This window comes from Vicia villosa, linkage group LG7 (genome assembly GCF_029867415.1).
Source record: "Vicia villosa cultivar HV-30 ecotype Madison, WI linkage group LG7, Vvil1.0, whole genome shotgun sequence".
In the NCBI taxonomy this organism is placed as follows: domain Eukaryota; kingdom Viridiplantae; phylum Streptophyta; class Magnoliopsida; order Fabales; family Fabaceae; genus Vicia; species Vicia villosa.
The window spans coordinates 73,128,495-73,365,771 of record NC_081186.1 but is presented as its reverse complement, the minus strand read 5'-3'; the positions used below and the strand labels follow the sequence as shown (position 1 = coordinate 73,365,771).

General features: G+C 34.2%; 20 protein-coding genes and 3 pseudogenes across 26 annotated transcripts; 13 read left to right on the top strand and 10 right to left on the bottom strand.

Moving 5' to 3' along the window:
• Window positions 1-8: 8 nt before the first annotated feature.
• Window positions 9-1,603, top strand: LOC131617440 (F-box/FBD/LRR-repeat protein At5g56420-like). Its single transcript, XM_058888725.1, has 2 exons — window positions 9-573; window positions 653-1,603. The coding sequence occupies exons 1-2, from the start codon at window positions 46-48 to the stop codon at window positions 929-931; spliced, it is 807 nt and encodes a 268-aa protein (XP_058744708.1). The 5' UTR covers window positions 9-45; the 3' UTR covers window positions 932-1,603.
• A 603-nt stretch (window positions 1,604-2,206) lies between these two features.
• On the bottom strand, window positions 2,207-3,012 carry LOC131619333 (calmodulin-binding transcription activator 6-like). Its single transcript, XM_058890441.1, has 3 exons — window positions 2,956-3,012; window positions 2,729-2,847; window positions 2,207-2,594 (listed from the first exon to the last, which is right to left on the bottom strand). The coding sequence occupies exons 1-3, from the start codon at window positions 3,010-3,012 to the stop codon at window positions 2,258-2,260; spliced, it is 513 nt and encodes a 170-aa protein (XP_058746424.1). The 3' UTR covers window positions 2,207-2,257.
• Window positions 3,013-3,342: 330 nt separating this feature from the next.
• LOC131619332 (protein SEMI-ROLLED LEAF 2-like) lies at window positions 3,343-4,421 on the top strand. Its single transcript, XM_058890440.1, has 4 exons — window positions 3,343-3,477; window positions 3,780-3,854; window positions 3,974-4,089; window positions 4,253-4,421. Exons 1-4 carry the CDS (start codon window positions 3,343-3,345, stop codon window positions 4,419-4,421), a joined length of 495 nt encoding a protein of 164 aa, XP_058746423.1.
• Window positions 4,422-17,699: 13,278 nt separating this feature from the next.
• Window positions 17,700-19,398, bottom strand: LOC131619331 (putative FBD-associated F-box protein At3g50710). Its single transcript, XM_058890439.1, has 3 exons — window positions 18,682-19,398; window positions 18,064-18,222; window positions 17,700-17,975 (listed from the first exon to the last, which is right to left on the bottom strand). The coding sequence occupies exons 1-3, from the start codon at window positions 19,396-19,398 to the stop codon at window positions 17,700-17,702; spliced, it is 1,152 nt and encodes a 383-aa protein (XP_058746422.1).
• A 3,732-nt stretch (window positions 19,399-23,130) lies between these two features.
• Window positions 23,131-25,654, top strand: LOC131620806 (exocyst complex component EXO70B1-like). The gene has a single exon (XM_058891974.1). The coding sequence runs from the start codon at window positions 23,489-23,491 to the stop codon at window positions 25,421-25,423; it is 1,935 nt and encodes a 644-aa protein (XP_058747957.1). The 5' UTR covers window positions 23,131-23,488; the 3' UTR covers window positions 25,424-25,654.
• A 19,132-nt stretch (window positions 25,655-44,786) lies between these two features.
• LOC131620805 (exocyst complex component EXO70B1-like) lies at window positions 44,787-47,696 on the top strand. 3 transcript variants are annotated; one of them, XM_058891972.1, is made up of 2 exons: window positions 44,789-45,485; window positions 45,816-47,696. In XM_058891972.1, exons 1-2 carry the CDS (start codon window positions 45,341-45,343, stop codon window positions 47,465-47,467), a joined length of 1,797 nt encoding a protein of 598 aa, XP_058747955.1. In that variant the 5' UTR covers window positions 44,789-45,340; the 3' UTR covers window positions 47,468-47,696. The 3 variants fall into 3 exon arrangements, with proteins under 3 accessions (XP_058747954.1, XP_058747955.1, XP_058747956.1); XM_058891973.1 differs by having other exon boundaries at window positions 44,792-45,485; window positions 45,876-47,696; XM_058891971.1 differs by having other exon boundaries at window positions 44,787-47,696.
• Window positions 47,697-49,938: 2,242 nt separating this feature from the next.
• On the bottom strand, window positions 49,939-58,165 carry LOC131620803 (exocyst complex component EXO70C2-like). Of its 5 annotated transcripts, XM_058891967.1 has the most exons (6): window positions 57,660-58,165; window positions 56,266-57,481; window positions 53,322-53,457; window positions 52,658-52,713; window positions 50,574-50,734; window positions 49,939-50,377 (listed from the first exon to the last, which is right to left on the bottom strand). In XM_058891967.1, exons 1-6 carry the CDS (start codon window positions 57,931-57,933, stop codon window positions 50,274-50,276), a joined length of 1,947 nt encoding a protein of 648 aa, XP_058747950.1. In that variant the 5' UTR covers window positions 57,934-58,165; the 3' UTR covers window positions 49,939-50,273. The 5 variants fall into 5 exon arrangements, with proteins under 5 accessions (XP_058747950.1, XP_058747948.1, XP_058747949.1 ...); XM_058891965.1 differs by having other exon boundaries at window positions 56,266-58,163; XM_058891966.1 differs by lacking the exons at window positions 52,658-52,713; window positions 53,322-53,457 and having other exon boundaries at window positions 56,266-58,165.
• Window positions 58,166-63,290: 5,125 nt separating this feature from the next.
• LOC131620802 (uncharacterized) lies at window positions 63,291-64,979 on the bottom strand (annotated as a pseudogene).
• LOC131620800 (uncharacterized) lies at window positions 64,971-66,052 on the top strand. The gene has a single exon (XM_058891963.1). The coding sequence runs from the start codon at window positions 65,072-65,074 to the stop codon at window positions 66,044-66,046; it is 975 nt and encodes a 324-aa protein (XP_058747946.1). The 5' UTR covers window positions 64,971-65,071; the 3' UTR covers window positions 66,047-66,052.
• Window positions 66,053-67,598: 1,546 nt separating this feature from the next.
• Window positions 67,599-71,257, top strand: LOC131620799 (exocyst complex component EXO70B1-like; annotated as a pseudogene).
• A 1,320-nt stretch (window positions 71,258-72,577) lies between these two features.
• LOC131620798 (exocyst complex component EXO70B1-like) lies at window positions 72,578-75,380 on the top strand. Its single transcript, XM_058891962.1, has one exon. The coding sequence runs from the start codon at window positions 72,745-72,747 to the stop codon at window positions 74,797-74,799; it is 2,055 nt and encodes a 684-aa protein (XP_058747945.1). The 5' UTR covers window positions 72,578-72,744; the 3' UTR covers window positions 74,800-75,380.
• Window positions 75,381-76,012: 632 nt separating this feature from the next.
• Window positions 76,013-78,433, bottom strand: LOC131620801 (probable WRKY transcription factor 61). Its single transcript, XM_058891964.1, has one exon. It carries the CDS (start codon window positions 78,380-78,382, stop codon window positions 77,417-77,419), a length of 966 nt encoding a protein of 321 aa, XP_058747947.1. The 5' UTR covers window positions 78,383-78,433; the 3' UTR covers window positions 76,013-77,416.
• Window positions 78,434-86,868: 8,435 nt separating this feature from the next.
• On the top strand, window positions 86,869-87,604 carry LOC131617439 (uncharacterized). Its single transcript, XM_058888724.1, has one exon. The coding sequence runs from the start codon at window positions 86,934-86,936 to the stop codon at window positions 87,417-87,419; it is 486 nt and encodes a 161-aa protein (XP_058744707.1). The 5' UTR covers window positions 86,869-86,933; the 3' UTR covers window positions 87,420-87,604.
• A 24,293-nt stretch (window positions 87,605-111,897) lies between these two features.
• LOC131617437 (cation/H(+) antiporter 15-like) lies at window positions 111,898-115,233 on the bottom strand. Its single transcript, XM_058888723.1, has 3 exons — window positions 114,874-115,233; window positions 113,490-114,485; window positions 111,898-113,396 (listed from the first exon to the last, which is right to left on the bottom strand). Exons 1-3 carry the CDS (start codon window positions 115,108-115,110, stop codon window positions 112,185-112,187), a joined length of 2,445 nt encoding a protein of 814 aa, XP_058744706.1. The 5' UTR covers window positions 115,111-115,233; the 3' UTR covers window positions 111,898-112,184.
• Window positions 115,234-130,072: 14,839 nt separating this feature from the next.
• LOC131619330 (uncharacterized) lies at window positions 130,073-131,218 on the top strand. The gene has a single exon (XM_058890438.1). The coding sequence runs from the start codon at window positions 130,073-130,075 to the stop codon at window positions 131,216-131,218; it is 1,146 nt and encodes a 381-aa protein (XP_058746421.1).
• Window positions 131,219-135,068: 3,850 nt separating this feature from the next.
• Window positions 135,069-136,223, top strand: LOC131619329 (uncharacterized). Its single transcript, XM_058890436.1, has 2 exons — window positions 135,069-135,362; window positions 135,573-136,223. The coding sequence occupies exons 1-2, from the start codon at window positions 135,069-135,071 to the stop codon at window positions 136,221-136,223; spliced, it is 945 nt and encodes a 314-aa protein (XP_058746419.1).
• Window positions 136,224-154,394: 18,171 nt separating this feature from the next.
• LOC131617436 (cation/H(+) antiporter 15-like) lies at window positions 154,395-157,400 on the bottom strand. The gene is made up of 3 exons (XM_058888722.1): window positions 157,101-157,400; window positions 155,879-156,880; window positions 154,395-155,785 (listed from the first exon to the last, which is right to left on the bottom strand). The coding sequence occupies exons 1-3, from the start codon at window positions 157,341-157,343 to the stop codon at window positions 154,592-154,594; spliced, it is 2,439 nt and encodes an 812-aa protein (XP_058744705.1). The 5' UTR covers window positions 157,344-157,400; the 3' UTR covers window positions 154,395-154,591.
• A 4,049-nt stretch (window positions 157,401-161,449) lies between these two features.
• Window positions 161,450-163,880, top strand: LOC131619327 (uncharacterized; annotated as a pseudogene).
• A 14,648-nt stretch (window positions 163,881-178,528) lies between these two features.
• LOC131617435 (cation/H(+) antiporter 15-like) lies at window positions 178,529-181,919 on the bottom strand. The gene is made up of 3 exons (XM_058888721.1): window positions 181,579-181,919; window positions 179,993-180,994; window positions 178,529-179,899 (listed from the first exon to the last, which is right to left on the bottom strand). The coding sequence occupies exons 1-3, from the start codon at window positions 181,813-181,815 to the stop codon at window positions 178,685-178,687; spliced, it is 2,454 nt and encodes an 817-aa protein (XP_058744704.1). The 5' UTR covers window positions 181,816-181,919; the 3' UTR covers window positions 178,529-178,684.
• A 17,109-nt stretch (window positions 181,920-199,028) lies between these two features.
• On the bottom strand, window positions 199,029-200,066 carry LOC131619326 (uncharacterized). The gene has a single exon (XM_058890435.1). It carries the CDS (start codon window positions 200,064-200,066, stop codon window positions 199,029-199,031), a length of 1,038 nt encoding a protein of 345 aa, XP_058746418.1.
• Window positions 200,067-208,504: 8,438 nt separating this feature from the next.
• On the bottom strand, window positions 208,505-212,010 carry LOC131620797 (WRKY transcription factor WRKY24-like). The gene is made up of 5 exons (XM_058891961.1): window positions 211,572-212,010; window positions 211,070-211,240; window positions 210,047-210,678; window positions 209,764-209,925; window positions 208,505-209,192 (listed from the first exon to the last, which is right to left on the bottom strand). Exons 1-5 carry the CDS (start codon window positions 211,911-211,913, stop codon window positions 208,703-208,705), a joined length of 1,797 nt encoding a protein of 598 aa, XP_058747944.1. The 5' UTR covers window positions 211,914-212,010; the 3' UTR covers window positions 208,505-208,702.
• Window positions 212,011-221,307: 9,297 nt separating this feature from the next.
• On the top strand, window positions 221,308-222,209 carry LOC131619325 (uncharacterized). The gene is made up of 3 exons (XM_058890434.1): window positions 221,308-221,440; window positions 221,536-222,065; window positions 222,108-222,209. The coding sequence occupies exons 1-3, from the start codon at window positions 221,308-221,310 to the stop codon at window positions 222,207-222,209; spliced, it is 765 nt and encodes a 254-aa protein (XP_058746417.1).
• A 102-nt stretch (window positions 222,210-222,311) lies between these two features.
• On the top strand, window positions 222,312-222,947 carry LOC131619324 (uncharacterized). Its single transcript, XM_058890433.1, has one exon. The coding sequence runs from the start codon at window positions 222,312-222,314 to the stop codon at window positions 222,945-222,947; it is 636 nt and encodes a 211-aa protein (XP_058746416.1).
• Window positions 222,948-237,277: the final 14,330 nt, after the last annotated feature.

The following is a 237,277-nucleotide window of genomic DNA, read 5'->3' as shown; positions in this document are numbered from 1 at the left end:
GTAGAAGCTGCAAAACGACGTCGTGTGGAGGAATTCAATCTCAGAATGAATAACGAGACGTTGAATCCAACCATCTTCACCTCTAGAACACTTGTTGTTCTGAAACTTGAGAAAGTAGAAGTTGAAGCTGCAACTTTATATGTTGATCTTCCATCTCTCAAAACCCTACATTTGAAATTTGTCCGTTTTGAAAATCAGAATGATATCAAAAGAGTTCTTAACGCTTGTCCTAATCTACAAGATCTGCATACTTGTTATCCTAGCTTTATAAGACGCGAGGAGAATAATGAAGATGGAGAGTTCAAATCATTGTTCTTGTCTAAATTGGTTAGAGCTGAAGTTGGTTCAATCGATGTTCCGTTTAATTCGATTTGTAATGTCGAGTATTTGCGCATGATCAGGGCACAGGAGCCATCTTTGGAGATGAATGTTGAAGAGATCTTCAAAGGCATTCCGGTGTTTCGAAACTTAATTCATGTTGAGTTATGGTTTTATGGATTCTTTCATGGTTGGGATGGTGTAGTAGAATTGCTCCGGCATTGTCCTAAGCTTCAAATTCTTTTCATTAGAAAGGTTTGTGGACTAGTTTTTTTTTTGCTTGTTATTTTTTTCCTATATATTTTAACCAATGTTGTTTTTGATCCTTTGACAGTGGAATACCGGCTTATCCAAGGATTGGGACTGCCCAATATTGGATCTTGAATGTGTTTCGTCTCACCTTAGATCATGTACTATTTTAAATTTTGATGGCTCGGAGAATGATCTTCGATTTTCAAGGTATATTTTGCAGAATGCGAGGATTTTACAAGATATGACGATCAATGTTACTACTAGCTCCTCAAATGGAATGCAAAAGCATCAAGTTATTGAAGAATTATCTTCCTGTCTAAGGATGTCGCGGGGATGTGAACTTTCATTTGAATTTAAGTAGTCTACTAGAATTATCATTATTGTTTCTCATTAGTACCTATTATGCAACAAGTAAATTTGATGGTTTGGTGATTTTTTTTGTATGGTGGAATTCTAGGGAAGACAACCATTGTTGCTTGAAATCGATTCTGTTCTGATGCTTTTAAGACAGTTTTATTTTGCTCTGATGCATTGAAAGTGAGAATATTCCATGTCTTGTATTAGAAGTTATCCTCCTATTGTCAGAGTTGTTTGATTGTGATATTCTAATTGTTTTCACACATGTTGCTGCAACTATTATCCTTTCTTTGAAGTTGAATAATCTCCTCTCTTCGAATTTTTTTGATGTTGAACTATTCTTAACCAACTACCTTATATTGTACTTTCTTTTTCTAGAATTGAGTACTTCTTTGAATTTTGTATCCCTATTCAACTTAACTGATTTGTCTCTGTCCCATTTACTTATTTGGTCCTGCGACATCGGCACATTTATCCTATAACCTTCATAGCTGATACACGTTTGAAGAAACTCTAAGCTGAGCGGCTTCAAGTTTCTTATCATGTGGCATTGCTCAATCCCCTATATGTTTCTTGTAATATCGGTGGGGGTCAACCCAAGTATAAGGGACATTTTGGACCCTTATTGGAAAGCCGAAGAGTGATTATGTTGAATGTGGTTCTAACTAACATTTCAATATACTATTTTTCCTTATATAAAGTTCGTAAAACAATTATTCAAGAAATTGTGAAGTTGCATTGTGCATTTTTTTTTGGGGTGGAGTGGGAGAGAAGAGTAGGGTCAGTTGGTCCAATTGGGTTAGTTGGTCAAATGCTTGCAAGGCAAAGAAAGAATGAGGGTTAGGCATGAAGCATTATGAAAGATATGATGATGTTCAAGCCAAAATGCTCGACACATCAACTTAAGACAATGGTAAAAAAGATTATTTATGGTGGAAGGATGATAGAGCAATAGGACTGGCTGCAGAAGAAGATCAAAACTGGTTTTCCAAATCCATCTCGTGCAAATAAGGGAATGGTATAAGCATCAACTTTTGGAAGCATAAATGGTTGGGGTCTGTACAGTTACAATTGCAGTTTCCAAATGTTTTCCTTCGTTCTCACTTGCCTACTTCCAAAGTGATTGATATGGGAATGTGGTTCGAGAATTCTTGGATTTGGAACTTTGGCCTGAGGATTAATGATCTAACATTATGAAGAAGATAGTGAATTTAAGGTTTTAGTGAAAACAAGACGAACACTTTTTACCTAAACTAAACATAAAACACCAATTAAAAAAAATACAAGTTTAACAGTTTTTAATCAAACTATCCAACTATGGTTAACTATGTTACTCAGAGTTACATAATTGAGATTTCTGACTGAACACAAATTTAACAGTTTGTTGATTTTTGCGAATCTTCTTTGCACGGAAGGTACGCTGGATGCGAGTAGCAGCATCAGCCATCTTCCTTGCTTTGTACTTATGAAAGGCATGTTGAATCTTGATTGCAGCAACTCTCTTACGTGATTCATTATCTTGATTGAAAAATTTAAATTCCTTTATTTCTTTTTCTGTTTGTGCTCTAAATGCAGCTCTTATACGTTGCGCAGCATCAACTAATTCCATATATGCAGCTAAACTCTTCCTTGGATGCACCTCGTCTTGAACTGAAGTAACTAAATGCCTAAAATGATAAACATGTAGAATCATAATTAGTATCATAATGTATTTCTTTCATGCATTTTATTTAATCATCTAAGTATACATTATTTCATAACTAAAACACATACATTTTTAGTGCCATGATCAGAAACTTACCTTTTGCACAACGAGGGTAATTCTTGGTGGTGATTGTCATGATCATCTCTTGTTTCCACACCATCTATTTCTATGGCAACATTTTTTTTTCCAATAAGCAAATGATTGAAGAAATCGCACTAGGGGTGCAACCCTTATCACAATGGACTACAATGATTTAAAGCATGATAAAGGAACTTTGTACCAATCGTAAAAACAAGGGCGGGGCGATTGATTTCTATGGCAACATGATCAGAGACAGTACCATCAACAGCAGTCTCAATTCTCTGTTGTTGTGAATTCATAGACGTGCGAAGAACAATAACAAAATAACAAAACACACCTCCAATAAAAGCAAACATCAAATTAAAATTCATAAGCTTCACCGTAAGACATCCAAGAAAAAAATTAAGCAAAATTAATGAAACAATGTCATTGAACACTAGTGACAAAATTTTCTGATATATATTGAAACTTTTCTTCTTTTATAATTACATCTATGATAGTATGATCTATCACTTTCAATAATTTTCTTCTTTGCGATTTTCACACGTAATCGAGAGTGAAAGTTTGGAACCTTTCTTTTATTCAACGTAATTAATGAAACAACATTTTGATTTTCGGAATTGCAGAAAATGGGGATCATCTCAAGGAAGATCTTCCCAGCTTGTGGAAGTATGTGTGTTTGTTGTCCTGCTTTGAGGTCAAGATCAAGACAGACTGTCAAACGTTACATAAAATTGCTTGCTGATATCTTCCCTAAATCCCCGGTTCGTGTCTTATAACACTTTCTTTTTCGAGTTTTACCTTTGGAGAACATATACATAGATGAATACTGGATAGACAAATCGACACTGATAATAATTTGAAAAATGAGAGTAGCTGAATGTAACCACGTGCGTCGACACTAGACATGTCTTTCATATGAAATGTTGGCAATTATTACAGTAATTTTCATTTTTCACATGTTGGTGAATCATTTTATTCAATTATATGATAGTATATTATCACTTTATTATCCATTTGTTCACGAAGTAGAACACTGATTTTCATGTTTAACAACACTCTTCAGGATGAGCTTCCAAATGAAAGGAAAATTATCAAATTATGTGAATATGCTGCGAAAAACCCTTTTCGGATTCCCAAGGTATTTATGCATGAGTATTTTTTTTAATTTCATTCAAAGATGACGAGGAAGATAGGATCTGCTTGAATTAGCTAAATCTGTTTATTTCTGAGGTTCACTGTTTCTGCTCTTTCTGATAGATAGCAAAATATCTTGAAGAACGATGCTACAATGAACTGAGATCCGAGGACATCAAGCTAGTCAAGATTGTAGCAGAATCTTTCATTAAGTTTCTTTCCATTTGTAAGGTGAAAATGTAAGTTTCTCATGATCGATTATTCCATCTTTCCATATTTTGTTGGCGGAATTTTATCTATTATGAATCCTTTTCTTCAACTCATTTATTATATTGATCTCCAACACAGAATTTATATTTGATTCGTCTTAAAACTTTTCATTTATGTTGTGCATAAATGCAGAACATATTTTGCTGTTGATGTGCTTAATGTAATTTCGGAGCTCTTGGACTATTCCAAGAATGAGACTGTTCAGACACTTGGTTGCCAATCCTTAACAAGGTTCATCTACTGTCAGGTGAATAATACAGTCCAAAATATTTGGCTTATTGCTTATGTGGCTTCTTCATGAAAGTAATTCTATTACATAACAATATACTTTGATTGTGTACTTGGGAACAAGTCGCTGTGTACTACTGCAACAACGAATTAACTGATGTCGTTTTTGCATGCACTTTCATGCTACTGACACAATGAATGAACAGGTAGGTTCTACTTACACTCACAACATTTAGAAATTGGTGAAGAAAATATGCATATGTTTCAGTTCTGATTTTGTATGTTTACTAAAACATATGTTTCAGTTCACTACGTGCTTATTATTACTTTCCAATGTTTATTTTCATGTAAACTTTCATGGTCGTGACTTCATAATTGTTTCAAACTCTTCTAAAGGTGCATTGTTTGTTTAACTACCTTTTTTTTCTTGGCAGGTTTGGTTCATTACTGAATTTAGATCTTTTTATTGTACATATGCATCTAAGCTGAACCTATGTCAAGATCCAAATCGCAAAGCCTTAAGTTGCGAGTTGTACAGCAAATATATAATAGGACTGTTGACTTGAAATTCAACAGAATATCCAGAATAACAATATTTTTGGACAATTGAAGATAAATTAGAAGTTGATTTGTGCATTGTTGGAAAGTCAATTATGGCCATCGAGGAGTTACGTTCGGCTGGAGAGAACTAGTTTTCTTTGACAGCAAATATATATATATATATATATATATATATATATATATATATATATATATATATATATATATATATATATATATATATATATATATATATATATATATATATATATATTTTGTGTTTTGAGAATTTGATTGTAAACTTAGCTTCTAGAGCATTTATAAAATTAGTGATGTTTTATTTGTATTTTGATAATAAATATATGTAATACTAATTCATAAAATGTTTCATATTAAATGTATTTTATTTAAATTTATATTTGTTTAATATAATAAATGTACTTCTCAAAAATATTAGTGAGAATTTGAGATATGTCAAAATATTAGAAATTATAAAAATAATAGGTTTACTAAAAACACCAACGAAAGTGTTTTTTTAGAAAAAGCGCTGCCTTAGGCCTATATATGAAAGCACTTTTTAAGAAAAAACGCTGCCTTATGTCAATATGTAAAAGCGCTTTTTAAGAAAAAGCGATGCCTTAGGCCTACCTACGCCAGCGCTTTTGCCTAAACCAAAAGCTCTGCTAAAACCTATAGCAGCGCTTTTAAAGCCCCAAAAAAGCACTGTCATAGGTCTTTTATGGCATAGTGAGAATGAGTAATTTATATGAGAATGTGAGAATGAATCTAAACCATTAGATTTTAAAATAAATGGTGGAGATTAAGTGTGATTTTTTTTCTCTCTTTCATAATTAAAATAAATATTGAGGAAAGAGAAAAAAATATTGACACTTAATATCCACCATTTATTTTAGAGAATTTCTTCACCCACCTCCCAACCTTCTTGGCCACCTCCGGTGAATTTACCACAATACCCCTTGTTTCGGAAGTTCATTTCCGAAACTGTACTTTTTTTCTTGAAAAAGGTGTTTTCGGAAATGAACTTCCGAAAACGTGTTTTTTTTAATATAAAATATTGATTTCGGAGATGCATCTCCGAAATAAAGTCACTTTTCAGAAAATGTGGTGTTTCGGAAGTTCATCTCCGAGCGCACCCCCCTTGGAGGAATTCGGAAATGCACTTCCGAAAATAGGTCTGGACAGAAGAAAATGAACAATTCGCTTTATTTAATCGGGTGAAAATTACAACGATAATATTACATAAAATTAAAGTTACATATTGTTAAACACGGGTAGGTGAGGATGAGAGGGTGGTGGGGAGAAAAAAAGGCTTCCAAATTTCAAAAGGTTTATTTATTATTTTAATAAAAATACGTACAACTGAAAGTAACAAATGACGGAGGAGGTGTAACCGGAGCCGAAACATATGACGGAGGAGGTGGATGTCCGGAGGAAGAAGACCCGGAGGTACGTCCACCGCGAGACAAAGGAGCCAATCAATGTAAGCTATAATTTATCATTATCATCAGGGGACGTCATTACAAAAAATTAGAAAAAAAATCTTATTATTTTTAATCTTGATTTTTTAGAAATGACCTCCCCAGATGATAATCATAAACTATAGCTTACATTGATTGGCTACTTTGTCTCGTGGTGGACGTATCTCCAGTTCTACTTCCTCCAGACATCCACCTCATCCGTCATATGTTCCGACCCCGGTTACCACTTCCAAAAACTAACATGATAAATCCAATACAAATACATTGTGCGATACAATCCGAAATCAAAACAAAACAAAACAAAAACATGTTATTCTGCCCGACGAGCGTTACAAAATACACATCAAACAAAAAAAAACACGTTATTCTTCCCGACGAGCGAACTCCTCCGAATGAAGATAATTATACCAATCCTCATCCCACTCAGTCTCAGAACCATCAGCGTTGATCACGACTCTCACGCCTGAAGACTGAGCTTGAGCATCCGGGCCCCGGGCCCCCTGGGAACGAGAAGTAGAGCCGGTCGAAACCTTCTTCTTCTCCTTCACCTCCTTCACCTCTTTCTTTGAAGAATCCTTTCTTCCCTTAGCGCCCTCTCTAGAAGACATGTTCCTGTAAACAATTGAAATCGATTAATATGCGAGACAAAATAAAAAACAAAAAAAATTTGAACTTCTGATATATTTCGGAAGTTCATTTTCGAAAACTGGGATGGAGGTGTTTTCGGAAATGAACTTCCGAAACACCCCTGCGATGCAATTTCCTGCAACTTCCATGGCAGACCCCTAAATCAACCTTCAAACCAAATCAAAATGCTTCTAAACAACCTAAATACTACTAACAACCTAGCCATATATCATTTATGCAATTAAAACCCTATATAACATGCATTTGAATAATAGATCTAAAAATTTCAAAACTTACAAAGTGTTAGGATTGAGGGCTTTTGAATGTTGTTTAGCAGTGTGATTGGAGCCTTGATGCAGCTTTGGAATTCTGTTTGCAAAAATTTTCGCCTCTGCCACTTTTTGTTTTGATTTAGGGTAAATGATTGGGGGAGGGGGAGTGTTTTGATAAATCTGCAGAAATCGCAGTATTTCGGAAGTTCACTTCCGAAATAATTGTTTCGGAAATGAACTTCCGAAGTAAGTCAATTTTTTTAAAAAAACACGCTTTCGGAAATGAACTTCCGAAGCAGGGGTAGTTTTGGTTTTTCGCAGGAGGTGACCACCCATAGGGAGGTGGGTAAAGAAATTTTCTTATTTTAAAATCTAATGGTTCAGATTCATTCTCATATTCTCACATAAAAATGTCATTCTCATATGATACGTCATATATATATATATATATATATATATATATATATATATATATATATATATATATATATATATATATATATATATATATATATATATATATCGCCGTAGCCATGACTGTATAACGTAATGTCCTTATTTCCTTGTAGAACATCAAGAGACTATAGATGGTACCACTGTTGTATACCGATATTTTGGTATTTCTCATCTGGTACCCTCAAGGAAAACTGGAGAAGCTTCACTCATGGAAGTTCATTACTATCTTGCATGAAGTTGACCGAGGAAATCCCTTCAAGGCAATTCCTTATTATCCTGTTGTAGAAGGAGATCCCAACTCTAGAGATTTCTTACAATCCTATCTTGCAGGCCGTGTCAGGCGATATGAGCTGTGTTAGACTGCGCCCTTCTTACCCCCCCCCCCCCCCCACCCCACCCATTCTAGGAACAACACGGGAAGCCCGTGGCAGGTGACACGACCATGTTGTGCCCAGAAACAACATTTTGGGATTTTTTATTTTGAGTCAATTTCTTCGCGTAGCTGCATCAACGTCAGCCCAGGCTAGCTACAAGCTATATTAGACATGATAAAGAAAAATACTTACATAGTAGACATGATAAAGAAAAATACTTACATAGACACGAACTTAATACTTGATTTTACACAACGAATCACAATTTTAGTATTAATTAAAAAATTAAAAATAATTTTTTCTCTCTTCTTCAATATTACAACCACCTTTGAATCCAATTAAAAAAGAAATTAAATTTTAAATAAGTCTTTTTTAAAAAAACATATGAATCTATTTAAATACCTTTACTAATAACAGTTCTTTATTACTCACACATGACATGAATTGTGAAAGCACAAGATAAAAATGAGTCAGCAACTAACTCGCCTACTAAGCACTAATAGCCATAACCGTTTTGCCAAGTGTTCTCATTCTATTGGGTAGCTTAGTTTTTAGTTTTGTTGTGCTGTGTATATATGAGCCAAGCATTGCATTGTACAGATTAGATTTTGTGAGTAATAAAACTAGAGCAGAACTATATTCTTCTTTCATCATTCTGCACCTTTATCTGTTAACAATGGTGTATTGCCATTGATTTTCACATGGTATCAGAGCAAAATCTCCACCATTGGCTTCCGCATCGTCATCTTCGTTAACTCACATTTCTCGTTTTTAATTCCTTCACATCAGGTTCAACATCTTGTTGACCTTTCTTGAACTTTCTTCTCCAAGATCAATTTGTTTCATTCAAGATTCTCAGCTGAGAATTCTCTTTTTGCCGCCATTGTCGTCATGACGGAAGAACACTCCACAAACAATGGCAATCCAAGTAACACAAGAGCATATCAAACTGATATACTCAGTCCCTACTTCATATATCCGAATGAAAATCCTGGTAATGTTCTAGCCACTCCTCTCTTATCCGGTACCAATTACCGTTCGTGGTCACGAGCTGTGCAAGTCGCGCTTCGTTCCAAACACAAACTTCATTTCATCAATGGTGCCTTGCCTCGTCCTCCTGATGAAGATAGAGATTCTATTGCGTGGGATCGATGCAACACCATGATTATGTCTTGGCTCAGTAACTCTGTAGAACCAGAAATTTCGCAGAGCATTCTTTGGATGGAGACTGCAGCAGAAATATGGAGTGAGCTCAAAGAACGATTCTACCAAGGTGATGTTTTTCGTATTTCTGATATTCAGGAAGAAATTTACACATTGAAACAAGGAGATTGTACAATTTCTGCTTATTACACGAAAATGAAGAAATTGTGGCAGGAGCTTGATAATTTTCGTCCTATTCCACACACTGGTTGTCACGATGCATGCTTAGTGCTTGACAAAATGCGCAATTATAGGGACAATGACCAAGTTATTCGCTTTCTAAAAGGACTCAGTGAGCAATATGCAGCTGTTCGTTCCCAAATCATGCTTATGGAACCTCTTCCAAGCATTGGCAAAGTATATTCCCTTCTTGTTCAGCAAGAACGACAAACTCTCCTTCAATTTGATGAATCCAAGATCCTTGCTGCTTCTCAGAATCAATATGCTGGCAGAAATGTCTCCTCTCAACGGGGTAGAGGAGGAAGATTCAGCACTGGTCGCGGCAGAGGAAGAACCAACCGTGTCTGCACTTACTGTGGTATGTGTCGCTACCCGCGAAAATTAATAGAGTCGCCACTAACATATTTATCCTGAAAAGGAAGGGAATGCCAGCAAACCACAAAACAAAACAACGGTCTCACGACCAGAGAAAAAGGGTAAGGGATTCGGTTACGCGAGGGGAAGGTGTTAGCACCCCACGCGCCCATCGTACTCGATGGTATCCACGCTTGTGTCTAAAACTATGGGTGTGTAACAAATCTACGCTAATCTGGACTAAAATGAATGCAGAATGTAGGGAAAAGAAAGGATTGTGCTCGCACGGGCCCTACCCCGCTGCCTACGTATCTGTTTTGCAGAATCAGAGCTACCGTAGCTCGGCTAACTAATTTTGTTTGTTTTGTGTTTTTTAGGTGAACGAGTTACATTCACACTCCGCTGCTCGACCTTTGGAGACTTATGCTTGGGAATGGAGCGGAAATAACAAGTTCTTAAGAAAAGAAAATCAAAGAGTGTGGTTTGTGTTTTAAAAGAATGCATGAGGAAGACCTAAGCTAAGGGGGAAAGCTTGCTACCTAATGTTATCATACAAAGGGTACAAGTCTAAGCTAAACTAGCAACCTACGAGAAAAAAGGGGAAGCACACAATAATATCACACAAACGAGCATCCGCTCGTGAAGCAAACAAACCAACGGTACTGACCGAATGGTAGAAAAGCGGTCCCGCCATAGCCAAGGGGAGCAGCTCAACCCAAGTCAACCAAGCATTAGACCTCGTGAAAATGATCGGGCCATAGACAAGAGGGCGGACCCCTCTCAGCAACCAAGCCGTCACGGATCGTAAAGGAAAACGGTGCGTGCGTACACCGAGCATCAACGTCGAGTGACATGAGCTATAGGAAAGGCGGGGGTCCGGCTACATGAACCCTTTTCCTGACATACTCGATAACAAGATCTTTTGCACGTTCGGAAGCGAGCAACGCGAGGCGTGCGCATACCAAACAGACTCGATGAGACCAGGCGGGGGTTGATTACGAACCCTTGACCGCATGCCTTCCATGAGGACTTAACGGAGTGCCATATAGGACTTATTACACCGTGACTCCCTGCCGCAAAGCACAAATGTAAACACACCAACAAAAACAGAGCCTCTTTCGAGGGCTTGGCCAGATGCATGTCTAGGTCCTACTTCTCATGTTAAAGGATGATGCGAGAAAGCGATAAAGTACGAGGAAATAATATGAAACGAGATCAATACCAAACGGATGATGATCCGTAAACTAAAGCGAAGCAAAGCGAAGAAACTAAGGATCCCGCGAGCGAGCTAGCAAAGCAAAAGCAAATAGTCAGCACACCGATTAGCCATGAAAGCACACAAAGGTTGACACGCGCGTCGAACACAATCACAATACACCTGCAAGAGGAACAAGAAAACCAAACAAGCAGATATAGAGTAATAGAGATGTGTCTCCAGGATGAGAACACAAAGCAAGCGAATGAAATCGTGTCCCGCAAGTAAAGCGGAACACTCATAGAATGAGTATCGATCGGTGACCGTCCAGAAGCCTCGCACACTAGCACACACGTTAGAGATAACAAGACACCGCAATCGGAATTGCGTTATTGCTATTCTAAAATAAACCGGACAAAGAAAACATGGAAAAAGGTACGATAATACGCGAATAAGCATGCAAAAATCACACCGGAAGCCGACAAAAGTACCATCATGGAAAACACAAAATTCAGCAATACAAATCATTCCACAAAATAGTACATCTCACGAGCTTTCCAACGATATAAAGAACATGCAAATCGGAGTTACGAGTCAAAAGATATGAACATTCAAAGTTGGAAAAAAAAAACTAAAAAAAAGCATGTAACCGGTTACATGAATCAGGTAACCGGTTACATCACTAGCAGAAGCCATTTTTTGAGAAAAACAGGATCATGTAACCGGTTACATGAATCTGGTAACCGGTTACATCACTGGCAGTGACTAATTTTTGAGAAAAAAGGGGCATGTAACCGGTTACATGAATCAGGTAACCGGTTACATCACTGACAGTGACGAAAAATGACCAAAAACAAATCATGTAACCGGTTACATCAATCAGGTAACCGGTTACATCAGCACCAGAAGTGAAAAATCAACAAAATCAACATCCAAAAGCACTTCAATCATGCATCCAATAAGAGATGTAACCAAGCACGAATTTGCCTCAATTTGTATAGCATTATGAGCATCAAACAAACACAATTAGGCATCAATCCACATAGATTTCAAGTTATCATCAATAATCATCAAGCAACAAGTTCATGCGAGCATTATAACAAACACATAGTGCACCAAACTTGCATCCACATGCAATTGCAAGCAAAGATATCAACGGATACAACATTTAATCATCATCAACATCAATTACGCATAATCAACCGCTAGATCTAGCATTCGAATCATGTTAACATCAACAATTAAGCACTTAGTTCAAGGTTCAAAGGCTTACCGGATGAAGATCTTTAACCGACGCGCAAACACGAACACGACACGAACGCGAACACGACACGAACGCGACACGAACGCGAAAGCAAGATCCAAGGGGAGAGAGGGTGAGGCGCGCGATCTAGTGAGGAGAGAGAGCGAATCCGAACTCGAGATCTTGAACTTCAATCCATATTGCTCTTGATTCTTGAAGGAAATTGATGAATATTGATGAAAGTTTTATGTAATTTGTGGTTTTGATTCAAGAGAATTGAGAGAGATTTGAGAGAAAGTGTTTTTGATCTTTTTGGTGAATTTGAAGTTATGAGAGTCCTCCCTTGATTTGTGAAGAGCAAAATGTTTATATATTGTCAACGCGAAATGTCCAAATTGCCCTCGGCGCGTCTTATTTTGGCTCGTTTTTAAGGAAACTCGGTTCGGCTCTGAATTTCGGAACAAAACCGATGCCATTATGAAGATGACCAAATTCTTGACCCGTCGCCGCGAGAATCACCTCAATCCGATAAGCAATGAAGGAAATACGCCCGTTTGAATGGCGAGAAACGCCGATTCATCTGGTGCGACTGCGCAGAATTTTGTGAGTACCGCTCAAAGAACTCGATAAAACTCTATCTTCGGCTCAAAATATGAACAAGCATGTGTGACGAAGAAACGAAGCTACCGAAATTTCTGAGAAAATGCCTCCGGAATGGACTTCATTCGATAAAAACCGAAGAAGTTATGAATTTTCGAGCTCGTCGCGACATACTCGAAAACACACTTTTACCGAAACGACACGATGATCTTTAAAATGCTGGGAATTTTCCATGCATATTTGGCCTTCGGTCCGAACATATGAAATCTTGGTAATGATGCCACGGAGCTCCAGTTAAATTTTCAAGCGAATCCGGCGAGCGGATTAGGAGATATGAATTTTCCGAGGCGCAAAACCCTACATTCAGCACCGTTTTTCACTACGAAACCTCAAGTAATTTGCAAATCTGGCAACCTTCCTCAAAGAATTGGCTTCCGAGCCGAACACGAAAGTTGTAGATATCGTCGAAACAGTCAAGACAACGCGGGAACTAAGCTCATATCACCTTCCAAATATGACTTGCGAATTTTTCTCGTATTTCCACTGTTTAAACCATTTTTCACGCCTTTCTTCTTAAACCCATGAAAACTCTTTATTATTTTTCTTCAATTTTGAAATGACGAAATAAACGTCATTATTAACTTATAGCTCAAATAAAGAGGGCAAATTTTGGGGTGCAACAGTATGACTAACCACACCATCGACCAATGCTTCAAGAAACATGGTTACCCTCCACATATGCAGCAAGGAGGCACTGTGAATAACTGTCAACAAAATGGGGAAGAAGATGACACCAAATCTGTAGCATATGAAGAGGACAATGGTGAATCTGACAAAGGGTATATGTCCTTCACTCCAGACCAGCACAAAGCCTTGTTAGCACTTCTCCAACAATCAAATCATGTGCAGTCTCATAGTGTTAATCAGCTCACTACCAAGCCCCTCGATCAAACAGGTATCATTTGTGCCACCCCTAGCATACATAGTTCTCAGCATTCATTCATTTTAGATACAGGAGCCACTGACCATATATGTCATTCTTTGCAATTTTTTCAATATATAAAGAAAATAAAGCCTATCCACATTAAACTGCCAAATGGTACGATTGCTACCACTGAACTAGCTGGAACTATTGTGTTTGATAATAACTTTTACCTCATCAATGTTCTTTATTTTCCCAACTTTGCTTTCAACTTAATCTCTGTCCCAAAAATCACACAATACCTGAATTGTCATTTGCTTTTTGATGGTTCTAAATGTCTTATACAGGATTCCTCATCCAAGAGAATGATTGGTGTAGCTGAGATGAATCATGGTCTGTATGTCCTCACTCAACCACACATCAGCTCCATGAAAACTCTCCCTAGTAACACCATGTATCAAACCATTAACTCCTTAGAGAATTGTAATAAGAAAGATACTTGTAACCTGTGGCACATGAGGTTTGGCCACCCATCTGTAGATAAATTGATTGATATAAATAAAGATTTTCCTTTTGTTCAAACCACTAAATCATCTTTGCCTTGTGATACTTGCTTTTATGCTAAACAAAAACGATTACCTTTTCCACTTAGTTCAAGTGTATCTTCTGCTTTTTTTGATCTTATACACATGGATATTTGGGGACCCTTGTCTCATCCTTCATTATCTGGTTTTAAATACTTCTTAACAGTTGTTGATGATAAGAGTAGATACACTTGGATATTTTTAATGAAACTGAAATCTGAAACCCCTGTTCTTATCAAGAATTTTGTTAACATGGTTAACACTCAATTTAACATCAAAGTTAAGTGTATCCGCAGTGATAATGGCAATGAGTTCAAACTTTCCTCTTTCTATAGTGACAATGGCATTGTACATCAAAATTCTTGTGTTGGTACTCCTCAACAAAATGGCATTGTTGAGAGAAAGCACCAACACCTCCTTGCCATTACTAGAGCTCTATTATTTCAATCCAACTTGCCAAAAATTTTCTGGGCACATGCCATTAGCCACTCTGTGCATATCATCAATAGACTACCCACACCCTATTTGAATCATAAGTCACCCTTCCAGGTCCTACATAATGAACTTCCTGATATTTCCAACCTTAAAGTCTTTGGTTCACTCTGCTTTGCTACCACACTTACTTCTCATAGAAAAAAGCTTGATTCTAGATCAAGGAAATGCATACATTTAGGTTTCAAACCTGGTGTAAAAGGTTTTGTTTTATTTGACTTACAATCAAGAGAAGTTTTTATTTCAAGGGATGTTATTTTCTTTGAACATATTTTTCCCTATCACAACATCCCTGCATCTCCCTCACAGTCTCATATTCACCACAATTATATCCCTTATGATGACACCTTCCTTGACAATCAATTACCCAACAGTCCTGAGCTGGTCCCTTTGACACAAACAAATTCTGACATCTTAGATAGTGACACTTCACCACACATATCCACAATTGACACAAACCACACAATAGAATCACATATTCCCACATCACCTATCCCACCTAGTCTGCCCAGCCCTGCTACAAACCAACAAACTTTAATCAATCGCAACCCTCCAAACCAACAAAATCCTGTCATTAATAACCCTTTACCTAGCAGACAATCTACCAGACTCTCTCAACCACCTAAACACCTACAAGACTACCATTGTTACCTCTTGAGTAACACAAATCATGATTCCACCTCAGCTACATCTCAGTCATCTCACCCATGTAAGTATCCTATTTCATCTTTTCTTTCTTATGCTCACATATCTCCTACATACTCTCATTTCATTTCAAACATTTCTCACATACCTGAACCAACCTGCTATGAGACTGCCATATGTGATGAGAATTGGAAATCTGCTATCAAGGCTGAGTTACTTGCTCTGGAAAAGAACAATACCTGGACTTTGGTTCCCTTGCCTCCTCACAAACATGCTATCGGCTGCAAATGGGTTTTTAAACTCAAGCTACATGCCAATGGTACTGTGGAAAGATACAAAGCAAGATTTGTTGCCAAGGGCTTCACTCAAACTGAGGGTATTGACTACATGGATACTTTCAGCCCAGTTGTAAAAATGACAACAATTCGAGTGCTTCTTGCCATTGCAGCAGTTCATCAATGGCCATTGTACCAATTAGATGTCAACACAGCTTTCCTTCATGGAGATCTGAATGAAGAGGTCTTTATGCATCCTCCTCCTGGATTAACTACACCAGCTTCCAACTATGTTTGTAAGCTTCAGAGATCCCTGTATGGCCTTAAGCAGGCAAGCAGGCAGTGGAACACTAAGCTGACTGACACCCTCACTTCTTCTGGCTATGTTCAATCTAAGTCTGACTATTCTCTTTTCACAAAACAAAGATCTTCAGGTTTTACAGTCATCTTGGTGTATGTAGATGATCTTGTTTTAGGGGGGACTGATGTTAAAGAGATTGAACATATCAAACATTTACTGGATATAAAGTTTAGCATAAAAGATTTGGGAGCCCTCAAATATTTCCTAGGATTTGAAGTAGCAAGGACAAGAGCCGGGATATCATTGTGTCAAAGAAAATACACATTGGACCTGATACAAGATGCAGGCTTACTTGGTGCAAAACCCTGCAACACACCCATGCAACCACAGCTACAATTACACAAATCCTCAGGAGAACTTATCTCTAATCCCACAGCATATAGAAGACTCATTGGGAGATTGTTGTACTTGACTCATAGCAGACCTGATATTGCTTACACTGTAAGTAAACTTAGTCAGTTTCTCGATGCTCCAACCAATGAACATATGCTTGCAGGATTACACACTCTCAGATACCTCAAACAATGTCCTGGACAAGGACTGTTCTTTAGCACTAATTCAACTCTTAACCTCAAAGGCTTCTCAGATTCAGATTGGGGTGCTTGTCCAGACACCAGAAGATCCACCACAGGTTTCTGTTTCTTTCTTGGAAGCTCTTTGATTAGCTGGAAGAGCAAGAAACAAACTGTAGTCTCGAGGTCTTCATCGGAGGCAGAATATAGGGCTTTGGCTCACACCACTTGCGAAGGACAATGGCTTAAGAACCTGCTACAAGATTTTCAGATAGAGCATTCTAAGCCCATTGTCATCTATTGTGACAACAAGTCAGCATTACACATAGCTGCCAATCCAGTTTTCCATGAGAGAACAAAGCATATAGAGATAGACTGCCATGTTGTTAGGGACAAAGTGCAGTCAGGCCTAATACACTTGCTGTCAGTATCCTCAAAGGAACAGGTAGCTGATATTTTAACAAAGTCTCTGCAGCCAGGACCATTTCAATCACTACAAGCCAAGCTAGGAATGATTAATATCTTCTCTAGCTTGAGGGGGGATGTGAAAGCACAAGATAAAAATGGGTCAGCAACTAACTCGCCTACTAAGCACTAATAGCCATAACCGTTTTGCCAAGTGTTCTCATTCTATTGGGTAGCTTAGTTTTTAGTTTTGTTGTGCTGTGTATATATGAGCCAAGCATTGCATTGTACAGATTAGATTTTGTGAGTAATAAAACTAGAGCAGAACTATATTCTTCTTTCATCATTCTGCACCTTTATCTGTTAACAATGGTGTATTACCATTGATTTTCACATGAATGTTATGACACATTTCTGTTAGCCTTCCTCTTCAACAATTGTTTGATCACAATGTTGAAAATCAAAGTAAATTCTTAATCACCAGTAAAAAGCTAAAATATAGTTTGCAATGGCCATTCACCCTCAAGTTAGATTATAATATAGTTTGCAATGGACATTATAAACTTGAAAAAGATAAGGGTTAAAAAAAATTGAGGAATTATGCCCAACATTCTAATAACCAAAACCAATTGAAATATTAATATTACACTTCGAAGAAATTCTTGGACACGAGATTAATTCTTCTAAAGCACCTCGGAGTTGTAATGCATCAAACAAGGTGAATTTCAGGACTTCTAAAAGTGGTGCATATTTTAAAATATACGTTGCTAATCGAAGGTCAACTTCGAAGGCGTCAAACCTTAAAGTACATGATCGGAGGTGAGAAGAAATACAATTAGGAACCGTAATTGGGTATTTCCAGTTTTTGAATAAATCTTGGTCTCGCAACTGCAAAACATATAACAAAATAAGATTTGTGAAACAACACCAAAAGGAAAAAAAGAAGGAACATAAACAAGACAAAACAGAAAATAACCACAGCAATAGTGAGACTTTGAAGTTTGGGGCAATTCTGGAGCAGGCCCATCAGATCTTCACAGTATTCTGAGGCGATTGCAAACAGTTCAAGGTGGATTAAGTTTTGAAAGCTTCTGTTATTGGGAATAATCACTTGCTCAGGAAGCTTTCTATTCACCTACAATAATTTTATATAATATCAAAATGAAATTTAATGTCAACTGCCCAATGTGACAGCTTCATATATGTTTGATTCTCATCATCAGACGCCAATTGTACTCTGCTCTCAATATTATTGGTGCGATAGTCTTCGCAACCATATCGGACCGCAATTACTGCTAAAATCATGCGAAGCTGCACATCAAACACCTTTGTCCACTTTTCTTTAAATATTTTTATCAAAACTCAAAATTTCAAAATCTGAAAATTAATTTACTTATGATGTAAGAAAAAATCTTAACGTCAATTGTTTTTCAGTATGTATTTCAAACATTTTCAAATAAATATACAGCCGCAATATGCATAGCAATCACAATGACTGTAATTGCAACACCCGCAAGACATCCACATTCACGCGCCAGGAATTTAAAACCATGACTGTGATTCCTTAAAATTTCATATCAAATCTATAACTTACCCAAAGTTTTAAAATCTGTACATTATAAATTGCTGTGAAGGGAACATCAGATTCACAGATGTCGGCTCTGATCAACTTCTGTAAGGATTTAAATTCTCCTGTATTGACCTTGGAACTCTCATCTTGCGTGATATAATAAACGTGAGTGATATTCAAATCTTCCAAAATGGGACACCCATAAATAAACTTTTTGAAATTCTCATGATTTTTCAAGTAAATAACATCTAAATGAAGGGTCTTAAGCGATGGAAGATCCACGGAGATATCACCCTGCAAACCGAAATTCTTCACTTTGAGAACCACAAGCTTTGGAAAGGTGAAAGTAGTTGGTGGCAAGGTGATTCTGTTGTTCATATTAAATAAAGTAAAATATAGGTAGAGATTCTCCAGAGGATGGCGTTTGGCAGTTTGGATCAAATTGTTGAAACGGCCATGTTGCTGCCAATGGATAGACTCACATTTGAGGTGAAGTGTTTTGATAAGTTTTATGGAGAGCATGACTGAGTCAAGGAAGCTACGGAAGTGAACGAAGGCATCTTTGTCATGAAGGGATTCGTCGTGGAAGTGGAGAGCCGTGAGTAGTTTGCTGAGTGGAGTCCATCTCTTGGAGAGAACGGTGGTGGAGAAAGCAAGTTTGATTGGAAGTAAAGAGAGGATGTGAAGAAGTAACTCATCCGGTAAATTGCTGATCCAATCATTGGGTGCTGCATTCTCCATTACAGGGATTGAGATTGTGATGAGTTGCTGCTTAGTGAAAAAGATCACATAACAATTTTGTCATATTATATATTTGACGGCAATCAGAAAAGTAGGAAGGAAAGCAATTGCTTTGTGGTTAAACCTAGTTAGAGTACTATTATATTTAAATTTACATTTGTAATTTTGTAAATAAGTATAAACTTATTAGATTTTTTTTTACACAAATTATGTATACTAGATTAAAATAAAATTAAATATTTATAAATTTCATAAAGAAAAGCGACAGTGCACTAAGAGTGTAAATTATTTTTACTTTGTCAACCATGGATGTTCATATCCAAACCAATTCAAATAAATTAGATTGGATAAGATCCATTTTTTTAATATATCATCCAAAACCAAACTGAATCGCAAGTAAAGTTATCTTTGGATCAGATGAATTTTTGCCTGAAAACCAATACAAACCGAACCGCGAACACCCTTATTGTCACCTAATGATAATCATATATTCCGCCAAGTCAGACTGTAAAATTTAAATTAATTATATGATTTGATGTTTTAAAGGGTTTGGAATCTGGAAATTGATTCATTTTTCAATTATCAGGGCTTCAGAAAATGTGAAATGGAGTATGGTTTGTATGTGCAACATACCTCTAATGGAAATGTGATTCTTGCGTCTCTTTATGTAGATGACTATTGCTAATAGGAAGTTGTAGTACTTAGATAAACAAGTCCAAAAGGTGTTGATGAATGCTTTTGATATATCTGACCTTAGAAATATGATATATTTTCTACGAATGGAGATTTTATGGTAAAAAAGAGAATCATTATGTATCAGATGAAGTATGAACTTGAGCTGTTGGAGAGGTTTGATATGATGAACAACAAGTCTGCAATCACACTTGTAGAAACAAACGATAAGCTAGACTCTAATCCAGATGGTGAGGAAGTAGATGCTACAACCTTCAAACATGTGGTTAGCTCTCTAAGATATCTATACAATACCAGACGTGACATATGTTATGCAATTGGAATGGGGAGTAGGTTAATGAGTAAACCAAAGTGGTCATATTATTAAGTTTTAGTCAAAATCCTTAAGTATTTAAAGGAGACTCTGAAGCATGAAATTCTGTTTTCATATGGAGTGTCAGATGTTGTTGAGCTGATTTGCTATTCAAACTTTGACTAGTGTGAAGACAATGTAGACAAAAGGAGTATTATAGGATACATATTTATGTATCTAGGTGCTCACATTTCTTGGTGTTCCAATAAGCAAACAATGGTTGCATTGTTAATCTATGAAGTTGAATATATTGCTAGAGCATTGTCTACGTGCCAAGTTGTTTGCCTAATGAATTTGTTGCACGAACTGAAGTTCAAGGTGAGCAAACCAGTCAAACTGATGATTGATAACAAGTCGGCAATAAACTGTGCTAATAACATAAAGTTGCATTGGAGAAACAAATATATAGATGCTAAGTATTATTTTATGCTAAATTAAGATCATAATGGAGTGTTTGAAGTTGTTCACTGTAGCACTCAGAAGCAACTTGCAGATGTGCTGACTAAGGCTATCAAGATTGAACATTTCATCAGTTTGAGGGATGAAATTGATGTTGTTGTTTTTTAATTGATTGAATATGAATTAAAGGATGCAGTTAGTGTTAGAACAAGATTTGTTATGATCAATATTCTATGTTTTGATGATAACATTATATATGAAGTTTGTATAAGACAATGTGGTACTCTAATCCTTTGCATTTTCCATTTCAGGAAATATAGAAAGAGTATGCACAAATCAGTGCTCAGAAGCAATGACTCAGAAGGTTCTGAATGGCTACATCAGAACATGCTCTGACAAGACATCAGAAGATGGTCAAGCAGAATCAGAACATGAACTATGAAGTATCAGAAGAACATGAAGTCAGAAGTAGAAGCACTGAAGTTCTGAATGGTATCACGCTCAAGCTCTTCAAAGTCAGAAGACAAGAAGATGCTCTGCACCAAGCTGTTTGACTATGATATTCAAACGTTGTTATCTACAAATCTGAGTTCATAAGCAAGTACAAGATGACAGACTATTAAGTCTAATCTCCGACTGACAAAAGAAACATTAGAAGCTACAAAAGGCAAAGTCAGTAAAAGCAGCAAAAGCATGGCTCGATGTAGTTGACAAAAGTGTGAAACATTAAATGCAACGTTGTACTATTCATGCAAAGCATTAAATGCAACCCAACGGTCATCTTCTCCCAACGCCTATATATAGAAGTTCTGATCAGAAACAGCAAAAAAAGAACACTTGCGCAAAATACCAAAACGCTGTCAAAATCAAAGCTCACGAACTTCATCTTCAACCTCACAAACTCTTGTAATATTTTAGTGAGTGTTAAGCTTAGAACTTAAGAGAAATATCACAATTGTGATTATAGCATTATAAGAAGCAATCTTACTCTTGTAATCATTATTTTTACATTGATTGTAAAAGGTTCCTAGAGTGATCAAGTTGTGATCAGTAGACTCTAGAAGACTTAGAAGTTTTCTAAGTGGTGAATTCATAGAGTGATCAAGTTGTGATATGTATACTCTAAAAGACTTAGAAGTTTTTTAAATGGATAACCATTGTAATCAGTTGGATTAGTGGATTAAATCCTCAGTTGAGGTAAATCACTCTAAGGGATGGACTGGAGTAGTTTCGTTAACAACGAACCAGGATAAAAATAATTGTGTTCATTGTTTTTATCTTACAAGTTTTTAAAGTCACATTTATTCAAACTCCCCTTTCTAAGTGTTTTTCTATCCTTCAGTTAGTTGTAATTTAAATTCAGCATTGTAGTTGCATTTGCATTTCATTTAAGTTTGCATTTGAGTTTAATTTGATTTTGGGTGTTAGTATGTAAACTTATAGTTGTTGCATTTGTAGTAAAATTCTGATTTGAGAAATTGAGTCTTGTAAGTTAGTTACAAATTTTTCTCTCTCTTCCTCTATGCAATTCTTCCTTCATCTTCATCTTCTTCAATTATTGTGCATCAATGGAAGTGTGAATTCCAACAATACACAGATATCAACCTCATATCTTCAAACCGTTAAAAAATGTTAATCATAAAACACAATTCCTTATTCAGATCTCACACTTTAGGTTGAAAAGTTAAATCAAAATAACAATAATAAAAATTAAAGGTTGAAGATGAAGAGAAATACAAATTCAAAATAAAACTTAAAAAGCATTTTAAGAGATTAAGAGAAAAATGTGTTATAGGTAGAGACGTAGAGTAGTATGATACACAAAAACTTATGCATGTTGTGAAAGGGATTAAGAAAAATGACGTGGTAACACAATCATGTGTTATGATGACACATGATTTCGTGAGAGTGATTAACACAAAATCATAATGTGCTATGATTCATTAAGTTTAAATTTAAGTTCAACTTATTTAATACATGACTACGAACCATGTTTAAAGAATTAACAATCGGCTATCGTATTATTATTCGTTTGGTTCATGCCACTCTAGGCCACTCTAGTTAAAACCAATACTATATATATATATATATATATATATATATATATATATATATATATATATATATATATATATATATATATATATATATATATATATATATATATATATATATATATATATATATATATATATATATATATATATATATATATATATATATATATATATATATAAATTCCCTTTATCTATGAGACGTGAAAGAGGGAGTACCTCAGAAGACCATTCAAAAGCCAACGACAACATTTGGATATTTCAAGTTCCTACATTCACACCAAAGAGGTGAAAAAAATCAAAGTTAACTGCAAGGCTGCAACGACTACTGACATCAACCTAAGAAACTGCTTTCCACATTCACTCTCACCTTTATCTTCTTCTAATCTTCTCCATTCATCAAAATCCACATAATTTTCCATCGTTATATACCACCTCTACCCTCAACTTATTCCCCAAAACCGCGTCTCAGAAAGGGCATACCCGTCATTCCCTCTTCCCCAATCATTCTACTTACTAGATCATTCCAATTTGTAGCTTCTATTTTCCTCATCAAATTTGATTATTCTCAAACTTAATACATTCTCTAAAAATGGCTGAAAATGGAGAAGAGAAATTACTCGCTATGGCACGGCACATAGCAAAAACGCTAGGCCATAACAACAACATTATGTCCGATGACATTCTTCAAATATTCTCGAACTTCGATGGAAGATTCTCGAAGGAGAATCTTTCCGAGAAGCTCCCAGTTCTAGATACAGATCCCAGAACCTGCGCCGCACTGGATCACTGCCTCAAAGCCCTCGACCGTCGGATCTCTCACTACGTCTCCTCCGATCATCCTATCTGGGCGGACTCCGCTGACGCCGAGGCTTTTCTCGAAGCCGTCGACGACCTAATCGCCTCCGTCGCAGAGTGGAACCATCTCACCGCTGATAAATCCATCGCGACGTGTCTTGCACGCGCCGAGGATATGCTCCAGCACGCTATGTTCCGGCTGGAAGAAGAATTCCGGTCACTCATGGAACGCGGTGGTGAGTCGTTTGACCTAACTCAACCCTACCAACCCTACAACAATGATTCAACTGAGAATTTACCGTTTGATTCGGAGGAGGAAGATGAAGAAAACAACGGCGGAGAAGAAGAGGATCTGATTCCTGTTGCGATGCCGGTGACCGATTACGACATCGTGATCGATGCTTTGCCGTCGGTGACGATTAATGACCTTCACGAGATCGCAAAGCGAATGGTTGCTGGTAGTTTTGGAAAGGAGTGTTCGCATGTATACAGTAGCTGCCGGAGGGAGTTCTTGGAGGAGAGTATTTCGAGATTAGGGTTACAGAAACTTAGTATTGAGGATGTTCAGAAGATGCCATGGCAGGATATTGAAGATGAGATTGAAAGATGGATTAAAGCTTCCAATGTTGCTCTCAAGATACTTTTCCCCAGCGAGCGACGGCTCTGTGATCGTGTTTTCTTCGGATTCTCCTCCGCTGCAGATTTTTCCTTCATGGAGGTTTGCAGAGGATCCACTGTTCAGTTGTTGAATTTTGCTGATGCTGTTGCCATTGGAAGCCGTTCGCCCGATCGGTTATTCAGAATCCTCGATGTTTTTGAAACATTGCGTGACCTAATTCCGGAATTTGAGGTTTTATTTTGTGATCAGTATAGTGTGTCTTTAAGGAATGAAGCACTGACGATATGGAAGAGGTTAGGGGAAGCAATTAGGGGTATTTTCATGGAGTTGGAGAACCTGATTCGCCGAGATCCGGCTAAGGCGGGAGTTCCAGGTGGCGGACTTCACCCGATTACCCGTTACGTGATGAATTACCTTCGTGCTGCGTGTCGGTCACAACAGACATTAGAGCAAGTGTTTGAAGACTATGGACATCCATTAAAGGAGTTTCCTAAGATTGATGATAGAATGCATTCGTCTTCCTCTTTGTCAGTGCAAATGGATTGGATTATGGAGCTATTAGAAAGCAATTTGGAAGCCAAGTCCAGAATCTATAAGGACCCTGCTCTGTGCTATGTTTTCTTGATAAATAACTGCAAGTACATTGTTCAAAAGGCTGAAGATAGTGAGTTAGGAGCACTTTTAGGAGATGATTGGATCAAAAAACACACTGCGAAAATTCGGCAGTACCATATGCAGTATCAGAGAAGCTCATGGAATAAGGTGTTTGGGTTTCTAAAATTGGAGAACAGTGGCTCAGTGCCACCTAATGCCATAGCAAAGTCTATGAAAGAGAAGCTGAAATCGTTCAACACGGCGTTTGATGAGTTATGCAGAGTTCAATCTTCATGGTTTATCTTTGATAAACAGCTTAAGGAAGAAATAAGAATTTCCATTGAGAAACTGTTGTTACCAGCTTATAGAAAATTCATTGGCAGGTTTCAGAGTCTTGCTGAAGTTGGTAAGAATACTGATAAATATGTTAAGTATGAAACGGAGGAAATTGAAGTGAAACTCAACGATTTGTTTCAAGGTAGCAGTGGATCAACTGGTAGCAGAAAACGAAGCTAAAGGTGTATGCACTTTGTCTATGTATCTATTGTGTAGTTGTAATACAGAGTTTTGGGTTTAGTTGTAAAAGATTTTTGATCTTGTATACTAGTTGTTCTGCTCAGTTTCATTATGATGATCGAAAATGTTTTTGCAATTGTTGAAACTTGAAAGCCACCTGAGTTTCAATTGTCAGCACTTAGAATAGAGTGAAAAGTTTTTTAAATCAACCAACAGGATTTTGTATACAAATTTTGTATGTGTTTCCATTTTTTTATTTGAGTCGAATTTAATACTCTGAATTTGATCGGTTCATCTCTAAACATTGGGTTTATTGAGAACTTAATATAATATAGGTTTAAACTTCTTTCGGACTAGAGCAAACAACAAATCTAATCATGCAATCATAATCAGACTGCCTAGTCAAATTTGTTATGCCTTAATATATATGGGTGTGTTTGGACCCTTAGACAAGTAGGTTAAAGGTGGTTTTCCTTAGTTCGTTATATGTATCAACAATCTCAGAAGTTAAATGAACACGGACTTCCCAGTTTTCCTAAGGTTATGTATCTCCTTAGAGAGGAGTTTGACCTTCTTGTGATTCCAGAAGTGCTAAGCTCCATGTATTGAGTGTATTCTAGGACTGAGTTCTTTTCTTTCATCTCAGAAGTGCGGTGCTTAGGTTGTTTTATGGTTGTTTCGTTAGGTGCTTAGACTTCATTCTCTTGGCTGTTTTCTCCTATATGAAGTGAGTTGGTTCAGTTCCCTTGAGTTGTGTGTAGGTGTATTTGTTGTTATCTAAAAAAAATAGAAGAGGTTGCAAAAATGGAAATTATCATGTAATGGCGGAACTGTTAACCATAACTAGACTTTTATTGGGTTGGGTTGGAACTTCCCTCGAAACTCAATGGAAAGTCATAAAGCAAAAACAGAGGCATGAGCCATAAACAATTGGAAATATATGAAATCAATTCTAAGGGTTAGAGTAAACATGTGGAGAGAATTGATGGAAAACTTATCTCACCAAAATATCTAAAGTATTGAAGCTTTGTATAAAAATCATACAATAAGCAGCCTTGGTCTTTTTCTTTGAAATTTCAACTTAAATAGATATACTTTCATATGTTGTCTTTGCTATCATGTTACTGAGTTTGTCGAAACAAACTCAGTGGGGATTCGAAATTACTCTTCTTTAGTTTTACACAATTGAGAAAAGATGAAGCATATTCTAATCTAAATTTGGAGACAGTTGATGCAGCTAGAAGTGGGACGAAATGTCCTACAAGCAAATCCTGCAAGGAAATAGAAGGGTTAGTAGCACACACAAGCAAGTCACATAAATGTCCTTAGATTTAAAGGCTTGCATGGAGTTTGACTAGGTAACTACCTTCTCCAAAGGTACTTCTAAGGATAAGGATGATATCAGCAACGAGTTCTACCAGTGACCCAGAATTGTCAGCCCCTTCTAAAGCACCCTCGAACATGATACATACATACCATGCAATGATACTTTGAGAAAGAACCTATCTGAGCTGTAGTATCGGGTAGCGACTATGCTTTTAACATACATCAAGAGTAGTCCCCCCACCATGTTCCTAAAAGTCAAGATGGGTTAAAGGTAACTAAAGGTCCTTAAGCTCCGACTCACCCACGGATATCCGCATGAACCTCCCTCATACAAGAGAAGCATGCAAACACCCATAGAGGCCTAACTTAAGCGTGAACTCTCATATTGACCAATCCTCCACATACATGAAGGAGGTCGCCATGACTATGCCACTTCCTATCTTAGGTGTACTTGAATCCGGGTGTAGGATTCGTCCTTCATTTAATTCCCAAAACAGCCCTGAAAAATAAAGCAAGCGAAGCAAACAATAGAAAACATTTAAGTGGTCCTAAACTTTAAAGGTAACCTCTCTTTTATTCGAAAAATCCCCAGCAGAGTCGCCAGTTCTGTAATACGGTGAACTGACTTTAAAGAAATGTCGCGATAGGCAAGAGTCGCCACCGACTTTTATTTTATCCAATTTAATAGAAAGGCTAAAAGAACAGAAAAAAACCTTTTAAAAAGATTTTGAGTTCGGGGGGTAATTTATACAAAGGGAAGGTTTAAGGCACCCTTTGCATCCATGGTTTTTTATGGGCTCTTAATTGCTTAGCTCATTTGTTTTCAAAAGTTTAGAAATGTATAGAAAAAACAACATTTGAGTAAGGACTTTAGCTTGTAAATAAGCGTAGCCTTTTTGAAGGTTTTTGATAAAAAGGTAAAACAAATTTAAACCAGAGCAAACAATTAGGAGGTAATTACCCTTAAAATAAAAAAGGTTCTTTTAGCCTTTCAAGGCTATCCATATCATAAGAGGGTAGGAAGTCCTTTTATTGGAGGTTGAAGGGTCGTCGAAGTTATCGTTCGCCATAAGACTGTCCCTGCCATAAAGAGGGCAGGTAGTCTAAGAAAAAGACGAAATAGTCATTTTAGGCAACCAATGAGGACACCTCAGCAATCGAAAGGGACTATCATCATCATATCGTAGGCAACCTTGAGGGACGAGATCATATAACCGAAGGCAACATCGAAGGGACTTATGATCTTTAGTGATGAGAATGAACTGAGGGCAACATTTGCTGAGGCATCCTCGTATCCAAGGGACTTGACTATTCTGTAATAAGCAAGGCAACAAGGCAGCAAATAACAAGGAAACAAACAACAAGAGGGGTTACCTTTAAAGGTGTGTGGGTGCACAATCACGTGGTTGATTCAGATATATTATCTTGTAATTAATTATTCTAAATTCAATTCGAGGTTTTCACGCCCTAAATTACTAACCACACAGTTAATCAGAAAATAAAGCAGTAAAATTAAATCCTAATTACTATTACAACCTCGGAGCAGTTACATAATAAGGCAAAAACAGCTTGTGGGCAAACCACAAAGAAAGAAATAATTAAATAGATGATAAGTTTAGGGTTACCACAAGGTTTGAGCTTTAATCGATCTGGTTAACCCTGAAAATTAGGCACAAAGGAGAAATGTTAGTGCATTAAAGATCGTCAACCCTAATTGACTAAAAAATCTACGAACCCTAATTGATTAAAAATAAACCAGGTTTAAAACAATTAGTTTATATACAATAACAACTTAACAATATGGAGAATTAAGAAAAGCGAAAGTTCGATTAAATTAAAAAAATTAAATAATTTATTGGATTAATTAATTAATTAAAAGCAAATGTGAAAGACAATTATTGTAAAAAAAAATGATTATTTTTAATATTACAAGAAAAATCGAGTTTTTGATTAAATAAATAAATAGTGATATGAAATTATTATGATAAAAAAAGTTTAAGTGAAATAACTTAAAAAAAAGAAATAAGAAAAAAGAAATAAATAACAAGGTATGTATAAAAATAAAATAAAAAAAATAAGGAACTTAGCTCTGTGATCTGGTGTGGTGATGCTCTGAGGATCTATGGTGAGGCTGCATCTTTAATCCATCTGATCCAAATTCGCAAGAGATCTAATGGCTTGTGTTGAGGATGCACCGTGGTCATGCGTTGGGAGCTGTATGGAATCTGTGAAACAAATGCAACAAATAATTTTGAAAAAAAGGAACTAGCGGAACCAGGGATCGAGTCTGCCCACTCCAGGTCGCTTGCCCATGCTCTTTAGCACCTGCACCATCAACGCTAGTTGATAATTAAAGCCAACGGAAAGACTATATCAAAAGAATAGATTTTTAAATGAAGGAAATGTGCGCCCAGCCATGGTCATCTCCTTCACTGGTTTTTCTGGAAAAAGTATACACTTTTACCTACGGTTTTCATGTGTCACCATGCAAACACCCATAGAGGCCTAACTTAAGCGTGAACTCTCATATTGACCAATCCTCCACATACATGAAGGAGGTCGCCATGACTATGCCACTTTCTATCTTAGGTGTACTTGAATCCGGGTGTAGGGTTCGTCCTTCATTTAATTCCCAAAACAGCCCTGAAAAATAAAGCAAGCGAAGCAAACAATAGAAAACATTTAAGTGATCATAAACTTTTAAGGTATTCCCTCTTTTATTCGAATAATTCCCAGCAGAGTCGCCAGTTCTGTAATACGGTGAACTGACTTTAAAGAAATGTCGCGGTAAGCAAGAGTCGCCACCGACTTTTATTTTATACAATTTAATAGAAAGGCTAAAAGAACAGAAAAAGACCTTTTAAAAAGATTTTGAGTTCGGGGGGTAATTTATACAAAGGGAAGGTTTAAGGCACCCTTTGCATCCATGGTTTTCCATGGGCTCTTAATTGCTTAGCTCATTTGTTTTCAAAAGTTTAGAAATGTATAGAAAAAACAGCATTTGAATAAGGACTTTAGCTTGTAAATAAGCGTAGCCTTTTTGAAGGTTTTTGATAAAAGGTTAAAACAGATTTAAACCAGAGCAAGCAATTAGGAGGTAATTACCCTTAAAATAAAAAAAGGTTCTTTTAGCCTTTCAGGGCTATCCATACCATAAGAGGATAGGAAGTCCTTTTATTGGAGGTTGAAGGGTCGTCGAAGTTATCGTTCGCCATAAGACTGTCCCTGCCATAAAGAGGGCAGGTAGTCTAAGGGAAGGATGAAATAGTCATTTTAGGCAACCAATGAGGACACCTCAGCAATCAAAAGGGACTATCATCATCATATCGTAGGCAACCTCGAGGGACAAGATCATATAACCGAAGGCAACATTGAAGGGACTTATGATCTTTAGTGATGAGAATGAACTGAGGGCAACATTTGCTGAGGCATCCTCGTATCCGAGGGACTTGACTATTCTGTAATAAGCAAGGCAACAAGGCAGCAAATAAAAAGGCAACAGGAAACAAGAGGGGTTACCTGGAAACAAGAGGGGTTACCTTTAAAGGTGTGTGGGTGCACAATCACGTGGTTGATTCAGATATATTATCTTGTAATTAATTATTCTAAATTCAATTCGAGGTTTTCACGCCCTAAATTACTAACCACGCACTTAATCAGAAAATAAAGCAACAAAATTAAATCCTAATTATTATTACAACCTCGGAGCAGTTACATAATAAGGCAAAAACAGCTTGTGGGCAAACCACAAAGAAAGAAATAATTTAATAGATGATAAGTTTAGGGTTACCACAAGGTTTGAGCTTTAATCGATCTGGTTAAGCCTGAAAAGTGCATTAAAGATCGTCAACCCTGATTGACTAAAAAATCTACGAACCCTAATTGATTAAAAATAAACCAGGTTTAAAACAATTAGTTTATATACAATAAACAACTTAACAATATGGAGAATTAAGAAAAGCGAAAGTTTGATTAAATTAAAAAATTTAAATAATTTATTGGATTAATTAATTAATTAAAAGCAGATGTGAAAGACAATTATTGTAAAAAAATGATTATTTTTAATATTACGAGAAAAATCGAGTTTTTGATTAAATAAATAAATATAAATAAATAGTGATATGAAATTATTATGATAAAAAAAGTCTAAGTGAAATAAATTAAAAAAAAGAAATAAGAAAAAAGAAATAAATAACAAGTTATATATAAAAATAAAATAAAAAAAATAAGGAACTTAGCTCTGTGATCTGGTGTGGTAATGCTCTGAGGATCTATGGTGAGGCTGCACCTGTAATCCATCTGATCCAAATTCGCAAGAGATCTAAAGACTTGTGTTGAGGATGCACCGTGGTCATGCGTTGGGAGCTGTATGGAATCTGCGAAACAAATGCAACAAATAGTTTTTGAAAAAAGGGAACTGGCGGCACCAGGGATCGAGCCTGCCCACTCCAGGTCGCATGCCCACGCCTTTTGCCACCTGCACCATCAACGCTAGTTGATAACTAAAGCCAACGGAAAGATTATATCAAAAGAATAGATTTTTAAATGAAGCAAATGCGTGCCCAGCCATGGTCATCTCCTTCACTGGTTTTTCTGGAAAAAGTATACACTTTTACCTACGGTTTTCATGTGTCACCATAGACCTGCATAAATCAAACTCATAAAATAGTGCAAATAAATTCCAGATAAAACCATAAATCAACGGGAAATCGTCTCCTGAGTTCAATGGTGCCCTTAATTTGGGCTAATTTCATTCCTAATTAAAGTCCCTAATTTGAAACTCATTAACCCTAACAATGGTGGATCTCTCAGCCTGCAATGAAACTTAAATTAAATCACCCAGAAAGAATTAAAACATGATTCTAAACACAAATGCATAGTCGAAACATATTTTTGATACATAAATTCGCAGAATCGATCCTTAAAAGGACTGCTCAAACCGTGATATGCAGTGCCGAAATTCTGGGCGTGTGGATACCTCGTGGTGATCCGGGATGCTCCAGGGAATACTGGGAAATCTTGTTTGATCTTTAGAAAGGCTTGAATTGGCCTCCAAATCGGTTTTCTCAGTTTCTTGATTCCCTGATTTTTTTTTATTTGAGTAGGATTACTGAGCAGTCGATATCGTCCCCCTTGTGGTCAGAATTATTATGCATATATAACATAATGAATTAGGTCAGAAATATGGGATTCAATCTTGGTAACTTTGAAATTGATATTTGATTTTCAATCACATGCCAATCTTTCCACATTTGTTTCAATCTCCTTCCAATTACATTCAATGACTTCCTTGTATTTCAAGATGATTTGAAGGCCTTCTAGAATGAGGTGAATCAAAACATATGCCTAAAGAGATTCACTTCCCATTTTTATGTGATTTATTTTGATTGAATTGAATTTTTAAATCAATCAAAAATAAAAATAAAAATAAATATCACAAAAACGTGGGATTGGGGTTGGCAACCTTAGAACCAATTTTGGATCATAAAAAAATAAGCCCATTTGGAAAAAATCCAAGTTTGGTCCTTATTTGTTTCATGTATTTTCTCAAAAGTTAGTCAACTTCAACAATGCATATCTCTCCCAATTTTTTTTTGTATGGAAGTGTTATAGAACTTTTTGGAAAGCCCAAGATGTCCTCTACAAGCCACTTTGGAACATATATTTCATTTGGAGATTTTATCTTGATGATATTGCTCCTGACAAAAAACAGCTTTTTGCGATCTTCTAGAAGGACCTGTAATGTTTTGGCTCATATCTCTTAGGTGGAAGCATTTCTTGACCTTGGGTCCAACATCAAAGTTGTAGAGAATTGAATTTCCTTAAGAATGAACTTTGGTTGGGGAATTTCTGAGAAAACATGAGAGAGATATGGCTGGTCAAAGTTGGGTTGACTTTCTCCTAAAAACCTTAATTTAAAAGCTTAGGGTTTTGATAATTTTAGAGATTTTCTTGATGAATCATGATCAACCCTTGATCAAATGATGAATGATACTTCAAAGTATTGATGTTGACCAAAAATCAGGAGTTTTGACCGTGTTTTGACCATAGTTCACTTTTAGGTCAAATAGGTCGATTGTTGACCATCTGAGCAGTTGACTGAGCAATCTTATGAATCAGAGCTTGAAACTTGGCATGAGGATCCTTTGAAGCATATGAGAGGCCATGGGATCCATTTGAGGTCTTAGAACTTGATTTGATCTCGAGAGAAGCAAAACCCTAGTTTGAGGGTTGTTGTTTAGGAGAGTGTACATTCAGTCAAGTCCTGAGCCTTTGATATTCAAATGAGCTTGAGTATGAAAATGTGGTGGAAAATTTTGGGGTATGACAGTTGGTTATAGAAAAGATGAGAGAGAATGTAAAATAAATGCAATTTGAAATTAATTTTATCTTGAAAATATGAAAGATGGTTTTTTCGCTTATATTTTGGGACAAGAAAAATTCATTTTTCCTGATATTTTGCGACGGGGGGAGTACATGTGTGACATACAAAGAACAGACGAAACCCTAAAAGCTACTAATCCTTATTCCTAGCTTCGTAATCTTCTTGCGTTTAAACTCTTTCTTTTATAAGCCAGTGTAGCGCTTGGATATTAAATCTGGCTATAACCTTCTGCAAATCAAATCTTATCTAATCAAATCTTTAAATGCAAGACAAACGAGTTTGACATCCAATAAGCAAATCATATATTTTGTTATCTCTCTTGTTTTGAAACAAATCTTCAGAGAATCCAATCTTTAATGCGCTGTTTGATCCACAAATGACAAAAAAATCTTCTAGAACAATAGAAACAAATATTCTTGAAATAGAAATAACACAGGATGCAATTTCGTAGAAACATGTCACGACATCTTGTCCAACATCTTGTTGAACTTATTGTTTTACCAAAATGCGGCCAACAAATCAAAACTTAAAAGCAGCCATAGGCGCTTTAAGGACTCAAACCCTATTTCAGTCCAAAACGCACAAAATCCTGTTTTCCATGTGAATCATGTAATTCTTTTCAAGAAATTGGCCAATGCTTATTAGAATACATTTGATTCATGGAATGTATAGAATATCTTTGATCAAGGAATGACCACAATCCATTGTCATGATCAAAACATCACCGACCCCGTCGGCCGCTAAAGTGGTGTCATATGCGAATCTCACTTTATTCTTCGTGGCTTGATTGATTTTGAAAAACCAATCCTTTCTACCTGCCATATGTGTTGGAAAACCCAAATCCAAGTACTACTTATTGTAACATCCGTATTTTTTTCCTTAAATTAATTTAATTAGAATTTAAATTATTTATTGGAATTAATTGGCATTTCTTTGAAAATTATGGAAAATAAGAGAATTGGGCCAGTGTGACAATTAGTAAAGAGGAGGTGTTAATTAGTGGGCCTTTTACTAAGTTATGCTATTTTCCATAAAATAAAGGAAATTGGGAGAAGAGGAGTTAGAAAGCAAAAGAGGAGAAGACTGAAACACGTGAAAGAGCAGAGGAAGAGGAGAATGGAGAAAGAGGAAGATTCAAGAATTTGACTAAGGTAAGGGGGGACTCTTCCGGTTAACCTCTATTATCGGGTCGTAGGCGTTAGGATTGAAATTGTATACTATTGATTCGATAGAGAATATGTTATAGGTTGGGGTTTTGGTATTTAGGTTCAATTTTGTGAACTTTGTGTGATTACTTGTTGGTAGTGATTGTTGATGTTAAAAGTGTTGTTGGTTGATGATATAACTCATATTGCATGTGAAATCCCTCTGTTTTTCGTATACAATCGTATTGGTTCGATTGGGGGATGTTTGGGGGGATTCAAGGTGCTGAAAACTGGTTTTTGGGTTGCAGGTACGAGAGGTAATCGGTTACCGAAAGGGGTGTAATCGATTACCCATAGTAAAAACAGCAAATACGGAATTTTGAACTTCAGTAACCGATTACTGGTGTTTGGGTAATCGGTTACCGCTGTACGTTTTTGAAAAATACTTGTTTTTATAAAACTCATAACTTTTGATCCGTAAGTCCGTTTTGGGTGTCGTTCGAAGCACTAGAAAGCTAACGGAATGCTCTTTATGATTAAAATAAATTAATTAGCACTAGATAATTTAATTATTATGTTATTTGAAAATGACATGTAATTGTATCTGTGTATGCCATGGATTAATGTTATTTAAGAATAACATGTATGGAGATTGTGTATTATGTGCTAATTGTGATACATGAAATTGATGAATGATAATTTCTATGTATTGTTGTAATTGTTACATGATGAATGTATGTTATACCAATGGTGGATAATTCAATATGTTGAATTGTGATGGATGTGTTAGACGTAGTATTATGATGATGTAAATCTCATGGTGTTGTTGTGTGGATTGATGTACTTGGTACATAATTGTGGAATGTATTATTGTTGTATGCATTGTGTGATGAGTCGAGATATGATAATGTGATCATGTGGTGATTGTTTTGATGTCTAATGATGTTATTGTGATTGAATGATGCATATATATAAACATACTTTGATGATGATGATGATGATGATGAAATGAGTATTTGGAGATGTTACTCATTAGACTTGACGATGTTATAAGTATGTTCATGTATGTTTGCATTCATTCATGTTCATTGATGATACTGTATCCATAAGGGTGTGTTGGATCAGTGAAGGGCATGATTCCCATTGTGTGAAATCTGTGCCGGCAGGGCCGTATCTTGATGATGTTGGATCGGTCATGGGTTATTCCCATTTGATGATGTTGGTACCACATGCATAGTGTCAGTTGCATTCATATGCATAATTTTATAACATGATTGGATGTTTTCCAGTGTTATAAATATTGATAATGTGTTGGTTGTTTATGATGATGAAACTTGCCTGAATATATGTTGATGTTGGGTGAATATTATACTGTTGATGTTCTATCGTTTATGAACTGATAACATTGTTTAATTGTGAATGAGACTCACCCTTACTGTTGATCATTTTCAGATTGAGGATAGCGGATGTTCGACTCGGTGAGGATTAGCTCATGAGTCAGTTGTTTAGTTAGCGTCAGGTGTCATGCTCTGATAGTTGTAACACTGGGGACGCGATGTTTAGAGTTTATGTTTTGTAACTCTAGTTATGTTTTGATGTTTGAAGGATTAGTTTGAAAGATGTTAAACTTAATCTGTTTGATTTAATTCCGCTGTGTTGACATGAATTGTTTTGATTAATGAGAATTGCCTCAGTGAATGCATGACATGACTGAACGATGTTTTTGATTTATTTTCGAATTGTGGCACCCTTATTTCATGTACTCTGAATAAACTTATTTAATTTTCCGCGGGGTTTAGAAGGGTGTTACAATAGTGGTATCAGAGCAGGTTGGTCCGTCCGGCCAATTGTCGAGTTAGTTGAGTTACGCGACAGTTGTATACTGTCGGTGTTTTATCCCTTGGTACACGACATGTGAGTGAATCACTGTCGGTACTTGTTTGTTTTGTTGCAGGTGTTGGATTGAGACAAGTGGGGGAGAAGCTTGGCTTCTCGGTAATGTTTCAGTTGTAAGACGATTGATTCAGTAGGTTGTTGTTGGCAACCGTGCGAGCGTTGTTGGAGTTGTTGTTTTCCGAATCGAAGGTGACTTGAAATTAAGACTTGACTGGTAATTGAGTTGGAACATCTTGAAGGAAGATGATTAGAAGTAATTGATGATTAGTTGTAGGAGAGGGAAATTAAGAAGTTGCAATGTATCAGCTCTGCTGAGGGCTGCGAAGTTGTCAGTTGAGTAGCCTTACGTCTCGGAAGAGGTTCAGCTGCAAGTTGCAAAAAGGATTGTCGTCGTAATATTTCAGAAATTGCACTTCGGCGATGGGATGTGTTACTCAAGTTATAAGAACGTTTGGAAGTGAAGAGATATGATAAGGGGCTGTTTGGAATGCGATCGAGTTGAAGAGAATGAGTTTTCGAGTGAGATTTTCGTAAGTAAAACGCAGGAGAATTGCTGAATAGGTGCAGAACTTCGAAAATTCATAACTGGAGTTCTGGACATCCGAATTGAGTTCCGTTTGAAGCTTCGGAAAGCTAACGAGATGAACTTTGTTATAAAAATAGTTGCAGCAGCTGTAACGTAATTAATTGTGACGGGATGATGTTGGAAAGAGGTGAAGTTACGGTTACTCTTGTTCTTATAACTAGATTTGTTTATTGGTACTGCACAGGATGTTAGTGTCAGAGTTGAACGGATTGAAGGAATAATTAAAGTCTTGCTGAGAAGTAATTTTAGCGATTGAGTGTACCATTTGAGGAGTTTTGGAAATATCGTTTAAAGTGTCGCTGTTTGGACGTTGGTGTCTCACCGATAAGATCCAATAAGAGGGAAGTGCGCGAGTTGTAAAGACTCAAAGTGAATTATCGAACTATGACGATGTTAATGAGTTTGAGTGCAAACTCGAAAAGGACACTATTATGTAGTAACGACGGTTTATGCTTACATATGGTTGTCGGCTATCTATTGACAAATTGAGGACTTGATCACCCTTAATCTCTTGTTGATAGTAGACGGAATCATATGGATGAGATGAAATTGTTTGTTACCTTAATGGTATAAGATGTGGTGAATGCTAAGCCGTGAGAATAATCACTCACCATGTTGTGTGAATTTATAAAGAAATGAATGTGAAAGAGTGCGACATATTGGACGATAACTTAAGACGGGTAATCGGAGTCGCACAACGAAAGTGTGATGTGGAGTAGTGTTATGGGTACTACTAGTGGACAGTGAGGAATTAATGTGTCGGAAGCCTACGTAGAGAATATGAATTGATCTATATGTTGGATTTAGAATCTAGTGGATGTAAGGATGTCGTGCTGGAAGATTATGACTCTTTTGAATAATTTCCAAGACGATGAGTATGTTATTGTGGTTGTACGTAGTTAACGAGTATGTATTCTGCGAAGTGAGGACGATGAGTTGATACTATATGATGCTATAACAATTTTATGCTGTTGTAAAGTGTTATTGTAGATTCCAGATATAATGAAGAATTATACTCTAAGAAGGACGAAGTTGATTTAATTCTTAGAGAAGAGCGAGACTCTGTTTGAGCTATTTTGTAAGCAATGGTATATTGAGGTTGATGGGTGTGATTATAACTACTTGTGTGTACTCGTTCTGATGGTTAGAATTTTTTTATAAATAAAGTAAAGCAGGAATTAGTTTTTTAGTACGAGTAAGTATTGCTAAGTGGTAGATTGGTACCATGTATGGTAAAGAATGATTCTTGAACGAACGAGTAAAGAGGGCCAGAATTGGGTAAAAACTCGAAAATCTAATTGGTAATGATGATTGTAATGAGTAATCAGAGCAGTGCAGCGGGAATGAAATGTAACGTGTTGGATGATTGTTGGTCTGACTTGAGAGGAGTCAGATAGTTGAAATTTAATGATATGAGGAATACCATTATTGAGTTTTCTTGAAGGAAGTAGTTGGTGAAAAGTGTTAGTATTATGTTATGACTCAAATGGAAAAGTATGTTTAAGGTTCGCACGTTCTTTAGATGGAATGTATTACTGCAGTGTTGATCAAGTGTGATCATGCTATGGATAAGGAATGATATTACACAGACGTGTGTAGCGGAAATCTATATAAGTGTTAAATGACAACCTTGTTCACAGATGCAGATAAGTTAATGTCCTAATGAAAGTGATACTAAGTAGTAGGATATTGAGAAGGGCGGATAGGATTGTGGGAAGATCCTTGTCCTAAATAAGGTTGTGATCTCGCTTTCTAGGATGGGATCCTAGTGCGTATGTATAACCTTCTAAGATGGAGAGGTTAGAGCAATGCTATACATCTTGCTGACGTGAGTGGAGTTCTCTTTCAGTTTGAGGATGAATTTGATTTCGGGATGGTAAGATGAAGGATAGTGTACAACTATGAGTACGCGTTTGGTTGACTATTCATGTCTTATTCAGTCATTGGGCGTATTGTGTGGGTTGTTCCTCAATTATTCCATTGTTGTTAACCTTTTGGAGGGATAACAAGTGGTACACCTTTGGAGGGTCATATGCGACGTAAGAGTTGAGATTGAATGCATGAGACATGCTTTATGTTGGTTATGTCAGATGAATTTTGAGGATCGACTAGGGAAATGTTACCTGGGAACTGGAGAGTCAGATGAAGGACTCCTACCCGGAACTTTTCACTTGAGGTATGTTTTCGAGGACGAAAACTCTTTTAGTGGGGGAGAGTTGTAACATCCGTATTTTTTTCCTTAAATTAATTTAATTAGAATTTAAATTATTTATTGGAATTAATTGGCATTTCTTTGAAAATTATGGAAAATAAGAGAATTGGGCCAGTGTGACAATTAGTAAAGGGGAGGTGTTAATTAGTGGGCCTTTTACTAAGTTATGCTATTTCCATAAAATAAAGGAAATTGGGAGAAGAGGAGTTAGAAAGCAAAAGAGGAGAAGACTGAAACACGTGAAAGAGCAGAGGAAGAGGAGAATGGAGAAAGAGGAAGATTCAAGAATTTGACTAAGGTAAGGGGGGACTCTTCCGGTTAACCTCTATTATCGGGTCGTAGGCGTTAGGATTGAAATTGTATACTATTGATTCGATAGAGAATATGTTATAGGTTGGGGTTTTGGTATTTAGGTTCAATTTTGTGAACTTTGTGTGATTACTTGTTGGTAGTGATTGTTGATGTTAAAAGTGTTGTTGGTTGATGATATAACTCATATTGCATGTGAAATCCCTCTGTTTTTCGTATACAATCGTATTGGTTCGATTGGGGGATGTTTGGGGGGATTCAAGGTGCTGAAAACTGGTTTTTGGGTTGCAGGTACGAGGTAATCGGTTACCGAAAGGGGTGTAATCGATTACCCATAGTAAAAACAGCAAATATGGGATTTTGAACTTCAGTAACCGATTACTGGTGTTTGGGTAATCGGTTACCGCTGTACGTTTTTGAAAAATACTTGTTTTTATAAAACTCATAACTTTTGATCCGTAAGTCCGTTTTGGGTGCCGTTCGAAGCACTAGAAAGCTAACGGAATGCTCTTTATGATTAAAATAAATTAATTAGAACTAGATAATTTAATTATTATGTTATTTGAAAATGACATGTAATTGTATCTGTGTATGCCATGGATTAATGTTATTTAAGAATAACATGTATGGAGATTGTGTATTATGTGCTAATTGTGATACATGGAATTGATGAATGATAATTTCTATGTATTGTTGTAATTGTTACATGATGAATGTATGTTATACCAATGGTGGATAATTCAATATGTTGAATTGTGATGGATGTGTTAGACGTAGTATTATGATGATGTAAATCTCATGGTGTTGTTGTGTGGATTGATGTACTTGGTACATAATTGTGGAATGTATTATTGTTGTATGCATTGTGTGATGAGTCGAGATATGATAATGTGATCATGTGGTGATTGTTTTGATGTCTAATGATGTTATTGTGATTGAATGATGCATATATATAAACATACTTTGATGATGATGATGATGAAATGAGTATTTGGAGATGTTACTCATTAGACTTGACGATGTTATAAGTATGTTCATGTATGTTTGCATTCATTCATGTTCATTGATGATACTGTATCCATAAGGGTGTGTTGGATCAGTGAAGGGCATGATTCCCATTGTGTGGAATCTGTGCCGGCAGGGCCGTATCTTGATGATGTTGGATCGGTCATGGGTTATTCCCATTTGATGATGTTGGTACCACATGCATAATGTCAGTTGCATTCATATGCATAATTTTATAACATGATTGGATGTTTTCCAGTGTTATAAATATTGATAATGTGTTGGTTGTTTATGATGATGAAACTTGCCTGAATATATGTTGATGTTGGGTGAATATTATACTGTTGATGTTCTATCGTTTATGAACTGATAACATTGTTTTATTGTGAATGAGACTCACCCTTACTGTTGATCATTTTCAGATTGAGGATAGCGGATGTTCGACTCGGTGAGGATTAGCTCATGAGTCAGTTGTTTAGTTAGCGTTAGGTGTCATGCTCTGATAGTTGTAACACTGGGGACGCGATGTTTAGAGTTTATGTTTTGTAACTCTAGTTATGTTTTGATGTTTGAAGGATTAGTTTGAAAGATGTTAAACTTAATCTGTTTGATTTAATTCCGCTGTGTTGACATGAATTGTTTTGATTAATGAGAATTGCCTCAGTGAATGCATGACATGACTGAACGATGTTTTTGATTTATTTTCGAATTGTGGCACCCTTATTTCATGTACTCTGAATAAACTTATTTAATTTGCCGCGGGGTTTAGAAGGGTGTTACACTTATCACTACCTTGGACTCCATCTCAAACGTTACCATTACGTTCTGCTCCAAACGCGTTTCGACTGCATTTTTCAAACTGCTGCAGCTGCTACTGCTGCTATCCAATAGCTTATTACTGCCATAATTCTCCTCTGTGATCATTGACCAGAAGCGTGTTATCATCATCCACCTCCTACCGGGCAACCTTAGCCCCATAGCTTTGTTTTCCCTTGGTTTCGCATTACAATCTCTTGCGAAATGACCAATTCTATGACAACTGTAACACTTCACATTATTCTTGTCAATCTTCTTAGTGTAGTTTCCTTGACCACTACCTTTGGAGCTTCTCTCACCTCTTTGCCCCATTGAAGCCTTCGAATTTTCAGAATCTTTTCCACCAAAATTCTGGAAATTTTCCTTCCCTTTCGAAATCCATTTTTCTTTCGATCTTTTGCTCTTCTTGTTGAACCGTACTTGTAGAGCAGTCTCCGCTTTAGCTTTATCGTTTTCTCTTTCATCCATCCTTTATTCTTGAGCCTCATCGGAGCTTTGAAGCTCATATTTGCTCAACATCGAAAGGTCTTTCGATTCTTCAATCGCCACCAATATATTGTCGAACCTTGACGTTAAAGAACGCAAAATCTTCGACACAACATTTTGCTCCAAAATAGTTTCCCCGCAAGAATTGATTTGATTCACCAAACCTTTATTTCGCATCACATAATTGTTATTCATTTCTTTCTCTTCCATTTGAGTCAATTTGAATTGTTGTTTGTGAGTTTGTAACCTCGTGGACTTTGCTTTATCTGCCCCTGCATAAGCTTTCTCTAATATCTCTCAAGCTTGCTTCTCTGAATTGTAATCGCCAACTTTCTCAAAGTTGTCACCATCTACGCAAGAATGAATCAAGAACAACGCCTTGTAATCCTTCTTTTTTTCCTTGAATGCAGCCTTCAAAGCCTCTATAGCTTCTGCCCCAAGTGGTGTAACTCCATTCTTGATCACCTCAAGAACGTCTTGAAACCTAAACAATACCTTCATTTGTTTGGACCATTTGTCGTAGTACTTCGAATCGAGAATTGAAATATTTGTGGGAAGACTATCGTTGGAAACAATACTCATATTTGCAGTGGATTAATGGATCAGAACCAAGGCTCTTGATGTCAAATGTTGGAACATACCAAAATTTATGGTGAATCAATGGAGAAAATGTGTTAATCGAAGAAGATGAAGAGAGAAATTAGAGAGAATGAGAGTAAATTAAGAGTGAGGAGAAAATTTTAACAAATGGCATTAACCTTTCAATGTTACAACTGAGAGATATTTATACAAGCTAAACAAAACAAGTGGGATTTAAAACAACTCAAAACTAAGCCAAAAAACCTAAAACACGGGCTCGTAATTGGTTACGCCAAACACCATAAACGATTACATCTTCGATAATCCAGAAAACATAACTAAAAAATGCTCCCACAAGCTTATACCATGCATTTGCGTAATCGAATACGCCCACAAAACAGTAAGTTCATGCATTTCAGAACAACTTATTTTTTAAGTTGTTTCCACCAAAAATGCTCCCACAAGCTTATACCATGCATTTCAATTACTACTTAAAATCTCTGAAGTTTAGGGTTTAAGAAACTCACCAATGCATAAAAAATTGTCTAATGTTGTCATGGAAGGAAATTGAAAACGAGATTGGCAAATGGATTAAAGTTTCTAATGTCAGCTTTGAAGATATTGTTCTCCAGGGAACGACCACTTTACAATCATGTTTTCTTTGGGTTCACCTCCTCCGCTGATTTATCGTTTATGGATGTTTGCAAGGAATCCACACTTCAGCTGCTGAATTTTGATGATGCTATAGCCATAGGAAGCAGACCTCATTCCAGAGTTTTAGTTTTTGTTCTGAAATCAATCCAATGGGTAACCAACTTGGAAGAGATTGGGGGAGGCTATCAGAGGCATTTTCACAGTGTTGGCGAATCTGATTCGCCTAGATCCAGCAAATACAGCAGTTCCCGGAGACTGAATTCATCCAATTACACGTTACGTGATGAACTACCTCCGTACCGCTAGTTAGTCGCAGTATTGAGGATAGAGTGTATTCATCTATGAAGCACGGATATGATACGAGTATCGGATACGATACGTATCCGATACGTATTCGATACGGTGATATGTTACTAATTAAATAATATAAGATACAATACGTTTAAGATACGTATATAAAAATTAAAATTAAATACTAAATTATATCATAGAAATAGAAAATAAATATTGAGAATTGAAAAGTTATGATTAGTAAATAATACTTATTATAGGAATGGAATCGAAATATTAAGAAATATTAAGAATTGAAAAGTTATGATTAATAAAATTTATGATTAAAAATATGAATGACTTTCAAATATTATGATTGAAAGAAAGTAACTATTATAAGAATGGAAAAGAAGTATTGAGAATTGAAAAGTAACTATTCATAGTCCTCTCTCAGTGCATATGCGTTTGATTATAGATATATTAGAGAGCCACTTGGAATCCAAATCAAAAATCTACTAGGACCTTGCTTTGTACTATGTTTTCTTGATGAATAATAGCAGGTACATTGTTCAAAAGACTAAAGATAGAGTTAGGAGCACTTTTTAAAAGTGATTGAGTCAAAAAACGCACAGCAAAAATGTTATGAACATGCTTTTGATGCTAAGAGAAATAGAGATAAATTATGTTAAAAGATGCTAAGAAATATAAAACTAACTTCTTCATTTATTTCATTTGATGATCATTACATTCACCAACCATCTATTTATAACATATCTAGATCCTTCTAATAGATGATGACTGACTACTATTAATTATAATGAGCTTAGGCTATGTTTGGGAGTTTGGAGGGGAAGGGAAGGGAGGACTTTGAAAAATAGGAGGAATTGGGTGAAAAAGATAAAAAGATTTTGGGTAGAAGGGTTTTGGAGGGTTTGAGTTTATTCATAATACCAAAAACCCCATAAAATGGGGGAACTCAAAAAATGTATTGAAGGAGGGTTTTGGAGGGTTTTGAAGGGCTTACATAAATTTTCCAAATATCTTTTAGGTTGTTATACTATTTTGAAAATTAAAAATTTTGTAATGATAATAACTCTTTTATCATTCTAAACAAATTCATTTTTTCACAAAATGTCAAATATTTTCCTAGACTTTTTTAAAATTTTGTTTTTGGAAGTCTTCCCCTTCCCTCCCCTCCAAACTCCCAAACATAGCCTTATAGAACTTGGGCCTAATTCATTACATTCCACCGATCTTGAAAATTCACCTTGTCTTCAAGGTGTAATCCAAAAAATAGTAACTAATATATGCTCTAACTTATAATTAAATCAAAGCCCAAAACTACTAGATTTTTATTTTATCACTAATTCAAAAGTTTTTTTTTTTTTTAAATCCCATCTTATGTCACTCGCCTATGCTCATAAATCTTAGATTTTTTTTTTTTTTTAAATGGAATGCAGCTGTATGCACTAATGTAAATTTCAGCACATGGGAGAGAAAAAGTAGTGGGATGGAAGTAGGACGTGTGGCAAGCCGAAATTGGATGGGAAAATTGAATTGGGATGGTGGTGGACAGATTTCATTAGTGATGATGATTTTTTTTTTCTTCTTTCTCCCTTCTCTTTCTTCTTCAACGCGGGTGCAGTAACTATGCATAGATAAAAATCTATGCACTATGCATAGATTATTATGGACCATTGAATTATTGGATCAAATTCTAGACATCAATTGTTATTACTCAATATTCACCACTCAATATACAATACTCAATACTCAATACTAGATTAAAAGCATGATCCAATGGCTTATGTAGACTTATGCATGGTTCAATACTCAATACTAGATTAAAAGCATGATCCAATGGCTTATGTAGACTTATGCATGGTGCATAAGTAAAATCCTTATGCATATTAGGCAAAGCCCTTCAACTCCATGAACACTATCAAAGAAGCCTCGGTCCCATCAAGACATCAGAGTTTTGATTCTCTTATGATAGTTAATTTGAAATTTATGGCCATACACCAGTACATAATACTTTTATTTTTATCTTTATGTAAAGAAAGGCTTGTTTTAGTCAATTCCTACTACCATTACCCATTTCTTAAATTTATATAGTTTTTGGTCTGTTTCCTCGAAGTTCATTAGAAATAACAGGATAGCTTCCTAAAGAAAACAGAAAATTGTTCACATCTCAGTATATATGTCTCTATGAAAGGAGTTTCAACTCTTAACTCACTTAAGAGAGAACATGAAGCATGTTATCATCCAAATTCAGAGATGGTTGATGCATATAAAGGTATGGAGAGTTGTGGGCTTCACTTCAGCGGTTGTTGGATTGGTTTGTTATGCTCTCAGTTCTTCCTTCAACCATCTATTTGGAAATTGGAATTTATGTAAGATATTTCTTTACACCGTTTTCAGTATCATCATCTGCTTCCTGATTTTATTTGCAATGATATGTAACAACTTCAGAAATCTCAGGTTCAAAGTTCAATTCGCTTTTTTGGTTTTAACCCTCACCTCAGTGTATTCCTTTTTTTCTGATAAAATGATGAATGGGAAACCCGATGTGTATAGTATCATTTCAAATGCTGCCTTTGCTATCATGTCACTCAGTTTGTCGCGGCAAACTCAGTGCGGATTCGAAGTGGATCTTCTTTACTTTTTTCTTGGATGTTTAATTGTCCAACTGATGAAGATTAAATTACAGTTATTCATTGTAGGTGCTGGCTTCAGCTATTCCCTTATTATTATTCGTTCTTCTTTTCCTTCTGTTTCCGTAGATGTAGCATCGGGTAATGAGCACCCTGGACTCCAAGATGAACATTCGGTAGTTGTTGACATCTTTTCTCAACAATTGGTATGCACTGATATCGCTAGTAGCATGATGGAACAACTAAGGACTTGTGTGAAAGCGATTCAACAGGAAAATCTTAATGTCATCAATAGTCTTTTGGAGCAGAAAATAGAATTCTTTGACAATGCATCTGAACTGATGTTGTCTGAACAGAGTTCGGAAGGAGTGGTCATGTTGGAATTGCTCTTGCCGGAAAGTGAAACTATCAATAATCTTCAAGATATAGTGAAGTTAATGGTGAGCGCTGGTTTTGAAAAGGAGTGCGCTAATGTGTACGGTAGTTGCATGAGGGAATGCTTGGAGGAGTGCCTAATAAATCAATTATTAGGTTTGGAGAATCGTACTATCGAAGATGTTAACATGATTCCGTGGAAGGATCTCAAAGACCCAATTAGAAGATGGATTAAGACTTCTAAGGTTGCTCTCAATATATTGTTCCCCACTGAGCGGCAACTATGCGATCTTGTTTTTCTCGGATTCTCCACAGCTTCCGATCTCTCATTTACAGAGATTTGTAGGGGATGTACTAATCATTTGCTGAAGTTTGCCGATGCCGTAGCAAAAGGAAGTCGTTCGGCAGAGCAGTTGTTTAAATACCTCGACATGTTTGAAGCATTACGTGACTTAATTCCCAAGTTTGAGTCTCTATTTAGTAACCATTACCGTGTGTCACTGAGGAATGAAGCAAACACAGTTTTGAAGAATTTGGGGGAAGCAATAGTGGGTATTTTCATAGAGTTGGAAAATAGGATTCGCAGTGATCCAGTGAAAGCGGCAGTTCCTGGTGGCAGGCTTCACCCTGTTGTCCGTTACGTAATGAACTACCTAGTCCTCACTTGTGACTATTGGCACACACTGGAGCAGGTGTTTGAAGACTATGGGCAGATGTTGAAGGAATATCGCAGGCTTGACGATCGTGCACCCCCCTCTTCCCTTTTTTCTTTGCAGATGGTTCAGATTTTGGAGGTACTGTACAATAATTTGGAAGCCAAGTCCAAAATCTATAATGAACCTGCTTTGTGTTGTGTTTTCTTAATGAATAGCAGCAGGTACATACTTCAGAAGACAAAAGATAATGAATTAGGGAAACTTTTACCTGATGATGTTATCCAAAACCACGAAGCAAAAGTTTTGTACAATCATGAACAATATCTGAAAAGCTCATGGAGTGAGGTCCTGGGATTTCTGAAGCTGGACGACAATAGAGTAATGCCTCCTACTATGGTAAAGAAGTCGATGAAGAAAAAGCTCAAATCGTTCAACATAATGTTTGAGGAAATATGCAGGGCTCAGTCTTTGTGGTTTGTCTTGGATGAACAACTTAGAGAAATCATAAGAGTTTCTATTGAGAGAAACTTGTTGCCAGCGTATGGAAACTTCATTGGGAGGTTTGAGAGTGTTCTGGAACATGGAAAATTTGATGATGATAAATATGTGAAGTATCAAATGGAGGATATTGAATCAAGACTCAATGATTTGTTTCAAGGAAGCAGTGGATCAACTAAAGCTCAAAATTGACGATAAAGCTGCTGCATAATTTTGTATGTTTGCATTTGTTTGTGTAACTGAAATTAAATAATGATTGTCACAAACTATATTACATTATACTCTCTCCATAGCTCTTTTAAGATTAGACACATTTTTATGGACATGCTTAGAAAGACATCAAATAATTTTTTTAGCACTTAGAAAAGTGCACTACAACTCAGACTTATGTGGGAACAAGATATATATTCAATCATCAAAATCATGAGGTTTGCTAGTTTTATTGCTCTAAATCTTTGGCCTAACATGCAACATAATTACGAGACTAACTCCGAAGTTTTAAAATATTCAATGATTATCAAGACTCCATTAAGCATACATTCCATACTCAATATACTCTTCTCTGTAACAATTGTTTTTAACAAGAAAAAGAAGAGGGGGTGTCTTTTACTTAAAGTTGACTTTGAAAAGGCGTATGATTCTATTTCTTGGAATTATCTTAGATGGATACTAGGGAGAATGGGGTTTGGGAAGAAATGGTTGAAATGGATGGACTCTTGCATTTTCACTAGCCATATGTCCGTTTTGGTAAACGGTAGTGCCACCAAAGATTTTAAGGTTCAAAGAGGATTACGTCAAGGTGATCCAATTTCTCCTTTTCTCTTCGTTCTTGCTATGGAAGGTCTAACCGCTCTCACTAGAAAATCGGTGGAGGTGGGTGATTTTAAGCCGTTCAAATATGGTGTAGAAGATCATGTGGATATTCTCCAATTTGCGGATGACACTGTTATTATTGGAGAGCCCACTTGTGATAATCTTTGGAACATGAAAGTGTTGTTGCGAGGCTTTGAGCTTGTATCCGGTTTAAAAATCAACTTTCACAAAAGCAACATTTTTGGAGTCCACATTGGCGAGTGGTTATTAAACTCGGCTACCTCTTTTCTCTCTTGTAAGAAAGGAAACTTTCCTTTTAAATTCCTCGGCATTTGGATTGGAGAAGGCGTTAGAAAGAAGAGAGTGTGGAAGGACGTCGTGGACAATATCAAATCAAGATTATCAACTTGGAAGGGAAGAAATATTTCAATAGGTGGAAGAGTGACTCTAATTGGTTCGGTGCTTAATGCTATCCCCATTTTCACTTTCTCCTTTTTTAAAGCTCCGAGCAAAATCATCAAAGAGATTAGAGGTCTTCTTAGTAATTTTTTATGGAGTGGAAATGTTAACAAAAGATGCATTCATTGGGTGAAGTGGATAAATGTTTGCAAGCCTAAAGAGAAAGGTGGGTTAGGCATAAGAGATGTAGGCGAAATGAATAAATCTCTTCTTCTTAAATGGAAGTGGAGGATCTTGAAGGAGGATAAAGCAATTTGGAGTAACTTTTTTACTTTTGAGATATCAAAACCCAAAAATTAAGGTGCTTGCCTCTTGTAAAGAAGTTTTAAATCGGGAGGATTCTAGTTGGTGGAGGGACATTATTCTTAACGACTTTAAAGAGGAAAACTCCGTTGAAGGTTTCTCCGATTGGGTCGTTTGTGACTTTAAGAAAGGTAATAGTATTCTTTTTTGGCATAGTAGTTGGTTGGGTGATCAAACTCTTTGCGCCTCTTTTCCGTATTTGTTCGATCTCTCAACCAATAAACTTTGCGCGATTAGTGACGTGCTCTCTTGGAACAATGGCGCCCATTTTTGGAATTTTGAAGTTCTCTTCGGAAGCGACTTGGCCATTCACGGGAGGGGTTCGGTTTTCGAATTTCATATGAGGAGGTTAAAGGAGACTTTGAGCGACATTGTTCCGGACACTTCGGCTAGTGACGACTTCCATTGGAAACTAACTACTAATGGTTGTTTTTCGGTAGCTAGTGTATCCAATTTGGTGTCATATGCAAAGGATTTAACTTGGCCAACTTCTTCTATCAAATTGTTGGAAGTCATTTGGAAGCTTAACATACCGAAAAAGATTAAGATTTTCGGTTGGAGATTTTTTATCAATAGACTTCCTCTAAAAGACCTTTTGGCCAATAGAGGCTTGCCTATTACTACTTCTCTTGATTGCTTATTTTGTACTAATCATTCGGAAACTTTGGAACATCTCTTCTTCCAATGTTTAGTATCAAAAGGGGTTTGGGAAAGAATCTTCCTTTGGTTGGGAAACGAAGTGGAGATTTCTTTTGAAGAATTCAAGAACTTCGGTTGCATTCAAGACAAGGTGAAAGAAGCCAAGACTAGAGCTAAACTTAATTTAATTTGGTTGGCTTTAATTCGGAGCATATGGTTAATGAGGAATGCTATTATCTTTGATAATGCCACTTTTAGCTTCGAAGCGGTAATATCCAACATAATGTTTTACTCTTGGAGATGGATGTGTAATAGTGTTTCCGATCCTAGGCCCATTTTTTATGATTGGTATAAATTACCTTTGAACTAGTTCAACTCTTCTTAGAGTTGTTTCGATGTAAGGGTTGCACCCCTAGTGCGATTTCTAATATCATTGCCTATTAAAAAAAAACAATATGCTGAAACTTCCAAATGAAGATTCCATATGCTGGTAGCAAGATGTTTTTGAAAGATGCAACAATATGCTGAAACTTCCCGATGAAGATTCCATTTGAAAGATGCATGTTTTTGATAGAGTTCAAGCTTTTCTTGGAACCAAACATTGCAAAGGATTGCCATTTCTAAATACCTCCAGTTATTCATCTTGAAAAAATGACACAAAAAAGGATCCACATATTTTTGAGATATCAATGTAAACATGCTCTCTAGCAACTCCATCGTTCCCTCCGTTTGTGCTGAAAGTGAAAATGCTCCGTCTCCATTAACAACGTTCATTTCCTGTGACTTAATGACAGAAAGAAGATAGCATACGACGCTTTCCATCATAGGATGATACCCACTGTCGGCAGGACCAGCTAGCTTTTCCATGTATAGTGTTTATGGATTCGGCTGTAGAATTTAATGTCATAATTCTGGATACAATTACCTTGAATTTGAATAAAATTCTAGACTTTTGACATCTTATTAATTGAAGTCGAAATTCCTCTATTTATCAATACAAATTTTTTGTCTATTTACGATATAGATATAAATATTATATTAATTGAATAAATTTTGTAAAAGAATATTCAACTAGTTTTGTCACCTGGTGTGCCTGATTGTGATGCTGGTCTTATTAAGGGACTGTTGCAGGAATGTCCATGATAGTATATTATTTCAAACACGTTTGGATTCTCACCAAGTTGTTGTATACTCTTTCTGGCTCGACACGCACGTTGCTTCATGTGGTAACACCTGTAGATACTCCTGAAACAAAATTAAATGTTTCAAATCGGTTGTTAACTGATTGAATTGTAATTTATTTTAAATTATTATTTGTTCCATAAATTAAGATGTTTTTGTTTTTCGTCCTTATTTTCTTTTTAAATAAAATTCTTTAAGTATTAAATTTTATTTGATTTTAATCTCTAAAATTATAAAACGCAATATCTGCGAATTTACTGCGGATTTTAATTTTATAAACTAAAATATTCAGCAATCATTTTTAAAAAAATAAAATACATAGACGAAAATAAAAAACACGCTAATTTATAGATATAAAAAACTATTTAAGCTTTTTTAATAAATATTTTAGCTTGCAGTATTTTTGTAGTTGACAAAGTAATATTTTTCTCCCTAAACCAATATTTTTAAAATCAAATCGAATCGGTCGGACCGATCGAATCGAAAATCAAAAAGGTTACCGGTCTAATCTGATTGGTGTATCGGGTATGCTATTGAATTGGTGGGAATCAGTCAAAATCAGAATCGATAGTTTTGGAAAATCAGGGTCAAATGCATGCTTTTTTTCTCGAAAAAAAAAGACTTCGTTTTCATAATTTTTTTTTAAAAATTAATTAAAATATAATTAGACTTTATTCAAAACTTATTTGAAACAACTTTTCCTTGTTAGCAATTATACCTGGTTTTAAATTTATATTTTGTATTATTTTGTTGTGACTGATGATTATATTTAGAATTTAAATTTAAAGAATGACATGTGAAATTATTGATTCGACCGATTTAATAAATATATATCCTTGTTATAGAGACCTGTTTATTCAACCGAATTATCTAGTTTAACTCGATTTAACCATGCAGTTCAACTAGTGACTCAGTGGTTCGATCAATAATTCAATGACCAATATCCTTACCAGTTGATAACCAGTCTAACTTTTAAAACATTAACAGAACGTGATTTTCTAATTAATTTATGTTATTTTATACACTTAAATGATTTTGAATACGTAATATTTTATAATATGTTTAGTTATTTTTTAATAAAGTTGATAGTATTTTTTTAAAAAAATTTATTCAATTCGAAGTTAAAATCTATAATTTAACTTAAATGATATTAGTTCAACTTATATTTTAAAAATTTATTTAAATATCAAGGTGTTCATATCCGCACCCATATCAATTAATTTTAGTAGGCAATTATCCAAACACGTGATTATACTCATTTTACTCATTTTTATGAGTTTTAATCCTACTCGTTATGGGTATTTTTGTGGGTGCTCACGGGGGATGGGTTATATTGTCATTCTTAGGTTTGAGCAAGTGAGACTTAAATTGACAGGGTACTGGGGTGGGGCAAATATGAGTTTTCCTTTTGCATATCCAAATCTAAATTTTGGTTAAATATTTATTTCCCACCACAAACTCACATGGGGATAAATAACTGAATTCAAAATTCGTTTCAAACAGATTTGGGTATCTTACCTCATCTCATTCCTGTACAGGAGTCAAATTTTTAAATTGAAATGGTCATTTTCTCAAACTAATAATTTGTCTCGAATTCTAACAAATATTAAAAATAATAAATTAAACAATTGTGAAATTTTTTGACAAACATTTTAAATATTTCAAACAATAAAATACAAACCAAAATATCAATGTACTACTAATAAAATAATTGATATTATAAATTTTTAAAATAGAAGTATTTCAATTATCAACGAGGTGAATTTGAGGTTCGGGGTGAATATTAGTATTTTCATTATTCGGCTCGTACCCATCTTTTAAAAACATAAAAAAATTCAAACTCATACTATACACTCAATTAAAATAGATTTTACCCATCAAACTCGAAGTGAGCTTGGGCAAATATCCACATGGATTTTGTTGTCATGTTAAACTTAAATTGATCAAGTCAAAATATAAATTAATTATTCAATTGACTATGCGTACCAAGGATATTTGAAGCCAATCTCCTCTTCCAGGGTCGACCCATGACGTCTTGAGTCCTGAGACAAAATTTAAAATTAAATATTTTTAATATAGTAAAAAATTTCTAAAATTAATACAATTTAGATATTTTAAAGTGTAAAATATTAAATTATTATAATTAATTTTATTTTAATTAATAAAAAATCAATTCATTTAAACACTCTTCTATTTATTTAAAAAAATTATAATTCAAAAACAATGTCACAATTATAAAAAAAAATTGTAGATATTAAGTCTCCTATTATATTAAAAAATTAAACAAAAACTTATTATTTATATGTGTGATTTTTAAAATAACAAATCAAACAATATACATTATAAATATTTGTTATTATTATATATTCTAAATAGGTGTTATTATTTAATTGATGAGTTTAAAGGTAGTGCACTGACGGTGTAAATAAACTTTACAAATTGTATTTTAATTGGATACATGGTTGTGATTGGTTGACAGTGTAAAAATATTTTACACTGTCAGTGCATATCCTTTTTTCTCTTAATTGATATATAATATAATTTAAAAAGTTATTTTAAAAAATCAATTAACAAAATTATATAAATATGAAATAAAAATTTAAGGCCCTAGGCAGTAGTTTGGTGGCCTATTCCTAGGGCCGGTCCTGACCAATTTTGTTCCGTATAATTTCCATGTAAACCCGTCTTGATGTATAAGCATTTTATACAGTATTTGATATGTGCTTCCAAACTGTTGTGTAGGAGATATCACTAATGTTCTCATATTCTGAGTTGTTTTCCTGCGTCTGATTAATGGCAGGAGACAATCATTAAAGCAATGTGGAAAAAAAAAAGTAATTATAGAGTCTAATTAGTGCAGGAGACAATAATTAAAACTGTGAAAAATAATAATTATAAAGATAAAAATAGGTAGTAATATTTGGACTTATATCCTCTCTTTTATTTTTCTCTTTTACGCTCTTCTAACTATTTTTTTTTTAATAAAGTCTCATATATTAGAAAGAATAAAAGGCCCAAGATATAAAAGATATAAGAACCATGGATTTCCAAACCACCATGGATTTTATAGGCGGGATATCACTGGATCATACCGATTTGGGCTAAGAAAGAACAATAGAAGGATTTTTGTAACAATAAACCTCCTTGAGAGATAGCTCGTCGAATAAAGAATGAGGCCAGTGCAAAAGATCCAATTATGAAGGTGACACGATAGGTAATATTCGTTGACGAAGAAAAGGGAAAAGCTGATCCCAGTCAGCCGGAAAAACTCCATTGACCATCGATGAAAAAAATCAGCAACTTTAGACAAAACGACAATTCCGTTGGAACGGAGAATCTCAAGAGAAAAGTCTTCAATAAGCGGCGGTCCGCACCACCTATCCTACTAAAAATTGATTGCAGCGCCATTACCAACAGACCAAACACCAATATCCTTAATAAGAAGAACCTCCGCTTTGATGGAGGACCAAATAGGCGAAAAAATGTGGAACTTAATCGGACTGTAATTCTTAAGGACCCTACTCTTCAAAATGAAGGCCCAATGCTCCTGACCAATAAGCATATCCCAAGCTAATTTAAGGTTACAGGCCTCATTGAGCTTGATTAAAGATCTGAGACCTAAGCCACCATGTGCATAAGGTTTACACATCTTTTTCCAAGCCACTTGAACAAGTTTTCTGTTCTCGACTGAACCAGTCCAAATAAAATTGTGGCAAGTCAAGATCCAAGTCAACAACTATAAAAAAAATTATATGCTACAATTGTGAAAAAGAGAGACACAGAAAAATGAATTATAGGTTTCTTTAAGAGAATATTCAAGTGAAAAGATGAATGCAATGAAAAATGATAAAGATACGACAACATTTGCATGTGACAGTGATGTCTACATTATTTATGATGATAATTCCATAAATTTTGCATGTAAGAATTTAACTTGAATTATCGATTCAAGTGTTTCATACCATGTTATTCTTAGGTGTGATTTATTCTCATCTTATAATATTGGTGATTTTGGAATAGGAAACACAAGAAATGAAGGAGTTTGTAAAATTATTGGTAAGAGAGATGTTTGGGTTGAAATTGGTGTTTGATGCAAGTTTAAATTGAAAAATATGAGACATGTTCTTGATATTCATCTCAAATTGATTTCGGTCAAAGTCTTGGATATTAAAGATCATCACACTTACTTTGATAGAGGTGGCATAAATAAAACCACTAAAGGGTCAATGGTGGTAGCAAAAGGGCAAAGCCCCACAATTATTTAGAGAGGGGCATGTGAAGATATGCATGGAGGAAGTGAATGCGTTTGAAGATGCCTCTAGTAATTTATGACATACACACTATAGTTAATTGAGTGATTAATGACTCAACATTCTTGCAAAGAAAAAAATCGGTGAAAAGTACTCCTCTAAAAACTTAAACTCGTTATTTTTTTATAAATAACATATAGTTTCCTTTCATCTTAATGGTCCTCATAGGAGGTCAAATATTTTAAATTTAATTCACATTGATGTTTGCATGATGGATGATAAATTTTTAGATACTACATTATATTTTGTTATTTTTATTGACGACCACTCTATAAAAGTGTGGACTTTATACATAATGGAAGAGTCAACATTAACAACAATAATTAAGTTAAACTCTTCAAACTACTCCATTTGAAAACCCGTAATAGAATACATACTCTAATGCAAATATTTGTATGAACATTTGCAAAACAAATGGACGAAGCCAACACGTATGAGAATGAATGGATGAACAGGAAAACTATTGGACAATTTCGACAATAGATAGATCAAAGTGTTTTTCATCATGTTGCACAAGAAACTATTGCGCACACATTATGGATGAAATTGAAAACTTTGTAGAGAGAAAGACAACCAAGAATAAAGCCTCTTATTCATCGTTTGGTGAGCCTCAAGTATAAAGAAAACCCGAATGTTTACAAATACTTGAGAGATTTTTAATGATTAGTAAATCAACTCACAATTATGAAAGACGATGCTTGAAGATTAATTGCAAGTATTGTTACTATTAAGTTCATTGCCATACAATTGGGACATATTTGTGGTTTTGTTAAGTAACTCATCACCACGTAGTGTCTTGAACTAGTTTTAGTTTTAGTATGTTTGTTTTATTTTTAGCTTAACATTATAGAAAGAGATAAGAAAAAAATGTTGAGGTTGATTGAAAATATATATAATGAAGAAGTCTTACATCGTTTAATTTAGTAAAGGAAGAGAGAGTCTAACATTATATAAAATGAGTCTAACATCGTTTAAGTTTTAGCTTGTATTTGACTTTTATATTTTTTTTAAACTTTTGTGTTAGAGTGTTCTGAAGATGGTTAAATATTTGGTTTGAGAATGTTATAACAATTTTTATATATTATTATTCTCTAATTTCATTTGATAGCGGTTGTGGTCTACTTTTCGATTATGCAATTATTCTCTACTTTTCGATTGCGTCTATTATCTAATTTTGCAATTTCCATGTTGTTATTATATTTCTCTTTCTCTATTATTTGTTTTTTCTGAACTATGAAAAAGAAATCAGTTTTTAAACTGTTTTACATAAAGTTTAGATGATACCTTACTCGCGGTTGGCAGGGGAATGCTTCCGAATCTTTCACATTCACCTCATGGGTTAATTCGGGTGAGATAGTGCTCATGTTATCTTGTCCATTGTAGTGCAAAACTTTCCAAGCATATTGTCGGATCCAATCATTCTCCAAAAGGGATCCTAATTCATTATCTTTTGCAATTGGGATTATGTACGTGCCATTGTTCATCAAGAAAATATCCCCTGAAAAAGAGCCATCGTAGAATTTGGATCTGGCATTTAAATTGCTCTCCAATGACTCCAGATACCTATGCTCTTGCCTGTAAAATTCCTCCAATTGAATGAAAATGTCTCTGATTGCATCTTCCAATTTCTTCCGTGTGGTGTTTGCTTCATTCCTTAGAGACACACTGTATTCATCACAAAAGAACGACTCAATTTCTGGAATTAAGTCACGCAGTGTTTCCAACACCTCCAGCATTTTAAACAAACGGTCTGGGGAATGACTTCCAGAAGCGACGGATTCAGCAAAACTCAACAACTGAACGGTGGTTTCCCTGCAAATCTCCACGAAGGAAAAATCAGCTGCAGATGGGAATCCGAAAAAAATGCGGTCACAGATTCGTCGCTCGCCAGGAAAGAGTATCTTCAGAGTGATATTGAAAGTTTTAATCCATTTCTCAATTTGGGCTTCGAGGACGTTCCATGGCATATTGTGAACGTCCTCGATGCTGAGCTTCTGTAACCCGAACAATCTATGCATTAGGCACTCATTTAAGCATTCCCTACGGCAATTGATGTACACATCGGAAAAATCTTTCTCAAATCCAGAGCTCATCATAACCTTTGCTGTTTCCTCAAGGCCTTTGATGGTTTCTGGCTTCAGCGCATCCATCATGAAGTTAGTATCGGTTACCACCAATTCAGAGTATTCCTCAACATATTTTTTTACATAATCCAACACCATTTGAATGAAATTTGAATTTTCACGCCGAAGCTCCGTTACAAATGTCTGAAGTTGTTCCATCATATTACTAATATCAGCGGTGATCACCAATTGTGGTGAACCGATGCTACTGTTATTGGCACTGCTAGTAGCACTAGCAGTATCAGTACTGGTGAGTTGTAGAGAAGCTATAGAAAGAACCACCGAATTTCCATTTTGGAGATCAGAGTGCGGATTATTTGCTCCAGCATCTATTGAAGAAAAGGAAGAACGGAGAATAATAAGGGAATAGCTGAAACCTGCTCCAACAAAAAATAACTGTAATTTAATCTTCATGAGTAGCACAATTAGACATCCAAGGAAGAAGTAGAGAAGATCGATTTCGAATCCGAAATGAGTTTGCCTCGACAGGCTGAGTGACATGATAGCAAAGGCAGCATATGAAATGAGGCTACATAGATCTGGTTTCCCATTCACCTTTTTGTCGAAGAAAAAGGAATAGGCAGATGTGATTGCCAGTACAAGAAATGCTGTATGAGCTTTGAACCGAAGACTTGTGGAGTGTTGTAATAATTTTGCAAAGAAAATCATGAGGCTGATGAAGAAACTGAAAATGCAGTAAAGAAGAATCTTCAAGAGATTCCAATCTCCAAAGAGATAGTTGAAGGAAGAGCTTAGAGCATAACAGAGCAGTCCAACAATAGCTGAGGCAAAGCCTACAAATCTCCACACTTCTGGCTGCACCAGCCATCTCCAAATTTGGGTTAGCATATGCGTCATCTTTTCGAATCCCCACTGAGTTTGTCAAAACAAACTCAACAACATGATAGCAAAGGCAGCGTGTGAAAATGAAGAATATTAAATATATCTATTTAAGTTAAAATTTCAAAGAAAAGGACCAAAGCTGCTTATAGTATGATTTGTAAATTGTATACACGGCGGCTCCAATACTTAAGATATTTTGATGAGATAAGTTTTCCATCAATTCTCTCCACATGTTTACTCTATCCTTAGGATTTATTTCATATCTTCTCAATTATTTATGGCACATACCTGCCTCTCTGTTTTATTACTTTCCAATGAATTATTAGGAAAGTTATTAAGAGCATCTCCAATTATAGTATTTTTCAATGAGTTCTCCAACTAGACATTAATATAATAATTAAATATTGAATCAATTTGTCATGTCATAGTAGAGTTGCATTGCAATCCAACTACTAAAAAATTATGGTACCCAATCAAATTAATTTATAAGTTAAAGTTGTGGGACCCATATGAATTACACCAATAAAATAAATATTAAATAAATTATTTTGAAATGATATGGCTGGTGGGACCCATAAAGAACTCAAAAATGAGTTGCACCATTGGAGATGGTCTAAGAAAGTTCCAACCCAAAGATGGTCCGACTCTTATAGTCTCCTTTTATCATTGATTACATGATTAATTTCAAGTTTTTTAACCTATTATATTTTTTCTTAGGTTTGTTTTCGAGTTCTTTTTTAAAAGATTTTGAAAGAGTACTTTAGAAAATTACATCTATATTTTAATGTATATTTGATATTTAAAAAAATATTAAAATGACAACATTATATTATTATATGCTAAGAAATCATGTTATTTTATTCCTACTATTTTTTTTTTTAATTTTAAACATGTATCAAAATAAGAACGCAGCCCTTCAAAATTGATGTGTTGTGCAAGTATAATCGTACCGGTCTAACGTATTTTGAGGTTTAAGGCGAAATTAATTTACAAAATTTTCAAATTATTATTTTTTAAAATTAATTAATTTTTTTAAGAACAAAACTTAGGTACAATTCTTTATGTGTGGTTCTTACTATTTTTCAATGAAAATATGACAAGTGTATAATTTTCACTTACAGGTATGCAGATTTCTCCTAGTTTTACTCACTAAATGATATTTAATTATATTTGTCATATTTTCATTAAAAAATAGTAAGAACCACGCCTATAGAATTGTATCTGACATATTCCATGTAAATTGGCACAAGTTTATTCAAATAATGTTGTAATTGAAATAAGTTATTTAAAAATGACATATTCCATGTAAATTGGCACAAGTTTATTCAAATAATGTTGTAATTGAAATAAGTGATTTAAAAATGGCAAAATAAGCAATAGCAGAAGCTAGGTACTATGCTTAGCACTTAGCTATTATGTCTTATGTTTACTTTCTTAAAACTTCTGTAACTAATATTAATTTAGAGGCCTTTTTTCCAGCATTTAAGGCCTATTCCAAGGCTCAAGAAATTGAGGCCTAAGACGACGACCTCACTCTCCTTGAGCTTGGGCCGACTCTGCACTAAATCTAAATTAGTCTCAGATTTTTAACTCAGTATTTTGACATGAATGTGAGATATGAGATGGATATAAATGCTAAATGCAGACAGTTAAGTAACATTTTCGACACCAAATCACAGATTCGCCAAATGGACCTATTCGATAGATGTGGTTATATGATATGAAGACGTTTTTTTACAACAGTAACGATTTGAAGTAGTTCAAGAGCTAAAGACACATAAAAACGAATTAGAAGATAAAAGTCCATGTAACAAGATAAGTGTCGAATTCTGAAGAGATAAACGTTGTTGGCGGTTGATAATGTACCTAGTACATAGGTAGATTTTGTTTCTATAATTAAGGTTGCATTTCGTTATGTTTTCTTTAAAATTCACACTTTTGAACCACAGAGATAATGAATTTATGAGAACTGTATGAACTTGCGCAGGACTGGCCTAATCAACACTGAGGCCCCGTTCTAATTTTAAAAATGAGCCCAAATTTAAAATATAAATATAATTATAAAAATTTAAATAGGATAGAAAGTGTCCTTTTATAAAAATTCTAAAAATTAAATCAAACATATTTCACTAGAAAAATCCCCTCTCATCCCTTCCCCTCCATCTACATCGGACCAAACACAGCCTAACATTGAAAAACTTTTTTGCACTAATACATTTTCTCAAACACTCAACACAAAGTGTCCTTTAAGATTTTTCGAGTTTGATTCTGCAAGTGAATGAGAAATTTTGTGATTGTTTACTAAAAACACCAGTAAACAAATTGGCACGTCCAATGAGACCGTTTTGTGCGAAAATTACACTTCTTACAAATAATGCATGTGCCATGTGCTTTTATGTTTGTTTTTGTTCTTCGCCATCTAAATATTTCCATTTGTTGAGTGATTATGCATCCCAGGAGCGGAAAAATTGTTAGCATGTATAGACCATCAAGGAATTCATCCCATCAGGGAGTTTCTCCTCCCCATAACAACGCTTAAAATGTGGAAAAGCAACCAATCAGAGTGATGACTGGTGGTACAAGCACTTCAACAGCCATTGGAGTAACCTCTCTTGTCGTGAGTCACACGTTAGTTTCGAATGTGACACTAGAAATGGTGATACCACCACCAAATAGCTTTCTTGTTAATCCTGTGGTTACACAAACCAATGTAGGAGGTGCAAGGCCTCAATTTCTTCTAAGTTTTACACTTCCTCTAGTGGTATTAGTATCCATATGGCATGCCAATTACAATGATACTAACCAAGACTTGGTTAACATACTTATCTAACAAATTGACACAATATTCAATCCTTTGATCCAAAATGTCAATCATAGTTATCAACAATTAACACATCAAATGGATTGAATGATTGATTTATTTGGTGCTCCTTAATCATCCATTCATCCAGTTCCTAATAATCAAATGGGTTGAATGATTAACTTATATTTTTTATGTAATCAAATGTGATGAAGTTTTCGACCTTTTAGTTTCTGATGGTCAAACCATAGTGTCAAGGGGCTTAAAGAGCCACCATTGGAACAAACGAAGAAGAAAGGTTTTTGTAAATATCATAACTTTTTTGCCCATAAGACTTCTCAATGTGTTCTTTTTATGGATTTGGTACAAGACACTCTGAAGGAAGACATGCTTAAGTTTGGTGATAAACATAAACCACTAGTGAAAATCGACTTAGACCCCTTGTAAGTCGAGGAGGCCAACTTTGTCTAAGCACCAGAGATCATGATGGTTGAGGTTACTGAGGATCCTAAACCATGGGTCGAAGAGATGAATGTGGTGGTGTAAGATGTGTATAAGAGAGCTGAAGAAGATCTAATTGATTTCCTGAACTGTTGCAAGATCAAAGATTCTGAAGTGATAATGTGACCTTGCTATAGTGAAATTTTTTACAAGGAAACAAAAAAGGATCTCGGGGAAGTCAAATTGCAACAATCAAGAAAGAAGCATTGGGTCGGTCGACTATAAGTTCAAATTTACCTTTGACAAAAGAGGAATCCCTTAGAAGTATCAAGGGTCCCCATGCCAATGGAACAACCAAAAGAAGACATATGTGCCATCTATAGGTGTTCCTTATGACCAATGGATTCGACCCAATGCTAGTCCTGGTGCTAATAAAAAATGTAGAAAATGGTCGAAATAGGCCAAGTTTCATCATACCACGACAATTATTAGGTATCAAAGAACTGCTTTTATAGTTCTAAGAACTATTTGGATAAGAATCCTATGACCATAAAACAGTTGAGGAGGTACCAACGTAAGAAGAAATATGCTTTTTTAAGCTTAAGAATCAAGTGGCAATGTCAACTTGCCACCTCTAACAGTGGCTCAAGTGATGAAGAAACTTGTGAAATAAAGACTTTATATCCCTCATCCAATAGTGGTCAAGTTTAAAGATAATAATCCCATTTCAGCTGAAGATGATGAAATGCTCACTGACAACTTTGAAATTGGGTTTGATGATGAGCTTGAAATCATATGCAACGCTGTTTCTATTTTGCTTATAGATTTTGACAGTGTGATTGAGGTTACCGAGGAGGAGGATGATTGTGTTAGGTGGGAATATGGAGTAAGAAAATAATCTACAGGAGGGTGAGAATATAGATTTTTCAAAAATAATTTTTTGAAGTTTCCGAGTTGAAGATTTAGAGAAAAAATGTGAGAGTTATACTCAAATTGAAATTGGATCATGCAAGCCTTTAATCACTTCACAAATATCAAAGATGACCTAAGGATGATACACAACGGATTCAATTGATTCATTTGTATACTCCACGAGATGTGTGTATACAACAATTAAATTTCAACGAATTCTAAACTCAATAGTTTGTCAAATTTTAATCACGAGTAAAGCTTGATTAGGTTCCAATTCTAACAAAACCTAACTTTAAGTAAAAAATTGCTACCAAATTGAATAAATGATAAACTACTCTAAGAATTGAAAACCTAACCACACAATATGCTAGGAAAATTAAATGAGAGAGTAAAGGATAGATAGAGAGAGCAGACGCTGAGATTTATAGTGCTTCGGCATTTGTCCGCACTTTGCCTAGCTACATGCATTGTTCAATGGTTTCCAATTGGAACCTGCATTGTTCTTTTTTATTTTGACAAATATTGTAAGAGTTCATACAGTCACTTATCCATAATAGTGTTGAGGAAAATATATCTTCTATCTGGATATTGAATTGTATACATCTTAATGCCAAACTCTTCTATGTAATTTTTACTCAATTAATGTTTTTGTATCTTCCAATATCATCAATCTTCTCCAAGCCTTCGTGTGAAGAAATCACCCATTGATCCTACCTATTCCTTGAGCGGTGATTTATCTAGAGATTTGAGAAGAAATCGGCCTTGTCCTTAGCCTTCCACACAGCCCCTACCAAGGCAATCTGGAGAAAAGAACCTCATTCTTTTCATTGAAATTTGTCATCACCAATGACAACAACCTCAATCTTGCAAAAACCTGAAAAATCTTTACCTAATTTTTAAGAACGATTAGTTTCAAGACACCGTCTCCCTCAATAAATTCAAAATCTCTCATTATCCAGATTTGAAATCAAAATAAATATTATTGAAGAAAGAAATTTGTTTACAAGGGTTTTGAACTTTTCAAAAGTGAGGGGTAGTTGATTTGATGGAAAATCACACATAATACTAAAGAGATTCACTAAAGTTATGTAAGGTTGTATGTAAGAAATGATGACAAAATAATTTTATATGTGTTAGAGATTAAGCACAAAAATAAATGAAAAAAGGTAGCTAAACATGAATTAGGAACATCTCATAGTTTGAGTCAAATGAGCAAGTGGAGTAGAATAAAAAGAAATCATACTATTGACCTGTTTAAATCTTTATTTGAATAAAGAACAACGTTTGATTCCATTCAAAGACCACATGATTCAAATTAAGTGGAAATCATGATTTGAATCAGCTATAATATAACCAAATGAAAAATGCTAAAAATGGTCTAATTCAAATCAGGTGTAAAAACTGATACGAATCTAATCAAGTAGAGGTGGCCATAAAATGCTTGATTCGAATCATGTGTAAAGTATTATTCGAATCAATGTGATTTTTTTTTTTTTGTAATCAAGAAATATATTAATGGGAGAATCAATGTGATTTAAAAGTTATTGTTTGCCTCTATTGAATTTGATTCGAATCATCCCAAAAGGTTTCCAAGTTGAACTCAACATGATTAATATTATTCACCATAAAAAAATAACGCAAAGTAGGGTCCTCGTAAATTTGTGACTTAGCTTCCAAGTTTCTCTCAAACTCCTTCTTTATTATCTCCATCTGTGAATAGAATAAAGAAGATGTTGTTGCTCCGTCAGCAACATCCAACGAGTATTCTCCAGCTTCTCTTTTGACCAGAAAGCCAAAAGGATGTTTCAACCGCAATGGCATCAATGATGAAGTTGGGATCGGTTGCCACCAATTTGAAGTTATCTTTCGCCTTCTGTAAAAGCATCTTGGCAATGTTTGAATTATTCTGCATAAGCTCATCCATACAAGTCATAAACTGTTGCATGATGTTGTTACCACTATTGATATTTTCATGTTGTTGTGAATCAACTCGAATGATTATACGTTTTTCCTCGAGATACTGATTTTCTGGTGGAACATTTAAGGAAGAGAAAGAAAGAAAATAAGACAGTAGCTATAACATGCTCCAATAATAGCTAACGACAATTTAATTTTCACGAGTTGTACAATTAAATATCCTAAATAAAAGTACATAAGATCCACTTCCAATCCGCATTGACTTTGTCTTGATAAACTAAGTGACATGATAGCAAAGGCAGCACATGAAATGAGACTCTATGCATCTGGTTTTCCATTCATAACTTTATCAGAGAAAAAGGAATACATAGAAGTAATTGTCAATACCATAAATGCTGAATGAGCTTTGTATCGAAAACTTGTCGAGCGTTGCCATGTTCTTGCAAACAAAATAATTAGACAGATGATGAAACTGAAAACGGCATAAAGAAATATTTTCATCAAATTCCAATTTCCAAATAGATGGTTGAAGGAAGAACTTAGAGCATAGCAAACCAGACCAACAATAGCGGATGCACAACCAACAAATCCCCACGCCTTTTGATCCATCATCCACCTCTGAATTTGGATAAACATGAGTTTCATGTTCTCTCTTTCAGCCTTTGCTGTTATTGAAAATTGCTTACACAAACAGATGAAATCAATTTCTTCTTTGGATGAGAAGCTATAATTGGTAATGTTGAGAGGAACAACTACTCCAATTTTGACTTCGGAGGAGAAGCTATAAAAAAATTGTGTAAAAGTCTAGACAATAATTTAGAGTACCTAACTTGTGAAAATTTTTATTTCAACATCAGTTTTTGAGTTTTTAAGAGCTACTGTGTTCTCATGTTCACACTATATTATGACTTTGTCAACAACTTGTGTATGAATTGTGACCACAGATTATAATAGACTCTTCTAGTCATAATTGTGAAGTTACTTTCTACATCAAACTCTTTTCTGATTTTATGACAACATATCAGTCTTAGAAGCCAAACACAAATTAAGCACTATGCCTATAAGAATATCCAATAGACTAATAAAGAAAAAGTTATGGAGAATTTTAGGTTTTATTTCAAGTATCATTGGACTCATTACATATGCATTCAGCTCTTCTTTCAATCATCTTTTTGGAGAATGGAACTCCTTCAAAATCGTTGTTTACACGGTGGTAAGTTTCATTATCAGTAGCATGATGTTATTTTTGAAAAGATTGAAACTTTCAAGGAGGTTCTTGATGAAAGCTCATTTGGGTGTTCTTGTTTTGTTGCTAACATCTTTGTACTCTTTTGTATCTGATAATAAAGATTTGAATGGGAAACCAGACCTATTGAGTCTGATTTCGTGTGCAGCCTTTGCTTTAATGTCTTTTTGCTTATCAAGACATATCGATCTTGGTTTTGAATCTGATCTCCTCAACTTCTTCCTTGGAATTTTTACTCTTCAATTGATGAAAATCAATTTGATGCTATCTATTGTTGCTGCAATCTTCTGTTATTTTCTTATGGTTCTTCGTTCTAATTGGGATTCTCGCCGCGAAATTAGAAATTTGAGAGTGGAACATGGTGGTGATCTTCGTGATGTATCCATAGACGTCGGTGTTTTAGATAATAGTAGCCAACAGAACCAGAACCAGTCTTCAAGAAGAAGGTTCAATCATGATGATGGGTATAATTGGAGAAAATATGAAGATAAATTAGGAAAAGGAAATGAAAACCAGAGAAGCTATTATAAATGTATTTGGCCTAATTGTGGTGTGAAGAAAAAAGTCGAGAGAACAATCGATGGAGATATAATTAAGACACTATACAAAGGTACGCATAATCATTGCTGGCCTACTGCTATAAGGAAGAGGAACTCATCATCAGAATATCTTTATTCACTTTTGCCTTCAGATACTCGCCCCATTGACTTGCGAGATCAATCATTTCACAGAGAAGATGTGGATTTTGATGCAGAACATGAAAGCTCGTCACTGTCAATATGAAATGTTGATAATATTTCAACAGAGAACAAATGAGCTGTTTCAATTCAAAGGTTTCTGTCAGCTAATTTCTGATAGAGGGTAGCACTATGTTTATTTTCGTACACACACTTCACCTCTATAATTAGGCGTGTCAAGGTCTCCAAACCACTCTAGTGTCTGGTACTTGTAGGACACTCCTACGACACATATTAGAAAAGTAAGACAAGGTTATATAACTATAAGTTCATAGCCTTCATGCATGAATTTATTCCAACCAATTCAAAGCTAAACTAATAAGAAATATTACATGCAATATGGATTAAAAGAGAGTTGCCTATATTTTTTGTAAATTAGAACTATTTCTATATAAAATAAAGTTATTGTTTTCTTGAAGCGTCTCTAGTTGCCTTGGCCAACATCGTTATTTTCCTCATTATAACATCTTCGTTCAATTGTAAAGTTAGATATCCGCAGAAAAAATATAAAAGATCAACTTCGAAGCAAAACACCAACAATGGGGAAACGAGAAAACGCCAACAACAGTAATAGTGATGAAGTCTTATCGGAGATGTAGGCCGCTACGGAAGAGTTGTGTCGCGTCAACTAAGCTTTGTTTTTTATTTATTAACATAACTATCTTTTCTTTGCAAGTTTATTTAAGGAACATGAATATGTAATTTCATATGAATAGCATCAATCAACTTTCCACTGTCATTGATAATCAGTATTTATTTTCACTTACAAGAAAAATATAAGATTGACGAGCTTAACGATGATGAATTAGTACATAATATCTTGGTAACACAAAAATGTAAACATCACTTATCTTTATGGCAGCACACTAAGAGTCCAAAACTAGTAGTGAGTGCTAGAAATGGGTTGGAGTAAGTTGATAATGATAATTAAAGATATTCTGTTGTCAGCTGCAAACCTCTCTGCATTTGTGGTTGAACATTGTGAAGAATCTGCTTGGACTTGAATGACTACAGAATGTGGATCAGGGATTAGGAATCTACGACGGCCACTTTCTGTTTGGTTGCCCAAATAAAAATGAAGGATGATGAGAAAATAACTGAAAACCACTCCAATAATGACTAAAAACAGTTAGATCTTCATGAGTTGTAAAGTAAGATACCCGCAGAAAAAAATATAAAGGATCAATTTCAAATCCAAAGTGAGTCGGCTTCGATAAACTGAGAGACATGATAGCAAAAGCTAATGCATAATTTAATACAGATTTATTGGAGAAACAAAATATTAATATTGATTCCAAGCACGTTAACATTCCACCATGGAGGAAAAATGATAATGAGATTATGTTTCCTTAAATCAGAAAGGATATTGATGAAGAAACTAACTTAACAATTATGGCTAGAAATATCTATTTTAATCTGTGGTCGCAATTCACAACACGTCGTAGACAAAATATGTTGCCTTTCTAAAAACAAAACAAAACAAAAACTAATAATATAGAGTGAACATGAGAAGACAGTAGCTCTTAAAGTCAAAAACTCATGTTGAAATAAATACTATAGACTTTTACTCAAGTTTTCTTTATAGCTGAGAGAGAGAGAGAGAGAGAACATGATGGATACAAAGGTGTGGAGATTTGTTGGCTTTGCATCAGCCATGGTTGGATTGGTTTGTTATGCTCTAAGTTCTTCCTTCAACCATCTATTTGGAAATTGGAATTTCTTGAAAATATGTCTGTACACTGCTTTCAGTTTCATCATTTGTCTAATTGTTTTGTTTGCAACTTGCAAGATCATGGCAACACTCCACAAGTCTTCGATTCAAAGCTCATTCGGCATTTCTGGTATTGACAATTACTTATGTCTATTCTTTTTTCTTCAATAAAGTTATGAGAGTAAAACCAAATGCATATAGTCTCATTTCATGTGCTGCCTTTGCTATCATGTCACTTAGTTTATCAAGACAAATTCAGTGCGGATTTGAAGTGGATCTTATGTACTTTTATCTAGGATGTTTAATTGTACAACTCATGAAATTTAATTTATTGTTAGCTATAGTAGAAGTCTGTTACAGCTACTGTCTTATTATTCTTCGGTCTTCTTTCACTTGCTTAAATGCGACATCAGAAAATCATTCCCTTGGACCCGAAGAACAACTAGTAGCTATTCAAGTTGATTCACAACAACGAGAAAATAGCAATAGTGGTTGCGTCCTGCAACACTTTTATACAGATTTGGAACGGTTGTTGCAACAGTTTCGAACATGTATGAAAGAGTTACAGAAGAACAACTCAAATATTGAAAAAATGCTTTTGGAAAATGTGAAAGGTAACTATAAATTGGTAGTGACTGACCACAACTTCATAGTTGATGCACTTTCACATGAAACAATTAATAACCTTCAAGAAACGGCAAAGTTAATGGTTGATGCTGGATTTGAGAACGAGTCCTACGAGGCATACAACACTTTTCGTAAAGAATGGTTGGAAGACTTGCTAAAGAAAAAGTTGTTAAGATTGGGAGAGATGGGATTTCAAGATTACGTAATTGGAAGATGGATAAAAACTTCAGAGGTTGCTCTTAGAGTATTATTTCCTAGTGAGAACCGCTCTACAATTGTGTCTTCTTGGATTCAACATCTGCATCTTCTGATCTCTATTTCTCAGAGTTATGTCGTGGAGCAACTATTGAACTTCTGAATTTTGCAGATTCGTTTGCAAATCGAAGCCCCTCAGCGTGGCGTTTGTTTAAAGTCCTCAACATGATAGAGACTCTTTGTGATCTAATTCCTGAATTTGAATCATTGTTCCATGATTCGTTAGTGAATGAAGCAATAAAAGTAAGAAATAAATTGGGTGAAATATGTAGAAGCATTTTCATGGAATTCGGAGATATGATATTCCTTTCATGTTCATCCAATGACTTGCGCGGCCACTGGCTACATTGTTATGGCTTTTTGGTCAAGAAATAAACTGGAGCAAATTTTAAGAGCGCACCCCTTGGTTGTTATATATGGGGCGGGAACATCTTTTTTTTATTCGCAGATGGAGTTGATAATGCAGCAATTTGAGAGAAAACTGGAAACTAAGTCACAAGCTTATGAAGATCCTGCTTTGCGCTATCTTTTCATGATAAATAATCTATGTCAAGTTAAGGGCGGATTGGAAACTTTTTGGGATGATAGGTTTTGTATAAACATGATGAAATACATTGAACTATATAGTAGAAGTTCTTGGAATAAGTTGATAAATTATTTTGGATAAGGATATAGAAGAGTCAGTGGCACCCAATTCTGAAATAGATTCAATGAAAGACAAACTCAATTTGTTCAATCAAAAGTTTAAGGAGATGTGTGGAATACAGTCTAAATGGCGTGTTTTTGATGAGCAACTAAGGAAACAAATGATAATGTTCATAGAAAGCATTTTGTTGCCAGCATATGGAAACTTCATCGGTATGTTTCAGAATGTTGTTGGTAAAAATGCGGCCGACTATATAGAGTATGAAATGTCTGATATTCAAGATCAGCTCAACCACTCATTTTTATTACAAGATGTTTGTCGAAGAATCATGTGAAAATCAGTTAGTTACTTAGCTAGTTAGCTAGTAAAGGTTTGTTAGTGTTCATGATAGTTACTGCTTTATTAAATGTATAAATAGAATACTTGGAAGTTAGATCTGAAAAAGGAGTGTGTTAAAAATATTTCAAAAAGTTTGTTGCTATAGTTAATTTATTATAAATGAAAAATGATTAAATTCAGGTAAATTAATCAAAACGTGCGTTGCTGTACCACTGATGGATTTTGAAAGGGACTCAAGAGGCACGTTCTGGAAGAATGAATCTGATTGTTTCACCTTAGCAATCTTGTACACATGCTGAAGGGACAGAGTAGTTTCGGTAACTTGACCGAGGTGTATACTGCCTATTCCGGAAGCTTTCTTTCGGTACCGCGATATGGAAGAAGAGTTCATTGTGAACTCAAACTTGTTGTCTTAAGCTGTTATTGTAACCGCCATTGGTGTATCTTGCTTGAATAATCGAGCCTATGCTCCAAAGTCTTTGCAAAACTCCGTAAACGCTTGCCATCGACACATTCAACCAATCTTATTACAATCATCAACCTAAATACATTCAACTTTATTGCGCGGATAAATCAAACACTATTAGTATGTATATTTAGTACTGTTGCCGAATTTCTATAAAAGATTCAACCATCCCTGATGCTAAGGCACAAAGAAAGTACACTAAGCTAAAGAACAAAGGATCAAAAACAAGAAAACATTATCACAACATGTGAAATAGAGTACTAGAAATGCACTAGAATTGAAGATGAACAAGAAGCTAAGTCAACTTCTTTTTTCCACTTTGGGGTTGGAGGGAGGCGAGATGTCATATGTATGGAGTATATCATGCCAAATTTGCTATTTCCTAGTGTTGAGTGGCATGTAATTGTCTGGCGGTTTTCCGCAGGGTTCGAAGGCTGCCCTTGTTGGATTTATCTATCCAGCGTCACCGGTGCTATTTGATGGGCTTAACATACCAACCCATGGCGCCTATAATATGTTAGGCGCCGCCCGTCGAGGGGTCTTTGCTATAAGGAAGCATAGTTGCACCCTCACTAACATCAATTGCTTTTAAGGTAGTGGTAGGCGCTTGATCCAAAAGCCTTATCTCGACTGGGCGGTGTGTAATGGCTTCTATCTCGATCAGGCGGTGTGTAATCACTTCTATGAGACTCTTTGGTGGAATTAGAGCTTTGTATGGCACACTCATTGACGTCTCTCGCCTTAGTTTATGTATTCTTTCTTCTCGCTTTATAAAGCATTTAGCCCATTTCATAATCGAGGCCATGAAAGTAGCGGAATTTTGGGCGAGAGACTCATTGAAATGCCCGACTTTCAAGCCTTTTTATACTGCTCCCACGAACATTTTTTATTAGCATTTACCACCTTGATAGTTGCCTCATTTAACCTAGCAAGACATTCTCTCAATTACTCATAGTGCCCCTGACACACATTGAACAGGCTGGAGGTAGAGACCTTTCAATGTTTGCTAGCTGAGAACTGGAGGATTAGCTTTCTCGACAAGTCAAGATAACTAGTCATCGGTTGTCTTGGGACGTTCATGTACCTTTTCAGCGTTGCCTCTTTGAACGTGCTAGATAAGAGCTTGCTTTTCAAAGAGGCAGCGGCGCCTATTATGGCCATCTGAGTGTTGATGGCTGCGATACGCTCTTGTGCGTCGTTCTTTCCATCAAAAGCTATATGGGACGGAGGTATGAAGCTTTTTGGAATGGGCATCTAAGATCAAGTCGGAGAAGAGCTAGGGATCTAAGATATTGTCGCCTTCGAGTGGATCATCATCATGTCGTTGTTGCTGAAGGTGCAAGGCGTTGGTCTGTAGAGCTTCGTTGACGCGACACAAATCTTCCATAGCGGTCTGCATCTCCGCTATGGCTTCATCATCATTGATGTTTTTGGTGTTGTCTCGTCTCATCATTGTTGAAGTATAATTTTGACACCTGGAGATCTAGATGAATGTGTGGTCTAGGTCAATTTTACAAGGCTCCACGGTGATGAGTACCAACTGTACTTGTGTTAAGTACAATAGTGTGCATCTTGCTCGCATTATGGAATGCAATGAATATTTAACAGTGTAGCTGTGTAGAAAGAATTTTTCTCATTTGCCACCTTAATTTCCTTGAAATTTCTCCTCAATGATAGAAAAAAATAGTCTTTTAATCATCTCACTCCTTGTATAGCAACATGACGTCCATGGTCAACCGAATTGTAAGATTTGTGTGTTTTGTTTCAAAGTTGAGTTTTTATATTTTTTCTGCGGATATCTAATTTTACAATTAATGAAGATAAAACTGTTTTTGGTCATTGCTGGTGCGAGTTTCAGTTATATGATATCATCATCATTTTTGGTTATTGTTTGTGTGATCCAACAGATCAATGTGTAATGCAACAACAACAAGATCAAGATTCAGCATTTATTATTCAAGTCAATCGAATTTCACAACAAAGCGATATAGGGAATACTGTTTGTAAATTGTAACAGAACCAATCATCATTACAACCATGTGCTATCAGAGATGAAACAGAAGCTTATTTGTTGGATTTCACTCGAGCAGCAGCATAATACAATTGATGGATTTCACTCCATCAATTGTTCTCTCGATTTTTTTTCTTCACCATACAATTAGGCCAAGCACATTTGTAATAGCTTCTCTGGTTTTCATTTCCTTTTGATAATTTATCTTCATACTTTTTCCAATTATACCCATCATCATGATTGAACCTTCTTCTTAAAGAACAGTTTTGTTGGTTACCATTATCTAAAACATCAACTTCTATGACTACATCACGATGATCACTATTATGGGCATAGTGCTTAATTTTCAAAGTGTATTTGGCTTCTAAGACTGATATGTTTCATAAAATCAGAGAAGAGTTTTCTGTAGAAAGTAACTTCACAATTATGACTAAAAAAATCTATTACAATTAGTGGTCACAATTCACCACTGTTGTTGACAAAATATGTTGTTTTTCAAATAGTATAGTGTGAACATGAGAACGCAGTAGCTCTTAAAGTCAAAAACTCATGTTAAAATGAATACTTTCATAAATCATTGTCTAGACTTTTATTCAAGTTTTCTTTATCGCTTCTTATCCAAAGTAGATATTGGTTTCATCTGTTTGTGTAGCCAATTTTCAATAACAGCATAAGCTGAAAGAAAGAGCATGACACCCATGTTCATCCAAATTCAGAGGTGGATGATGCATACAAAGCTGTGGAGATTTGTCGGCTTTGCATCAGCTATTGTTGGATTGCTTTGTTATGCTCTAAGTTCTTCCTTCAACCATCTATTTGGAAATTGGAATTTCATGAAAATATTTCTTTACACCGTTTTCAGTTTCATCATTTGTTTAATTATTTTGTTTGCGAGAACGTGGCAACACTCGTCAAGTCTTCGATTCAAAGCTCATTCAGCATTTCTGGTATTGACAATTACCTCTGTCTATTCCTTTTTCTCTGATAAAGTTATGAACGGAAAACCAGATGCATATAGTCTCATTTCATGTGTTGCCTTTGCTGTCATGTCACTTAGTTTATCAAGACAAATTCAATGTGGATTTGAAGTGGATCTTATGTACTTTTATCTAGGATGTTTAATTGTACAACTCATGAAGATTAAATTGTCGTTGGCTGTTATTGGAATAGGTTTCAGTTATTCCCTGATCATTCTTCGTTCTTCGTTTCTTTCCGTAGAAGAAATTGGGTATTCTGAACCCGAAGATGAAAATTCGGTAGTTATTGAAATCAACTCACAAAAACAACTAGCTAATACCGATATTGCTGGTACAATGGAACAACTGAAGACTTGTCTTAACACACTTGAGAAGAAAACTTTGAATCTCGTCGAAATGCTTTTGAAGCATGTGAATGAATACGATGATTCTGAATTGATGCTGCCTAGCGTTAACTTCATGATCGATGAGTTGCCTTCTGAACTGATCAACCAGCTACATGAAACCGCCAAGTTGATGGCAAGCGCTGGGTTTGAGAAAGAGTTTGCTAATGTATACATCAGTTGTAGAAGGAAATGTTTGGAGGAGTGTCTAATAAGTAAAGTATTCGGGTCGCAGAAGATTAACATCAAGAATAAACATCAAAGGGTGAAATATGTAGATAATGTTATTAAGAGATGGATCACAGCATCAGAAATTGCTCTTAAGATTCTATTTCCCTTTGAACAACGACTTTGTGATGACGTCTTTTCGGGTTTTACCTCCTCTGCTACTCGGTTCAAAGAGGTTTTCCACGGAGCAACACTTCAGCTTCTGAATTTGGTTGATGCAGTTGCTGATGGAAGCCCTTCAATTTGGCGTTTGTTCAAAATGGTTGCAATCTTCGAGACATTGCATTATCTTATACCGAAATTGCAATTCTGTCCTGATTCGATGGTAAACGAAACAGCAGTTACAGTCCAAAACAGGTTAGGGGAAGCAATTAGTGACCTTTTCATGAAACTGAATTATCTGATTTTTCGTGTCCCAGCAGCAAAGCAAGTTGCTCCACCTGATGGCCGACATCATCCAATGACAGTCCAGATCATGAGCTACGTCGCTTCAGCTTGTAGGTCACGCCGTACGCTAGAACCGATTTTGCAGAAATATCCCAAAGTTAATAACAGACTAGTATTCAACGCTTCTTTTGTAGAACATGTGGAGTGGATAATGGATACATTGAGGAGAAAAATGACAGCTAAGTCTAAAGACTACGAAGACTTTGCATTGCGCTATCTTTATATGATGAATAATAGGAGGTACATAGAAGCTACAATTAAAAGGTGGGATTTGGATACTGTCTTCAGCGATGTTTGGTTCGCAAAATTTCAAGCGATATTCCAAGAAGAACTTGAGTTTTATCAAAGAAACTCATGGAACAAGGTGATGGAGATATTGAAGTTGGACAACATTGATTGCATGGCACCTAATGATAATGTTACAGCAGAGTTATTGAAAGAGAAACTAAAATTGTTCAACAAGCATTTTGAAGAAACGTATAGAGCTCAGTCCACATGGTCTGTATATGATAAGAAGTTGAGGGAAGAAATAATAAGATCAGTAGGAAATAGGTTGCTTCCAGTATATGGAATCTTTATTGGGAAGTTCCGGGATTGTCTTGGTATTCATGCTAATCAGTATGTTGAGTATGGAATGTTTGAGATTCAAGATCGACTCAACAATTTGTTTCTGGAAAGTAATATAGATGAATCATCCGAATTTAGGTGAAGCATTTGGTAAGTTTGTTTTTTTAATATTGTTTTTATGTTGTTGCAAAAGATATGATTGGACTTAAAAGTAATTATATGATATATCTGGAACATCTGTAATTATATGATTTAATTGTTTAATTTGTGTTCAAATCACACCACAATAAGAAGTTTTACTCCCAAGAATTAACAACAAACTCCATATCTCATCTGTGTCAATCAGCATTAGCCTTCATCTTCTGCGCTTTCAGTAGGTTATTCTGTAAGCAAGCTAAAATTGCTTCTCGACAAGCCAGCAAGGAGTCATAAGCCTCGACCTTTGAACTGCCAGGTAAATAGGAAGGTATCGAGGGAGCTGTTTCCCATAGGTTGCTTGATATGGAGAGATTCCGGATGCTGAGTGTACCGATGTATTGTAATGAAGTTCTACCAAGTTTGGAAGCAACCATTTTTTCATGGCAGCTAGCTTGCTAGGATTGATATGGAAACCCGCAGAAGAGACTATATGGACCAAATAATCCCTAGATTCCTGACACAATAAATACTTTGATAACTTCACATAAAAGGATTTATTCTCTAAACATGTCAAATAAGTTTCGAAATGATGTAATGGGCCTTAAGGGCTGAGCTATACACCAAGACATCGTCAAACAAACAATGACAAACTGCCTGGAATACGGATAGAACAGTTGATTCATAGTTTCTTGAAATGTTGACGGTGTATTCACGAGGCCAAATGACGTGACGACAAACTCAAAATGCTTGTCATGAATGTGGAATATTGTTTTATAGGTGTCACGCGAATGAACATGAATTTAATGATGCCCTGCGTGTAAATCCATCTTAATGAACATTGAAACTGCACCTAATTCATTCAAGAGTTAGTCGTTGGTACGAATGAGAAATTTATATTTAACAATAGCTGTGTTTAATGTGTGAAAATCTACACAAAAATGTCATGCATCATATTTTTTGAACAAGCAACATAGTTGATGAAAAGAGAATGTGACTGAGAATAAGATGTCTTGATCAAGCATTTCCCTAATGAGTTTCTCCATCTAATATTTTTGAAATTGTGGGTAGAGATATAATGTTGGTGATTTTAGTATCATCAATGTATTTTGGTAATAATGTGATTTACTGTAGGCCGATGCAATTATGCGTTAAGCTTAAAACGAGTTAGGGTAGTGCGGAGTGCACGCTCGTAGAGCCAAACGTGCAAATGAATACGAATAATAGAAACGGGGTTCCAAGGGGCGGAGCCCCTGGCGGGGTGCGGGGCAGCGCCCCGTCGGGGTCCAAGGGGCAGCGCCCCTGGCTGGGGTCCCGCTGCCAGGTCAGCGGGCGGGGTGTAGGGCAGCGCCCCGAACGAAATTTTCGTTTGAATAGTTGCATCCTTTTTCAACCGACATAACCGTTTTACCGAACAGGTGTGTCGTTTCCCAACCAACATAACTGTTTTTACCGAACAGGTGTGTCATTTCGGTTTCTATTGTTGATCTCCTATATAAGGAGTCATTTGGCCTCGGTTTCGAATACGAAAAACATACTTCCTCTACATTCTGATCTGTTCTCCATTGTCAGAAACAGATTGTTCTTCGAGAATTATCCCCGCAAAGATTTCGTGAACCCAGACAAGAATAGGGTCGAAATACTTTGTTCGGAAAGTGAACGAACACGATTCTTGAAGATATCCAGGATTATCATACCTATATCTAACATATAACCGAATATTCACCTGTTTTGATCCCTCAATAAGATGAATTTGATGGTCTACTACAAATTGGTGGGTGGAAATTCGGTTGGAGCCAAAAAAATAAAATTGAAACGATGTAATAGAGTTGTAATTGTTGGAGGGAGTGTTGAGAAACAAGTGTGAGTTATGTGGAGAAACAAGTGTGAGTTCTAAGTTCCACATTGCTTAGAAAAGTAAAGGTTGAGCTTTATAAGCGAGAGAACTCATACACCTATCACCTTAAGGTTTTTGTTGAATCTGTGGTGTCTCTCTCATTTGTTTGAGCGAGTCTTTGACCCCTCAAACGTTTCACAGTGAAACGGAGTGAGTTCTGTTCTGATGTGGCATGGAAGTCGCTTCAATATGAAAAACCAATCCATGGCGTTAGATCCATCAAAACCTGCACCTTCAAACCAACTTCCTTCAATTGGTTGATATTATTATATAAGGTAAACAGTAGTAACAAACTTGCATAAAAGTAGGAAATGTCATAACAGAAAAAGATAAACTATCTAGAATATTCTCTGATTCCCACAGAAAGTCTTCCATCCAAGCTGGTTTTAGTGAAAATTTGACTTTCATTTATATCTGCAATTGGGATTTCCACTTCCTCTACGGGGTCTTCATCAATACTTGCGTTCGTATCACAGATCTATACAGTTTGGTTTCGGGCGCTGCTTTCAGTATCATGTCACTTGGTTTGTCGATGGAGTGTCAGCTTTGGTTTCGAAGTTGATCTTTTATGTTTTACCTGCAGATATCTAACTTTACAGTTCATGAAGATAATACTGTTTTTGGTCATTGCTGGTCCGAGTTTCAGTTATATAGGGGATACTGTTTGTAACAGAACCAATGGGTTTGCGACTGAGGGCACCATCGAACTGTTTGGATTACCAACATTTCATATTGATAGGAAGAAACTTTCATGCTCAGCATCAAAATCCAATTGATCTCTGCTAAATGATTGATTTGTTAAGTCAATGGGGCCAGTCTCTGAAGGCAAAAGTGCATAAAGATATTCAGATGATGAACTCCTCTTCATTATTGTCGTAGGCAAGCGATGATTATGCATACCTTTGCATAGTGTCTCAATTATATCTCCATCAATTCTTCTCTCAACTTTTTTCTTCACCATACAATTAGGCCATGAACATTTATAATAGCTTCTCTGGTTTTCATTTCCTTTCGCTGATTTCTCTTCATATTTTTTCCAACTATACCTATCCTTATGATCGAACCATCTTAAAGACTGGTTCTGTTGGCTACCATTATCCAAAACATCAATTTCTATGGCCACATCACGATGATCGCTACCATTTTCCACTCTCGAACTTCTAATTTTGCGGCAAGAATCCCAATTAGAACGAAGAACCATAAGTGAATAACAGAAGATTGCAGCAACAATAGATAGCATCAAATTGACTTTCATCAATTGAAGAGTAAAAATTCCAAGGAAGAAATTGAGGAGATCGGATTCAAAACCAAGATCAATATGTCTTGATAAGCAAAAAGACATTAAAGCAAAGGCTGCACACGAAATCAGACTCAATAGGTCCGGTTTCCCATTCAAATTTTTATTATCAGATACGAAAGAGTACAACGATGTTAGCAACAAAACAAGAACACCCAAATGAGCTTTCATCAAGAATCTCCTTGAAAGTTTCAATCTTTTCATTAATAACATCATGCTACTGATAATGAAACTTACCGCCGTGTAAATAACGATTTTGAAGAAGTTCCACTCTCCAAAAAGATGATTGAAAGAAGAGCTGAATGCATATGAAATGAGTCCTATGATACATGAAAAAAAACCTAAAATTCTCCATAACTTTTTCTTTATTAGTCTATTGGATATTGTTATAGGCATAGTGCTTAATTTGTATTTGGCTTGTAAGACTGATATGTTTTCATAAAATCAGAGAAGAGTTTGATGTAGAAAGTAACTTAACGATTATAACTAAAAAAATCTATTTTAATCTATGATCACAATTCAAACAAAAGTTGTTGACAAAGTCATAATATAGTGTGAACATGAAAATTGAAAACACAGTAGCTCTTAAAAGTCAAAAACTGATGTTGAAATAAATATTTTCAGAAATCAGGTACTCTAAATTATTGTCTAGACTTTTACTCAAGTTTTCTTTGTAGCTTCTTATCCAAAGTAGAAATTGGTTTCATCTGTTTGTGTAAGCAATTTTCAAAAACAGCATAGGCCGAAATGAGGAAGCTCATGTGGATGAGATCCAAACATGGATTTGTAAGAATAAACAGTAATGAATGCCTTGCCATGGAGGGGAGTGGAATTAGGGAGCAATGTTTATAAATGAGGAAGGGGAGACCATCGCAGCTTCTACGTGGAATTAAAAAGGATACAATAATTCAATGGCAGCGGAATGCCAAGCCGTAGCAGAAGATTTGTATGGTGGGATATGATTGAAGCTGACAAAGGTAGAAGTGGAAACAAATTGCCAAATGATGGTGAGGAGGATGAGATCAAAGCTGCATGATTGAACCCACATCGGTTGTATGCTTAGACGAATTGTTTTTAGGGAAATGCTAACAAGTGCCCCAGGGGCACTTTTTAAGAGCTTAAAAGAGTAAGTTTTTCTTGGAAATATAAGTAATTAATGCATCAAAAATTGAAATAGTTAACTTTTTAAAGAATATTTTCTTTAAATAGAATGCTTAAAGAGTGCCCCCGGGGCACTCGTTAGCATGACCCTTGTTTTTATTCATAGGAATACAAGATTACTTTTTCCATCTTTAGGAGCGCTCCCTCACATTTGTAAAAACTCTTAAATGCAAGCAATAGGAGGCCAAAATTAAGCGATTAGAAAATTTAGGAGACCAAAATCAAGTAATTGAAACATTGGGGACCAAAATAAAACAATCGAGAAATTTGGGGGATCAAAACTACATTTAAGCCATTTAAAATATCACTTAAATACGGAAATATATTTTCGGACACAGCAAAACTTTAGAAAAAATTTGAAACGGTACTTCTGAGAATTATTGTGTTTGATAAATCAAAAATAGAATAAAAAACAAATGCAAAAAATTAACAGTTAAATTTTCATTTGTCTTCAACTCAAACTTGTTGAAATGTATCGTTTTTTATTGTCAATTGAAGGTGAACGATAATAGAGTTTCACATCTCTTCGATTGTCTAGGTACATATTCTCTAGTATGAATTTTAGATTGAAAAGACGGATGATTTCTAAGAACCTAAATTCAAGAGGGGGCTTGTCGCTGTTGAAGTAGACAAAAGCGAGATATGCATATTAACACATTCTATGTGCGTTTGTGCTAACAATATGAGGGACACTCATATTTATACAAGTTATAGATTATTCGGGAGGATATTCGGGAGATGTATTTCCGAATAAACTAAATCTTGTCTTAGAGGATATTCGGGAGATGTATTTCCGAATAAATCCTGTGTTGTTTAGTGAAATCATAATGTATACATAAATGTAGTTCTGAATAAACCCCTATTAGCTTTTTTTTAAATTGAGTGTGTTCGGAAATGCATTTGTGAATAAACCCTTTTTATCATTTTCTTTTAAAATGAGGTGCATCCGAAAATGTATTTAAGGATTCACCTTTAACTGTTCACACAGGACATGTTATGGAAATAGAACCTGTTATAAGACACAAAAATATTTTAAAAAAAACTATAAAATGAAATATACATTAAAATATATGAATATGTATATAGTTTACATCGTTAATATCAATCCAATATTACATACAAAATATGTGTCATAATCTAAATACATTGTCTCATAAAAACTAAAATGGTCCTGCTTTTGACTTTTGCTTATTTGATTCTCTTTCAATCCTACTCAACTTGGTGAATTCTTCCATCTTATCCAAAAACTGATCCGGCAAAGTTTCAGCTTCCTTTGTTAAATGGGTTCTCTACTTAGGTGATGCATGTGGTATATGGCCTTCCAGATTCAAATAAACTTGAACAAAACGTAGTAATTTTGAAAGGGGTCCACATCATCCCGAAGGATATTGATCAGCAGGTTATTTGCCTCGAAAGGGTAGTCGAATCCTGCATTCACGAATTTGGCTGCATTATCGTCAAGTTGAACAACTTTGGAATCGGTCTAGATTCATCTTTATGCACATCAAGGTCGATCATATCGCCTCTCTTCGGAATTTTGTCTTTCTTTTTCTTTCTCCCTTTTCGAGTGAAACTGGTAGCTTTTGTAACACCCCAAATTCTAGACTAATTATTTATTTAATTATTTTAGCGTGAATCTAAGAGTCATTGTGAAGTATTGAAAATGTGATGATATGTTGAGTCCTTATTATGGTTTGTGATGATCTGTGATGTTTGAGATTATAATGACTTATGTGATGTCTTGGTGATTCATGTGATGCCGTGGTGATTTGCGTGATACTTAGGTGTACTGATGAATTTTGGTGTATTTTAGAATAATTAGAATAATAAGTGGAATTATTTTAATTAGTAAAATAAAATAATACCAGTGTTAGAGATATTAAGGGTAAGAGTGATCATCTGTGAAGAGTAAGTGAGGGCAATATGGGAAGACCATATTAGGGGTCCTAGGGGTAAAAAGAGAAAGGAGAAAAGAGGGATGCATTCTGTACGATCAAAGTTTTGAGAAGAGGCAGGGGGAGAGAGCTATGGCACGAAGAACATGGAGGAATACGTAGAGAGAACGCGAAGAGAAATAGAATCCAACCGTGAATTAAGGTAAGGGAGGACTCTTCCGGTTAATTCCTATTATGCGATTGTAGGTAATAGAATAGATTCATATGTGATTTGATTCGATTGAGTATATTGGGATTGGGATTGTTGGGTTTGGGGAGATTTATGATATTGCATGAAATTATGATTGGAAAATGTGTTTTAATGATGTTTGATGATGTGTGATGATGTCTACTATGTTTTTATACCTTTATATGATGTTTGGAATGTATTTTGGGTGAAAGGAGTGTGAAATCGCAGGTCTGTTGCAGAGCAACGAATCTGCAAAATCGCACGTCCGCTAAGCGGAGGTCCCAACGTAGTTCGCTTCTGCCTAGCCCCGCTGGTGCTCCGCTGAGCGGACCTGCTGAGCAGAAAATTTTCCAAACTTAGAAATAGCGTATCTTTTGATCCGTGTATCCTTTCTTGGTGTCGTTTTGGGCGTTGTAAAGCTAATTAAATATTTTATTTGATGAATGGGTGATTGAGCAGTGGCTGGACTTATTTTTAAAATTGATTTAATTTCTTTGTGAAACAAAATATTGTGCCTATGTGTAATTGTGTGAATATGATATTATTTTGGTGTGATGATGGGCGAATGGTAATTATTATTACTGGGATGGTTGTGTAAATAATTTAATGATTGTGCATGAATTGGTTAATGTGACAATGTGGTGAGGTTGTAATGATATAACTGTTATTTTGACGTTATATGTGGTGTGAATTATATTGATATAATTGTAGATGGTGTTGAAATCGAATATATCATTCGTTGTTGTTTTGGTGAGTTATTGGTGATGACATTGTTCATTTTGATCATGTGGTGATTGTTTTGATCGTATGATGATGATTGATTTTTTTTAATGATGCACGATACATGTATATACTTGTTGGTGATAACTATGGTGAGTTATGGTGAGACGATGCGGTGCATCGGATCGGTGATGTTTTTAAGTATGTTATATGTGTGCATTCATTCATATGCATTCAGTGATGGATCCCGATGATGTTTGGATCGATGGTGGACATAATTCCTATTGTGCGGAATTTGTGTCGGTGGGCCGTATCTCGATGAGGCGTAGATCGGTCAGGTGGATTGATTCCACGGATTATTGGTACCACATGCATAGTGTCAGTTGGTCATATGCATATTTGTCATAACATGAAAGTTGATTTCAGTGTTATGTTTGGTGTTGTATTTGTTGTGATAGATGAATGATAATTGAATATCTGAATATATGCCAAATTGGGTGAATGATATATTATGATGTTTTATTGCTTATGAGTGCATAACATTGATTAATTGAGAATGAGACTCACCCTTACATGTTTTCATTTTCATATTGAGGAGTAGCAGCATTAGTGCTCGGTGAGGATGACTTGTAGAGTCTATCCGTTTATGTTGGGTCGTGTCGCTCATGCTCGGATCTTGTAACACTGGGGGACGATAGTTATAGAGTTTTATGAGATTACTCTATTTTATTTGGTGTTGAATTACATTTCCATTGGTTGTATTGACGATGTCTTCTTATTCCGCTATGATAAACATGATTATGTTTTGGTGAATCGTTTCCTAATGAAGCATGACTTTGACCATGGTTGGTTTATTTGTTTTAAATAATTGTGGCACCCTTGTGTTTATGTTTTTACTCTGATATATTTATTTAAATTGTCGCGGGGGTTTAGAAGGGTGTTACAGCTTTGTCATCCCGCAAGGGCGGGTTGTTAAATTATTTAAAGCCTAAGGATTTACATTATTGCCAAGATGTAGATCTTGTTGACGAAGACCTATCTGCTTGAGCGTGTTGGACTATAAGACATTATACGGACTTCAGTTATCTTTGAACATGCTGATATGTTCATCAGAAACTCCGCGTTTGGGACTCCATTAACCTTTATGCGATCTCATGATTCTCGCATCAGCATGTCCTTTACTTCGTGATTCATTGTAACTATAGCATCGACATGTCCTTACTTTGTGATTCAATGTTAATCGTTACTTGGATGAAGTTCTACGGTGATGGATCTTCGTGAAATTGTTTTCATGTGGATCTCATCGATGACAGGAAATTGATGTGTTGAAAGATTACATGATTTTGCAGAGTTCTTCGGCGCGCTGCAGTAGGTTATTCTCTCCATCTTTACGGTTGTATTGGTATAAATATGGATTTGGATCGATAATGATTTGTTTGTGGATTTAATCGTGGGATTTCGCGAGAATTCAATGTTAAATCCCACGAATGGCGTCATTATTTCGTACATAAACCATAAATTGTGTTGATTGGTGATGTAAGACTCTACAACTAGTGATGCTGATCTCAAGTGTTAGGGTGCGGGATGGACGTACAAGATTTGTCTTCCAACACTCAAGTCAGTTACAGTGTCTAAGATGATTATAGTAAAAAAATAAAGATCAGAAAGTGTATCATAGATCTCGCGTGCACTGACTATATATGTTGAATCACATTGATTGAGTTATACATGATTCAACCAGCGCATTGGGCTTTTGGTCGGTACAAAATTTATAATTTTTGTCACTTATATATATATATATATATATATATATATATATATATATATATATATATATATATATATATGAGGGTTATATTGACTCCAAGAGTAAGTTATAATAACTTACACCACATATTGACCATTAATTCTTTTCAATCTAATGGTTATTAATAATAAGGAATAGTTTTCTCTTTCCACATTTAATGACTTATTATTTTTAACCATTAGATTGAAAAGAATTAATGGTCAAGATGTGGAGTAAGTTATTATAACTTACTCTTGGAGTCAATATAACCCTCCTCATATATATATATATATATATATATATATATATATATATATATATATATATATATATATATATATATATATATATATATGAGGACATATCTTATGAGAATCGGTAAGTTATATGAGAATGTGAAAATGAATCTGAACCATTAGATTTTAAAATAAATGGTAGAGATTATATGTCATTGTTTTTTTGCTCTCTCTTCCATTATTTATTTTAATAATGGATGAGAGAGAAAAAAAGATTGACACATAATCTAAACCATTTATTTTAAAAATTTAACGGTTCAGATTTGTTCTCATATAAAAATGTCATTCCCATATGATACGCTAGAGCTGTCAAAATGGGCCGAAGCCCATGGGCCGGCCCATTTGGCCCGAAAAATTTTAGGGCCTGGGCCTCATTTTTCGAGCCCATTTACATCCGGGCCTTTTTTAGCCCGGCCCTAAAAAGCCCTAAAAATATGGGCCGGCCCGTATGGGCCATGGGTAGCCCACCGGCCCGAAAAAATTAAATATTTTTAATATAATTAAAATTTATCCTTTCCTAATTATAATTATTATAAAAATTTATAACATTTTCTTGTTATAATTATTATAAAATTATAATTGTGCTACATTATATAATTTGTGATGTATTTTGGATAGTTTAAATTAAGTTAATGTGTTGTTTTACATTTTAATTATTAACTTATATGGATTATTTAGAAATTATAATTTTGGATATAAAATTTAATATATATATATATATATATATATATATATATATATATATATATATATATATATATATATATGTATTCTTGCATGCAATTATTTGTTTACTTACAAAAATAAGGAGAAAATTTTAATTTTTTATAGTAATGAGCCCGTTTAGGGCCGAAGCCCATTTTGGGCCGGGTAGCCCGCAGCCCAGACAGGGCCGGGCCTGAGTAGTAAAATTAGAGCCCATTTAAAAATGGGTTTTTGGGGCCCGGCCCTAAAAAGCTCGAAGCCCATATGGGCCGGGTAGCCCATATTGACAGCTCTATGATACGCCCTATATATATACACGAGGGCATATCATATGAGAATGTCTTTTTTATGTGAGGATGAATCTGAACCATAAGATTTTAAAATACACGGTGAAGATTAATGATATAAAAAAATTAACAAATTTTTTAATAAAATTAACTTTTATTAATGATATAAAAAATTAAATTTATAAAATAGGATCGGGCTTCTAACATATAGAAAAACAATTTTTTTTCCTTTAATTCACTTATTCACAATATGTAAAAGGAAAAAATGCATCCCAAGTTATTTCATCGCCCATTGTGGATAACACTTTGACTTGTGACAAGTTAGGGTAAAAAGCACCTTGAATACATGCGTATTTCAATTTTCCACAACAAAACCATTTTACACGTAAAAAGGTGATGCAAAAAGATTTGAAAATCAATAATCCATAACAAATTTGACAATGTTAAGTGTTTGGTCTATCAAACTCATTGTACTATCAAAAGTAAAATAAGAAAATTTCTTTCTCTTAAAATTTAGAATCTAATTCATTACTACAAAATTTGATTTGTAAAATAAAAATTACTCCCACTTATAATTATAATGTGGAATTAAATATATTAATGATGGGATTTCCAGTTACGTGGAATTGAGAGCATTTCGAATGGTAGTATTTTCCTTTGAGTTTTTCAGCTGGACATCAATATAATAGTTAAATATTAAAACAATTTGTCATGTCATAGTACAGTTGCATTGCAATGTAACTAGTAAAAAATTGCGGTACCCAATCAAATTAATTTATAAAGTAAAGTTGTGGGATCCATTATAATTACACCAATAAAATAAAAATTAAATAAATTATTTTAAGATGATATGACTGGTGGAACCCATAAAAAACTAAAAAATGGGTTGCACAATTGATTCTACTTTAAGAATCGATTATACTTGAAGTTAGAATTTGTAGTTTCTGAATTTAAACATAACTTTACACTAAAATTTATTATTCAATTCACTTTTACATAAATACATTCAAAATAAATTATTTTTACTTAACTCAATTCTATTAAAATAAATATATCCAAAAATAAATTACTTTTATTTAACTCAATTATATTAAAGTCAATTCTATCAAATTTAATTTTATCAAAAATCAATAATTATCCGTCAATTCAAACACAATTAGGTAAGACAAAAGTTTCAATAATCTTTTTAAAATTACAATGTCTTATTAGTTCATCTTGATTTAAATATATACTTTTCTATAAGCAATACACATGGCGGCGTGTGATGAATGACAGAATGAAGCAACCCCACCACCTTAACATGTGAATGTGACCATGAGAAGCCAAGACAAAAAATTGTAAACCACTCTTTATAAGGCTATTTTCGTCAATTTTTACGTATTCATAATTATTATTAAAAATTTAATAAAATTTTTATTTTTTTAAGCAAGATAAAAAAATTAGGTGAAAAAGAGTCGGATGGTTTATCATACTTCTCGATTTTTAAAAAACACTTATAAGAATAATTATCGACTATCTATCAATGATGTTTTAAATCAGTAATTTCAATAGAATTGAAAGTTTTTTAATATATGAGTCAATTTCTTATCAACGTAATCAACTTTGACAAATAAATCTTTTTATTATTATTTTTATTATTAATATTATTATTATTATTATTATTATTATTATTATTATTATTATTATTATTATTATTATTATTATTATTATTATTATTATTATTATTATTATTGAGTGTACACACACGGTACTTCTCTTGTTCTCTACCATATACTATAATATATAAACACACACAACTCATCCTCCAACTCATTCCACATTTTATAAATAACACATCAAAAATTCCTCATAGCTCCAAAAACACAACAATGGGCAATAGCTTAAGGTGTTGTTTGGCTTGTGTTCTTCCATGTGGAGCACTAGACTTAATTCGCATAGTTCATTTAAACGGTTACGTTGAAGAGTTTTCACGTCCAATTTCAGCTGGTGAAGTCCTCAAAGCCAATCCAAATCATGTTCTAAGCAAACCAAGCTCCGAAGGCGTTGTTCGCCGGATTCTCATCCTTTCGCCTGAGACCGAGCTCAAGAGAGGAAGCATATACTTCTTGATCCCGTCTTCGTCGATACCGGATAAGAAAAGACGGGCGAGAAAAAGTGTCACGGAAAAAGATCTTGAAAATAAGAAAGTGTTCTCCTCTGACGAGAAGAACAGGAAGTGCAACGATGATTTGATATCATCGTCGCGAAAGTATTACGAGTCTAAGGAGATGAGAGGCTCGCGGAGAGATCGCCGGCATAGCCGGAGCGGGGTGTGGCAGCCTCATCTTGAAAGTATCACGGAAGATTTGTGTTAGTTTTTTGTTTTGGAAATTTTCCGGTACCGGAATCTGGCTTCATGGAATGGAACCAAAATGGTTCAATACTTGAGTTATTAAATTATATAGTTAAATGACCACTTTTCTCTTCTCTTTTTTCTTTCTTTTGAAATATGTGAGTATTAATTTTGTGAATAAAAATATCAACTAGGTTTCTTGTTTAATTCATATTTTTATATTTGTTTTTGAGCTTGGATTTATGAAATTCTTATATGTTTGGTTAATAGAGAATTAATAGAGAAAGTGGTGAATTAAAGAATTCAAATTTATATTTATTATTGCAATTCTATGATGTTTTATTGAATATAATATTTTAAATATAAAAATCAATTCAATATTTAAATATTTTAAAATAATTAGCTATAAAAAATTGACAATACATTAATTATTTTAATATCAAATATTATAACCAACAAAATTAAATATATAAGTGTTTATTTTTTTCTTATACTCTTTATTTTTAAATATGAATAAAATTTACTTTTAAAATTAATTTATTTTATCCATAATTTAAATAAACTATATAAAAAATATTTAACTAATTTTTATTTGGCTTAATTGTAACTTTGATCCCCCTATTTTATCTTTTTTTCAATTTTAGTCCCCTCATTTTTAAAACCACGATTTTGGTCCCCCTTTTGAATTTTCTATTGAAAAAGATACAGGAATAAGGGCTAACTTTGCAGAAAAATGCAAAATAGGGGGACGAAAATTGCACAAAAAACTTAAAAAGAGAACTAAAATAGTAATTTTTAAAATAGAGGGATCAAAATCAAAAAAAAGACAAAATAGGGGGACTAAAGTTGCAATCACCGGATAGTGTATTATTAAGAGTGAATAAGAAGTATGTTTTCTTTTATGTTTAAGCGATGAAGAATTTAATTTTATTCCAATGTAAAATTAAGATAAGTTTTGTTTTGTCTTTTTGCAATTAATAAAATATTATATGCTCCCTTAAAAAGTAACCATATATGCTGGCACCCAATTAATGATCCAAAGGTTAGATCCATATTCCAATGATTAAGATGAGTTTTCAATTTGGATATTTAATTGGAACATGTACGTTAGGCACATATGTCCCCTCAACGAATCTATTAACTCAATAAAAAAAGATAAAAAGACTTTGATATATAGAAAATATCATTTCAATTACACTATAGCCATGTTTGTTTAATCATGCCAAAAAAGTTATATAAATATGCCACTTTTAGGTGATGAATAGTTGTAATTTGGAAAACTAAAGGTCTAATATATTAGAAAAATGAACAATAAAAGTTTGTTGGTGTCAAAAGTCTATGTAAAGCTTAAACAGATAATGAACATATTAAAAAAGATTAGATTATGTGCTAATTAAGGCTAATAATTGTACGGGAAAGAGTGAAGACAGAAATAGAAATAATAATCATGTTAAATGGAAATTTGAATGGGCATCTTTTAAAATTTATATGTTTTTAAGATTATTCTTAAGATAAATATTAACGATTCTTCGGTGGTGCTTAAGATGGGATAACAATAAGATAAGATAAAGGATTGATTAGAAATATGATAGAATATTAATTTTGGTACATATTTGATAAGGGCATGATTATATATATATATATATATATATATATATATATATATATATATATATATATATATATATATATATATATATATATATATATATATATATATATATATATATATATATATATATGAGGAGGGATCAAATTACACCCGATGAGTTACACCACGAGTTACACTCGTTCAATAACCACATTTCGAATTAATATTTTTTAAATTCAACCGTTCGATTGAAACATAATATCATATAGATCATACCTATAAAGTTTGAGCTTAATCTGTAATGATTTACTATATCATCAAGATATCCAAAGATTAACGTTAAAATGAGCTTTCATATAACGTTAATTTTGATGTAATTCAATGACATAGTAAATCATTATAGATTAAGCTCAAACTTTATAGGTATGATCTATATGATATCATATTTCAATCCAACGGTTAAATTTAAAAAATATTAATTCGAGATGTAGTTATTGAACGAGTGTAACTCTTCGGGTGTAATTTGATCTCTCCTCATATATATATATATATATATATATATATATATATATATATATATATATATATATATATATATATATGAGGAGGGTTATATTGACTCTAAGAGTAAGTGATAATAACTTACTCCACATCTTGACCATTAATTATTTTCAATCTAATGGTTAAAAATAATAAGGAATAGTTTTCTCTTTCCGCACTTAATGACTTATTATTTTTAACCATTAGATTAAAAATAATTAATGGTCAAGATGTGGAGTAAATTATTATCACTTACTCTTGGAGTCAATATAACCCTCCTATATATATATATATATATATATATATATATATATATATATATATATATATATATATATATATATATATATATATATATATATATATATATATATATATATATATATATATATATATATATATATATATATATATATATATATATATATATAGAGAGAGAGAGAGAGAGGAGAGTTATATTTACTCCAGGAGTAAGTTATTATAACTTATTCCAAATCTAGACCATTGATTATTTTCAATCTAGTGGTTAAAAATAATAAGTAATTAAATGTGGAGAGAGAAAATTATTACTTATTATTTTTAATCATTAGATTGAGAAGAATCAATGATCTAGATTTGGAGTAAGTTATAATAACTTACTCCTCGAGTAAATATAACCCTCCTCATATATATATATATATATATATATATATATATATATATATATATATATATATATATATATATATATATATATATATATATATATATATATATATATATATATATATATATATGTAATGATATGATCAAATGACACAAACGTATCAAAGTTTAATTTGACATTAAATCTCAACCATTAAAAGAATTGATCAAACGGTCTTATAAATTATATATATATATATATATATATATATATATATATATATATATATATATATATATATATATATATATATATATATATATATAGGAAGCGTATCCGGTGAGAACTGATATCTATTATGAGAAATGAGAACTATCCATATCAAACGTCAGATTTAATTAACGGTCAAGATTTAAAAATTCCATATAAAGATCATTATACTGAATTATTTACTACTATGATTATCATTTAAAAACTCCATAAAAAATATTCTTACCAAAAATACTTTTATTTTATAATTGAATTGTTATAAAAGTATTTATTATAATTATAATTAATATTTTGTTAGAATATTACGAGGAAAAAATATAAAGTAAAATTTATCTAAAAAAATTATTTCAAATTAAAATTATCTAAACTTTAAATATTTTTAAAATTAAAAAAAATCAGAAAAGTAATATTCACTATATAATAATCAAAAGCATAAACTGTTGCAAAAGAAAAATTATATTTAAAAAATTATGTTATTTAAATTTCCATAAAAATCTTAACTCTTTGATTAATTTTAAGAAAAAGTATTTTACCATTGTACCATAAATTATATAATTATAATTATTATTTAGTTAGACTATTATGGGGACAAATTATAAGACAAATTTAACCAAAAATTTCATTTAAATTTAAAATTATCTAACCTTTAAACTAAATTAAAAATTTAGAAAAATTATACAATAATCAAAAGCATAAATTGTTTACTTAAATTTCTATTGAAAAATATATTTAAAAAAATTATGTTATTTAAATTTTTTAAAAAAATATTAAATCTTAAAAAATTAATTTAATTTTAAATAAACTATTTTACTGTTGTATCTTGAATTTTATAGAATTATATTTTCCATAATTTATTTTGGTAAATAAATTGGTCTAGGCTTAACTTTAAAGAATATATTGTGAAGTAATTATTGTAGCATCTTAGCGTGAGATATATTAGTCTTTGTTAATTTTAATAATTATTTATTTTGTTTATAAATAAATTATTCAGGGAATGATCTATGTACTTATTGTAATTTTTTTTGGCTTTATACCACCGGTTTAGTCCGATTTGAGGGCGAGTTTTGGCATCAAGTAGTCTCATCCCCCTTCCGATAGCAGTTGCGGGGGATCGAACCGTAGTTATTGTAAATTTGTAATTAGTAATCTTTATTCTTTATTGTGATCATTAAATTGTTATTAAAATATTAAAAGTCTTATTTAGTTTTAAAAGTAAGTTTGGAACAATTTATTTAGTAAAATAAATTATGAGTAAATATAATTTTATAAAATACGAGATACAACATTATAATAGTTAATTTTTTTAATGAAATTTAAATAATGAAATTTTATTTTAAAATAATTTTAATACTAGAAAGAGGAGTAAATAATTTAAGCTTTTGATTATTTTAAAAATAATATTATTTTTTCTAATTTTATTTTGGAGTTTTTCTTTTATTCATGAAATTTGTTTATAATTTAGATAACTTTAATTTTTTTAATTATTGAATACACTTAAATTAATTAATAATCATATTCTAACTAAATATTAAATATGTTTATACAAAATATTTTAACAATAATTTTATAAAGATTTAATTATAAAATAAAATTATTTTTGGTAAGAATATTTTTATGGAGTTTTTAAATGATAATCATAGTAATAAATAATTCAGTATGATGATCTTCATATGGAAATTTTAAATCTTGAACGTTAGTTAAATCTGACGCTTGATATGGATAGTTCTCGTTTCTCATAATAGATACGAGTTCTCACCAGATACGCTCCCTATATATATATATATATATATATATATATATATATATATATATATATATATATATATATATATATATATATATATATATATATATATATATAACGCTAAAATACTGCAATAAGAACTTCACCATCAAATATTATTTAAAGTTAAGTCTAGAACCATGTATTTACCAAAATAAATTATAGAAAATATAATTCTATAAAATTCAAGATACAACAGTAAAATAGCTTTTTAAAATTAAATTAATTTTAATGAGTTAAGATTTTTATCGAAATTTATATAATATATTTTTTAAATATAATTCTTTTTACTAGAAATATGAGTAAATAATTCATGCTTTTGATTATTATATAATTAGTATTATTTTTCTGAATTTTTATTAAAATTTAGATAATTTTAATTTTAAATAAATTTTTAGAATAAATTTGACTTATATTTATCTTGATAATGTTGTAACTTAATATTAATTATAATTATAAAATTCAAGATTCAACGGTAAAATAGTTTTTTTAATTAAATTATTTTTTTAAGAGTTAAGTTTTTATGAAAATTTAAATAACATAATATTTTCACTAGAAAGATGAGTAAACAATTTATGCATTGGATTGTTATATAATTAATATTATTTTTCTGAATTTTTATTTTAGCTTTGGAAATATTTAAAGTTTAGATAATTTTAAATTTAAATAAATTATTTGGATAAATTTGAATTATATTTTGTCCTTATAATGTTCTAACTAAATATTAATTATAATTATAACAAATATTTTAATAAGGATTTAATCATAAAATAAGAATATTTTAGGTAAGAATATCTTTTTATGGAATTTTTTAATACCAAGCATAATAATAAATAATTCGTCATGGTGCACTTTATTTGAAATTTTTAAATCTTGAACGTTAATTTAATCTCACATTTGATATGGATAGTTCTCGTTTCTCACGATAGATGTCAGTTCTCAACGGATATGCTCCCTATATATATATATATATATATATATATATATATATATATATATATATATATATATATATATATATATATATATATATATATATATATATTATTAAAAAAATTGAGACACAAGATTCGTAAGACACAATGTTAACTTTTTACTATATCATGTTTGCAAGACATCAGATTTTTTGGAGATACTCTGTCAGGGTTTGAAAGAAAACCTAATTGAAGTAGGTTCCCATGGGATAGGTCATCGGCATGGAGACCTTCCATGGACGACTCTTATGTCTCAAATGACTCTTATGTCTACATCCCAAGCCCCAAACACAAAAGAAATCTTTTGCATAAGCTTTTTAAAATGTGTGAAACATATCGATTTTTAATTTTATCAAGCCTTGTCATAAATATAATCGTCTCTCGATCAAGATACCTAAAGTGGCTTAAAAAGTATGACTCGAACGCTAATGGAATAATTTGCGTGGGAGATTGATCAATAGTAAATGTAACGTGCTACTAAAGGCATTAGAATTATATGACAAACTCATGAGATTATGGAGTTCAATTATTAATTTGGATTTAACTGCTTTAGAACGTGGCTATTTTGAATTTTCATTCAAATCAATGGAGGATCTCAACAATATTTGGGGTGTAGGGACATGAAATGTTAAGCCCCACTTGAAGGATAGAAAAACACTTAGAAAGGGGGGGTTTGAATAAGTGTAGCTTTAAAAACTTGACAGATAAAAATAAATTGCACAGTTATTTTTATCCTGGTTCGTTGTTAAATAAACTACTCCAGTCCACCCCCGCAGAGATGATTTACCTCAACTGAGGATTTAATCCACTAATCGCACGGATTACAATGGTTTTCCACTTAGTCAGCAACTAAGTCTTCCAGAGTCTTCTGATCACACACTGATCACTCCAGGAACAACTGCTTAGATACCCTCTAAGACTTTTCTAGAGTATACTGATCCACACGATCACTCTAGTTACAACCTGCTTAGATAACTTCTAAGACTTCCTAGAGTATTCTGATCCACACGATCACTCTAGTTCCTTACAACTTAATGTAATCAATTCTAAGAGTATTACAATTGCTTCTTAAAAGCTATAATCACAAACTGTGATATTTCTCTTAACGTTTAAGCTTAATCTCACTAATATATTACAACAGCAATGTAGTGAGCTTTGATGAAGATGAAGATTCTGGGTTTTGAGTAGAACAGAGTTTCAGCAAGTTAATAGGCGTTGTAAATGTTCAGAATCGTTAACCTTGCTTCTCATCAGAACTTCATATTTATAGGCGTTGGAGAAGATGACCGTTGAGTGCATTTAATGCTTTGCGTGTTCCGTACAGCATCGCATTTAATGTTATACGCTTTTGTCAACTACCTCGAGCCTTGTTCACGCTGTGTCTACTGACGTAGCCTTTAGTAGCTTTTAACGTTCCTTTTGTCAGTCAGCGTAGCTTGCCACTTGTACTTTCTTCTGATCTGATGTTTGTGAATACAACGTTTGAATATCATCAGAGTCAAACAGCTTGGTGCAAAGCATCTTCTGATCTTCTGACCTTGAAGTGCTTCTGAGCGTGATACCATCAGAACTTCAGTGCTTCTGTTCTCTTGTTCTTCTGATGCTTCCATAGACCCATGTTCTGATTCTGCTTCGACCATCTTCTGATGTCTTGCCAGACCATGTTCTGATGTTGCATGCTGAACCCTTTGAGACAAAGCTTCTGAGCGCTGAATTATGCATACTCTTTATATATTTCCTGAAAAGGAAATTGCATTGGATTAGAGTAGCATATTATCTTAAGCAAAATTCATATTATTGTTATCATCAAAACTAAGATAATTGATCAGAACAAATCTTGTTCTAACAATCTCCCCCTTTTTGATGATGACAAAAACATATATAAATGATATGAATTTGCGATCAGAAAGAGCAGACGGCAAAAGACAAATTACACAGCTATAGCATAAGCATATGAATATGTCTCCCCCTGAGATTAACAATCTCCCCCTGAGATAAATAATCTCCCCCTGAAATAAATACTCGAAGAACTTTAATAAAAGACTTCCCTGATTATTTCGGTAGAGACGATCATATAAGCTTCTGTCTTCAGAGAATTCATAGCTTCTGACTTCTGCTTCCATTGGACAGCTTCAGAACTAGAATTTCCTTAGATCCCTAGAACACTCATAGCTTCTGATTCCTGCTTCCATCTAGGACAGCTTCAGAACTTGAATTTCTTTGATCTTCTGAACATTCACAGCTTCTGATTTCTGCTTCCATCTAGGACAGCTTCAGAACTTGAATTTCTTTGATCTTCAGAACATTCACAGCTTCTGATTTCTGCTTCCATCTAGGACAGCTTCAGAACTTGAGTTTTCTGGATCTTTAGAACATTCACAGCTTCTGATTTCTGCTTCCCTCAGATAGCTTCAGAGCTTTGAATTTCTACCAACATCACTTCATGCTAGATTTGTATCAGAACATTGTTGAATGTACCAGAGCATCATCAGAGCATCTCTACATCCTGAAATGTTACAGAACAAAAACTAAACGACAAAAGTCAGCATGAACGAGTCAGAACATAAAATGTATATTAGAACACATGATATGTATCAGAGCCATATAGGCTAAAATAATGTATCAGAGCAAATAGAATTTTGTCAAAGCAAATAGACAAATATGGATCAAATTCTATTATCAGTGCTTCTGATTTATTCTTCTTTCTTGCTTCTGATTTCTGAAGCTTGATAGCACTCAGCTTGCTTCAGTTTCCATGAGCTTATTCTTTTTACAGAATAACACTTCTTATGGTTTTGCTTCTTGTGTTTGCTTTGAAGATTTTCTTCACTTCTTTATACCTGCAAAACACTTAAACCATATAGAACTTGCAGTTCTTGTTAGTAAATGTGTGGGAGCTTTACCCAGCAACTGATAGATTAATCAAATCATTTATCATTTATCTTCTCCCCCTTTTTGTCATAACATCAAAAAGAATATTTCAAAAGATTCAGATGAATAAAACGACAAATAAAATCACTGGAATGTAAAAACAAAGAAGCTTTTCATAGATAGACAAAAAAAATTACAAGAGAGGAATGCAGGAAAACAGATGCAACAAGACCAAAGACTAAGAACTTCTCATCTTCTCATTCTGGGCATAAATCCATGCTGATGTTCTTCAGAATGAACTTAAACCTATCTTCAGCCAGGGGTTTTGTAAAGATATCAGCCCATTGATGGTCTGTATCAACAAAGTTTAAAGATATAACACCCTTCTGAACATAGTCCCTTATGAAATGATGTTTAATCTCAATATGTTTAGCCTTTGAATGAAGAATAGGATTCTTAGATAAACATATAGCAGAAGTATTATCACAGAATATAGGAATGTTACTCTCATATATCTGATAATCTTCTAACTGACTCTTCATCCAGAGCATCTGTGTACTACAACCAGCAGCAGCGACATATTCTGCTTCTGTTGTTGATAGAGCAATAGTTGCTTGCTTCTTGCTATACCAAGAGATCAAATGACTTCCAAGAAATTGGCAACTTCCTGAAGTACTTTTTCTTTCAATTCTGTCTCCAGCATAGTCAGCATCGCAGAATCCTACTAAGTTGTATTCTTTAGATTTTCTGTAAACTAAGCCAACATTAGTAGTACCTTTCAGATACCTTAGAATTCTCTTAACAGCAGTTAAATGAGATTCTCTAGGATCTGATTGGAATCTAGCACACAAACAAACACTGAACAGAATGTCAGGTCTAGAAGCAGTCAAATATAGAAGAGATCCAATCATACCTCTGTATAACTTCTGATCTACCTTCTTACTTACCTCATCCTTACCTAGGATGCATGTTGGATGCATAGGAGTTTTGGCTTCTTTGCAGTCTAGAAGATTAAACTTCTTCAGAAGTTCCTTCACATACTTGGTTTGGTGAACATACGTTCCTTCTGATGTTTGATTTATTTGTATTCCAAGAAAATACTTGAGTTCTCCCATCATGCTCATTTCAAACTCAGCCTGCATAGACTTAGCAAACTCCTTTCCAAGTGTAGCATTAGATGTTCCAAAAATAATATCATCTACATATATTTGACAAATTAAAATATCCCTTTTAAAGGTTTTACAAAAGAGAGTAGTGTCCACTTTTCCTCTAGTGAAACCATTATCCAGAAGGAAAGAACTTAAGCGTTCATACCAAGCTCTGGGAGCCTGTTTCAATCCATACAATGATTTCTTTAGTTTAAAAACATGATTAGGGGACAGAGAGTCTTCAAAACCAGGAGGTTGATGGACATAAACTTCTTCATCTATATAACCATTTAAGAAGGCACTCTTAACATCCATCTGATAGAGAGTGATGTTATGTTGAGTGGCAAATGAAATTAATAGACGAATAGATTCTAACCTGGCCACTGGTGCAAAGGTTTCTGTATAGTCAATCCCTTCTTGCTGACTATAACCCTGAGCCACCAGTCTGGCTTTGTTCCTTACCACTTCACCTTTCTCACTAAGCTTGTTTCTGAAGACCCATTTTGTGCCGATTATATTGAATCCATCTGGTCTAGGAACAAGATCCCAAACATCATTCCTTGTAAACTGATTTAGTTCTTCTTGCATAGCAATTATCCAGTCTGGATCTTCTAGAGCATGATCAACAGAAGTTGGCTCGATCAAAGACACAAGACCTAATTGACAGTCTGCATTGTTCTTAAGGAATGCTCTTGTTCTGATTGGATCATCCTTCTTTCCAAGAATGACATCTTCTGAATGACCAGAGATGAGTCTGGATGATCTTCTGACAGATGGTTCTTCAGAAATGCTTAGATTCTCCAGAGAAGCTGATACTTGATCTTCAGATTCTTTGCTTCTGAGAAGCTCTGCTTCTGATGCGTTGCTTCTTGGCTCAGCAACTTCTGATATATCAATATCCCAATCTGCAAAATTATCAAACTGCTTTGGTTTTTCAGAACCAAGCTTATCATCAAACCTGATATTGATTGATTCTTCTACAATCAATGTTTCAGTATTGTATACTCTGTAGCCTTTTGAGCGTTCAGAATATCCAAGAAGGAAACATTTTTGTGCTTTGGAATCAAACTTACCAAGATGATCTTTAGTGTTCAGAATAAAGCATACACATCCAAAAGGATGGAAATATGAAATGTTGGGCTTTTTATTCTTCCACAATTCATAAGGAGTCTTATTTAGAATAGGTCTGATAGAGATTCTATTCTGAATATAGCATGCAGTGTTTATTGCTTCTGCCCAGAAATGCTTAGCCATATTGGTTTCATTGATCATGGTTCTGGCCATTTCTTGCAGAGTCCTATTCTTTCGTTCTACAACCCCATTTTGCTGTGGAGTTCTAGGACAAGAGAAATCATGGGCAATACCATTTTCTTTGAAGAATTCTTCAAAGGATCTGTTCTCAAATTCACCACCATGATCACTTCTAACCTTTATGATTTTACACTTTTTTTCAGATTGAATCTGAATGCAGAAATCAAAGAACACTGAATGAGTCTCATCCTTGTGTTTCAAGAATTTTACCCACGTCCAGCGGCTATAATCATCTACGATGACTAATCCATATTTCTTCCCTCTGACAGATGCTGTTTTGACTGGGCCAAACAGATCAATGTGCAAGAGTTCTAATGGCCTTGAGGTAGAAACAACATTCTTGGACTTGAATGCAGGTTTGGAGAACTTGCCCTTCTGACATGCTTCACAAAGAGCATCTGATTTGAATTTCAGATTAGGGAGTCCTCTGACCAGATCCAGTTTGTTAATCTGAGAAATCTTTCTCAAACTAGCATGACCTAATCTTCTGTGCCAGACCCACTGCTCTTCAGAAACAGACATAAGACAAGTCACCTTCTGACTCATAAGATCTTGCAGATCTGTCTTATAAATGTTGTTCTTCCTCTTGCCTGTAAATAGGATTGAGTCATCCTTCTGATTTACAGCCTTGCAAGACTCTTGATTAAAGATTATATCATAACCATTGTCACTCAATTGACTGATAGATAAGAGGTTATGTGTTAATCCTTCTACAAGAAGTACATTAGAAATGGAAGGAGAGTTACCAGACTTTATAGTTCCAGAGCCAATTATCTTGCCCTTCTGATCTCCTCCAAACTTGACTTCTCCTCCAGACTTAAGCACCAGGTCTTGGAACATAGACCTTCTTCCTGTCATGTGTCGTGAGCATCCAGAGTCCAGGTACCATGACATGTTGTGCTTTGTCCTTTTTGCAGTCAAGGATATCTGCAATAGGAATAATCTTATCCTTAGGTACCCACATTTTCTTGGGTCCTTTCTTGTTAGATTTTCTCAAGTTCTGATTGAACTTGGGTTTAACATTGTAAGCAATAGGAGGAACAGCATGATAATTTTTAATGTGAGTTTCATGATATTTCCTAGGTTGTGTCACATGCTTTTTGGTGTGTGTTATGTGAAAACTTTGAGCATGTGAAGTGTGCCTAATATCATGGGAGTGGCCATACTTGAACTAATCATACAATGGCTTGTATGTGAGTTTCATTTCATCAACAGGTTCAAGTTTGTATGGGGTTTCACCCTCAAAACCAATGCCGACTCTTTTGTTTCCAGACACAACATATATCATAGAAGCTAGCTGACTTCTGCCAATACTTCTAGATAAGAACTTCCTGAAACTTAAATCATATTCTTTCAGAATATGGTTTAGACTAGGAATGGATTTTTCTGAATCAGAAGGAGATCCAACATTATTGGATAATTTTAAAAGTTTTTCTTTTAATTCAGAATTCTCCAACTCAAGCTTCTTTGTTTCAAATTCAAATAGCTTTTTCAGCTTTTTGTATTTGAGACTGATCTGAGACTTGAGTTCCAGAAGTTCAGTTAGACCGGAAACTAACTCATCTCTAGTAAGTTCAGAAAATACCTCTTCAGAATCTGATTCTGATGTAGATTCTGATCCGTCATCTTCTGTCGCCATCAGCGCACAGTTAGCCTGCTCATCTTCAGAGTCTGAATCATCTTCTGACTCATCCCAGGTTGCCATAAGACCTTTCTTCTTATGAAACTTCTTCTTGGGATTTTCCTTCTGAAGATTTGGACATTCATTCTTGAAGTGTCCAGGCTCATTGCATTCATAGCACATGACCTTCTTCTTGTCAAATCTTCTGTCGTCAGAAGATTCTCCACGTTCAAATTTCTTTGAACTTCTGAAGCCTCTGAACTTCCTTTGCTTGGTCTTCCAGAGTTGATTTAGTCTTCTGGAGATCAAAGACAGTTCATCTTCTTCTTCAGATTCTGATTCTTCAGGATCTTCTTCTCTAGCCTGAAAAGCGTTAGTGCATTTCTTGATATTGGATTTTAATGCAATAGACTTACCTTTCTTTTGAGGCTCATTTGCGTCCAGCTCTATTTCATGACTCCTCAAGGCACTGATAAGCTCTTCCAGAGAAACTTCATTCAGATTCTTTGCAATCTTGAATGCAGTCACCATAGGATCCCATCTTCTGGGTAAGCTTCTGATAATCTTCTTTACGTGATCAGCCTTGGTGTATCCCTTGTCAAGAACTCTCAATCCAGCAGTAAGAGTTTGAAATCTTGAAAACATCTTTTCAATGTCTTCATCATCCTCCATCTTGAAGGCTTCATACTTCTGGATTAAAGCTAGAGCTTTAGTCTCCTTGACTTGAGCATTTCCTTCATGAGTCATTTTCAAGGACTCATATATGTCATAGGCCGTTTCCCTGTTAGATATCTTCTCATACTCAGCATGAGAGATAGCATTCAGCAAAACAGTTCTGCATTTATGATGATTCCTGAAAAGCTTTTTCTGATCATCATTCATTTCTTGCCTTGTCAGCTTTACGCCACTGGCATTCACTAGATGTTTGTAACCATCCATCAGAAGATCCCATAGATCACCATCTAGACCAAGAAAGTAACTTTCCAGTTTATCTTTCCAGTATTCAAAGTTTTCACCATCAAATACCGGCGGTCTAGTATAACCATTGTTACCGTTGTATTGCTCAGCAGAGCCAGATGTAGATGCAGGTGTAGACTTTTCACTTTCATCAGCCATCTTTTACTGAAGCGTTTTTCTCTTCCTGAATCTTTTCTAAACACGGTTAAGTGCTTGCACCTTAGAACCGGCGCTCTGATACCAATTGAAGGATAGAAAAACACTTAGAAAAGGGGGGTTTGAATAAGTGTAGCTTTAAAAACTTGACAGATAAAAATAAATTGCACAGTTATTTTTATCCTGGTTCGTTGTTAACTAAACTACTCCAGTCCACCCCCGCAGAGATGATTTACCTCAACTGAGGATTTAATCCACTAATCGCACGGATTACAATGGTTTTCCACTTAGTCAGCAACTAAGTCTTCCAGAGTCTTCTGATCACACACTGATCACTCCAGGAACAACTGCTTAGATACCCTCTAAGACTTTTCTAGAGTATACTGATCCACACGATCACTCTAGTTACAACCTGCTTAGATAACTTCTAAGACTTCCTAGAGTATTCTGATCCACACGATCACTCTAGTTCCTTACAACTTAATGTAATCAATTCTAAGAGTATTACAATTGCTTCTTAAAAGCTATAATCACAAACTGTGATATTTCTCTTAACGTTTAAGCTTAATCTCACTAATATATTACAACAGCAATGTAGTGAGCTTTGATGAAGATGAAGATTCTGGGTTTTGAGTAGAACAGAGTTTCAGCAAGTTAATAGGCGTTGTAAATGTCCAGAATCGTTAACCTTGCTTCTCATCAGAACTTCATATTTATAGGCGTTGGAGAAGATGACCGTTGAGTGCATTTAATGCTTTGCGTGTTCCGTACAGCATCGCATTTAATGTTATACGCTTTTGTCAACTACCTCGAGCCTTGTTCACGCTGTGTCTACTGACGTAGCCTTTAGTAGCTTTTAACGTTCCTTTTGTCAGTCAGCGTAGCTTGCCACTTGTACTTTCTTCTGATCTGATGTTTGTGAATACAACGTTTGAATATCATTAGAGTCAAACAGCTTGGTGCAAAGCATCTTCTGATCTTCTGACCTTGAAGTGCTTCTGAGCGTGATACCATCAGAACTTCAGTGCTTCTGTTCTCTTGTTCTTCTGATGCTTCCATAGACCCATGTTCTGATTCTTCTTCGACCATCTTCTGATGTCTTGCCAGACCATGTTCTGATGTTGCATGCTGAACCCTTTGAGACAAAGCTTCTGAGCGCTGAATTATGCATACTCTTTATATATTTCCTGAAAAGGAAATTGCATTGGATTAGAGTAGCATATTATCTTAAGCAAAATTCATATTATTGTTATCATCAAAACTAAGATAATTGATCAGAACAAATCTTGTTCTAACACCACTCATGTGTTTGTCTGTGTGGACGCTAGATTTTAGACGTGAAAATTTGAAAATCACACATGCTCAAATGTGGCTGAGGATGCATAGTTTTCGATTAGATTATTGGAAATCAACTACTTTAATTTCAATTGCTTATGGTATTAGAACTCATTTATCAATTGATGAGCTTACAAGAAAAATAACTTTAGTGCATTTTGCGCATGTTGAAATAGGCCTTAACATGTCAGATACTCTCTATGATCGTATTTTAGTGAAACAGGAGGATTATGCATTCTTTGTTGAACTGGAATACGAGAGTTTTCCTATTTTTATGATTATATTGTGCATGTTGGTCATAGTATTGAAAAATGTTGGAAGCTAAAAGGAAAAAATATTGAGAAGCCATTGATTAAGGAATCTACAAGATGCACACTTAAAAAGTTCAAACAGGAAATACTAGTTAATGACAATGTGAAGGACATACAAAATAATAATTTGTAAATGTCATAGTGAATGACATAGTGAATGATGACTTTGTAGATTTGAATAAGGAAGAAAATCATACTCTTTATAATGGGACAAAGAATGATGACTTTGTTATGGCCATTCATTTCAGAGAATGAGACTAATTCTACTGAGAAGCATAATGATTAGAGAGAGAACACCTGTAAGGTTAGCATTATAGTGCTCAAGTCAATATTTCAGGAAGGTGGAACTATGCAAGTGTGAGTGAGAGTAATATCTTGGATGATTCAGTGTCACACTTATATAGGAAACACGATTAGAATTTTTATCGACTTGTCTGACATGTATTACGAATGACCGCTAGATGTATTTCAACAATATAAATGAGGACAAAAGTCATTCTCTTATATAACGTTCAAGAGTGAAGGTACGCCTACTCGTCGTCTAATAAGCACATTGGTTTGATCCAGCCTTTGGATAAAACAATGGAGGTTCAAATTCAAACCGTTCAAAATAAAAATCGCAAACTGATCTAAAAAAATTGAAAACTGCAAAAGAATTCAATATTATTGGATGTCATTTTGTAAAAACCACTAGAATTAGATCAAATTTTATATTGATTTTTCATATCCAATAGAAACTTAAACGAATTGCTTATATATATTTTGATACATATTTATTTTATATTAGCATGATATATTGATATATTGCATTTATTTGTTATTCATTAATATTTATTTTTTAAAATACTATTTATTATTTTAGTTTAATCAATTTTTTTATTTAATTTGTTTTAACTATAATTGTTCTTTGTCATTTTATAATATAAAATTTTTAATATATTAATATTATATATTATATTTTACATGAAATCTAATATTTCATAGTGTTTTTATAATATAATAAAAAATTATAATTTATATTTTAAATATTTAAAAATTAATCTAAATTAAATTATATGAAATTGAATAACACCGTACTGAATATTTTTAACAATTATCTAAAATTGAATGAAACCATAAATAAATTTATCTTTAAATTGAATGAATTTTTTATTTTAAAACTAATTTAAAACGCATCACAAATACCTCTTGATTAAACCTTCACAAATATTCTCTTAAAGTTCACTATAATTGATCTTAAACAATCTTGTTTGTATTATATACAAAATTTGTAAAATAATTAACCTAAAAAAAGGACAATGCAGTACAACCTAAGACGAGTAAAAGATGGAACATGGTAGAAACATTAGCGACATTGCCACGCTATACTTCATAAGAATAAGAAAGCACAGGCTGTCATATTTTCCTTATCTTATTGCTATTAGTGTTAATTAATCACTCAAAACTCAGCTATTCACGTGGATTTCCTCTTCTCTCTCCAATACTAATAATAGACAAAATGTATTGTTATATTGTTTGAGCATCCCTTTCTAAGGCCCCAACTATATCTATATTATTACATTATTCAGATTGGACCATACACCTACTTAGTCTCGATCCTTTATTTTATCATATAATACATAGATTAATGTGAAAGTATATTATTGCTGGTATTTTTTCTCCTTAAGTCAAATGGTTCAACTTTAGAACAACATACGTACCAATACAGGATGGATTGTACTTCTTTTAAGGTCAAATATCTTGGAGGTAGTTAATTTTAATTCTCTTTCTCAAAGTTTCCCTTTAACATTTGTTAAGCACCCACTTGCATAAGAGAGATGAAATTTTTTGTGAAAAAAAACGCATAATAATATATGAATTAACATTTATTAAATTATGCTATAAAATTAACAAATGTCTTAAGGATGGCGGTAAAGGCGACATGTCAGCGCAACAGGAGGTTGGCGAAATAATCAACACAAGGGTGAAGCGTGGAAGGCGGGAGGAAAAGATGATGCAGGGGTGTGACGGGAGGTCAACAGTGGAGCCGATGCAATGGAAGGCTGACAGTGGAGCAGGCGCGATAATAGGTCTATATTCAACCTATAGTTTGGTCCGTTGTGGTTCAGGTTTGGTTTTTTCGATTCATGCGTATTGAAATTCATAGTTTTTAGTTCATGGAACCCTTCGTTAATGGGTTGTGTTTTAGACTTATTATGGATCCGTTAGGTTTTAGCTGCTATAAAGATATATCTCTATTGTTGAATATGTCTTATATTATTGAGATGATTATGGGTTATTGAGAGAACTATGGGTTGTTGAGAGTATAACTCATATTGTTGAGATAATTATGGGTTGTTGAGATAACTATATGTGGTTAAGAGTATAGCTCATATTACTGAGATAATTATGGGTAGAGATAATTATTCGTTGAGGGAAACTAGGGATTAGGATTTTAGATAAACTAAAACTTAATATCATATATATGGCTTGTAACTCTGTAATCTATATATAATTCACAAGATATAAGGAAAGGGAATTATAGCTACTCTTTAGTCGTAGACGTGGGCAATTTGGCCGAACTATGTGAACAAAGCTTTTGTGTATTTTTATCTATTCTGATCTGTGTTCGCGTTACTGTTCTAACAACTGGTATTAGATGACGCTTAATCCTGGAGGTGCGAAATTCAAAGTGACTCGGTTTGATGTAACAGAAATTTTTGGTTTATGGCAAAGGAGAGTTAAGGATTTGTTGGCACAACAAGGTTTCCAGAAGGTGCCCCGTGATGAGAAAGCAAAGAACATCACAACCATTGATTGGATTAAGATGAAAGAGAAGGCTGCACGTTTGATAAGACTTTGTGTAACAGCCCGAGCCTTCGGCATTCCCGGCACTGTCACCTCACGATCTTCTCTACCCCCTCACTAGTAGAATTTTTGCCTTTCGTGGAAATCGAACCATGTACCCTGGGGTTCAAGTACATGCTCAATTCATTCCCACTACCACTTGAGCTACTTTTATGTAACAGCCTGGTCCTTCGGCGTTCTCGGCATTATTACCTCACGATCTTCTCCACCCCCTCACTAATAGAGTTTTTTCCTTTCGTGGGAATCAAACCCTGTACCCTGGGGTTCAAGTACATGTTCATTCCATTCCCACTACCACTTGAACTACTAGCCTTGCCCTCACAGACTAGAAGTTACCAATTACCAACTACAATTGTGCAGTAAAATTGAAATTAAAATCTTCTCTCCCCTTGATTTGAGATGAACCAAGTGATTGTCGACGATCTTTGTTGAACCTCCGGTTGTAGCTACCTTGTTGAAAATCCAAAACGATTCTCAAACCCCCTGCTCGGCTGATTCAATCTCAAGACTTCGACCCCGATTCTTCCTTCCTTATCCTCCGGTTGTAGCTAGTTTATTGAGAGAATCTACGATCCCTCAAACCCTTAAGCTCGGCTGAATGTAGGTGAAGCGAAGCAATTGTCAAAAAACCCCAAATCACACTTGATCTTGGAGGAAAAAACCCTAAGGTTTTATTCAAGAAAAACCCACGAACTCTCAACTCGAATAAGAACTGAATCTACCGTCGAACCTTATCAACGCATGTTCCTCACCTTGATCGACAAATATTATTATGTGTGATTATCAATCGATGAGTGAAAGGTTGAAGATGATGAGAGCTTTGTGTCTATTTTCACTTTTCTTGTTATTTTGGTGAAATAACCGAAATTAATCATTTATATGTCATGTGGAGGCAAAGCAATTAGAAACCTGAAAAAAACAGTTTTTCACAGTGAGAGGTCGACCTGAGCAAACCCGAGGTTTTCTCAAAAGTCCTTGCGTCGACCTATCCAGTGCCATGGGTCGACGCATGCTGTTCCAACACAGATACCAGAATGAGTCGACCTGAGGGTCGACCTGTGCAAACCCGTGACTTTCCCAAGTATCCATGCGTCGACCTGAGCTACATATAGGTCGACCTGAAGACCTCAAAACACCAAAATTGTCAGTTTTTAAGCAAGTGAGTCGACCTGAATCCATTGTAGGTCGACCTGTACCTCTTGAACTTCCAAAAATACCATTTTTGAGATTCTCAATGCTTCCTACTTTGTCATGTTAGTTTGATGCACATCCATACTTGAATTTGCTAGTTTTGACATCACTGAAAACACAACCTTGCCCTCACAGGATCATCTAAGTGAACATGGGATAATGGAACTACGTAAGAGGAATTTGCTGAAGGGTGTTTGCAATTGCACAATTAGATTGTGCAAGTATTGTGTTCTTGGAAAATAATGTAAAGTTCGTTTCAAGACCGGGAAACCCAAGACCAAGAGAATTTTAGGCTATGTTCATTCTGATGTACGAGGGCCTACAAAAAAGCCCCGTGTCGGAGGTTTCTAGTATCTTGTGTCATTTACTGATGATTTTTCTCGTAATGTCTGGGTTTATTTTATGAAATATAAATCAGAGGTCTTCGTCAAGTTCAAACTGTGGAAGGAAGAGGTTGAGAACCAAACAGGGAGAAAAATAAAGTATTTGGGGTCTGATAATGGAACTGATCGAGTACTCTGACAAGAAGTTCATGTATTTCTATGAGAAGAATGGAATCTAGAGGCACTTTTCTGTGAGGAAGACACCATAGCAGATTGGTGTTGCAAAGGGGTGTTCAAAATATAAGGGGATTGATTCTGATGAAATTTTTAATCTGATCGTTAGACGTAAGGAAATGGAGTCCAACACTAATAAGGAAGGTTATATCAAACTAATTGAGATGAAGAGTAAATTCAATTTTGCCAAGCACGCTCTAAATCTTAAAGGATTCAAGTCATTGCTTCAAAATAAATGGACGATTATGACAAATATAAGATGTCTTATTGCAGAGAAATATAAAAGTGTTATGGTTTTACCATGACTCTTATAAACATATTATTCATTATAGAACGCACCAAAAAGAGTGAATATTATTAGTAAAAGAGTGAATATCAACTTACTTATTATTAAAACTCTTTAACTCTTTGTAGCTATTAAATTTGGAAATTTCTTTGGCTACCTCCCAACCTTCTAGTCCACCTCTGGTGAAAAACCCAAACTACCCCTGACTTCGGAAATGTATTTCCAAAATGCAAGAAAAAGGTGTTTTCGGAGATGCATCTCCGAAAGCGCCTTTTTTTTTGAAAAAATTGTCTTATTTCAGAAGTTCATTTTCGAAAACAGCATTTCAGAAGTTCATTTTCGAAATACTGCGCGTTTTGCAGATTAAGCAAAACAGCCCCCCTCCCCCAATTCATTTACCCTAATCTTCTTCCAAACTCAACCCCAAAGAGATTTTTCTGCAAACCACTTCCAAGCTACATCAAAGGCTCCATCTACTTGCTCTACTACATTCAAAAGTCCTCCAATCTATTCAATCGGTAAGCATTTTGATTTTAAGATCTATGATTAAAATTTATATTAGGTGTTTACAAATAGCAAAAAATGTATTAGGTTAGGTTTGTACTGATATTTAGGATGTTTAGAATGTGTAGACATAGGTTTGATTTAGGATTTTGGGGTCTGCCATTGGAGGTTGCAGAGAACTTCTGCGCAGGGGTGTTTCGGAAGTTCATTTCCGAAAACACCTCCATTCCCAGTTTCGGAAATGAACTTCCGAATTGTATCAGAAGTGCAATTTTTTTTAGTTTTTTGTGTTGTCTCGCATATTAATCGATTTCAATTGTTTACAGGAACATGTCAGGCAACCAACCAGCATGCATCAGACAGGGTAGAGAGGCCCAGACTGCGTCGGCTAGACGCGAGCGGGCGGCGGCGCAGCTGGCGTCGACACAGGGACGGGGGCAGGGCCGGGGATGACGTGTGCGAGTTTCCGTGGAGATGGGCGAGGGTACCTCTACATCTGTATCTAGGAGTAGGCTGGCTCAGGTATCTTCTTCCCGCCAGCGAGAGGAGGAGGAGGAGGAGGAGGTGGTGGTGGTAGTGCCATACCACGAGGCGGAGGGGGTACCGGATGTTGACCCTCCACCCAGGGAGGAGGATGAGCAGGAGGACAGCTACCCGGGAGGGCCCTTTGACACTTCCGTGCTGATTACCTACCACGATCACGTCGCTCGGCGTATCTGGGAGGGAGAGGTATTTTTTATAATTTTCCCGACTACATTATTTAACCGTTTATAATTTAGACGTTTATTCGATATTTTCTTAACGGTCTATTTAACATACGCTTTTATTTGTTTTTTTTGTAACAGGAGAGAGAGCCGTTGAAAATGGTGAACCACGCCCGAAAGATTTTCAGTCTGTTTAAACTGACTGCTGAGTGGTTTAACGACTCGGTGAGAGCTTCAGGGCTTAGTGGGCTCTGCATGACGGGGTACGCCACCATGCGGTGGGACCATACCGTGGGTACCTCGACTGCACGATGCACGACGACGTCACTTGGAGGCCGTTCAGCGACTACACTCAGGTTGTCCCCTTTGACGGCATTGCTCTATATTCTAGCTGGTTGGCATGCGGGACTACCATCATGGTCCGGTATCTCCCTGAGCGGTGCATGCGGCAGTTCGGATTTGTGCAGATGATACCCAGGTCACCCTTTGAGTCTGCTCCCGACACAGTGACCCGAGTGCAGCTCACTGCCATATGGGAGGATTGGGAGCGTCATGTGGTACCGGAGGAGTACCGTCGCACTCGGGTCACCCAGGACTGGCACAGTGTGGAGGGATACGTCACATGGTTCTACCGGGTGTCACATCCTCTGCTGAGACCCGACGTTCCCGGCGCTCCTAGGCCAACACACAAGGAGATTCTGGAGAACCAGCAGGCCGAGGATGACCACGCCATTGATCTCCTGCCGATCTGCCAGCGGATAGAGATGCTTGGGCGGGACGCGTTGGATCGAGGTGTCGTTCATCAGGGCGGTCCAGAGGCAGTCGCCGTGATGGAGATGATCGTCATTGATGCGGGCCGTGCGGCGGCATACATGCGGCAGAGGAGGTCCCAGGGAGAGAGGGTTAGGCATACCCAGTAGTGGTCGGGTTTATTTTTTTTTTGTTTTCGGATTGTATCTTTTTTACACTATTATTATTTGGATTCGGATCGGTTTGTATATATTACTATTTTTATCATATTACTATTTTCTGTTTATATGTCGCTTATTTTATTTCCCGGTTTCCTTTAATTAAAAATACGAGACTGTTTCCAAAAACATAAAAAAAAACACAGTTTCTGCATAATTCGGAAGTTCATTTCCGAAACCCCCCAAAATCTGAAAAAAGGTGTTTTCGGAAGTGCATCTCCGAAAACACCCCCCATTTGGTGTTTTCGGAGATGCACTTCCGAAGTATGAAAATTTTTTATAAAAAAAATACTTCGAAAATGTATTTCCGAAGAAGGGTAAATTGAGTTTTTCGCTGGGGGTGACCCCCATAGGAAGGTGGGTAAAGAAATTTTCTTAAATTTAACCAATCTCAATGGAACATCATGGAGGTACTACACTAAAAATAATTATTCTAACAGATTAGTATACTGCATTAAGAAGTTGACAAAGAGGGAGATCCCAATGAAGGGAACAAGAGTAAGTAGCATTGAGCCTTGCGCAGTATTTGGTTAGGACATCACAAATCAAGACGCTAAGTTCACGGACGGGGGTTCAGTAGCCAAATCTATTGGAGTAAAACTTTCCTTAATCTCTAAAAACATGCGCACACCTCATTCTTGGAGATTGGAAATACATAATACTATATACAAAAATACAACCTACGACTTCTTTTTATAAATATATGCCGTGGTTGAAAATTATTCACCGGCTTGGTTTGATGATTATTTATTTATGTCGGAAGAAAAAGCATTATGTTATGTAGGACTCAGGCTACGGAGGTGTCACGTGAGTTTTTGTTGGTTTTTAATTTTTTTCAAAGTATTTAACGAGAGTTATTAATCTTAGAAAAATAAATATTCTCACAAAATATTGATGAACAGTACATTTTCTTTATAAATAATAAAAATAAAATTTGTAAATAGTTGGGTTTTTTACTCCCACAAAATAACTCCCGTAAAATTATTAAAAATAAGAGAAAAAAACAGATCTCTTCCGTGAGAGACCTATCAATATAGACGATAGAAAATTAACCAAATGATCATTTAACTTAGAACCTCCATATACATCATGGTATGTTTTGCAATATCTTTGAAAAGAAGTAAATGTGTTTTTGAGGATTTCATAATGTAAGATTTATTACAACAAAAGTATCAATGAATCAAAAACAAGTAACACATTTTTTAGTTACTTTAGCCGCCACATAAAGTTATGTTACTAGAGAGAAAAAATTATGTAGAAGTTAAATTAAAACACCATAAATAGGAAAATTTTAAAATAAACTATGATTAAAAATATTCCAAAAGAAAAGAATGACAATAACGTTTTCTCTTTCTTTCTACAATAGTGCTTTAAACTGCAATTGTAGGTTCTAGCCAACTATAATATTTTCAGTGTTATTATAGGAGGTTTAATATAGTATACTCCCATCAATCCAATCATACCCTTTAGTAACATAAGATAATAAAGTACTTTTCTTGTTTGCCTATGAATTTTAAGATACCTCAAATTTTCTCCTGCAACTGGTATTTTCTTTTAGAGCTATGCTATGTTTACAATTACTTTTCAAACACCGTATAATACACCGTAGATTTTAACAGAAGGCAAATGTTCATGCTCAAATTTCAAGACAAAATAAATTATTAAAAAAATAAAATTTATGTATTGTACGCATAGAAATACGGTGTTGATGTCAAAAAAAGGTATAAACTTATCATTTCTCTTTCTTTTATGTTAGTTATCCCCTCAAAATCCAGACTTTTGCAAACTCTAATTGAGCCGGATGGCCCGACACACAAAAAATCCATCACAAGTTTTTTGTGTACTTCTTCGTTCTCTACTTATTAGTTGAAAATCAAACACTATAATCCTTAAATACCAAAAAATATCAAGGAGGTCAGAAAAAATAATAGAGAAATAACCCTTCTTAAACACTATACTCCATAAACACCAAAAAATATCACTTTACAATTAGAGTGTCTATTTACTTTGGCCTTATATAAATAAGGCACCTACCATTACAATTTTGAACTATACATGAAATCTAAAACTATGAATCTCCCTAACATATACAACTCACAGTTAAACAACATAAATGTTTTCTTTACACAATATCTAACATCAAAATCGAATAAATTTTTTTGTCACATATTTTTCTTTCTCTCATCTTAGATATGATGTTCCCACTCCCGTTTATTTTCTATTTCTATATAAAAAAATTAAACATTTGAAAACACCTTTCTATCACGAGGAACTTCCACAATGGTTAAGCTTTCTTGCTTTGGTAATATACCAGAATCTAAATTCAAATCATGATAACCAACTCCTGATCTCTTTTGTTGTTGAATAACCAAAACAGAACCATCAAAAGTAGAATCTGAAGCAACTAACATGTCACCAATAGTTCCAAGTTCAGGGTACTCATTCCAATCAGTTAATCCACTAAACAAACTTGACTCACTTGCATGTCTTCTACCAACCAAAACCAAATCAAAACAACCTTCAAGTGACCTTAGAACATTTATCATTTCAACACTATCTCTTACTACTTCCTCTTTATAATCGTGTCGTTTAATTTGAATGCAATCCACTTTAAACTTATGAATCAAATCCCCGTCCGGATCCCTGATGATCAAGTTCTTATTTTTCTTTCGAGGCTCCATTAGCCTAATCAATGTAACCCTTACAATCGGGTTGTTTGCCATTCGCATTGCATACGCTAAGGCTTCACGATCGTCGTTGCCTTCTATAAAGACTATTCCAACACTATAAAACGCGACATTTATTATAGGATTGCTTATATTCAATGTACCACGCTCGATTAGAATCCCAACTGAACATGGTGCCCTCCTGAGAAGCTGGCGATTTAACGCCCGAATTGGGTGGTTCGATTCTGTTATCCCGTTTGATTTCCATTGTCTATGAAAAGGCACGATCAACAAACAAACTCTCTTTTCAGCAACCTGCGTACATATTTCATCATGCATTGTCTCGTAAGGAGAAATTGACGTGTAGAGTTTCACAACAACGTTGTCTGATTTTTGTTGCTCGTAGGATCTAAACGCGTTTATTATGTGCTCAGAATAATGCTTTTGCGGCGGATTATGCTTGCAATTCGGTTGATGATCTATGAAAACTGGAGTTGATCTTCCTTTTAGTTTGAGAAGATGTAGAACAAAGAAACAAATAGGATTCTCGAATGAAGGGTTTGACATTTCAAGAAGATTGATTATAGAAGGCGTGGTTTCTTGACTGTGTATACACGCCATGAGACGTAGTTCAATATCTTTATTTGATTGTTCAATGGTTCTTCTCCTATTTAAAGACAAATACCTCTTAGAAGGATCATATAAGAATTTCACAGCGGGAGTGGTGATTCCTGTTAACCATAGTAATGCTATCATAGCATTACCATATGATTGTTCATCTATCTGCAAACAAAGCATGTATAAATTCTCTATATGCAAATCAACCACATACAGTTACAAGATGACAAATTAATAGAAAGGATTATTGATTCTTACTGTAATATTTAGACCTGTTTGCAAGTAAATCAAATGCGTGATGCCTTGAGCACTCATAAGTAGTCCTAAAGATAAAACATCTGTCATTGGCATCTTCCAATAAATTGAAGGCAATATAGTTCCTACCACCTTCCCAATGAATGAAACAATAGCAAGAAGTTGAATAATCACAAATGTATGACCATCAATTAGAAAAACATTGAATCTAGAACTGCTATACAGAAAATACAATGGCAAAAAAATCGAGGAAACCAATGTATCCAATCTATCAGCCAATGCTGATCCTAATGGAGGACCTTCAGGTACAGCTATGCCTAAAACAATAGGTAAAATCAGAACATGTTGCCCGATAACTTCGCTAAGAAACGCACAGCCGATTAACATTAAAAACACTAATGTTATGTGCGATTCTTTCATTTGTCTCCCGTCAGGTGTTTGTCTTATCATCCAACACATTATGGGACGTAAAACGCATACTATGAAAATAACCATAACGAGCAAACTCAGCCCCATCATCTGATAAGTCTTCGGGGGATGTATATTATCGTGAGTTACCAACGCGCTAACAATCGTTAATGAAATGGTTCCATTAACCATTGAAGAAGATGTCGCTAATCGACCCATTTCGGAGTTTAATAGCTTTAAATCTGCTAAGTGGATTGCGGTTACATGGAATGAACCACTTGAGAAGATGAATGTGATGGAAAATAAGGACTTGTAGAGAGGATGATCAGGAGGTAATGTGTCTTTTGCAAAAAAAAAAACAATTGAGCTGAATAGTAATGGAATGAGAAATGTCAATATTCCAATTGCCCAAGCTTTTTTCCCTGATCTTAGAACAATACTTAGATCAATTTTTACTCCAATTAAGAACATAAACATCATGCCTCCGAAAAATGCAATTGTCTCACTTATGTAGAATGTTTTTGGTGGGAATAGCCACTTTTGTAGGAATGCACTTTGTCCTATAACTGATGGCCCTAGCATCATGCCAGCCTGAATATACCAATTTCAATAAAAAAATTAATTAGCATGTATTTATCTTTTGTCATATGATTTCAAGTGAAAATAAATGTTATTTTCAAATACAATTGGCATGAAGAAAATACATGTCCTGGTTGGTTAGTTAATTTTTGTTATGCATGGTTTTAACATGTGATTGCATGTACAATTGTTTTGTGGCTGCATTAGTTAATTTTTAGAGAGAAGCTTTACGAATACGACCAAAATTGTCTAATGCAGTTCTTAATGCAGTCGCACACATTGATGAGGATACTACAGATTAATATTGCAGTCACAATTGCAAATGCAACATGTATAAGCATCACAGCTTTCATTAGAAAAAAATTGACGAACCAATAAACATATCTATAAAATATATTACCAGCAGTTGTGGAAAGAATCTGGTCTCTCCAATAGGTTGAAGCAAGAATTGCAAAACAGCAGTCAAGCTAGAAACTAAAGAGATTTGTACAAAGAGAACCGGTAATGTGTAACTAAATGGATTATCCGAAAAGAAAATCCCTCTTGATCTTGGATTCTTAGATATTTGTTCACAAATCCATACTGTTCCATTTGTTGTAATGGCGTTAACGGTTGAATTTACAGTACTATCAGCCATGTTACACGTTAATTAGTTACTGCAAATCAATAATCATTTGGAGAATGAAAGAAGAAAGACAATCACATGTTTTGATTTATTTGAAGGATGTTTATCTTTGTGAGATGTTAATTATTCATTTCAATCACGGTAATTGGTAACGCTGAATTGTGGGTTTTGGGTTTTATAATTAGTTTTGTTTTGTGATTAATCTATGGTGATATTTTTAGTGCTAAATTGGTGGTTTTATTAATTCTAGTTTAGTATGTTTAATTTGGAGATACATAAAGGGATAAACCATTAAACCTTTTGAGGTTTACATCATAAACCATTATAAGTTGGAAAAATGTGTACAAAAAGAGGTTTTTAATTATATTCCTTGTGCAAAAAAGATAGATAGCTTTACCGTGTATTTAATATTGTTTTCGTTCACAATTTTTCTCAATTAATTTCTAATAATTTATTACTCTCCCGCCATCCCAACTTTCCATATTTCGCAATTTAAAGGAAGAAAAAATTATATTCATATATACTTTTTTTTTTCAAATTCATATTGTACTCTTTTTATTAATTTTTCAATTCTTATTGTAATCTTTTCATTAGTTTACTAGGTAAAAAATTTGTGACGAGTTACACAAATTTGATTAAAATGTATTTAAATAAGAGATTAAAGATAATGCACGTAAATTAGTTGTATATGATTATCTAATAGAATTATAACATTCAACTATTTCATATTAGTATTTTTAAAATTAAAAGCGTGATTTGATGGGTACATGTCTGTGATTGGTTAACAATGTAAAACTACTTTCCACTGTCAGTGCATACTCTTTTTTCTCTTTAAATAAACTTTAAAGAAATAATTTTAATTTGTTTAGTTTAGTTTATACAATTTTTTTTTAATTTAATTGTACGTGGTTCAAATGTAATTTTTATGAGTAAAATAATGATTTCGATATATATGATTGTAAGAGTTTATTTGTTGTCGATTTAAGAGATAAATAATTTAAAATTGTATTTTGAGAAAAAATATATTCACAATTTTTTGAAAATTAAATTATTTTTTATTTCTATCTTCAAGAGTTTTAATATTGATAAAGAAAAAAAAATAGTTACATACAATATCAAAAGTATGGGAACATAGAAGGTACTATAGGTGATTAAAACAAAAAGAAAAAAACAATTTTTTTTAAAAGTTATTTAATTTTTGTACCAAAACTATAATGATTAGAATAAAAATAAATAAACTAAAATAAAGTATATCACTATAAGCGTCGGCCACAACAACGCCGCTAACAGCATTGCTAGATGCTAAAAGGATAAAACATTTTATTTTTTATTAGAGCATGCTATTAGCGTCGGTTATGAGTGATGGTAAAAACACTTTTGATTTATATTATTTTATATAATTCATCAAAAATGATATGATATTAGCGTCGGTTATGAAATGAAACTTTAGTTAGAATATAGGTTTAAACTCATTTAAACAAATTGATATGATATTTATTTATCATATATAAACTTGCTAAATATATACAATTAGAATTGGATATATATATATATATATATATATATATATATATATATATATATATATATATATATATATATATATATATATATATATATATATATATATATATATATATATATATATATATATATATATCAAATGAAAACTTTGGTCATTGTGAGAACTGACAACTTTTAATAATAATTGTACGATTTAAAATCAATGCTCAGATTTCACTCAAATTTTAAAAGACAATAATTAATAGATAGATTATGATTTAAATACATATCACATAAATGCATATCTGAGCATTGGTTTTAAATCGTACGATTGTTATTAAAAGTTCTCATTCTTATAATAACCAAAGTTCTCATTTGATATATATATATATATATATATATATATATATATATATATATATATATATATATATATATATATATATATATATATATATATATGAGGGCATATCATATGAGAATGTCATATTTATATGAGAATGTGAGAATGAATCTGAACCGTTGGATTTTAAAATAAATGGCGGAGATTATGAGTGAATCTTTATTTTCTCTCTCCTACTTCATTTATTTCAAGATGCAGGAGAGAGAAAAAAAAGATTCACTCATAATCTCCACCATTTATTTTAAAATCCAACGGTTCAGATTTCACTACAAGAAACAAGCTCCCTAGCTGCATAATATAGTGACGTGATTATCACGTGTTAGAATAATGGCTGTTGCGACGTGATAATCACGTCACTATTTGAAAAAATAAAATAAAATAAAAATGGGCGGTGGATTTCAAATGGGGGGAGTTTAAAAATTTTGAAATTCAAACTAGAGACATGATACTCACGTCGCTAATAAAGTAGCCTGACTCAGTCAGACATTGTGCAGTCTGTTGTTGACCGTTGGCTGACTAGCGACGTGTATTCCACGTGTGAAACCAGCGACGTGAAATACACGCCTCTGATTGGCAGACATTTGCAGCGTTTTGCAGAGCAGGTGACCGTTGGCAAACTAGCGACGTGATTTGCATTTGGCAAATTAGCGACGTTGCAAGCATGTCGCTACATTTATTATATGTTTCCCAGACCAGCTTCGTTCCTCACCATTATCTCTCATAACTCTTCTTCATTCTCTCAAACTCACCATCTCTCAAACCCATTTTCATTTCTCTTCTTCATTTTTCTTCTTCATTTCTCTTCAACTCTTCTTCCCCAATCTCTTCCCCAATTTAATTTCAATTGCAAGGTATATTTCAAAATCATTTTAATTTCTTATTTCATTTTATAAAATATGTTATGCTCTAATTTTGTTCTTAACAAAAATCTGTTTTTTGTAGGTATTATTTGTGTTTGAAGGAGCTTCCAAGGGAACATTAGAAGAAATAATAGAGGAAGATAGAGGTATTTTTAGCATTTATATTTTATTTAATGTGTTATTAGGTATAGTTTTTGTATTTGTAGGTATAATTTATTCTGTTATACACTTTAATGTTTTATTAAATCTAGTATATATTTTATTGAAATCTGTTATATATAATTTTTAGATATTATATTAAATCTGTTATATCTATTATGTATAATTTTTATAATAAAATCTGTTATATCTATTAAATCTGTTATATATAATTTTATTGAAAAAAAATTATTAGTTTTAATAAGATAATATACATGCATGTTATATATTATATATATATTTTATTGAAAAAAAGAATATTAGTTTTAATAAAAACAGATTATATATAGATATTTATATTATAAGAAACATATTATAAATGTTATTAAAAATAAGTTTAAAAAATTATATGTAAAAAACAGAATATAAATATGTATAAAAAGTGAAATGTTTTTAAATGTTATAAATGTTATACTAGATTTTAAACATATTATAAATGTTATTAAAAATAAGTTTAAAATATTATATATAAAAAACAGAATATAAAAAATTATATATAAAAAACAGAATATAGATATATATTATTAAAAACAGATTTTTAAAAAATTATAAATAAAAAACAGAATATTATATGTATAAAAAGTATTTATATTAAAAAAGTGAAATGTAAAAGGTATTTATATTTAAATAAAAAATAGAATATTTTATTTGTTACTTTTTTTTTGTTAAAAAGTATTTATATTTAAAAAGTGAAATGTTTTTTAAATAAAAGGTATTTATATTTAAATAAAAAATAGAATATTTATTTGTTACTTTTTTTTTGTTAAAAAGTATTTATATTTAAAAAGTGAAATGTTTTTTATAATAATTTTTTATAGTTTTTTTATAGTAAATAATAAATTTGATTGATAATTATTAAAAATATATAAAAATAAATATGTATTAAAAAATTTGATTGATAAACAGATATGTTTTTTATAATAATTTTTTATGTTGAAATATTTTTAAAATTGTGTTATATATAATTTTACTTTAAAAATTGTCTATATGTATTAAAAAATTAATGTAGAAAACACCATTGTATAGAAAAAAACAATGTGATGTAGTATTTTTTTTAATATAACTTCTTTTAAAATGATATTGTTTTAAAATTTGTTTAGTTACATGATGTGATGTAGTAGGTTGAATGATTTAATATAGTTAAATTATAATTATAGTTACTAAAAAGATAATGATTGAATATGTGCAGTATGGAATATTATTTGTACTATCGTAGTTGGATGTACGATAGATTGTATCCAGGAAGAAGTGGACTTAAACCCAATTTTATAGAAGGAGTTAATGGGTTTATAAAGTGGGCGTTTGCTCAGGAATGTTGTCGAAGCGAAGGGGGAGTTAGGTGCCCTTGTCTTAAATGTGACTGTAGATGTATAATTAGTGACCCAGAGGAAGTAGAACGTCATTTGTATAGAAGAGGTTTCATTGAAAATTATTGGGTTTGGACGTCTAATGGTGAACAACTGCCGATGAATGTGCCAGAGACTAGCAATACGCATGCTTCAAGCAGTCGTCCGACTATGGAATACGAGGAAAATTTTAATCTGATTGGTGACATGGTTGAGGATGCTTTCGGTGTGAACGTGACCTATGATCAACCTGAAGATTTTGATGGGGAAGAGTTGCCGAATGAGGAAGCACAAAGATTTTATCAGTTGTTAAATGAGATGAATATACCGTTGTTTGAGGGGTCGTCAGATTCAAAGTTATCAATGTGTGTGAGATTATTGGCTGCCAAGGCAAATTGGAATGTCCCTGATAGGTGTTTGGAATTCTTCATAAAAATGATGTTGGACTCAACTGCAACGAAAGACAACTTGCCTAAAACTTTTTATGAAGCAAAGAAGTTAGTGTCGAGGTTGGGTTTAAGTGCAAGAAAAATTGATTGTTGCACTAATGGTTGCATGTTGTTTTATGACAATGAGTTTGGTACTAATGATGGATTGTTGGAGGAATGTAAGTTCTGTGAAAGTCCAAGATATCAAGTCCAAAGTAAAGCCATTAACCGTCAACAAACACGTGTAGCAGTGAGGTCCATGTTTTATCTCCCGATTATACCAAGGTTAAAAAGAATGTTTGCTTCAATGCATAGTGCAAGTCATATGACGTGGCATCATACAAACAAAACAATTCCAGGCACTATGCTACATCCATCTGATGGCGAGGCATGGAAGCACTTTGATCGGATGCATCCTGATTTTGCCGCAGAACCTAGAAATGTCAGGCTGGGATTATGCTCTGATGGATTTACTCCGTATGTCCAAGGGTCGGGAACTGCATATTCTTGTTGGCCAGTTATTGTAACCCCTTACAACCTCCCTCCCGAGATGTGCATGACAAAACCATACATGTTTCTGACATGTATCATTCCAGGCCCGTCGAGTCCAAAAGCTGGAATTGATGTCTACTTACAACCTTTAATTGATGATTTGAAAAGGTTGTGGATTGGAGAATGCACTTATGATATATCCCGTAAACAAAATTTTACTTTGCGAGCTGCCTTAATGTGGACAATTAATGACTTTCCAGCATATGGCATGTTGTCTGGTTGGGGTACGCATGGAAAAATGGGTTGTCCGCATTGCATGGAACACACTAAGGCTTTTACGTTGGATAAAGGGAAAAAGAGCTCGTGGTTTGACTGTCACCGCCGATTTCTACCAAGAAATCATACCTATAGAAAAAACAAGACGGATTTCAAAAAAGACGAAGTGGTAAGAGATCATCCTCCACCTCGATTGTCACCAGGTGCTGTATGGGAACAAGTTTGTGATTTTCCAAAATTCACAGATATTGGTAAAGCATTTAGAATTCCAGGATACGGGGTCGACCACAATTGGACAAAAAGAAGTATATTTTGGGACCTCCCATATTGGAAAGATAATTTGTTGCGCCATAATCTTGATGTTATGCATATTGAGAAGAATTTTTTTGATAAGGTATTTAACACAGTGATGAATGTTAAAGACAAAACAAAAGATAATGAGAAGGCTAGACAAGACATGGAAAAGTGGTGTAATCGAAAAGAGTTGGAGTTGAAGCGTCAACCGAATGGAAATTTTTTAAAACCCAAGGCTTGTTACACTCTGACTTCACAAGAAGCTAAAGCGGTTTGTCAATGGTTAAAGGAATTGAGGATGCCTGATGGGTATTCTTCAAATTTAGCAAGGTGTGCCGATGCTAACACTGGGAAGTTGCATGGTATGAAAAGTCATGATTGCCACATTTTTATGGAACAATTGCTACCAATTGCGTTTGGCTCTCTACCCAAACATGTGATTAACCCACTAACAGAAATTAGTCATTTCTTTAGAGATATTTGTGCTTCAACTTTAAGAGTGGACGACATCATTAAGTTGGACCAAAATATTCCAGTCATTCTCTGTAAGTTGGAACAAATATTTCCGCCTGGTTTTTTTGACTCCATGGAACATCTACCTGTGCATCTTGCATATGAAGCTTATCTTGGAGGACCTGTTCATTATAGGTGCATGTATCCCTTTGAAAGGTTTATGGGTGATTCTAAGCGGTCAGTGAAAAATAAAGCTAGGGTTGAAGGGTCAATATGTGCACATTACTTGCATCGGGAGACAACACATTTTTGCAGTCATTATTTCAACAACTTGGTGTTAACTCCAAGAATCAAAAGGAATCCGGTAAATGTTAATGAGAGAAGTCAATTCACATTATCAGTCTTCGGGCTTCCAGGCCGTCCATCTGGAAAGAAGGTTGTTCATTGGTTGACCCAACAAGAAATGCAATCTGCACATGTTCATGTCTTGATCAACTGCGTTGAAGTTAAACCATATCTTGAGTAAGTATACCCAACTATTTTATTTTATTTATAGTGTGAAAATAACCTTGAAACTTATAGTGTTTTTTTTTAGGGAATTCAACAACTTCTATTTGCAAAGTACCGGTGTACAATCAACATCCAGTGTCATTCATGATCAATTTCCAATATGGTTCAAACATAGATTGTCAGGCATTGTTACACCGACTCCAGAAATACTCCATTTGAGAAGTTTATCTGAAGGCCCTAATCGAAGCGCAAACGAATGGCACACGTATTTCGTGAACGGATATAAATTTCACACTGAGACTTGGACTGAAGGGAAAAAACAAAAAACAGTGGTGTATTTGTAAAAGGAGTTACTGATGGGGGTGAAGATGACTTCTATGGCTTTGTTAAACATATCTACGAGTTGGAATACAATTACTTGGACTCCGAAAATAAAGTTGTCTTATTTTATTGTGAATGGTATGATCCAACTAGAGGCACAAAGATAGACAAGACATATGGTACTGTTGAGATTCAAATGGGCCGAAGGTACAAACAGTATGACCCTTTCATAATGTCACATGTTGTTAGGCAAGTTTATTATGTTCCTTATCCTTCATTTGTGCCACGTAAACGAGGCTGTTGTGTTGTAATTAAAACAAAACCATTGGCCCATATTGAAAGTGGCGATCTAGTGGAAGATCTTCCTTTCCAAGTTGATGAAGTTGGACCAATTAATGAGGTGATTGCAGTTGAACAAATTACAAGTTTGTCTGATACAACAGTTGAGGGGTATGAAGTTGAGGCGTCTATATTGTTGGTTGAAGATAATATCGACGGAGAGCATGATGAGAATGTCACATCAGATGACGAGAATGATATGGATGAAGAGCATGATGATAATGATAATGATATGGATGAAGAGCATGATGATAATGATAATGATAATGATGTATATTAATGAGAACATGTGTTTGTAATTATACTAATGAACCATCCATTGAATGTTTTAATGAAGATATATATATTAATGAAAATGTGTGGTTTGAATATTTATATATTTGATTAATTGTGTATTCTATATAAATAGGTAAAATGCGACCCCAATCTGAGAAGACTAAAGGTAAACGTCCGAGGGTAGTGGTATGCGGGGCACTTCAGACGCCAGTATCTTCCCGCCCACAGACTCAGCCAGACCGCATGTCTTTGGCCAGCACTCAGCCTCTTATGCCATTACTCTCCTCTCCATCTTTTATTAGCCCACCCAGTTATTCATTTCAGCATACTGGGGGACCTAGCTATCCATTCCAGCAGACTGGGGGACCTAGCTTTCCATTCCAGCAGACTGGGAGACCTAGCTTTCCATTCCAGCAGACTGGGGGAGCTAGCTTTCCATTCCAGCAGACTGGGGGACCTAGTTATTCGTACCAGCAGAGTGCTGGACCTAGCTTTCCACCACAGGTCCCCCCAGGTTTCCAGCAGACAGGGGGATCTCGCACCACACATCTGACACAGGTGCCCTCATCCTTCCAGCAGACAGGGGGATCACGTACCTCACCTATACCTCCAGGCGGGGATGATCATGTGGAGGTAGATCAGGATGATATTGAGCAGGATGAGGATGATGTTTTGTTGGATGGCGATAATCTTCAGGGGGACGATAATCCGGATGAGATTCAAATCGTCGATGGCAGATATTATATTACGCCTGTTGGACATAAGTAAGTATCTTATTTAAAATTTTTTAATTAATATAAATTTTTTTATTAATATAAATTTATATTTAACGCATGCTAATTCAAATTATTGTTGTTTAGTTTTACTCCGAGTCGGACAGCTGCAAAGTGTGTGAGCTATGTGATTCAGCAAATGTATAAAGATGCTTGGACGAGATTTGGAGAAGTTCCAAATAAGGATGATTGGTTTCAAAAATTTAAGGTATAATTAATTTGTTTTTGAATTATTATTTATTTAAAAAAAATATTATAATTTTCTAACTGTTTATCTTAATGTCAACAGGAAAAGTGCACATGGGATGTTTTGAGCGAGAAGGCTGTTAAGAAAGTCTTTTTTACTAGGGCATCAAAAAGACTTTCTGACACCTTACGACGTGTTAGAAAGCGTTGGGAACGTGATAGTATTTATCCCGCTTGGGTGGGCAAAGACACTCTTGATAAACTTCTGGTCTATTGGGATTCACCTCAATTTAAAGCTAAATCTGAAAGTGGTGCCTCGACAAATCAACAAGATAATGATGAAGATTTAAACCTTGATGATTTTCCCGATCCAGGAGATACTTAATTTATTATGTAATATTAATTATATTTTACTTTTAGTTTTAATTTTAATTTTAATGTATGAAACATATTAAATTTTAATTGATGTATGATGAATTTTAATTTATATTTTGTTTATTACTTATATTTTAAATTTTATTATATTATTCAATAAATATATTTTATTAATATTAATATTCAAATTATTTATTAATTATATTTTATATTTTATTATATTAATTATAAATCATTATTAATAATAAAAACCTTTTTTAATAATAATAATTAAATTTTTTTTATTAAAAAGAATTATGCTTTGTGGCTTGATAAACATGTCACTATATTTGTGACATGCTTACCACGTCGCTAGATGCATATTAAAAAAAAAAGTTTGTTTTGTAGTGGCATGTTTCCCACGTCACTAATCAGTGTCATGAAAAACACGCCACAAACTTTCTCCGTTTCTTGTGTCATCCCTGCAAACCTGCAGCATGTCTGCTGTGCCAGAAGTATGAGTTGGATTGTGTGTAGGATATAGCGACGTGAATTACATGTCACTGAATAGTGACGTGAATGCCATGACACTACAAGTTTACCACCTCTCCCCCTGCGACGTTTTCTTTCACGTCGCAAATTATGTGTGGTGACATGATGTTCCTTTTTGTGGCGTGGGAATCACGTCGCTGGAGAGAACATTTTTTGTAGTGTTTATTCTCACATTCTCATATAAATATGGCATTCTCATATGATATGCCCTCATATATATATATATATATATATATATATATATATATATATATATATATATGCTGAAATATATTAATTGATTGTTGAAATATATATTTTCTTTTATTAATTGTCGAAACTGATTGTACATCAAAATATTGACATTAATGAACAAAAATAACTAATTGTGTATCTGAATAAACTGGCAAAACCTTCTATTTTGAAATATAGAGTTTGTTTTTGTTATGAAAACAATAAGACATAAATTGTTTGTATAAACTTTCTATTTATAAATAATTTTATGTTATTATATTATATCCATTTGTATATTATTAATTATATTAAATATTATGTTATTAAATAGAACTAATTTTTCTTTATAAGTAAAAGATAGTGACTTTCTACGAGAATTTTAATGTAAGGATATTACTACACCTTAATACACATTGATTGTTTTTAAATAAATAAAAAAATGAATTTCTGTTGGGATTTAAATTGGCTGTCATTTCCACTAAATAATTGAAATTTAATTGCTTATAATAACTGAATAGAAACAAATATTGTAATAATGGTGATTTATTTAATTATTTTAAGATTTTAAAAAGTCAATATTTGGACTATATGTTTTTTTTCATTATTATATTATAATATTATAATGACAATATATTTAATCATATGCGTCATAAGTATTTGAGTTTAAGCTTACAATAATTTTGCCATTAATATTTTATTTTTTAATACCCACAAATGATTTATAACTCATTATTATTATTTTTTTTAGAATGAATGTCGGCACTTGCACCACTAATGAAGATATATGCCTCGTTGATAGTGCAACTACTCACTTTATTTTCAAAGATAAAAAATATTTCTCTTACTTAGTAAAGCGAAAAACTGATGTCAACGCTATATCTGGCACCTCAAAAATAATTGAAGGCTCCGGAAGAGCCGAAGTATTGTTAAGTGGAGGAACAATATTACAAATTGAAAATGCACTATATTCCTCTAAATCTAATAGAAACTTATTAAGTTTCAAAGATATTCGCCTAAATGGCTACCATATTGAAACAAAAGATGATGGAGGTATTGAATATCTTTGTATTACACAACAGAAGTTGGAAAGAAAATGTGCAACGGAAAAGCTACCGACTTTTTCCTCAGGCTTGTACTACACTTATATTAGTATAATTGAAACGCATGCCATTGTAAACCAAAAGTTTACAAATAACAATAAATTTGTAATTTGACAGGATCGGTTGGGCCATCCCGGTTATATAATGATGTAAAAAATAATTGAAAATTCATTCGGTCATCAATTAATGAGTCGGGAAATTATTCAATCAAATCAGTTCTCATGCAACTCTTGCTCGCAAGGGAAGTTGATAATTCGGCCATCACCAACAAAAATTGAAAATGAATCTATCAGTTTTTTAGAGCGTATACATGGTGATATTTGTGGGCCAATACACCCATCATGTGGACCATTTAGATATTTTATGGTTTTAGTGGATGCATCAACTAGATGATCACATGTTTGTTTGTTGTCAACTCGCAACCAGGCGTTTGCGAGATTGCTAGCTCAACTAATTCGAATAAGAGCTCATTTTCCCGATTATCCTGTCAAGAAAATACGTCTTGATAATGCTGTCGAATTTTCATCTCAAGCATTTAATGAGTATTGTATGTCTATTGGAGTTGATATTGAACACCCAGTAGCATATGTTCATACACAAAATGGACTTGCAGAATCATTTATTAAACGTATAAAATTAATTGCAAGACCACTTATTATGAGATGCAAACCCCCCGTTTCTGCTTGGGGACATGCAATTTTGCATGCTGCAACTTTGATTCGTATCTGGCCAACGAGTTACCGCACCTCTTCCCCTTTAGAATTAGTTTTTGGTAAAGAACCTAATATTTCTCATCTAAGAATTTTTGGGTGTGCGGTGTATGTCCCAATCTCTCTACCACAACACACTAAGATGGGTCCTCAAAGGAGGATGGTAATATATGTTGGATACGAATCTCCGTCTATTATAAAGTACCTTGAACCAACAACAGGAGATTTATTCACTGCTCGTTTTGCTGATTGTCATTTTGATGAATCAAATTTTCCAACATTAGGGGGAGAGAATAAGAAGTTGGAAAAAGAGATCAGTTGGAATGAATTATTATCTCATCTTGATCCTCGAACAAAACAATGTGAACTAGAAGTTCAAAAGATAATTCATTTGCAAACCTTAGCAAATCAAATACCAAATGCATTAACTGATTCAAAAGGTGTGACTAAATCATATATACCAGCTGCAAATGCTCCAATAAAACTGGATATCCCTGTTGGACAATCTAATGAGTCTCAACCACGCCTGAAGCGTGGCAGACCAATCGGTTCCAAAGATAAAAATCCTCGAACAAGAAAGGGAGCTAAGAATAAAGATGGCCCAAGTGGGGATATAGAAAATCTAAAAGAGTCTTTAGACATAATAAACATTTCATCTCCAGAAGAGATTGATCAGGTACCTGAAATTGATGAAAACAAAGAGATCTCGATAAATTATGTCCAAAATGGAATACAATGGAACCGACATGAAGTCGACATTGATGATATTTTTTCGTACAATATAGCGCTAAATATGATAAATGACAAAGAGGATCATGAACCAACGTCTATTAAAAATTGTAGACAAAGTGAGGCTTGGCCAAAATGGAAAGATGCAACTGAAGCAGAATTGAACTCACTCTAAAAAAGACAAGTTTTTGGACCTGTAGTGCGAACACCTCAAGGTGTGAATCCAGTTGGATACAAATGGGTTTTTGTGCAAAAGCGAAATGAAAATAATAAAATTGTGAGATACAAAGCTCGACTTGTTTCTCAAGGATTTTCGCAAAGACCTGGAATTGACTTTGATGAGACATACTCACCTGTAATGGATGCAAGCACTTTTCGATATTTAATAAGCCTTGTAGCACATGAAGGGCTTAATTTGCACATGATGGATGTTGTAACAGCTTATCTGTATGGTTCACTTGATAGTGAAATTTACATGAAACTCCCTGAAGGGTTCAATATACGAAGTGCACATAATTCTGAATCTCGAGAAAGCTACTCCATAAAATTGAACAAATCTCTCTAAGGGCTAAAACTATCTGGATGCATGTGGTATAACCGTCTTAGTGAATACTTACTTAGAGAGGGATATAAAAATAACTCAATTTGTCCTTGTATTTTTATAAAAAGATCAGGAAAAGAATTTGCAATAATAGCTGTCTATGTTGATGACATAAATATTATTGGAACTCCTGAAGAGCTTCCAAAAGCTATGAATTCTTTAAAGAAAGAGTTTGAGATGAAGGACCTAGGAAAGGCAAAATTATGTCTAGGTTTACAAATTGAGCATTTGGACAAAAGAATACATGTACATTAAGAATGCTATATAGAAAAAGTGTTAAAACGCTTCTATATGGACAAATGTCACTCATTGTCTACTCCAATGGTTGTTAGATCATTAGATGTAGAGAAAGATCCTTTCAGAGAAAAGGATGAAGAATTGCTTGGTCGTGAAGTACCATATCTCAGTGCGATTGGAGCACTAATGTACCTTGCTAATTATACACGTCCTGATATATCATTTGCGGTTAATCTATTAGCAAGATACAGTTCTTCACCCACACGAAGACATTGGAACGGAATCAAACATATACTTCGTTATCTTAGAGGTACAATAGACATGGGTCTGTTTTATACCAAAGTATCAAAAATCGAATTAACAAGTTATGCAGATGCAGGTTACTTATCAGATTCTCACAATGGTAGATCGCAAACAGGTTATTTATTTACATATGGTGGTACAACTATCAGCAACTTCATCTAACCATGCAGAACTTTTAGCACTACATGAGGCAAGTCGAGAGTGCGTTTGGTTGAGATCCTTAATCCAACACGTACAAAATACTTGTGGTTTGTCTTCTGGAAACATAAATACAACGACCATATATGAAGATAATACTGCATGCATCACTCAATTGAAAGAAGGTTACATTAAAGGAGACCGAACAAAACACATCTCTCCAAAGTTCTTTTTCACTCATGATCTTCAGAAGAATGGTGATATAAACATCCAACAAATTCGTTCATGTGATAACCTTGCAGACTTTTTCACAAAGTCACTCCCAAGTAGAACTTTTAATCAACTAGTGCAAAAGATTGGTCTTCATCATCGAAGAAATGATCACTCAGCTGAGGGAGAAAAAAATTTATTTAAAAGGATATGTACTCTTTTTCCTCCACTAGATTTTTTCTCAATGGGTTTTTCTAGTAAGGTTTTAACGAGGCATATCCAAAATAAACATCCAAGGGGGAGTGTTATGAATAATTGGATGATTGTCTCCCAAGCAACTTATTCCTTATTTATAATATTGTGTATTTATTACATTATCAGTATGTTGTCCTATAAATAGGAGCAACTTCATTGTAAAAGATACACCAATGAAATAATACAAAATTGCTCTCATCTCTCTTCTCTTTTATCTTCTTATTTCATAACATATTTTATTATATTAATATTGTGTTTAGAATTATATTAATATTGTACTTAAAGTTTTTAATATTAATTATGTACTTAATATATATATATATATATATATATATATATATATATATATATATATATATATATGAGGAGGAATATATTTACTCCAAGAATAAGTGTTAGAGATTTACTCCAAATTTTAACCCTTGATTTTCATTAATCTAACGGTTTTAATTGATCATTTATTCTAATTATTTTTGAAAATATTTTTTTAATATAAATAATCAATTAAAACCGTTAGATTAATAATAACCAAGGGTTAAGATTTAGAGTAAGTCTTTAACACTTACCCATTGATTATCATTAATCTAACTGCTTTAATTATTTTTTTATATAAAAAATATTTCCAAAAATAATTAAAATGATAATTTAAAATCGTTAGATTAATGAAAATCAATGGTTAAGATTTCCAAATATATATATATATATATATATATATATATATATATATATATATATATATATATATATACAGTACTTAATATTTAATTATATTGTACTTCAAATAACACTATACAACCATTTCTTAAAAATAAAACCAAAATATTGAAGAAAAAAATTTTTAAAAAAACATTCCTTAAAGGTTTCAAATGAGGAGTGGCACTAACGTTTTTCGCTGATGCTCTACTAGGGTTAGGATGACCACAGCAAAACGGCGGGTTGGCCGGCCGAAATCTACGGCGGCGGTTCCCACTATCTCAGCGGAACAAATCAAAGCAACACCAGCAGCACAGGAACAACCAAAGATACACGGAACAACTCTGAAGGCGAAAGAAACAGTCAATGTAAAATCACCAGTGAACGAGCCAATCAATGAGAAACCTTGGGTGGAAATCATTCAGGGGAATAGAGAGCTTAACAGAGGGTTACCAGTTACCTTTGTAGCGTCGCAACTCATTGACGGAGAAGAGAAAATTATCATTGAGGAGAGTGATGTGGTAGACGAACTCTCTTACTGGGAGAATGCGGCGATTTTGTTTGCACTGGGGGAAACGTTGTCGATGCACGCAGTTAAAAATTTCATGGAGAAGACATGGAATTTTGTAGCACTACCAGAGTTATACTTCAATGAAGCGGGATACTTCATTTTACGTTTCAGGACTTGGGAGGATTTGAACAAGGTTATGGAGCAGGGGCCGTACTTTATCTTTGGTAAGCCTGTCTTTCTAAAGTACTGGTCTGTGGATTTTGAAATCAAAGCTGATTTGCTTCGTGTGCTGCCCTTATGGATTACTTTGCCAAACCTTCCTCTATATCTATGGGGGGAGAGGAGTATCTCCAAGATATCCAGCGCCATAGGGAATCCCATCACAACGGATGAATGCACTGCGAGGAAATTGAGGATATCTTATGCGAGGGTCCTGGTCGAGGTTGATATCACCAAACCGGTTAAGCAATCAGTCACCATCAGGGACCACAGTGGAAAAGAATGGGAGCAAAAGATCGAGTATGAATGGCGTCCAAAATATTGCCAAACATGCCTAAAGATTGGACACGATTGTGCCACAAGAAAGGTGAATGAGCATCCAAAACCTAAACAGAAGGTGTGGCAAGAGAAAGCTAAAGAACCTGAAACTAAAGGTGAGGATAATGGTGGTAAGGAAGCTACTCAATCTGGTCCCGTCACCCAAGCAGAAGTTTGGACTCAGGTTGGGTCAAGCAAGAATGACAAGGCTAAGAAGAAGATTGTCTTCTCTCCCCCTGAAGACTTGGTTGTTCAGAACATATTCACACCTTTTGGGATTGGAGTTAGCCTAAGAGGTGAACCAAGTAACACGAAATGATCTCAACATGGAATGTAAGGGGCATGAATAAGGAAATAAGGCTTAGAGAGGTAAGCTCCTACCTCCATAGTATGCAAGTGCCTATTATAGCTTTATTAGAGACTAGAGTTAAACAAGATAAAGCAGACAGAATTAGAACTAAATTTGGCAATAAGTGGTCCTTCACTGACAACTATTCCCATCACTACAATGGGAGGATTTGGATTATGTGGAAGACTCAAGAGATTAAAATAAAGGTGTTACAGATTGAGGAGCAGTTCATTCATATGGAGGTGATCTCTATGGACAACAAGACTCAATACTGTGCTATAATTGTTTATGCGATGAACCGAATTGAGAGAAGGAAGATCCTGTGGGAACAGATTGACAAAATTGGTGAACACATGGATAAGCCTTGGATTGTTATGGGGGATTATAACAATGTGCTTACCTGCCAGGATAGGATTGGAGGTAACCCTGTGACATTAATTGAGTATAAGAATTTGGCAGAGATGATGCAGAGGATCGGGCTTTATGAAGCTGTATCTAGAGGATGCCATTATACATGGTCAAATAAGCATCTCACTGGAACTATCTATTCCAGAATAGACAGACTTATTGGCAATGCCCTATGGTTCCAAGCTTACCAGGATGTTATTGTTGAGGTCCTCCCCCCTAGCATATCTGACCACGCCCCTATTAGGGCTAGGAGCCTATCTATACAGAGTAAAAGGAAGTACCATTTCAAGTTTATGAATTGTGTAGCTAGGAAGGAGAACTTTCAAAGCATTGTGAGGAATAGTTGGAGTATTAGTACTCAGGGTAGTCCCATGCAAAAACTGTGGGCCAAACTGAAAAGACTCCAGTTTGACCTTAGGCCTCTTCAGAGAGAATGTAGTGATATCAGGACCAAAATCCTAAAGGCCAGAGATGATCTTGAGAAAGCTCACCAGGGTCTGCAGGCTAATTTGTTTGACACTGCATCTGCAGAGTTGGTGAATCAGTGTACAAATAAACTTCTGGAGCTGAACCAGACTGAAGAGAATATTTTGAAGCAGAAAGCTAAGGTGGACTGGCCGAGACTTGGTGATGGCAATAATGCCTTTTTCCATACCTCGATCAGAGAGAGGCATAAGTACAATAGCATGAGAACCTTGACTTCATCCACAGGGGAGGTTCTAACCAATAGAGAAGATATAGTCAAGGAAGTCCTTGAGTTCTACAAGCAACTTTTGGGCAAAGCATCAAGAGAATTAACAGGGGTCGACAAGCCATGCATTATGAGAGGAAAAATTCCATCAAGAGAGGATGCTCTTAGTTTAATTGCTCCTGTGACTGAACTGGAAATCTGGGAAGCATTGAAGGGCATAGGAAACACAAAGGCTCCTGGCATTGATGGTTTCAATGGCTATTTCTTCAAGGAAACATGGAAGATTGTTAAACAGGATCTTATAGATGCAGTGCAGGATTTTTTCAAGACTGGCAATATGCACAAGGCTCTAAACTGCTCCCTCATCTCTCTTATCCCTAAGTCTAGTGCAGCTACCTATGTTAAAGATTGGAGGCCTATCTCTTGCTGCAGCACTTTCTACAAGATCATCTCTAAAATTATGACAAGGAGATTGGCTAGAGTCATTGGTTCAATAGTAAATGAAAATCAGTCTGCATTTATCCTTGGCAGGTTTATTCAGGATAACATTCTTCTGGCTTAGGAACTCATTAAAGGTTATGGAAGGAAGCAGTTGTCACCAAGATGCATGATACAGATGGACATCCAGAAAGCCTATGATACTGTGGAGTGGCCAGCTCTGTATCACATCATGTGTTCACTTGGTTTCCCCCAACTGTTTGTGGACTGGATTATGGCCTGTGTAACTACACTGGCCTATAGGTTCTCTATAAATGGTGATTATAGTGACATTGTTAAAGCCAGAAAAGGATTGAGGCAGGGAGACCCCATCTCTCCCCTGCTCTTTGTCCTCATTATGGAATATTTCTGCAGGGTACTTCAGTCCTTGAAGGACATACCTGGCTTTAAATTTCATCCTAAGTGCTCCAAGATGACAATTGTTAATTTGTGCTTTGCTGACGATATCATGTTGTTTGCCAGGGTAGATCTCAAGTCAATAAAGCTTATTATGCAAAAGGTTAGAGAATTCTCCATGGCAACTGGTCTACACATGAGCCAACCTAAAAGCAAGATTTATTTTGGTGGAGTTAACCCACATGAGCAGGACATTTTGAGGGCTGAAACTGGTTTCCAGGTGGGGGCATTACCTTTTAAATGCCTAGGTGTACCCCTGGATAGTAAGAAGCTGACAGTTACTAATTGCCAACCACTTGTTGATAAAATTCTGGGCAGGCTCAACAATTGGTACACGAGATTATTGTCCTATGCAGGCAGACTACAATTAGTAAAGAGTGTTATGTTTGCAATTGCAAACTACTGGCTGCAAATCTTTCCTCTCTCCAAAAAGATAATCCATCACATTGAGGGGATGTGCCGTAGATTCTTGTGGACAAGCAAGGAAAATGCTAAGAAGACATGCCCTATCTCATGGGATCAAATATGTACAACCGTGGCTAAAGGAGGTCTGAATGTTATAGGACTAGGCAATTGGAATAGACCTACCTTAGGGAAAATGCTCTGGAACATTTACACCAAGAAGGACAGGTTATGGATCCAATGGGTGCATCATTATTATCTGCACAGGGTCAGTTTCACTGAATTTCGGCCAAAGGTCACAGCCTCGTGGACTATAAAGGATATCTTTAAACACAAGGAAGACATAATGCAGACTGAAACATGGGAATCGACTTGTGTGAATGGGAGATATGTAACAGGGGCTATGTACAAGGAAGTGAATGGCTCTAGACCCAATGTCTCATGGAAAAATCTGTTGAGGGGCAATTGGGCAAGACCAAGAGCAATGTTTGTATTATGGTTGGCTTTCCATAATAGACTTAACACAAAAGATAGAGTGGAAAGGTATGACATTGTAACTGATGGAAAATGTTCCTTTTGTGATGCGAATGAAACCTGTGATCACCTGCTGTTCCAGTGCAAGGTTACTAGGGGGATCTGGAAACAAATGCTTGAATGAAAAAGAGAGGATCATACACCGCAAATCTGGGAGGCAGAGTTGAAGTGGATCCTTATGGCTGGCAAAGGCAAGAGCCAAAGAGCGAAATTGATGCGGTTATGTGCTGCTGAAACGGTATACTATATATGGATGGCTAGGAACATAAGAGTGTTTCAACAAGAACATGGGTCGGAGCTTAACATGTTGGATATTGTAGAGATCATCAAGGAAAGACTGACATTAGATAACAAACTCAGGACCTATTGTAGTACCCTATAAGTTTTGTATGTCTGTTTTGTGACTTTGTTGCTTGGATCCCTTGTGGATCAGCATGTACCTCATTGATTTTTTGGAAATATAATTCTTCAATTGCTCCAAAAAAAAATAAGACTACAACTCTTAAATATATTTCAACGTATCTATTAAATCATTAATCATTTCTTTCCTCTTTTAGATACTTTTCTGTTTTTTCTTGTTTTCCTTCTTTCTTTTTTTTGCTTTTATTTGTTATTGGGCTTAATTAGGTTTGCATGGTTGATGCCCATTCTTATTCTATAAAAGAAGGTCATCACCTTGTATATTGTAAGTTGATTTACACTATAATGGATCTATTTTCATTTCGGCCTATTTCTATTCATGGCCTATAATATGGTATCAAGAGACCCTAAACCTATTCTTTCAAATCTCTTTATCCCTTTCGCTTTCCCACCCATCATCTTCTTCCTTGAGCATTTTCCTTCCCTTCACTGCACATTCATCACCTTCGCATAATCATCCCACTGTCATCCATGGCATCTAATCAATCCGACACCGAAAAGTCTCCCAAGAAAGCCCCACCCAAATCACCATCCACCACTTATCCTACCTTAAATCCAAGAAGCCCTTTCTATGTCTATCCCAGAGAAAATCCCGGTGCCATCCTCATCGCACCACCATTGGACGACAATAATTATCACAATTGGAGCAAATCAATGCGACACGCCCTCACCTCTAAGAACAAGATCAGATTCATCAACAGTTCTTTACAACGACCTTCTTCTGCAAATCCAAATTTTGATGTCTGGGAACGTGCAAACAACATGGTAATTTCATTGATCAATCACACTTTATCGCCACACATTGCATAGAGTACCATATGCTTTGATTATGTGTTTGACCTTTGGACAAATCTTTAAGAAAGATTTATAAAGGGAAACCATTTCCGTTTTTTGGATCTCCTTCATGATCTTCACTCTATCAAACAAGGTGATAGATCTTTATCCTAATACTTCACTGACACCAAGATTCTCTAGGATGAACTTGAAGTTCTTCGACCAACACCTACTTTCTACTGCACAATCCCCTGCACCTGCGATTTATCTAAAGTTGTGCGTCAATATAAACAAATGGAGTATGTTACTGGTTTTATCAAAGGTTTGAAAGATACATATCATAACATTCGAACCCAGATATTGTTGCTCGATCCCATCCCTAACATTAGTCGACTTTACTCGATGATTGCTCAACAAGAAGTCACCACAACCATACCTACTATCCATTATGCCAACAATAATCCTTATAACAATCGTGGCAAAGGACGTGGCAACCCTAAGAGCTCCATGGTCAGTACAAATTGTCATAGAACAAATTACTCCATGGAAACATGTTATTTCAAGCATGGATTTCCCCCAGGTTACCGCAACAAAAGCCCTAAAAATGACTCTGAATCCAAGCCCCATCAGCAATCAGAGAAGGATGGCATCATTTCTAAAGAAGACTACCAATATCTGCTTCAACTTCTGCGAAAATCTAAGAAGGACAATAGTTCCACAAAGACTGTCTCAACGACAACACACGGTCCTCACATAATCTCAGGTATGGTCAAAACTGGTAGTGATCTTAACTCTCCCACCATGTGGATTCTTGATTTCGGTGCTTCTGACCATGTTTGTACTCACAGTTAATGTTTTCGTAGCATTCACACTATTCCCCCTTTCAATATCTTTTTCCCTAATGGAAAATCCATAACTGCTAATCTCTCTGGCATTATAGTTCTTGACAAATTTATTAAACTTCACAATGTCTTCTACATTCTTGAGTTTGATTTCAGCCATATATCCATATCAAAATTGTGCAACAAATCTAACTTTAGCATTTCCTTCTCACACAACTCCTTTTTTATACAGGATCTGTCTACCAAGAAGAGGATTGGACATGTGATCCCTCATAAAAACCTCTACATTTTTCAACAACAAGCTACACATCAATCTGCCTGTAATAACAATACTGATACTCTGTGCAATTCTACTAGTTTACATACCTCTAGTTCCCTACCCCTTTAGACCTATGGAATCATCGATTGGGCAATCCTTCTAATGATGTTCTCAAACAAATGTTCCAAAACTTTTTTGTTATAAAATTCAATAAAAATTTTTGCTTGCCATGTTTGTCACGTAGCTAAACAATGCACACTCCCCTTCCCTATTAGTCAATCTACTACTTCTCATTATTTTGAACTTTCACATATAGATATATGGGGCCTATATCAACACATTCCCTAGATGGTTTTCAATACTTTCTTACCATAGTTGATGACTACAGTCGCTACACTTGGATTTTTTTGCTACATACTAAATCTGAAACAAGCACTCATATAAAAAAAATTATACTTTACTGTCAAAATCAATTTGTTTGCAGAATTGAGACCTTTAGAAATGACAATGGTCTTAAATTCATCATGCCTAAATATTATGCTTCTTTAGGAATTTCGCACCAAAGAAGCAGTATTGAGACACCTCAGCAGAATTCAATTTTCGAAAGAAAGCATAGACACCTATTGAATTTTACCAGATCTTTACTTTTTCATGCTAATTTGCCCAAAAAGTTTTGGTCATTTGCTTTGTGCCATGCTACTTACATTATTAACAGGTTATGCAGTCCTACTACTCACAACAAAACCCCCTTTGATCTGTTGTTCAAAGAACCTTCATCATACATATACCTCAAAACCTTTGGATGCTTGAGCTATGCCTCCACCATAACTAGGCATAGAGACAAATTAGATTCTAGAGCTACCAAGTTCATCTTATCAGGATTTCCAAATGGCACAAAAGGATACCTCTTATTTGATCTCCACACTAGACAACTAATAATATTCATAAATTGTTACTTCTATGAAACCATTTTCCCGTACACCAATCCTAATCCAATACAAAATTTAGCAGAACACACTCCTATCAATACCCAACAACCAAATAATGATACCCAAGAACCCTACAAATTTGACTTCCCTATTGCTTTTGAGAAAGAACCCTTGACTCAACCAACACATTTTCATGCTACACCAAATCATGCTATCACTTCCACTCCCTTTCACACAAGCCCTGCTCATACCAGTCCTTAAGAGGCATCACCCATAACTGACAACCTTCATACTCATCATGCCCAACACCTAGAGCCTATTACAACCACACGTATTGACTTTACCCAACCCTACAAACCAACCCAACACCAGACTGTCTACCAGAACCAAATCTACCCCTGCCTACCTAAACGATTTTGTTTGTAATGCTTCTCATAGTTCCCCTCTTTATGACATTTCTAAATATATTGCTTATGATCAAATTTCCCCTACTTTCTTTACTTTTATTTCTACTATCACTACTAACAAGGACCCTACAAGTTACAAGAAAACTTGTACTCATCCTCATTGGATCAAATCCATGAATGATGAAATACAAGCTCTCACCAAAAACAATATATAGACATTCACATCTTTTCCACCAACTAAGAAATAAATAGGTTGTAAATGGGTATACAAGACTAAGTTTAATTAAGATGGCTCTATTGAAAGACATAAGGCCTAGTTAGTTGCTCAAGGCTTTACACAAGTTGAAGGTATAGATTTTTTTGACACTTATTCCCCTGTTACAAAATTAACCACTGTAAGATTACTTTTAGCTTTAGCTTCTTCCTTAAATATACAACTTTTCCGTCTTTATGTACATAACGCATTCCTCCACGGGGATTTGGATGAAGAGGTATATATGTCATTACCCAAAGGCATAAATCCCTCTTATCTAAATCAAGTGTGTAAGTTATCAAAATTAATTTATGGATTAAAATAGTCTAGCAGGCAATGGATTAAAAAACTTTCTAAAGTCCTTTTATTAAATAACTTCAAACAATGAGTTCCTGATCACTCACTATTCATCCATAAATCCATTGACAGTTTCACAGCCTTATTGATTTATGTTGATGAGATTATCCTTGGCACCCTGAAGTACTTTCTTGGTCTGGAAATTGCTCGAAGCTCATCAGGTATCAAAATATGTCAAAGAAAATACACATTGGACCTCTTCTAAACAACAGGATTGCTAGGTTGCAAACTTGCCTCAACACCAATGACAAGAGACATAAAACTAAAGACAAATGAAGGAACACCTTTACAAAATCCCACTGCCTATAGAAGCCTTGTGGGCCAGCTCATTTACTTGCTCAACACCAAACTTGACATTTCTTACTCAATTTAAAAACTCAATCAACATATGAGCCATCCTACCGACATTAATTAAAACTCCACCCTCCGTGTTCTTAGATACCTTAAGAATAATCCTGCTCAAGGACTTTTCTTCCCAAGCAACTCACTTCTTCAACTCAAAGCTTTCTCTGATTCAAACTTGGCTACATATCTAGACACCCGCAAATCCATCACTGGCTTCTGCATTTACCTTGGTCAATCTTTAATCTCCTGGAAATCAAAGAAGCAACCCACAGCCTCTTGCAATTCCACTAAAGCAGAATATCGTGCCATGGCCCCCACTATATGTGAAATTCAGTGGTTGACCAACATCTTGAATCAACTTCCAATCACTTACATGCAACCAGCCTTACTCTAGTGCAACAACTCATTTGCCTGTCATATTTCCAGCAACTCATCTTTCCACGAACGCACCAAACACATCGACCTCGACTGCCATTTGGTTCGAGAAAAGCTTCGTCTTGGCTTGTTTCATCAGCTTCCCGTTTCTTCCTCTCAACAGCTCACAGACATTCTAACCAAATCATTAGACTTACAACCATTAAACTCCAACATCTCTAAGTTTTGTCTTTACTTAGTTTACCCTACAACTTATAGGGGGTATTAAGCCATTAACCATTTCTTTCCTCTTTTAGATACTTTTCTAGTTTTCCATGTTTTCCTTTTTTTGGACTTTTATTTTTTATTGGGCCTAATTAGGTTTGCATGGTTGAGGCCCATACTTATTATATAAAATAAGGTCCTTTTCACTATAATGGATCAATTTTCATTTCGGCCCATTTCTATTCATGGCCTGTAATAGTATCCAACCAACTTTCTTTAAATATTTCACTTTACACTATAAATTTTGTTTCCTTATATAATTATGGTTGTGGTGCAAAAAAATCACAAATTCTCTTCATGGGTTATCATGGTTCATAAATCCAAAACCTTTTGCAATCCACTTAGACAAATGAAGAAATATAGTGAAAATTCAAAAGGTTTTGGATTTATAAGAAATTTTGACATAAATTTTTATAAATGTATTGTAGAAGATAAAAGTGAATCACAGTTTGTAGTATTTTTTAGAAATTATAATTTTTTATTTATGATTCATGTAAAAATCTTGCTCTAATATTTTGATAGTTTGACAACGATAAAGTATGTTGTGTGCATACATGTCTAATATGTATGTTTGTTAGTGCATGTCTAAACTGATCTCTATGTGTGTGTAAGCTCTGATGTTTGATTTAATCATTCGGATGGTGTGAGCTTTAATTTCATTTATGTGTAGCAACCACCTTGCATGATCTCTCTGATGCATCATATGGGATAAGATGTCCCAGCATGTGTTCACCATCTGTCCCAGTCTGCAGGTGAAGATTTTTGGTGTGATCAGTGCGCATTTCTATTAGTTTACATGGAGATTAGCTCTTTATGATTTATATCTTTTAGCATAGATATGTTAAGAAAGAATTAATAAAAGATTGTCCAAGTCCAAATTAATTAAGATGAAGATTTAAATTGAATGAATATCAAATCTCTTAATGCATCTGTTTAGCAAATCAAAACTGCATAATATCTGGTTAGTCTCAAATCAATTGCCATTGGAGAAAAGCCCAACATATGGATTGTTATTTAAGTAACTTATTCCCACCTTTGAAATCACGAGCTAGAGTTGAAGATTCCTAGTGTAAGGTGTTTGTTATTTGAGTCTTTGTATTTGTTTCTATTTGTGTACCTTTATAGCCCCTATAGTTTCATATCTAAGGTATAGATGTTGCGTGATTTTATAGAGTTTTAATTCACAAATATTAATCTGTTTATGTTTGATCATAAGGATTAGGGATTGAGAGAAAGTGGGAGGGGTTCTCATATTTAGGGGTAGTCCTAAATAGAAAGACACATGTAGTATTAAGAAGAGGTGATTGAACTAGGGGTTGTTCATCTAAGACACTTTGTACTAATATTATTGAGAGTGAATTTTCTTTCTTGGGTTTGAAGCCCTTCAAATGTAGACGAGGTTGCATCGAACTTGGTTACCAATTTCTTTGTGTTCTTTATTGCTTTATGATTTATCATCTTGTCTGTGTTAAACTGTCATAAGTTAGTTACACAATTGTCCCAATCGTTGTGTCCAACATCTATCCCTATGCTAGAACAAAATTTCACTTTCAATTTCGGGGTTGATTGGTTCACCGTCGAAATGGTATCTCGCATAAACAAACAAGAAATACTTTAGTAGTACTGCAATGAATAAAATAAAAAAGTAGAAACAAAATTAAAAATAATAACAAAATACTATTTAGAAATAAATAGAAATTGCAAAGATTAAAACCGAAACTAAAAATAATAACAAAATACAATTTAGAAATAAAATAGAAATTGCAAAAATAAAAACTAAAGCTAAAAATAAACTAAAATTAAAAACTAAAAAGCGTCGCACTAAACTGCTTTGTTAAAAAAAATACTCTGACAACGATGCAAAAAAATTGATGACCTCTTACAAATTATACCTATAACGTGGAAGTAATAATAAAAAGATTGTCTCCACGAGGATTGTAATTTAACAAGAGAATTATGTGCGAATTTAAGTAATTAAATGGGGTGTGTTCGTTAGAAAAACAGTTTTAAAACGAGAAATTAAAAGGATGAAATTCAAGATGAGAAGAAAATTAGGTCTTTATTATCGAATCCCTTTATTTTTACCTATTGATGAACTTTGTATTTACTAGGTATATGGCCCGTGCGTTGCACGGATTTGATTAGAATTTTTATCTTAATATTTTTCAAATGAAAAAAATATATTTAATTAATTATAGTTAATTATAATCTTATGATTAAATTTGTTTTAAAATTGTATTAAATATAAATAAAATTTTAACATTATGAAAATACTTAAATAGTTTTGGTCTCCTTTCCATACTTTTGCATTTAAAATTAATAATATTTTGATTTTTTAAAAGACAAATTACTTGTAAAACATGACAAATTATCGTATATAAATCTATTATTGAACTTTGTAGATAAAAATATATGTTGAAAAATAAAAAATTTCATTGATTTTCTTTGAAAAAACATGAGAGGGGGACTAAAACTGTTTAAATTTAAAATGGGGGGACCAAAACTGTTTAAATTTAAAATAGAGGGACTAATTTCGTGAATCCGACAAAATAGGGGGACTAAAACTGTAATTTAGCTTTAGTTTTATTATAATTATAATTATAATTATTTTATTATTTATTTTAATTATTTTAATATAGAATTTCTATCATTAGGGTTTGTATTTAGAATTATTATATTATTAATATAATATTATTAAATTGTGGTAGTATTATTATTATTATTAATAGCAGTGGTTGAATATTATACTATTATTATTCTTAATATTATTATTATTACTATGATGTTAGTTAGATATTATATTATTATTAGTGATGGTTTAGTTTTATTTTTATTATAATTATAATTATTTCATTATTTATTTTAATTATTTTAATAAAGAGTTTGTATAATTAGGATTTGTATTTAGAATTATTAGCAAATGATGACATGTGGCAAAGATTGTTATCAAGATGACATGTGGCTAGGGTTGCCATCATGACTTCTTTACATTTATATTAAGTAGATTGAGTTTCAATTAACTTAGTATCTCAATGTGAATTAACAAAACCACTACGTTCAATTCCTTGGTGTGCAACTCACTAATTTATACGATGATTCCCTAATTTCTTAGGCCAATTCAAAGTTAAATTAGCCTTTCTAAGTGTGTTAATTCATAAGCAACATCTTATAATTACCTATCCATAGTTGATTACAAAGTTGAATAAATTGCCTATATCAAATAAATAGACCAACAGTATCTAGATCGATTGTACGCCCATAAGCGACAAAAGCATTAAACACAAAAACAGTTTAAGTAAGATGATAATAATAAAAATATTCAATAAATCTCAAACATCCATATGATCCAATAGAGTAATAATAAGGTTCATCTCAAAATAACCTAATATAGAGAAACTTAACTACTCATTGATAAATTAACAAATATTATGAGTTGAGAAGTATTCATCAGCAAAATCTATAGAAGAATTACTCTCCAACGACTCCAATGTTCTCTAAAACCGCCCCTTAAATTTCCACAGCCATCACTTTCTATCTAAAATTCAGAACTTTTGAAAAAGTGGCCAAAAGTAGCTTTAAATAGAAAATTGCGTGTCATCCAAAAAGCAACCATCGTGCCACGACAAGTCTGTATCGCATCGCGATACACATCTCATCGCGTCGTGTTGGGGTGCATCGCGAGCAAGAGAATTCTTGAAGCAGATCCTTTGTTTTCTTCACATTTTCGTCACCAATTTCAGTAAGTCTCTGTTTCTTCCTTTCCTTGGTTTTTGCTCAATTCTTCGAACCTTTATACAACTTTGGTCATTATTCTTTTGAATTCATCAGAATCACCTCAATAAAATCACGTAATCGATTGTTATCAACCACCCTACTAAAATTCGTAGAACAACGATTACCTTTAATTACTTTTGTTAAAAAAAATTGTTAACCTAATGTGTTCGATTTTCTCCTAAATTATTATGACATATAAAAATGAAAAATTCAAAGTTATGTAGTTCTTTGTTGCAAAAAATTATGCGTTGGTTGATTTTAAATAAAAGGTTTGATCACGCAAAGGCGGAAAAAATGTTCATTGATTGAAAATAAAATTAAAAAAAAAAACATTTTCTTGTGTTACAACGAAAAATAAAAGTTTATTGGTTGTTGTATTTAGGAGAAAGACAATTATTTGAACTTAAACAAGACATATGTCTTGCGTTCGATTATTATTCGAGGATAAAAAGATGTACGTCCAGTTACCCTTTTTAATCCGAGGGAAAAGAAATTATTTATCATTAGTTTTAAACGAAAGATGAGTATCTGACCTTAAACAATACGAGTGTCTTGCATTCGTTTACTTGAGGATAAAATGATGTGCATCGAGTTATTTTTTTTCATCCATTTTGATTTATCAGAAAAAATGAGGATTAAATACGAGATTAAAAAAATTAAACAAAACTCACGTCTTGCATTCCAAGTCTCTTGAACAAAATGGATGTACATCCAATTATTCTGCTTTAATCTGATTTCATTCTTCGCTTTGAATATTAATGTCTTAAAAAAGCGGAGTAAGCTATGGTAAATGAAACAATACTCGAGAATAAAAGTGAATAATTAAAACTTAAATCAGACGTTCGTCTTGTGTTAAAAAACTTTAAGATGAGAAGGATGTACATCGGATTACTCTATCTCTTATTATTCTGAGTTTCTAAGTCACTAAAGTGTTTATCCCTATAGTTTTTAAAGGTGCGAGTTAAATATGAAAAAGTGAATGTGTCTAGCGCTCTGCTAGGGTTTTGTTGTTTCTTCTCCTTTGAGAAGTCTTGTTTTCTTTTCCTGGTTTTTACGGTCCTGTACCGTGAGTGTTTTCAAGACATGACAACAAATCAAATGGAGAACCTGTCTATCAATGAGGAGGGGGAACAGGAGGGTTTTTGCTTTGATTTGGAGGAAGATGGAGAGGACAACGTGGATCTTAAATGGTGCCTAGTGGGGAGGTTCTTGTGTGATCGTGCTATTCATATACAGTCGATGAAGAAACGTATTGCGGATATTTGGAGACCATTGAAGGGAGTTAACATAAAGGAAGCTAAAGGTGGATTATATCTCTTCCAATTCTCGCATAACCTGGATATGCAGTCAGTTATCAACGGTGGACCTTGGACGTTCGACTCTCACCTTTTGATCCTTGAGAAGGTGCGGCTTGGATTGCAGATAGAGAACACACCACTATACCATGTTGATTTCTGGGTACAAATACATAATTTACCGGCGGGCATGATGATCGAGAAGATTGGGAGAACTATTGCTAATTTCATCGGAGTTTTCGTGGAATACGATAAAAACAACAACACAAGCTTCTGGCGTGAGTATATGCGATTAAGGATCAAGATAGATGTGCGGGAACCATTGAAGAAACAAACTCGGGTGAAGAATAAGGGTGGAGAGTGGTGTGTAGTGAAATTCAAGTACGAAAAGCTGAGTCTATTCTGTTTCGTCTGTGGCAAATTAGGACATTCGGAGAATAAATGTGAGATACGGTTTGCGATGGAGGAGGATACGGGGATTAGGGACTGGTCGAATGAAATCAGAGCAGAGAATCGTAGATATGGGGGAGGTACGTCATCAAAGTGGTTGAACTCAGACAATTCAAGCTCAAAGGTGAAGGCAGGAGAGTATGACCCGATAAGAGAGGTAGTGCCGACGGAGAACATACCGGAAGATGGCCGGAAGGAGGAAGGGGCGACAGAATCAGAATTGAATCAGAATTTAATGGCTGGAGTTATTACTAATAATGGAGAAAATATCAAAGCTTTTAACAGTAGTGATGGAGGAATTAGTTTTAGCAATAACAAGAATCTTAAAATTATTGACTCATTCAATGTGAGCCAAGTCAAATCACAGGTGCAATTATTTCAAAATTTCCCAACTAAATTGAATACTCTTACTGTTACCAAGTCAAACCATTTGGCCCACCAATTAATAGAAAATTCGACAGCCAGTGGACATTTCTCTTTGCATGCGGCAACTCTAGACAATAACAATAATAAGCCAATTGTTTTACCCCACTTAAGTGCAAACCAGATTAATCAAGCTCCAAATAAAGAACCTATCCTTCTCACGCTGAATGAAAACCTGATGCAGAACCCCATAATTTTCGGTGCAGTGCAGTCACCTCATCAAAACCAGCATGAAGTCTCACAACTTAAGATACACACAGCAGATTCTAGTACAACATCAGTTGCGGCAAGCGCGTCAAATTTAAATCCGAAAGCAATTAAATTCAAGACTAAAGGTCCTCACCATAAATCTTATCAGGCCAACAACACTAATAAGCAGATCAACCGTAATAGAAGTGGTAACGGTAGCAAACCCGAAGATTCAAAAATCATAAATGGTAACAGTATCGAGAAGGAGGGACAACTGCACAACGATAATCAACTAGAGAAGAAACGGAGGAGGGTGAACGATACAGAGACTGAAGAGGAAGTAGTGGTATCAACTCAGCATTTTTTATCGGCAAGTCCTGGCAGCCAGGACTGCCGGGACTCATGAAAATTATCAGCTGGAATTGTCGGGGTTTGAGCAGCCCGAGTGCAGTTCCAAATTTAAAGAAGATAGCTCAAAAACACCAACCAGATATTATTTTCCTGTCGGAAACGTTAGCCAAATCAAGAAAGTTAGAGACGGTTCGTGTTCTATTAAATTATGAAGGTTGTTTCGTTGTGGACGTGGAAGGGAGAAGTGGAGGTCTAGCTATATTGTGGAAGCGCAATGCATACTGCAGCATTATGAATTACACTAGGAACTTTATTAATGTGTTGATTAAAGATGATGTTAATGGGGACTGGAGACTTACTTGCTACTATGGTTATCCGGAGCGTTATAGAAGGCGACAAGCTTGGGATTTACTTCGTCAGATTCATGACATGGTCGGCGAGCCGTGGTGTGTAATTGGTGACTTTAATGATCTTCTATCACAAGATGACAAGCTTGGTCGACATCCTCATCCGAACTGGCTCTGTAATGGATTTCGTCAAGCGGTTAGTGATTGTAATCTGGTGGACTTACCGCTTGAGGGACACCAATTCACTTGGGTGAAAAGTAGAGGAACAAATCAGATGATAGAAGAGCGTTTAGATCGTGCTTTGGTTACCTCAGATTGGCTCGCACGGTTTTCAAACGCTAAGTTGCAGTGTCTTCTCGCATCACATTCGGATCATAGTCCGCTGCTATTGGACTGTGAACCTACTCAAGTTGCAAGAAGGCGTTACAATTTCAGATTCGAAAATAAATGGTTGATTGAGGAAGGTATTAAAGAAGTGGTGCAAACAGGGTGGCGGTATGGGGAAGCTACTGATCTTGAAAACAGACTCCAATCTTGTGCGTCCCATATTGCTCACTGGAACCGTAACAGGTGTAACACATTTTCAAGGGACCTGGCACGACAGATGGATATAATGGAGAGATTCCGTGGTGCTCATGATTCTCGCACAACCGCCACTTTTGGTGAAGCTTTAAGTCAGTATAATAAACTTCTTTTGCAGGAAGATGCGTACTGGAGACAAAGGGCCAAGATGCATTGGCTCAAGGACGGTGATATGAACACGAAATTTTTCCATCAATCGGCTACAGCCAGAAAGAAATACAAGGAGATTGTGAGTTTGAGAAGGGAGGACGGTAGCAGTGTGTCGGATCAACATGAGTTAGGTGAAATTGCAAAAAGCTATTTTGAAACTCTTTTCACGGCGTCGGCAGGTTTTTATGAGCCGGTAATTGATAGTGTTAAAACTGTGATTAATGAGGAGGATAATGGTAGGTTATTGGCAGATTTTACAAAAGCTGAATTTCATATGGCTCTCTTAGATATGCACCCAGATAAGTCGCCTGGCCCGGACGGTTTTAATCCAGCATTCTATCAGAATTTTTGGGACATTTGTGGTGATGACATTTTTGGGGCAGCAAAGGGCTGGCTGGACCAAGGGTTTTTTCCGGCATCTATCAACGATACAAACATATGTTTGATTCCTAAATGTTCTCCGCCTAATAATATGAAAGATTTCCGCCCCATTTCTTTGTGTAATGTGATATACAAAGTGGTTTCTAAAGTTCTTGCAAATCGGTTGAAACTGTTCTTAAGTAAGTGCGTGTCAGAGGAACAATCGGCTTTTGTGGAGGGTAGATCTATTTTGAATAATGCCATGATTGCTAGTGAAGTTATTCATGCCCTTAAAAGAAAGACTAAGGGGACTAAGGCGCACCTGGCTCTAAAGATTGATATAGCAAAGCTTATGATAGAGTGGATTGGGGATTTCTGAAAGTGGTGTTAAAAAAGTTTGGCTTTGCGGATAGATGGATCCACTGGATGATGATGTGTGTTAGTTCGGTGCATTATAATGTTCTTGTGAACTCATCGAGTGTGGGACCAATTGAACCAGGAAGAGGATTGAGACAAGGAGACCCACTGTCTCCGTATCTCTTTATTCTTATATCAGAGGGGCTTTCGGCCCTTATAAAGAGCGCTGTGGCAAAGGGTGATATCCATGGGGTTCAAATCTGCAGAGGGGCACCAAGTGTGTCCCATCTGCTTTTTGCTGACGATTGTTTTTTATTTTGCAGGGCAAATTTATCTGAAGTGAGAACTCTTATGGGTTTACTCAAAACCTATGCTGACGCGTCAGGACAGGAAATTAACTTATCAAAATCCGAAGTGTTCTTCAGTAACAACTTGTCGGCGATGGCAAAGGAGGATCTTGCTAATATTTTGGGTGTTCGACATGTCTTGGGTACTAGTAATTATTTAGGATTACCTTCTATGATTGGTAGGAGTAAGAAGGCAATCTTTTCTTTCATCAAGGATCGGATATGTAGAAGAATCAATTCGTGGAAAGGTCGGTCTTTATCTAAAGCCGGCAAGGAGGTTATGATTAAATCGGTGCTCCAAGCTATTCCGTCATATATTATGAGTGTTTATATTCTCCCGGATACGGTGATTAATGATATTGAGAAGATGCTAAACTCGTTTTGGTGGGGTGGAGGAAGAAATAATAAAGGAATCAAATGGATGTCGTGGGAGCGACTCACTTATTCAAAGAAAGAAGGAGGATTGGGTTTTCGAGACTTTAAAGCTTTTAATATGGCGATGGTAGCTAAGCAAGGATGGTTTCTTATGACACAACCTCAAGCTCTAGTGTCTCGTATCTTTAAAGCAAGGTATTTTCCTAGAACCTCTTTTTTTGATGCTAAGCCGGGGTATAATCCTAGTTTTGTGTGGAGGAGCATTTGGAAAGCTAGAGAAGTTCTTATACTTGGTTGCAGGTGGAGTATTGGGGATGGAAGTAGAATCAAAGTGATGAATGAACCGTGGCTTCGAGGGAGTCGAGAGGGATGCTTGAGTGGTCCTCATAAGGAAGGTGCGTACAATATCACGGTTAGAAATCTCATGCTTACTAATGTTAAACAATGGGACTTGAGAATTTTACGTGATTTTTTTGATTATATGACAGTGGTGGATATCCTAAAAGTGCCATTAGTGGAGGAGGTTACGGAGGACAGATTGGTGTGGAAGGAGGAACAAAGTGGTAATTATAGTGTGCGCTCTGGTTATAGGGTCTGGAGGAATGCTCAGAACCAACACTCTATTAGGAACAATAAAGATAATTGGAATAGTATTTGGAGTATCAAAGCACCGGCCAGAGTGAAACACCTATTGTGGAGGATCTGTCAGGGATGTTTGCCTACCCGTACGCGCCTTCAGCAACACCATGTTCAGTGTTCGGGAGCTTGTCCTTTCTGTGATATTAATAATGAGGATGACTGGCATGTCTTCTTTGGTTGTCCAGATACTTACGTTTGCTGGGGAGCAGCAGGTTTGAGCAATATTGTTGATCATAGAACTTTTTCTTTTTATGATGTAAAGTCGCTTATTCTTGATATTTGCAGTAAGGAAGATAATAATACGGCGGGTCGAGTTGCTGTTACAATTGAGGCAATGTGGAAAAGTAGGAATGATCTTATTTGGAATAATGAGCGTGAAGATGGCTCCCGTGTCGGTTGGGTTGCTTATCATAATTGGCGCGAATGGTTTTCGGCGCAACGGGTTCAGGATAGTAACAATGATAATCATCAGCATATAAGTTGGAGTCCCCCCCCTCCCCCCCCGTGGCTGGTCTAAGTGTAACTTAGACGCGGGATTCAATAACAATAATAATAGAAGTACGACAAATAGAGGTTGGTGTATAAGAGACGAACTCGGGAATTTCATTAGAGCTGGAGTGGCATGGGATCCAGGTAATCTTTCTGTTCTTGAAGCAGAAGCTTTAGCCCTCAAAGAAGCTATCCAAGGTGTTATTCCGTTAAATATTGATCGAGTTATTTTCGAAAGTGATTCCCTTCAAGTGGTGCAGGCTTTCCACTCTGTTACCGTAGGATTTTCAGAGTTTTATACTATAATAAGAGATATTCAGTTGTTATTACAAAATTTCCCTAACTTTGAGGTAAAGTTTGTCAAACGTCAAGCGAATATGGTTGCTCACTCGTTAGCGAAGGCGGCCAATTCTTGGGCTAGGCGTAGTATTATTAATGTAATTCCTCCTTGTATTGAACTTTTGATTATGAATGAGAAAAGTTAGTTTTGCTTTGGTCAAAAAAAAAAAATAATAAATAAGGTTGAATTGGGATTCAACAACTAACTTTAATATAACACACAAGTGCACACATAGCACATAAATATAAACGGCTACATAGATACCTAAAATTTCCTAACTTTATACACACGCCTTCAACATTTTTCTTTACTTAAATAAAGATCATAAAAAACTGTCAACTATTTATCTTAGTCATAAATCCAAGTAAGCAAATCATTGAACCTCTTTCTTATAAATAAAAAGTAAAAAAAGAAAAAAAACACATTAAGGGTACAAGAAGTAAAATAGGAGTGCATGTAGAATACACAAATGGGCCTAAACCAAATGATAATCCAACCCAATACTAGGTATTTTTTTGTTATCATCTTATCTATAATATAAGAAAATTAATGGTTGTGGAAAAGTAAAAAAATACATTTATTTGATTTTTTGCCATCACATTAAAATTGTAGTTTTTTAGTCTTTCCACCATAAAGTTCTTAATTTTATTATTAAAATAATAGAACTCTTATATTTTATCAAACTTATCAAAAATCTCTCTCTATTCTCTATTTTTTTCTTTCATCACTTTCTTACACAAAAAAAAAACTATTATTGATATATTTTTTTATATACGAAAAATAGTATTTATGATTGAAATAATTTTTAGTCAAAGATGATATACGGGAAAAATTTATTCAAAAAATCTATTATTGATCTAAATATTTTTGTAAGTGATACCTAAATAAAATTATATTTGTATACGGAAAAAATATATTATTTACAAAAATGGTATTTATGATCCAAATATTTTTTATTAAAAAATGATATACGGGAAAAAATCTACTATTGATTTAAATATTTTTATACACGAAATTTACTATTGATCCAAATATTTTTGTAAATGATACCTAAACAAAAATGAAGTTTGTATACGAGAAAAAAATCTATTATTGATCTAAATATTTTTATATACGAAAAATGTTATTTATGATCCAAATATTTTTTATTCCAAAACGGAATATGCCGAAAAATCTATTATTGATCTAGATATTTTTATATACGAAAATTTGATACTGATCCAAATAGTTTTGTAAATGACACCTAAACAAAAGTAATATTTGTATATGGAAAAAATCTATTATTTACGAAAAATGGTATTTATGATCCAAATATTTTTATTCCAAAATGGTATACGGGAAAATAATATACTATTGATCTAAATACTATTTTATACGAAATTAACTATTGATCCAAATATTTTTGTAAATGATACCTAAACAAAAATGAGGTCTGTATACGGGAAAAAAAACTATTATTGATCTAAATATTTTTATATACGAGAAATGGTATTTATGATCAAATATTTTTTATCTAAAAATAGTATACGGGAAAAAATCTATTATTGATCTAAATATTTTTTATACGAAAATTTAATATTGATCCAAATATTTTTGTAAATGATACCTAAATAAAAATAATATTTGTATTATTATATATGAAAAATGTTATTTATGATCCAAATATTTTTTATTCAAAAATGGTATACGGAAAAAAATATACTATCGAGGTAAATATTTTTATATACGAAATTTACTATTGATCCAAATATTTTTGTAAATGATGCCTAAACAAAAATGAAGTCTATATACAGGAAAAAATCTATTATTGACCTAAATATTTTTATATACGAGAAATGATATTTATGATCAAATATTTTTGATACAAAAATGGTATACGGGAAAAAATATATTACTGATCTAAATATTTTAATATACGAAAAATTTAATATTTATCCAAATATTTTTGTAAATGATACCTAAAAAAAATAATATTTGTATACGGAAAAAAATCTATTATTTACGAAAAATGGTATTTATGATCCAAATATTTTTTATTCAAAAATGGTATACGAGAAAAAATTTATTATTGATCTAAACATTTTTATATACGAAATTTACTATTGATCCAAATATTTTTGTAAATGATACCGAAACAAAAATGAAGTCTGTATACGGAAAAAAATTATTATTAATTTAAATATTTTTATATACGGGAAATGGTATTTATGATTAAATATTTGTAATCCAAAAATGGTATACGAAAAAAAATTTATTATTGATCTAAATATTTTTATATACGAAATAATCAATTATTTATCTAATTTTTTTTCCTTTTTAACATTTTTATTTAAAATAAATGATGTATCCAAATTCGCGTACTCGAACAGAACCCGTGCGTATGCACGGGTCAGTTACTAGTTTAAAATAAAAGGAAATTTTAAGGTAATTTCTTAATCCATCCATTGATACTCTTAGGCATCTGGCGCAATTCCGTTATTGTCCATACTTCCGAAGATACATATCAGGAAGCACCTTTTATTGGCCAAGTTTTGGTTTTTTCTAGAGTTATTATATCTACGAAAGTATTTTAAACGGATAAACGTTGGGAAAAACTGCAAGTTAATTCAATTCTGGGAAAGTTCTGTAGATGCATATCTGGAACGTCTGAGCGCTACAATTATCCGTAAATATGACTCAGGAATTTTCTACTATATTTTAAACCAACTATATTTCACTCCAAAACTCCAATTTTTTTCGTGCAATAAAATAATACATCAAGATATAGTACATCAAAATAGTGATATGTATACTCAATCTTATATAGTACATCCAAATAGTCATATGTCATAAATATCATCAAAAAATAGTACATCAATGTCATTAAAAAATGGTACATCAAAATAATCATCAGTCACTACTGTGTGTGCCGGACAATATCTCAATCTTCTCCTCTGGCGCAAATTTATCAAAAATGGTTCCGAAGATGCATAACAAGAATCATTCTCTAGATGCATCTAAAGAACAAACCAACATTTAGTATGTAAAAAAATGTGCGTTCGTAGATACACCTCCGAAAGTAGAGGTATTTTTAAAAACGCACATGATGCCTAAGAATCCCAAGGGATGTGGTAAGAAATTTCCAATTTTAAAAGGGGTTGAAAATTAGAGAGGACTGGTTTTGATTAAAAAAGCTAAACGGGTTTTTTAAGACATGATTAGGCCTTGACGATCCAAGGCAGCGTGATGGGCTTGTACAAGCCCAGTAGCAACTAAGGCCCAACAACAATTAATTAACATATATTAATCAAAACTTAAAGACAAATTAACTAAGAGAAAAAAGGAAATGCACTGACAGTGTAAAGTATTTAACATTGTCAACCAATGAAAGACATGCATCAGAATAAATCCTATTTTTATTTTTAAAAAACTAAAATTACATGGAAAATTAAAACATTTTAATTAGTTATTTGTGTAAAATTGTTTTGACACATGATTGGTGATGAAGGAAGAAGATGAATGCTACGTTTTCTGTAACAAAATTCGTTGTTTGTTCTTTTGCTTTTGATTTTTTGACACCCACCTCTATTCTACTGCTCAAAAATGGTGGACACACCAACAAAAACGGGAAAACTAGAATTGGACCAAACAAAAAGTGTGAATTTTGTCGTTTTTGAAATGAATCAGAAAATGAAAAATGTGAATAATAATAACAATAAAATTTTATTTATTTTTTATCAGAAAACTCTTAGTACATAAATATTTTAGTCGGTAAAATCGAATGGATCCAGGCTGAATCGCGAATGGAGTCACTTACTCGTGAGAAAACTCTTAGTACATAAATATTTTAGTCGGTAAAATTTTTGTGCGGAGCGCGCCGCCTCATTAACGTCGCGAATAGCCCGATCGAAGTGCTCAAGTGCCGTCTATAAGACACCACTAGCGCCTCTACGCCCACGCCCTCGGACCCGGTGTCGGGGGCGGCGAGGGTGTTTTTGGTAGAGAAAGTGTCATAAGGCCTAGGACCACCACATATGTCTATGTGGCACTTTATCCTCTTTGGCTCCTTTAGAAACTACATTGATCTAAGAACTTTATAAATGCTTTTAAAGTTTACTCCACTTTCTATGTGGGACTATTTATGAAGCATTTATTGTCAATTAACTCTATTTCACTTTTGTCATTTTAGAACACAACTTGATGAAATTAAAGCTCATAATTTCCAACATCAAATCTATAACATATTATTAGGTAGTTATAAAAACATTGTTGTATCTAAATGTAGTAACTTCTAGATCATAAAGGTTTATGGGCTAGGAGGTAAATGTATATACATGCATGAACTTTTCCATGAAACTAAATTATTCTTATATCTTCTTGATGACGAAAACAAAATGGAAACAGAAGCTGATGATAATATACCGTATAATTCTTATAATTCAAAGCGTGGAGTTCAATCTTATTACAAGTGAGGGTGTCATTACTCCTCACTCTCAATATTTTTGTCAATTATTTTTAACTTTTTAATAGGGAGAAATGTAAATATTCAAGCTAATCAAATATCTTGCTCTAATAAGTAAGAATGTGATACACTATGAACTGTACAATCATTTTTTTACACAATATCTATCATCAAAAAGAAATAACACTTTTGTCTCCCAATCGGTTTTCTACTATCTTAAGTCTGATGTCCACATTCTGTTCGTTTACCTTCTATTTCTGTATTAAATAATTGGCTACACCTATTTATCACGAGGAACTTCCATAATGGTTAAATTTTCTTGCCTTGATAAAACACCAGAATCTAAATTCAAATCATGATAACCAATCCCTGATCTCTTTTGTTGTTGAATAACCATAACAGAACCATCAAAAGTAGAATCTGAAGCAACTAACATGTCACCAATAGGTCCGAGTTCAGGATACTCATTCCAATAATTTAATCCACTAAACAAACATGACTCACTTGCATGTCTTCTACCAACCAAAACCAAATCAAAACAACCTTCAAATGACCTTAGAACATTTATCATTTCAACACTATCCCTTACTACTTCCTCTTTATAATCGTGTCGTTTAATTTGAATGCAATCCACTTTAAACCTATGAATCAAATCCCCGTCTGGATCCTTGTTGATCAAGTTCTTATTTTTCTTTCGAGGCTCCATTATTCTAACCAATGTAACCCTTACTATCGGGTTATTTGCCATCCGCATCGCGTAGGCTAAAGCTTCACGGTCGTCATTGCCTTCTATAAAGACTATTCCAACACTATAAAATGCGGCATTTGCTATAGGATGGCTTATATTCAAAGTACCGCGCTCGATTAGAATCCCAACAGAACAAGGTGCCGTCCTGAGAAGCTGGAGATTTAACGCCCTAATTGGGTGTGTAGATTCTGTTATCCCATTCGATTTCCATTGTCTATGAAAAGGCACAATCAACAAACATACTCTCTTTTCAGCAACCTGCATACATATTTCATCATGCATTGTTTCGTAAGGTGAAATCGACGTGTAGAGTTTCACAACAACATTATTTGATTTTTGTTGCTCGTAGGATCGAAATGCGTTTATTATGTGCTCCGAATAATTCTTTTGCGAATGATTCTTCTTGCTAGTTGATTGATGATCTACGAAAACTGGGGTTGATCTTCCTCTTAGTTGAAGAAGATGTAGAACATAGAAACAAATAGGATTTTCTAATGAAGGGTTTGAAATTTCAAGAAGATTGATTATAGAAGGAGTGGTTTCTTGACTATGTATACACGCCATGAGACGCAGTTCAATATCTTGAGTTGATTGTTCAATGGTTCTTCTCCTATTTAAAGACAAATACCTCTTAGAAGGATCATATAAGAATTTCACAAAGGGAGTGGTGACTCCTGTTAGCCAAGTTAATGCTATCAGCGCATTACCATACGATTGTTCATCTATCTGCAAACAAAACATGTATAAATTTTCTATATGCAAATCGGCCACATACAGTTACAAGATGACAAATTAATAGAAAGGATTATTGACTCTTACTGTAATATTTAGACCATTTTGCAAGTAAATCAATTGCGTGATGCCTTGAGCACTCATAAGTAGTCCTAAAGCTAAAACATCTGTCATTGGCATCTTCCAATAAATTGAAGGTAATATAGTTCCGACAATCTTCCCAAAGGATGCAACAATAGCAATAACTTGAACAATCACAAATGTTTGACCGTCAATTAGAAAAATATTGAATCTAGAACCGCCATACAGAAAATACAATGGCAAAAAAATATGTGAAACCAATGTATCCAATCTATCGGTCAATGCTGATCCTAATGGAGGACCTTCAGGTACAGCTATGCCTAAAATGATAGGTAAAATCAGAACATGTTGCCCGATAACTTCGCTAAAAAACGCGCAACCGATTAACATTAAAAACACCGACAGTATGTATGACTCTTTCATTTGTCTACCTTCAGGTGTTTGTCTTATCATCCAGCACATTATGGGACGTAAAACGCATACTATGAAAGTAATCATAACGAGCAAACTCAGCCCCATCAGGTTAGCAGTCTTATCTTCAATGGAAAATATATTTTCGTGGGTTATCACGGCGCTAACAACCATTAACGAAATAGTTCCACTAACCATTGAGGAAGATATAGCTAATCGACCCATTTCGGAGTTTAATAGCTTTAAATCTGCTAAGTGGATTGTGGTTACATGGAATGAACCACATGAGAAGATGAATGTGATGGAAATTAAGGAATTGTAGAGAGGGTGATCAGGAGGTATTGCTTCTCTTGCAACAAAAAAAACAACTGAGCTAAATAATAGTGGAACGAAAAATGACAATATTCCAATTGCCCAAGCTTTTTTCCCTGATTTTGCAACGATACTTAGATCAATTTTTACTCCAATTAAGAACATAAACATCATGCCTCCGAAAAATGCAATTGTTTTACTTATGTAGAATGTTTTTGGTGGGAATAGCCACTTTTGTAGGAAAGCACTTTGTCCTATAACTGATGGTCCTAGCATCATGCCAGCCTGAAAAAATAATTCATTAGCATGTATTTATGTTTTTTCATAAGATTTCAAGTGTAGATAAATTGTTTGACGCGTTCTAATACAGTTACAAGTTGTCACACATGTTGACGGGGATACTTAATCACTAATATTGCAGTCACAATTGCGAATGCAACCATGTATAACGACTTTCATTAAAAAAAAAAGACCAATCAATAAACATATCTATAAAATATATTACCAGCATTTGCGGAAAGAATCTGGTCTCTCCAATAGGTTGAAGTAAAAATTGTAAAACAGCAGTCAAGCTAGAAACTAAAGAGATTTGTACAAAGAGAACCGGTAATGTGTAACTAAATGGATTATCCGAAAAGAAAATCCCTCTTGATCTTGGATTCTTAGATACTTGTTCACAAATCCATACTGTTCCATTTGTTGTAATGGCGTTAACGGTTGCATTTACAGTACTATCAGCCATCGACATGGTTGGTACACTTTGGAGAATGAGAAGAAGAAAGACAAACACATGTTTTGATTTATTTCAAGAATGTTTAACTTTGTGAGATCTTAATGGTAATGCTGAATTGTGGGTTTGGTGTTTTAAAATTAGTTTTATTTTGTGATTAGTCTATGGTGATATTTTTAGTGCTAAATTGGTGGTTTAAGATACATAAAGGGATAAACCATAAAACCCTTTGAGGTTTACCTGATAGGATCATAATCCATTATAACTTATAAGTTTGAAAAATGTGTACAAAGATAACTATTGTGAGGTTTTTAATTTTATTCCTGGAACAAAAAATAGATAGATTTATCCCTATTTAATATTTTTTTACTACCATTTTTCTTAATTAATTTCTAATAATTTATCACCCTCCCACCATCCCCACTTTCCATATTCTCTACTTACAATTTAAAGGAAGATAAAATATATTCATATGTTTCGCTATTTGAGATTCATATGTCCTCTTTTCATTGATTTACTACGTATTAAAAAAGTCTGTGCTACGACTTGATTAAAATGTATTTAAATAAATTTTAAAGCAATAATTTTAATTTGTTTAATTTTATGCAATTTATTTTTTTAAAATTAGTTGTATATGATTTAAATATGATTTTTTCTAATTAAAACAATGATTGTAAAAGTTTATTTTATTATTGGTTTAAACAAAAATATATATATTTGCATACAATATCTACATATGATACTATAGGTAATCTAAGACAAATGAAAAACAAAAACAAAATTATTAAAGGTATTTAATTTTTTGTGAAAAAACTATACTGATTAATCAAAAACAAATAACTTAAACTAAAGTGTGTATAGGTGTCTATTACTTAAAATTATACACTTAAAATGAACTTTCATAAAATTGAATTTCAAGACTCTGTTTGGTAAGACATTTTTTCGAACTTATAGTTTATGTCTTATGTCTTATAAGCTCATATGATAATTTAGACCCGTTTGATAACGGTCTTTTCATCACGAGCTTATAACTTATTTTACTAGCTTATAGCTTATTTTCCAAACGCTATTTCAAATAGCGTTTTAGCTTATGTCTTATAGCTTATTATTTTTTCTTCCTTTTTTATCCTTATTATTTCAATTAAAATCCATTTTTAACCCTTATAATTTATTTTAATTTAAAATAAAATAATTATATATTAAATATCTTTTACGTCATTTTACATTTATAAGTTAATTGAACCGTTAATTTTACCAAACACTTCAATGAGCTTATAAACTATCAGTCTCAACCATCCGCTATAAGCTATAAATAGCTTATAGCGGATGGTTGAGACTGATAACTTATAAGTTCATTGAAGTATTTGGTAAAATTAGCGGTTCAATAATTAACTTATAAATGTAAAATGACATAAAAGATATTTAATATATAATTATTTTATTTTAAATAAATTATAAGGATTAAAAATCGATTTTAATTAAAATAATAAGGATAAAAAAGAAAGAAAATATAATAAGCTATAAGACATAAGGTAAAACGCTATTTGAAATAGCGTATGGAAAATAAGCTATAAGCTATTAAAATAAGTTATAAGTTTGTGATGAAAAGACTGTTACCAAACGGATCTAAATTATCATATGAGCTTATAAGACATAAGACATAAACTATAAACTCGAAAACATGTCTTACCAAACAAAGCCAAAGTGTAAAAACAACAATAACACTACAAAAAACACAAAAATGCTATTTTGAGGAAATATTGATATGCCTTATTTTTTGGGAAAAATAATAAGAAATATTGATATTCCTTATTTTATGGGAAAAATAATAGAGTAATATATTTCTTATGTAAATATATTTTACAAATATAATTATTATGTTTTTTTTTACATAAAAGTTTAACTAATATGATTGTTTTTTTAACATATTTTTAACATTTGGTGGGGTTAATAACCTCTACAAACTAACCGCCACAATTATTCGACTATACCAACGGTTATTGTTGAATGCAGTATAGGGCAAGCAACAAAAGAAAGATTTGGAAATATTGATCCGGGAATTATCGTCCACAGAGATGGAGATGCCATTCAACAGTTTCTACGGTTTCGAGCTCGGGTTTGAATGAGAAAAAGGTAAACAAAGATATGGACAGGAAAAGAATAAACACATTCTTAGAAGAGAAATAACTTATCAGGAATGTAAATATATTCACTCTTCACAAACATACACTTACCAACCCGTTATACTCAACCTACGATACTCATCTATGTTATCACGTATCTCTCACATAAGCGTCCATCTCTGGAGCACAAACGAGATAATCTCACAACTAAGGTTATCTCTAACGCAAAGTCACGAGAACATCCGTATTCTCGCGTCGGCGATCTCTCGCGCGCCGCTCAAACACGAAAGCATTAAGTACAGATACTATCGGTGAATGCTAGCTCTAAATCTATCTCTAGAGTTCAGAACCAACAGAATATCATCCTAGATAAAGATTCAAGCAGTTTATCTCTAAAGCAACTCAAATCTCCAGCACAGAGCAAAAATCCAGAATAACAATCAACATAGATTTGTAAAGAAAGTTAAATATAACTTTATAATCGGTAAATCGGTAAATATACATAAGATTCAAGTACATATACAAACAAACCCAACACAAAAGAAATACACAAAGAATAGAGAAGATAAACCAAACATCTCGCGGGTTGTCAGCTCCGGTTGATGAGAAATCCACCTCCGATCTTCCAAGTGCATGACCCAGTGTTGTTTTCTAAGCTAATCCTACTCTAAGAATGAAAATGATGGAGTTGGAACCAAAAACTCTCCAAAACCATAACCTAGAAATGTTACAAATGAAGAAATATAAAGACAAGTTCTGCTACTGCCGCTTAGCGGCCAAATCTCGCTTAGCGGCCTACACGTATTCACAAAATATCTACAACAGTAAACAGGCCTCCGCTTAGCGGCCAGACCCGCCGCTTAGCGGCCAGGGAAATTTGGTTCACCCCTGGAAAGCGCGCTTACACGCCGCTCAACGGAGCTCTCTGCACAAAACTTGCTTATTTGATCCAAAATCGCGCAATCGGAGCCGTGCCTTCGACACTTTATTCCTCGAGGCTCCAATAAGCATGAATACCGATAAAAACAAAGGGAAAACTATTAAACGGTATATAAAATATATGAAAACTAAATAATGTGAATATATACACAAAAGTGGGGATTTTATTACAAAAACGGAATGAATAGAATCGATAAGTGTCACAATTATATACTCAAAATAACAACATTTTTGCACTTATCAGTTATTTAGAACTCCCGTAGATAAATTGTGAGAATCGTATAAGCGGTAGTTTTTATAACTCCCACCAAACAATTTGCGGAGGTCAAACCCTCTTCAAACTCAAATAATAACTCCCATAATTCATGCACATTTTTTTAGTGTAAACTGTGTATAAGTGTTTACTCCCTCCGTCCCATAATGAGTGCCCACATGGGCGGACCATTGTAGGGACAAGGGGGTGCCACGGCCACCCCAATTTTTTTTTTAATTTTTTTTTCATATAGTGAAAATACCCATATACCCTCCACTTAACATAGTAATTACTAAAATGCCATATATGTTATAAACTTAACAATGTTGTTTCACATTTCACATTTCCTTTCGGTATTAGTTTTTTATTTAAAAAGTTGAAACACTACTCTTTGTTCCTCAACTCATCTCAGTTCTCAATACTACCGTCCACGGTTCACCACCACCCACACCATCCGTCGGCTTCAGGTAACTACTCTATAAACTGTGTATTATTTTGGGGTAAATGACTTTTCTTCCTTTTATTTGTTTATCTGCAACATATAGTTTATGTTTCATAAAGTAGAATATTAGGGTTTTTTCTTCCATTTCACAAATTGATGAAACAATCAAATTGATAATATTGTGTTAATTTAAATAATATTATGTCAGATTGAATTGTGAATTTAGGGATTTAAATTTTGGGATTGAATTGTGAATTTAGGGATTTAATTTTTGTGAGTTGTAAGTTGTGTTGTTTTGGAGTTTTGTTGTGTTATGCTGAAATTGTTTTGGGATTTCTTCAATTGATTTTGCAGCACAAAAGTAATAATGAAGAGTAGAAAAATTGATTCTTTTTTCAAGAGGAAAGAAAGAGACGACGATAATTTGACTTCTATTTCTGAACCTCAAAGAGTTATTCAGAATCCAAGAATTGAAGAAAATGTTAATAGAGTTTGTCCGGATGACATTGAGAATTCTTTAGAACGTGATCTTGAAAAACGTCCTCCAATGTGGAAATATCCATTAAATCAAATGGATGAAATACGAAGAGCTTATTTGAAATGGGGTCCATATCAAATGCATTTAGAGCAGTATCCATTGTCTGGTAACGAAGATCATCAAAGAAGATTTCAATACACTTGGTTTAGCCTCTTTCCTTCATGGTTAGAATATTCACCTTCAGAAGATGTTGTTTATTGCTTACCATGTTATCTTTTTAGCAAAAGACCAAATGGACGTCCTAGTTCAGATGTTTTTATTTCTACAGGTTTTAGAGGTTGGAAGAAAGTTAGAAATGGAAAGCATTGTGCATTTCTTAAACACATAGGGAGTGATCCTTGTTCACCACACAACAATGCTATGAAAGCTTGTCAAGATTTGTTGAATCAAAATGGACACATTAGGAACATTTTTCAAGCTCAAAGTTCGACTGAAATTATGAAGAATCGACTACGTCTCAAGACTTCAATTGACACAGTTCGTTGGTTAACTTTTCAAGCTTGTGTTTTTAGAGGTCATGATGAAAGTAAAGAATCATTAAACCAAGGTAATTTTCTTCAATTGGTAAAACTCTTGGCATTTTATAATGATGAAGTTGCAAAAGTTGTGTTGGAAAATGCTCCATCAAATAGCAAGTATACTTCACATAAAATTCAAAAAGAGATTTTGCATATTCTTTCAAGTAGGGTGAAAAAGCATATCCGTGAAGAAATTGGCGATTCCAAATTTTGTATAGTTGTAGAGGAAGCTCGTGATGAATCTAAAAAAGAGCACATGTCTCTTGTTTTGAGATTTTTTGATAAAGAAGGTTTTATACAAGAGAGATTTTTTGGCCTTGCACGTGTTACTGACACTACATCTTTAACTCTTAAGCAAAAGGTATGTGATATACTTTCTCTACACAACCTTGATGTCTCTAACATTCGTAATCAAGGGTATGATGGTGCTAGAAATATGAGAGGAGAATGAAATGGTTTACAAGCACTATTTATGAAGGATTGTCCTTATGCATATTATGTTCATTGTTTTGCTCATCAATTGCAACTTGCTCTGGTTACTGCATCAAGGGAAGTTAAACCAATTCATCAATTCTTTGATAAACTAACTCTTATTGTGAATGTTGTTTGTTCTTCTACAAAGAGACATGATGAGTTACAAGCTTCCCAATTAGATGAAATTGAACATTTGTTAGAGATTGGTGAAATTGTAACTGGTAAAGGTGAAAATCAAATTGGTACTTTCAGACGGGCTGGAGATACTCGTTGGGGATCACACTTCTCTTCTATTAGTAGCTTGATAACTATGTATGAAGCAACTTGTACTGTTTCAAAAAAAAATTGCAAAGGAAGGATTAAACTATGCTTCACGTGAAGATGCTGATAGTGCTTACAATTACTTGAAATCATTTGATTTTATATTCATATTGCATCTGATGAAAGAAATTATGGGTGTCACAAATATGCTTTGCCAAGCCTTACAACAACAATCCCAGGATGTAGTTAATGCTATGAATTTGGTTTGTTCAACAAAAACTCTTATTCAAGAATTGAGAGAAGATGGTTGGGATAAATTGTTTACTTGTGTGAAGTCTTTTTGTGAAAAACATGATATTGAGATTCCTGATCTTGATGATGTTCACTCAACAACAAGATTTGGGCGCTCTCGTCTTGAAGAGAACCAGGTAACCATTGAGCATTACTTTAGAGTTGAAATATTTTTCACTACCATTGATAAACAATTACAAGAGTTGAATAGCAGATTTAGTGAGCAAGCGATTGGTTTGTTAACTCTAAGTTGTGCTTTGTCTCCGAAGGATAATTACAAGGCTTTTAACTTTGATACGATTTGCACTCTAGTTGAAAAATATTATCCTATGGACTTCAATGAGCAAGAGAGGATTAATTTGCAATTTCAACTTCGACATTTTATTATTGACGCTCGCCAAGCATCGAGTTTGAAGAATTTATCAACTATTCAAGACTTATGTTCATCTTTGGTTGCAACGGGAAAGAATGGAATTTACTATTTGATTGATAGACTGCTTCGCCTTGTCATGACTCTCCCTGTATCTACAGCCACTACTGAAAGATCTTTCTCGGCAATGAAAATTATCAAGACAAGATTGAGAAGTAAAATGGGAGCTGATTTTCTAGGAGATAGCATGACGGTTAACATTGAAAGAGAAATTGTTGTAAATATTGATTCTGAGACTATTATAGATGATTTCAAGCTACTCAAAAACCGTAGAGCATTATTATAAGGTATTTTTAAGTAATAGTTTTTTATCTTTTCATGTTAAATTATGTGTTTATGACAATTTAGATATTTTATATACAATATAGTATGAATATTTAATTTATAAATTATATTTTAATTTTGTGGCCACCCCAAACTTTAGAGTCTGGTTCCGCCACTGAGTGCCCAGCACACCATTTCACATATATTAAGAAAAAAGTATAAAAATAAGAGAGAATATTATTTTTAAAATATTACCCTTATTATGTATTGAGAATGGTGAAATTTATATTAATTAGAGGGTAGAATTGGAAAAGTATATTGAAAATTGAATGGATCATTTATTTTTTAACATCATTTTATTTCAGATTGATCACGCATTGTGGGACGAAAGAAATATTGTAAAATAAATGATAAATATCGTGTAGAGAAATTCTAAAAAGATAAATATAATGTGGAGAAATTCTAAGAGACAGACTATTTTATGAGGATGTTTCTCTATGATCTATAATACTAATCTATATCAATAATATATAATATTATTAATTTTATGATATTTTTCATTAAAAAAAAGACAAAATTAATTAGAGTATTGTATATTAGGCATAATTATATTATATAATAATGATTAATTTTTAAGGAAAATAAATTATATTTTCACATTTGTTAGAGTTAAATTAAAAAACAATATAGGAGTGACGTAGCCTTTCGAGAATTTAAATCCAAGACATTTGTAAACATATTACCACCGAGGCCACTAAACTCTTTTTGTTATTTTTCTGCTGTTGTTTGTATTTGTTATTTGTTTAAGCGAATTTTGATATCTTCAACCTCTTTCAAAGGGAATTCAAAAGTTTGCAACTGTTGCAGGTTTTTCACAATTCCTCGTTTCTTCAAAAACACTCTTCTCCAATCACCAACTGGTTCTTTCCCAATCTGTAGTTTTGTACCCTAAAACCCTCTTTTACAACTTTTTCAATTTACGATCCTCACATATACTTGAAGCTTGGTTTAGAATATAGGTTTAACATGATGAATACATCTTTATCTATGTCATAGATTGCTAGGAAATGTTGAGGCCATGGTTTTCATTTTGACTGATTTTAACTTAAAAGTGATGAGTTTGGGAAAAAAGTGTTTAGGTTCCTAGTTGTTTTAAGGTTGTATAATATAAGGATATTGTAATTTTTTCTAGGTGTATATGAAGGCTGAGGATGAAGATATGAACGCAAATCCAAAATTCGGTCGTTGATGCTTTAACCTTCATATTTTCATCCTCAACCTCCATACAAACCCAAAACAATTATTACAAATTTTTTAAATCCAAAATTGTATATGCTTTTTTTCCGAATCTAATATTGATAATCAAAACAACCCCAACGAAATGGTAAGAATGCAATTTTTTGTGTCGAAACAAGTTGCTCGACAGAAACAAAATTGTGTCAAAATAACCTAGTGTTTGTTGAAGCAGGTTCCTAGTAGGAAATTTCGAATTAGGCATAATTTTATAGTGTTAACAAAATTAGGTATTTCAAATTTTTGTATTTTGGGCTTTACTTAGGGAGCAAGCAAACCTAAAACCTATAAATAGGCAATAACCCCTATTATTGTTTTTTTACTCACTTGCAGTTGCAAAGAATAAACTTCAGTTTGAAGAGTAGAGGGAAACTCTGTAGAAATTCTTCTTCTTCCCTTTATTTTGTTCAAACTCTAATTCATTTCATTCCCAATTCATCTTTCTTTTCTTCTTTCATTAATAATTGTGCAACACAATCATCTTGCAATCGAAATTAGTTGATTCACTCTACTAAATAACAAGAGGGAATTCATAGGTGCAATTGAACCTTGTTCATCAAGATTGATTTAGAATTCTCCATAAATTTGATGTAATTTCAACATATGGTATCTAGAGCTCTGGATGAGAAATTTGAGGCAACAAAAAGTGGTGGTAGTGAATAATCCAAACGGACATTTTCCGGTGAATCTTAAGAGTCAGAATTATGACAATTAGTGCAAGCAGATGAAGGTGGTTTTCTGTTATCACGATCTTTGGAATCTTGTGAAGGAAGGTGTATCGCTGCTTGAAGAAAACGTGACGGATGAAGAAAATAATGCACACAATTAATTGAAGAAGAAAGATTATAAATATCTCTTTATAATTCACCAATGTGTTGATCTATACAATTTTGAGAAGCTGGGTGATGTTGAATCAGCAAAAAAAACATGGGAAGCGCAGAAAAGGTGAGGTTACAAAATCACAAAAAAACGAATGAATTGCTTCAAATGAAAGAAAGTGAAAGCATAATTGATTTCTTCACTAGGGTTACGAAAATAGTGAATCAAATCAAGGTGTATGGAGAATCGTTGACATTAAGATCAGTTGTCAAAAATATCTTGAGGTCATTGTATCATAAGTTTGACCATGTTGTGGTTGCCATAGAAGAATAAAAATATTTTTCAACATTGGCAAAGGAAAATCTACAAGGAACGCTTAAATCTCATGAACAAAGAATAAGTGAAAGAGTTGCAGGAAAGTCAAAGAGTGATGTGGCTTTGTAGGCGTAATCAGCAAAAGAAAATAAAGGCAAAGGAAAGCGGTTGACAACAAAGATAGATGAGGCTACAAAAATTCGAATGGTCGAGGAAACCATCAAGAAGGAAATTCATCTAATCAAACAAGACTCTCGTACCAAAGCAACCAAAGAGGTGGTGGTGCAGGTAGAGCAAGAGATGGTGGTTAAAAACCTGACAAAAGTCACAGTCAGGGTTTCAATTGTCAGAAGTATGATTACTATTATAGTGATTGTCCAGAAAAACAAAAGAATCAAGAAAGTGATGCAAAGTTTTCAAAACTTCAAGAAGAAGAGATGGTGTTGATGGTTACAACAAGAAATGAATAAAGATTCAGGGACCAAATGTACTTGGACTCTGGATGCTCATCACATATGTAGGGAAGAAAATATTGGTTTGTTAACATAAAGCCGTTGATGAAGAAGATGGTGAAATTTGCAAATGACAATAATCTAGCAACTGAAGGTATTGGTGATGTTCTGATTATGAGGAAATATGGCAAAAGGTCAGTAGTTTCCAATGTATTATATATACCATGCATGAAAAGTAATTTGCGCATAATAGGGCAGTTGGGCGAAAAGAACTACAAAGTGTCGATCTAAGACAAGATGATGAGAGTTGTCGACTCAAGTAAAAGGTTAATCTTAAAGGAACCTATGTCTCAAAATAAAACCTTCAAGATTGAACTTAATGTGATGGAGCAAACGTTCCTTGTGACTGAAGCTAGCAGGGATGAATGAATATGGCACTATAGACTTGGACATCTCAACTTCGAAGACATTTTAGACTTGAAAATAAGAAATATGGTTTCAGGATTACTAGAAATCGACATTCCAAACAAAGTATATATGTGAGGAATGTGTACAAGAGAAGCAACATAAGAACAACTTCAACAAGGATGCAGGAAGCAAGTTGAAGACTTTTCTTGAAGCCATATACTTTGAAATATGTGGACCGATCCAGGTGAATTTGATTGGAGGTAATAAATACTTTATCACATTCCAAGATTATTTTAGTCGAAAATTATGGAATTACTTGATCAAGAAGAAACGTGAAGTGATAGATGTATTTTCCAAGTTTAAATCTATGGTCGAATGACAAATTGGTCGAAAGTTCAAGATTCTGAGGACTGATGGTGGTGGAGAATATGTGTCAAAAGACTTCGTCATGTTATTTGAGAAAGAACATATTGTGCATGAGGTGGTGCCACCCTACACTCCATAGCTAAATGGAACTACAAAAAGGAAGAATAAAACCATCATGAATATGGTGAGAAGTATGTTGAAAGGAAAACATTTACCTAAGGAATATTCGGGTGAAGTTGTGTCGATTGCAACTTATATCTTGAATGGATGTCTGACGAAGAAGATAGAAGGAGTCACGCCAAAATAATTTTGGTCTGGTGTCAAACCTAGCTTAAATCATCTAAAGATATTTGGATTTATAGCACATAGACATGTGCTGGGTTAGTTAAGAATAAAACTTGATGACAAGTCGAGTCAGGTGATCCTAATAGAATATCATTCGACTGGAGGATACAAGTTTTTTGATCCGATGAAAAAGCAAGTAATGATCAGTAGGGACGTGATCATAGATGAGCATAAGGAATGAGACTGGACTGACAGTATCAAGAAATATTCAGTGAGAATTTTATGAGAAGAACCAATAAGTGAAGTCGAAATAGAAGTTCGACAAGAAGAATTTAGAGGTGAAGCAGGCCCAAGCAGACATCCAGAATAAGACACATGCCTGCAAGGTTGCAAGAATGTGTGATTACATCCAATGATGTGGTCGATAATGAAGGTGAGCTGGTACATTATGCTTTCTATGCAGATGACGAACCAGTCAATGCAGCTGAGGCATTGAAAGTGTTAAAATTAATGTGTTGTAATCACCACTATCTTTAGTAAGCATTATGTGAGAATTGTAACCATCATAATATAATTATTGTCTTTATTTAGATTTATGGTAGAGTTGTATCATTAAGATTGAGAAAACCAAAGAGTCATCATCTTGATTATCAACCCATTTGTATTCTCTATCAGTTTCCTTCAAGCCTATATAAAGGCTTTGTAATGCTAAGTTGATAGCAACAAGTGTCTGGTGAATTCAATAAAAGCAGAGATTTTCAATGGTCATCCACCAGTAGAAGTATAGTGCAAAAAGTGACAAAAATTAGTTTTTCTCTGCAGAATTCTGCAACACTACAATTTATTACATACCACCTCTTGAATACCACCAACAGAGTGGTATCAGAGCTGCAGATCCTTGCAGCTGCAGCAAAAACAACAACAGTTATGACTTCCATAATCAATCCTTCTGCAACTTACAACAATGTCAAAGTTCCTTTATTTGAAGGAGAGAACTATGATATTTGGGCTGTTAAAATGGAGACTCTATTCACATCTTTGGATGTTCTAGAGTATGTCAAAAACGGGTATGAAGAACCGGCACCAACAAAGGCTGAAAAATAAAAAGAAAAGGCTGAAGAATCAAGCCAACGGCTTGAAGAGTTGAAGAAGAAGAAGATTACAGATGTTGGAGTTCTCGAGATGATTCAAAGAGGAGTATCTCTATCCATTTTTCCAAGGACCCTGGAGTATCCTACAACAAGAGTTCGAAAGAGACTCAAAGGTGTGAACGCTGAAGCTTCAATCTTTTAAGAGAGATTATGAAAATGAAAGGATGAAGGAGAACGAGAGCGTGAACGAATACTTCAACAGACACTCTGAGTTAGTGAATCAAATGAAGTCGCATGGTAATACGATAGAAGATCGCAGAATTATTGACAAATTTTGATTAGTTTGACAGCATGATTTAACCCAGTGGTGGGTGTGATAGAAGAAACCAAGGATCTATCAACCTTGACTGTTCAAGGGTTGATGGGGTCTTTCAGATCCTACGAGCAAAGGATGTTACGACATTCTAAAAAATTAATTGAGAGTGTCTTTCAATCTAAACTCAACATTCAGCCCAACAATGGTGAAAATAAGCCCTAAATACAAACTAGAGGTGAGTCTTTTAGAGGTGGCAGATTTGGAAAAGGCAGAGGCCAAAACTCACGTGGAAGATCTGGAAGAGGCGCAAATGGCGGAAGATGGAATGGAACATCAAACAAATGGTGCAAAAATTGTAACAGCGACACTCATGATGAGAAGGACTGTTGGAACAAAGGCAAACAACAATGCCACAATTGCAAGAGATTCGGACACCTTTAAAAGGATTGTTGCCTTGCAAATCACCCACATGCTTCGTACGCAGAAGGAGAATCTGATGAAGGAAATTTGTTTTTTGCTTGTCAAAATGCATTGCATGAAGAAGGTAAAAATGTTTGGTATTTAGACAGCGGTTGTAGCAACCATATGACCGGACAAAAGGAAACATTTATAAACATTGATTCTTCATCCGGCTCAAAAGTTAAAGTGGGCAATGGAGAACATGTCGAAGTGAAAGGGAAATGAAGCATTGGAGTCACCACGAAGCAAGGAAGCAAAGTCATACATGACATGCTTAATGTGCCAGAATTAGACGAAAATTTGCTTCGCATTGGACAACTTTTGGAGCACGACTTTTCTCTAGACTTTGAGAATAGAGAGTGAATTTTTTTTAACTTAGAAAGAAGAAGTGTTACCGTTGTTAAGATGACTAGCAACAGGAGCTTTCCAATATCTTTCAACTATGAGAAAAATGTAAGCATGATGGCCAGAGAAGAGAATGACTCATTGTTATACCCCAAAATTTGCCCACATTATTTTTCAAGAAAACTCCAATCTGAAAATTAAGAGTCTCATATAATCATGGATTTTTATTTCAACAAATATCCTGACATATGAAATACTTAGTTTTTAGAATTTTTCTTATACAGTAATTTGGCTTGCAGTTGAATTTATTCTTACGCAAACGCCAAATACTGTTTATTACTTCATACATGCTATTTATTTATTTACAGATAAATAGTACTGACACAATTGGTACAGAGTTAAAATCTTTTTGCAGGCGCAGAATCAGGAAACTCAGACTGTACTGGTAACAAGTAGATTATTATTATCTTTTGTTTCCCACTAATTTTTGTACTATATTCCATTATTTTCAAAAAATCTTTTCAAATCTCTTTTTCAAAAATCAAATCTCTCTTTTTCCCAACACTATCTCCACTTTCTTTCAAATCTTACTTCCACTCAAATTTTCCTTTTGTACGGAATCACATCATTCCCCAACGTCTCTATCCTTCTTTCCATTCTATAAATACCTCCCATTTTCTTCCATAAAATCTCACATCAAATTCTAATTCATCTCTCAAATTTCCACTTCATAATCCATCCTTTCTTCTTCCCTGACAAGAATGGCAAAGTGGATAGAGACACTGTCTCTTACAGTCATCACCATTGCTACGGTGATCATGACTTTCTTCTGCCTGCATAGTCCTGAAGAGTGTGGACCTGCAATGGTTGCACTCCCAATCATCTACATGTTATTGTTCATAGCATGGATCATTAATCGTCATTCTTAAAATTTGCAGTATTTCTTATTTCTTAAATGTACCGTTTATTCGTCGTACTGTTCAATATAGTATGTAATATTTGTACTGTCAGTATTAAATGTTGTACTATTTGTCATAATATTGCTTAATTACTCAGATAATATTTTATGTGTTTTCTGCCAGTCAAATATTCATTTTTCTGTGCATTAAATGATTTTCAGGGTTATTATCGGTAATTTTGCCCGCATACAGTAAATATTAGTTATTTATTATGTCTATGTTTTTTTTAACAAGTCATGTAAATAAACTTTCATTTTTCACATAAAACAAAAAAACAAAAACAACAAAAAAGAAAATTATCTTTGACTGTTGATTTTTCACTCTAACTGCTACGTCAATACCTGAACAGTCAGTTGACAGCCAAACTGCTGGCAGTACAATTCTCAGTGTTATGTACCATCAATCAAATCAATCTTTCACAATTCCAAATTCCAAGATTTTTGTTCTAGAAGTCTTCTGAATATCACGCGATTAGCAGAAACTCAACACTGCACAAAAATCAGGTACGCTTAACTGTCTCCTACACAAACAGTCCCTGACTAGGGTTTTCTTGTTTTTACAGGAGAAACAAGTTTTTGAGAGCTCATATGGATTTCATGCACATCCATATATCTCAAAGTACCATCATACAAATTTTCAAACTTCAATTCACTCAGACGCACCGTCAGCAGCTCAACCAGTCAACCGACGACCCGTTTGACCAAAAAAGTCAACAGACAGTCAAAAATGAAATTTTTTGTCAAAGTCCATATTTTGTCAAAGGATTCATCATTTGATCATTGGATGATCATAATTCATCAAGGAAAGATCAAAAATCAACAAAACCCTAAGATTCAAAATTAGGGTTTTTGCCTGAAAAGTCAACTCAACTTTGACTGATCATAACTCTCTCATCCTTCATCCAAAAAATTCAAACCAAAGCTTGTTTTGAAGGAAATTCAATTATATTTCAAATGCCATTGATCCCATGGTCATTGGATTCACCATTTGAAAAATATGATCAAAGACATTAGAGGTCATTTTCAAAGTCAACAAAAAGACACTTTTTTCAAAAGGACACACAAGGAGCTTCAAAAATCATTTTACATGAGACCAAAGGCATTGGTTAGAGGACTCTTTGAGGTTTCCAAAAAGTGCAAGATCTCCTTCATATGACAAAAATTGAGGGATCTACACCTTGTTGAAGTTGGCTAAATTTTGGGAAAATGCATGAAATCAACATTGCTCAAAAATGTATTTTTTCCAAATGGGGCCAAGTTTTCATGGTTCAAACATCTTTGCCATGTTATTATGGGCCTCCCACGACCAAGACAAGGCCCACACCTTTTTTATCCATTTTTGGCATAATTTTATCTTATTTTAAGATTAAATTAAAAGAAAAATGGATGGATAATGGGTAGCTTGATTTCCAAGCATGACTCACCCAAGGAATCTTCATCTTTCTGCAGAGAATTGAAGAGCAAGGCAGGTGCATTGAAGACAAGAAGACTTGGTCAATAATTCAAAGCTTTTTTAATATAAAAAATGCAAGAATTCCACAAAGGCAACTAGTTGCTTCTTAGCTTCAATTCTAAGCACTCAATGCTTATAAATAGGCTAGCATGCTTCAGTAACAAAGGAGACAGGAATCAGAAACAAAGCCTTGCCCATATACACTTGTAACCACTTGAAAAAAATTCAAAGAAAATTCAAATTCGAGTTTTTAATTTCAGTCCATTTCAATACAAACTAAGCATTCAAACATCATCTCTGAGCTTCACTGAAACTATTCCAATCAATTGCAAGTCTTAAACATCACTGAATCGAGCTACACAGGTCACGATTTGTCCAAACTAAAACTGACTTGTATCTCATAACACAAGCATATATAGCACGATGTAGACATATATTTGGACTTGGTGTGGTGTGTAGATCATTTCTGGAACTTTAATTAAGTTTTAGACGCTTACACACGAAGTTACCATTTTAGGGTTCATAACCTAAAATTTAGGGCTTTTTGAAATAGGCAAAATTAGAAGTTCTAAATAGCACCATTAAAATCGCATGAACAATACGAACTTAACCATGGCATCGCGCCAAATTTATACTCATGTTTGCTTGTATTCGCTATTATTAACAGGTGTAAAAGATTGGAGTTTTTACACCACCTGCAAATGAATGGTGTAAAAGCCCATCTGAAGGTTGAAGGTGATGCGTGGCGTCCTCTGATTGGCTGGGAGGCGCGCGCGTGATTTTTTTAAACTGACCTAGGATTCAGTGTTTTGCAGGTGTTCCATGTGCTATGGTCCCTCACCATCTGGGCCTTCTGATCCACTTGCCAGCTCATCCAACGCGCCAGACAAAGTAGTCCTTACCATGGACTCTCAATCCAACCACACCTGATCAGTATCTTTTTATTTTCTATTTTTTATTTTAATTTCTTTGTTAAATTAATTTAAAATAGTTTTAAAAATCCAAAAAATACACAAAAAATATTTTTAGACTTCTAAAATAATATATTATTTTCTGAAATAAAAATATTTTATTTTTCTTCAAAATTTCAATATTTTGCATAATTAATTAGTATATATTTATATATTTGCTTTTTAATTATTCTAACCAATCAAAAAATCATAAAAAAAATTGTTCTTAATGTTAAATATTGTTTATATATTATAAACTAATTTTGTACATATTTTGAATAATTTTCTTTTTAAGTTTTAATTATTTGTATAATTATTTGTATAATTATGTTTTAATTAACTTAAATCAATTTCAAATCAATTCCAAAAATTCCAAAAAAATTAGTTTTGTTTTAAAATTAATTAACAAATGTTTTGTACATATTTTAAACTTAATTTCTAGGTTTAAATCTATTTTCATCTTTTTTCTTCATTTTAATTTAATTAATCATGCATTAATTATAATTAAAATCAATCATAAAAAATCCCAAAAAACATGCCTTTTATTTTTCTTGCAATTTAAATTCCTAGATAAATGTATAGGATGTCAAATTCATGTAAATAGGCTAGTTTACATTTCCTGCACAATCGATGTAATAGCGTAGATTTACTTTCCGCACTTTACATTTCCGCATTTTAATTTCCAGCAAATATAAACTGCGTGTATGTCAAAGATAAAATTGAACCGTTAGATCACTAACTTCAAAGATAAAATATCTGAATACAAACACAATCACACTTGCACCTCTTAAGGTAATCCCTTCTCATTCTTTTCAAAATCAAAGTCAAAATTCTACTATTTCGAGTACAAAATCGAACCTTGCGTTTATATCCGGTGAAAGGATAGATTTTTAAAGGAAATAGGATAAAGACCTTACAACTCAGGGTAGACCTCCTAGTTTGCTTGCTCAAATCAAAACAAACAAAATTCTCATACACTGTTTTTTTTCAAAACAAAACTTTCAAAAAAGACAATACTTTGTATACATCCAAACACGGATTATTACAAAGTTAACGTTCTTTTCAAAACATCTTTCGAAAGATGAACAAGCATTTTGTATACATCCACACACGGATCATTACAAAATTCAAATTACAAAGGTATTTGAAACCACATATGAGCAATTTCAGAGCAATTGAAAAGTGATCGAAAAACAAGTGAGCTAAGCAAACTTAAGAGCCCATGGATAACCATGGATACAAAGGGTGCTAACACCTTCCCTTTGTATAACCTACCCCCTTACCCAGAATTTCTTAAAGGTCTTTTTTCTGTTTCTTTTATAAACCTTTCCTTAATTGGATAAAATAAAAGGTCGGTGGCGACTCTGTGAATTTTCAAAAATGCGAAAGCATTAAGCGATAAAAAAGAGTCAGTTCATGTATCTCTACAGAACAGAGGTATGGCCCGGGATTAAAAAAATCGGAGGTCCACACTCGTATTTATGGCGCAGGAGACTTTGGCATTTGAACTACAAAAGTATCAATTTACTCTATCAAAAGAAGATGGTGTATGGGCTTCCAAGAATTGAAGAAAAATACGGTGTGTGTGAATGATGTTTCCTTGGCAAACACCACTGGAAACCATTTCCAAAGGAAGGTGCATGGAGAGCCAAACAAGTGTTGGAACTTGTACACACAGATGTGTGTGGCCCTATGAATACTTTGTCTCATGGCAAAAATAGATACTTTATCTTGTTTATTGACGAATTTACTCGCATGACTTGGGTATATTTCATGAGACAAAAATCCGAAGCATTTGTAATCTTTAAGAAATTTAAAGCATTAGTTAAAAAACAAAGTGGTAAATTTATAAAGATGTTGAGAAGTGATCGAGGGAAGGAGTACACCTCAAATGAATTTCACAAATTTTGTGAAGATGAAGGTGTTGAAAGACAGCTCACTGTTGGCTATACACCTTAGCAAAATGGTGTATCTGAAAGAAAGAACTAAACCGTGATAGAGATGGCGAAATCTATGCTACTTGAGAAAGGTTTGCCAAAAACATTTTGGCTCGAGGCCGTTAACACTGCTGTGTATTTGATGAACATGTGTCCAACAAAGGCCGTGTGGAAAAAGACTCCATTTGAAGCCTGGAGTGGAAGAACACCATCGGTGAACCATCTTAAATTTTTTGGATGTGTTTTCTATGCTCAAATTCCTAAACAAAAGAGGACAAAGCTGGAAGAAACAAGTGAAAGATGTGTCTTTATTGGCTATAGTTCTATGTCAAAGGGCTATATACTTTACAACTTGAATACAAACAAGGTGATCATTAGCCGGGATGTAATATTTGATAAGAAAACTTCTTGGAATTGGGAAGAAGACAAAAGAAGGAGAAAAAAAATCTCTGCAATCATATTACAACAACAAAATTCAGCAACTGAGAATGAGCAACCAGCCCCATGTACACCAAGTTCCTCATCCTCTCCAAGTTTACCAAATTCAAGTCCATCATCTCCCAGCTCAACTCCAATAAAATTAAAGGATTTGAGTGATATTTATGCAAGATGCAAATATTGTGTTGTGGAACAGAAACTTTTGACGAAGCAATCAAATAAGATGTTTGGAGGAATGCGATGCAAGAAGAAATAAATGTCATTGAGAAAAACAAAACATGGCAGCTAGTTGAAAAGCTAAATGACAAAGAAGCTATTGGAGTAAAGTGGGTGTACAAATTGAAGCATAATCCAGATGGGTCAATTCAAAGAGCCAAGGCTAGATTGGTAGTAAAAGGCTATGCACAATATCCTGGAATTGATTATAGTGAAATTTTTTCCCCAGTTGCAAGACTGGATACTGTACGAATAGTACCAACTTGATGTGAAGTCAGCTTTCCTGAATGGATAATTAAAAGATGAGGTATATGTGCAACAACCTCAAGGCTTTGTGACTAAAGGCCAAGAAGAAAAAGTTTACAAGTTGAAGAAAGCTCTCTATGGGTTAAAACAAGCCCTAGAGCGTGGTATAATGAAATTGACAGCTACTTCATTCAACAAGGATTTCGAAGAAGTCAAAGTGAGCATACCTTGTATGTGAAGCATCAAGGTAAAGATGATATCCTTCTTGTTGTCCTTTATGTTGATGATTTGGTGTATAAGGGTAACAAAAAGAAAATGGTTGAAAATTTAAAAATAGAAATGATGAAAAAATATGAGATGAGTGATCTTGGCTTGCTGCATCATTTTCTTGGTATTGAGATTTACCAAGATGAATATGGAGTTTTTATTTGTCAAAGGAGATATGCTGAAAATATTTTGAAAAAGTATGGCATGAATGGCTGCAAACTTGTTGATATTCCTTTAGTGGTGAACGAAAAATTAAAGAAGGAAGATGGTGGAAGATTAGTAGATGCAAGCATGTATAGAAGTTTCGTTGGAAGTTTATTTTATCTAACAGCTACACGACCCGATTTAATGTTTGCTGCTAGTTTACTCTTAAGGTTCACGAGTAAACCAAGTCATTTACATCTTGGAGCAGCAAAAAGAGTTCTAAGGTATGTCATGGGAACCACGGAGCATGGAATCAGGTTTGAAAATCATTTTAAACTTGAAGCTAAAGGCTACTGTGACAGTGATTGGGCCGGAAGTGTTAATGACATGAAAAGAACTTCTGCTTATGTGTTCAGCCTGGGTTCGGGAGTAATTTCTTGGTGTTCGAAGAAACAAGACACTGTAGCGTAATCTTCAGCTGAAGTTGAATATTTGCCAGCTGGTTTAGCTACACAACAATCATTGTGGTTGAGAAGAATACTTGAAGATATCGGAGAAAAGCAAGGAGAAAGTTTGTTGCTTCACTGTGACAATAAATCAGCAATAGCCATGGCGAAGAATCCGTTTTTCCACAGTCGAACAAGACATATTAATATGAAGCACCACTTCATTCGAAGTGTGATCGAAGATGGCGATGTTCAATTAGTGTTCTGCAGTTCACAAGAGCAGCTTGCAGACATTTTTACTAAAGCACTACCAAGGGGGAGATTTCAGCAACTTAGAAAAGCAATGGGAGTTAAAGAGCAACATACTAAGGGGGAGTGTTAAAATTAATGTGTTGTAACCACCACTATCTTTAGTAAGCATTATGTGAGAATTGTAACCATTATAATATAATTATTGTCTTTATTTAGATTTATGGTAGAGTTGTATCATTAAGATTGAGAGAACCAAAGAGTCCTCATCTTGATTATCAACCCATTTGTATTCTCTATCAGTTTCCTTCAAGCTTATATAAAGGCTTTGTAATGCTAAGTTGATAGCAAGAAGTGTCAGGTGAATTCAGTAAAAGCAGAGATTTTCAATGGTCATCCACCAGTAGAAGTATAGTGCAAAAAGTGACGAAAATTAGTTTTTCTCTGCAGAATCCTGCAACACTACAATTTATCACATACCACTTCTAGAATACCACCAACAGAAAGATTTGAAGTGGATGAAAGCGATGAACGAGGAACTGAAGTCCATAGAAAACAACAACACTTGGTCACTTGTCCAATTTCCTCAAGGCAAAAAATAAATTGATGTGAAATGGGTATACAAGGCAAAGTTGAATCCCAAAGGAAAATTAACTCGACACAAGATTAGACTTGTGGCGAAAAGATTTCTTTAGAAAAAAGGAATCCACTTCGATGAAGTTTTTGCACTTGTAGCTAGAATCAAAACAATATTTTTTGCGAAGTTAGGATTCAAAATCATAAGTGTGGATTCCAAGTACGGCCGAAAAGCAAACAAATTCTTCTCATGTTTCCTTTACTTTTGTTTAGCATGTTAATTGTGAACTTTGAACCATGTAACATTATATTAATATTATCTCACCTGTTATTTGAGATTGTAGAAAGTGATCAATATGATATTTTATAACCATTTTGATGAAAGGTATATGCTTGTTGATGATGTGCTAATAAAGTTGGATTTTATTGTTCTTTTCCATGACAAAAAGATGGATTTTGAATAACACACTAGATTTGGAGAAAGTTTGGGTATCATGGAGTTCACTATCAATATTTTTGATTTGTTTGTGGGGGAGAAATGCAAAGTTTCGAGCTAATCAAATATCTTTTGCTAATAAGCAAGAATGTGAAATATTTTCCTTATAAACCATGAACAATAGTTAAATGGGAACACCTTAGTAAGAGTAGGATATATGATGTATTTGTTGCTCACATATCTGTGTTTTTTACACAATATCTAACATCAAAATTGAATAATACTTTCTGTCTAATAAATCGTTTTTCTCTCATCTAAAATATGATGTTCACATTCCATCTGTTTGCCTTCTATTTCTGTATTAAACAATTGGCCACACCTTTTTAATATGAGGACTTTCCATATTGTTTGAATTGTCTTGCTTTGGTAAAATACCAGAATCTAAATGCAAATCATGATAACCATTCCCTGATCTCTTTTGTTGTTGAATAACCAAAACAGAACCATCAAAAGTAGAATCTGAAGAAACTAACATGTCACCAATAGGTCCAAGTTCAGGATACTCATTCCAATCAGTTAATCCACAAAACAAACTTGATTCACTTGCATGTCTTCTACCAACCAAAATCAAATCAAAACAACCATCAAGTGACCTTAGAACGTTTATCATTTCAACACTATCTCTTACTACTTCCTCTTTATAATCGTGTCGTTTAATTTGGATGCAATCTACTTTAAACCTATGAATCAAATCTCCGTCTGGATCCTTGTTGATTAAGTTCTTATTTTTCTTTCGACGCTCCATTAGTCGAATCAGTGTGACTCTTACAATCGGGTTGTTAGCCATCCGCATTGCATAGGCTAAGGCTTCACGGTCGTCGTTACCATCTATAAAGACTATTCCAACACTATAAAATGCGACATTTGTTAGAGGATTTCTTATATTCAAAGTACCGCGTTCAATTAGAATCCCAACAGAACAAGGTGCTGTCCTGAGAAGCTGGCGATTCAACGCCCTAATCGGGTGTCCGGATCCTGCTATCCCATTTGATTTCCATTGTCTATGAAAAGGCACAATCAACAAACAAACTCTCTTTTCAGCAACCTGCATACATATTTCATCATGCAATGTCTCGTAAGGCGAAATCGACGTGTAGAGTTTCACAACAACATGGTTTGATTTTTGTTTCTCATAGGATCGAAATGCGTTTATCATGTGCTGTGAGTAATTCTTTTGCGAAGGATTCTTCTTGCCAGTTGGTTGATGATCTATGAAAACCGGGGTTGATCTTCCTCTTAGTTGAATAAGATGTTGAACATAGATACAAATAGGATTTTCCAATGAAGGGTTTGACATTTCAAGAAGATTGATTATAGAAGGTGTGGTTTCTTGATTATGTATACACGCCATGAGATGCAGTTCAATATCTTGAGTTGATTGTTGAATGGTTCTTCTTCTATTTAAAGATATGTACCTCTTTGATGGATCATATAATAATTTCACAAAGGGAGTGGTGACTCCTGTTAACCATAGTACTGCTATCAATGCATTACCATACGATTGTTCATCTACCATCTGCAGACAAAACATTTATAAATTCTCAATATGCAAATTGACCGCATACAAATTCAAGATGAAAAATAAAAATAAATCATTATCAGTTCTTACCGTAATATTTAGACCAGTTTGCAAGTAAAGTAAATGTGTGATGCCTGGAGCACTCATAAGTAGTCCTAAAGCTAAAACATCTGTCATTGGCATCTTCCAATAAATTGAAGGCAATATAGTTCCTACCACCTTCCCAATGAAAGAAACAATAGCAAGAAGTTGAACAATCACAAAGGTATGACCATCAATCAGAAAAACATTGAATCTAGAACCACTATAAAGAAAATACAACGGCAAAAAAATCGATGAAACTAATGTATCCAATCTATCTGCCAATGCTGATCCTAATGGGGGACCTTCAGGTACAGCTATGCCTAGAACGATTGGTAAAATTAGAACATGTTGTCCAATAACTTCACTAAAAAGTGCGCAACTGATTAACATCAAAAACACTGATATTATATATGATTCTTTCATTTGTCTCCCTTCAGGTGTTTGTCTTATCATCCAAAACATTATGGGACGTAAAATGCATAGTATGAAAGTAACCATAACGACCAAACTCATTACCATCAAGATAAAAGTCTTATCTTCGAAGGAAATTTTATTTTTGTGGGTTACCACCATGGTGACCAACAATAAAGAAATGGTTCCACTGACCATGGACGAAGATATCGCTAATCGTCCCATTTCGGAGTTTGATAGTTTTAAATCTGCTAAGTGGATTGCAGTAACATGGAATGAACCACTTGATAAGATGAATGTGATGGAAACTAAGGACTTGGAGAGAGGATGATTAGGAGGTAATGTTTCTCTTGCAAAAATAAAAATAACTGAACTGAATAATAGTGGAAAGATAAATGACAAAATTCCAATTGCCCAAGCTTTTTTCCCTGATCTTACAACAATACTTAGATCAATTTTTACTCCAACTAAGAATATAAACATCATGCCTCCAAAAAAAGCAATTGTCTCACTTATGTAGAATGTTTTTGGTGGGAATAACCACTTTTGTAGGAAGGCGCTTTGTCCTATAACTGATGGTCCTAGCATCATGCCAGCCTGAAAAAACCAATTTCAATAGAAAAATAATTGATTAGCATGCTTCACATTAGGACACATTCCTTAAAGAATTAACCTACCATGTTAAATTTCAATATGATAGTATCAAGTACTAAAATGTGTTGGTTGGTTGTTAGCATGGTTTTAAGACTGATCCACGTGTTCAATTGTGACTGCTATCCTTAGCAACTACGGTGCATGGTAATTGAATGTGGTCTCCATTCGGGTGTTTGGCCGCATTGTAACTACATCAGACTATTTTAGTCATGTACTTTCAAATTTTTGTATCTAATGGGAAAATATAAACTTTAATAGTCTCTCAAATGTGTGTTTCAAATACTTATTTGTGGTGTTACTTTATTTAGCTCGTGAAAATTTAAAATTATTTTTGTCGCAACAAGCATCACAATAATTGTAATTACAAATGACACAATCGCAACTGCATCCGTATCCACTAGTTAAAAATCATGAATGTTTCACTATTCTATTTACCACATCTATCTTATGGGCGCTCATGCATAACAACATGAGTGACCGCAATTTAAAACTACTATCTAAGAATAAGCAAATGTAAAATATATTACCAGCAGTTGTGGAAAGAATTTGGTCTCTCCAATAGGTTCAAGGAAGAATTGTAAAACAGCAGTCAAACTAGAAACTAAAGAGGTTTGTATAAAGAGAACCGGTAATGTGTAACTAAATGGATTATCCGAAAAGAAAATCCCTCTTGATCTTGGATTCTTAGACACCTCTTCACAAAACCATACTCTTCCCGATGTTGAAACGCGGTTAATGGTCGAGTTTACGGTACTATCAGTCATGTTACACGTTAATTAATTACTACAAATCAAACATCATTTGGAGAATGAGGGAAGAAAGACAAACTCATGTTTTGATGTATTTGAAGGATGTTTAACTTTGTGAGAAGTTGATGGTAATGCTGAATTGTGGGTTTGGTGTTTTAAAATTAGTTTGGTTTTGTGATTAGTCTATGGTGATATTTTTAGTGTTTTATTGATGGTTTAACCATGTAATTTTATTAGTTCTTGTTTAGCCTGTTTAATTTAGAGATACATAATTGGATAAACTATTAAACCCTTTGAGAGTTTCAGGTTTACATAATGGAATAATAACCATAAAAAAAATCTCATTTACTATATTTATAAGTTGGAAAAATGTGCACAAAGTTAACTCTTTATCGTGGGATCTTTAATTTTATTCCTTGTGCAAAACATAGATTGTTTTAGCTCTAGTTTGATATTGTTTTCATTTAATGAATCTAGAACTCTTAAGTCGTGCATTCATACAAGTCACGCAATGAAGGCTATTAATTTGGAATTATATAGATAGATAACAATTATTAACCTACATATTTATAACAGATAGAGTGGACCATACTCAAAATACAAATTGAAAAATATGAAAATAATTTAAAATACTTAGTACAAAAAACAACGAGAATTAGGAGATTGTACAACAACTTGTTCAAAAGTGCATATAGCAAAATCATATTCAATATCGCCGTTAAGTAAGGAATATGGATACCAGAGAAGAAAATAAACTACATTATTTTTTATGCAATCAACAAATACATGTGTGTACGTATGGGCACATATCACGTTGCACATTTGTAATCAAAATTTTGTCAACTATATCATTTGTGAGTTATTGAAACAAACTCAAAAAATAATTTGAACAATAAAACTAACAACAAAAAATAGATTGAGATAAGTGGAGCATTTTCCAGTATCGTATTAAAATAATATTAAGTAACTAATATTCAAAGAATCAGTGACACAAATTATCACGGATGATAAAACATGCCAGACTTCGTTGAACATACCTGTTTTACCTGCATTTTTCATAATGCGAGTCTAGATTTTAGGCTCGCATCTCATATTATGTTTGTCCCGTATATTTTTTTGCAAACGCGGTCATTAACGGGGAACATGATTTTTTGAAAAATTTATGTTTTAGGGAACAGTATTTGTCAGGTCCGTATTGCCCGCACTCATTTTTTGACGGGACATGCAAAGATTTTAGATTCGCACAATCTACTATGTTGGCTTCACTCCACTTTGTTTTTTTACGCACATTTATTGGATGAACATGAATGCTGCGAGCGAACATGCCGATAACATTACACTTGTATCTTAAACTAATGCAATTTCATTACAAATGTGTATTATAATTATTTATGTTATAGACTGATGCAAAGATATGGTAATTAACTTGAAAATGATGTATTATAAAATGATATAACTAAGAGTACCAAATACAAACACTTGATACGTCAAATACATAATTAAAAAATAATAGAAAATAAAATTGTATTAATTTCATTTAATTCAATTGAAAATATTACACAATCAACTTATAACAGAAAAATATAAATTCAACTTACACATTAACATTACTAAAACAACTTATATATTAAACTTACACATAAACATTACAAAATCAACTTACATTATATTAAAATAGTTAAAACTTCAAAACATAAATTTTTCTAAAATTTCTTCCACTTCATTGTGTTCTTTGATGAATAATTTATCAACGTCAAGTAATAAAATAAAAATTTATTTCTACAAGGATTTTACAATTTCAAAAAAACAATACTATTGTACTAAAATATGAAATTGGGGTGCATAAGAGTTTGGTTTGCATAGTATACAGATCAATGTGATTAGAGATATTGTTAAGATTGTGCATAAGAGTTTGGTTTGCATAGTATACAGATCTATGTGATTAGAGATATTGTTAAGATTATTCAAGATGGTGAAGTTTATGGATACCAAAGCTGCAAGTCAACTGAGTAGCTGTTTAATTTTGATGATGACAATACTTACTAGCAAACAATATCCAGTGAAGTCCATATTTGTTCAAGATATTTCAAGTAGTCGAAGATGCTCAATTAAGCTATCATCTTGAATCAAACTTTCCTTTTGAAGATCAAGTCATTTCTTTGAATTCAACACATTGGTCAAATGACATTCAAATGAAGACTTATGTTTCAAGGTTCAACGATGGTTTAACCTCTCAACTCTCAGATGATGGTAATCAACATGAAGAGATCTTAAGCCTTATTAATAATATTCAAAGCTCTTCTACAATGCTAAATTCAAAGATAATGATGCCAAGACTTGATCGTGTCCGTCTGAGTGACCAATGTCTTGTAAATACATAGGGGTATTTCTAGAAATACTATTGCCAAATCACACACACTAAAATCCTTTGAGAAGCTTCTCATATTATTTTTAAACCACCTGCATTTTTTTTAAGGTTTAGCTAACTGACTAAGGGAGTGTCTGATTGATTGGAAGACTTTTTCTAAATGGATAATCAATTAGACATAATAAAATAAACGATTACTTTCACTAAGTTGAGTCTTAAATCGATTGGAACAGTCTCTTAATGATTGGTAACGACTAAATATCAAAACCTTCAATTTGTGGCTTGAATAATTGATTATTAGAGGTCAATAATCGATTATGACATTGGTTTATCCCATGGACTTTTTCCAAATTTAAACCACAACCGAGACTATAAATCGAGAACTTCTATATCACTTTAATTTTCTCTCATTTTCTTTAAATCTTTCATTTTCCCTCGTTTACTTTAAATCTTTCATTTTTGTCACATATATTTAGCCATAGAACTTTGAGAGTATTTTTTATTCTAAGTCAAATTCTTTGTTCTTGGTGAGGGATTAAATGTAATTTACGAAGAGTGTATTATTTATTAAGTAAATATTTCTTATGTCAAAAGTTATTTCGTTGCAAGTTATACTAGTCAAAAGTTATTGTTTGTTTTAGGGGATATTCTGAGGAAGTCTTTGTCTGGTTTTTGAGTTTTGTCAAGAATAAGAGCTCTTTTCGGTTCGTGAAGATCAGCCATTAAATCTTCAGAATAGTTCTTGAGCTTTGTCTAGTTAAAATCTCTATCGATTTGAGATTAGTCTAGTTAATATTTCACTTGGTTCCTGAGTACAGCCTAGTATAAAAGCTCAATTGGTTTGAGATTACCCGTAAAAAGATATCAGCTCAATTTGTGGTCAGCCTGTGTTAATACCTCAGTTGTGTTTGTTGTTTGGTTGGAAGTTAGCCTTAAAATTTCATTTCCTTGTATAAGGAAATTCATAAACATATCCTTCTAAAAGCTCCTAAGTTTAGTAGATACTCTCAAAAATAATTTTTAGGGACAAGAGTAAGTCATCTTAAGTCGAACCTGTATAAATCTAGGGGTGTTTCTCTCTATCCCTTTTCTCTTTACTTTATTTTATTTCCTTTGCTTTTCCGCTACTTATTCACTAATTGTTTTTAAAATGTTTTAAAATTCTAACGTTCCAAATGAATATGTTTTCAACCAAAAATTTTCAAACCTTCGGTAAACTTGACAGAGATTAAAAATGACCAAGCATTTTTTAAATTCTTTATTTTTCATTGTTTGGTAATTGGGTATATTATATAGAATTATTTCTCTAGTGCAATGCAACAATAAATTAAGAAAATAGTTATGACCAACTTAGGCTAGTTCGTAATCAAAAGAGGTTTGACTGAACAATAATTTATATTGTTAGTTCCATGTTTTTGTGATTGGCATAATTTTGCTAAAACATGGTTTTTAACTGATGTTGAGCAATATGTTGAAATATCTTATCCTACTTTCATAACACGTTCAGGTGTTATGTATTTTGACGGATGTTCAGCCAGATGTAGTGACATCCTACACTAGAACATCCTGACAGTTCAAACTGGTTTTTATCCTTGAAAGATTTGATTGAAAAAAAATGAAAATTTGGAATATTCATATATTCATTGCTGGCACCGGAAATCAAGGAATGTATAGGTCAAATGCATATTTGTTTTGGTTTTTAGAAAAAGAATCTTTGAAATTTCTTTTAGAAAACTAAGATTTGATTTGATTTGATTTGTTCCTATTTTTGTGTGAAAATCTTACAGTTGTTTTCAAAAAGGAGGAGATTTGATTAATTTTAGAGTTCAAGCCCATACTAAAAGAGTCTATAAATAAGGACTTAGGAAACCTAGTTTTGAAAAGCATTCACAAATAGAAACCGTGTGTGCAAAATAAGCATTGGTGTTTTGGGAGTCCTTTAAGTTTTCGTGTATTCTTTCTTTGTGTCACTCATGTATCTTTAAATACATTAAGATGGGTGGGTGTTCTCACTCTTGAAGCTTTTAAGCAAGAGAGTTAAGTATTGTTCTTGATCAAAAAATTTAAGCAAGATTAACTATTGTCCTTAGTTGAACCTCTGGTCACGGGTTGTGTGGTTGTGTATATCACTACAATGATTGGAAGTAGGATGTCGATTTCTCGTATCTAGATGTTGATTTCTAGGTAGAAGTTGCACTGGGTGGGGATTAGGAGATAAATTATAAACTGAGACTATTTAGGCTTTGAACTAGTACTACTACTAATGGTGGATTTCCTTCATGGCTTGGTAGCCCCAAAATTAGGTGTTGTTGCACTGACCTGGGTTAACAATTACTTGTGTTATTTATCATTCTGTAGTTTATTTCTATTTTGATATTTGTATTGTTAGTCAGGAGATGTTATAACATCTGTCTTGATATTTTGTATTGTTAAGACATTTGTCTTGACATCTGTTGGGTAAGTGCCAGAATTTCAATTGACATCGGAGTAGGCACCATTTTTTGTTTATTGGGTGAGATTAAGGGATAATATTTATGGTATTATGGATAAAGAAGGAAGATACAACAACAAACCATCTATGTTATATGGTTCTAATTATGATTGGTGAAAAGTCAAAATGGTGGCTTTTTTGGAATCCATAGACAACAAAGCTTGGAAGGCTGTTTTAAAAGGATGAGAGCATCCTGTTAATAAAGTAAAAAAAGTGAATGTGTCCTTAAAACCTGAAGAAGATTGGTCTGATGAGGATGAAAATTCTGCTCTTAGAAACTCCAAGGCTTTGAATGCTCTATTCAACGGAGTAGACACGAATGTTTTTAGGTTCATCAACACGTGTACTATAGCCAAAGATGCCTGGGAAATCCTTAGGACAAGTTATGAAGGCACATCCAAGGTAAATATGACTAGGCTTCAACTTCTCACTTCCAAGTTTGAAAATATGAAGATGAATGATGATGAGACTATCCAGCAATATCATATGAAGATTCTTTCAATTGCAAATGGATCTAGTGCCTTGGGAGAGAAGATATCAGAAGAAAACTTGTAAGAAAAATTCTTAGCTCTCTATCTAAGAAATTTGACAATAAGGTGACAGCCATTAAAGAAGCTCATGACATCAGCACCATCAGGTTTGATGAACTTTTTGGCTCACTTCAAACTTTTGAATTGGCTATTACTGACAAGTATGAGAAAAATGAGCAAAGGCATAGCCTTTGTATCAAGTACTGAAGATGAAATAGGTCAAGCTGACATAGATACTAGGGAAGGACTGTCTAACACCATTGTATTACTTGGAAATCAATTCAATAGAATTTTTAAGAGAATGGATAAAGGAGGAAGACCATATGTCAAGAACATCTCATCTGACATTAGGAACAATGATGATTCTCGGAACAATACCAGACTTGAAGAAATTCTCAATCAAAGCAAAGGCATTCGATGTTATGAGTGTGAAGGATTTGGTTACATTAGACCAAAATGTACAACCTATCTCAAGAGTTTGAAAAATGGATTGATTGTATCTTGGTCTGATGATGATAATTCAGAAGATGAGACTACTACTAAAACTGCCAAACTGGTAATGGCTCTTTCTGGAATATGGGCTGAAGAAGTGGAATCATGTGATGAGAATGATCTCTATAAATATCTGGACGTGTCCTACAAGGATGCTTGTAAGAGATGTGAAAAAGGTCTCAAAATAGTAGAAGAATAGATAAAGATCATTGCTGATCTGGAGAATGAAAAGAAGAAACTTCTGTGCACTATTTCTCATATTCAAAAAAAGGTAACTTTCTTAAACTGCAAGCTTGACAACTAGACAAACTCTTTAAAATAGATGAACAATGGAATTGGAATGATAAAAGAGGCTGAAGACACAAAAGTCAAATATCACTCAGATATTCAACAAAAGAAAAAGCCTACAAAAAAGTTCCTTCCTGCTGAAAAGAAAATAATGATCAACATGTCAAACCACATGTTCCAACATATTGACAGATTAAATGAAGCTCCAAATTTCAACTCCTCAACTTGAAGATGTCATTATTGTGGTGATTAAGGTCACATTAAGCTTTTCTATTATTAATTTCTTGGAGACAAAAATTCTTCAATTTATTCTAAAGCTGCTCAAGTAACCAAAACGATAAGTATAAAATAAAGAGATGTCAACCTAATAGCTCATACCACCTTGAGAATAACAAAAAGAGAAGACTGGTACTTTGATAGTGGATGCTTTAGACACATGACATGCATTCAAAAATTATTGTTGGATATTAGGTATCACCCCACAGGTGCTGTCAAATTTGTTTGTTGGATCTCCAAACTTATAAGATGTTCTTCTTGTTAAAGGACTATCTGTTAATCTTATTAGCATTAGTTAGCTATGTGATCAAGGGTTGTTGGTTTATTTTTCAAAATTAGAATGAGTAGTCAAAGATGAGAAATAAGTTGTTCTTATGAAGGGTATAAGGTCTAAAGACAACTGTTACTTGTGGGAATCTCAAATAACTGCTTCCGCATGTTCAATAACCAATAAGGATGAGGTGAAACTATGGCACCAGAACTTGTGGTTATAGATGACTTTTCTGGTTTTGTATGGATGAAATTTCTTTAAAAAAGTCAGACTTTCATGGGATGTTGGAATATTTATGCCAATATATTCAAGAGGAGGAAAAGGATGAGATTATCAAAGTCAAAAGTTATCATGAAAAAGAATTTGAGGATGCAAAATTCTCCGAGTTTTGTGTTAGTCATGAACTCTCGTCTCAGCTAGATGAAATTGTTGAGCAAAAGACCAGAGCAATACAAGAGTCATCTGGAATCATGCTTCATGCTAAACAACTGCCACAAAATTTTTGGGCTGAAGTTATGAATATTGCATGTTATATTCAAAACAAAGTGACTTTGAGAGAAGGAACTTCTATCACTCCTTATGAGTTATGGAAAGGAAAGAATCCTACACTCAAACATTTTCATGTCTTTTGGAATAAATATTATATCTTTGAAGGATAGAAAAACACTTAGAAAGGGGGGGGGGGGGGGTTGAATAAGTGTAGTTTCAAAACTCGTAAGATAAAAATAATTTGCACAAGTATTTTTATCCTGGTTCGTTGTTAACTAAACTACTCCAGTCCACCCTATACAAGGTGATTTACCTCAACTGAGGATTTAATCCACTAATCACACGAGATTACAATGGTTTTCCACTTAGACAACTTCTAAGTCTTCTAGAGTCTTCTGATCACAACTTGATCACTCTAGGAACAACTGCTTAGAGACCTTCTAAGACTTCTCTAGAGTATACTGATCACAACCCGATCACTCTAGTCCTTTACAAATTAATGTAAACAAATTCTAAGAGTATTACAATTGCTTCTTAAAAGCGATAATCACAAACTGTGATATTTCTCTTATAGATTTAAGCTTAGACTCACTAAAGTATTACAACAGTAATGTAGTGAGGTTGAAGATGAAGTTTCTGAGCTTTGAATTGAACAGCGTTTCAGCAAGTTAATATTCACAGAAATTGTTAAGAATCGGTAACTTGCTTCTCATCAGAACTTCATTTATATAGGCGTTTGAGAAGATGACCGTTAGGAGCATTTAATGCTTTGCGTATTCCGTACAGCATTGCATTTAATGTTTCACTGTTTTGTCAACTACCTCGAGCCTTGCTTTTGCTGTCACTACTGACATTGCCTTTAGTAGCTTCTAACGTTCCTTTTGTCAGTCAGCGTAGCCTGCCATCTAGTACTTGATTCTGATTTGTTCTTTGTAAATACAACGTTGAAAATCATCAGAGTACAAACGGCTTGGTGCAGAGCATCTTCTGATCTTCTGATCTTGATATGCTTCTGAGCGTGATTCCATGACTTCAGTGCTTCTGCTTCTGAACTCAAGTTCTTCTGATGCTTCTAATAGACCATGTTCTGATTCTGCTTGACCATCTTCTGATGTCTTGCCAGACCATGTGCTGAAGTTGCATACTGAACCTTCTGAGTCAAAGCTTCTTAGCGCTGATTTGTGCATACTCTTTATATATTTCCTGAAAAGGAGATTGCATAGGATTAGAGTACCACATTATCTTGAGCAAAATTCATATACATTGTTATCATCAAAACTAAGATTATTGATCAGAACAATTCTTGTTCTAACAATCTTGACTGGCAAAGAGTCAATAAGAGATGAAGGAATACTTCTGAGGTATGTTGCACTAATCAGAGCTTATAGAGTGTTTTACTATATCTAAATATAAAATTGCAATAGAACTCCTAAGTGTAGTTCTTGATGACTCAGTTACTCAAGAAAATGTGGATGTTACAGAAAATTTTTGAACATCTTATGTCCCGACTGATGAAGTATAGTAAAAGATGAAATCTGTAAATTCAAAAGCACTAAATCAGTAGGATCTCAATCTAGTAAATATATCTCTACTAAAGAGTAGATAGAACAATCTAAGGAACTGACCTTAAAGCACACTAATAAATGGGACATCATTGAATTCAATGAGAAAGTATCTAATTTTGATGAATATTTTACCTTAAGAAACAGTCTGTTTTTCTGGATTAATGGGAAGCAAGTATGTTCTTCATGATGTACGCTGAAGCTGATTTTAGGGAAACAAAGGGGAGTATCTCTAAGCTAATGAGTATGAAATAGATGTTGAAGAATTACAATGTGTTGACCTGAATATCATCAAATATCTCATTCAACATGGCTAGAACAAGAATCTTGATATCCAACTATTCAATAATTTTATTGAAGGAAAGATTGTTACTCTGGAGCATATGGACAACAAGGAATAACTTACTATTATGTTTAAAACAAACCAAATTAAGAACATAAGCAGTGGGACTGGAACTTTCACTATTAAAGAGTTATAACAATTATGATTATGGAAGAGTGCAACTGTTACTGCATCTTTCCTCTATTTTCTCTGCATGACAACCGCGAGGAATGTATAAGGCTTTTTTACAGGGGCGGGAGGTGGAAAAACACCTGAAGGCCTTCAAATTTACGTGTTTCCATCTATGTGTGCGCTTCTGTTTGTTTATATTTACTCTATTTTTTTTCAATTTTTGGCTAAAAGGGGGGAGTAAAGTGTTTGTGTGTTTTTGTTTGTCTTGATGTTACAACACATGTCCTGACATGCTGGTTGGCATACATCTTGATTGTGCTACTACTAAGGGAGCATAGCTATTGTCGTTGCTTGATGAATGCAACTATTAAAGGGGAGCATGATATTCTATCATGTTGGTTGATTGTGTTGCTGCTGGAGCTAAAGACTGCTAGTGGAGAGTGAAGAATGTGTGTAATATGTCCTGACATCCTACCTGATGTGAGGCTTGACATCCTGCCTGATGTGAGGCTTTTTATTATCTTCTGCTGCATATGCCTCTGTTGTATAAACTTGGGAAGTTCATGTTCTGGTATCCATTTGAGGGGGAGTACTGGTTTTGTATGACATTAAGAGTAACAGACCTGTATGTTTGTACAAGCTCCAAAGATCTTTGAAGAAGAAGACTTTTGTGTAACTGCTCTGCATCTATGATATATCTTTGTATTATGTAAATATGATTTATCTCCAGGGCTTAACTGTATTTTGGTTGTTTTAGCCAAAATTTTCCAAAGGGGGAGATTGTTAGTTCCATGTTTTTGTGATTCGCATAATTATTCTAAAACATGGTTCTCAACTGATGTTGATCAAGATGTTGAAACATCTTGTCCTACTGTCATAACAGGTTCAGTTGTTATATGTTTTGACAGATGTTGTGACATCCTACACCAGACCATCCTGACAGTTTAGAATGGTTTTTTTCCTTGAAAGATTTGGTAGAAAAATATGAAAATTTGGAATATTTAGATATTCATTACAGATGCACGCAATCAAAGGAGTGTATAGGACAAATGCATGCTTTTTTTTTGTTTTTAGACAAATAATCTTTGAGGTTTCTTTTAGAAAACTAAGATTTTATTTAATTTGATTCGTTCCTATTTTGGGTGAAGATCTTGCAGTTATTTTCATAAATGAGAAGATTTGATTTATTTGAGAGTCCAAGCCCATTCTGCAAGAGTATATAAATAAGGACTTAGGAAACCTAGTTTTGAAAATCATTCATAAATAGAAACCGTGTGTGCAAAATAAGGGTTGGTGTTTTAGGAGACTTTTAAGTTTTCGTGTATTCTTTCTTTATGTCACTCTTGTATCTTTTGATACACTGAGGTGGACGTGTGTTCTCACTCTTAAGAAACATAGATAAAATAGGAACATATAGTTGGAGTTTGACTTGTTTGTCCTATCTCTATAGCTCTTTGTGTAAAATCACAAAGAAAGATACATCTACATTTTATGGATGCTCCGTTTTCTTCAAGAACAGAGTTTGTCTAGATTGTCGTCCCTAGCGCCCATCAACAAAAACAACTTCACATTCCCTTACGCACAAAACTAAGTTAATAAAATTATTTCTATTTACTTACTTTACCCATTATTATTTCTAAATAACTTATTAGAACTTTTTTGTTTAGGTGCTTGGCTCGTGGTATGACTTACAATAGATGTCATAGACACTGCATCACTTAGTATCACAATCTCTTGAACCACCTAACACCGGACGATGTATTTCCACTCAACTAATTGTTTCATAATCATTTATTTTTAACATTACCTATTTTATTATCTAATTTATTTTTCCTCTACAGTTTACTTGGCGGCCATATCTATGCTTGGAACATCATCGTGAAATCAGAGAAGAAGATGTAGCCGCATTGACTGCACGCACACAAATCATCAGGTTCACCAGTATGGAGATGCACCATAGTGACTTTGTGAAACTGCAGTTCGACATGCGTCAACAAACCTCATATCCCTAGACATGCCTTGAACAATGGCATCAACATAAAATTAATGAACAATGGGCCTTTGACAATTAGAAAGACTTCGCTAAAGATGAGTTTCGTCAATAGAGGCACAGTAGTCAATGAGCCTTAACTAACGTTGTGATGCCAATCAAATTTAAACCAACTAATAATTATATTGCTTGGTACTGATCGGTTGCAATTGATTTTTTCTCTGAAGCTAGCTATTTATACAACCCATGACAAACCACTTACACGCAATAAGCTTCAACGTCTAACTCCCCACAAAATTACCAGACCACTTACTCACCATCCCCGACCCAACAAAATTGTCAATCAACAAACACTCAAACTCACAATCAATACATGTCAGACACTCAACCATAAAATCAAGAGCATACTCCATACCATCACCAACAACAGGCTTATTATCAAAACAACCAACATCCATATGCCCCGAACACATCATCCTATCATAGCCAAAACACGCAAGGAGCATATAATACCAGCATTTTCTCCTACCAAAACGCTCAAACATCACAACACTAAGACATGCAACAAACATGGGGTTACCAAACACCACAACAACTATTTCTTCCTTTCTCCAACTAATCATTCACACCAATGTCACCATTCAATCGACTAGACCACGCACCAATAACCCCATCAACAAAATCCAATTACTTTGGCATGTGTCACGAACTCAATTACGGCAGCACGTCAATGCACACTCAAGACTACTTAGAAATTTATTTACATAATCTGGTGATGGTGATGTTCCCGCGACCTCAAATCCCTAAACACCTGGGTGAATCAACTGCAAGCGCGACGAGTTATGATAGATATGGGTGTAGAACTGGTGATCGATATGACCAACTCAGTCGTCCTTATCATTGTTAAAAATATCATCGTATTAAAGTAATTTAAATTAAATATTAATATTTACATTTAATTTTTTTTAATAATTTATTGTTTTAATTAAAAATAATAAACTAAAGCGTCAGATAAATTGGCGCCATCACTTCCAATTTAAAATGTGGTCTCCAATTAGATTGGTTAAGAATAAGTGTATACGGAACATTAATTCAATTAACGACAACTTCGCGCTAGATAAATTGGTGTCAGCTCTTCCACTTTAAACATGGTCGCCAATTAGATTGGTTAAGCGTATACGAGACATCAATTCAATTAACGACAACTTTTATTTTTAAATGAAGTCGTCAATTCATATGCTAACACCTTTACGATTTCAAAAAATTTGTTTGAAAATAGATTATTGAGATTTAAGCGGAAAAAATGGTTATTGTGAAAATAAAATTAAAAAACATGATTTTTTTAATAAAAATATCTAAATCTCGACTAAAAAATAACTTTAAAAAATATTAAGCCTTATACATACTTCATAAATTATGACGTCAAAAAGAGTCACCTCTCACTTTGATCGTTGATGAATAATATATGCATTGCAAATTGCTGACATTATCAGTGGCGTCACTATACGTCACCAGCATATTTATGAACACGGCAAGATCATTTTTTAATTCGATCTCATGTTCTCATCTATCATTTTTTATCTACTTCTGGATTTGCATCTCAAGTAAATAAATATTAAAAACCCTGCTAAATCCTAATGTATCTTAAATAATTTATCTAAAAAAGAAAGAAATAATAGAATTATTAAATAATGTATAGACATGGTGTAAGAAGAAGCCTAATTATCAATTTAATTGTCGATGATTAACAATTTAAAAACACAGATTAGCACTATTTTAAGCATAAGTCTAATTGTCATTTATTCTAACATGACTCAAAATTGTGTTACGATTTAACTTAGGTTAAATAAAATTTTAATATACATTTATTCTAACTTGGATTTATAAGGTAAAGGGTAAACTCTAGATGTGTTATTCTATATAGACTATAAAATCCACTTATAAGACAATGTATTATGAACTAAATGAAATTATATAGAGATCAAAAGATAGGAAGAGAAGAGAACAAGCAACATTGTATTATATTATTTTCAAGGGTGAACTTTACATTGTAATATGGGTCTTATTTATAGGACCTAAGGGAGGTAGAAAATCATGTACATTAAAGTGGAATAGGAAGATGAACAATAAGAAGAGGGATGAACATCTACTAGTATAAATGTTTATAACACTCCCCCTTGGATGTCCATTGAGGATATGCCTCGTTAGAACCTTACTAGAAAAAACCCAGTGGGAAAAAAATCTAGTGAAGGAAAAAGAGTACAATATCCTTTCATTTCTCTCCCTCAGTTGAACAGTCATTTCTTCGATGAAGACCAATCTTGTGTACTAGTTGATTAAAAATTCTGCTTGGGAGTGACTTTGTGAAAAGGTCTGCAAGATTATCACATGAACAGAATTGTTGGATGCTTATATCACCATTCTTTAGGAGATCATGAGTAAAGAAGAACTTTGGGGAAATGTGTTTTGTCTTGTCTCCTTTAATGTAACCATCTTTCAATTGAGCGACGCATGCGGTATTATCTTCACATATGATCGTTGTATTTAATTTTTCAAAAGATAAACCACAAGTATTTTGGATGTGCTGAATTAAGGATCTCAACCAAACGCATTCACGACTTGCCTCATGTAATGCTAAAAGTTCTGCATGATTAGATGATGTTGCTGTTATGGTTTGTTTCACCGATCTCCATGAAATAGTTGTACCCCCACATGTAAACAAATAACCAGTTTGTGATCTACCATTATGAGGATCTGACAAGTAAGCTGCATCTGCATAACCTGTTAATTCGAATTGGGATACTTTTGTATAAAACAAACCCATGTCTATTGTACCTCTAAGGTAACGAAGTATATGTTTGACTCCGTTCCAATGTCTTTGTGTAGGTGAAGAACTGTATCTTGCTAATAGATTTACAGCAAATGATATATCAGGACGTGTATAATTAGCAAGGTACATTAGTGCTCCAATTGCACTGAGATATGGTACTTCAGGACCAAGCAATTCTTCATCCTTTTCTTGAGGTCTGAAAGGATATTTCTCCACATCTAATGATCTAACAACCATTGGAGTAGACAACGGATGACTTTTGTCCATATAGAAGCGTTTTAACACTTTTTCTATATAGCCTTCTTGATGTACAAATATTCCTTTGTCCAAATGTTCAATTTGCAAACCTATACATAATTTTGTCTTTCCTAGGTCCTTCATCTCAAACTCTTTCTTTAAACAATTCATAGTTTTTGGGAGTTCTTCAGGAGTTCCAATAATATTTATGTTATCCACATAGACAACTATTATTGCGAATTCCTTTCCTGATCTTTTTATAAAAATACAAGGACAAAAGGACAAACGTATTATGAACTAAATGAAACTATATAGAGATCAAAAGATAGGAAGAGAAGAGAACAAGAAACATTGTATTATATTCTTCTCTAAGCAAATATTCACTTTGGCGATCATACCACATTCGTCTAGACTGTTTCAGCCCATAGAGAGACTTGTTCAATCTTATGGAGTAGCGTTCTCGAGACTCGGAGTTGTGTGCATCTGGTACATTGAACCCTTCAGGGAGTTTCATGTAAATTTTACTATCAAGTGAACCATACAGATAAGCTGTTACAATATCCATCATGTGCAAATTAAGCCCTTCATGTGCTACTAGGCTTATTAGATATCGAAAAGTGCTTACATCCATTACAAGTGAATATGTCTCATCAAAATCAATTCCAGGTCTTTGGGAAAATCCTTGAGCGACAAGTCAAGCTTCGTATCTCACAATTTCACCTTTTTCATTTTGTTTACGTACGAAAACCCATCTGTATCCAACTGGCTTCACACCTTCAGGTGTTCGGACTACAGGTCCAAAAACTTGTCTTTTGTAGAGTGAGTTTAATTCTGCTTCAATTGCATCCTTCCATTATGGCCAGTCCTCACTTTGTCTACAAATTTTGATAGACGTTGGTTCCTCATCCTCTTTGTCATTTATCTCATTTAGCCCTATATTGTATGCAAAAACATCATCAATGTCGACTTCGTTTCGATTCCATTGTATTCCATTTTGGACATAATTTATCGAGATCTCTTTATTTTCATGAGTTTCAGGTACCTGATCAATCTCTTCTAGAGATGAAATGTCTATTATGTCTGGCGATTCTTTTAGATTTTCTATATCCTCACTTGGGTCATCTTTATTCTTAGCTCCCTTTCTTGTTCGAGGATTTTTATCTTTAGAACCGATTGGTCTACCACGCTTCAGGCGTGGTTGAGACTCATTAGATTTTCCAACAGGGATATCAATTTTTATTGGAGCATTTGCAGCAGGTATATATGATTTAGTCACACCTTTTGGATCAGTGAACGCATTTGGCAATTGATTTGCTAAGTTTTGTAGGTGAATTATCTTTTGAACTTCTAGTTCACATTGTTTTGTTCGAGGATCAATGTGAGATAATGATAATTCATTCCAACTGATATCTTTTTCCAGCTTCTTATTCTCTCCCCCTAATGCTGGAAAATTTGATTCATCAAAATGACAATCAGCAAAATGAGCAATGAATAAATCTCGTGTTGTTGGTTCAAGGTACTTTATAATAGACGGAGATTCATATCCAACATATATTCCCTTCCTCCTTTGAGGACCCATCTTATTTCGATGTGGTAGAGAAATTGGAACATACACCACACATCCAAAAATTCTTAGATGGGAAATATTAGGTTCTTTACCAAAAACTAATTGTAAAGGGGAAGAGGTGTGGTAACTCGTTGGCCTAATGCGAATTAATGTTGCAGCATGCAAAATTGCATGTCCCCAAGCAGAAACTGGGAGCTTGCATCTCATAATCAATGGTCTTGCAATTAATTTTATTCGTTTAATAAATGATTCTGCAAGTCCATTTTGTGTATGAACATGTGCTACTGGGTGTTCAATGTCAATCCCAATAGACATACAATACGCATTAAATGCTTGAGATGAAAATTCTGCAGCATTATCAAGACGAATTTTCTTGACAGGATAATCGGGGAAATGAGCTCTTATTCGAATCAGTTGAGCTAGCAATCTCGCAAACGCCTGGTTACGAGTTGACAACAAACAAACATGTAACCATCTAGTTGATGCATCAATTAAAACCATAAAATATCTAAATGGTCCACATGATGGGTGTATTGGCCCACAAATATCACCATGTATACGCTCTAAAAAACTGATAGATTCATTTCCAATTTTTGTTGGTGATGGCCGAATTATCAACTTCCCCTGTGAGCAAGAGCTGCATGAGAACTTATTTGATTGAATAATTTCCCTACTCATTAACTGATGACCGCATGAATTTTCAATCATTTTTCGCATCATTATAACTGGGATGGCCCAACCAGTCATGCCAAATTAGAAATTTATCATTATTTGTAAACTTCTGGTTTACAGTTGCATGTGCTTCAGTTATACTAATATAAGTGTAGTACATGCCAGAGGATAAAGCCGATAGCTTTTCCATTACACATTTTGTGTCTGAATTGTGTTTTGTAATACACAGATGTTCAATCCCTCCATCATCTCCTATTTCAATATGGTATCCATTTAGGCGGATATCTTTGAAACTTAATAAATTTCTATGGGACTTGGGGGAATATAATGCATTATCAATGTGCAATATTGTTCCACCACGTAACAACATATGGGCTCTTCTGGAGCCTTCAATTATTTTTGAGGTGCCAGAAATAGTACTGACATCAATTTTTCGATTCACTAAATTAGAGAAATATCTTTTATGCTTGAGAATTGTGTGGGTTGTTGCACTGTCAGCAAGGCACATATCTTCATTACTGGAGCTAGTGTCCATATTCATTCTAAGAACAATAATAATTTTTTTAACAATAAGTTATAAGCGCACATTAAAAACACAAATTATTTAAATAGTAAATTATGTAAACAAACAAGTAGAAAACACACTTTATTATTATTAGAAAATAAAATTCAAAACATCCATAAAACTTAAAAAGAAAATTTCCATAAATTTTATTTCTTGACACTTCCATCTCCAATAAGGTGATCAATTTTTCCACCTGAATCAGCAAAGAAGTCACCAATATCTAAATGGGTAACATCCATATTACCGTAATCTGGATCATCATCTTCATTAGCAAAGTGAGTCTCGATTCTTTCCTTTTTATTTTTCAGTGATTTTTGATAAAGATCAACAAGGTGTTTTGGAGTACGACAAGTGCGACTCCAATGACCTTTTCCTCTACAACGATAGCAAATATTTTCATTTGTTTTGCTACTCTGACCCTCTTCAACATTTTTCCACTTCGGGTGGAAATATGTGTTTTTATGATTCCCATTGCGACCACGATCAAAACCAAGACCATGAGCATAATTACGACCACGACCACGACCACATGCGTATGCACGACCGCGACCACAATTTTTCCTATAGTGGTCGTGCCTTGCCACATTAACTTCTGGGAATGTAGTTGTACCAGTGGGACGGGCCTCGTGATTTTTCATCAATAGTTCATTATTTTGCTCAGCCACAAGAAGACAAGATATTAGGTCAGAATATTTAGTAAACCCCTTTTCTCGATACTGCTGCTGCAGGAGCACATTGGATGCATGAAAAGTGGAAAATATTTTTTCTAGCATATCTTCATCAGTTACTTTTTCTTCACATAATAATAACTTAGAAGTTATTCTAAACATTGCAGAATTATAATCACTTACCCTTTTAAAATCTTGCAAACGTAAATGCATCCATTCATATCGAGCTTTTGGTAGGATAACCGTTTTTTGACGATCATATCTATCTTTCAAATTTTTCCACAAGACATGTGGGTCAGTTACGGTAAGATACTCATTTTTAAGATCCTCGTGAAGGTGACGACGAAGGAATATCATGGCTTTTGCCTTTTGTTGATCAGATGATTTATTTCCTTCTTTAATAGTGTCACCGTGACCTTCTACGCTTAAATGAATTTGGGCGTCTAGGGCCCATGTCAAATAGTTCTTTCCCGAAATATCAAGAGCCCAAAAATCTAATTTTGTAAGATTTGACATACTTAGTAGTTCTATCATAAAAATAAAAGAAATAAAAATATTATAATGAGATAATTATCATAAAGCCAATATTAAATATTAATATTTAAAATAATATATTTTTTTAAATTCTAATATTTAGAAATAACACAATAGTAAACTAGATTGTCACATTAGTCTTAAAATTATCTGTTTTTTTTTATAAAAAAAAAATTAATTTAGTGACAAAATACATCTTACATATACAAAAAAATAAAAAATAAAGCATTACGAGTTCTTCATGAACTATACAATGTTATTTCGATATCCTTCAAGGATGCTTTGCTTTTGTTACAAACAATAATCTAAAAATTATAACCATCCTTCTGGGATGCAAGAAGTTATTTCTTCTTTCTCTAATTCAATTCCACCAAATAAACAAAAATAATTCTTTCATACTTTAAGCCAAATCTACCTTTTAATCCTTTGACACAATTACATTTATTTGTGCACTATCCATCAAAATTGGAATCATTGTAAAGCCACATGTGTTATCCACAACCTCAACAACATCAACCCATCTTACTTAAAGTTGAGTTTCTACCTGACATTATTTTTATATAATATTCTTAAACATACATCAATTCTATGACAAATAAAATTACAATAAAATTACATAATCTTAACCATAAAATTACAATAAAATCATTGAACAATAAAATTACAAAATTTTAAATGTCCTAATATGATTATATTTAATGAATATCATAAATATAAAAAAAAACAATGATCTCGTCCAAATCATACCTGAGAGCGTCGTGCTGATAACGTATTATGAATTAAATGAAACTATATAGAGATCAAAAGATAGGAAGAGGAGAGAACAAGCAACATTGTATTATATTCTTCTCAAGGGTGAACTTTACATTGTAATATGGGTCTTATTTATAGGACCCAAGGGAGGTAGAAAATCATGTACATTAAAGTGGAATAGGAAGATGAACAATAAGAAGAAGGATGGACATCCACTAGTATAAATGTTTATAACACAATGTATATTTTATAAGTCTTTTTAAAATTTAGTGTGTATAAAATATTTCTGAGTTCTATTTTTAATTAACGTGGAGTTTGAGATAAAACCTTGGCACATAGTGGACAGATGTCAAAAAGTTGGTGTTAGACATTCTGAATAACGACTTGACTCATGGAATTGAACTAAATTTTTATTATGTTGATCTTGAAGTGCAGAGATTCAAAATTTCTAAAGGAGTTCAGACCTATCAGCATGTGTAACGTTGTCATGAAATTGCTAACCAAGACGATAGCTAACAGAATTAAACAATTCTGTCAGAGATCATAGATGAAGAACAAAGTGCTTTTGTCAAAGGGAGATTAATCAAGGATAATATTCTAATTGCAATAGAGTGCTTTCACTGGATGAAAAAGAAGACGAAAAAAATGAATAATTGCTCTCAAGTTGGATATGTTGAAAGCTTACGATATAGTGGAATGAGATTTTATGGGGAATTGTGGAAGCTATGGGGTTTCCAATGAATATGGAGAAACTAATCAGAAGAATCATTGCCTCAGTCTTCTACCATGTTTTGATAAACTGACAGCCTAATAGGAAGTTTTATACTGACCGAGATCTCCGTCAAGGGGATGCCTCTCCCCTTACTTGTTTATTTCTTGTGCGAATGTCTTCTCTAAATTGTTGAAGAAGGAAATCAAATTCAATGACATTCAATGACTTGCATGTGGCGAGGCAGGCCCATAAAAATTTTCACTTGTTTTTTCGTAGATGAGAGCATGCACTTTGTTCGCGCTAACTCCAGGGAAAGTAGATAGAAACATGGAAACTCTCTCAACCTAGCAAGCGTAATCAGGTCAAATGGTCAACTTGGAGAAATCAGAAGTATCTTTTAGTCGAAATATGCTTGATGAAATCAAAGACATGATTCATAACAGTATGAGCGTAAAGATTGTGATGTCACACTCGAGATACTTGGGCCTCCCGGTGGTTTTTATAATATCAAAGAAGTAAGTCTTTTTCTTTTATTGTTGAGGGTGTGTGGAAGAAGATAAAAGGATGGAACAAAATGTTTCTCTCTAAGAAAAGAAGTTTTAATCAAGACGGTAGCTCAAGTAATTCCAAGTTATATCATGAGTTGTTTTAAATTTTCTGAAGGTGTGCGCAAACATATTGAAGCTTTGATGGCTAAGTTTTGGTGAGGAGCTAAGAATGGTGAGAGAAAATTACAATGGGTGATCTGGGACGAATTGGCAATGGCGAAAGGAGTAGGGGCATGGGGTTTAGAGGAATATGTGACTTTGACTCAAGCCTCCTAGGTAAGTATTTCTAGTGAATCCAGATAGAGGGACAGTCCTTGCTGGAGAAAGTCCTTAAGAGAAGATACTACCCCATAACCACGATCCAAAATACCAACATAGTTTTTATCCCAAGTTATGTCTGGCAAAGTATCTTAAGTACTATAGAGTTTACTAATGAGCAATTTATTCTGCAATTGGTGGCTGAGACTGCATTCAACAGAGCTAGCCCAAATTTAAGGGTGAGGAAAAGGCATATTAGATCAGGGATCAAGACTATTTCCCAAATGGTCTTAACATAATTCAGGTGGATGACGGTGTTTCCTCAATAGAAATATGATATTCTCGCAGCAAGCAAGAAGGGGGAGAGTAGTGCTAGCTCGAATTTTGCTGAATCGATGGGTATTAGATGAGGCCTACAGTTAGCTTTGGAGTTGGAGCTGGTATTGGTGCAATCAGACACCTTTAGTGTTGTTGACTATGTAAACTCTATTAATTTCTCTATTGCTTTATAACTTGTAATCCTAGATTGTTCTATGTTATATAATCACTTTAATATAACTTCTTTGATGTACCTAAATAGGAGTTTGAATGTTCATGCCCACAATATGATCGGTGTTGGTTATAAGTTAGGCACTAGTGTTGGATTAATTATTTAATTAATCAATTATGGATTAACAATAATCAATTATTAGAAATTATTATTAATATAAATTATGGTCTATTGTTATTAAGTACTTATTGATGAATAATCTAATTGGGCTATTGTCTCTGAATGGACCATGATGGGTTGGACCATTCAGTTAAGCCCAATGAGAGGTCCCTGCCCTCAGCCGTTTAGTTATTTAAGCGTTGCCCCATTAAACGATTAAGATACTGTGAAAACCCTAGACGGCAATGAGGGTAGTAATCCTCTCATACTCATTCTCTCCGACGGTGTCTCAATTCAAAAGGTCTCTCAATCCTAAAAGGTACACCGTTTTAATTATTCTTGATTACGCTATAATATTACAATATGCTATAATTTGTATCTATAAATTTAATTAAATTTATCAATTGGTATCAGAGCCGGTTGAGATACAATTTATAGCTATTGATTGATGTTGTTACTGTCGAGAATATATTTGCTATTTTGTGAAATAATTTGAACATGGATAGTGATACGTTAATGCAATTGGTTGATGAAATGGTGAATACATGACTCTCTTGTATTCTATAGAAGAGAACACCCATTATTCAAATATTAGTAGTTATTTGAAATAACTTGCCTTATAGGTTCTCCACCTTCGACATAATTATAGTTTCAAATTTGTTTTCTTATATAAATTGTAAAGAAGAATTCAGGAGCGAGGTTTTATAATTGATTAAGGATAATATTTATAGCCCTTAACCTTTAACATATGATTCGTCATCAACAATTTCAGAGAGATAGATCTATTTTTTCTAAAAATTCACTTGGCTAAATCTTACATGTATGTATGTATGTTTTTCACTATGTTCAACCTTGTGGATCCAAATATATTTAAATATAAAATAAAGGTTATAATGTGTTGTTTCCATTGCAAAACAAGTTTTTTTAAATAAAGATTATAACATGCTTTTTTTTCGACAAAATCTGAGAGGAAGAACAGGTCAATTTTTTTTTGTTGAATCAAAATTTACTCTTGATGATTAATGCCTAAGTTCTTCTATTTCAGTCAATTATTATTGACTTATAATCTATAATTATCAATTACGGGTGCTTCATTATCAATATTTTTTTTTTGATAATCCTATTTATTATAAAGTTGATGATGTTTATTTAAAATTATAATCTGTTTCATTGCCCAGAAATTTTGAGATTTAAAAGGCATCCATTGGCTTGTGTTGTATATTTTACACAAGAGTATTTAGGATATTTGATTGATTTGATTTGATTTATTTTATGAAAAATTTTAAATATTTAATAATCAATCAATTTGAGAATCATAAAGTTACATATTCATAAATTTGAGCATAAAAATATTTATGTGAAATAGTAACATAAATGCATATTTTATTATCAAATATTACAATTGTAGAAAAGCTCAATCAGCATGATTCTCTTATTAAATATTATATATTGAAAATCTTGCAATTATTATAATAAATAAATAAATAAACTTGATGTTGTCTTATTATTCTTTATATGTTCACCAATAAAATATCATAGTTTTTTTGAGCATTTTTTGAGACAAAGTAAATTTATATTATTGTTATTATACCAAATTTTATTATTATTAAAATTGTTTTGTTATAATGGTCTATGGACCATTTGAGATGGCATTGTAAGTTCTTTAAAACTCGTCAAAGTTTATAGATCCTGTTTGTAAGGATAAATGTCACATTTTTTAAGGTTGGTAATGATTTATTCTTGAATCTCTTATGATTTATTATACAATTGCATTTAAGGAGAAATTTGTTTTTAATATTATCTACTCCTTTTGAAAATAATAAAATGTGCATTTGAAGTTATTATTTTTCTAGAATATTATAAAAATTAGAACTCTCTATTTATTATCATAAATTGATTTTTTTGTTGTATACTCAAATAAATCAAATTTAATCTTATGAGTATATTTGAAATCTTATTAATTTGAGATTTTTATTCTTGATAATAACGTTTAATTTGTATAATTGTAACTCACCTATCGTGGATACAATTATACAAATTTTTCTATTTTGAATAAAATATAATCAATCTTAATTTGCATGATTGTAACTCACCTATCATGGATATAATTGTAAAAATTTTGTTTACTAAAATAATTAAAATTATTTTAATTATATTTATTTATACCCTATCGAGTTTGGTATTATTAATATGATTTGTTTTGGTTCAATGTACTTGTGATCTATGATTACGTAAATTATGATTCGGGTACCCTATCGGTATTAGGATTTTCGGTGACATAATATTTGTACATTGTTTTATTTTTTATTTAATATTGTTGAAACTATCATTTGATAAATAAGTAATTATTTTAAAGCATGTAATACTTTATGAAATCCACTCATTTATTTTAAATTTTTTTTATTCAAATGAATTTCAATTCTCTTAGTATTATGTAAGTGATGGATATACCCTATCCGTATGACGTTGCTTGACATGATAATTGTGTGATAGATAAAATAGTTGAATATATGTTTAAAACATTTTATAAACTCTTGAGTTAGCAATTCAACTATTATTATCTATCAAGTGGGAGAATTTAATATGTCAATTATATTAGAAAGAAAAACAAATATCAATTATTTAATATAATATTATTTTATGGAGACTTATATTGAGGATAGTGCAGTCTTATGTTATTGATGGAAATTTACGACTACTTGTGTTATATCCTCAATATTAATTGAATTAAAGTCTCATATCTTTCCGCTGCGTATAACATAATACGTTTCTCAAATGTGTGTAGTTATATACTTATATTTGTAGCATTTGAGTTGAGTGAGTGATTAAGATGTTGTATATAATGCTATATTTAAAATGATAGGAATTTGATGTCACTCAAATGATGGTAAACCTTTTATATGGCCATCATACTTTCATGTGAAATTATATCTATAATGATATATTCGGTTTACGTGCAAAATATGTGGCTGAGTTTGTAAAACTCTAATATTGATATATTATACAACCACTTCTCTATATAATTTTGCACTAAAATATAATTAGTATCCCATTGTTTAATCAGAGTATTTAATACTAGTGGGCTCTGATAAATATAAATCCTTTTTTTTGTGTTGGATGAGTGGGAGTGCATGTGTACACAAAATAATATAATCTGAAAATTTTAGATTATTATTCTATATTGTCATATATTCTTGCGTGCACTATAAAATATGACATATTCTAAAAGGCTTCAAAATATACAATAACTCTAAGAAGTCCTATTCTAGTATACTGAGATATATATTATTCTCTTAATCTCAGGAAACATCATAATTGGATGTTTAGGTCGATATTGAAAAGACAATAATTCTTTAGTCTGCAATAATATTGTGTTATTCTATCTTTAATAATCCACTTTTGTCAGGTCATAATATGAAAGTACAAGTAAATATCCATACTCCTATCGAGTATGATATTGTATTATGAAGGTACTTAAGGTTAAATGTAATTACTCTTGTAATAGGGTATACCTATATGTAATTACTATTCGTAGACCTATGTGGATATTCTATGACCTTTAATTTAAGAACTCATTAGTATAATTAATCCAAAGACTTATACACATGAGTAAGTCTTATGATATTTTGGGTTAGTGGGAGTTTATTAATAGCATTTTCATATGCTTGGGCCATTGTTTAATAACATATTTTTCTTATATGAATTATGTTTCTCTAAATTCATCATTTTATTATAAAATGTATTTCTTTGGCCCTTATGATATTTTTTCCCTATCGGATTCATTTCTGCAATGTTAAAGTTTACTTTTGTTTTGTGAACAAGTGCTATGATCATAATTAAAATTCTAGTATTAAAATTTATATAATTTTAATAGTTGATTATTGTCATCCAAGTGGGAGAATGTTGGATTAATTATTTAATTAATCAATTATGGATTAACAATAATCAATTATTAGAAATTATTATTAATATAAATTATGGTCTATTGTTATTAAGTACTTATTGATGAATAATCTAATTGGGCTATTGTCTCTGAATGGACCATGATGGGTTGGACCATTCAGTTAAGCCCAATGAGAGGTCCCTGCCCTCAGCCGTTTAGTTATTTAAGCGTTGCCCCATTAAACGATTAAGATACTGTGAAAACCCTAGACGGCAATGAGGGTAGTAATCCTCTCATACTCATTCTCTCCGACGGTGTCTCAATTCAAAAGGTCTCTCAATCCTAAAAGGTACACCGTTTTAATTATTCTTGATTACGCTATAATATTACAATATGCTATAATTTGTATCTATAAATTTAATTAAATTTATCAACTAGAACCTAGTTGGGTTGCATTCCTCAAAGTAAATATGATTCTACATGCATGTTTTTGGGTTTTCTTTGATTAGATCAATTGATTAGTCTTTTTATAAAAAAAAAAAATATGGAATTTGAGATTTTTTAAGTGTATGTTTAGATTGGCGGTACACATAATTGAGTGTAAAAATCACACAAAATTAATTTTGGAGGCAAAAATTACAAATTTTAATTCAAGTAAAATAAATTCTAGAGACAAAATCAAATTTCTTTTAAATAACTAAATACTTTAATATCGCTCGGAATCAATTCTATATCTCTAAAATTGATTTTGAATCATGTAAGAACGGAACTAAACATAAACTAAATATTTCACAAACAAAAATACTAATTTCTCTAACCGAATACAATAGACAACAAACTTCACTTTCAAGTAAATTTAATATTGTTACACTCCAAAGCTGAAACTAAATAAAACTGATATACAATTAATCTCTATTAAATTGTGGTTTACTTAAAAATTCTCTAAAAGAACCACAAAAAACATAAAACGATTCTGCAATTTTTATTCTTTTTAATTTTATATGTTCAACCTACAGCAAAAGAAAAATAACTGGATGAGCACAAAAAGATGCCATAAGGTCGGTGTAGAGGGAAACTTGGGAAGGCATGTGTATCTACAACATGAATGATGACAATAAGCTAAGGACAAATTAATTTTAACACTTAACGTGTGCATCACGTAAACGTCTCTTTCACTTCCACTTGTCCTACAATAAATAGTACACATTACACAACTCTCATTGAACAAAAAGTCCCAAAACTTTTTTCTTTCAAAATTGTCCTTTTCCATCTTGCCATTTAGATTCTATACTAAGATACTGCAAAAGGGTAGTTTTGTATTTTCAATTGTATAGGACAAAATTGATGGCTATCTGACCCACTTGGTTGTAACCTGGAAACATCCATATATGTATATAGACACTAAAAAAAGTAGCAAACTACCAAAGTTGACCTTGACCAGTTTACCAATAAAAAATAATAATAATAATAATAATAATAATCTAGCAACCATATTTGACCAAGTATATGGTATCAAATTCAATTCATATGTGAAAATTGTTCTAGTATTATTTTGTTTGTAACATATGAATATGAAACAATGGTAATCAAAAAGTAATGAAACAATTGAAAAGACTATGAAAATAAAAGCTGTGAAATGTATACTATACCAAACCTATGGTTGTATAAATTTACAACTAAAAAACCAAACTTCCAAGAAAACAAATCCAACAAATCAATGGAATGAAGTTTTTTCTTATTTGTAAAAATAAATAAAATTCTAAAATCCTTCTTTTTGGTGCTATACCTGCTAAAAATGAAAGAATAAGAATCCATTCAGCATAGCAATGACTCGAAAAACATGTCATCTTTAGGTTCCTCCTTGGCTCGAGAGGAAAAACCATTGTCAGACATTTGTTGTTGTTGTTGTTGTTGCTGATGTTGTTGCTGATGCTGTTGTTGATGTTGTTGCTGTTGTTGTTGTTGTGGATTCATGTAAGACTCCATTGGATTCGAAAACCTTGAAAATCCGTAGTTTCCTTGAGGCTGCAGCATGTCTAAGTTTAAGGGAAGGGATTGGGACAATTGTGCTGGTTGCTGTGGCCTTAGACTCTGTAGTGGCATAATGGAAGTGGCTGCATTGTTTGGATTTGAAGGGTTGTTTGGCGTTGGGCGGTTTATGGAATTGTTTCCGCTTCCGCGAGCAGCAGGGACATCATGGTTGTGTTTCCCTTCATAGGTTGTGATCACAGCCCGTAAATCGTGTGAAGCGCGCTCAACGTGTTTCCTCACTGGACAACCTGGGTGTGTACATTTGTAGTAGCTCCTACAACACATAAATGAAACACAACATTAGTTAGTATAACACAGTCTAGAAACTATAAAGCGCAAACACAGACACAACAACATCAACATTGACACAGACACATCAACACTAGTAATAACTTCAAGTGTCGTTATCATGTTGTGTTTGTGTCACATACTGAAATGTGTCTGACACGGACATGTCTATGATATGAAGTGTCAGTGCTATGCTAATGATGTCTGTGAATGAGGTAAACTAAAGTTGCCGCATTTGACTAAGTAGTCAAATTAGATAAGTAAGGAAAATTGGTAGTGCTACAATTTATAGCCTATTGTGAAATTTCCCAAAAAGCAAGCCATTATTATTATGCAAATGTACCTAAAAAAAGATAGAGAAATAAATACAATTCATCATGTGGCTGTAATGTTTTTTCCACAATTGACCATGAAGCATTTCTATATTACTAACATGGGAGTGAGAAAATCCATCACTGGATACTCAAATTAATACTCTTAATTAATAGAACTTCAAAAGTAAAATTAAGAAATAGGACTAAAGTTGAATCTAAAATGAGTGTTATTTATGTTTTTACCTTGGATTTGGATTTCCCTTAACAACTTTCTGTCCATATTTCCTCCATCTGTAACCATCATCCAGAATATCAATGTCACTTGTTGTCTGAACAACAACTCTAGGTTCCCTCACTGTTCTGCTCCCAGGTGCAGAAATTCCCTCATTTTCACCATCAGTTTTCCTGAAATAAATAATTATGCAAAAATAAATCAGCCCCGAAAAAATAAAAGCCATAAATGACAGAGTTTCTGCAACAATATCGCAACTGCAATTTAAAACCATAAATGAAATTAAAAAAATACCATCTTTTAGTATCAGGCTCATCATCATCATCTCCAGATCTACTCTTCTGATGAGAACTCTGCTCAAAATCATCATCTCCGCCAACTGATATCGACGAATTCTCAGGAGTAGCACCAGAATCCATTTGGCCATTACCAAATGAACCATACGGTTGATCAAGCATTTCATTTCCATTGGCATTAGCAGGAACAATCACAAGAGCATTCGACGAGTTCTTCCTAGTAGATTGAGGCTTAGGATGATTATGAGTACCCTTATAAACAATCTCAGTAATCTGTCCCTCGACCGATCTCTCAACCTTTTTCTTCGTGGGACAATTCGGGTACGTGCATTTGTAATAGCTTCTCGGATTCTCACTTCCTTTCACTTGTTTCTGTCCGTATTTTCTCCAATTGTATCCGTCGTCCGATTTCTTGCTCAAGGTTTGAACTTGTTGCAGCGGTTGGTAGTTGTTGTAATCAGATTGAATTCCATTGTTGTTCATCATGGTGTTGTTCATTTGAACATTGGCAAACTCCGGAGAATAAATCTGCACAGCATTGTTGTTGTTTTCACCTTGCATCATATTGGTTCCAGATGAATAACCTTCTTGCTTTGTGCTTTCTTGATAACTCCATGGCTGTTGCTGTTGCTGTAACATCAAAAAAAAAAATTGAACATGTTTAGAGCAATAACATAGTACTAAAAAAAACATAGAATTTTGCATAAATGAGAATTTCTAGGAATCACAATGATTTTGTTGGATTTTGAGCATTCAAACATTCAACATATTGTTGGACGGTGAAAAAAACAAATAAATTTATTTTATTTTATATAAATATAAAATCACAAAGTTTAATTCTTCATGTGATCTTGATCAAACAATCATCTATACAATAAAATTGTACCAATGAATGACATTTTTAACCGCGGTAAATTCAAATTCAATTAAAATCTTAAAGTATAGTTTTTATAAACCAAACCAAAATCTAATAGTCTAAATGTGCAATAAATGCTTGTAAAATCGGTTGCAACAAACATACTTGTTGTTGAATTCCAACGTTTGATGATTGAAAAGATGTGTTGGATGCAGTAACAGCAGGAACTTGTTGGGTTTGGAAAGAGAAATTCGCAAGTTGTTGATTCCCCTCAGAATTGTTCTTCCAATTGTAGCTATGAGCAGCATAAGCACCAGTTGTAGGAGATGGCAAAACCTGTATTTAAAAAAAAAACATGTCCATAAATTCACCAACACAAAAAAATAAATAAATTAACAAATCAACTAAAAAAGAATCATAGTCAAAATCTTTTGTATATAGCATTAAAATCATTCAACATATCCTTAAAAAACAAAATCTATTACCATCAACAATAACAACAAAAAGTTAAAAACTTTCCTTTGTTCAAATTTTTCTAAGCAGAAAAAAAACATGTTCAACATCATGATGAAGTATATAAAGTTCAAAACTTTCATTTTTTAATAAAAAAAAAACATTAAAAACAAACATAAAATAATGAAAAGTGAAGAGAAAAGAAGAAACCGACATTGTTAGAGTTCAACAAAACAGGCGAATCAAGTAGTTCAGCCGGACTCAAACCAGGAGGGATAGAAAAACACGAAGAAGGAGAAATCAGAGGTGGTGACAAAGGCAAAGAAGGAGGAGGTGTAGACTTGAACTTAGGAGCACCATAATCACTTCTTGAGTTGTTGTTGTTGTTAGTGTTTTCATTGTCATCAAGAGGAGAAGCTAAAAGGTCAGAGAAAGAACTGGTCATGATGAAAGGGTGAGAGGTTGATGAGAAGGAAAAATGGTTGAACGAGTTCAAACCATTGAGATTATTAATATTATTATTATTGGTATCTAAATTACTAGATGAAGATGCCATATTTTAGATTTGGAAAAAGTTTTGAAAATGAGAAATGGAAGAGATTAATATAAGGAGAGAAAACAAAAGGGAAGGTTCATGTACGTAATGTATGGTTTGTGTTTTGATTGGGTGGCGTAATTTCTTAGAAGGTTGTGTGAAATGAATGGTTTTCTTTGACCATGGAAAAATTTGCCATTTTGCCACTAACTATATAAATTTTTTTTAATTAAATGTTTTTTATTTTGGTCAAAGATTGTGGATTTGACTGGATTGTATGGTAGCTAGGACTAAGATATTACTTCTTTTTGTGTGAAAAATTTATGTTACTCTTTGTGTCCTAAACCATTTTAGTAAAAAATACTAGTAGTAGTTTTTTGGATAATCCATAGGATTGCTATTTTAATACTATTTCGTTCAAGGTTATAGTAAAAAAAATATATTTATATTTATAAGAAAATAAAAAAAAATATTGAAATATTTTTTTTGTTTTTCCTTAGAATAAATTTTATTAAAAAGTGTATATAATTTTTATTATTTATTAATTATGGAAAAAGTTAGAGAAAATAAATTAAATATAATTTATATTAAATTTTATCAAAATAAAAGGAAAAATGGTTTTTTAAAAAATATATTTTTTAAACAATATTAATAAATAAGATAATAATTGTTTTTGATATAATAAATTAATTGTTAAAATGTTGATTTAACGTGTCACCTTTATCAACTAAGGTGATTAGGTAGAATGATAAAAAAAATCTTGTATTGTTTATGTGATTTAGACAAAAAGAAATTAAAAAATCATATAAATTAGGATGTTTAAATTATATATTTTGCTAATATATTAAATTATTATTTTAAATAAATATAAAATTTGAAAAAATAATCTAATTTAAGACAGAGATTAGTTATTAATTATTTACTGATAATCTAGAATGTGTATCATCTAGAAACACATATGAGACACGAGACAGCAGGCATGAGAATCATTCATCCAATGCCTCATGAGACATGCAGTCATGCATATAGGTTAAAAAGGAAAAGAAAATTAAAAAAAGTTACTTATTTTAGTATTTTAAACGTAAGACTCTTTTTAAGGTCGTCATATTCTATTTTCACTTTATCGTTTACTTATACTAGAAGTTAAAACTGTTCTTAAGAAAACATATACGTATACTATTGCGTATTTTATGGTAAATTATTTAACCTTGTTTTTATCTGTACTCTTTAAAAATAGATAAATATTTTTGCAACTTTATTGTTTATTTACAGTATTCATTGGTTAAAAAAAAGGAGAAAAGGGGACAAAAAATAATGAAAAGGAGAAAAATAAATCCGATGTATTGCGTAATGGTAATCTAGAATCTGTAGGTGAAACCGTGGGTATGAATGAGATTCATGCACCCCATGTTAAGAGTCTTGCATTTAAAAGAAGTAATTATGAAAATAATTACTGGATTTTGCTTTTACTATTTAATTATTTAATTATGATAAAAATTGTAAGTATTTTTAAGAAAATATTTACCATTGTTTATTTATGAATCAATAATGTTAATCTTTATCTTTCATATAAAAAATATTAACATTATTTTTTTTATTGGTTCATTTTATTTTATTTTAACAGTCTATAAAAAATGATCAGATAATGTTTAGGATTCGGACAGTCAACATATTTTAAAGGTATGATTGACTGAAAAGAAAGAAAAAAAAAGGCCGGTGAGGTTAGGTGAAAAATATAATAAAGAAATTGCTTGTATAAAAAAAACAGAGAAGAAATACAGCAAATTAAAAAAATAGAAAACTTGAGAGAAGAAATAAAAAATATATATTTGGTTGGATAAATATGAAGAAAAAAAATTAGTTTTGTTTTTGAAAACAAAATATGTTTTTCTAATAAAAGCATTGAATAAAAAAATAGAGATACTGTCAGACATTTTCAACTTATTTCTTAAAATTGATAAAAGTCTAAATAAAAATTGATTTCACTACGATATATAATTAACAAAAAAAAAATATATTAATTGATCTATCTTCACGTGTTTTTTTTTATTTGAAAGATATCTTTAAAGAATTATATAGTCTGAAAAATACATTTTTATTTAACTAAAAAATGTTAAGGAATAATATTTAAATTAAGAAAATGTACGAATGGTTAGTATTGAGTCAGTTTTAAGTTAAAGATTTTTTCAATCTTTTTATTAGTATATTCGATAGCAAATATGATTTCATGCAATTCAACTTGAAAGAAGGTGTAAACTTTAATCTTGTTTGAGAAAGCTCTCAAGAATGTTCCTAAATTATCCCTTAATATGTCACCGCAAGTTGATATTCTAGTATTTCCTTTTAATGTTCCATCTGAGTTGCACTTAATCCAATTATGACTAATTATGACTAGGAAAACATCAATTAACGTGTATGGTTTTAGGTGCGTGATGTAACACTCAATATTTTCATAATTTAATTTTAAATTTATTTAATTGAATTATGGAGAATTATTTGGAATTATTGAGAGCTATGGAGAAATTAAGCAAATGGGCTTAAGTCATGATTAGTAAAGAGGGGGGGTGTATTGGTAGGCCCTATTACTAATTAAAATAGTTTTATTTTATTTTCCACAAAATAGAGGAATTGGGGGAAAGAGGAATAGAACTAAGGAGAAGAGAAAAGCTTGAACGTGAAAAGAGAAGAGAGGCAGAGAAGTGCGACAGAGGAAGAACGAAGAATCAACCTTCAGGTAAGGGGGGACTCTTCCATTTATCTTCTATTATGGGGTTATAGGTAGTAGGATAGAATTGATCATGTTGTTTATGTCAATTGAGTTATGCTTAGGTTGTAGAAACGTTAGGTTTTGGGAGAATTGATTGATAATGTTGTATTGATCATGTACGGTGTTAATTGGATGGTTGAAATGTATTATAAATGTGTTATAATATGTGTTGTTTTAATGTACGTGAAATCTGGTTGAAATGGAATTGGTTTGGTAATGATTCGGTGAAAGAAGGACAAAATCGTAGGCTGTTTTCTGCGATTCGGATTCCTGGAAATCGGCAGTTCGTGCCGCATCCAGGAGTTGGCGTCGCGAACTGCTTGGCAGAAAGCCAGGAAGTTCTGATGTATTCAGTACGCGCCGCAAGCACAAGGTTGCGCCACGAATGCGTACTTCTTTTCTCGTTTCGCGCCGTGAACATATGTTTGCACCGCGAAGTACTTGGCAGAAGGTTAAGGAAATTTTTACTCGCTCAGTTCGCGCCGCGAACCAATGTTGGCGCCGCGTGCTGTTAGTGACAGGTCATTTTGAAAAGTTTAAAGATGTGTAACTTTTAAACCGTAAACCGGATTTTGGTGTCGTTTCGAGCATGGTGAAGCTAAGCAAATAATTTACATAATAAAATGGTGTTTTGAGTCGTGACTTGAAATTATTTTAAAACACTCAATTTTATTTGGTTGTGGTGGATTATGCTTACAGGTACACTAATGAATGTTTTACCTGTTATGATGTTGTGACTGTAACTGATGGTTGATATACATATATTGTCGATGTAAAATATGTGTTTTGTTATGGTTGAGGATGGTATAAACTATATGTGGCTATCGATTGTTATGTTGGTTGATGATTATGATATCTGGTGATTAATGTTGATGGTGAGCATGTTATGGTTGATACATGCATTTCATAATCATTATGTTGCTGGTCCTTGACGATGGTGGATCAGTGGTAGATAATTCCCATTGTGTGGAATTAGTGAGTGGGTGTTGCCGTATCCTTGACGATGGTGGATCGGTGAGATGGGTTATCCCAGATTTTGGTACCACATGCATGTAGTTGCATTGCATTAGGCTAATTGTGTTATTATAACATGAATGGAAGATTGTCCAATGTTATAATATGTGTTGATTGTGTGTTTGCTGTACTGATTGTGTGGTTGTGAATCTGATCATAACTGTAATTGGGTGAATGGCATGTGATTGATATTTTATTATCTATATCCTATAACATTGGTTAAATGTGAATGAGACTCACCCTTACTGTTGTTATTTTTCAGATTGAAGGAGTAGCTTCTGTACTTGGCGAGGGTTAACTCGTCAAGTAATTCGTTAGAGTCAGTTTGGGTCTGTGTCATGCTCTGGTCGTGTAACACTGGGGACGTTGTTCAGATTTACTTGTTAAACTCTTTTATTTGGGTGGATTGCTTATGTTGGTGTTTTAAGTATATGACTTGGTTGTTTTATTATTCAGATGTTAAAGATAATTCCGCTGTGTTAACATGATGATCTGAATAAGTTTGGTTTGACGTTCTCTTTTATGGCATGTCATGAGTATTGTTTAATTATATGGAAGTTGTAATGCCCTTTTTCATGTTTACTCTGATTATTGTTTAATATTTATGTGGGGTATTAGAAGGGTGTTACACGTGAGGAGGTCGACATTTGATGTCAAATCATTTAATAATTATAAACTCGTGAATCGAAGAGTACATGTACCCCTCTTGAAAAAAGTAGATATCATATATACTAATTGTTTAATGTGAAGAATGTCACTATAAAGTCAATGCTACTATTTTGAAACTTGATATTGTTTCTTGCATGCCTAATTTTCCAAAGAATGATTATAATGAGAGTAATGATCAGATTCTGAATTTGAGAGTTCCAACTTCTACTAGCAAGTTTGAATAAGCTTTTCTTAACTAGTTCTATCAATGTTCATGACAAACAATCACTACATCCAATGCCAAAAAAATGTGAGATTTTGGATCGAGACAAGGACAAGTTTCTTGGTTCGACAGATATTGAGCATGTTGTCAAAATATATTCACATGCTAATGTCGAAATCCTGCATGTTGTAGTCAAAAAGTGTTCTAGCATGTAGTAGACGATAATGCTAGGTTTATCAATATGTCAAATTGGGCCTATTTGTTTAGCCCAATTATTTAAGTTAGCTTAGTAGTCTATAAATAGACTAACTCTCCCGGGTTGTTGAAAGAAGTTTGAAAATTTTTAGTACAGGGTCGCCATATTAATACTGATGTTCCAACATCAGAACATGATATCAAGAACGATGTTGTGGCATATGCTTCTGATACCGAATAATAGCATCAACCTACTAGTCTTCCTTAATGAAACTTGTCTTCACATCTGGCTTATGTATATCAAACTAGTCATTAGTTATTTAGAAAGAATAAGAACCTTATCAAGACTAGAAAATCTTATTCCATCCAGTTTCTCAACACGTGTCTGGAACAACCAGTGTCAAAGAAGATATATCAGTCTTCTTTTGCAAAACAAACTCTAAGGGAAATACCTTCCTTGAGTTTTATCCCTTGCTTGGTCAAACTTTGGGATCAACATACATCTTGAGAATAAAGTGGTCTGTTATGCTCATCTTTTCCCATAGAAGGGACATTTCCAATTCAAGCCCCTATCATTAGCTTGAGGATTCTGATGTTAGAGATAATGTTGAGACACGTTGTTTAATATCATTGACTCAACTCTACCTTGAATAGAAACAGATTTATGTCACTAAAGATTTTCTCTTTTTGTTAAAGCTTTGAATATTAAACTTTATCCCTTTTAAGTTTCCAATCATCTTCTAATCTTAAAGAATCTTTCAACATTTTGTGATTGGCTAGATCTTGTGCTTCTTCACATTAATTATGTTGATTCCTCCCGTATATATGAAATTAGAGTCAAACATCTTCACTAATATTGCATACACTTCATATGGGATATCACAAATGAAACTATTCAAGGATGTATTTTCAATCCATTTTAGAAACTCGTAATCTTTGAAAAATATCTCTACAAAGTGATATGATTTGGAAATCCTCATTCAAAATATTTGTTGAACCAGATCTCTTGCTCTTCAGATAAAAATAATTCTAAGTAACCAACATTTGAAAAGAACTTCTGGCGTTTCACATCCTCTTAGGTGACTTTGATGACGATGATAATTCACAGAGAAAATGCACACACAAGAAGAAGAAAGAAGAAAATTATTAGAGATAGATGACAAACATGGAAGGAGGGTGTAACTATTTATATTTGGTGATAATAATTGATTATATTGCCGGGATAATTGATTAGGGCGTTAATACTAAGATTCCCTCATGATTTGATTGCATGAGGTGCGCTCTAATCAATGCAATAATCAATTATTCTCTTAGTCTAATAGATTATAAAGCGCACAAGTTTGAATTTTGAATATCAAATTTGCTCTAATTGATTATTCAAGCCAATTTTGGATTTTTTTTTTTAGAATTCTTTAATCCACCCCTTGAATCTCTTAGCCACCTGGCAAAATTCCAATTATGTCCCTTGCTTCCGTAGATGCACATCCAGAAGCACTTTTTTTAAAAAAATTGTTTCTTTCTGTATGTACATCTACGGAAGCTTAAAAAACATATTAAAGTTGGGAAAATTCAAATTATTCAGTTCATGAAATCTTCCGTAGATATATCTATGGAACATTCTGATATATTTTAAAAACTTTCAATTTCTGTCAAACTATAGTATATCGTAGTAGTGTAATGTAAATATAAAGGCATATATAGCACAAAAAAAGAAAACATCGTATAAATCTTCAAAATAGTGTCAAACATAATAAGAATAAAATTACATCAATCAAACAATATTCTGAAATGGTTCTCTGAATGGGGGTGAAACGGTCACGTGCGTGTCCCAAGGTGACGGTGCCTACACCACCAACGAGCTCTACGCCACCGGAGAAGCAGTCGGAGGCGACACCAGAGAAAGACGATGAGACTGATGGTGGTACTATTACAAAGCGAGACCTGGAAAGAAACAAGGGAGATACAAAAAAGGAAACCCTAATGCTTGAGAAGAAGGAGGAGCCTGAAACTCGCCGACTTTGGGTTGATGTTATCAATAACAATCAGAATCCTGCACGAGGAAGAACCATGGTATACATCGCTCCGACGGTTTCTAATGGCGAAATTGAGGTGGAAATCAACGACGAGGATGTGGCACCGAAACTGCAATTCTGGGAAAATGCCCTAATTTTGTATGTTATGGGTGAGGACCTGAGTATGCACGCTATAAAGAACTTTATGCAGAAGATGTGGAGCTTTGTCTAACTCCCAGATCTGTATTATCACGATGAAGGCTATTTCATCCTTCGATTCAAGAATTATGAAGATATGGATGCGGTGTTGATGAAAGGACCGTATTCAATCCGTGGTATGCCAGTTCTGATAAAGGAATGGAATCCAGAGTTTAACCTAAAGAAGGATCTCTTGCGTACTCTTCCTATATGGGTTAAGCTACCTTTGCTTCCCCTGCAACTATGGGGAGCAAATAGTCTGAATAAGATAGGAAGTGCTCTAGGAACACTATTGGTAACAGATGAATGCACTACTCACAAGTTAAGGGTGTCTTATGTGCGCATTTTGGTGGAGGTTGACATTACTAAGAACCTGCCAGATGAAATAACGATCAAGGATAGCCAAGGATTCAAGAGGAAATAAGTAATTGAATATGAATGGATGCCTAAATACTATGATAAGTGTAAGCAAGTGGGACACCACTGTGGAGAGCAGCCTAGAGCCAAAGTATGGAAGCCTAGACAGAAAAAGCAAAAGGAACCAAAACTAGACCAAATTGTGAATCAACTCCTAAGGAAAATCCAATTGAAAAGCCAAAAGTTGATGAGGAGAAGAACTGGACAAGAGTGCATAAAGCAGGGAGGGACAGAGGTAAGAACCATTTATTCCCTGAATCTTCACACCAGGTAGATTGCTTAAATGGATTTGACGCACTAGGGGTTTTGAATGACCACCTAGTTGCTGTTGATAGGGGCCCATGTTAGTCTCTTGGAATATAAGGGGGCTTAACAAGACTAGAAAAATTAGGGAGATTAGCTCCCATCTCCTAAAAATCCAGGCTGATATTGTTATCCTTATAAAGACTAGGGTTAAGAGGAATAAGGCTGAGGCTATTAGAGAAAAACATCATTTGATGGGAAACTATATTGATAATTACAACCACCATGAGAATGGAAAAATTTGGATCCATTGGAATAATAGCAAAGTGGATGCTAGGCCTATATGTAGTTCCAACCAATACATTCATTGTGGAGTCTATGACTTGATGGGAGGGTTTAAGTATTGGTTGACTGCTATCTATGCCTTAAATCAGATTGAGCATAGGAAGGTACTATGGCATCACATGGAAGATCTGCATATCCTTTATAAAGGACCCTGTGTAGTGGGGGACTATAACAATATTGCTACCTCACATGATAGGTTTGGAGGTAAGCTAATTGTGGAGGCTAAGTATAAGGACTACAATGACATGTTGAGTACCACTGGTTTATGTGAAATGGATAGCAAAGGAGAATTCTTCACTTGGTCTAACAAATAGAGTACCAATCCAATCTACTCCAAGATTGATAGACTTATAGCAAATACTGAATGGCTCCAAGACAATGGGGATTTAACTCTTAATGTGCTTTCTCCCCACATATCTGATCATGCTATGTTATACCTTAGTATACCTGTTATTCATAAGCACAATAGAAGTTTCAAATTTAATACTAGCTAGAGTGACATTACTGATTTTCATGATGTGGTTAGAAATAATTGGAACAAACCTATGCAGGGCAGACCTATGGAGATTTTATGGAAAAAACTAATCAGATTGCAACCTGAGTTGAGGAAATTGAACAGACCTGTGCCTGATTTACAATTGAAGATTACTTAATCCAGGAGTAATCTTGAGAAAGCCTGTGTAGATCTCAAGAGCCAACCTATGAACAAGCAGAGGACTGAGAATGTTAAAACTGGTACTGCAGAGCTGGTTAAATGGAATGAGATGGAGGAGAAGAGCATGCTACAGAAAACAAAAATCAATTGGCTGAAGATGGGGATGAAAATAATGCTTTCTTTCATGTCTCTCTAAAAACTAGGAGGAATGCTAACAGTATCCAGTTTATTCAAAAAGATTATGGGACTATCCTGACTGAGCAGAAGGATATTGAAGAGGAATTGCTGGAGTTCTATAGAAACCTTATGGGGTAGGCTAAAAGCAGTATTATGCACATCGATGTTGAGGCAATGAGGAGAGGTAAGCAGATTGGTGTTGATCAAAGGAACATGCTGATTAGTCAAGTCACTTCTTTAAAATTTTCTGGCCCATTATCAAAACTGATGTTGTAGCAGCTATTCATGTGTTCTTTCATCACTGCAGGATTCTTAAGGATTTCAAAAGAACTATAGTTACCCTGATCCCTAAGACTGCAGAGGCTAAACAAGCCAAAGATTATAGGCCTATTACAGGATGCACGACTGTCTATAAGATTATCTCAAAAATTCCGACTTAAAGGCTAGGGAAAATTCTGCCTAGTATTATCAATATCAATCAGGCTGCATTCATACCTAGGCAAATTATCCATAACCACATCATGCTAGATTTTGAATTATTGAGAGGATATACAAGAAAGGGTGGTACTCCAAGATGTATGCTTCAATTGGATCTCCAAAAAGCATATGCCATGGTGGATTGGTATGCTTTGGAACATGTGATGCAAGAAATAGGTATGCCTCAAATGTTTATCAATTGGGTTATGGTAGCAGTTACTAATGTCAACTATGAATTTACTGTCAATGGTAATGTATCTGAGATCATACAGGCAAAGAGAGGCTTAAGGCAGGGGATCTTATATCCCCCTTACTTTTTGCTCTCATGATGGAGTATTTGAATAGGCTTTTGGTCAAAATGCATTCCCATGCTAAATGTGAGAAGGCTGGTATAACCAATCTCACATTTGCGGATGACATCCTCATGTTTTGCAAAGGGGACATCACTTCTGTCCAGATGCTTATTAAAACTGTGCAGGATTTTTTTGATTCTATTGGTTTGGTGATCAACCCCAGAAAATGCAAAGTCTTTTATGGAGGTACGGATAGAGACACCAAGGAGCAGCTGATTAGAAGTACTTCTTTTGAGGAGGGAATTCTTCCTATGAAGTACCTTGGAGTTCCTATTACTAGAAAGAGATTAAATATACACCACTACATGCCATTAATTGAGAAGATAATGAAGAGAATGAAACATTGGACCTCCAAACTTCTGAGCTATTCTGGAAGAATCTTACTTGTGAAAAGTGTGATCTTGGCTATAACTCAATACTGGATGCAGTGTGTTCCTATTCCTCAATTTGTGATAAATAAGATTGATAAACTTTTTATAACTTTCTTATAGGCTGGGAGTATGGATAATAGTCGAAAGAGCCCAGTAGCTTGGCAGACAATGTGCAGTCCTAAAAACCAGGGTGGACAAGGCATTATCAATCTTACCATTTAGAACAAGGTCACAATGATGAAGTGCCTCTAGAATTTGAGTAGAAAGGCAGACAATATGTGGGTCAAATAGATCCACATGTACTACTTAAAAGGGCGAAATGTCATGAATGCTAGTATAATCCAAAGTAGCTCGTGGGTGATGAAGAACATCTTGGCCTTGAGAAATGTTGTGCAGCAACATCAGCAGGTCAGGGACAACATGCTTGGTCAACATAAATTCAATATGAGTGCAATGTATGAGGTTCTGGCTCATAGTAACCAGAATGTGGAGTGGAGGCGTCTGCTGAAGAGAAGTGCTGCAAGACCAAGAGCCAAGTTCATCACATGGTTGACTTGCCATAGAAAATTGGCAATAAAAGACAAACTCAAAAGATTCAATATGATTGATTCCAGCACCTACAGCCTTTGCCATACTGATGAGGAAAGCATTAGCCATTTGTTTTTTACTTGTAGGGAGACTGTGAACATTTGGAAGCAGGTTCTAATGTGGATGAATATTGATCACCAACCGAAGCTGTGGTATGATGAGATCATGTGGGCTTTGCAGTATGTTTCACGCAAGGGTTGGAGAGCTAGCCTAATGAAGATTGCTCTGGCTGGAGTAATCTATGGTATTTGGCATAGAAGAAACATGGTAGTTTTTGGTCATACTACTCAATTTGATACTGTACAGAATATTATAGACAACAAAGTTTATAGGGGCTGGCTTTATAGGAGAACTAGAAGCCATATTGCTTAATTGATGTTATAGGTTTTTTGTTTTTTCTTGAGGGTTGGATCTTTTGATCACCTTGTGTAACTTTGTTTTTTGATAGTAATATATCTCTTTGCTTCAAAAAAATTACATCAATCTAATAAAAATACAGACATCAAAAGTCTGATCAAACTGAGACTAATGAGACTAGTAGTTCTAATACATATTCAAACAAAACAAGACCCCCAAAAATCCAAGCCAACATCAACATAAAAACATAACTTCCTTGATGTTATCCAAGATAATTGAACTCTCCCAGAGCATAGTCGACCAACACATTACCATGTGTTGTATGATGAAAATAGAATCAGTGCATAATAGCTATAAAGTTTTAGTTGTTTTAAATTACGTTAAGCATAAGTTATTAGTAAAAATTTGAAAATGATCTGCACTAAATCTAATTTCATCATACAACACATGATAATGTTGGTCGACTATGCTTTGAGAGAGTTCAGTTATCTTGGATAACGCCAAAGAAGTTATGTTTTATTGTTGATGTTGGCTTGACTTTTTGGGGGCATTATTTTGTTTGAATATGGAAGTTATTGTTTACTACCCCGTCGACGTCTGTGGGCGGAGGGCATCTGTGAGGAACCCTCAGCATCATCCCGAGGCCTCTGTGATGAAGTAGTAGATGGTGAAGGCCATAATGTGTGCATTGTTATACAAATAAAATCGATTTGGATACAATGTAGTTATATCAAGAAAAGAAGAAAAAATTATGCTCTTCTGTAGATGCACCTACGGAAGTACCTTATATTTCAAAAATTGGGTTTCTTTTGTAGATGCATCTACGGAAGGCTCTGAAGCTCAAGAACGCAACAATGACGTCTGACCACTGTTCTAGCCATTAAAAAACTCCATTTTTGTGGCTTGACCGTCCGTTTTACACATCAAACAATACCTACATTATCTCTAAACTATATTTATAAAACTATCAAATCATTTCTACGCCTAAAAATTGAATTCAAACACTATTATGGAAAATACTCTAAAATAACTCGAAAAGTTGAAAACTTACCGATTAAATTGAGTTTTAAACTTGATGGCATGTGTTGATATTTGATATTGACATTGTCGGCCGAACTCGAAAGAAAGAAAACAAGTTTTGAGGAACTTTGATTTTTGAGGTTGAGAGAGTATGAGAGTTGAAGAAGAGAAAACTTTCACAATGGGGGAGGAGAAGAGTCTGGGAAGTTTAACATCAAATTGTTCTGTAGATGCAGCTACGGAAGCTTCAGTATGTACATCTACAGAACAAAACAACGTAAAACAAAAAAAAGGTGCTTCTGGAGATGCATCTACGGAAGCAGGAGGGGAAATTTGCCAATTTCCAGGTGGGTGAGAGATCCAAGGGGTGTAGTTAGAGATTCTCTTTTCTTTTTTTTTGCATATTTGAGACTTGGCATACTGCTTTTGGAATCTCCTTGGCTTCCAATTTACACCTTTTTGCTTTATATAATAATTTAAACTTAACTGAAAGGTTAGTAAACCATAGTTTAAATGATTAGGCATTTAATAACCCACTTTCTAGAGGGTTAATTAGAGTTTTCTGATTATTCAACCTCTATTAAGTGTATTACCTCAAACCTCAAGACAACTTCTAAAAACTCCTCCTCAATAGGGAACGACAAGCAGTCATCAAAAGACCATTTTCACAAATCACTTGATACGTATCATGCTAAACATCATCTTAGATCGATATGATCACCATCGATCCTTAGGCTCTAAAATCAATAGGACCATCAAAACTGCTGAGCATACCTATCAATGCCAATGGACAACTAGGTCAAAAACTACTTGTTGAACACCACCATTGATGCAAATAAACACACTATTAAGCACTCACATCAATTCTAACAATAATCGAGCACCATTATTGATGCTTTAATAAAGACTTGTTGGGCACCACCATCAATGCAAACGAACATATGTTGAACATTACCATCAATTATAACGACCATTGATACTTTAACAAACAACTTTTTGTACACCTCCATTGATTCCAACGAACATCAATTGAGCACTACCATCAATGCTAACAGAACAAATTGCTAAGCATCCCTATATTTAAGATCACCACGGACCAACAAACTTTGTAAACTCATAGTAGACACACGATTTGTGTAACTTTATTAAAATTTTCCGATGAGCATATCTTCAAAGCCGCAAAGCACTTTTTGCAAAACAAGTCAGCTTTTCACCTTTGGTACATAAATATTTTTAGGCCAATGTGAGTTATTTGCTCTAAGAGGTATAGGGTTATTCCTTTTTTACTGTCGTTTTTCATCATAGCAAAAAGGCTCTAAATGGACAAGCTTATTACTCCCTCCGACCATAATTATAAGCAAAGATTCTCTTTTTAGGTTCATTGAGTAATGAATGTACCTGGTCTACATAAAAGATCAGATACATTCATTATTCAATGAACCTAAATGTGGTGTCGTTTTCTTTTACCTCCCCGTTTCACTTGGGAGGACGGCACGCTAAACCCTTCACGCGAAATTTGGAAGGAGAATGCGCCCGTGGTGGGATGAATTTTGTTTCAGTTCTTCCTACGATATCACACGAACTTTCTTATTTGTCCTACGAGTAGGAAAGGGGAAAAAAGATCTCAACTAAACCCTAGGAGTTTGCTAAGTGTGGGGATTTCACCTAGACTAGAAATTCTGGAGTCCGGGGGGTCGGTTATACATAGGGAAGTGTTTAAACACCCTACATATCTGTAGTACTCTACAGGAACCTTCTCTGTGTCATTGTGTTTGTGTTTATTGCTAATGATTGGGAAAGTTTTTCCTTTGTGTTAGGAGAAGGAATTGAATTGATTTGAAAAGACAGACAGACAGACAAACTGACTATTTTTGGTATTTTATTAGCTCGCTGAGATTCCTTGTGAACCTCATGCCTACATATCCCTAGTGGAAGTCAGAGCTTAATGTAGTTCGGGGAACTAACTAGGGAAATTAATTATTTTTGGTGCCTTGCTTGAAGCTCAAGGTTGAAGCTTGGAATTAAATCTCTGTTTACAGTAAAGAGACATGAAATTATCTCTACAGAGAGGTATTTGTACTATTCTACCACAAACATTTAAAGAGTGACAGAATAACTGAATTCATTTCATTCAAGAGGGGGACCTTACTTGTGTATGTGCAAGTATACCAGTCAAATGCCTCTTAAATGAAAGAAGGATGCTCATCCAAATTAGGGAAAGTTACCACATGTCTGGGTTTTACTGCCAGCTCATGCCTTTCAAAATCCTAAATGGGAGACTTGATTAAAATTGAAATGAAATGTTTGTTTGTTTGAATGTGGTAGAGTAGTAAAAATATCTCTCTATAGAGATAAGCTATGTCTATCTACTGTATAAAATATTTGACTTTAGCTGGCTTGTATGAGGCCCAAGCTTGAGGCTTTTGATTGATTAAATATTATTGACTCTGGGAGATGGCTCCACTAGGGGTTAATTACAGGGTATTTTTGTGTTCTGTACAAAGCCCAGAATTGAGGCTGACTCTACTTAGGGAGACTCTATTTGTGTGCCTTGTACAAAGCCCAAGGTTGTGGCTGACTGTTGCTAGGGAAAACATTATTTTCTGCCTTGTACAAAGCCCAAGGTTGTGGCGGACTCTTAAATGAATTAAGTATGGATGACTATATGGGGAAAGATCCTAAGTGTTAGGAATCTTTGACACATGAAAAATATGGTTTATCTGCCTTGTACAAAGCCCAAGGTTGTGGCTACTGAATGATGAAGAACTCACTGGGGAGACTCTATTATCTGCCTTGTACAATGCCCAAGGTTGAGGCTGACTCTTGACAGGGGAGTTTTATTGTTTGGGTGCCTTGTATGAAGCCCAAGGTTGAGGCTAACTGTTTTTGTTGGTTTTGACTCTACTGAGGAGATTTTATTTATTAAAAGACTGTTTTTCTTTGGAAGCTAACCCTTTCCAGGGATTTTGACTCAGTTGGTGAATTTGTCTGTTAAAAGACTGACTTTATCATGTTTTTTGGAGGCTGACCCTTTCCAGGGATTTTGACTCTTTTGGGGAAATTATCTCCTAAGAGAATGAAATTATTTATTAATTGACTTTGGAGGCTAACTCTTTCCAGGGGTTTTTATTGAAATGAAGGAATGTGTGGAAGCTAACCCTTTCCAGGGATTTTGACATTTTTAGACAGATGTTGGAGGCTAACCCTTTCCAGGGGTTTTTATTGATATGAATGGCAGAAAGATTATCTAGTGGAGACTTCTTGTTTAAAGCCCAAGATGAAGGCTGACTCAATGCTGAGGATGACCAAACATGGATCCTAGACTCTGCTAAGGAAGATTGATGAAGATAAAGGTGACAGAGACTGTCCATGTCTCTCATTCTAAAAAGTGCACTCAATGCAAAATTGAGACAAACTTAGCTTGTTTAAAGTCTGGTTTAAATTGGAAGAAACTCACCAGGGTAGGCTAAAGGGTGACTAAAGACCTGTTCCTATGTTTATAAAAAACCTGATGGGTCCTTGTATACAAGCTCAAGAGGAAGCTGGAAATGCTTTTAAGAAGCCTGTGGGTCCTTGTACAAAGCCCAAGAGGAGGCTAATCGAGGGTCCTTGTTATAGCACAAGAGAAAGCTATGTAGTTTTTGAACTTATTTTGGCTCTAAGCAAATGGGTAAGAGGTTTCACCGGGAATAATTCCTCTTTGGGTGGATGTGTCCTATATTTTTGGATTCTAAGGTTTTTGCCAAGATGTTTCACCGGGAATAATTCATCTTGGGGGTTTGAACTACAGATCTCTAATTAGGAAAGAGCCTTCACCGGGAAGACATTCTCAATCCTAGGTCATATTCCTATAATATATATATAGTTTAACTGTCCTAGGGTTTACACTCAAACGTAGTTCTAAACAAATATATGTACAGTTTATATTTGACAGTAATTTAAATAAAGACTGTAAATTGAAAGCTTGTAAAGCCTAACCTGGATGGAGTGGAGGCCTTTGAAGAAGTATGTACAGAGCCTCAACAGTATTTTTATTGTTTTGTTGATAACAGTTGAATGTATATGATAAACAGTTAATGGTTTTTGAAAACAGAAGAAGTGAAGATGGACAAAGGTCACATAGGTATCTGAAGAGTTTCACCGGGAATAATGTCCTTCAAATACCAGAAGAATGTTTTGAAAACAGAAAGAAGATTTTGAAAATACAGTTTTGAAAACAAGCTAAGAAGAGAAGGTTTTTGGGACTTACACTCTATTAGAGGCCCAGTACTTTACAGTACTGGTGTAAAAGCAATTTGAAAATGATTTGGAATGATACAAGGTTTTGTTGTTTGAAAACCTTAATCATCCGTTTAATTAGAGATTGAAAACAAATTTGAATATTGACAAAAGTCAAATTAATTAAGGTAAAAATAAAGAACTTTTAACTAATTAAGACCTAAACAATTAGGGTTTTATCATAAAATTATTCACAAATTGATTAGGTTAAAATGATAATATATATATTTAATGTATTTAAGAAAACACTTAAAAACATACTATTTTAAACCTAATTAAAATTCAAGAAATACATAATATTTTTTATGATTTTTTGATTATTCACAAAATAGGTATATTAAATGATAAGTGTGTGAAAAATGAAGTGAAAATAAATTAATTTGATAGGTTAAATAAATATGTGAAGTTGTGAAGAAAAATGAAAGAAATTAGTGTTTAAAAAATAAGTTTTGGCCCTTGGAGGGTTTGAACCCACGCCCTTGAGGTCATTTCCTCAAAACTATACCACTGAGCCAACGCGCGTGTGGTGATAGTGACTTGCCTTCATTTGGTCATGTTTCAAAACAAGTTGTAAATCCTTAAAAAATAAAAGAATCAAAAAGTCTGGGGCGAGGGGGATTCGAACCCCAGACTTGAGGCATGATGATACTAAGGGTGTATAGGTGGCCACTGGGGCAAGTTGTTCAGTCGTTAATAAAACGCACACCATTCAAAATAAAATAAACTCTCCCCTGAGAATTCAAATTTGCGCGCCACCACCATCTTCATCTTCAACCTCAAGCTCTCCATTTTTGAATTTCTGAGCTTACTCGTTTCTCAACCATTTGCAACGATGTAAACATGAAACTTGCTCTAAATTCACTCACGATTCTAAATATGTAACTAACATGAACTATCATTAACTACATCTAACTAATTTACCAGAAATCGTGAAGAACCCTAAAATTTCAAAATTAAATTAAATGACTATACTGAAAGATAAATGGATGATGATAGAGGGTTTTCAATCCTCTGATGATGCTGAACAAGATAGAATCGAGCTATTTCACAAAGAGTTCTTAAATTAAAGAGAGGGAGTTCAGAAACTTACCTCTGAAAATGGAGATCGTGAGGATGATGGAGAGCAACTGGGCTTGTATGAATGATCCCAAAAGCTTCCTTGTGGCTCAGTGATGCTAACTGAATGCTTGTAATGACCTCAAACCTCCTGAATTGTTCTATGGACCTCCCTCGATTTCAACTTCAAGTGAACATGGAGGGTGTTGATTCTCGAGTTACAGATGAGCTGCAGCCATCTGGTTAGCTTCACTATGACCTGAGGAGTGTGTCTGGATGATTGGCTTGCCTTGAAACCTTCTGAATCACTCCATGGACCTCCAACTGCAGATGCTCCAAAGTGAGAGCAACAATGGTGTTCCTCCACTTACAGAAGTGATCCAGGTGCTTGGATCACCTCAAATGACCTCCCTTGAGATGTTAGAATGCTCACTTCCCAAAGATAAGCTCTGGTTTGAAGAAATCGATTCTTCTTGCCAAAGAACTTTGAAAAACAATGAACAAGAGAAGAGAAAGAGAAAGCAAGTAATATGGTTGCTTTGGTGTATTTTTTGAATGAGAATGAGGCCTCTATTTATAGGCAAATGTCTCAGTACTGATTGGGAGAGTGAGCTTGCTTAGTGAAGTAAGTTTGGTTTCTTAGCCATGAAGAAATTTCAAAGAATATCCAAATGTGATCATTGCATTTTCGAGCCACCTCCCCTATCCATTGATTCTATCTGATCTTAGGGGACAATTCAGATGCAAAGTGAGCTCTAATTGGTTGGTGAGAAGATTCCTTGGGTGATTCATCAATTTGCCATAAATTCTCAAATGTAATCATTACATAATCACATGTTCTTGTTTTAGGAATCTTCTTCAATTATCATGGCATGTTTGCAGATGTATTATGGGTCATGTAGCATCTGTATTTGAGGTCATGTGCACAAAACTTCAAAGTTCCAAAATGATGCATGACCTATAATTTCACTTCATGAGGCCAACTTTGAACAAGCATAACTCTTAGCTCAAATTGAATTTTGAGAAGGTTGAACACAATTTGGAAAGCCCTAAACATCTACTTTAAATCATTAGTTTATGTCTTCTTCAGAATCCTTTGGGAAATTTGTGAAAAATGAGGCCAAAGTTGGAAGAAAACTAGGTTAAAACACTTAGAAAAATTTCTAAGTGTTTATGACCTAAACTTCAAAATTTCCAAAACTTCATAAATGGTTGATCTTTTGAAAAAAGTTCCCTTGTAAGATGTTGTTTTATTTGGCAAGATCTACAACTTTCATGTTGGAAGTTTTTTGAGTTGTGTAGGTGAAATTTTGAGATCTCACCATGCCTTCAAAAACCCTAATTCCCGACTTTTCGCTCCTTGATGAATTTCTTTGAATTTCTTTGGCCAAATGACTTTGACATCCATATATTGATGATATTGATCTTTGAAAGTCATTTTTTGACCAAAAACCTTAAAAGTCAATGATGATCCTTCACAGTTGACTTTTTCCTGACAAAGTGAATTTTTGGGCTTTTGTGTAGAAACAAGATCTTTTCCTCAAATGAATGATGTAAATGGATTATATTGAGGTAGTAGAGATTCTTGAATCATGTCTTGAGTTTTGGATTCATGCCCTGATTAAAAGTCAACTATCTTGGTGAATTAGGTCAAAACCCTAATTTGTCGACCATGTGAAAATAATGACTGTAGACTTTGAATTGAAGTGTGATGTCTAGTAGATCTTGTCATATGAGTTATTTGAAGATGGTTGATGTCTTTGAATGACCCTCTGAGGTTTTTTAGGGTTTCCCAAATGTGATCCCTGATTTTAGTCCTTGATAGGCTCAAAACCCTAGTCTGGTGACCTGAGTAAACCTGTACTCATATGACTGGATGTCTAATCAATCATAGATGAGAAAAGTGAAGTTTTTGAGCCCCATGATTGTATTAGGGACTAATCCTTGTATTGATTGATCCTTTGCCTGAGCTTTCTTGTCTTTGAGCATCCTCGATTAGGTACCAGATGGAGAAATGACTGCTCTGGGTACTTGTCTTGACCTGATGAAAAATCCTGAAGATATGCCATCTCAGGGGGGGTCAAAAATTAGGGTATGACAGATGCCCCTATTTAAGTTTCTTTTATCTGGAGGGAGAGAGATTGATATCTCGATCTCTCCTGCGTAAAAGAGACTTAAATATCAAAGAATGCCCGAATTTTGGGCGCTCCTGAGATGTTGTAATTGATAAAATCTTTACATGACTTGATCCCATTGTCGCGCTTGGCGGGGGATGATGAGACAAACTCCTGCAGAAATACTTGATGTGGATTCTGGTGAATGGATGGCAATGTAGGATGCGCAATCCATCCTCTTTAACTAAGTGTTGATACTTAGAAAAAGGTAAACAACCTCCCTCTTGTTTCGGATGTCCATATCTCGAAACTGGTCTTAGTTGTGTTTGGACAATATCTCAGATAAAGAGAAAATTTCCAACGGTCTGTTTCCTCGTCAAACTTCTTACCAGCACTTGGAGGTAAGATACCATTTGACGGTAAATAAAGAAACTTCAAAGATTTGTTTCCTCATCAAACTTCTCATCAGCACTTGGAGATGAGATACCATTTGATGGTAAATAAAGAAACTTCAAGGGGTTGTTTCCTCATCAAACTTCTCATCAGCACTTGGAGATGAGATACCATTTGACGGTAAAATAAAGAAACTTCAAAGATTTGTTTCCTCATCAAACTTCTCATCAGCACTTGGAGATGAGATACCATTTGATGGTAATAAAGAAACTTTAAGGGGTTGTTTCCTCATCAAACTTCTCATCAGCACTTGGAGATGAGATACCATTTGACGGTAAAATAAAGAAACTTCAAAGATTTGTTTCCTCATCAAACTTCTCATCAGCACTTGGAGATGAGATACCATTTGATGGTAATAAAGAAACTTTAAGGGGTTGTTTCCTCATCAAACTTCTCATCAGCACTTGGAGATGAGATACCATTTGACGGTAAATAAAGAAACTTCAAAGATTTGTTTCCTCATCAAACTTCTCATCAGCACTTGGAGATGAGATACCATTTGACGGTAAATAAAGAAACTTCAACATCTTCCCTTTTGACCTGGCATCTTTGAAAGATTGTCATATGGGCCCATGCTCTTTTGAGGGGCTAATGACTTTGTTTGAAGGCGGACGAACTGTTTTCGGGGTGAAAACTGCCATTCGTCGATTGGTGCCTGGGGAATCAACAAACTGTTTTCCTAAGGGGAAAACTACCATTTATTAACTCTGTGAGGAACTAAACATCCCTGAAACAGACAAACTGTTTGAAGAAACTACCATTTGTCGATCTCTTGAGTATTTAACAGACAAACTGTCTTTCCTTGGGGAAAGACTACCATTTGTTGACTCCGCTGGGGATCATGAACTATCTTCTGGATGAAGACTACCATTCACTGATTCTGCTGGGGAATCATTTGTCGATCTGCTGGGAGATTCTGAATTATTTTCTTTGACGAAAAAGTGGCATCTCTTGACCTTGCTGGGGAAATACCAAACCTCTGGGGAATTCCAAAATGCAAAGCAGATTATCTTATCTGAAGAAGACCGTCGAATGTCGCTCTGCAGGAGAATCTCGGCTGAGGAATTCCAAAAGTGAACAAACTATCTCTTTGAGGGAGACTACCATCTATTGACTTGCTTGGGGAAATCTCTCTACATGGATTGTTGTCTTGAAGGAAAAAGTTTCTCCAGGACTTGCAGGGGAAACTTGAGTTCATGCCCTCATGACTCGGGCATTCTCATGATTAAAAGCCTAATTTGACTATGCAGTTGTGATGTAATGTATGCATGAATATTATGACAATTATAAAATGTAAAGTGAATGTGAATAGAATTGTCGCGGATGTAAAATCCTAATGATACGACTTGAATTCTTGTTGATCAGAAGATGTCCTCTTCTTGTAGTTCGAACTCTGTTGGGAATATCTGATTACCAGTTGTCCGCTGTCCGAAGTGAGTAGTATGATTTGAAGTAAAGATCCGTCATCGGGAGATGCTCGCAAAGCGACCTCATGGGGAAATAATGGTTCCCGGAGTCTCAACCGTTCTTGGAGCAACTATTTGCATTCTTCCTATTGTTTGTAAACCTTAGAAAGAAATTTCACCTTTATTTTTGCAAGTAAATTCATTTTTATTTTATGAAAACATTTGTTTCAAGAAAATGACTGTTTAAATTTAAAATGCATTTCAAGAAACTGAATAAGACTAGATTGCAAAGGAAAAGCACAAGGCTCAAATTTATATATGGAATGGTAATCAGCCAAATGCTTGATTCCATGGAGTATTTACAAAGTTGGAGATTGGTAATTTTCGGGAAAAGGGCTACGATGAAACGTGACGATCGTTATCTTTCCTTTCCACTCCGAGTTGCGCTGTATTCGTGCTTCGTAGAAGATGACCTACTGCTGATGAATACTCCGCTATGGATTTTGAATGATCAAGTTTGTCCTGAACACAGTTACTTGCCATATATCCCTAACTTTTGCGTAAACTACCCCTTTCGGGTTTTAAGTCTACCGGGATTGATTATTTATTTTTTATGTCTCTAACTTTTGCCTGAATCGCCCTTTCGGGTTTTCGATTCACCGAGACGCTCTTTTTTGCCTAAGCCGCTCTTTGCGAGTTTTCAACTTAGCGAGCTGTTCTTTTGTTTATTTAGGCGAAGTATTTCTTGACTGCGTCGACATTCACAGGACGGGTGAATTCTTCTCCATCCATAGTCGTGAGTATTAAGGCTCCTCCTGAGAAAGCTCTCTTGACCACGTAGGGGCCGTCATAATTGGGAGTCCATTTCCCTCTCGAATCTGTGAGAAAAGATTGAATCTTTTTGAGTACAAGGTCGCCTTCTTTGATTGTGCGAGGTCGAACCTTTTTGTCGAAAGCTTTCTTCATTCTTTGTTGATATAGCTGTCCGTGGCATAAAGCTGTCATGCGCTTTTCTTCGATTAAGTTCAATTTATCGAATCTGCTTTGACATCACTCGGCTTCTGTTAATTTTGCCTCCATCAAAACTCTCATTGATGGAATCTCAACCTCTATAGGTAGGACTGCTTCCATGCCGTACACAAGGGAGAAAGGAGTTGCTCCAGTCGAAGTACGTACTGATGTACGGTAACCATGAAGAGCATACGGGAGCATTTCATGCCAATCTTTGTAAGTGATGACCATCTTCTGAATGATTTTCTTGATGTTTTTGTTAGCTGCTTCTACAGCTCCATTCATCTTTGGTCTGTAAGGAGATGAGTTGTGATGTTCGATCTTGAATTCTTCACAAAGCTCCTTCATCATTTTGTTATTCAAATTTGACCCATTGTCAGTGATTATCTTGCTAGGAACGCCGTAGCGACATATGATGTGATTCTTGATAAACCTGACGACAACTTGTCTTGTAACGTTTGCATATGAAGCTGCTTCAACCCATTTGGTAAAATAGTCTATGGCTCTTTGATATGTTGCCCCTGCGTTCTTTAGTCCAAAAGGCATAACACGATAGCAGAACGTGCCCCAGGGGGTGATGAAAGCTGTTTTTTCCATGTCTTCAGGTGCCATTTTGATTTGGTTGTATCCTGAAAATCCGTCCATGAACGAGAAAACTTTGGATTTTGCTGTACTGTCTACCAACATATCAATATGTGGTAAAGGAAAATCATCCTTAGGGCTAGCTTTGTTCAAATCTCTGTAGTCGACGCACATGCGGACTTTTCCGTCTTTCTTAGGAACGGGAACAATGTTAGCTAACCACTGAGGGTATTCTGAAGTGACGAGGAAACCTGCGTTGATCTGCTTTTGAACTTCCTCTTTGATTTTCATGGCCATCTCCGGATGAGTTCTTCTTAATTTTTGCTTGACCGGAGGGCATTCTGCTTTTAATGGCAAGTGATGCTCTACTATACTGGTATCCAACCCTGGCATATCTTGATAAGACCAAGCGAAGACATCTGAGAATTCTTTGAGCAGCTGTATCAAACTCTCTCTGATCTCTGAACTGAGCGAAGCTCCAATCTTAACCTCCTTCCTGTTTCCATCGGAACCAAGGTTAATGATCTCTAGAGGCTCATTGTATGGCTGAATGGCCTCTTCCTTTTGTTGAAGTAACCGTGAAATTTCCTTTGATATTTCTTCGTCTTCTTCTTCCTCTGCCTCGAATACAGGAAACTCAAAGCTTGGAGAAGTCATATGGTCGCACGTTTCAACGGGGTATTTTATGATTAATCTGCATATGTGTGATAAGTTTTATTTAGACAACGAGGGAAGACTCGGTGTATGCAGTTAATAATATTTTGATGTTTTTTTTTTTTTAAGGGTGTTTTTTAGGATTACCAATTTCCGAAAAAAGAAAAGGAAAAACTAAACAAAGGAACAGAATGACATTTTTATTTATGGACAGTCATTTCTTGAAACAAAGACCCTATAAAACAAAACTCTATTGCTTTGGGCGAAGCAAAGAGGGACATTTTCCTAAGAAATAGTAAAATGCAAAGCCCTATGAAACATCTCTTCACCCTGGGCTATGGTGAGAGGACAAAATAACGGTGAAAATTCCTACTTAGGAGTGCGAACAACAGTTGAAACTTCAACAGCTGTCCAGTAGTGGCGAACCCCATTGTGCACTAAGTAATCTGGAACCTTAGGCTTAAGCTGGCCTGTGGTAGGTCTTGATTTACCAACCACTGTCTTTGCAACACTCAGACGATCTTCTTCTACTTCAGCAGACTGAGCGGTGTGAGCATACCCATTTCCGAGTGGAGTATGTCGGTTTTTCTTTTGAGGAAACTTCCAATCTTCTGAATGGAGAGACTCGTTGTCGGAGACACTTTCGAGATTGTCCTCTTCTGTATTTTGGTCTTGCTCTTCTCCCAAGATGGCATTGACTAGATATGTGAACTCTAAATCCGTAGCCTCGGAAGGTGACTTGGGGATATAATCCTCAATGATGACTCCACCGGATGTTGATGAATAGCAAGGGTTATACATCTCTTTTGGCTGAGAGAGGTACTCAAAATCACTGTTCCATCCAGTTGGAACAATATCTTCAAGAGATATTCTTGAACTTTCAGGAGCGGAGTATTTTACCATGTAGTCGAATTTTCCGCTGGGTTCTCCTAATGTATCCCAAGTCTCTTCGGGGATAGGAGGAACTTCTTCTGATGGACCATGACTTCTGGTGGTGAAGCTGTCAGTAATTTCATCACTGCTTGGTTGAGTCTTACTTTCAGATCCTTCATTTGGATAACAGCAAAGTGGTTCAGATTCTGATAGGGAGATGTATCCTGCTTTGTTGAGATAGGATAACCATTCCTCTTCATCGGTGCTTTCCGTATCGATGATATTGACTGTTTGTTGAACAGGTTGAAGAAAACCTCCACTGCAGAAAGTTTCTTGAATTGGGAGAACTACCTCAATCCCTGGAATAGCTTTTGATGATGTCGGAAAGAATCCAATTCCTGTTCTGTTCATGTTGTTGGTAGGAATATTAATGTGCCCCCAACCACTGGTAGTGCCATCTTTTACAACTCGGATTGCGTCTTTGTATGAAGAGATAGACGCTGCTTTCTCCTTTCCTTTGTCTAAGGAAAGTGCTTGGAATTTAGTTCCAACAACTTCTTTTGGTTCTATGTCGGAGAATGATGACAGGTTGCTGACGATTAGAGCTCGTTCTCCACATACGGTTACCAATTTGTCATTTCTTATGAACTTCAGCTTCTGATGAAGTGTTGAAGTAATTGCCCCAGCCTCATGAATCCATGGGCGACCTAGCAAACAACTGTATTGTGCTGGAATGTCCATAACCTGGAAAGTGATTTTGAACGTCTGAGGTCCAATAGTTATGGGAAGATCCACTTCTCCGAAAACTGACTTCCTTGATCCATCAAATGCTTTGACGATGACATGACTTTTTCTTAGAGGGTAATCTTCGAAAGATAATCTTGACAATGTTGATTTC

Bases quoted from the DNA above. Each gene is read 5' to 3' on its own strand.
- LOC131619332 (XM_058890440.1), top strand. From the start codon at position 3,343: ATGGGGATCATCTCAAGGAAGATCTTCCCAGCTTGTGGAAGTATGTGT. The intron at 3,478-3,779 runs GTTCGTGTCTTA...AACACTCTTCAG, and splicing joins ATATCTTCCCTAAATCCCCG to GATGAGCTTCCAAATGAAAG. The intron at 4,090-4,252 runs GTAAGTTTCTCA...GCATAAATGCAG, and splicing joins TCCATTTGTAAGGTGAAAAT to AACATATTTTGCTGTTGATG.
- LOC131617437 (XM_058888723.1), bottom strand. From the start codon at position 115,110: ATGGCTGATAGTACTGTAAATTCAACCGTTAACGCCATTACAACAAAT. The intron at 114,486-114,873 runs GTAATATATTTT...TGGTATATTCAG, and splicing joins GATTCTTTCCACAACTGCTG to GCTGGCATGATGCTAGGGCC. The intron at 113,397-113,489 runs GTAAGAATCAAT...CTTTGTTTGCAG, and splicing joins AAACAGGTCTAAATATTACA to ATAGATGAACAATCATATGG.
- LOC131620798 (XM_058891962.1), top strand. From the start codon at position 72,745: ATGACACCCATGTTCATCCAAATTCAGAGGTGGATGATGCATACAAAG.
- LOC131620800 (XM_058891963.1), top strand. From the start codon at position 65,072: ATGCCTATAAGAATATCCAATAGACTAATAAAGAAAAAGTTATGGAGA.
- LOC131619331 (XM_058890439.1), bottom strand. From the start codon at position 19,398: ATGGAGAATGCAGCACCCAATGATTGGATCAGCAATTTACCGGATGAG. The intron at 18,223-18,681 runs GTAAGTTATAGA...AAATTATTGTAG, and splicing joins TACAGATTTTAAAACTTTGG to GTGAATAGAAAGCTTCCTGA. The intron at 17,976-18,063 runs GTTATTTTCTGT...TATGTTTTGCAG, and splicing joins AAAGTCTCACTATTGCTGTG to TTGCGAGACCAAGATTTATT.
- LOC131619325 (XM_058890434.1), top strand. From the start codon at position 221,308: ATGCTAGATTTTGAATTATTGAGAGGATATACAAGAAAGGGTGGTACT. The intron at 221,441-221,535 runs GTATGCCTCAAA...GAGATCATACAG, and splicing joins ACATGTGATGCAAGAAATAG to GCAAAGAGAGGCTTAAGGCA. The intron at 222,066-222,107 runs GTGATAAATAAG...ACTTTCTTATAG, and splicing joins GTGTTCCTATTCCTCAATTT to GCTGGGAGTATGGATAATAG.
- LOC131617436 (XM_058888722.1), bottom strand. From the start codon at position 157,343: ATGTCGATGGCTGATAGTACTGTAAATGCAACCGTTAACGCCATTACA. The intron at 156,881-157,100 runs GTAATATATTTT...TTATTTTTTCAG, and splicing joins GATTCTTTCCGCAAATGCTG to GCTGGCATGATGCTAGGACC. The intron at 155,786-155,878 runs GTAAGAGTCAAT...TTTTGTTTGCAG, and splicing joins AAAATGGTCTAAATATTACA to ATAGATGAACAATCGTATGG.
- LOC131617440 (XM_058888725.1), top strand. From the start codon at position 46: ATGAATAACGAGACGTTGAATCCAACCATCTTCACCTCTAGAACACTT. The intron at 574-652 runs GTTTGTGGACTA...ATCCTTTGACAG, and splicing joins AAATTCTTTTCATTAGAAAG to TGGAATACCGGCTTATCCAA.
- LOC131620806 (XM_058891974.1), top strand. From the start codon at position 23,489: ATGGCTGAAAATGGAGAAGAGAAATTACTCGCTATGGCACGGCACATA.
- LOC131619324 (XM_058890433.1), top strand. From the start codon at position 222,312: ATGAATGCTAGTATAATCCAAAGTAGCTCGTGGGTGATGAAGAACATC.
- LOC131619333 (XM_058890441.1), bottom strand. From the start codon at position 3,012: ATGAATTCACAACAACAGAGAATTGAGACTGCTGTTGATGGTACTGTC. The intron at 2,848-2,955 runs GTTGCCATAGAA...TTGCACCCCTAG, and splicing joins ATGGTACTGTCTCTGATCAT to TGCGATTTCTTCAATCATTT. The intron at 2,595-2,728 runs GTAAGTTTCTGA...TTATCATTTTAG, and splicing joins TTACCCTCGTTGTGCAAAAG to GCATTTAGTTACTTCAGTTC.
- LOC131620797 (XM_058891961.1), bottom strand. From the start codon at position 211,913: ATGGCATCTTCATCTAGTAATTTAGATACCAATAATAATAATATTAAT. The intron at 211,241-211,571 runs GTCGGTTTCTTC...TTTTAAATACAG, and splicing joins TTTTGTTGAACTCTAACAAT to GTTTTGCCATCTCCTACAAC. The intron at 209,193-209,763 runs GTAAAAACATAA...TATGTGTTGTAG, and splicing joins AAGGGAAATCCAAATCCAAG to GAGCTACTACAAATGTACAC.
- LOC131619330 (XM_058890438.1), top strand. From the start codon at position 130,073: ATGACCACAGCAAAACGGCGGGTTGGCCGGCCGAAATCTACGGCGGCG.
- LOC131617439 (XM_058888724.1), top strand. From the start codon at position 86,934: ATGGGCAATAGCTTAAGGTGTTGTTTGGCTTGTGTTCTTCCATGTGGA.
- LOC131620805 (XM_058891971.1), top strand. From the start codon at position 45,341: ATGAAGCATGTTATCATCCAAATTCAGAGATGGTTGATGCATATAAAG.
- LOC131620803 (XM_058891965.1), bottom strand. From the start codon at position 57,962: ATGACGCATATGCTAACCCAAATTTGGAGATGGCTGGTGCAGCCAGAA. The intron at 53,458-56,265 runs GTATCATCTAAA...GCCATTAATCAG, and splicing joins CCCTGCCAACCGCGAGTAAG to ACGCAGGAAAACAACTCAGA. The intron at 52,714-53,321 runs GTCAGGACCGGC...ATTTTGTCTCAG, and splicing joins AATTATACGGAACAAAATTG to GACTCAAGACGTCATGGGTC.
- LOC131619329 (XM_058890436.1), top strand. From the start codon at position 135,069: ATGGCATCTAATCAATCCGACACCGAAAAGTCTCCCAAGAAAGCCCCA. The intron at 135,363-135,572 runs GTAATTTCATTG...AAGATTCTCTAG, and splicing joins GGGAACGTGCAAACAACATG to GATGAACTTGAAGTTCTTCG.
- LOC131619326 (XM_058890435.1), bottom strand. From the start codon at position 200,066: ATGTCAAATCTTACAAAATTAGATTTTTGGGCTCTTGATATTTCGGGA.
- LOC131620801 (XM_058891964.1), bottom strand. From the start codon at position 78,382: ATGCCTATAACAATATCCAATAGACTAATAAAGAAAAAGTTATGGAGA.
- LOC131617435 (XM_058888721.1), bottom strand. From the start codon at position 181,815: ATGACTGATAGTACCGTAAACTCGACCATTAACCGCGTTTCAACATCG. The intron at 180,995-181,578 runs GTAATATATTTT...TGGTTTTTTCAG, and splicing joins AATTCTTTCCACAACTGCTG to GCTGGCATGATGCTAGGACC. The intron at 179,900-179,992 runs GTAAGAACTGAT...TTTTGTCTGCAG, and splicing joins AAACTGGTCTAAATATTACG to ATGGTAGATGAACAATCGTA.